The sequence below is a fragment of the Vidua chalybeata genome, chromosome 3 (genome assembly GCF_026979565.1).
Source record: "Vidua chalybeata isolate OUT-0048 chromosome 3, bVidCha1 merged haplotype, whole genome shotgun sequence".
NCBI classification, from domain to species: Eukaryota; Metazoa; Chordata; class Aves; order Passeriformes; family Viduidae; genus Vidua; species Vidua chalybeata.
Window position 1 is genome coordinate 9,398,749 of NC_071532.1, and position 288,358 is coordinate 9,687,106.

General features: G+C 40.0%; 4 protein-coding genes across 4 annotated transcripts; all 4 read left to right on the top strand.

Annotated features, from left to right (window-relative positions):
• Positions 1-54,301: 54,301 nt before the first annotated feature.
• On the top strand, positions 54,302-211,437 carry RPS6KA2 (ribosomal protein S6 kinase A2). The gene is made up of 21 exons (XM_053938453.1): positions 54,302-54,400; positions 116,850-116,966; positions 120,988-121,069; positions 141,518-141,598; positions 142,386-142,465; positions 145,466-145,572; positions 153,290-153,327; positions 154,053-154,195; positions 160,476-160,546; positions 161,376-161,464; positions 168,301-168,365; positions 176,126-176,228; positions 180,885-181,015; positions 182,644-182,769; positions 196,861-196,950; positions 198,436-198,594; positions 199,748-199,909; positions 203,836-203,912; positions 206,405-206,522; positions 207,469-207,606; positions 207,983-211,437. The coding sequence occupies exons 1-21, from the start codon at positions 54,302-54,304 to the stop codon at positions 208,106-208,108; spliced, it is 2,202 nt and encodes a 733-aa protein (XP_053794428.1). The 3' UTR covers positions 208,109-211,437.
• Positions 211,438-226,767: 15,330 nt separating this feature from the next.
• On the top strand, positions 226,768-237,453 carry MPC1 (mitochondrial pyruvate carrier 1). The gene is made up of 5 exons (XM_053938192.1): positions 226,768-226,937; positions 231,621-231,624; positions 233,879-233,975; positions 235,580-235,712; positions 236,458-237,453. The coding sequence occupies exons 1-5, from the start codon at positions 226,867-226,869 to the stop codon at positions 236,474-236,476; spliced, it is 324 nt and encodes a 107-aa protein (XP_053794167.1). The 5' UTR covers positions 226,768-226,866; the 3' UTR covers positions 236,477-237,453.
• Positions 237,454-246,378: 8,925 nt separating this feature from the next.
• Positions 246,379-265,621, top strand: SFT2D1 (SFT2 domain containing 1). The gene is made up of 8 exons (XM_053938028.1): positions 246,379-246,557; positions 252,594-252,680; positions 254,464-254,546; positions 257,926-258,007; positions 260,392-260,427; positions 261,186-261,244; positions 262,586-262,615; positions 264,823-265,621. The coding sequence occupies exons 1-8, from the start codon at positions 246,495-246,497 to the stop codon at positions 264,860-264,862; spliced, it is 480 nt and encodes a 159-aa protein (XP_053794003.1). The 5' UTR covers positions 246,379-246,494; the 3' UTR covers positions 264,863-265,621.
• A 2,083-nt stretch (positions 265,622-267,704) lies between these two features.
• PRR18 (proline rich 18) lies at positions 267,705-269,107 on the top strand. Its single transcript, XM_053938452.1, has one exon. The coding sequence runs from the start codon at positions 267,887-267,889 to the stop codon at positions 268,703-268,705; it is 819 nt and encodes a 272-aa protein (XP_053794427.1). The 5' UTR covers positions 267,705-267,886; the 3' UTR covers positions 268,706-269,107.
• The last annotated feature ends 19,251 nt before the right edge of the window (positions 269,108-288,358 follow it).

The following is a 288,358-nucleotide window of genomic DNA, read 5'->3' on the forward strand; positions in this document are numbered from 1 at the left end:
ACCACTGGCAGTGGGTGTTTCCTGGGGCAAGAACATGCATCAGGGAGGCAAGCTCCACGTTGAAATCGCTAATATTAAATAAATTAAACTAGGAAAGCATTGTTTGTACTGTGGTGGTGTGGTTTATAAATGGTACTCCCCAACATAGTGCTCCCACTGAGACTCTTCATACCATGCCGCCACCTGCTTGCTGTCCCTTCTCACTGGGGTGGCATGGAGAGGAGAATTGGAGGCACAAAAAGGTGATGATGATGGATTGGGATAAGAACAATTTACTGGAAACAGCAATGACACAAAAAAAAGAAAAAAACAAAAAACCAGCAAAAGTGTATAAAAGAGAGAGTGAGTCACATGCAAAAATGCTCACCACAGCACTCAACTTGTCCCCCACCACAGCCGTGTTACCCTGAGTCCTGAGTGCTTCCTCCAGCTCAGAATTGGTGCCACCTGACCTCTTCCTCCAGGCATAGGTGTCTGTGCAGGGGAAACTTCACTGCCTGTCTTGCTTCAGCAAAACTTAAATGAGGAGAGCTTGTGCAACCTGTTGCTGCTGAGCTGGCAGAAGTTTCAGCAGTTAGCAGTTTCTTTCTTTTGGATAATTTATACAACAGCTGCCATTTATCTATCCCACTCATTATGCAGGAGACTTTGGAAGGAATATGCTGTTTAAAACCACTGCCAAAATAAGAATTGTACAGAGTATTTAGTACTTGGTGTTGCATGAGTAATAGCACTGAACTAGAGTTGTGTAGAGCAATGCTCCCTGTAACTCTTTTGATACTTTAGAAATTGTTTACAGTTCTCTCATAAGATGTATTTGCATGTAATTTTAATTTGGTAATTTATAGAGCAAGCGGTAACTAACACGAGCTAAGACAATAATAAGCTTGATTTTTGATGCTGCCTCTTTCAGTCTTTGTGATAAGCAGCTCACTGGCAAAAGCTACAGACCTGTGCTTGCCAAGAGACACATTTTTGTGGTTTTGAGGAAGGTACTTCTAGATGTGATCTTGAGGTGGGAAAAAAAGATGCTTCGTTCACTATGAATTTTGTAGCTTTACATATTATATGTTTCAAATTTATCAAAAGAATAAATTAATGAAGGCTTTATGGGAAGAGCTTGAGCTAATATTAAATATTTTTTCTTTCTTGTTTAATCATATTTCCTCTTTCTCTCTGAACACCTCCAAAAATATTGTATATTTAGAAAATATAGAAAAATTACTTCATAAAATGACTTGTGGTAATTTTTGGAATTAGGCTAGGCACATTTGTATTATTTGAGATGCTTCAATCCCTGTTATTTAGGCAGGTATCCCATCCTTATCTCAACATGACCATATTTTTACACACCAGTATTTCACAGGGAAATGGTGATTTCTCAGTGCTGCACAAGGAGCTGGTGTCTGAGAGGGAATTGAATCCAGGCTTCTCAAAGTCTGAGCTTGATGCTCTTCCTCCTGCCATGGTAGGGACAGCAAATATAATACGTTCTGCCAAAACTAAAGAGATGGGGAAGAGTTGTTCTATTTATATAAAATTCAGAAAAGAATATCAGGGTTCTGCCCTCCTCTAGTGTTGGGAAGTTTAAGAAGTCTTTCTGTCTGGTTTTGGCATTTCTCTTGCTGAGCAGAGCTGGGCCCTTTCCAGACGTATTGGGAGCAGTTGAGTGATACTGTGTAGCCTTTTTTTTCTTCATTCTTTCCTTAAGAATATCTGAAATAAATATAGTATCCCAGAACAAAGAGTGACAATTTGCAAGAATTTGGAGCCTGTCAATATGTGAAATTCCTGTCACTGCTACTTTTGCCATGGTTTTGCCTAAGCAGCGCGAAAAGATTTGCAGATACTTGTTTTAAACATGTGAAAAAAATTCAGAAATCTGTGACTTGACACTAAGACAGAGATCCACGTTGGTTCAAAGATCATTGTCTTGATCTTAACAAATTGTTGGATTTTGCTTTCATTCACACTACTGCAAATCTTAACCCTGTGGAAAGCTGTTGAATTATTCCAGAATTATGCTAGTGTGACAGAGTAGAAGTTCCTTCATCAGCTTTGTCCAAAAGCAAAGGCTGAGTGCCCAGGTAACTGAGTTGTTATACTTGAAGAAGTAAATGATTCTCTATATTGTGTTCTTCTTCCAAGAAAACCTTTGGAAGAGGTTGTTTTGCTTGTTTAAGATTTGGGAGGATTTACAGCCAGCCTTGCCTGCCTGCAGCCAGCCTCTCTGTGTGAGCTGTGTGCCTCTGCTAGTGGCTAATGCTGTGGGGCTGGTGGCCAGGGGGGTGATTTGGATGTCTGCACATTGGCCCAGCTCCCTCTTTGTTCTTGCTGTCACTTTTCCCCTCTGCTTATGCCAGAATTTTCCTCTGTGTTGTCTATTGGCTCTCGTGTCTCAGGGAAGGGTCACCCTGAGGCACCTCCTTGCAAGCTGGTACCGAGTGTGGTGTGTGGCAAATACTGGAACAAGCCACAGAGTGACTTGGGTGCAAGGAGTGAAGCAGGTCTGCAGCTCCTCTGCCCCTTTGCCCTTCCTTTCTCTCTGATCACTTACAAGTTCAGAAGAGCAAAGCTTGACTTTTGCATTTGGATTTATCCAAGGGAAGTGGATTCTTGCAGTACATTCGCATTACCTTTTTGTAATATCTCATCCTAGCACTTTCTTTGCTCTTGTTACCCAGGAATTAGCTGTATAAATGTGTTTAAGCATCGTAGGCAGTGATTTTCCTCCTAATTGTATAATAATCTTTATTTGTTCAAGCATTCTTAGTCCTTAGTTAAAACCCTTTAAATTAACCACTTTAGCAATTGAAATAATGTCTATGTGACTTAGTGTAAAGCACCTATGAGGCTCCTTTCTAGCACAATGGGAAAGGAAGGAAGTGAACCTCAGCTTTTCCTTGGAAAGGTAAGAAAGGAAAATGCAAATGAAATTAAGTTAATAAAATTTGAAAGTAAGCATTGACAGCATTCCTGTAAGTGATGCCTGTAAACATAGGCAATTACCTCCCAAGTGCTACATTTCATGCTACTTGTTTCCTTTCAAAGCAAGCAACAGGGAAGACACATCTTCACTCTAGGAAATAAATTGCAGTTTAAATATGTGGCTTCTTACATTAATCATTTTCTTTTAAGTCCTGACAGTGTACCTGTACTGTTTATGATACAGCATGAGTTTGACAGCAGAAAGAGATGACAAGATTTAGAAAATATCATCTTTTCTCCAAGCTATGATGTTTTTATTTCCTTCAGGAGGGTAACTTGTTTCCTTCGGTATAATTCAGTTTGTATCTTTGACACATCTATTCCTCTTGGTGTTGAGGTGCTTTTACAAGATGAATTACATAGTAATTGCAGAGTGCCAGGGCTAAATGCTGCCACCAGCTGGGTGTGGATGGTGACAAGGACAAGCAATCTGTATGAATAGCTGCTGTCTTGCCTTTTAGCCTGGTGCACACATCCTGGGGAGTATGAATGGAAAACGAGGTCTCCCTGCTTGATAAATCCTTAACTGTAATTCTGTTGGGATGGAGGGATTGGTGTTGCATCTTTCACTTTACGTGATCAGCCCAGTAAAATTGTGACTTAAATTAGAGATCATTGAATGAACCTGTTTGGCTGGGGGAGCAGCTCTGCCTAACAATCCTAACTAGTTCCTATTTACCAGGATAGGTAGGGGAGCTTCATTTTCACTAAAAAGGAGTGCTCATGAAATAGTATTTCCATTTATGAGAATACAAGTTCTTTTTAATCTGTGTGCTCTTCTATGTCTGATAAAAAGCCTTTACCTGTAAAGTCTGAGTAAATATATTTAAATTATCTTTTTGGCATGCAAAAGAGAATATGAGGGTAGCTACAGTGAGCAGAAAAATTGGTGTTGAGGAGTGTACAAATTAGTTGTGCTTGACATGAGTGAGAGCTAGGTAGCTGACTGAGTACTTTTCAGGAAAAAATATTTGAAATACAAAGGGATTTTTTTCCCCTGTAAAGAAGAGAAGAAAAACAGCTCTTTAAAGATTTGTTAATCTTACAGCTCCTGCTTTATATTGGAGGAATTTAGATGTAGATTACCTTAGTATATGCACTTGTCACTGGAAAGATATCAGTAGGAAATTATCGGGATTTTTAATTAAAAATTGTTTTACTAATGATGACCATTTACCAATATGCTATACTGTAAGTGAATAATTGAGGAGTACAGAAATAGATGTATCTTGTGGATTTAAGTGAGGAGCTTTACAACAGTATGACCGTGTTTTAGTTCATGTGATTTTATAAGCTGAAGCGTAACTTAATACATCTTACACTGGGGAAAGACACTCAGCTGTTTCTAAACTTGGACAGCTGAAGGAAGTGAAGTTTTTCCAAAACCCTGAATAAGCATCTGTCCTGAGTATGCAAGTATTTGATGAAGCAAAGCCACATAAGATGTGAATAACAATGCCTCATTAGCTATCATTTGTTTCAGTTCAATTTTGTCACTGCAGTCTGTTTCAGTTCACAAATTAGCATGCTAGTGGCCTTTTACTGCATTCATTTCAATTTTTTTCAGGGAGCAATAGCCAACTGATTGGGAGGTCTCAGACCAGATGGCAAGAAACTTGGAACCATATTCTGATTCTGCTTACATAAGGAGAAACAAGAAATAGTGTTTATACAAGTGAAACTTCATGTAGAATAAAATAATTTCACAGGCAGCAGTAGGAAAACCATAGTGTTTTCCCTACTCTCCAGAAAGTCTCACAAAGTCAGACTTCCAAATTTATTCAATTTGAATTACATTAGCATGTATTTTAAATTTCTAAGTGAGCTCAACCTTTCAATGCTTCAGTTAATGCTCTGAGACAAATCTTACCCTGCTGCAACTCCATTGAAATTGGTAGACTTAAACTCAGAATTAAATTGGCTCCTAAATTTTAATTTGTTTGTCTTTCTAGCTCAATGTAAAACAAGTTCCTACAGAACTCATATGTTACATGTATTTATATTTTCTTTTAAAATGAACTTGAGTTGTAATGTAATTTGGATTTTAAGTGTACTGGTTTTGTTTTCTCTTCTGCTTTTTATTCTATTCCTTTGTCTAGTGGTATTTGTCCTAATGATAGTTAGGCTTTATGTGATTTCTTGGAAGGCAAAACATTTCAAAAGCCATAATTAAGCTGTGCAACATTCTTTCTTCATAATGATGGAAGTACTGTCAAAACCTTTGGGCGTGATCAATGTATCTGCTCAAAACAAAGATGGATTTTTTTTTTCTGGATTTTAAGATCTGGGAAATTCAAGCATTATCTCAAAGTAGTAGCTGCTAATCCAGATATGAATTAAAAGGAGCTGCAATTCAATACATGCATCAAAAATTGTTCTATGAAGTACTTTTGCAACATTGTAATTTTTATATTTTATTCCTTTTATGTGTGTAAACTGGTGAGAGATTAACCAGTTAATTGTGTTTCCAGCATCTTGATGCTGATTCCTGTGAAGTGTAGAGTAGCTGAGATGAGGGAAGCTCCTATAACATCTCAATATTGCTTGGGATGCCCAACCACAGAGACAGGCAAAACTTGTGTACCCCACCTGAGTTACAGCCAGTGCAGTGCATCTGGGTGATGTCAGTTTTTTGGGAATGCTCAGTAAATCCCTCTGTTTGTTGAGAAGAGTACCAAGAAAAAAAAAAAAAAGACATGAGATATTTCATTCCACTGAGAGCTTTGCTATGAGCCCTTCTCTTGAAGGGTTCTGTTGGCCTGAACTTACTTACCCAATATGTGCTTTTGTCTTCCTTCTACTTTTAGTCTGTAAAATGAACTGCCTGGCCAATAATGCTGCTATTTAATGCTATTTAAGAGTGACTTGGAAGATCAGGGATATGTTGTGTTGACACTGAGTCAGCAGTTGTCTCGCTGTACATATGTCAGAATGACTGTGGCTTCGGCAGGCGGCCAAAAGCCATTTGTAGCATATTTCTTCACAGAACTCTGATGTGGTAGGAAAGAATTGGTAGACTTTAATTGCCAGACTCCCAGTTTGTGAAATATGTCTTCAATGTCTTTTAACTCTGGCCTTTCATAGTAATTTTTGTTCAGCTTTGTCTACACAATCCAATTATTGGTGATTTAATTAAATGATAAAGAGATAAGCCAACACTGAGTGACTTAGTGAGAATGAAATCTTGAGTAGGTTTGCCCTGAGCAGATGTTTAAAGAGAGCTTGTGCATGCCATAGCCACCTCTCCATGAGGGCACCTGGCTCTGGGAGCACAGGCAGACAGGTCTCACCAGGAAACAAGTATTCTGCTCATGCTGGCATGGATAGGTTTTAACAGCTTGTTTTGACCTGCAGTGGAAGGAGGCACAGACATACATACAAAAATGGTTATCAAAAGTACCTGGATGGAGAAGCACTTGATGCATCAAGTAAGAACCTGGCTCCTCCCATAGTCCAGGTAAGTAGGAGTCACAGCCATTCACCTATTCTGGAAGAATTCACTTTAGAAAAATAATAGTTGGTAAAATTGTCCCCAGTTTAAATGGAGCCAGAAAAACTGGAGATATTCTGGCACTGATTTCAAACTGCAGTGGGATTAACTTTGAATGAACTCATAGATAAAAAAAGACAAATTAAAATGTTGTCAAATTCCATTTGAATTACAAAAAGGCACCAGAAGGAAGTAATTTTATTGTTCTAAGCCAAAACTTTCAAAAGGTTAGGGTTAAAAAGACAAACTTGTGATTTTTTGAATACTTGTGACTATGTGGTCTGATACTGCATTTAATTATACAGCCACTAAGCTCGTCTTTTGGAAGTGTGTCATTGATTGAATGGAATTTAGAGTGCTCAGTTAATTGGTGTATGTTGTTTTTTTTCATCCTCTTCCAACATATTTGAGGGGTTGAACATACTACGTGTTACTGTTACCTGCTCTGAAGACCACGTTCATTTCTTACAGGTGCATTTGCATACTGTGAAGTTAGAATCTGGAATGCTTTAGCAAAAACACAGTTATGAGATCAATGGGGCTGTTTTGCAGCTTGAAGGAAGGGAGACTATGGCATAGATATGAAAATGCAAATATTCTGGAAAAAATAATAAATCAGCTGAAACGTTTCAATAAAAACTTATGTACAGAAGTCCTGTGGCAGGAAAATAACTCTTTGGAGGGAATCTTCACATGGCAGTGTTTGCTAGTTAAAATGGGCTGAAATAAGCTCACGTAGAAGCAGCATCATTCCTAATTCTAGAAAATGCTGTAGCCTTGCCTTATAACAGCAGCAGACCTGCTTGTTGATACTTTTAACATACATAGTTTTTCATTCAGCATTTCCTTCCCTATTTTGTTTGTATATTTTGTCTAAGAAAAAGTTGGAGTAAGATAGGAATTATATTTAAGGAAAAAAAAAAAAAAACAAGAACCTAAATATCTGTGGGGTTATGGCAGAGATGACTCATGAATCATATGTCAGTTTATGTAGTACATACTGGAGACACTTTGAGGCCCTGTTGAGTAACATATTTTTACAGCGGGATTCTAGTGAGTGACTGGTGTGGTAAACTGTGTTGTTCTAAACTTTTAGCATGGAGATAGGACACAAGTTGATAACATGGTTATGCTAAGCCGTTTGCAATACCTGTTTTATTTTGCCTTGAATCACAGCAGACCTGTTTCTGTGCTGTTTTTTATGCTTTTTCAGCTTTTAAGAGAAGGGGTACCAAAAATGTATTGGTTCATTTGGCCGAATTAAACATGCAATATGCACAAGAGCTGAACTAGTCCTAGCAATTACATCAAAACCTTTATTTTTTCTAGTCCTTTAAGATGGTGAGATGAACATGGTGAAGGGTCTAAGCAGTTACCATTTGGTCTGTGATCCCATTGCTTGAACTCTGACAAATCCATTCACAAGAAATGCAAGAAAGCTGGTACTGAAAAAGATCTCTTAGTATTGTCACATGTCCCAGAATACTTTTAGATGTTGCTGGAGGTGTTACTCTCAAAGGTATTTGTAATAACAGAACTCAAGACTAAATGCTCTAGTTCTTCCCCCCAAGAACAGAGGCTGTTGACAGTGGTGCCACAGTCGAGCTCTCTTTGGGTGAACCATTAGGACTGAAGTTCATGTTCTTTTAATTTACAAAGACTTGTAGTTTTTTGTTTCCTGAAGCTCTGTGGGAAGAAGGATGTTGGAATTGGCCCATACAAGCATATGCAAGTAACAGTTGTGGTTTACAGAGGAGTCTGTGGCAGAGCAGCAAGTTGAATTTGAGCTTTCTGAGGAAAAGTCTAGAGTCTTGCCCATAGAAACAGCCTAGGTTTACTCAGAATGATCTGTAGAACTGCAGGAGACCTCCTCCAAAATGTTTATTTTTGATTGTCAGTAGTGGAGAAATGCTAAAACTTAGAGCACAGCCTTTAAAAGAATCTCTTGGTGTCTCCATGGCACGTGCCATTTCTGACTTACCAATATCATTAAGAAAATGCATTATCACACAGTAGCTGAGTCTTTTTCCTGAGCAGCTGAATAAACTACTTTCTTGAGGCAAATATTGTTGTACCATGAATGGAAATCTTTATCACAGTTTAGTCTGGAGCTTAAAGATTTCTTGCCTTCCTTTCCTCTTCCTCTCACCTCATCTGTTCCAATCCAGCCTCTTACCAAAAGGCTTTACTGTAACAAAATATGTGAGATAAGCAGTCTTAGGAAGCTGGCTTGTGTATCACAGCAAAGGCGATGTTTTCAGTTCATCAGCATAGAGCAGACCACTTCTGCAAATCTATAATGAAAGGGCAAGGGTGTTTCAAACACCCTGACACTCATTTTCCTGACAATAACCTATTTTTTTTTCCTCTGTTTAAAAGAGGTACTAGTTAATGGCCATTCTTCCTTTTTGGCACAAAAACTTATTGATTGTTTCTTCATGAAGTCCATCTGTGGATTTGATGAATGAAGAAAGGAACGAGGGAGACCGTAATTTAGTAATTGTTAGTATGAGAAAATAGAGGGTTGCTGGAAAGGCTGGGGAATTACTAACAGCAGGATCAAATACCTTTGGCAGTCCTTGACCCAGTGTGTTCTGGAGGTGTTACTCCATTTAGCCTGTCTCCAGCCAGCTTATGTGTCTCAACAACTTACCCTGACAACCAAAGCTGGTGCCTTGCACACATCATGACTCTGTGGAAGTGGACAGAGCAAGCAGCCTACTAGATTTGGTGCTTTTACTCACAGTGAACTTCACTTTCAGTGGTTCAGTTTGTTCCCTTGAAGATGGGACTGGGTCATCAGAGATGGAAATGAATATCAACTTGCTTTCCTGGAACAGCTGGAACATCATTCAATAGGATGTATCTTGTTTTTTGAGAGACCTATATGCTAGAGAGCTCTATATTCTCAATTAAGCCACAAGCCCTCTTGTTTTCAATTTCTTCTGATTGGTGAGAGGTGATTTTTTTTTTTTTTTGGTATTTGTTTGCATTTCTTTAGTTTAGTTTCTTTTCTTCCTTTCTTTGTAATAATCTGTATTCCTTGTTGAATTTGACTGTGTTAACTTGTTTGCAGGTATCTGGATAAAGTTGGAAGGTTGATTATTTTTAAATCATTGCAAATTAGCTGTGTTCCAGTTCATTCGTTAACTGGGTTTGTAATGGAGAAGAAAAAAGAAAAATCCAGAAGGCAGTAGTATTGAAAGTGGGGAAGATTCCCACACCTGCTTTTTTAATTACCTTCAAAGTAACACCCATGAATGCCTGGATCTCCTTTACTCAGAAAAGGGACAGTACAAAATTGTTAGTAAAAGAGGCTCCAGGCCTGGAACTGCTTAGAGAAAATTCCTTCTGCAAAGAAGATACTTTTGTCCCTTGGTATCACATCTCAGCAGCCTTCAATAGCACAATGTGAGTTTGTGTTCTTTCCACTGTTCTTGTTAGGCTTTTCCTATATTGTAGAAAAATACTGATTTATTGATCATATTTTTGTTTAGTCTTTCCAGTTTATTTTTCATTTAGCAAGTTTTGATTAGATTATTTTTTTCTTGAGCATTTCATAATTCTTTTGCCGAAAAACCCCAAAATGGCCACAGTGTGGAGTCCCTGTTCATCACTCACCCCAAACCAGGCTCATCAAGGTGGGTGGTGTCTGCTCATTTTGTTCAAAAGTCAGTCTCATACATCTCCTCTGTACTCGCCCACTTGTCTGCGTTGGTGTGCCAGGGAGGAGATGTTTTATTTGGCAGGCTGTATTTGAGGGTTTTCCCTGCAGAGGTCTTCACAGCTCCCTCCTCCAAAGAGCATTTGCAAAGGTGCTGCTGATGTTCCAATAAAACTGTTTTCCTTGTGGTCCTTCACAGGGATGTAGGAGTGAGTGCCGAGGAGCTGAGCAGAACTAATTTTATTGCAAATGACAGCAAATCTGAGGCCACAGAGAAACTGAGGCAGGAATGGTAATTACTCTGTGACTGCTGAGAGGGCTTGACAGAAAGGAGGGACCTGATAAAAGTCTGAGAACTGTTTACCACAGTTCAATATTTCAGGAAACCAAAATAATGATGGTTGTTTCTTTCTTACTCTGTAGCTTCAGCTGCAGAATGAGGAACTACTCAGGCAAATAATTAAAAATGCACACCAGATAAAAGCAATTTAAAACAGCTGTCTTCCCTTCTGAGGAACTTTGAATGAAGTCTCACTTGTCCAGGATTACTTGCCATGAATAAGGGACAGGTAATGCAGAATAGCAAAAATATTGATGAAGCTACTTGTTTGATGTGTTATTAGAAAAAAAGAGGGTGCAGTGTAGAACCAGAAATGAAATGAAAAAGGAGGACATCAAATTCTGCATTAAATATTTTTTTATTTAATAAATTAGTATTTGAAAAATGCTATTATTTTTTTGAGCTGTTGAAAGGATAAGACAAGTAGTTTCTGAATTTGTATTATGGCTATCAATCCAGCAAAGTCAAGACAACACCAGATAACTCAAAGGAGTAAGGGAAATGTTCCTTATTAGAATGTGTTCAGAGTTTCTGTAAAGCATTAGTAATTTGTATATATCAAATTTGTATATATCAAATCTGTTACATTATTTGAATCCTTTTTACTTTCATGTCTTTATTTTGTTGTGAGGCAGGATGCAAATATTAGTTTTATAGAGCAGGAGATGAGTTGAAGTGAAAACAGGTTCCAACCAGGTAGATCAGTCTTGGGATGGGAACACACTGTGCTGAATTGCCCACACAGTGCTGCCAACGTATGTGAGTCATGAGTACCACTGCCACTTCCATTTATAGATTCCTTAGGAACAGAGGCAGCTATAAATGCCATGGAGTGCCAGTTTTTTTAAAGAAGGTTTGGACTCAAAATGTTGAGCTCCACAGAACTAATTACATCAACACAAGATGTCCAAAGTAATTCCCCTTTGAGAAATTACTGAAGTTGCCAAATACAGCTCCCATCCTCTAGGGAAGTGCCAAGACTTCAATAAATGCTTTCATCCCCAGAACACTCAAGCCATCAGAAATGTTCACATAAAACATTAACAATGAAATGTGAAGTTTAGCATATCAATATTTTGAAGTACAAACTTCTTGAAACAAAATGTTTGATCCTTATTTTTCTAGAGGAAAATTCTAAATTTTCAACAGCAAATAGTATGAGATTCACAGTCTGAAAATTCCCAGGCTAAAAGGTTGCTCAGTTAAAGTTTTTTCACCTATTAAGGTGGTTTGAAAGAGTAGGGTACCTTGAACTACACAAGTGTACTCTATGTGGAGTATAAGCTGTGAGTAACCATGTAGTGTAACACACTTTAACAGGCTGAGAACACCATAGGTAATGTGCATATATTAACTTAATACTTATGCACATGCTTCATATATATGCATATATTTTGGGTAAGTTAGTTTACATTTCCACACACCAAATATTTATTGAGAAACCAAGGAACTAATGGAATAGGAGTTCCAGATTCCTCTTCCATTACCTTATGAAAAGAATGGTCTTCATAGCCTATAAAATTCAAACTTCAAAGTATCCACTGTAGATGAGACCTTTGTGCCTGAAATAATTATCAGGCACTCCAATCTGTTGTTTCTATTGTTTCCACTTAGATGAGTAGTCTTCTTTTTCCTTCCACAGTAAAAAAAGAATTTAGGTGATGCTACTGTTCATATGCATATACATGTGTGTATATCCATATGTATATTTTTATATTTATATCTACATCTAGGATCGTTTCTCAACATCAAAATTTATCACCTCTCAACAGAGAAAGTTTCTGGCATTCAGATGGGAGCACCTACCCTGGCAGAGCACACACACAGTGTCACGTATTTAAGTCCTGTGGATGTAGTTCAGGTTGAGAACTTGAAATTGTCACTTGTGTCCTATAAGAATGTCTTAACCTTGAGGCAATTTTTGGGATGTTACAATTTCCGTCTCTCTTGTGAAAACAGCTCTGCTTTATGTAAGTAATTAAAATACTAATTGAATCTGGATCTTTCACAACTTGAGATAAGTCCCATAACCAGTGGGCTTGGAAAACCAGCCTAGTTAGCCCTGTGAATGTGTAATTAGTTATACAAGATGAGGTTACTCCAGTAGAATAATTGAGAGCAGCTCACTTGAGAATAGCAGAGAAAGCTGGTACTTAATGCACTCACCAAGTCTATAGGAGAGCCACTCATTCCTGGTAGGACTTCAACTCCTGTGCTGGGATTTGAAGTATGGCATCTTGATTTCCAGTGAGGCTGTGACTGGTTAAATTGTGGGAGAATGCTTGTCTAGATTTTCATAAGAATATTCAAATTGTTTGGGGTTTCTCTGGATGAAGCGAAAAAGAGATCCTTAATTTTTTTTTGTAGCAGAAGAGTTTCTTCTTGCATACCTCTATTAAGATTAGCAGCTCAAGAAATTCAAGAACTTTAAAAAATGTATCAGTAATGATTCTTGAAATATTCATTTGTTAATATTATAATTTATGATGATGCATCATGAAAGTCATTCCTGTTGCTGATAGGAAAAGTAGACAATGGGAAACATGATGTTTGCATTGGCCTGTATTTATGTCTTGACGACTTATAGTGTTTACATGTTTTTCTTCCTCCTGAGTTATGGAAAAGCCTTAGCACTCTGTTTGTAATAGATTCTGCATCCAGCAGTTCCTTTGGAAAAACAAAACTCAAATACCTAGGAAATGTTTCAACCTATCTTGCCTTTCATAGGATGTGACAAACTTCCTCTTCATGCAGTATGTGGTGTCTGCCTGCAGTCCTGCTGGCAACTCTCTGCAGTCAGGTCCCAGACACTTCTGATATGGGCTCTTCCCTTCCAAGTGTTCTCAACCCACCAGGATGGATCTGTGGAGAGTATTGGCAAAACATTGTGGAGTAGCTTGTGCTGCCCAAATTCTTAACTGCATTTGTTCTTTGGAATGAAGGGAAAGCTCCTCTTCAAAACAGACTGGGGCTGTGTACAACATAAGCAGTAATAATCTGAGTTCAAAATAAATTCACTCCTTACAGTATTTTGACAGAACACAACCTCACAGAAAGTCTTTTTGCCTTCTCTAGAAGTGCACTATTTGCACAAAATCTATCCTGCCTTGCAAAATAAGAGTGTAAGTGCTCCTGCGGTTAATTGGTGGCTTAGGAATTTAGTATATAATATAATCCTACTTATGCAAAATTGTGCTTTAGTAGTCCAATACTTTAAGGTGCTGAATCTGTCTATAAAGCTGATCTGTTCTATTACCTGCTTTGGTTACCTGAGAGTAGTTTGGCTCTATCATTTGTACGAGGGAATGGATACATTGAGGCTAAGTTTTTGTTATCATGTGCTGCATATTAAATCAAGAAATGGTTGCTGTCTTTAACTGCAAACTCTCTTGGGTCTGTAGTCTCTTCTCTTTAATTTTTTTAACTGAAAATTCCATTGTGCTGCCTGGTGCCAGTAAATTATCCCAAAATGTGCTCTGTTTCTCTCACCTAAGCAAAACTGTGATGCTGTGCTGGACTTGACTGGAGCAGCCTTCTGAGTACGACAGAGAAACAGTAGATAGCTGTGACAGCACCTTAATACTTTTTGGCAGTTCTTTTTGGCACTTGGAGACAAACGTTACTGAAGAGTCCTTTTTCTGCTTAACTGCTCTATCTGGTGTTTAGTAATGGGAAGCACTAAAGGGAAGCCTAGATCCACTACAGTGGGTAGGTAGATTGATGTTCAGTGGTAAGGTAAACTATTATTTTTACTGTACCTCCAAGCTATCTGATGCCTGCGTATCAATATCCTCATTTGAGATATTTTGAAGATTTGGATGCAAGCTGTTTCTACTTTTGCACCTGTGGGCCAGTCAGGAGACCAAACAGTTTCTTCACTGTCATAGTCCCATAATTTTCTCTTTGTCAATTAACTGAAGAGGCACCTTTCATTCTGTGATGGTTCTGGCTCTTCTTTGCACTTGCATTCATACTTCAGGCTATCGCTTGACACTCTTAAAGGATGTACAAACATCAGCGGTCACTTCCTCCTTGTTAGGCTTTAATAATTTATATTCATGTGCTCAGCCTATGATACCTGACACCTTTTCTATCCAAGGGATTCTGGATTTCTCCCATGAGGTTGTCAAGTTCATCTTTTATCAAATACAGTTGTTGAGTTCCGTGACTTTGCATTGGCAGGGAGAAAAGCTCTAACAACACGACTAAAATTTTTTTTAGTATCAATTTTGATTTATGCTTCTACTTTTATCCCCCTCCCTAAATTTTTAGAAGTTCATCAAAGCCTCTTTCTGACCTTGGTTTGCGTTGCTTGAATTGCAGGAGGGTTTATTCATCATCATATGGTCTGCTTCCTTAAAGATAAGATGATACAAATGTAAAAATATTCCTTTATCTGCTGTGGAGCTGGTTTGAAATAATTAATAGGCATGGATTTTGGCTTCACTCTCAATAAACTGACCAACATGTATTGCTGTATCTGCTAATAACTGATCTGTTTATTCTACTTGGGAAATCAGGTGAAAGTCACCCAAACATGCCTTTTGCCTGTGAAACTTCTTAGTTGCTCACTGAGCTAATTTTTTTGCACTCCAATGATGACCAGTATTAACAATAACAGGGACATTATACCTTCTGGTCTTGTTCCAGTTATGGCAAAAAACAACTGAACTGTTTTGACAGCACAATTGCTATCACAGGCTTTTTGAAAATCTCTAATATTTTTCATGAATGGTGCTTGTCACTTTACATTAGCTGTATAAAATGAGAACAGCCACTTGACACTTGGCTGAAAATCTGCTTGGTGCTTTCTGGCCTGGAAAACATACTTGCTTCTAAACAAGTTGTAGAAGGAAATTGCTCTTGATTTTTATTTTTCCTGCTTCCCAGTGAGGACAATAATACAGGGTTTTGTTAGCTGTTGAGGCTGACAATGCTGCCATCTTCTGAAAAGCCTGCTCTGGTTCTTTCTTCAGTTCCATTGGTATCTTCTGTATTTTCCATGTTCTTAAAAGCATGAGATGACCAAAGGTTTATTTGCCCCTTGTTTAGAACATGCTCTCTATTAAATTTTTACTTTTTGTATTTGCTCAGTTTTATAATTTCTGGCACTTTGAAGTTTTTAAATTTGTCTGTCAGAAGATCTTTATTGCCGAATCTAGTCCATCATTTAGGCTTGATCTGTTAACAACAATGTAAGCATATTCTGATTGTTAATTTTCATTTGAGCTTGTTATTTGTTGAGAATTTTTCTGCTCATCTGCTGGACAGGCATGTTGATTTAAAAAGCAAATATTGGCTGTTTGGTCTTTTTTGGGAATCATTTGCCCTTTCAAACTATATTTCTCTAGAGTTTTTGTCACTTGCTTTTGGTTTGGTTTGGGGTTGTTCTTTTTTTTTCCTCCTATACTCTTGTTATCTAGACTTTGGTTTTTTTTGTTGCTGCTACTAAATAAACAATAGAAATGTATTCCTTGCTTTTTCATTTAATTCTCTTTGGAAAAATCTTTTTACTTTTCTGCTTGTACTATGAATAATTGTGGTTACTACAAGAGGCATAGATCTTCAAGGTAGTTTTTACCTTTCAGGCTTACAGCTATGAACTGTAAACTTGAATTAATTTTTTGAGATTCTTGTCTTTGATTTTCACTTTAGCCATGCAGTGATTATTGTTGCAGCATGTATTTGCTTGTTTATGTGCATAAATATTTGCTGAAGGATTGTGAAGTTTACTTTAAATGAAGTAATTTATATATAAAGTTGTACATGAATTACAGTATTGCTTTCTATTTTCCTGCAAGAAAATAGAAATAGGCTTGTGAATTTTCCTTGAGGAAGCTACATTGTTGTTTGTGAGAAAAATATTTTCATAACCAAATTATCCAATAAGGCAATATAATTATCCAATACGAATAAAGGCAGCTTGAACCAAGAATATCTGCACCACCTAGGAGGTGCCAGCTCTTTTGTCATGAGGGAAATAGACTTCAGTGTTGATGATGGCTGAATGCATTTCAGCTATTATGTAAAGTGAATTCTTTAAGTATTCCAGTGATAAGCATTTGGAAGCAAAATCTTTCTTCAGTGGTGTGCTGAAAAGGTTTTGTTCATGCTGTATAACTGAATGTTAGTTTAAGCTGTTGTGCCAGGGTGTGTTCATTTTGAAGTTCTCAAATGCCATTATAAAATCCAGCTAGTTCCTTGCTTTTTTTGGCAATCTTTCTAGTTATTTAAGATGCTTAATTTCACATTAAGGCAACTGACTTCTGTTCCTCCCTCATACCTGGTTTTCAATTTCTCTGCAAAGAATTTGCAAGTATAGACACTTCTGTTCTAACAACTAGGCAAGGTCAAAGAATTTTTACGCTCCAGCACCAATTAAAGTCTATGCAAGGCTGCTTAGTTATTTTAGAGAGAGACCTATTTTGAAAATCAATTAACTGCTTTCACCTCAACTCACCAACCTACCAATGCTCCCTCTAGTTCACTGCCTGAGAGAAAAATAGTAAAAAGGAACACAATGTTTCTACTGGGAAATGTGGTAGTTTCACCCTTTCACATGGGATTCCTCATCATGTATGGGCCTTGCTGCATTATGATTTTTTAAAATTTTTATTTTTAATTGTAAGAGGTGTGCCACTGTTGCTAGGAATTCACCCACAGTGGCACTGACAATGCACAGGCCTCCAGTTCTACAGCCATTTGCAGTGATAGATCACCTTAAGGCAGCTCAGAGCAATTCACTGGATTATGGAAACAGCTGCTGGGGCTAACAAGCCTCAAGTGCTCATTCTGACACTCTGCATACATATAGTGCCGAGCTGCTGTTAGCTGTGGTGAGGATGCCTTTCTATAGATAATGTTATATGTGGATCACTTTCAAATACTCAAAATCCAATTAAGACTGAGGGCTTTCAATTTGCCCTTCAGCTACCATGAGAGCAAAATAATCTCTTTTTTGCAAAGAAAACTGTCATTATAAATGTTTGTCTTGGTGTTGTCTGTGAAAGACATTTTTTTACAGCAAACTGTACCTTCCTCATTCTGCTCATAAGTAAAGGTGAATGTCATTGCAACACTGGGGTTTGCAGACTTAGAGAAAACACACTTACTTGGCAATGTCATTTAAAAAACCCAAAACCAAACAACAAAATTTGGTAGTAAATGTTTTAGTGTGGATTTTATCTATCTAGACTACTCAGGTGATCACATACAAATTTAGTAGATGGGAGCCAATTGAAAAAAATGCAAATTCAATGTTTTGTTGTTGCTTTTGTTATTTCAAGCCCTAATCACGTAATCCTTAGCCCACTCAGCTTTTGTATTTTTCCATTACGTATACATCCACAATGTGACAAATGCAAATGCTTAGTAAATGGCTACAGTAATGCAGTGTACTCCAGCATTAATGTCCTTTTTGGTCTCTTGATCGCCTCTTGATGCAGTTGGTACATGTTACAAGAATTTCTCTATCAGAGGCAAATTGGAGCATCCAAGCCACATGAAAGCTTTCTCATCTGTGGGGGAATATTGATATAATCCAGCAAGGTTAAGATTGAATTTTCTCATATCAAAAAAAAAAAAAAAAAATCAACACTTAAGAATTTCTCTGGCTATTAGAATAGCTCATAAATGGATTCAGAAACCTGATTTATCTAAAAATCCAATATAGAAGAGGGGAGTTATATTTCCATTTGTCTTTGTCTATGATAATTGTCTACTATGGTCAATGGGATTGTTTTACATTCAATAAAATGAGAATGAGAGTGTCAGCATTTGCAGCACTTCCTACACTTCACATTAGGTGAATGGAACAACAAATGTTACAGTAATTTGGCTGAATTGTCTGAGACCAAGTGCTCACTGCATTGACTGATCCATGGTCAGGACTTCCAGGTGCTGTGTGACACAGTTATCAATATGCCAGTTTCAGGCAAGGTTAGATCCCAGCTGTACAGATAACTTTCCATGCTGGATGCTAATGGTAATCCAGTTTAACTGATGGTTATCTGACAACTAAAATGAGGAAAAAACTGATGAAAAGAGACTGGGAACAACTGAGAAATTAGGTGGACTGTTGATTCATTAGTTCATTCTTTTTTTATGCAGTTATCAGGATTATCTTTTTCTCTCCTTTAATAGCATGAACTTAAGATAGGAAGCTAATGCAATTATGCCTTCAGGGATAAATGATGTGAAAATCTTGCAAATGGCTCCTAATGCTTCAAACAGTATGACTAGAGGTTTTCCCTTGAGGGAGTTATGGTTTAAAATTGTGCATTTGGTGAAAGTTCTGCAGTGGGAGAATCTTGTTGGAGCTAGTGAATGGATAATCCACAGAGTTTTTAGGACTTCGAAATGGATTGTTATTGCTTGAAATCTGTGACTGTCTCTCAGAAGCTCCTTATAAAATTTAGTAGACAGAATAGCAGTAATAGGATCCTTTCAATAAGGAATAAATGTTTGGAAAATAAGGAAAAGCGGTGAATTAAATTGTAGGCTTTCTCAGTACAGGGAACTTACAACTGAGACTTGTGCTATTTATAAATATATAAAAAAGACAAGAAAACAATTAATTTGGTGGTACTATGTTACTGAGGATAAAGAGAAGCATTGGTAATGAAGAAGTGGCAGGACCTTCATGTGCAATAAAATGGCAGATGATGTTGAGAACAGATAAATGTAACCTGTTGCATATGTGAAAAAAATAATAGCAGCTTTATGTACACAGTGATTTACCCTGGGTTGACTATTGCCACTCAGGGAAAAAAAGGTGCTGGTGTTATTACCCCAGTTCCATGAAAATGTCAGCACAGTACAGGGTAGCTGTGCAAAACACAGCACACTACTGGAAATTATCAGAGAAAAGCAGAGAACAAAATGTCTTTTTGCCATTCTAGGATTGTATGGTGCACCTGTGGCTCAAATTATGTGTGGGTCTTTGGTCCTCCTACATTTCAGGAGAAAATGGTAGAGAAATGAGAACAGTACAGAGACAGGCCATTAGGGTAATCAAAGATGTTCCCTGTGAGGAACAACTAAATAACCCAGAACTCTTGGCTTGAAAAGGAAGCTACTGAGGGAAATTAGATAGAAACCTACAGAATCATGGTACTGGGTCAAGGTTAACAGAGGCTGGCCAACTTCTCTCCTACTGCAAGGGCAGGGGGCTACTGGGTGAAAGTAGTGAGGGCTTCTGTAGAGCACTGAAATAAGCTACTGATTTACTGTCTTGTGTAATTAAGCTGTGAAACTCCTTGCTACCAGAAGCTAATAGTGTATGTGGGTTCAAATGGGGCTGTACAAACTAATGGCATAATGGGGCTGTTGAATGTAAACTAATTTTGGCTCAGGAATTCCCTGACCCATAGAAAAGTACAAGAAAGATATTCAGGAAATATCAGAACACTCTGATGCCATGTTCCCTTGCTTATTTGACTACTGCTACAGCCTGCTGTTGGAGAGGAATACTCATCTCTGTGGGTCTTTGGTCTGAGCCAGTGTGTTTTGTTTTAAGGCTGATAAATCCCTTGCTCCCATCTTTGTTGTCTTTTGCTCCAGATGTGGCAGGCATCTCCAAGACTCCTAATCCATTTCTACATCTATATATTTACCAGGGGCATTTAATACCTGTCATCATAGAACAGATGACCAAGGGTTTCTATTTCGACTGCAGAAAAAGCTTAGCAAACCTAAGATGTTTCTGAGAAAACATTAGGGGATAAAAAATGGGTGTCTCTGGATCCTGAGTTTAGCAGAAAACATTCACTCAACTCTAGTCTCCAGGAGTTTGTAAAGCTTAGCAGCTTGTGTTCTGATAAAGGGCAGAAAATAACACTGCCACGTGTGCCTGTGGGCTGTCCTGGAGCTGAGGCAGGGCAGCAGTGCCAGGTGGCCAGCAGTTCTGTTCTCTGCCCTGTGGGGTGAACACTGCATCAGTGCTTCATCATGTGTGTGAATGGTACTGCATTTTAGGCAGTTCACTTTTATAACAATGCCCTTTAGTACAGCTGTTTTAAATCCCTTAAACAGGAAACCTACCTGTTCTACATTGCTCAGAGTTGCCTGATGGTAAACTCTCCCATCTACTGTTTCTTTTTACTGTGAAAATCTGGGCATAGTGTTTGAAGCATAGACGAAGTGGAAGTCGAGTCAAAAGGGAGAGACTGTGGGGTTTATAGCTAAAGGAGAAAAAGAGAACATTTTTCTAGTTCACCAATTCTGGCCAGTCAAATTATTGGCACCTAGTGTATCTGAACCTGAAAGCCCTGACTGGGAGTACATCATTGGCTGCACAACTATTCAGGTTGTTCTCTCTGGAGACTGACGGCGTATTCCTTGTGACCTGAAGCAGCTGTTTGCATCCAGTTACTACTGAAAATCCCTTGTTATTGATTAAAGCAATGGATTCATCTTGGTGCACAATGGACCTTCTTGAGCAACTTCTACAGAGTTGCCTTTGGTAGGGTTACTCCTGATTTGCTGCAAGGAAACCAAATCATGCCCAAAATACTTTTGTTTATGTAGAAACATCACACAACTGTTCCATGGAAAACCTTTGCCTATCTTACCCTTCTACAACCAGACTTGAATTGTAAACACTGTACAACTCTTTAGTGGTGTAATTCTCTTCTGTTTTTCTCTTCCTTCATTTTTCTGTCAATGTCAGTTTTGCTCAGGGTATTTCTAAGCCTGATCAGACAGAGTACAGTTAGGGTGAAAAATTACTTAAAATAAGGTGCTGATATTTATTCTTTCCCCAGCCTGCATTGCTGCTGAATTACCTACATTTTGTGTGCAAATATCAGCCCAGCATCTGACCCATTTGTTTCTTCAAAAGTAACTAGGTTAACTCAGTATCCTGGCCAGATTTCAACCTGGGTAATTACATACTTCTCTCCATAAGTTAGCTTCTGACTTCCATTTCAATAGATGACTGTGTTCAGCCTGTTGTATTTCAAACCCTTTTAGATTACATTTTTGGTATTCACTTGCCCTCTGTTACTTGAAAGTACCTTCATTTTGAATTCTGTGGCAATCCATTAAAATATTTTCTCTCTTGACACACAGTGCATATCGAAACCTTCAGGGAGAGAACATACTTCTATGTGTCACTTTATTATTATCTCAATTACAATTATATAAGAGAAAATATGAGCATATTTTCAAGTTAAAACCAAGGTGAAACAGCAGAGGACAAATGCCAAGAAGAACTTTTGTAATAAAAAAAATACAAGACTATAATAATTGAATATTAAATAATTTCAGAATTTTATAATACACAGAGCAAAAGAATTGTAGTAGCAGTTTCCCTAAATAAAAATTTTAACTTGTATTCATTTTTTTTCTTTTTGTTTTTATACTGTTCCACTCTCATCCTTGTACTCTTGGCCCTGAGGAGAAGAGTAGATTCCACAGAGATTTTTGCTAATTTCCAATTAGATAATTTCCTTTTTTTCAGGAAGTCATATCTTTCCTTTAGTTTGTGCAATTGGAAAAATAGGAAATGGTCTCTACTTCCAAAATCATTGTCATTGTTCATCATTAAATTTGCAATTTGTCTGCTTCCAAAGTGGATACACTTCCTATCAGGCAATGGTAATCACGGAACGTCTGCTGTGTTCAAGGGCTGTTATCTGTTATTTGGAATTAATTACACTTAATCACTCATATTTTTAGCAGATTTTGTCATCTCTGCAGTGAAATATCTGTCTACAATAGCATGTGTAGATATAAAAATATACACCTGTAAAGATGAACAAGTAACAATGTGAAATCAGTATCTGGTTTTACCTTGTCTTTAATTACCAGCCTAAGGTGCCCTAGGATATTGTGTACCTCCACTTTGCTTGAAGTGTATTGCTCCACTTTTTCATCTGCTGTTGCACTTTCTACTTCTTCAATTTGTTCTAGTTTAATGCTGATTCACCCATGCACCTCAGATGTTGATGGACTAGATCTTTTTGTTTTGTGATGTATATAAGGACTAAACTTTTATTCTAGGCACTAACAGCTGGCATCAATCTCTTTCGGGGGAAACATCACCTGTCTGCAAAAATTTTTGAGTTACCTGTCTATATCTAAAAATCACCAGATAGTTATTTCTTTCTCTGCCAGGAGATCATAGAATGCTTTGGGTTGGAAGGGACCTTTATAGGTCGTCTAATTCCAGACCCCTGCAAAATGCAGTTACATCTGCAACTAGATCATGTTGATGATCTTCAACATGATCTTGAATGTTTCCAGAGATGGGGCATCCCCTACCTCTCTGGGCAAACCTGTTCCAGTGTTTTACCACCCTCATTTAAAAACATTCTTTTCTTATATCTAGTCTAAATCTACCCTCTTTTGGTTTAAAACAATTATGCCTTGTCCTATTGCAACAGGCCTACATAGAAAGGTTGTCCCTATATTTCTTATGAGTCTCCTTTAGGTTTTGAAAGGGCACAATGAGTTCTCAGAGCCTTGAGGCTGAACCCCCCCAGATCTCTTAGCTTGTCTTCATAAGAAAAATGTTCCATCGTTTTTCTGGCCTTCCTCTGGACCCACTCCAATGGGTCCATGTTGTTCCTGTGCTGATGACTCCATAGCTTGGTTGCAGTACTCCAGGTGGACTCTTACAAAAGCTAAGAAGAGGGGGAGAATCAGCTCCCTCCAGCTGCTGGTCAAGCTTCTTTTGATGCCACCCAGGATATGGTTTTCTGAGTCACAAGCTCACAGTGCCAGCTCAAGCTCAGCTTTTCATTCACCAATACCCAGAAGTTCTGCTCAGCAGGGCTGTTCTCGAGCCAACCTTTCGTTCCCCAGGCTGTATTGATTCTGGGAGTTGCACTGACCCAGGTGCAGCACTCTGCACTTGGCCTTGCTGTACCTCAGGAGGTTCCCGTGGGCCCTTGAGCTTGTCCAGGTCTCTCTGGATGGCATCTCATTCCCCAGACATGTCAACTCCACCACTCAGCTTCATGTCATCTGCAAACTTGCTGAGGGCAAACTTGATGCCATTAGTGATGATTGATGGAGATAACAAAACAGTCCCAGTACGGACCCCTGAGGGGACACCACTTGTCACCGTTTGTCATCTGGATATGTAGTTATTGTCTACTACCTTCTATGTGTGATCATCCAGCAAATTCCTCATCCACTTAACAGTCTGCCCATCAAATTCGTATCTCTCCAGTTTAGAGAAGAGGATGGGGGACCATGTCAACGAGCTTACAGAAGCTGGGATAGACAACATCCATATCTTTTCCCTTGCCTACTGATCTAGTCACTCCATCATCGGTTGGTCGGTCAGGACTTGACCTTGCTGAAGCTGTGCTGGCTGTCTTGTATCATCTCCTTGAACTCCATGTGCCTTAGCACAGCTTCTAGGAGGTTCTGTTCCATGATGTTCCCAGGGACAGAGGTGGGGTCAGTAGTGCCTAGGGTCCTCCTTCCTTTGGCACCTACTTTTTTTTTAAATAGGTGCAGTGATGCCCTTTGAAGCCTAGGTAAGATGGGTCAATATTTTGTGCCTCCTTAAAATACTATGCAATGGTAGTATTGGGACTGTTATTGCTATGAGATATGATACTGAGAAGGAAATGTTGGCATCTGAGGCCTTGTAGCATGCAGAGACAGATTTCATGATTTAGAGCAACAACCGTTGAAAGTGCATGGGGAGCAACCAGTGCCTGATGGGAAGAGAATAGATGAGGTTCCTTTGTGCTATGCAGAATTTGTGATCACCTACATACTTCTCTACTCAGGAGCTGGTTTCAGTCACTGTTAATATGATCACTAAACTTTAGCATTTCATGCCAGTATTCTCTAGGCTGCTCTTTAGTAGTACCAAGTGTATCAATGCTGAGCCTCAACCACAGCTTTTTGCTGAGTGTTGTACTGGGACCACTCAGTCTGTCACTGAGCTTGGTGAGCATTTTATGGCTCCCCTGAGGAACTGTTGACTATGTAGAGCAAATGAGTGATGCAATCATTCATGTTCCTTTTGGCAGGTTAATTTACATGAAATGAGCATTGGATGGTACCTGCTGAGCACATTTTATGTGACTTGGTGGTAGTTCAAATTCATTGCCTTGAGGCACTCATCATGACCTAGTATAAGCACGGGTGTATGACTCAAGGAATGTGTTGGCTGCCATCTGTCCTGGCTGGTGCATGCTTTCAGATGTGTCCCCTAAGGCTAAGTAAAAGAATAAAGCATCTGGAAGGTTTTGCCCGGTTTTAAATGCCCTCCTATTATCTAGGCATGACTTAATGTTTTGACCATTAATATATTATGCAAAAGCAGTTAAACATCTGTGGTTAAAATTCACTGGAATTCACGTGTCGTCTATAATCTTGTTTGGAATAGTACTGCCTTAGTTTGAAGTAGTAATTCTTAGTAATATTCTGTGAAGAAGGAATTGACCAATCCAATTCATTTACAGCTGCATGAATGGTTGAATATCTGTACAGTTTTACCACCACACTCTTGAAGCAAACCATCTGTCAGCATGATTTACATGAGAAAACAGCTTCCCTCTAAGCCACTTTTTTAAGGAGAGAACAGTGCCATTGCTGCACTTGTGATCTTTGTACTGCATCCCATTGTCTGACGACAGCTCACAGAAACTCGCTGTCATGTGTAGCTGTGCATGCCTGTCCTTCATCAGAGCATTCTTCCTAGTGATTTCCACTGCCTGTTTTCCCTTTCATTTACCTGTGATACCATGTACTCAGCCTGTAGAGGATTTGGAGGCAAAAATAAAAGCAGTGCATTTGCTGGGTGGAGTGAAAACTGAGCTCCTTAGCCTTTCTGGGAAGACATATATTTAGAATTGTAGCCATTTGTCAGCTTCGATGCTTAAGCAGCACTGGCAGTTACAGTCTGAGGTACCAAATTGTTTGATTTCTCAAAATGGGAGCAAGAGTTACATTTACAGTTTTCCTCTTGCAGGTAATTTCCCTCAGTTTGTGAGAAGGGGAGCCTGTTTGAGGATTTGTAAAAAGAGACTTTGCCAGGCTTAGGGTACCATGGACCTGGTTCTTTCTGTTCCTTGGTCCCTCTATGTGTGCTCTTCTACAAATTACTTGTCTGTTCAGGGAATAATCCATGTAGCAGTAGGTGTTATTAAAGGAGCTAAGCAGACCAAGCTTAGGGTGATCTTGTCTGGCCCTGAAAATGATTTAGGTGCTTTCAGGTGCTTGATTGAAATTCTGAACTGTCTCCAGAGTTATTCTTAAAATAGCTGCTCTTGTTGAATGGACATCTAGACATCAGCGAGTACTGCTGCTATTTCAGTGCTCTTCCTCAGACAGCTTTTTCTCACCACTGAGTATCTTTTTATTTTCTTCTTCTCTACATATGTATTTCATATGCTTCCACACATTGTGTTGCAGACTCTAAGGGCAGGAAAACTGTTTTGCAAGAGGAAAATTCAGCTGTTATTTGTGTTGCACTGTAACAAGTATTATAAAACATGTTACTAGGTTTTACAAAAAGTCTTCAACTTACAAACCACTTGTATAACTATGGATTACTTTCCCAATATATTTTTTAAAATTCTGATTTGAGTTTTGCTTTCCTGAATAGTGAAGGTAGCGGAATGACAGAATTAACCACAGGAGGAACCATGAACAAATACTGCAGTCCATGAATATTGCATTAACTCTGAGATGCAAGTTTAAAGAGTCCCTAAAGATGTTATTTTGTAAACAGTGCTAGTGTAAACCAGGTTTAGGAAATGACTACTGTTGCTTAATGGCTGTCCAGCAACATTAAGTGCTCTTTCACCCAGAAAAACAAATGCATAGCAACTGGAAATTTAAAGAGGCTTTTATTTATGTGATTTGTACCGTTGTCAAAGCAGAATTTTTTAAACATTTAATGATCCAAGCAGTTATAATTTGATGCAAAATATTCCAACCTCATGTTATTAATATAAATGACAAAATATTTTAAAAAGTCTTCCTTTTGAAAAGTCTCTTCTGACATGCCTAAGTACTCCCCATTAATTTAAGCATATTTACCAGTTCTGATATACAGGTTCTTCCCTATTACCATATCTCCCTATTACCATACCAATGAATTTTGCCTTGCTCTTGTACATTTTAATTCTCTGTCAGCTATTTCTTAATTGTCTACATATAAAGAAAAGTGTAAAATAGAATTGCTGTCATCTTATTTAATTATTTATGTTAACCTTTGCTTTTGGAATAGCAAGTAAGGGCTGCCCTGGCCCAGAGAGAAGGTGTGTTCAGGGGCTTGCTACCCTATGTACTTCTCTGGGCCATCTTGGGAGCTGCAGGGCTGTGGCAGTTTTGGAGGGTAACAACAGTCAGAGGATGGTCAGAAGTGAGTAGGTTTATAGCTTTGCCCTGAGAATTTAACCCATGGCAGCAGCAGCCCATGCTTTTGTCAGAGACACTTTTTCAAGGACTTGGGAGAGGGTGATGTGTGCTCTTCTCCTCAGATGCTGCCTAGAGCCTGCTTAGCTCTTTTCTGCAGTTAAAAGTTGGAGATACTCGCCATGAGATAGTGCCCCAGCCCCCCTCAGTTTGCATGATCTTACTATGTCACCAATGCATCAAAAATGTTGCAAAAAAAGTCCTGAACTAAATAATTCTGTTACTGGGGCCTGGATTTTTAGTTTTTTTTAGTTCACATAAGCATGGAATAATAATTGCAGTTGTAAGAAAGGAAATTTACTACAGATATGCCATGCTGAACCTGTGTTGCAAACTCTGCTAGCTGTCCCTGTGTCACCATCCCTGTGTGGGACTTGATCAGCCACCTTGCTTCTGAGGAAGCAATGATAGTTGGTTCTTTATATGGTATCTCTCATACCATCCTAACTACAGTAACCTCCCTTATTAAAAGCACCACATACCTGCCAAAATAATTGAGAAATGCAAATAGCTTGATATCTGGTAAACTGTGTGTGTCTAGGTACCTAGCATTTCTTTTGAAGAAAACAGCAACAGCAGAACCATTTTGTCTTGTTAACAGCTGAAATTCCTTCTGCAGCTTGTGTGATAGCTGTGGCTTCGCACACCAAAAGAAGCAATCTGCTGCTCCTGCTAATCCTTTCAGCCTCTCCTGAGTAATTCTGAGGCTACATAGCCTGAGTTCATCAATGCTAACATGAAATCAAACATTTTTCAGAGAGTATTAAAAACGTTGTTTATAATAAAAGTCCCGTAATTCCCTTCTTAGTCTGTTTTGAATGTGCTAGCAGATGGAAAGATCTCCATGCAGGCTGTGCTGGGAGAACACCATCTGCTTTGCTGGGCCACCATCTCTGTGCCTCTCTTGCCAATCTGGTTCTGAAGTGTGGTCTGAAAACACTTAGCTTTTTGTCTCCCTTAGGTGGATCCTATTCCAACTGTTATATTTGGGTCTTTTCTTCCTGCATCTCTGTGATTCTGCTTCTCCTCCTGCATCTACAGGTCACAGCTCTCTGTGCTTTGGTGTCATAAGCCCTTAGCAGTGATGACAGTCTTGATTCTCCAGTGGTTTTCAGGATATCCTCTCTGAGGACACATAATACTCCTGGTAGAGCAAAGCAGTTTTGAGACTTTTCAAGCTAATATAGCCTGTATAAGGTTGAAAAATTATTATGTTCCTACTTTGGGTATTTGGTTTTCTAACTTGCAAATGTGATGGAGGTAGAGAGTGTTAGCAGCAAAATCTGAAGCACAAATGCAATCAATTTGCTATTTTATTTCTAAAATGTAAAACTACAAATTGAACTGGCATTATATTACCCTGCTGGTGGCACAAGAAAACATCATAATGGCTACCTGCTTAGAACAATTCCCTGTCTTAGAGGTATCATGCTGTGTCCTGAGAAAATCTTTATTGATATACTTTACTTACCAAATCTACCAAATAGGGCATGAACATTAGTTTCCTTTTCCAAGACATTCATTAAACAGCATAAATATTAAAATGTATCAACAAACTGAGTCACCCAGTTGCACCCATTGCACGTTTTCATTTCTCTGCTCTAGAGCAGAGCAGTAAAATTGCAGCAAACTGCTGAGATTCAGTTTCTGGCAAATAACCTTGCAGGGATGCATATTAATTAATCTTCCAGGATTATGACCCATATCCCTGCTTCTCCTGTGTTGATTGGGCTCACCTAATTACATCAGCTGTCACCCGATTCCTGGTGACATCACAGGTTGATCTGACCTAAGCCCTGTTCTTAAAACAGGTAAGTAAAATGAGCAGAAAAGAGCAGCAGCTTGAAAAAGACAAGCTGGTAGAGATGCTTCAGCTTCTGTCTCTTTTCAGGAGTGTAGTTTCAGAATGTTTAAGGGAGAGGCACAGCTCAAGGAATAGCTCTGTGGCTTTTCTTGGGTAGTTTTGGTTTTTAGAAATGCAACAGGAAAACAATATCAATCTTCCCCTTTTTATTGGTCTTGTGTCTATATGGTCCTCCACTATCTCCAGCCTCCTTCCTTGGGTGCCTGCCTAGCTTCCCTCAGCACCACCAGATGCAGTGTGTACGACTTTGGCAGCACTCTCAGGTGTAGCAAGCTGGCCTAAAGATTGCACCCTAAAGCCTGGAGACTTCCATGGTGTGTTCTTGGTGCTTTTCCCCAGGTGTGAGGAGGGTTGCATGGGGCTTGCTGGATGGGCTGCATCCTCAGGAAAGCCTATACTTACTTTCTCAGGTGTAATGTTCAACAAACATGTGCCAGCAGTTAGATTGTAAAATTCTCATTTTATTCAAGGGAAAAGGCAGCCTGCACCTTCAGAAGTAGTCAAAGGAGTAGTAATTTTGACCTGAATTCAAAGTGTGCTGTTTTATTTTCCACAGTGTAGATAGGCTCCCTGAAAGGTTTCTTCCTTTCTGTGACAAGTATGGAAAACACTTCAATTCTTCTACTGCTATTCAGCCAGTCCTGGTTCTTTTCCTGCTCACCTATGCTGGGGCAGAAAGGCAACACCCACTACGAGCTTCTCTCTACCTTGAATGGACCCAGCCTGTAAGAAGCACATGCCAGAGAATAAAGGGACACCTGGAAAGCTCTTGTTTGTTCTCTGTCAGCTTATAGGCAGGAGAAGCCAACAAATTGGTATTTGAAAGGTGTGAATTCCTATTTGTCTTAGAGGTTTGCTTCCATGCTCAGAAACAAATGGGAATTTAGAAATGAAGATTAAAGATTCCTATTAGAATAAAACTTGTAACCACAAATGCACATTTCTATTCAAGCAAAATTCTACCTGAAAAAAAATGTTGGCTTGTCCATAATTTTATAGTCTTACCTTGTTCTAGGGTATTGATTGGTTTTTAATCCTATAACTTCACAGTTAGTATCTTTTAGTATAGTTGGTATCTTAAATGAATAGTTGAAGCTCTAATTATTTGTATAGCTAGAGTTAGCTATTTGAATTCTTTTTTTAGTGGAAAGATGCATAACTGAACAGCAAATATACAAGTAGGAAAATGTATGTTTTAATGATATGCAGGGACTCCAAGTAACCAAAGATTTGCCAGTTCAGAATGGGATTCTTTTCATGCTATCTTTTCTTCTTTTGAAGAAAGCTACTTTCTCCTGAAAATTGTCTAAATTTTGGTCCCCCCACCCCCAGCAACTTTCCAAACCTTACTCAGCTGGAGAATGGGAGCTTGACTGTCTTTTCAAACACCCTTTTCTTTGGTGTTTAGTTCTGAAAATTATTGCTCTTGTTTTCATCTATCTATATTTAGAGTATAAATTCTTGAATACTAGTTTTCTAACGAAAGTCAGGAAGAACTATTTAGAATGTATTCAATCTGTATGGTGGATTTATAAGTTGATTTTGGGTACATAGAGCAGGGTTTAGAGGGAAGATTGTTAAATGCATGTACTTATATCTAGATTAGTAGCTATGCAAGCTGCATTTTGCACTGTTTAAAATTGAAAAGTAAGTCTTGGTAACATTGATTTAATAATTTTCAGTCTGAAAAAAACATCATTGTTCTATGTCAAAAAAAAAAAAAAAACCCACCAAACTTACATTTCTAGTATGTTCATAAATAGTGCATATCTAGTAGAGTGTTTATTGCGTGAGGGCCTGTCTTCATTTACAGTTTCATGAATAAACTAGTTGGCAGAGGGGAGAGGTCTGTAAATGCAGGCACCACTTTTTCTTTTGTGTTTAGCCACGAGACTGTGCATTTCTTTCTAAGCTCCATAAATTGTGCTGGGACTCTGCCAGTCCATGGCAATTGCAGCGGGCCCTGGCTGGGCCAGCCGCTTCCATCAGCGCCCGTTCCAGCACACGCTGTGCGCTCATCTGCGCCTCGCCACGCACGCGGCCACTGCTGTGTGACCCACAGAGATAGTTATTCTTCCCACTTCCCAAGCAGAAAACCTTCTTTTTGGCTGCATCTTTTTGGCTGCAATGCCACAATGTCGTTCATGACCTCCAGACTGAATTTTTATGTTTTATAATTCGGCTCTGAGTCAGTGAAGAAAAAACATGGGGTAATTGCTTCATGCCATGATGTGCAGTAGGGAAGTCACTTGAATCTCTCTAGACAAATGATTTTTAAATGCTTTTTCAGTATGTATTAAATAGTAATTCAGTATGTATTTAACTTAATTCCTGCATTGATTGTTTTACTTTTGGCTAAGAGGTCGGAGTCCTTGAAGCAAATATTGGTTTAAGCTATTCTTTTCATCATGTTAGAAACAATAAGAAATGGTCAGGCCTAAAATTGTCAAATTGTAACTTGTTCTCAAATTTCCTCCTGCTTTGGATAGGAGCTGATTTGATTATCTATGAAAATAAAATTTAAAGATATTGCATGCTGTCTGCTGGCTCATACTTTTTCCATTTTGACCAAAAAGGTCTTATTATGACTTCTGGCTGCACATTACATTTTTTAGTGTAGTATGTACTACGGCATTTTACAACATCTTGGTTACCTGTTACACAGTCTACTTTTACTTTGTAGTCTCTGACCCCTGAACTTCTTCATACAGATTGAAAATATTTCTAGTAACAGTGTAAAGTCAGCTGGTTACTACTGGGGCTGTGCTGGCTTTGCTGAACAAGCTGAATCCCACAGTGAGAAGAAATTGCACGAAACAAGTAATGTCAGATCTCTGATTCCCTGTTACACACTGTAGCTGGTCCTATCATGAACAAGGTTGTGGAGTCCTGAGGAGCTTGTAAAGCATTCCTGGAGCTCTTCCAAATATGTACTAGGTGCTGTCTGGACTTTGACCATCTGCAGATTTTCTTTTACAAGTTATTAGGTCATATATAGTGCTTGACCCAGCCATGATCTGCAATAACTGTTTCTAACAGTAGAAACTTTTATGTTTTAAAGTCAGGAGGGTATTATTCTCTTTAAGTTGCATTGAGGAGAAAAGGGGATAGTGAGCAAACTGAAGAAGTTTCTCCAGTTTCAGGTTCTGCCTCCTGATTTGTAGAGAGGATTGCTGCTGTCACCCTCATGAGGTCATAAGTGTTTCCCAGCTGCTGGTGTTTGGGCAATTTATTTTCACTTCTGACCATTGTTTCTGTGGGGGGTCATCACAAATTCCTTTCTCCTTCTCCTCCTCCAGTGGCTCTGCAAAGCTGCTACTGCCAATTGAATTCACTGCTCCATTTTTTAATCTGACAAAATATGCAAACTGCTGTACTTTTCATTAACTGACTGGTACTAAAGGAACATGTCTGAGTTGAGGTACAAATGACAAATTTGAAGTTAGCATATTGTATACCACATGTTGATCGATGTTAATGAGCTCCCTGTTTTCCTAGCCTTGTCACCTCTGATTCATTCATTAAATGACAAGGCTCCAAAAAATAAAATAAATCCAGAGTACCAGCAATTTGTTTTCTGCCATCAGAGAGGATTACTCTCTATCTATCTTTGGAAGAAAATAAACTCAAATTAAATTTTGTATTTGTCTTATAGGGGATTTAATTACAGCAGAGGTGGTATTTTCAGGACAAGGAGGGGCATATCTTCCTGCCTGGAGCTGATGTCTGGGAATAGAGCTTGTGGGGGACCCAGTGCTGTCTCAGGGTCCATGGCCATTGTGGCACTTCCCCTTGTCCTGTGTATTTGCTGCTTCCTGCCCTTGTAGCCCTTCAGAGGGGGGAGTAGGCTGTGTGGTTTGCACTTCGAAGTTGAGGTGATACAGATAGGTCATGCTAATGGTTGGAGTGATCCAAATATTTTTTGTCTTGTGTGCTCTGGGTCTGTCTCTACTTCAGCACAGTTTGCTGGAGCTCCTTGTGACCAAAGACAGGACCTGGGAGCAGGAGCTGGCAGTGAGGGGCATGTCTGTCAGCAGCCTGGGCAGCTGGGAGCGTGGTTTAGGGAGAGAGAAGCCCCTTCCATGCCCTGGTGCCCCTGCTGGGGACTGGCCTTCATATCTCATCACCTGCAACAACACAGGCAAGCATGTGCAGAGTCAAATACAGGCACCATCCCACTAAACGTTTTGTTTTCCAGGTACTGTTGACCTTGTACTAAAGTCTTAGGTGAGGCCAAGGCTTTCTGTGCTTTGCCTTAGCCCAAAACTCAGTGTTTTCTGGAAAGCTTGAGCTCAGTCACACAGCTGGTCAAAGTATTATTTTTCTCTCTTTAGTTTGGCTTTGCCTGTGAGGCTGTTTGAATACAAACTGCATTATTAGCAGCTCATATTAATATTATTTGTGACTAATATATTATTTAAGATGAAGATGAGAGTAAATGATCATGCATTCCCTATACAAATTATAATCCAAGTGTATTAGATGATTTCCTTGCTTTTAAGAGTTTTGATTACTGTGAGATGATGTCTTAACACTATGAATAAAACCCTAAGTAATGTGCAAAATAAGTTATATTTATTTTATATCACTCTGATAGGTACTTAGCATAATGTAGAACATAGCCCAAAGTAACAATTCTCGTTCAGTGGTGGGAATTCAATTTCACATAATTTTTCAAGGTCACACTAGCTCTTTCACTTGGAATTTAAAAAAAAAATAAATGAGGGTGAGCTCATAAAATCATATTGAATTCACGTACACAGGTTTTATACATATGTTGGATGAGTATATAAAGTAATTGTAGTGTTTTAGAGATGCTATCATTCTTTACTAGTATTATTAATCAAAATGGAGAGAATCTTCAAAATGTTGTGTTCAAATTCAAAATTCAGCCTTTATGGTGTGCCTGTTTTGGATTTGAATCTATTGATGCATAATTTCTACATATCTCTTTACTTTGTTGCATGTCTGCAACTAATCAATAACTTAAAATTTGGCTCTTGCATTTTTTATGCTTCCTCTTTGATAGAATGCAACTTTTGAGAAACGCATTATGCAGTCTCTCAGACTCCTCAGAAAGGCTTTTCCACTAGATTTCTGAATCATTAGGGAAGATACTAAAATTAAGACACTTTTTTCAAAGACAAATTCTCTCTTAAAATTGTGAACTGTTGGTGTTGAGCAGTTACTGCATTTCGAGGCGGGGTGTGCTCGTGTGCACACGTACGTGAGTGTCTCAAGAAGACACGGGCGTTCTCAAAGGCACAGATGGCAGCGAAGTTGTTCAGTCTTTCTTGGCCCAACCTAGGACCAAATGTTCTGTCACAGCTGTGGGAATTGATAACGTAGCAGAAAAACTGATCAAATGTTATAAAGGAGTCAGTTTTTATTTCTAAGACTCAGAAATTAGAAATGTCTTTATGAGTACTGGAACTTTACCTATTTGAATTGGCTTTTTTCCTTCCTTCTGGTGATTTGGAGGTATAGGTTGGTGCAAACTGTAGTTCCATCCACTTTTAGGTATCTTTCTGCTGATGGGCCAGGTCAAGGGGGGTTTTATTTAAAGGGTAATGGTTCTATTAATTATAATGTTCTGCCCTGTGTTATTTTAATGAAGAGAATTTTCATATGGGAGTGTGAATTTGCTCAGCTGTAGGGGATGTCACCTATACTGCCCTTTCTTGAAGAATAACCATGGCTAATGCATGTAAAGTGCTGTGATTAGGAAAGGGGCTAAACTTGGAAGGTGCTGAAAAGCACTCTGTGATGAATGTGGCTAGTGAGTTTTATGAAGGCATTTACAGACCAACTTCCCTGAACATCACACACCTCATTGCCTTTGCGTGCAAATTTTTTCTTGGTGGAAATTGAGGTGCAAGTGGGAGTAAGTGCAATTCAGGATCACTTCCTAAATCTGCAAGTAGGGAAGCACAGAAATCTGAGAGATCTGGTGATAGGGGACTGAGAACTAACCCTGTTTTGATTCTGAACATCTCTATAATTGCATAGCTGTCTTTTCAGGTGATGTGTGTGTAATTCTGCTGTGTCATCTGCATAGTGGTTTAGGGAATTAGAAATAGATTACAGCATTACAAGACTCAGTCCTGCTAAGATTTATGTGGAACATTTTGCTCTCTTTCATTATGGGGTCATCTATGTCATTCTGCAGGAACAAAATTTACATTTGTTTTCCTTACTAGGAGACTATTGCAGGAACAATAGTGAAGAGTATCATAAGAAAGATATTTAGTAACTGGTCCTCAAGTTTTGTTTCCAAGAAAAACAGGCTTAAGTACTATATTCTGAGAAGAATTTTTGTATTCTGATATTTTCTGTAAATGTGTTTGTATTCCTCGCTCTTTTAAAATTTGTTTAACTGTTTTGTTTTTTTTTTTTTTTTTCATTCTGGAGCAGAAATCAGTAACCCAAAATTTTAATAACCACACATCCAGTTAATTTTTCTTTGCAACCCTTTCTAATCTTCACTGTTCTTCTGCTCTCTTTATGAGATACCTGGAGAAAAATAAAAGCAATACTTTCTCAAGGGCTAATTGAAGACCTGCTCTCCTCAATGTCTCTAGCAGAAGGTCCAAGTGAATTTGCTGCTGGGTAGCTCCTGAAAGCTGTGGGATTAAGAAATCAGTCTGACCTCCTGAGTGGGTGCTAATACTTGTTGGGTTTAGCAGTCTAGTAAAAAGAAACTAATATTTGAAGATGCCTGTATTGCTTATAATTACTTCACTGACAAGAAATGCATAAATCAAATGGGAAATCCTAAAGCTGTTTTCTTTCTGTGATCTGTTTTGATTGGTTTTGTTGTTTTTTTTCCATGAAAATACTTAAAACTGTAAGGAAGCTTCAGCCTTTGCATAGAGACTTACTGGTTGCATTGGCTTCCAGGAGGTCTCTTTAGCTGCTGAACACAAGCATTATTTACCCTGCATGCCATACTTTTTCTGACCTTGCAAATTTATGCCCTGTTTTCTGAGCTGGGAATATGCCTTCCCCCATGGTTGTCTGTCAGTTAAGTCCAGTGATTAGCATATGTCAAATTTCTGTGACTTATAAGGGAGAGGGAAAAATGTTCCAAATGGAAATTGTCATTGCAATGGAGGAAAATTTTAGAGGACACTTTGGTACAGAATTGGTACAGAATTAAAGCATTTCTTTAACTGAAAGTCGCATTAAACTTGAGAACAATGAAAACCTGAAGCAGAAGTGACATTATTTTCACTCACTTTCTGTCTGCAGCAGACCTTTGGGGATTGCAGGGGAAAGATGTATTTGTGCATGGCTTTCCATGCACTGACAGTAACATGGAATTAATGTGTGTTGGTCATTCAGAAACAAAATGAGTAACATTACTGCTCCCCTGCTCCCCTTGCTGGTTTGTTGATTCATGTTCTGTGAACATGAACAATGCCTCCCACTGCACTAGCTGACTTTGATTTCAAGTACTGTTCACAAAGTTATCTACTTAGCATAACTCTGCCCAGCTGGCAGTGTACTCACAGTGGAGAATTGTGCATGCTTTTGAGTCATGCAGCCTCATAGATTCCAGGAGTGTTTCGAGCTCTTTATAGAGCCAATTAGCATTAGTGAAAAGTGAAAGCTGAAAAACTTAGGAATTTGTCTTTGAAAAATTGTTGACATTATGTGAATGCTTAGCAGTATCACCCAAGTAGCAGATGTGACAGCTGTACACTGGTCTAATTAAGTTTTTCAGGCCAGGTGTGCAAAAACAAAATATCAAAAGCTCATATATTGTAATGAGTAAATAATTTTCTAATCTTGTGTTTACCAGTCCTGTGGGCTGAAATTAAAGGGTTACCTTTCTTTATTTTGGACTCTGTCTGATCCCCTCCTTGTTTAATTTGAGCATGTCTATTTTGCACATTCAGCTGTTGCCACTGGACCACATGTGGCTGCACATTCTCAGTGTTTGTCATATCTATATCACTGGGCAGAAATTCCTATTAAAGGAAGAGTCCTTTATTCATGGATCCTTCACAACAAAACAGAGACTTCTGTGGGGACAGTAACAGTAAAGTCTTTAATATGACAGAGAATGAGGACTCCACTCAAATCCAGCTTTCCCTTTGGAAAAACATAGTTATACAAGGGGAAAGGATGATGGTGATGGTTTTGAAAAAGAGGCAAAGCAAGTAGTAACTGCTAAATGTGTGTATGTCATGTTATCTGTTGTTTAATTATTGCTATGGGAAGACTCATTACAGAGTAAGTGTGAGGCATCTTACCTAGACCTGGGAAAGAGTGGGGAACAGATAATGTGGACAAAAGTAAGACAGGGTTTCTCCAAAAGGAATCTTAAACAAAAGGCTAATCGCAATAAGCTTTAAAATTAAGTGTTGCCATTCCATCTCGTTCTATAGGTATGAGAGATAATATTTATCACTTAGAGTATTTTGTCTTGCTTTTTCTGACCTTTTTCAAACAATCCAGGCAATAAATCCTTCTGAGCATTGAATCTTTAGTGCCTGGATTGTTAAGAAAGTCCCACAGGAGCTGTCATTAGCTCAAAGCTGTGATGACATGAGTTGGGCATGGCAGCTATAGAGTGACTCTGCATCTACTCAAACACAGTGGAGATCACGTGTATGTATCTTGTTATATGAGGAGGTCATATGCTAAAAATACAAGAAAATAAATCCTGCAAAAGCTAATTCTTTCAGGAATTTATGTTAGAGTCTTTTTAGTGTGTCCTGACAAACCTCTGTGAGTTGATATAAGCAGCGATATAGGAAATCTTAAATACCATGTCGAATGATAGAAAAACTCATGTATAATGATTTCTTCTGGTAGATTTAGTATCTTTGTGGGGTTTTTTTGTCTCATGAAGAGATTAGGAAACTAAAAATATTATTTTGGAACTCCATCTTTACTCAAAATTTTTATAGACTGAGATGTAAGGGTACTTACTACCACTTTTCTCACATGCAAGCTTATTGCATCTGAAACAAATTTTGGAAAATGGTTGATAATGAAGCTGAATCGTCAGTTGCTTACACAAACCTTTTTTTAATATAAAAGGCATTTATTGGAAAAAATTATTTTTAAGGGGCAGTGCATAATGACAATTATTTTTGAGACTTGAGGGATTTTTCAGCCACCTAAAATTTTCACTGAAAAAGGAAAGTCTTCAGTTGAAGCTATAACAAACTTCCAGTGATAAATTAAAAATACAGTGATGATCATGCTGATTATTGAGCATTAGGTGTGCATGAAAACTGAGTAGAGCTTACACTCAAGCATGCTTTCATTAACTTAGACTTCCCTGAATTATATTCAGTTGGCTGTTAACTTCAGTTAAAGAGAGATTTCCTTTAATTTGGGATATGGTAAAACTCAGATCAATGAATAAGACAAAAAAGCATTTGAAAGCATAATCAACCGCTATTCTAGTGAGTGAAAAAAAAGAGATAAGCTCATGCTGTTAAAAATAACATGTTATTATTAGATACACAGTGAAACCAGCTATATGAAATGAAAATTGTTGAAACATGCAGTTATTAAATAATCTGTAACTGTTTTCCCCATATTTGAAATAATTAAAGGTTCTGATTTCTTTATCTGTGCTTTTCTGTATTAGTAATAATCTTTGATTAGTTGTTTCTATGTTTTATGAAATGTTGTAGTTTCTCAAATTAGGTTGCAGTAATTATTGGTTTTTGCACTGTTTTTTGTGCATTACTCAAGCACCTAAAATGTGCTTAGTGCAGATGTTGAGAACATGTGTCCTCTCTGAAGGGCTGACTGTAAAAAGGCTGTGATCCTGGGAACACTGAATGATGCAGGTAGCTTTTGGCAGATGAGTAATCCCTTCCTGGCCAAAGTTCTACTTGTTTATATTTCACTCTGTTGATTTTAAGTGAAAAGATGCCGGTGTGTCTTGCTATGAGTCCTAAATGAGAAATAAAATGGCTAAATATTTGCATTTATGTTATGTGTACTCTCTTTTCTGTCCACTTAATTTAATCCAAGATTTAAATCTGCATGTGTTTCAAGGGGAGGAGAGGTGGTGGTGTTTGGTGTTGGTTGGTTGGTTTGGTTGAGGTTTTCTTTTGTTTGTTTGTTTGGCTTTTTCTGGATGCACTACTGGATGTAGAGATTGAGAGGGATTTTGTCTGGAGGTTTAATTGTTCAAGTTTTTCATCAATTAGTGCATTACTTTTACCCCAGTCATTCACAATACTGAATCCTGCAAATCTATATAATGGCAAGAAATCTTAGGGAATTTTGTGGTGAAGTTTCAGAAGGCAAAATGCCATTGTTGGATGCATGTGGTCATTCTCCATTCCTTCTTTTCTAAAGAGGGGAAGAGGTGTTGTGCCATTGCCTGTATCACTTGGTAAATTAATATCTTCTCATCAGGTGTTTTGAATGCAGTAATTAATGTCACTTCAGGTCATGTTTCACAGCTTGGCAATCCTGCAGTTCAGTAATGTTTTGCAGCTGCCTGGGATCACAGGAAGAGACATGGTGACAGAATGGGTAAAAGAGGTTGCTGTTGGTCCTGGTCTGTGTGCTTGCATGCTCTGGATCTCCACTGTGCATAAGCACAATGGGCCCACAGCGAATTGTGTGATTGGTGTGAGCTCCTGTGTGCACACTGTACATAGGCACATGTGCATATTTACCATGGGAATTCCTAGAAGGGAGAGTGGTAGCCCCAGCCTTCCTGCCCTAAGTCAGCACTGGGATCATCAGGGCCACAAGACTATTGATTACTACTGGCTTTATCCATGCTGCTCTCCTGTGTGCTGCTGGCTGCACAGGCTGGCCTACCTTGCCTATGGAAAGCTTAGGATAGACCTTGGACAGCTCTAAAACAAAACACCATGTTTTTGTCAGTGATGAGAGTAATTATTTTCTATTCAGTTTAAAGAAGGCTTCAAGTAAAATATATGCTAAAAAGGTAAGGTCCTGTTTAGCAGTGCAGTTAAGCCCACCCCATGGGCAGCTGTTCTGGAAGGGCACAGACTTGCCCTTCTGCTCCTGTGTGCTCCCAGCATCTCCTTTTGCTCAGGTACTGAAGCTCATCCAGATCCTCGGGGGTCAGCTCAGAGGAGCTAAGCCAGCAGAAAATGTGTGTGTGTAGAGTATCTCTGTATCAATTCATTGTAAGCTCCCCAGCAAAAGGCAAGAGAAGGTGTTAAGGGAAAGGAAGAGGGAAGGTGACAGAGCATGGGAATCCCTTTATGAGTAGCAATGGGTAATGACCCATTAATGCATAATGTCAAACTGTACCACTGTAATGATGTAACTAAAGCAGTGAATGCCCATTGGTGTAGCAGATGGTGTCCTGTGATGAGGCATGGAGATAGATGTAAGGGGATAATCCTGTATTTAAAATGAACTTGGTTTTGTTCATAACTCTATCACAGACTTACTGAGAGGCCTTGAGCAAGCAGCTTCTCTCCCCATTTTGTGTTTCTCCCATTGAAGAGACAATAGTATTGCCTTCTTATCACCAGCTGCTATTCAAGTGCTTAGCTGTCCTCTGGTAGAGAACATTATGAAGGTAAAACTATAAAGTGCAGCACTCTAAATATGGAAAATTAGTAAAAGATGTTAATTTTCTGTACTTTAGTACTGCTTGGACCTACAGGCTTAAAAAAAAAAAAAAGAGCTTTCTTTTAATTAAAATTAAAGCTTCATTACTCCTGAGTACATAAAAGCTCAATATGAAAATATCATTGCTATTCAGAACTACCATAATCTATTGCAAGTCATCTGTGAATCATCTCTAATTAACAAGGTGCTCTATTACAGGGCTTTCTGAATAATGGCAGGCTATTCTTTGCAACCCTCTAAGCTAAAGCCTATCAGCTTTTCATTATCTCAATTACTTCTAATATTCTGGAAAAACTGTTTGTGGGGTTTGCCTGATGAAAAACTCCAAAAAGCAAAGTTGCCACTGGAAAATAAGGGTATGAAGTTTGCCTCCCAACTCTCCAAGAAGGATATGCAGGTTCCCTTAAATATCTAGAAATCAAAGTTGATGTAAGTTTTTGTGAAATCTTAATGGACGAGCTGTAGACTGACTGTTTATTTTCAGATGGTATCACCAGAAGGTGGGCTTTGGTCACTGAAGGCTGAAGGCAGCTGCATACCCACTGTGACCCATTTGGTAGCTGTCAGATGTACCTATATATGTTGTTCTTGTATTTTCCAAACTATGTTTGCCCAATCCTCATGCTGTTGTTCACAGATATTCTCAGAGGTTTTCTGAAACTTTACAGGAAATTTTGTAAATGTCTCTTTTGACTGCCATGTCATGCATATTTTTAAGAAATACCATCTTAACCAGCTCTGATTCACAGTGTTCTACTGAGCCACCGGCTTTGAAATTTCAAAGATTTAAGAATTGTACATTTATCTAAGAACTATTAGATGGTATTATCTGTAGTTGCTTTGCTTCATTCTATTTCAAATAAAAATCCCCAGGAAGTATCCAAACACAACTCAGATCAAGGTTAAGGGAAAATTCAGATTATGCATTAGTGGTTGAGCAGGGGAATTTTCTCACAGCTATGTTGGAGTTGTCACCAAAACAAGCACTACTATATTCCAAGTTAATAGTATGCTGACAAGATATGGTTATTTATCAAGGGAAGAGAATGGAATCATAGAAGGGTTGGGTTGGAAGGCACCTTAAAAATCATATAGTTCCAGCACTCTGCCACGGGCAGGGGTGCCACCCACGAGATCAGGGGCCCAGGAACCCATCCTACCTGGCATTGGACACTTGCAGGGATGAGGGAACCACAACTCTGGGCAAGCTCTTCCTGTGTCTCATCACCCTTTGAGTAAAGAATTTCCTCCTAACATCTAACATAAATAGTCTCACTTTTAATTTAAAACTGTTACACTTTGACCTATGTAAAAAGTCACTCTCCATTAGATACTTGAAGGCTGCTGTAAGGTCTCCCCAGAGCCCTCTCTTGTCCAGGCTGAACCATCCCAGCTCTCTCAGCCTTTGTAGGAGAGGTGCTTCAGACCTCTGATCCACTTAGTGCCCCTCCTCTGGCCTTAGTCCAAGAAGTCCATTTCCTTCTTATGTTGGAGGATCCAGAGAGGGGATCAGAGAGCTTTGTCTTATTCCACTGAGTACACAACAGGTTTAGAAGTCCCAGTTAGAGTATACCACCAAGGAGGACTGGCTAAGTTTCCTGATTATTTTACAGGGCAACAGTGAACTAGAAATTTGAAATAGTAATGGAAAAATTGAAGAAAATCCTAAGGTGTTTCTTATGATGAAGAATTACTAATTATTGCTACTACTGAGGCTCCAATAAAAACTCTTCTGTTCATGACATCTACAATGATAAACACAGATATCATAAAATCTAGGACAGGGCTGTGTATTGGGACACAGCAGGGAGAGATGGTGGAGTGAGGGGAAGTTAAAATCTCACTCTCATTTAGTATAGCCAGTCAAAACTGTGAGGAGATATGATTACCCTTTGAAAAAGAATCTGCCTGGAAAGATGCTACTATAAGAGTAAAAAATGTTAGCTGTGATGCATCTAAGGTAGGCACTAAAGTGAATAGGAAGGTGAGTTTCTAGGCAGCCTCCCAAAGAGACCAACAAGTACTGAAAACTTAAATAACTGCATGATGGTTTTGTGATGGCATTAAAACAACTTCATAGGAGTTCACAAACGTTGTGTTACTGCCTGTGGTTACATCCTGTGGTTACATCCTGTGGTTGCCTGTGGTTACATCCATGTTGCATTTGATGGTGGTTCTCAAATTCACTGAGCAATGTGCATCAAACACATCCAAACTGTACAGTTCAGGTCATGCTGTTTGCATTCACACAGGTGTCTCAGACCTGTGGCACCTGAACTCAAGTTCTGCATATATGCTGGCATAAATACTACATACCTACAGAAATTTGTAAGAGGTGCATACTTGTGTGTGCAGTTAAACAGTTCTGGGAGAACATGTTGTGACCTGACAGGGAAAGTATTAGCACCCATAGGACATTAAATCAGAGAAGTGCCAAAAAATACTGTTCAGAAAATCAACTGAAGTGGTGCCAGTTAACACCACTGGAACTTGCAGTCTTAGTTCTAGGAGTCTTACTACACTCCCAGTGGTTTGGCTTCAGGACTAAAGGGGAGCCCAGTCAGTTCTAGTAGGGTTCTTGGCTTTAAACCACCCTCTGAATTTCTGCAGTGCAGTTATAGGTTACTCTGTCACCCATCAGGGGATCTTTTCCCTTTTAAACAATCCACAAATCTTTTATAGATTCAACTTTTTGAAAAGCACATTATCTCAAAGCATAATTCCAAGTTTTGCATGTTTTTAGCCAATTCACTATGTCTAGTTTTATAATAATAATTAAACCAAACAAACAACCAGAAAAACTTCAGGACATTTTAAAATGTCCTTTCTATACCAGAGCTATTATTTTAACTTTCACTGTGATTGAAAGGATAGTTTGACGTGGCCTGTTCAGTGATTCCAGCTCTGCCAGGCAGCTGCAGCATGCCAGCTCTGTGTCTGGGAAGCCAGCAGTTTGTGTTGGCCTTAGCCATCCCTGCCAACGGAGGAGGCAGAGCCACCTCACAAGCACACACATTCCTGCCCCCTCCACTGGAAAAAATATTGAGTAGGCACAGGTATTTGTTTAGTGATTCAGATCAGGGAACTGAACTGGTTTAAAATTAGCATTCTAGGGTGGTATTTGGACCAGTTCTCCAGTTTGGTTCATTCTGTGGCTGTGGGAATACTTGTGCCAATAGAGAGGAAGTAGGAAATGATGGCCTGGAGATGGCAGAGTGAGGCCACAAGCGAGGGCTTATGCCAGGACTAATGATATTCCTTTAATGAGCCAAGATATTTTTTTCTAAAATAAAGCAAACCTCTACACAGCCTCCAAACCCATGTTTAGCTCTGTGAGAAGCAGGTGGCTTCAACTTCACTCCTCCTTCCCATGAAGAACTTGTTTCAGTTCCTGTTTCTCAGCAGCTCTTATAGCTGCACCCATCTTCCAGCAGGTTAACTGGGCCAGGGCTGTTATATTTTCTTCTTCAGTGAAATCATAGAATCATTTAGTCTGCGAAAGACCTCTAAGATCATTAAGCATAATCATTAACCTGGTACTGCCAAGTCCACGACTAAACCATGTCCCTAAGTGCCGCACTTAGACATATTCTAAATACTTTGAGGGATGGTGACTTAACTGCTTCTCTTGGCAACTTGTTCCTATGCTTGACAAGAATTTTTGTGAGGAAATTTTTCCTAATAGCCAATTGGAATCTCCCCTGGCAGAGCTTGAGGTCATTTCCTATTGTCCTATTGCTAGTTGCCTGGGAGAAGAGACCGTACAACCTCCTTTCTTCAGGTACTTGTGGAGAGCAGTGAAGTCTCCCCTGAACCTCCTTTTCTCCAGGCTGAACATCCCCAACTCCCTCAGCCAATCCTCACAGGAGTTGTGTTCCTAATCCTCTTCCAGCTCTGCTGCCCTTCTTTGGACTCACTCCAGCACCTCCACATCCTTGCCCAAAACCTGAACACAAGGATTTGAGGTGTAGCCTCACCAGGGCTGAGTACAAAGCACTGCCCTCATCCTGCTGGTCACACTATTCTTGATACAAGCCTGGATGCCACTGTCCTTCTTGGCCACCTGGGCACATGCTGGCTTATGTCCAGCTGGCTGCCCACCAGCACCCCCAGATCCTTTTCCACTGAGCAGCTTTCCAACCACTTTCCCCAAAGCCAGTGGTGGTGCAGCAGGTCAACACTCCTTCCCTGACTCGGTGTCATTTGAAGCAAACTTGATGGGAGTGCACTCATTCCCCTCATCAGATCATCAATAAAGATATTACACAGGATTAGCCCCAGTACTGAGCCTTGGGAGACACTATGGGTGACACTGCTGGATGCTTCAACTCTGATGTTTCCCATGTATCACTATGACTCCAGAAACCAATAGATTGTAAAGCTTTGTGTGCTCAAAGACACACAGTAACACTTCAGAATTCAGTCATGCTGCTAAAAGGATTTCTTTCCATCTATTACCAGTTTAAGTGTTACTACATAACAGATACAGCCCCTTGAATATCCCTTTCCGTTTTGTTCTGTCTCATATTTCTTCTTGCATGTTTTTGGATCTTCTGAAGTCCAGAGACATGCCATAAAATAGTCCCTAAAATCAATTATCAGGAAGCAATTCTCTTTTCAAGCTCCAGTTTTGCTTTTTATTTTTTTTTTAATTGTTAGTTTTATTATTTCAACTTTCTTGAGTTAAGAGGCGTGAGTCATGCATTTGAAGAGACGATCTGGGGAGTAGGAAGTAAAAAGAGATGAGGAGAGGACTCTGGAGTCAAAGAAGCGACTAAATGTGTAAATATTAAGAACATAGTAAAATCATGGTGGAAAAACAAATAAAACATTTTTCAGTCCCCAAGGCATTCAATAGCAAGGTTCTGCTGTGCCTTTCTGAAATGGCCCTTGATGTCCTTGCTTGCAGTTCCTAAGCAGCCCAGCTAGAACAAGATGCCCTTGAAAAGCTTTTAGGAAGCTGTAAAAATTCTCTTTTTCCTGTGATGATGGGAGGTAAAACCTTGTTACAAGTCTGTATAGTAGTTGCATTGTCTTTTGCTCCTGTCTGACATATACATCTATTTTCTCCTTTGGGAGTTGAAGCAAAATAACAATCTCAGTCTCCTAATTCACAGATGTTCTGCCCCACATCACTGTGCATGATAAGATTTCATATGTTGCAGATGTAAAAGGAAGTATCAGAATAGAAATCAGATCCCAGTAGCATATTAGGGCAAAGGTGTCACATTCCAGTGAATGTATAGCATGTGAATCACACAGTATACACTGCAAACTTTATGAATTTGAGATGACTTCTTTGTGACATTAATTACGGTTCAAAGGAAAGTGGTTCTTACAGGATTTTTGGTTAAAAAAATATTGGAGACAAAAATCAGCATTGCTAATGAAATAATGAATTTAATATTTTTGTTGTGTGTTAAAAGATGTTTCGTTTTGTTTGAAGAATGTCACTGTATTTAGGTAGACAATATCACTTGGGAAGCATTTTATATCATCTTGGCCATAACTGTACATCTTCCCTGTATGTTGAAGCATGTGAATAAGTATTTGAACCTTTATTAAATAGCATGGCTTACTCTATGATATAATTAATTGCACACTTTAATCTCTAGTTGATGAAAAAAGATAAAACTGCCATTTTTGTCTTGTGCATATAGGGAGTTAGATTCTTGCTTTGTTTGTATTGTACATAGTGTTGCTTATTTCTCTGTGTGTATCTCATGTTAGGGTTGTTTTGGGATTTGAAAAGATATATGAAATTCACAGAAATATGTCAAAGGATTAAAATTACTTAATATGATGAGTTGCCTTTTGTTGTCCATTAGGTTAATCAGGAATTTGGATGTTGAATATTCCACATGTGCTCTTTATAACTAATTGCACATGCTTGTTAGATGAGTAGGAAGACATCTACAAGATGTTGAAATTTCTTGCACATATTTGATGATGCATCAGCAAGGAAGACTCACTTCCAGTGTGGGCAGGCTCAGATATGCAGGAAGAACCTCATGCACTTCCTGCTGCCTGGTGACTTGGGTGTGAGAAGTGACACTACACTTAAGAGAAGGTGATACTTTGTGTATCCAAAATTAAATAAGGAAAAGGTCTTCTAGCATACTAAATATATCCAAATAATAGTGCAGCCTTGTGACAACAATCAGTCTAAACCAAAACATTTTGTGGTTTGTCTTTCTTGCCTTTACTTTTCAAATAGAACCTCAGACTATACTGTTCTTGATGAATTAAGAAATCATTATGTGTCTTGGTGAATAGCAAATGGAACCTAACTAACCTTTTGAGGGGTAAAATGATATTGTATTTTTTCTAGTTTTGTACTTCCTATGTTGCTGTATTAGACACAGAATTTAGAACTTTTTTCCTCTGATGGTTTCTTCAGTTTCTATTTAAAAAACACGCAGGGATAGATCTGCCTCTAATCTGAGTTAAGTACTGCCACTACATTAATTTAAAACAGTCCTTGAAAAATTGTCTAAACAGCCTGACAAGTCCAACAAGAAAGAAATTAATGCTAAAGATTTAAAGTGATTAATGATTTTTTATTTACAAATCTCATTTTTGTTGTGTCTAACATGGGGTAGGTGTTCATACAACCTTAAGCCAAATTTTCAGTGTATTAAGTGTGTAATATATTTTGAAAATATTCCATGTGTCATTTATCCTGCTAGATGCAATGCCTACCAAGGTAAATTTGCATGTCCCATTGGTTTATTCTTTGACATTACTCACAGTTAATCTCTTTCTGTAAATAAATCTAACAAATATGTGACAGCCTTCAACTAAAATTTAATCTGTGAAACACATAATATCAATCATTGTGTTTTCTCTGAAAGAGCTGTCTTGTAGTGGCAGAGTATTCCAGCCCCATTTTATGGAAGGATATTTGAAGCAGGGTTTTTTCTCTGTGTTGCGGTGCAGGTGCAAACCTTTTAGGGTCCTGAGTTTACATACCCACTTGTCAGAGTGCACTCTCTCCTTTCTGGCTGAAAATACCAGGAGGCATTGTCTTCACTGGGGACAGGAGATGCCAGCTGGGAAGAGGAAAATGGTGCAATCTGTACCCCCATTCTGATAGAGGATCCAGGATATGGCTGGATTTTGTACAAGCCCTGGAGCTAGGCATAGCTAGAGAGTTTAAGGTTCTTCAAGGTCATACAAATAGTTTCAGATATAAAAAAAGGATATTAATTCAGGTCACTCAGTTCAACTAAATATGATGTTTTTGTATACCTCGTTAACTTTTGTGCCTTACATGTGTGGTTATATTAAATAATTAAAGGGAAAATGTTACCTAAAATTGGTACTTTGCTGAATAAAATTTGCAAGCCCCATTATACACTTTTCTGTTTCTCAGTGTTTCAATGGCAAACAGTGGTCTGGTTTTTCTGCTCACTTTAGTGTCAGCTTGCTCTGTCAATGATTATTAGAAGTAGATATTGGTGCTCCAGTAAATGTTGCATGCACTATTTCTCCTGTTAGGTGTAGGATATTTTTCAGACACTATTAGGAAAAGGAAAATTGCCTATTAGCAGATTCTTAACAAATGCCTCTCTTTTTAATATTGTTCACAGCTAGTCTGAATAAACAGTAAACATATGCTGTGCATAATGAAGTTCTTCCATCCAATTTTCTATTGTATAACGTTTGCTCAAAGTGATATTCATAAATATTCATGTGATAAAACCGTTCATACTTCAGTTACTAAGTATCATCCTTCCTTCCAGAAAACTTCCGTTCCTTTATAGGAGAACAGTATGACTGTCTGATTGTCCAAAGGAAAGAAAGCAGAATTGTATCTTTGGCAATCTCCTTCATGTTGGAGTAGAAGCTTATGTAATATGAAGGAAATTGGATTTTTGTGTTCTTTGTCTTACATTTCTATCTAAGCCATCAAAATCCAGCAAGACCAGTATATAGTATCAGCCAAGAAAGTAAAATGCTCAGTGACACTGCTAAAAAGCCAAAAAAAGAGAATTGAGGCTGATACTCTTCCATGCAGGTTGCTGGACATCGGGATCTCCATCCTAAGAGCAGTCCACAGCTGACTGACGTGTGTGTGGCCAGTGAGGCTGCTGCACGTTCCCGTGAGTCTGTAAGAAGCAGAGCACATATGGGAGCAGTCAATACAGCAGCTGTGACACTTGCCAATCTGATGCTCCATCACTAACATAAGATGCTTTTGTAAGAGTTAAAATGTCTGTCATCTGTTGAAAACTCAATCAAATATTGTTTTCTTATTTCTGGAACTATTATTTCTGCAGCACTCCCGGGTCTCCCTTTACAAATAAGAGCAAGCCACATGTCCTCATAGTGCAGCTCATTTGGTAGTCTGAAAGTAACACTATAACCATGAGACTGATGAGTGCTTAGGAGGGATTGAGGAAGATTTTTAGGCAACTGAACCAAGGAGACATCAGTGGTATGAAGGGGAGATTTAGCTTGCATATCAGGAAAAGGTTTGTCACCCAGAGGGTGGTTGGGCACTGAAAAGGCTCCTCAGGGAAGGGGTCACAGCACCAGCCTGACAGAGCTCAAGAAGTGTTTGGACAATGCTCTCAGGCACATGGTGGAATTCTTGGGGCTGTCACATGCAGGGAGGGCCAGGAGATGGACTCAATAGTCTTTGTGGGTCCCTTCCAACTCAGGATATTATGATTGGTCTGCTCCACCATGGCACAGAAATGGTTCACCCTCTTAGTACCACTGTGTAATATTTTTTTTTAATCTTACTGTTGATGTAGTCTATTGAAAACTCTTCAGGACTTTTGTCTCCATCTAAGCTACTTGCATCTCTGCAAAATACCAATTTCAAATCTATCAAGAACTTATTTTGATGCCCATTTTTAGGAATGTTTAAAGGTGTTGAATGGAATCCACTAAGTGGAATATCACCAGATCAAGCAAAACAGGTCTTTTTAAAGTCACTCTCCTGTGGTTGATGCACTTCTATTTATACTAGTTACTCTTCATATAATTGCCAGTGTGTTGGATGATGCTTTTAGCAACAAGGGAGTGACATAGATGGGGGTATAAGAGATACTCTGCTTTTGCCTTGAGGTTACAAGTGCAAGATTAAAAGGTAATGTTTATGTTTCTCTTGGGATTAGAGAAGACTGTGTCCAAGGAGCCTGTGTCCTGCCAGTTCATCAGACCCAGTTAGACAAGATGTATGACTTCGCTTTCCCCTTCCTTCTGAGCAGTGATTTTAATTTGCAAGATGGCTGAAGGGGCCTGCACCTCCACTGGAATAATACATATACAGAAAAGGATCAAAATTACTGATGCTTGTGATACACAGGAGGTGAGAGAAAGGGGGAAAAGCACTTTCTTTCCTGCCTCTTCCCTTGTATCCCCATCCAGCCAACATGGCTGATCACTTGTCAGTGCTGGTGAGAGATGGTAAGTCACTGCCTGTATTCTGCAGTGCTGGCAGGGCAGTGTCTCTCTCTTTTTGAGAGAGAAAACTCCAGTGAAGTGTGTGCTAAATAGGACAAGGTACTTAGCTGTGTACAGCAGCTGGAAAGGCTGAGACCCACATTGGTGTAATGAGAGCAAACCCAAGCACTTCTCTGAGCAAAGCCCATCTCATATTATTGAAAGAAACATCAAAAAGAAAAATAGCCACCTTATGTATTCATTGAGGAAACATAAGCCATATGGCAATTTGTCCTGCATTCAGGATGAGAAAACAAGTCACTGAAAGAGTCATATACAATCTAACCACCGGGGGGAAGGCGTTGTTCCTTATTCAGCTGATTGGTGTCCCTTGGAAACATCTGCTCTTGCTCTGGAGTTACTTTGATGAGAGCTTAAATGATGCTGTGTAATTCACCTTTTCTGCAGCATTGTCTCTTGGGCCTCTGTTGTGGGAGTCTCATTTTCCTTTTCTCTGCATGTTGTGTTCTGATAGTCTTATTTGTTCTGTCTGTGGTGTCTCTGCTTCTGATACTTTCTTATTTCTCTCTGGGTTTTTTTTCTGGCTTTCTGATGGATTTAACTGAGGAAGGATTGATAATACTGATTGCATTTGCAATGAAGATATTATCAATTCATAGTTTTTGCTTTTACAGTGATGGCTAAATTTACTCAAGTAGCAGAGTCATTCTGGGTTTGCTCATAAATTGTTTAGTCACATAAAAAAGAGAAGGCCTAATTTTGACATAGGGCCTGATGTTCTGTGCAATAGAAAATTTCTCTTGGTAATTATATCATCCAGTTTGTGGTAGATATCTTGGACTTGCATGTTCTATCATTTAGAAATTGATGACTCATCTGGCATTGGCTACTGGCAGCCTTCTCACTTGGGTGCTGTTCAGGCTGTTCTGCTGCCCCACGTTAATTTTTTAAGCCTGAGTCCTTCAGTCCTTTACTGCTCTTGGTATGGTCCATCTGTACACATGAGGAAAGGACCTTTGGCTTTTATTAGACATTAATTGGGAATTCTCCATTTTTCTTTTAAAAATTCAAACCCGGGCTATGTTATATCTAATTTTTGGGGATTCCTGTTGGAGAGTTTGTCTTGAATCCTGGCAAGGAGCTTTTTGGTTTGGGAGGTTTTTTTAAGCTTTTTTCCAGCTGAAGTAAACTTTATTTTGCTATTAAGCTCACTGGGAGGAGGGACATCTATAATATTGTATTTATTTATTTAATGTTATAGCATATATGAGTCTAGTTTCAAAAAGCATATTTCAGAATACAGATGAGTATTACTGGTTGATGCCAATGTGTCATATGTCCCCTCCACCATTTTTGTTTATTGTTGTCTTAAACAGAGACATTTGGAGATTTTTTCCCTCAATCAAATTCCTCAGCAGTTAAAATTGCTCAGAGAAGATAAATAATTTAAAGACATGAATTTCTAAGTGCATTTAATATTTCACATTTTAGATTGATCTGACAGTAGTGTGTTTATAGATGTTATGCTGAATGTTCCAATTTAATCAAATTTATTTTTTGGCTTGCACCTTTTTATTAGAATCACTGTGAAAAGTAGTTATTGTCTGACTTATGTGAAAGTTTCATCTAATGTTCTCGATCTCTCTTATATGTTTTTCTGAAAAGTTAAGTTCAATGTCTTGAAGCATGCCACATGGAACTATAATAGAATTTGCTTTTCACATATCTGTCCCTATGCTTTAATTTTGCATGCACATGCATTTTGTTTAATTTCTGTATTTCTATTTTTATGTAAATTTTACATCTCAGTTGCTTTTGCTTTTTTTGCAAAAATTGGAATATATTCTGCAATATCTCTGCTGCTCTGCTGCACAGTGGAGTGAAGGTGGTTGGTTGTTCTTCTGTATTTAATCCCTAATCACCTGTCTGAAAGCAGAGTAAGAAAACAAGAAGAGCATGCCTATTTCCATGCCTGTTTCATGTCAGGGGTGTAAGAGAGTTACTTCCTAACCCTGGGCATGGTGCTCAGTGTTATAGTCTAATCTTTAGCATACAAGGCTTGTTTCTGCTCTGATGTGCACAATAAATTGCCAATACATAGTGATTGATTTAAAAAAAAATATATTTATTTTTGTGGTAAAGAACAAAATTCTGAATACCTGATAGTTAGGTATTAAGTCATGGCCTGTGTAATTTAATTGGAAGTTTATTACCGTGCAGACACATTTAATGGTGAATGCATGTCCCTGTATGTGAAATCACCACTGATGTAATGAAAGGGAAGGTTGTGATAAATCTGCCAGTGTAATAGTAACAGGCACTCATATACTTCATGTTACTACACAGAGCTCGTGTATTCAAAGCTGGGAAATTATCACCTCCTCTGCATTAATAAAGATGTCAGTGACCAGAGATGTATCTGTGACAGGAAGGGTTCAGAGACCTCTCCCTGCACTTGTCTGGTCGCTCTTTAAAGCTGAAGTAGCTTACACAGGTGGGAATGTGTGAGGCTGCCAAAAGCCATTGCCAGTACAAAGCCTGGTCCAACTTGTGCCAGGACACCTCTTTGCCAGGGAAAAGGCAGGACAGAAGTAGCAGCAGCTGTGTGGTGTGTCAGGACAGGTGAGGGGGAGGTCAAGTAATCAGCTGAGTGCCTGAGGCCTTTGTAACACTGCAGATTTTACTGCAGCAAGGTTGTGAGGAGACACAAAACTTGACTAGCGAGACTGCATCAGCAAGTAATTTTGGCATTGACCACCTAAATTGCCTTTTAGCCTATTCATTGTTTTGTCTGTGTATAGGTGTACCTATATATACCTGAGTTTTTCTTCTTAGACACTTGCCCCTCTTCCAGGATCTTTAGCTGGGGAAACAAGGGAACTGTAATGGCAGAAGGCTCCTACGCGTAACATGTCTTGCACTGGGGCAGCACAGTGAAAGCAACCCCCAAAGGTGTTTTTGTTGCAAACCAAGAGAATTAGAGAAGCAATCAGAAGGTGTGCTGAGAAGGGATAAGGAAGAAGCACTGTCCAGACTGTCACTGTGGAACAGTTACAGTTAGGCTGGGGTAGCACCAGCGTCCACGCATAGCAGTCAGGCTCTGTGAGATTATAGAGCCCAGCACTAATGGCAGCCTTTCCAATCTAGCCTCCTTTTTAACTAAACAATAAATGCCGAAGTATGTTTTTCTTTTTTTCTTGTTAATACTTCTTTGGATGGAGATAGGCCATGGTGAGCTTTAGGCAGAAGAACAGGACAAAGAACCTGAGAAAAAAAGCAGATACTGACTGACATTGCTAGCCAAGGTAGTTCACAGCAGAGCCCAGATATGCAAGTAAAGCAAAATACACCTCTCTTTTAGAGCAGATGGACTTGAGAGGTGTATTTAACCTCCAAGTCGTCTCAGGCTGTAGTGATGTCCGAGGTTATGGAAGAAAGGCGTGTCTTGGTGCTCCTTGGTAGTCAGAAAGGAAAGGCTGCCATGGAAAAAGAGCCTGAACTGTGTGCAATAGGTAGAGAAAGCTCTTTGGTCTCAGCAACGCACTGAGATACATTAGTTTTTGAAGAACAGCTGAAAAATGTGATTTTGTTGCAGGGAGGTGGGGGTGCAGCTGTAAGTCTGCATGCTTGCATGCAGCTCAAAATTACAGCCCGTAAATAGATGTACATACTTAACCTCCTAGAAGGGCTGTAACTCCCTGCTGTAGTACAATAAGAATAGTAATACTTACCATTTAGATTGTGCTTTCTATTTTCAGAGCTGTGCCAGTGTTAGGTATTTCAATGTAAAGCGGGTGGGTGATTGTGAACAGGATATGGCGAGCTTTTCAATTTTGGGGGGGGGGGGAGGGGGGACGGGGACGACAGTGCTATTTTCCATACTCCCCGGAATAAAAGGAGACTCAAACCCTTCTATTCTGGCAGTGGGGGCACGACATCTTTCAGCTTTCTTCCAGGAGCGACTCTCACAGGGGAGCCGATTTCTTCTCGGATCTGACCACCACAGCCCTCAGTAATTATAGCAGCGTCTGAATTCTGAGCTAAAAACAGAAGTGCAGCATGTGCCTATTCCCCATGTGATTCAGAAAGCAGGAAATTGAAAGAGCCTGACTGAGAGGAGAGGGAGTGCAAAGCAATAGACACATCCAATATTTGTCTGAAACCTGCTACGCCTGGGACGCAGGAGCTGTCATCTGCCGGCGCTGATTCTGCGTGCAGCCTCAGCCGAGCCTGATTGGGCGTAGTGGGACCGAAGGCAGGGGGAGAGGCGGCGGGGACGGAGTTGGGCTCGCCGCACCGAAATGTAAACAGTGCGAAGCGGGAGGCAGCGCAGCGCCTTCATGCTCCGAGGAGCCGGCAGCTGGCTCCGGGCTGCCCCGGCTCCGGCAGGGACCTCCGGCGGCAGGTCTAGCTGTGGCCGGCTCGATGAACAAAACCAGGCACTTCGGAGGATCTCCTGCCTGTGGATATAGATAGGGGGCAATCGGGATGCGCTAGCTTTCTCCGCCGGCGCCGCAGCTCCTTCGTGCTCCGCGCCGCTGCTGGGACGGGGCGATGGACATGAACATGAAGAAGTTCACAGTGCGTCGCTTCTTCTCCGTCTATCTCCGCAAGAAGTCTCGGTCAAAGAGCTCGAGCCTAAGTAGATTTGAGGTAAAATTCGCCTTAACTTTACTAAATGTAGCAAATGCTGTTAGGTGCAGGTAGCAGAGGTACAAGAGAACGCCTGCATTTACTGCTGTGATAAGTAGTTAAAAGGTGCTCTTTCCCTGGAGGTGGTGATATTCGCACCCAATGTTCTTTGTTTCGGTATAATTCAGTGCTTTTTTTCTCGGTAGTATTCAATACATTGCATAATATATTTAGTGTGTTGCCAAGAGTCCTTTTATCAGCCTTGCAGGGGAGGAGGAAGCTGGTTCAGGACATCATGAAGTTGTAGGAAATAATTACAGATCCACTTAAATTAGCACAAATGACACCATAGTTTGAAATAGCCTCACATTTTAGTCTTCCCCTGCACGTGTACCATTCTTTCTTAGTGCTAGGTTTCCAAATAATTAATCAGTTTTCTAATGCCTTTCAAATATATGTGGTATGTTAGACCGGGATTCTCTTGATTATTTCTCCATAGGTTCTCAAGTTTGCACATATTTTTTGCATTTATCATCTCTCCTGGTATTTTTTCATTTACTTTGTTTTACGAGAAGTTGTTCTTTAGGAGCTGGGGGGACAATGTCAAATTAAACCTTTCATGATTTAGCAGTGTGGGGAGATGAAGGCAGTTCAAGTAGGAGGCAGTAGCAAATTGGAATGTGTGAATGGGTTAGAACCCGGATTTCTGCCTGCCTTCCTCAAACCATTGTTCTTCAGCCCTGTATTTCGAGCTGTGAATAGTCGGCAGGATGTGAGATCAATTGAATAGATGTCAGTTATATTTATTTTGTTCACTTTACCATTGCAGATGATCTGCAACCTCTGCATTAAAGTAGAGGTAGATGGGGTCTGATTCTCTTCTGTCTCACATTTATTTTGTGCTGTGTACTTCAACTGACCTCTGAGGAGTTACTCTGATTTGCACTGGTACTCCCAAGAGGATGATTAGTCTTACGCTGTGTGAATACATTTTGAAGAGTTATTCCCTTAGTGTCCTATTTAAAGCACCAGGTAATTGTTTGAACATAAAGTTCTTCATGTGTCATTGCTTAAGCAGGGCATGCTGAAAAGTCAAGTTTTTGACCTGTGTCTTTTGTTGTTTTTTATTTTCTTTCCTAACTATTTAAAACAAACTTCCTTGAAAAATGAGCATGTAAAATTTTATTTTCATCATCAAACAGGCATGCTAAGCATTTAAAACAAACTAACTCCCTCCTTGGAACAGTCGCATCCCAGTAGGACTGAGGGGAGAGATGGGGATACCTTTCCTTTCCTGATTGCCTAGTCAGAATCACAGAGCTTAAGCTAGAATAAATGTTCCTTGTAACACATTTTAAATTCTCTAAGCTCGTGCTCCAACAGAGACAAGTAGACCTGGAGTTAGTTGAAGGAGTTCTGAGACAAATGAGTATCTTCACAGGCCACCAGTGTCAGGATGGGATGTTAGGAGGGGAGTTGGATTAGAGAGAGCAGAGCCCCACCAGACCTCATAACTACTCATTTGACAGTGCCATAGTCCGGGAGAAACAGATTGCACCGTACTCATTATTTAACTTAGTAGATAATCCAGTGTGAATGACCAATACAACTCAGCACTTGTATCAGGCTAGACTCTTGCTTCACTTACAAAAAAAAAAAATAGAGTCTTTGCAATCCCTTTGTGTTAGATTTACTGGACTTCCTCAACAATTATGAGATAGTTTTCCCCTATGTGAGTTGTGTTGTAATGATTTTTTTCTGTTTTTAAATAATTTGCTTCAAGAAGCAACCTGATACATATCCTGTCCCACGTGTAGCTTCAGAGCATTTAATCTACTTCCCTCCTTTCTTCCCTGGCTTGTCAGTAATGACCAACTTGATGGAAAGTGACTCAGTATTATAATGGAGTGGAGAATAGGGGCTGTTCCATCTATGAAGAAAAAAATATCCATAAAATCTGTTCTTCTATTTAAGTGTGAAAATCATCAGAAATGTTTGTTCTTTGGGCAGGGGTGACGGCCAAACATGAACATCAAGTCTCCTCTGTGGTTTTCATCTCTCAGTACTTCTGTGTATAAATTTGTAATTGCAAGCTAACAAGTGCTTATCCGACAAACAGAAAATGTGAGGAAGCCTGTTAGATGGCTTTTTTAGAAGTGAGAATATTCTTCATCCTAGTAGGTAGATATTTTGAAAGATGAAGTAAAAAGATACAGGTTGTTACATTGTGGAATAAGTAAAATAAAGGAAAGAAATTTGGAAAAAACACATAGGGCATTGCTTTGCTTAGTGTGCATTAGCTAATGTACCTGGCAGAAATTTTGTTGCACGATGTCATTTGAAATTTGGAAGGGAACTGTTTTTACTAGGTTGTGTGGGATTTTTTTTATGTTGTTCTTTTGGCAAGTTGGGAAGGAGGGTTGAAAGGTTTAAGATAGATACTCCTAGGCTCAAGCATTTAATATGCTTAAAATAGCACTATTAGAGTAGATTCGAAAATAATACAATATTAGTTATTAATATCATGATTAATTACTTTTTCTACTGTGATATTCTACACTTCAAATTCATTTGTAATGAGAGTGGCAGCTTACAGGGCCAGGATACAGCTGCAGAAAAGGACTTAGCAAATCACAGCTTGTAACCTGACCTTTACTTGATTGTTTCAGATGCCAGTGTCATTGCTATACATGAAACAACAAGGTGATCACTTGGGTAAACAGCTGGGTTTCACACTTTGTCCTGCTAAAAGAGGCAGAGTGCACTCTGGTAAATGAAATGGTATTAGGGTTTCATTTCATCTTGCCTAAAATTCACGCCCTTTTTATTATTCTGGAAAAATCTGGCTGAAATTTGAATTTATTTGGCTACAGTTTAGGGGTTTCAGTTTATATTATTTTTCAGTATGGCCTGCATTGTCCTTCATTGAAAAGGTATCTAGTGATGTAATTTTATTGAATGTGCAGAGCCAAGTTTTGCCCTTCTGCATGCACAGAGTTCTGATTGAAGTCAGCTGAAAATCCAGGAAAGTCAATGGGAACTGCATGTGTGCATCTGAGAAAGGGCTTTGTTTATGGTTCTTGCTGAGTGTTGATGAACATGAATGTGAAACCATCAGGATAAAGTACACACAGTGGGGATCTGCTAAAGACTTTGAGACCCAGTGGAATGCATCTTATGGCAGTAAGCAATATCCCTTGATTTATAAATCAAAATTTAAATATGCCATTGGAATAAGCTAGGAAATAACTAAGCATATAAAGAATTTGATAATATTAATTCCAATGATGCAGGAATATCTTTTTTTTTTTTTCCTTTTGAGAAAACTACCAATCAAAACATTACCTTTTATTCTTTTTGGAGATGTTTCTGACTTTTGTGTTCCTGACATATTTTTAATTCATTATTCTTAACTTTAAGTCTTCTAATTTGTTTTTAGTTTTACTGGTAATGATGAATCCAAATTATGTTTAATCTACGTTTGGGGCTTAGAGCCTAGCAGAGTTCTCGGAAATTAATTCAGAATTAATTTGGGGCCTGGTGTGCCTTGGCATGGTCAGTTTGAGGGGCAGGATCTCCTGGGGATGATTCAAGCGTGGGTCCTCCTTTGGTTCAAGCACTGGCACGAAGGAAATGGAAGCGAGCCTATGAAGGCTTGTAAGTAGCAGTGCAGAAGGACTGGCACTGGCTTTGTAATACTTCATTACAAGGGATTTTTGGTTCTAATCTTAGGCTCTGATTCTGATTTCCTACAAGCTAAAGTTACAGCAGCCTTAGGAAAGAGCCAAAAAACTGCTCATTTTCCACAGTGGGCTGGAGCAACAACGCTTTGCTTGCAAACGCTTGTGAATTCTTCTGCACTTGTATAAAGAGAAATTATGTTCCTTATCAACAGTATGTCTTTTTTTCTATCTTTTTTTGTTTATTATTTTTATAGTTACTCACTTGGTAGAGGAGTAGAGTCTTTCTGTCAAATGTTAGCCAGAATAAAGGCAAGTTAAAGAAAGGAGATGGGGATTATCAGCCAAAGAACATCTCTGCAAGGTCTAAGTCTTGAGGCAGCTTTAGTTTTTACTTTTTCTCCCCCGTGGTAATGATCATCTTTTTGATGTGTGTTCTTGTTACAGCAGAAGGTACTGACACTGTTGCAGTGTCTAACTTCCCCCAGCTGCAGGCAAGACTTTTACAAGAAAATGCTGCAGTTCTTGTAGTCTTGCATGGCTTGCTGGGGGGAAGGGAGGCAGGGAGGGGAGAGAGAGCAAGAGCAGGAAGAGTGTGTAGTCCCTCAGATAGGTCACTTGAGGAGCCAGGAAATCTATTTTTCAGGCTCATTTTGACAACTTGCTGTGTCATTACAGATGGTTCAGATCTTTGTGCTTTGCATTTCCCATTTGAAAAAAGGAAAATTATTATAAATATTCAAGTCCTTTGATAAATATTCTACCTGTTTACCCTGGGTTTGAGGGTAATACTGATATGTGTACACGTTCATAATAAAGGAATTGCTTCCAATTCCCCAACTGCTTCTGATTTTATCCCAAATAAAGCCTTATGTGCCTCAGGCTTGATATGTGCTCCTTCCAACAAGCCTTAAATTAACTGCTGAGGTACAGAAAGGAAAAATTAAGCAGGTAGATGTAGGGATAATGTACACAGAAAGCTGGGACTGAAAGGCATCTAAAAATCCTTGATCTAGACCCCTCTTCCTCCTTAGGCAGCATCAGCTATATCTAAACTCTTCCACCAAAGACATTTTTCTAACCTCTTATTGAAAGCCTCTAGTGGTAAATGCCCATAACCTCTGTACATGGTATATTTTGCATTATCCTTAGCATCTGAGGGTTTTCCTAATATCTTAGACAAGTTTCCTTAAGGCAGTTCAAGCCTGTGTCTTCTTGTCCTCCCCACTGTAACTGTGAAAAGGAGTTTCCTTCTCTTTGCAGCATGATTTTTATGCATTTGGAAACTGTTCAGGTCTCTTTTCTCAGTCTTTCTGGAAGGGTGGGAAAAATTTCTTTTCTCCTTTCTGAAAGTTAGGGCTTTCAGGAACAAGAGCCTGGGCCAGTTACAGTGACATTGTTAGGGAGTATCTCTTCCTTTTTTGGATGCTAGTTGTCCCTCATAAAAATCAATTATATCTCAAAGGCCCCTACCCTGCCAAAGACCAATCCAAATTGTCATTTTATGCTCCATTTCCACCATCTCAGTGTCTACATGATTCCTTGATCTGATGGTATTTGGCATCCAAGCCAGTGCTGACAGAGCTGATCCATGGGCTCTGGCGTCAGATGAATTTTGACATAGATCACACAACTAACTCAGTCTCTGGTCACAGAGCCAGGGTACACGAATGTTTGGGCATAGAGCAGGGGCATGGGATCACCATATAACAGAAGAGATCTTCATTTGGTTGTGGGATAAGTTCTGTCTGATCCACAGATGGGACCCACACGTGCCTACAAAGCAGTGATGGAATGACTGACAGGGAGAGGGCAGTGCCCTTTCACTCTCTGAGCCAGCTAGTGCCCTGATTCCCTGTGCCTGGAGCATCTGTGTGTGGGTGTACAGGAGATGAAGAGCTGAACCTCAGGGACTGGATGGAACCTGTGGGCAGCTGAGCATTTATTTGCAGTAATGTAGCTTTATGCAAGTGTAATTTTATTTGAAGTTTTAGCTCATAGTATGATGACCTGTCTGACCCTGTGGCACAAGAAATCTGTTCTCGGAGGGTTTAGCTCTCCTACATCTATTTTTATTATTAGTAGCATTTGCTTCATACATTTTTCTGCTGTTCTCAGAAGAAGACTCCTTTTGTGTGTGCTTTCGCATTTGTGTCATCACAGGTAACTGGAAGTATTTCTAAAGTAAGACAGAAATTGGAACAAAATCCCTCCTTATGTTGATTTGCCAGTTACTCAAGTACAAATAATTTTCATCTAAATATTTTCTAGTCATTTCCTTTTGTTCATTTAACAAGACTTACTGTCCCAGTTCAGAAGGGATTCTGTAAAAGTGCTGTTAATAAAGTCTCCAAGTACTGCAGAGAAGCAGCAGTTGGTTCTGCACGCAGGACACACTGTGTGTGTGTTACCATCAGCTCTTACACAGAGCTTTTCTGCTTTGCTTCCTGGAGAACAAAGTTTCAGGAAATGAAAAAGAGCGATGTGATTACCAAACCTGCTTTGAAAATAGCTTTCTGACAGAGGATATGTAAGGAAGCAAGTGATCCATCCATTCGAGGTCCTTGCACGACAGTTGCGATTCGCGTGCGGGGAAGTGCCTTCCAGGCAAACAGTTTGGGGTGCACATTTCCTCAGTGAGTGCATGGATGGTGATGGGGTGGCCACAGCATGGCTTTGGAAGGCTTCAAGGGAGCAGTTGTCCTTTGCTGTTCAATCTCTCTCACTTCTTTGAAGTGTACTGTATTTGAAACATATCAGTGTTTCAGCAGAGCTGCTTTTACTGTGAGATGTGGGAGAACTTACAGCTCTCTTCTAGCTGAGAGCAGGACTTCAAGGGTACTGGAAATGCAAACCTTTTAGAGCACAGAAGACAAAACCACAAAGTTTACAGTGAAGAAAATATTTTCCTCAGATTACAGATTATTATTAGACATTGTGTAGCAGTTCATAGGCAAGAAGGGAAGATACAGTTTGCCAGTGTGCCTTCAGGTGGTAAGTAATGATAGTAATAGGCAAAGTGACAGTTGACTCATTAAACCTTAGCACATGAACTCATATAAAATCCAGATGTAATTCAAGAGTGTCATGCCTCTTTCCTGCAAGGCCAAATCTGAGCCTGTGTAAGACTGGCAGAAAGCAGTAAATAGTTTTACTTTCAGGAATTGCTATGAGTAAACTGGGGTGGGGGGTGAGCTGAGTGTGTGGGTTTATCTATAACCTTCACCTTTCTTTTCTTTTCTTTTGGTAGAAATTTCTGTTGCTTTTTTCTAGTGAGTAACAACGAAAATCCTGCATCAGTTCAACTTTGTTTTCTCTACCTTCATGTTGCCAGCAACTAGTGGACAGGTTTTGTGACTCTGTAAGATATCTTAGTCTTAAACTTCTGCATCAGTAGATCTCCATGCCAGTCTTTGATGTATTATACAATCTCTGTGCTTAGGATGTGTCTGAGACAGCAATTAAACACTGTAATTGCATTAATTGAAAAGCCATCTCTCTAAGTATCTGAAACCCTGCTGGATCTGCTGCTAGTCTGCACAGTTCCAACTTTATGGTTATGGTATGGTTATGCATTGCAATTATTACTAAAGAGTAATCTGAAAGCAAGCCTTTATGTTAGATTATTTCTGTGACACAGTTCAAGACCAATTCATATCACTAGATTTGATCTTTTTTAGTATTTAGTGTGTGCAGATGTTAAATAAAACATACTTCAGAAGTTTTTTATGACATTTCATTATGTCGTAAAAACTTGAAGCTCTTTCCTGGCAAGTAAATCACTTATTTTTATTCCAAAACAAACTCCTTAATATTCAATTAAATCAACACTATTAGGATAGCTAAACCAAGATGTTTTCAAAATGCGAATGATTTTCATGTGTTGGCATTGTATGGCTGATTTCAAACTCATTGCAGTGCCTAAATTTGAAAGAATGGAGAAGATGATGGATCTGTTCTTGTTTTTCAGACTCTTGTACCCTTGAGAGTTACCTTCTCAATAGGCATGAAAGGAGGGAAGGAAAGGGTGGTAGTTAATCTTAGCTTTTACTTCTGCATTCTGTCAACTTCTCTTCAAATTCTACTTCCAAAGGAGGACCACATGGCTGGGCTTACTCAAGAAATGGGTGAAAGTGGGTTATATGAGTCCACACAGAAAAGTGCTATGTGTTGTAAAGGCAAGAAAGTCCCCACTGAAGCAGGCATCAATTAATCCCTCTCAGTCTCTCCAGCACTGTGAAATTGCCCAGGTTTATGATGATAACACTGTTCTATTTTCGTTATTTAATCCTCTTTTGTTCATGGTGAAGTTTTAGCAAATGTAAGGTAGAAAATACATAAAGCTAATAAAGCAGGAGTTGGGTCAAACTAAGCTGAGGGGGATTGAGGGGAGGCTTTGCTTTCTCCTCTAAAAAGTTTTAATGTGCATTATCCTTAGGTTTGTGGCTAAATTAACCTATTATGTCATAAGGATAAGCACTTTGGGGGCATTTTCTCTGGTCTGAAAAAAGATGGTTGTGCTACCATGTTAACTACAAACTGATCCAAGACAAAAAAAAAAAAAAAAAATCACCCATGTTAGCAGAGCTGGAGACAAACCAGTTTCCCAAAATCAGTTGCTAGATTTGTTTTTTCCCTCATGATTTCAAGTTTTTATCCATTTGCAGAATTGAAGAATCTGTACTGAAAACATACTTCAAGTGCACCTTTTTTTTTTTCATAATTTTGTGGAAAAATTGATGTCACAACATAATATACCAAGTGGCAATGCTGATAAGGATGATGGGCCACAGAACTTTGTCTCCAAAGTAGAAACTATTTATTCACCCACTTTCCCCAGTTCCAACAGCACAGTTATGGCAGCATCCAGATGTCTTCTTTTCTCTTCCTATGGTTATTAATGCCATTGGTGCTACAGCTTCCCTTCCAACACAGCAGAGGAACTCCATCTGTATTTGCTTTTCTCTGAAAGACCATGTGCTGAAAAAAAAAAAAGCCTAATAGCATCTTTTGCCTGATGGTATGAAATGAATTTCTGGAAGTCCTCTCTGCAACAGGGATTTTTTTATTCTAGCAAAGAAATTTTTAATTTTTCCCAGACAGGAAAACCCATGGGACATTAGAAGGAATACTGTTAATGATTCTGAGGATTGTCACTTCCAAAGCACAGACTACCTCTTGTGATTATCTGCCAAAAGATACATGTGTTATCCTAACTGCCTTTTTGAAAATCTCTCCACACATCAGGATAAAGCTTACATACCAATTTACTCTTGGAGATGGGTATTCCACTGTGAAATGGTGTAAGTTACCCATAACAAAGATAATTATGTGAATGGTGCTAACTGCAATTTTTCCCTTGCTTGGTTTAAAAGCATTTTTTCTCTCTCTAACAGATTATAAAAGAAGCCGTAAAATTAATTTGAGTAATGTTTGTATTGAAAGAAATGCTATAATAGGCAGACATTTGTGATGTCATGGGAGGAGTTGTTTCCCTGGAGTTGTAAGGAAAGTTTTAAGGTTTTGACTTAGTGTTTCTGTCTTTCTCATAACATGTGTCAAATGAGTGAATTAAAACGGTAATCTTTTCCAATGCAGATGATCTGGGTCATTTCAAAAACATAACTTTTATGAAGAGTCTTATTTATGAAAAACAGATCAGTCCTTTGCTTCTGCTCATGACCACTTATTCTTCTATTGATCAGTTTAGGGTTTGCTTTTTGCCTCCTTTTTTGTGTTCATCTCTTCTTCCTTGTTGTTAACCACAGGCACAACCATGGTAATTATAACCTATTCCCAGGGAAGTGGGGACTTAAAAAACATTTAATGGGCTGTATGCACCACAGCCAAGAGAAAGTTTGCCCTTTTACCCTAGCTTTTAAAATCCTTCTGCTGGTGTGAAATTTGTAGGACTGAGAGAGAAATAAGAATAGAGCTCTCTCCATGGAGTACCACTATGGTCTACAAGCACTCATTTATCATTCTGGTGATCAGAGAGCTGTTGTTATCTGGGATTTTGTGTCATCTCTTCAGGGAGGCACATCAACTCCCCATTTTTCAGTTACTGAAGAGAAGAAATTAAGTTGTTTTGCCCTCCTGGGATATGATTCTTTACTCTTGTCTGCAGGCTTTTCTTCCCTCTTGTAAATAAAGGTTGAAGATTTGAATGTGCTGTGTGCTGGTGTAGAATCACGCAGCTGGGCTGCGGAAATGCTGAGCTCCAATGGGAGCTGTGCCCTTGAGACCAGGCTCTTGTCTCCTGGTGTCTACTGAAACTCACTTTGCCTTCTCAGATGTTTCCCTTGTAAGGTAACAGTTATGCTTTTTCCTTCTCCCTCACCCTATCACTCATCTGATTCAGCTTTTTTGTTTTATGCTTTAGACTCAAACAATGCCATCACATGTTTTTACTTTTCTTATACTGTGTCTGCTTTGGTACTTTCCACCCTCACTTCACTGAGGTAACTGGGCAGCCATCAGTAAAAACAAAACTTTGTTTGAGGAAGTGCTGATTCAGAGATGATACTCACCTCTGAGGCTGGGCAGTGGTCAGATGGCTCTGGAGCAAATCCCAGATGCAGTATTTACTGCATATCTCAGAAATGTCCCCATCTCATATACTTCAGTCCTTGCCTATTTTGCTTCAAATGTCTCTGCATTTTGGCTTTCTGTAGTTTAAATGTCTTGTGATCATTTCTCCTTCAGGGAGAGCAACAGAAGAAACTCCTAGGGAGTCCCCTTGCCTCACAGCTCCTGAGTGTGTTGCTGAGGGTTTCATACCTATGACTCAGCTCTGTTCCCAGTTGAGCATGAGCGTCTGTCTGTCTGGGATTTCAGCTTTATATAGTACAATTTTCACAGCACTTCTACTCTGACTTTGAAGCACGGTTACTATGACATCTTCAATATCTTAGAAAATAGTGAAATAAAGATAACAATGTTCACATTTTGTGTTGCATGACAGCTTTTGTGCCTGTTCTGTCTCTATGTTTTCTTTTGAACCTTGATGAAAACAACTCACAGTGAAAATGAGATCCCTTGTCATTCTAGACATGTGAAATTATGCAAAGTTGCATGGTTTCTGCTCAGTCATCACCTATTTCAACTTCCTGAAAGGAGTAAACTGCGTAGTTGTTCATCTTGGGATTTCCATGACAAAGTTAAAACTAGCCTGCATTAATTTATTCATTTATGATAAAAAGATTTCCCACTGAAAGCACCTTACCATTTGTTGTAAACCAGTGCAAACCTACATGATTCAGAAGAAAAGCAAATCAAATAGCTCTATTTCCCTCCCCAGAACTATAATGAGATCTGAATCAGAAGAAAACTTCTATTGCTTTTGTTGGGACACAACACCACAGCAGACTGGCATTGTTGTTGATAGTGCAGCATTCCCTCCTCATTTCCAAAACTTGAGATATAGCAGAATGCTTTAACAATCTACTCCAGGTAAACTTCCTTGGCTTCTCTGTCTTCTGGCTGGTTGCCAACTAAGACTACAAAAAACAAACAAAAAAAAACCCCACACAGTTTAATGTTTAAACATATCTTGTATTATTACCAACTTCTGGGCTAGCACAAAATTAGTGTCCTCTTAGCTGAATGTGTAAAAGAGGGTTATGCCCTGGCCAAGCTTGTGAACCTAGAAGGCTAAATTTGATAGTGTTGTTGGGCATTGCTTATAGCAATACATCTGGATCTGAAATCACAATATTTTATCCATGTGGCCTCTAAAATATACTGAGACTGTCAAATCAGGAATCTCTCTTTTTCTCAGTGTAATTCAAACTCTTGTCTTGGATCTTAAAGAGTGTCTTGTTCTTTCCTCCTAAACTAAAAACTCTTCAAGGCATATTTATTAAATAAAACCAGCAAAGTGAATCTTGAACTGCTGATGTTCCCAGCTAGTAGTGGATGAATGAGGTATTCTGTTACTCCTGCAGGGATGCAAACCAAAATGTCAGAGTATTACACTGGTTTTCCTTTTCTTTTCTGAAATGATGGTGTGTCAGTGTGCTGTGTGTCCATCATGTAGTCATCTGTGTGAACACAGGAAACTGACTGAAAAACTCAGTTGTTGATTTGGTTTCCTTTTTAGCATAGGTCCCTAAGAAAATAAGGCTTTATACACGCCTCCACTCTCCTTTCTCGCCCTTTGCTTTGAAAGAACCGTCAAATTTAACAGAGAAAGGGAGAAAAAATAGTGTTTTTGAAGACATAATGTTCCTGTAAGATTCTTGAAAATAGGACCCTAGAGAAAGGACAACACTGCTACCCCAAAATGAAGGAACAGGGAGTGGGAGCAAACTTATTTGCCACTAAAGAAACCAAACAGAGAGAGATGGTGGGAGAGAAGGGGACAGCTTGATAAGAAATGGGGATTTCTCACTTCTCTCTTTTCAGAACATTACTAGACTTTGATGCCAGGAAGCAAAATAGGATTTTTTTGGGGAGAAGTGTGTTTGGATTTACTGCAGAAACAAGTGGATTAGTCTGTTTACCTGTGTAAATATTTGGGCTTTGAAATACTATAGTCCCCAGCAATTATGTCATTTATCATAATAGTGCTGTCTTTTACTGATGTTTTTCCCTTACAATGAAGTAAGCAAGCTCTTTTGTTTTAACAACTCCTGCTTCTAATGTAATGGGTGAAGCAGAAGTCATCACTAGCTGTGCTATTTTATCAAGGTTACTGAGATGCATTTGCTGTAAGGGGCAGGCAGTGTAGTATAATACTGTTTTTTTTTTTTCCCTTTGGAAACCAGTGATCATCTTTGTGTGGAAATGTATTAAAGATATTTGCTTGAAGTCACTTAAAATGTGATGCACCAAGGGGGAAAAAGAAGCATTTGACTATAATTTGTGGAGTAAAAAGCTCACAGAACATAAAAAATAAAATACTAATTTATCAGTAAAATTATTTTTAAAATCCTGTAGAAGTTAGTAGAAAGTAAGTTGGGTTTCCATCAGGGTGCCCTAAGGGGACTTATGTATGTATACATAGGCTGGCAACGAATTCATCAGAAAAAATTATCATAGTATTATAACTTACAAGGTTTTAGAAGCCTTGTTACAGAATTATAGTAGAATATCAGTGTTTGCTTGAAATATCCTGTCTCACTAGCTCCTTGTTGCTTTGATGACATGAATAATTAATTTCTTTGGATAAAAGTGGATATTTAGACTGGCAAGAGAGGCTTTGCAGGTGCAATGATGAGTCCTCAGGCAGGAATATTTGAAGTAAGGAAGTCTGGGAAGAATATTGGTGTTTACTGATGCTGTAATCGAAATAGTGCATTATAATAATTGCTTTTAAATTCTGTTGCATATAACTAAACACTATCAAATTACTTAGATTGGTGTTCATATTTGCAATGCTGAACAGTCAAGTGGGTCAATCTGCAAAATTTTGACATTTTCTGATGTTTGCAGGATGTGTAAATAGCAAAGCAAGATCTCTGCTTGGTGGCACTTCACTTGGTGAAGCTGCTGAATTTCTTAGCCAAGACCTGACTACATACCTGTGCCCCACAAACTGGAGTTAAAACTGATCACTGTTGCACAGCCTCCTTACACTTTGCCTCTGAATTACAAATAAGACATCAATGCATACAGGAGAGTAGGGGACTTGTGTGGGCACGTATAACAAATGTTTTACACTAACCAGATTATGCACATCTTTTTAACAGACAGTCTGTTCTGTTGTTTGCAATAAAGGGAACATAAGCAAATAATGTCTAGTGGTCTTTGCTCTTTTTCAGGATGGTTTCTGAACAGGATTCAGATGATACCATTTCTAAGGAATGTGTTGTAATTACAGCCGTGTTTTGTGTGTATATATGTGGCATTTACATGAATAATGCATTTAACAGTGTAAATACATATAGTGTGGCAGTTTTTCCACGGAAAATGCTGCTAAGAGGATTAGAGTTTGATCTCATAATACTGTACACAGCCTGTCATTGACTCAGAACAGAGGATTGTTTAGTTCTGGCGTCACCAAACAGATCAGAAGCTCACATTCTTGCTGCTGGCATTCTGTTTGAACTGAAATTGCTAAAAAGATAACATCTTTTTTTAAAACTTATGAAAGTCTCTCCCCAAACTGATATTTTGCAACTTATTTTAAAAATGTTTTCTCCATTTCAGGGTTTTAATTCCTCTTAAAATGATTTTTAGGGCATAAATGAACAATTTCTGACCTTGTTCCTTCCCTTTTGTTCTCAGGGTTGAGCCATTTTTATATATTGTCTCCTGTCCCCACAGGTGTAGATTTTTCCCTTTTGGTCTGTTAGAGGCTCTTCCTGTCCCTGAAAAGTGCTACTAATGATGTATCATCTTTTTCTCAGCTGCATCTTCTGTTCTACTGCTGAGGCCCATCCTGTAGACCAAGTCACTTAACCTCCCCTTGTTTTAAATATCTTATAAACAACCATTCTTGTCACTAACTGAAGCAAACAAGCTCATTTCGTGCTGCAAATGTACTTTATTTGAAAGTTCTGAGGTTTTTCTGCTGCCCTCACTTCCACTCTGCAGCCCTTCCCTTTCTCTAGAATGGTAGAATGGCTTGGGTTGGAAGGGTCCTTCAACATCATCTTGTTTCAAGTTCCCTGCCATGGCCAGAACACTTTTCACTAGACCAGACTGCTCAAATCTGTATCCAGCTTGGTCTTTAACATGTCTGAGGATGGGGCATCCCTAACTTCTGTGGGCAGTCTGTTCCAGAGCTTCACCACCCTCACAATAAAGAATTTCTTCCTAATATCTTACCTAAATCTAGCCTCTTTCAGTTTAAAGTCATTATCCCTTGTTCTATCACCACATATTCTCCCTTCTGGTGTTGTACCGAAGGCTGAGGACCCACTTTGGCCAGGGAATGTCTGCAGGTCATGGAGGGCAGCTCATCATTCATATTTAAGTCCTAACCACTGAGAGATGTTTTTGCTTTTGCACTGAATTTTCTAATACACACTGCACAATTTGCTAGTGACACACATGGCTTAAATATGAAATCACCAGTTGCATACCTCTTTGGTTTTTCAAATATCTGTGCTGCTTTACAAAGCCTTCCAGCTTTTCCTTTCACAGTTCATCATGCTAAGGAAGTTAATGGCTTGCACCCAAAACTTTCTCTGGGTTGCCAATGCATTTATTAGCATAATATTAAGGACTATGAGAGTTTTTGATTCTGTATGATAATCAAAGCTATCTGCATGATTATAATGGTAAAACTCCAAAACAAAATTTAGACATTCTTTTGGTTCAAATAATAGATGTGTGTGTTCTCCACTGGGCTCCATTTCTTCCAGATAAATAGCTCTCACTCACAGAGAACACCCACACCATCAAGCTTCCCCAGTGCTAGTACACCACTGGTTTATTTCACAACCAGTCTGTTCACAAGCTACTTATTTTTCTTAGAAACTTGAAGATGGGAAACTCTCCATTTATTTGTTGTGCAAGTGTCCCTCAGACGAGACAGGTACTCCCTGGTCACTTGCACTGGAGTTCTTTACTGTGCCACCATGGTGAGCTCTTGTGCTCTTATCTGTCCTGATTTCAGTGGTACTGCAGCCACCTTCTAGAGAACCAGGTTTATGCTTACTACTCCTACACTAAAAGCACTTTGGTTCTGGACCAACCAACACTGAACTCCCCAGCATTCTTTAAGTAGACTTTCCTAGAGCTTACTTCATGTTTGCATTTTGGATTAATATTCAGGGTTCCTGGTAGTTTGAGCAAAGAGATACAAAATACTGTAAGGTTTCCAAACCTAAACTTTTATCTTATGGAAAAAAAAAAAAAAAAGAGTGCAGTGTCAGAATAAATTTGGTATGTGTTTCCTTGCCTTTGTTTCTTCCCTTGCTTAGGTATTGTTGGGTTTTGATCAGGGTGCCCTAAGGGGACTTATGGATGTATATTCAGATCTCTGCATCTGATTAATCTTTAAAAGTTTTTATCCTACCAAGTCCTGCACAGCTTCCCATCCCAGATACTCCTCTGAAAGGATTTGTGCTCTGACCACATTGTTTCTCTTCCTGACTAGTCACATTCAACAATACCCCTCTCTGGAGGGGTATATAAACAGGAAAACAACTAAATATAGATCACAGAGAAAGAATAGAATGCAACAGTGTGGATAAAGAGAAGGACTGCCTGCACAGATGGTGTAAGGCCTAGAGGAAATGTGGAGGGGGGGGGAGAGAGAGAGAGGCTTGAGAATGAACAGAGATGGGTAAAAAATTACCTGTGGCACAAACTGTTTATGGGAGAAAGGAGGCAGGCAGAACATCCCTCTTTTGCCTGGAGCAATCTGTAATGAACTGGGTTAGCATGATCAGAGAACAGAGGCCAAACTAGACTTGGAATCTTGTTTCCTTCATGATTATCTGCTGCCTTGATTAGAAGCTGGTCAGCAGAACAGTCTTGAATATTGCAGCCACCTCCTTGGGGGCAGCCTGCTTTGGTGGAGCAGAAGGCAGGGGAGGTCAGCCTTCATATTAAACAGAACATAGATATAATATCATGGAATGGCACACCATGACAAATTTAGGGAGGTGCTGTTGCAGGCATCTTCCTGCCTTGGTCTATTACATTTTTTAGTTTTATTCTCTTATGTATTAACACAAGTTGCTGACCCAGAACAGTCTAACAGCCTCTGGTCAACAGACTGGCTTACAGGAGAAAGAGGAGCCTTACATGTCTCCTTCTCCTTCCTGCAGCCCTTACCCAGCTCTTACCCTTTCTGCCCAAGCAGGTGGGATGTGACTGCAGCACACTGCTGTGCCCTTACACATATGCAACAGGATCCATCTGTATTCCCAATTTCCACTTTCTCAGCAGGCATGCACTGCTTTGAGTGCCTCTGTAAATTGGGAAGATGAAGTGCTTCTGTGGTAAATTACCCACTTTGCAGCAGTGGCAGCAGGAGGGAATGGGTGGCTGTGCTTCAGCAGCCTGCAAACAACACCCTGGTGTCTTGGCTCAAATCTTGGACAAAGCAGGGTTGACACTGATACCCCAGGCTGTGGACTAGGGCAGTGATGGGCAGATCTCTATCTGTACTGCCTCTGACACAGCAGCAGTAATTTTCAAGGGAGATGGAGGAACATATTTGGTTGGGAAGCAGAAACATATTAGATTCCCATTTCTAAGTCTGCAAAACCATGATGGTTGGAGCCTTGGTTCATTTTTGGAAGGATACACAAAAATCTGTGTAAATTAAGGCTGGATTAAAAACCTTCTGCTGCTTCTTTCTGTGCACAAATGGCTTCTTTACAAATAACATGTTGTCTGTCTTTCTCTTCCCCAGCATCCTTCCAACAGTTCTGCACAGACTAGACAGTTAGTTGCTGATGACCTCTTTTTGGAATCGATGGTTATGTGGGGCTTTTTATATTGCCAAGCAATTTTATACTGTTTTGTTTTCAGGTCTATGTATAAGTCTGCAATTACTCATAATTTTTTGTTTAGAAATATAATTGGAAAAAAATTATAGTGACAGAAAATAGCCATCCAAAATCCCATTTAAGTGTTAAAATCATTCTTCATTCTACCTTTTATTCGTGAAATGAGACACATGTTCATTTGAGGAAATTTGTTCTTGTTTGAGCAAGAATGAGATAAAAAAAGACTATTGTAGGAAAGCTTTAAGGGGTCTATTTTTCTGGAAATTAGACAGCACATTTTATAATGTTCCAAAATGGGGAATAAGTTTGACTTTTTTTTTGGTTTTTGGTTGTTTTGTTTTTATTTAACTAACTTGTTTAGAAGAATGGTATTTGACAGTTAATTTATTTTTACAAATCAAATATATCAGTATTAATATTGTTGGATTTAAAGCACCAGAGAGCTAAGTCTGATATTAATCTGTTTGTGGAAAGATCATATTTGAAGAGATTATACTGCAAGTATTTTGATGAGAAATACTACTTATTATTGAGGAAGAGCCAGTAATTGCATTTATATTACAGCAGAAAATTATGGGGAGTAAAATCAATGTATATCAGTTGTTCAGTTTTCTTCAAAGTGCTGCTGACTGACTTCATTCTCCACTCTTCATTCTCCTGCATGGCAAAATCTATTGTGTGTACCTGCATGGTTTTGGTTTTTTTGTTTCTTTTTCCTGGCAGTCAGGAAAGGTACCTTGCTGTTTGAAAAGATTAGACTGATTATAGCAAGTATTAAAGATGACACATCTCACCCCTTCTGTCCCCAGTAAGACCAAGGTGGCCCAGCAGTAGAACCAGTGCAGAGAAGGCTGTACAGAGAGTGCTCTACCCATCCAGTGTCCAACAGAAATATGTTATTGGTCCTTTAGAGATGGGAGTCTGCTGCAGACTCCAAATTGTTCTATGAGTTTTGTTCTTTTTCTTCTAACAAGGAGTTTCTCTAAGGAAGAGCTGGGATTGTTTTTTAATGTGGTATTAAGTGGCATTACTTCTCAGGTTGAAACTCTTTAACGGCAATACTTGCCACATAGGTCTAACCTAACGTTGGTTAGACAAGTAACTGTGAATTAACAATAAGGTAAATGGTTAAGAATCTGTTTTATGTATGCCAAATAAAGGCTATTGTCAGTTATTGTTAACAGATATCTGCATTTTTGTTGCTTTATGTATCTGTTATTCTAAAAGTATATAAGTGCTTATGCAGCTTTATATGTTCTGTATTTACGAGAAATCACAATTCAAATGGACAATTGGGTGATAATGAGTTGAAGCCTTCAGTTTTTTTATTTAGCACATGCATAGAGCTGTAGATTCTCCATGGCCCCTGCCTCCTTTCCCCAGTTCTGGCCCCTGATGCCATCAGCAGTCCTGCTGCAGCCCCTGGCTGTACACAGTTGTGTGCATGCAAATTAACACACACATATGCACACATGTGTGCCTTCTCCATGCTCCAGACAGCTCATTTCACAGATTTCAAACTTGTCCCCACCTTGGGTTCACAACCACCACTGCCTGAGCCCTTTGGTCCATACCCTGAGCCTTGGGTATGTCTGAGAAGAGGCTGTGATGCCTTTCTTTTTGGGATGTTTTGCCACACCAGAAATGCAAGAGGAGCGGTGGCCTTTCAGTTCATTTGAGGAGCTGTTTCTGTAGCTGTGGCTGCTCTGTGTTGGTGCTCACCAACAGGACATGGCTGTGCCAGATGCTTTGATTGTGAAGACAGAAAATGTCCTGTGGACTTTGTAAGTAAGGGGTGCGACGGCAAGGCTGGCAATGGGGGGCTATAGCAGAAAGGGGGGATGTTCAGCAAAACTCAGAGCAAAGATGCAGTGCTTCAGAAGGGAAGAAGGCTCCCTTTGAACTCTTGTTTCAAATGAGAGGAGAAGGGAGGAGAGAGGAGCGTGGCAGAGGGAGGAAAGGAGGCACACTGAAATAGAAGACAGAGAAACAAGGGTGTGGAGATGATTGGAGTGAACATTCAACACAAGGCTGAGAAGCTTGTCAGAAGCTTATAGAATGCTGGATGTCTGGAAAAAGCTAAAACCTGTTTTGACTGTTTCAGCAGCTGCTCCTGCCAGCTGCTTTTGTACTCTGCAAGTCTTGCCCCCCTCCCCCTACGCCTTCCCCAAAGTTCACTGTGGTGAATCACAGCTGGTAACTCCTCCAGCTGTAGATGCTGTTTGAACAGAGGAAAGCTAATATCCTCTGGTGTTTCCAGTTTTTGGCTGGAAATCCTGTGAATGATAGACAATCTGCAGGCTCCTGGTTTTTCTAGCATAGCAAGGTCCAGCAAAGAACATGCAGATTGTGCCTGCAATATTACAGAGGAATGCAACAAAAATCTCCCTGGAACAGGGAAACAAACCCAACAGGAGGACTGTGGTTGGTCAAAGTTACATCTCTGTACCAGACAACATTTCTTTCTCATGTTTGCAAATAACACAACTAGGCCAGCAAAAACTTGCAGATCAGACCTTAAATAATAGTGAAATAAGCCCAGCAAACTCAATTTCCCATTTTCAATGGCATCTTTTCCAGGTTAGATACTGCTGCTCTGTAACGCCTTCAGTAGAGCATCACAGGCAACCTGCCATTTGAAATTTTGTTTAAGGGCTTTGCTGGAAGAATAACCTGTCTTTTGCAGCAGTCACTGCATGTGCATGGGACTACAGTCACAATCTGGAAAGTAAATATCATTATCATGACATTACTAGGTTACTGTCCACCTGTGTTTTTCTAGATTATGTTGTTATCCTTCTGTAATACAAAAAATGCTAATAATACTTACAGTCTCACTTGCACTATTCTCACACTTGCACTATTCTGCACTTGCACATGGTTCATGTGCTTTGCGTTCCCCAAAACCTGGATAATGAACCTAAGTTGACAGATTTGGGGTTGGGTTTGGTTTGGTTTTCTTCAGAGTCAAGAGTTCCTTGAGGTAATTTTTTGGGGAAAAACTGGGTCCACAGACTGAAGGACTCATTTGTCAGTATATGGTCCATGCCAGTTTTTAAAAAGATGCTGGGTTAATTTCTGTAGAGTATAAGGGACTAGAGAGAAAAAATATTTATGTACCTCTGTTGCTACAAAGTGTTAAAGATATGCACATATACCAAAAAAGGTCCCTTATTTAACTCTTCAGTAATTATTTCATTTATTAAAATTACCACCAAAACTCTGAAAAGCAATGCTACTCTTTTCAAAGCCACTTCTACTGACTTTAAAAATCTATTTTAATATAACTTCAATCTATAATATGTTTAAGCAAGGCCTTCAACATATAATTTTAAATTCAAGGTGTAAATTTTAACATGTATTTTCAACACCTAAGCCAAAATTACTTGCTGAGACGAGGCTTCATTTAACATGGAGTATAAAAGTAATACATTAGAGTACAATGAAAGCTAAAGCTCAAGCTCAGCTATTACAAATTCACTCTGAGGCCCTGAATGAGGCTTGGACCAATATGATGGCCTTTGAGATCAAGTTTTCGTCTGAAGGGAAATTTTTTCCTACTTTTGTGTAGTACTGCAAGCTGTAAAACAGCAACAGTAAATTACATATGCATGCTCCCAATCCTGCATTTCCAGTGGCATGCAAGGCAATAAGCAGCCAATAGGAAATTGGAGCGTGTACCAAGTAACGTTTGCAATTTCAAGTCAGAAGAATGAGTTCTTTTCAGTGTGCATGAGGTGTGTGCAGATGATCAGTTTTCTGCTGGGATGGCAGGTTAAGGTGCAGTTGTTCACTGCACTTCCCAGGGAAGAGATTCAGGCTTCCTGACGTGTGAGTTCACTGCCGTAGGCAGCATGGGCTGAATTTTTCTGAACCTTCCCCTGTACTTCTAGCAGAATATGATTCTTTTCCTTTGAGCTCTATGTCTGTAAGATCATGAGATCTATAGCGTTGGGTGAACTAAGAATTAATGTGGAAAAACACATCAGTAACACATAGCACATTTGTGTAAGCAAATGACTGCCCAGTTCTTAGCCTGTCCTGTGCACTGGTTTTACCACCAGTTAATGTAAAAGCCTAATGCATCCTCTTCCTGGTAGTTTTCTCCCTTCATTGTTGACAGGATGTGCTAAAAATAGTCTCCAGTCTATAGATATCTAAACAATGAAACTACAAATACAATTTTGGCAGTGGGGATGTTGCCACAAACTATTTATTTACACTAAGCAGCAGCAGCAGGAGGCAAAACTAGTTTCTGTAGATGTAGCTTAGTAGTAACGTCTCCTGAGGTTAGAATATAATTTCTTCCTCATTTTGTTTTCAGAGAATAGTTGAGATAGGCTGGAAATATACTTTCCCCCTGAGGAGTGGAGCAATTTGTTTTAAATTTTCATGGTAGTCTGTACACAGCTCAGAAATTTATCTAGAAGACCTGATGGATAACTCATCTCCAGCGGAAATTAATGGAGTTTCAAGTTATGCTTTGGACAACTAGGGCTTTTCCAGTAATGGTGCCTGATTAAAAGGCTATAAGTCTTAAGGGGTATGAATAAGTTTACCCTAGAATTAGGTGAGTTGTTCCTGGTTCACATTCTAGAATTAAATAAGGTAGGGATAAATACCTGTGCTCACCTCGAGACAGAGAGTGAGATTCTGCCTTCTTAAATATGTTTCCTGTACCAGTCTCTGTTATAGAGGTTTACACTCATTCCACTTGTATTCCTACTACTTGCAGTGAGCATGATTAAGGCTTGCAACCTCTATGCCAATGCCCCAAAAATGGCTACAAGTTAAGTCTTTGGCCATTTCCCACCACTGCAAGTCAGTGCCGTGGTATGTAAGCCATCATTAAGAAGTATTCAAGGGTGAGGGGGAGCACAGGAATAGAAGTTGTTACCTGCTAACCTGCTGGAGGGATGCATGGAATCCAGGCAGGAGGGCAGAGTTACCAAGCTGTGGCCATTGGAAAAATGCAACCCATATTGAGCAGTTTATGAGAGAGGCAAATTGTTTTTTTTTCCCCATCATATTATAAAAGTGGATATAATGTATGTTGGAATGTATAATCTGAACTGTACTTATGATGGTGAATAGGAGATAGGAAACATGTTTTACTATGAAAAGCAGTCTGTGATCATGTAGTGCTATTTTCATGCTTATTATTAATGACATAGCCTATTGCATACTAGGAAAAGAATGCAGATTTTATGCCGCTGCATTTGTCATACAAATCATAATCCCTAGACAAGTCCAGGCAAAGATTGCTAATATTTTTATGGATAATGCAGAACTATATCTTATTTGTGTCTGTCTCTCTACAAAAATTTTCACTAGTTCAGGAAAGTGAATGAGCTTCCTCTTAAATAACACTTGCTGACTCTCAGAAGGAAAAGGATTTGTTGGTCTGCACATCCTGTATCTCTTCTTGCCGCCACCCACTATTTTGTCCAAGGGCTGTTTTATTTTATTGTTGGTGGGGTTTTTTTGGCTTTGTTTTTTTTTTTTTTTTTTTTTTTGCATTTTTGATTGGTTTTGTTTGGTTGGTTTTTTTGAACTCCGGCTGTCTTTTCTGTTTTGCTTTCTTCCTCTGTTACCTTCTGAATGGTCCCCTGTGCATTCACCACTGCTGATTTCTCTGTATTTCCAGTAGGTCAAAAACATTTTCCCTTTTGCGTGGAGGCACAGAGGTGTTAAAGCAAGGAGACTGCCTATATGGCATGCAAGCTTCTTACTATTTATACACATGAATACCAGTGCTAGGCACGAGAGGAAGAAGGATGCCTAAGCATTTGTTTTAGACACACAAGCAGTTGCAAACCAGAAGTCTCCTCTCATCAGTTCTGCTCCCAAATTCATTTATGTCATGAGGCTGAAGAGATGCAGTGTCACCCTGTGCCCCAAAGCGTATCTCTAGCCATGACTCTGCACAACTCGATGCCGTGTCCCGAGACAGAGACGGGAAATTTCAGGAACCCTCCTTGCCCGATGCAGTAGGCATACAGGCTGACCTTATGCCTGAGCTTTCTTTTCAGGCAAGATGATAGAAAACTAAAACTGAAGAGTTTCTTTTAGCAATAAAACAGTAATCTGGATGTAAATGAGACTGAATTTTGGAAGCAGCCTAAAAAAGGGAATTTTACAAGGAGGGATTTACGTCTTGATGTTGGATCCCAGTGCTCTCTCTCTCCTTCTTCTCTAGTTGTTTAAGGGATTTCCTGCAGCATGTGTTAAAAACGTGCTTCTAAGCACTTGGCTGGTGAATTGTTCCTTCATGATGAAGTGTGCCTGGAGTGTTTTACTCTTCTGCTGTCCTTTGATAGAATGGTGTTTCTGGGGAGTGGGTACAAATTGTGATGAAAAGCCAACTTGAGAGCCTCTTGTAGTGTGTCTTAAAGATGGTCTCGTTTCACTTGACCTCATCATCTCTGGCAATGCCTTTTACAGCTCAGGGTTTTCATTCAGGAATACTTTATCTCTGATTCTCACATGCTTTGCTCTGCTCTCTCTATGGATTCTGTATGCTGTGGTGGAGTTCCCCTAGGGGATCGTGAGGAAGGAATCCAAGTCATGGGTGACTTCACGCCTTCCACCCTGAGGAGAAGTACTCAATTCCTAGATAAAGTGACAAAAATTGCAATGAAAAGGACAGCAATTCCTATTGACAGGTTTCCAGGGTAGATGAAATTATTTGCCTCTTTATCTAAAGCTGTGTACTGGACTGTGACTGTTAAAAAAATCAGATGAACTAACTTTAAACATATGTTTGGGAAAATCTTAATTCTGAAATGATCAGATATTACTTGTAAGCTTCGTATTTTTTTCTGTATTACTGAAAACAGAACTTTCCTCAGTAATAATTGTCATGAATTATTGAATACAGGGATTTGCCTGGCAAATAAGTATTTATAGTATTTTCATCAATAATAATGCCTATTGTTTTCTACTGTTTTTTTTTTCCTTTTTTTCCTCTTGTCCCTTGTGAGGACTGCAAGCAAGAAAAAACATTTTAATTGAATTTTTTGAGTGCCATGTCACATCTGACTGCCTTGCAGCATGTTGGTTCCAACAGACATATGGGTAGTAGCACAGTCCAAAACTGCCATAACAGAATAACACATTTTAATACATCATTTGGGAAGTGTGAAAAGGGCAGCAGTCTGTGGAGCAGACAGGCAAAGAACTTGGGGTTTCAAAGAAAGAATGACTTTTAAGCAACCATGCCTATTGTTCTTGGAAGAAGTTGGAGTGGGGAATGTAGCTATTCAAATAATTTGGAAAGTGCAGGAGATTTTTACTCTTGCAATATCTTTTCCATTCTTCATCCCTTCCTTGGCATTTTTACTCACCCCCATCTTTGTGATGCCTTTTACAATTGCAATTACCATCTGTTTAGAAAAAAAAAGCATGCTAAAATGGTGACCTCAAACAGACAATTGCTGTGTGCATAGATATTGGGTGCAAAAAGCAGCACCGTCAGAAAGTCCAGGGCACAGGAGACCTCTAGCGCAAACGTGCAAACTGACTTGCATGTTCCTGGGTTAGCAGGCTGAATCTTATGTGCTGACCAAAAAATCAGCATGGCCAAGTGACAAATGGCGAGGAGGCAGCCTGTGTGTCACTGTTAAAGCTCACACATGTCAGTGGAAGTTGCCTGCACAGGGGCTGTTGTATTACACGGGTAAATAAGGGGTTTAGAAAGCGAGCTGGGGATGCTGGGGGCTTTTTCTCTGCCTTACAAAACATGTGGCATGCAAACGGCACCGAAGAACTTTGCCAGCTACAACAATGAGGTGGAATTGCCACTCATGCTGTCCCACATTTCTGGAAGTGATGGATGAACACCAGGACACTTTGAATTGACCTGAATGTCCAGCAGAAGACAAGGAGGATGTTCAAGTGCTTTAAGTTGCCTTGGCTCACATCACTTCCCAGAGGTTTACCCAAACCTTATGAACAGTGACCGTTTTCTTCTCTACTTGTAGGAATTTAGTGTGGGGAGGAAAATTCATGGGTTCACAGCTTTAGAAATCAACAAATCATTTTGTTTATGAGGAGCAGAAACTAGCATCTCTTTGCTATGTTACCATTGGCTTCTAATAGAAACGAGACAAGATAGTAATTAATTTTTTACATGCAGTCGTATACCTGCTGATCATATGCCATGTGGTAGTAGTGTTTAACAGACACAAATTTACAAGGAATTCACTGCAGAGTATAAAAGTCATCTCTCCACAGATCTGTTTGTTTCTGATAACTACAATCTGCTGGCATTTTAATGAGTGATAAAATTAATATCACCAGTCAGTTTTGTAGGCTTGGTCTCTTAAGGTAGCAGTCTTGCTTTATATATTATATTTCTATATTCAGAAAGGGGGAGCTTGTTCTGAGTCTCAAAAATAGTCAGCAGCTGCAGCAGAAAAGAAAAAATCAAAGTAATGAAAATGCTTCAGAGGATTTTATTCTCAATTTCTTTTTTCTTCTGTTTCCCTGCTCACATGTTGTTACTATCCTCCCTCACCATGGTCTAGGGAAGCAGCTTCCTAGCTGCTTGTAGTAAGCTGCGTGCAAACTAGAAACGGGACCTGGAGGCAGCTGCTCATAAACATCTGGGGGGTTATTTTTTAATTTTCCTTTTTTTTTTTTTTTTTCTTTTAATCTTCCTGACAGCTCAAAGGTTCCACAATTTTATTTCAGAGGATTCAGGATAGATAGCAGCTCATTAACAGTCTTCTTTTGAAGGCAAGTCATATGCTGCTGGTGACCTCTGTCACAACACTTTTGTTCTTTGTGACTGCTATCTGGGCTTGCTAATGAAATAAGACCTTTGAAGGTTTATATTGCACTGCTAGCAGTGTTTCTAAGGTGGCAGCAATTCACAAAGCAACAGCAGCCAGAATGCAAAATTTGGGTTTTTTTTTTCTTTTTTCTTTTTTTCATCTTTTATTAGTGTGTCTTTAATGAAGTAGTCAAGAGAGATTCCTAATTATGAATAAGATTGTTGTATTTGGCATCAGGAACCAAATTACAAAAAAAAAAAAAAAAAAAGGAAAGAAAAAGAAATGTTGAAATACAGATCTTTCATGTGGGCAAGGGCAGTATGAAGGAATAACAGAAGCCAATTGTGAGCCATTGGACAAGCATAGTCATAAAACTGGAGAGAGAAGGGCCCTCAGTTTCCTCTTGCGTCACTGGAATTCTTTATCTGCTTCATGGCACTGAAAAATAGTAAAAGGTCATGGAAAAAATGTATCTCAGCTCTCTGTTTCTCTGTTCCATAGATGAGAAGGATGAATGGGAGGTGCCTCCTCGGAACTGATGACTGAATTTGACTCATTGTATTTACTTAAGTTTTTTCAAATGTTGGTTTAGTGGTGATTTTAACAGTTTACTTGAAGCATGCAGGGACCAGGGATATTCTGTCAGAATTGCTGAGCTGTGCCTCACCCTCTTGGTTCCCATGAGATTTTGGTGTGCTGAACATTTCTGCCTCTCAAAATACCAAATTAGGCAGAATTGTGGAACTGTTTCTCAGTACATTTTCTTTATGTGCATTTTATAATACAAATTTATCAAATTTGTATTATAAAATCTTACTTCAAGACTGTATCTGCCATTTCCTTTTATGGGACAGTATACTCTCACACTCTTTTCCACCAATTGATTTGCAATTGATCGCTTTCTTTTCGTGAGGCTGGAAAATTAACTTGGATACACATGAAAGTAGCATTTAAAATATAATACATTTGTGTTTCAGTGGATGGGAAAAAAGGCTTTTGGTGAAATTACATAGAGTATCCTCTGAAAATGTCTTTTGCTAAATGCAAGGCTTTTGTTTCGTTGCAACAAAGATGCAAATTTTACAGTCTTTTTGCTTCTTTGTTAAGGCTGCGGCTGAGAAGGCGGAGTTAGGCTTTCTATTGCAAGACTGTGATAAATATTTTCAGACACATACAGCAGAAAACACAGTGTGTTACATGTTCTTGTAGTGGCTGGAGTCTGAAGAACGCTATAAATCATGAGCGTAGCCTGCACAGTCTGGTGTAGAGACAGGATTAATGACTCTGGCAAAGTGTTGGCAATAATGTGATCTGTGCTTTTCACCAAGCTGGAGTCTTTGGTTTAACTCTGTGTTATGTGAGGTACTCGTGTCCCTAATTGTCATGTAATTGTTCACAGAGTGATTTGGCACTCTGGTGTACTGTGAGTGACTGGAGTTATTAATTTTTGTTCCAAAGTATGGATGTGAAATATGAGTGAATTGAAAGGAGGCTGGGAATTAGGCCCATATCCTGCAGATATTTCTGCAGATGTAGCAGATGAGTAGGCATGCTTATATTTAATCATGTACATAAATGTTTACATGAATAGTGCTTCAGTTTCTATTTTTAGAGTGGAGGAACTTTTAAATTGTTGCCTTTTCTTAATTCAGTGCACATATTACAAAAATTTAATATTTTTATAACTTCTTTAAAAATCTGCTTGTAGCTTAAAAAGTCAATTCAGCTTTATTACAATATCAAAGGAACTAGAATAGAGCAATGAACATTGTATAGCTCTAAATAAGTAGTGGAGATACCAAAATTATCCAATATAGTAATTTTGGTCAAATCAAAGTTAGAATTCAGATTAATTTCAAGTAAGAAGAGTGTAGAGCATATACTTTCTGACTTTCTGAATGAAAGCCCTAAATAATTGCAAATACATAAGATGCAGGTAAGTTGCTCCCTTGAACTTCAAATTACTGTAAATTGCTTTGAAAGAGTCAATTTGGAACATCACGAATATGTGAATGTGGTGGACTGACCCTGGCTGGATGCCAGGTGCCCACCAAAGTCACTCTTATCACTCCCTTCTCTGCTGGACAATTAAGAAAATACATTGGGAAAAACCTTATGGGTCAAGATAGAGGCAGTTTAATAAAAGCAAAAGCTGCTTGTTGAAGCAAAGGAAAACAAAAGATGTAGTCTCTATTTCCCATCAGTAAGCAATGTCCAACCACCTGCTTCCCTGGAAGCAGCACTGCAGTGTATGTAGTGGTTGGTCTGGAAGACAAAGGTTGTGATAATGAATACCCTGGGACCAAAGTCTAGTGTCTGCTCTTCTGTGGCTGCCTTTGCTTTGTAGATAGGATTGCACAAAGTAAGTAGTTATTTCCATGCCTTCTTCCAATAGAAGTGGTCCTAAACATCTGTCATTTCTTGGGTGAAAGGGGTCAACAGGTATGTTATTAAATAAATCTACCAATTTTTCATCAGACTGCGTAAACTCAGAAAGTTGATGTTGTCTAAGCCTTTATAGCACAACTAATCATGGGGATTCACTTACTCTGCTGGCTTGAATCAAGTATGTATGTATAAAGTAGTCTCTAAACTTCATTTGTGGGATGGTGGGCAGGCAAATATTTGTAGAATTTATTTGGTTTTAAACATTAGGTTTTAAATAGAGGAAGTTGACAGCATGATTTATTTTCCTACAAATTGTTTCTCAAAGATATGAAAGATAAGGGAAACCAGCAGATTTGAAGCAGTAAAAGTATGAGTCACAATAACTAGACACATTGCCTGGAATTTACAGAGGACCCCCAGGAATTAGTTAACTCCATTGAAAATCCTGGCCATTGTATTTATATAAGATGTTGTACATTATATCACCTTTTTTTTTTTTTTTAATGTGTCTTCTATGACTCATCATTCTTAAAATAGTTCATCTTGTAATTCAGCAAAGACAATATATCACAGAGAGTTTTTTTTCCTGCAGGTCTGCAGGATGATAATCACAATACAGGGTTGGTTTGGGGAAAATATGCGAATTTACAGATCTGTCTGCAGAAGAGAGGAGAGCTGAGGCTGGCTGCAAGGAACAGTAAAAGTTATGTCTTCTGGATAAAACACAAATAGAAAAAATGTCTGTTTCAGTATTTAAAAGAAGAAAATTGAAGTATTTAGCCAATAGGAGACTGCCAGACAAGTGAATCAATATTTACTTCTGGTATCAGTCCATCCAACGGAAGAATATGTGGCCAGAAAAAAGAAAGAGGACTTGGGCTGTTTTGTGATTTTAATTATCAAAATACCAGTGAAGAACATGCCCAAATCCCGCTGTACTCTAATGAACTGCAGAAGACAGCAGAAGCAGTAGGCGAGAGAAAGCAAACAAGGGCAGAGAAGCAAGTTACAGGAATGAAAACTATTTTCAGAATCACACATCCAGTGAATGAGTTCAACTTATACAGGGACAGGGGAAAGCCAAAGGATAAAAAAACCTGTTTTTTTGTTGTTGATACTGTGCAGGATATTTAAGTTACTAGCATGTAATAGGACCACAATCTTGATGTCTAAAGCATGCAATATAATACATATATCTATCAGTGTGTATAACTTTTACATTTTGTTTTCATGTTCTGACTTTACTTGGAAGGACTTTTTTTAATGAAATTTTTATGAAGAAGTAAAATCCGGATTAGAAATTACTGTCAGCCAAATGCAGGGAGTTAACCAGATGTCCAGCTACTGCAAGAGGCTTAGAGGAAAACTACCTAGTGTGCCAGCTTGGAGTTGAGGGGTTGGCCTTTTGTTTGTCTGCAAGTTTAAAAGCTCAGGAATTTAATTAAAGTTATCTACTATAAATTAAAATAGTGAAGCTACTGTCAAATGCTATCTTTCCAATATCAAATTAAAATTACTACAGTCTGTAAATAATAAAATATATAAAATATCATAATTGCCACTTTTTTCCACCTTCCCCTAAGATGAAAAATCTGTCAAAAAAATCTTTGCTTGGAACTCAAATGCAAGACTATATTTAAAGTATGGTCTACAGGTTCCTATGTTTTAGGGGATTTTTAAACAGTATTATTTCTGCTGGATTAAAGTGTGTACAGTTTTCTGAAAATCTTCAGGGCAGCAGAAATCTAGGTAGTAGTCACAGTCAGTTTCAGCATCACTTCTGAAGCCACAGTTGGAAAACCTCTCCCCCCCTTACTTTTTTTCTAGCTGCAGGTTTCCACCTGGCCACATTTTGAGATACAGTGAATAATTTTAACATAACAGAAGGCATATGTTATTTGAAACATTGAGCTGTGGAAGTTATGACATTCAAGGCTTGAAATGCCCTAGTCTGGACTGTCTGTTGGACCTATTGAAAAAGACTATGAGAATGTGTTTGTGTATCGTCCCCACTTTGCTGTGGTTTGCATTTCTCTGAAAAACAATGTTGGTGCAGTGAACAGATGTGTGTTAAGGACTAGCTTATAGTGGTATGTTGTACCTGAGTGTAGTGCACCTGCTTCTAGTTCGTGTGAGCTTGAGTACTCCTAGCAGGTAATAATACAGAGTCCTATGGACTTCAGCAAGCACTTGAATCAGACTCTAAATCCCTTATTTATGCACATGTTTAAAGATAGATTTGACAGCAGCAGCAGTTCTCTCCATGTAGTTAGTTGTCAGGTGTATTTTATATTTGCTTGGCTACAAGTACAGCGTTGCACCACATATTGCTTCCTCTTTCCCCACCTCCCCACACTCATGAGAAGTGGCATGCTGTTATCTGTCAGACTGTAAACAGTTACAACATTTTTGTGAAAAGATCTTGCATAGAGGATGAAGCTGCTACTTCACAAAACAAAGTATTTGAGTTCTTTATCATCAAAATACTGGATCATTTTGTGGCTTGACTTGCCAAATGCATTTGCAAGTGTGTCTCTCTCACTAATATTTCAAGCCAGCCTGCTGTTGTTGCCCTACTCATCTTTGCTTCCAGGTGTGCAGGACAGGAAGTATATGCACATCTCTGCTGGGGAACTGTTAGGTCTGAATCCTGTGATTGTCTTTCCTTTGACTCCGTAGAAATGTGTTGGTGGACAGCATACACCTAAGTGGTTTAATCACTCTACATTAATAGCATATTTTCATATACCCAGGTGTAAATGAAAGTTGCCTGACAACATTGTATGATTCTATAATTTCCAGTCCAAGGTGGAAACCTTGGAACAAGGTTCTTGTTCTTGGAACAAGAATTGGAGCTTGTAAATTCAGAAGCTTTGTATGACCCCTGAAACAGATTAGGTTTTGTTTGCATACTATGGGATTTCCTTACTACGGAGGACTAAAACAGAATTTAAGAGGTCAGCAGCATGTGTCTTCCATGGAAGCCAAAAGGAGTGCACAGTGGAGACTTCTAATGTCTTTTATGTTGGGAGGCTTTGGGGCTTTTTTTACCTCACTGTGAAATGCAGTACTTTACTTGGGTGCTAATTCTTACAAGTCATAGGCCTTGTTTGGCTTTTGGATCTAAGTTCAACATTGCCACGTTTTTATATATGCAGAGTGGTTCATGTACTAACTTTATCATTATTCAAATAAAACTAATGTTTTGTCAACTGATTGTACTCTCTCCTGGATTACCTTGGAGCAATGTAAAGCACTGAGGTGTTACTATATATATATATATATATATATATATATGATTAGGGAGGAGGATCTAGAAGCTAACAGATGTAATGGCATAAGTTAGGAAGTGTTTTGCATGTGGTATTTGAATTGCTTAGGTAGGTTCCAGGAGCACCTAGTGAAGTAGCTTGGTTAGGCTGCACAGCCAAAGCAAACAAGATTGCCAAATACAGTCCACCTTTTTTAATGCTTTTCAGATGAAAATCAGCACAGCAGAACACTAGAAGATTAAAGAGGACTACTTTAAGTTTTGCTAGTCACTGGAAAAAAAAATCTTAAGTGTTTTAGCCTCTGAGAACTACTTTCACCTTTTAAAGAAGGGGAGAAAATCTTATTGAAGCAGATGCAGAATGACTTTAGTTTTCTATTTAAATATTGATATTTTGTCCCATTAAATCAAGACAAAGTGCAGTGCTTGAATCTTGTTTTAAATCTGTATGTGTGTTTGGGAGAAAACAAACAAAATAAAAGATAATTAAGTAATGTGAAGTTTTATGATGGCCATTTGGGTTTTGGGTTGTGAGATTTTTATTTGAGAAAGGAGATGCATAGTGTTGTGGGAGGAGGAATAAATAGTAGTTGACCCAGCAATGACTGAAAATAAGCTTCATGGTGTCAGGTTAACTAAGAATATTAGTAACAGCTGCTTTTCATGTATGCCAAACAGGATCCCTGACTATCAGCTATCGACTTTTCTAACAGGCATCTGGACTTCCAAATGTGATATGCAGCATCCCATTACTATTTTGAACAAGACCTCAAATTTCTTCTTCTGGTGATATATGAGAAACTGCAGTTCTGGTGACCTCTAGGAGACCTGTATGACTTAAGCACCCAGGATCTCATTTCTTCCTTGATAATTGTTTTTCTGCTCCATATCTCCCTTGAAAATTGAAGGCATTAGCTTGTTTCAATCATGTGTGACAGTGGTACTCTCTACGTTCTGCATTAGAAATCGCTGATCTGAAGCCAGCCTGGCCTGTCACATAAGAGGAGATTCTAGGGAATGGAAAGTGGAGGGGTCTTCACTCAGAGTCCCTCCTTAGTAATCCCAATTTGTAAAGAAGAACTTGCTGAAGTGGCATTTGTGTATAAATTAGCTAAGTTTTTAGCATAGATCATGTGCAGCAGAGTAATGCCAGAACACTAAAAAAAAAGTAACTTACAGCAACTACTTGTATAAATACCTTTCTTATTCTGTGCTGAAGTAATGAGAGAAGATGAGAGAGTTTCAGCAAAACAGGAAAACATGAGTTGCTTTTCAATGGTTGATTCTTGAGGCAGCCAGGGAGCTCTGTTCTTGGGCCCAGACCCTACTCAGAAAAAAAAATATGTTGACTCTGGCACAGATGTGTGTCTGTAGCTGTGGGAATAACCTGTCCCTGAGTGGCATAGATTTGCATTCAGTTTTTATGAACCCTCATAAGGCCATTGTTCTCCAGTTTCTGATTGATTGTCTTTATGTAATAAGGACAACTAATATAGACTTGTCAGAGTGACTGAGGAAGGTCAGCTGTCACTAGTTCCGTTTAACACAAGCTGCTAAGGTTGCAGGATGAATTATGTTTTGTTGCCTGCTGCAAAAAGCACATCATTTGTTTTTTTTTTTTTTCACTGATGCCTGATGACTTGTGTTTTCTCCCTCTAAATCTTATTCTATCATACAATAGTCCTAATCACAGTTTAATTTATGTTGATGGATGTCCTCTGGCCACAGTGTCTCTGTCAGTTAAGGAAGGCTGATGTGGAGTAAATGTTTTCAAAAGTCCCTGATTAGGGGTTCTCATGAGGAGGTGTGTCAATTTTGAGGTAATCAGTCACAGCTTTGAATGAACAGGATCCATAAGTATTCAGCATCTCAGAAAGCTGAACCCAATTTTTTTTCTTGTGGGCACCTGATATTATTCATTATTTGCTCTGCCAGAGTGCAAGGGTGGGAAGGTTGAGAGACCATAGACTCTGAAGCAAAGTCATTGTAAGGCCAACAAGTGGGCTTTGTACAATCCCCAGCTCAGCTGCATTGTATTAATTAGAGGCTAATGCAAAGGGTGTTTTGATGGGGGTGTGACAGTGGTGTCTGAATCACCTGTCTGGACTTCTGCAATAAAAAAATTCCTCACCTCTGCCAGACTGTCTTGGTCATAGACCCACAGCCCATTGCATCAGCCCTCCACAAAACCTAAACACAAACTAAACAGTTCTGCAGGCAGTAAAATAGTCTTGGGTGCACCGTTGTTCCCAGGCTCGAGTAGCAGAAGGAGGTACTGGCTGCAATTAAGCTTTGATGAGATTCCCAGATGTCTTTTCATGGAGTCTTTTCTGTTCCTTCCCCTGCACAGTTCAGTGAAGGCCCCCACACCAGCCCCAGAGCCTCCCAAAACTTCCACCTATTCTGAACTTTCCCACTGATCCTAGCATAAACTTATTCACAGTCCTTGAGCCACCAGCCTCAGCTGTTGTAGGTCCCTCCCAGCTGTTTCCATCCACTATTTCCTCTTCCAGTCCCAAATCCTTGTCCACCTACACCATCTTCCCAATGCCAACCTTCCTCTTGCATTCCTCTCCATCCTCATCTCTAGGTCCTTAGGGTACTACACCCATCTTTACCCCTCTGCTTCAACCTTCCTCTTGCATTCCTCTCCATCCTCATCTCTAGGTCCTTAGGGTGCTACACCCATCTTTACCCCTCTGCTTCTTTGCTGCTGCTACTACTACACTTTTGGTGGCCACTGCTGCACTGCTGTAGCCACTGTGAACTCTCTCTTGGCCACCCCCATTCTGGGCTTCTCTTTCAGAAGAAAACTCTGTCTCCTGCTGTGAGGCTGTAGAAAGCCCAGCTGCACCCACCAAAATTATACAAGACAGAAGGCAGATTACTTGGGAGGTTTGCTTTTTTTTCCCATTTGCTCTGCTTCCTGTTCATTATCCACCTCAGAGAAGTTTGTGTGGTGGGCCAGTTGTGACTGTGGAACAGGTTGTTCAATTCTTGAGGCTCTACAGCCATCCATCCCATAGGTCTCCCCAGCTGGTAAGTGTTCTTTATAGCCTGAGCCTTTCCACTTCAGCCTTAGTCCACTGGGCAAAGCCACCCCGTGGACAGGACAAGAGGGACACAGTCCTAATATCTTAAAGGGAAGGGACTCTTACTCACTGAACACTTTTCCTTTCCCTTGAGAAAAGGACTCTTGAAGACAACTTTGCCTAGCTATTCTTCACACCAGTAGAGAAAACAGCAGCTGTTCAGGACTGCAGCACAGACAGAGAATGGTTTGCCCTTTTTTTTTTTTTCTGGTTATGACTATAAATGTCATAGTTTTGTGGGCACCGCTCAGCTGTTTTTAGCAGAAAATTACTCTAGATGTAGCAAAAAATACTGCCCATTGCAAGCAGTTCCTGTTTTTCAAGAGTGGCCAGATAAATTTGCCTCTCACAGTGCATAGGAATGGATTGCATTGTCTTCTCTGGTGATAGGCTGCTAGGCTTGCATCAAGCATAATAACTTTGTCTTTCCACACTTAAATATATAATTCTGAGGATATTTTTGGTGATCTGATTGAGTTTCCAACCCTCAGAGCAGAGAAACTGGAAAACCATTAATGGAAATCTTGTCAGGGAAAGGGGCTTTATTGTGTGGTTGAAGAGAGAGTTCCTTATGAAAGACATGTTATTGTCTCATTTTTTATGGCTGACTGCTCTTGATTCTGTTGTCATGTGAATTACTGTTATAATCTAAAATCTGCTATTAGAGGTGGGTGCATATTTTGGGGTAAGGTAGCACTCAAGTTGGCGTTTTCTCTAGGTCTGTTGCAAGGAGGATTTAGATTTACTGCAGTGGTGGGTAGTGACTGGTATCCTGGGGTTTGGTGGGAAAAGGTTCAGGAACCATCTTGGACTCTGCCTGTACAGCATGGCTGCATGTTTTTGGCACCTAGTGACCACAGCATTTCTGTCTGGACTATTTCTCTGTCCCTACAGAAACCTTTGGTGGCAGACCTGTTCACACAGGTGAATAAGACATTTAAGTGCACAAAAATGAGCCATGAAATAGGTGTTGCCTGTAAATGAAACCTCTGTTAAAATAACGGCATTGATAAATCCATGGATTGCTGCTTACAAACAAAGCTCTGAAAAAAACTGCCTGGATTAAAGTACTGTTGCATAATCCATGGGTGTGTTGTGATAATTTTAGAATGAGGTGATGTGTTCTGTACTGTCCTCCTTTACTCTGTAAATAATGTGTGAAATTGTGAAGATAGATGTAAAGGACAAAACATTTCTAACAGTAGGGAAGAGGTTATTGTGTGGAAATTGGTGTCGTTTAGATGGTGGGTCTGGATTCCTGTGCTTGTTGTTGGCACCCATACCGAGAATAAATATATAAATATATATATATAAATATATATATATATATGTTCCTGCTACAAGGCCTTTTTACATTTCCAGAGGAACTTGATAAAACAGTGTATTACAATTAACTTTGAAGTAAAAACTTTCTCGTAGACATTAATTTCATTTATATCCATAACCCCAAAGAAATAAAACAAACAAAAAAAAATACTATAAAAATGCAGTTGAATGTAGTAGAGGAGTTGAGAAGCTGAGACTGGGAAAGGGAGAATTTATTTTTATTGCCTTACAACAGTGCTGTCACCATCATGTCCATTCCAGCCTGTGACCCTGTCTGGTCACAGAGACTGCTTCAGTGGAAACAACTGTATTTTCAGCAATATTTCACACCAGGCAGCTTTTTGTTTTGTGGTATTTTATATTTCTTCTGCCTAACAGGAAATTTAGTTATAATCCTGTTGATAAATTAATTTTTAAGTTTTCTTTAAAAATGAATGTTCCTATTTGGTATTGTTGCACTCTTCTGTTCTGCCATCTGTAGCTTTTCTATGCTGGCAGGATAGAGGCTGGCTAGAAAATCTGATTTAGGATTAGGGTCAGTTTCTAGCTAAAGTTGACCTGGATGGCACTGAACACTTTAGGGCTCATTGTTAATAAAAAAAATTATCATTTTTCTTTTCAGAATCATGATGAACATTGTCCATCAGAGGATTAATTAATTATATTAGTTAAAGAAGCTTGTAATGGAAACTTTGAAACAAAAATTCAAGTATGTTTTATGCATCCTATATTTCTACAGAAATTCAAGTATTTTGCTAACCAATAATTTTATCATTTAAAAAGAAAAATAAAAGATTTTATATTGACAAATTGATATGAAGTTATTACTTTTACAGCTTAGCAAACCTATCTATAAAAATATTTAAAAGTTAGAAAATACTGTAAATGCAAGGTATATTAACTACCCTGTCTAATATTGTGTTGTCTTCTCGAAAAAAAATCCACGCATTTCAGAAAAATGTTCTGTCATTTGATGTGACTGTTGCTTTGTGGCCAGAAATGCAGTTTCTGCAGCACAGGGCCTGTTCTGCCCCTGTGACTGTGTAGTGTTTGTAGGTGTGTGTACTGTTCTCAGTTTTATCTCTAATAGAGTTAAGTACCTTTGAAGTACAAGAGGAGTTTTTTAATGAGACTTAATCTCATTATTTGCTTTTATCTGATCCTATCATTGCTTGTTGCCTACATAGTAGGAAAAGAAAAGCTCCCTGGAAATCTTGTTCTCAAGTGTGGAATTGGTGTGAAATCAGTCTTTCTTTTTGCCAGGAGGCGGGCAGGGAGGGAAGGGAGTGGATAACAGATCAGAAGCAGAGTGCACCAGCATTTGGCTTTGGTTTGAGGTTGGTTTGTTTGATTGCTTTTCCCAAAGCTGCATAGGTAGAGGATTTCAGTTTTGTTGTAATTCTGATTAATTGCATTGTTAATCTCTCCACTTTAAATTAAAGCTGTGGTTCCCCTAAAGTTACAAACCAATTTTTGATGTATCCATCGTGCCTGCTCAGGATCTAACTATAGCAATTTTAGGGTGTTACTACTTGCTCTAGCTGTGCTGAAGCCTACAGTGGAACAGATATATTACTCAGCAAATGTCTGTGGCAACAGTGGGTTGTAATTGCTTAATTAGGCAAATGAAAAGTAATTTAGCCAGTGAAATATTTTAGCCATCCTTGATTTAATTCTGTGCTGTATGAATTTGAATAGCACATGAAGAACTGAGGGGGAAAGTGCATCACAAATTGATCAGAATGCTTCATTAAACTGAATTTAGATTTTCCTGAGGATACAGCTGTAATAAAGCCGTTTAAGTAGACTATTTCCTGTAGGAATTCAAGCATAAATCACTGTCAAAAAATATCATTAATTATTCACTGCAGGTCTCGGTCATTGCTGCACTTTGGTCCCTACTTAACAGGGTACTCTCTTTCCATGTGTTTGCATAGCTAGAATTCCTGCATTTTTTTTTTTTTTTCAGTAGGAAGGAGCACTGCAGATATGCTGAATTTATATATTGTTATTTCCTCCTTACATGTATAACCTGTGAAATACCTATAATCTGTTTAAGTAGTGAGTGTATTCTTTTCTTCCAAAATATATTCATGGTGTGTGGGGGGACAGGAGGAGGAAGAGGAGAAAAGTAGCATGATGCATTTTAATTTAGCAACAGTTTTGAATACAGTGAGCTGGGAACTCCAAGAAGTTTCTTTGCATGACACAACATGGCGTGTAGTGAATGTGGAAGACAAGTGGAAATCCTCATGGAAAACTTCCTCAGTAGGGGCATGTCCATCTGTGTAGGGTCTCTTCCATGGAACACCTCCTTCCTTCCCCCTCTTGCAATAGATGAGGCAGAACATGTGATAGAAGGATATGGTTTCTCTAGTGGTGCTGCTCTCATATTTTGCCAAAAATGGTGTTTAGAGCTCAGAAACCTGCAAGCAAACCTTTCTGCTTCTGAGGCTGCTGCTTGCTGGAGCACAGCATGGGCAAAGCAGAATTGAGAGTGTTGTTAACTTCAAGGTATTTTAGAAGGTTTGAATGTTTTCTAGGCATGAGGTGGCATGCAGAGATGATGGAGCTGCACCTGCCAACACAGCTGCATTAGGGCTTCTCACATCGCAGCAAAGTCCTACTCTCCTGCAGTACAGTATTGCTACCTGGATCTGGTGGATGAAACATGACATTTTATTTTTGTCACTTTTGCTGGGAAGTCACAGCAGATCTGAGACTGCTCAAGGCTTCACACTCAGTGCCCCGCACTTCAGGTGCCCTTTAGGGAGATCCAAAGCACTGGGTTATGCATGGAGTCTGAACTCAGGGCAGGAAAGAGGAAATTGAGAACAGATGATTGATCTTAAGTTTCTAGAAGGTAACAATATTTTATGCTACTAGTTTTATGTCACTTGAAATGTATGTCCTGTAAAAATTTGTTATAAATTATTTATTGTAGAAATATGTTTTCCCAGAGTTTTATTCTCTTACCCTTTCTGAGAGTATCTACCTTTCTCTGCCTGATGGTTCATCCTTATTCATGAGGAGCATGAATGAAGCAGGGGTATAATGTTCCTTCGTTTGCACAAGAAATACCTGCCTACAGTACTCATAGCTCATTCTAGTGAGGAAGAGGCATTGAGGTAGACTGTTGAAAATCAAACCTGTTCTCTCTGCTTCTGGAAGGTGTAAATAGGTTTCAATATTAAACAGAAGAACCTGATTTCATCAGGTTGTAGCAGTAAATAGTGGCAGCAATCAACCCTGAGAAGTGATTAATTTATACAATAATTAGGAATCACTTTCCTTTATATGGAAATCAAAGGTTAACAGCCTTTCTCAAACACTCAGTAATCTGAATCTAACTTCCATGTTCCAGCTTCAGCCAGCTAAAGTTTTCTGTAGCAGGTTTGCTGCCAGACACCGAGGCTGAGTGACAGTTCCTTATTGGCAGCAGGGCTGCAGATCTGCATTTTCTCTTTCTCAGTGTTTTCTTTTGTTTACTTTCTCAGTCATACTTTTGTTTATGCTTCAACTTTCTGCCATCTGTTTATTCCTGCCTGACAGCATTTGTTTGTCTTGCTGGCAGGTCACAGGTAGATGGCTAGGGGCTAGTTAAAGTGCATAGAGCAGGCCACTTTAGTGGTACAATTTTAGGATTTTGAAAAGTGTTTCAGTACTTGGAGCATTGGAACTGAACTTTTTCAAATATCAATGCACATCTGTGAAACATGACACATAAAATCCTGATTAAGGATTAATTGCCAGGAAGTTGTGAAATTACGATATAGACATCTATATATTGTTGAAATGTGTGTAATTTTTATAGGGGATAGACCCCAACTAGGTGGATGAATGAAGGCTTCATTCAACCTGTACTGGATAAATTCAGGTCATATTTATTTTAGTTTGACTTGCAGAATGATGTCTCTTGGAGTGTTTCCAAAAGATAATCAATACACATGATGTGACAGACTGTTTTTAAAATGTGCATGACCATTTTCCAGTTTCAGATTGGTCATGATAGGCGGATTATCAGCTCTCAGTGAACTCCTAAGCAAACTAAATAATGTAGCACAATAATGGGGGTAAATTCCTATGACTGGGGGCTGGCAAAACACAAAGGGATTGCCCATGACAATTGGTGGGAATAAGCAAGAAGTTGTCCAACCTGTGAGGTTCCTTGTAGGGACCTTCTTCCTTCCTGTTCCTCTCAGCTGTACTCTGAATGGGAGTTTGGGCAGGATTTTGCCTGGGGACAGAAGACAAATATAAACACAGAGGAGTAACAGTCAGTGGCTCCACTGAATGGAGTGGAATTTTCCATCATTGTTATTGCTTGCTGCACATACTGCCAGAATGAACAGCATCCCTGGCCAGCAGCCATGGTCCTCCACTCTGGTGCTCCCAGGGGACACAAGATGACCCTACCCAGGGAACTTGTCAGGCACCCACAGGACAGTGGAAAACAAGGCAAGGCAGACAGACACGCAGCAGACGGGAGCAAAAGGAAACAATGAGAGAAAACTGAGCAAACTGAAAAGCAGCCTGCTCAGCTGCCACTAGCCCTAATGATGGGCAGTTTTGATTTCCTTCCTTCCTCTTTTTTTGCTGTCTTTTTTTTTTTTTTAAACCATAAAGTAGGTGTTTGATAATGTTTCTTATTTTTCACTAGTGAAACATTAATGCTGTCAGTAAATCTTCCTCTGTGTCAGTTCCTACTAAGTAAATTTTGACACTTTTCCAGAATACAATGCCTATGATGGAAAAATGAAAATATTAGTCTGGATGTGGGAAAAACTTGCATACTTGACATTATGAAAACGAATAAGAAGATGAAAACCTCAGTAAAAAAAGGATATCTGGCATGTTTCAGTAGTTTTCTCAGGAAAGGGTAGATGGTCAAGAATAGGGAAACAAATGTTTTTACCCTCTGCATCTTAACATTTTCTCATCAGTGGTTTGCTTGAATATTTCTCAACATGTGTCTGATGCTGTTAAGGGCTGCCACAGTTGAAGAAGAGCTTGAGTTTTGCAAGTGATCTTTCAGTTTTGACAACTTTTGAAAGTCACACAGAATTTATGATGGCACATAAGGAATGTCAATAGTAAATATTAAGAACAAATTCTGGGATATTTGAAGAATTTCCTCTGGGAAGGGTAGCTGCCTGCTGTGGAATGTTTTATGCCAACATTTGCAGTGAAAAAATTAATCCAAGGACAGTTAAGTGGTTAAGAGGCATCATACAGGTCTAAAAGGCAAAGAGTTCCCGTTCTCTTAATTTGATCCTTGATGAAAATTGCAGATGCAAATATTAAAATATTTATTCTTAAACCATGGGGAGTCTCATAGATCTTTAAATTTCTTTAAAATATTTCTGTAAGGTACAGTAGAAATTTTCAATGGTGAATTTTTATTTCATGTTAAAAATGGTAGTGACCTATATGAATGATCCAAAGATGTAAGACTGTGGATCTTTTCTATCAGATTCTATTTCAGTTTCAATTAGAAATTCTTACTCAATATATATTTAAATATGCATGTATTATTAAATAAAAAGATACTTTCCATGATGCTAAGGGCACTTGATAGTGAACTAATAGATATTGTTAGGAAAATCATAGCCACCAGTTCTAAAGTCTGAGGGAGTGATCTGAAAAGATTATAATTTTCTAAAAATGAGAAATAAAACTTGCTCATAGCTTTCAGCTTCTAACACTGATGGGTACTCAGTGTGTAGGTGTGATAATCAGCATAATAAAAGTCCATTTTCTATGTAAAATGAAAAAGAAAGTTACTTTGCCCTTGATGATAATGCTGCTAGACATGAGTAATCTTTAGGGTTTTATTGAATTTATGAGCAATCAGCTGAAGTAGCTGTACAGAGCTTTTAAAATTCAGTAGAAGTTTTTAATTAGCTTTTTTTTTAAATGTTGGTCTTAAATTCAATTCCCTGTGGAGAAAGCTAATATGAAATTGGCATTTGTGTGTTATTGAAATGTTACTTTATCGAGAAGTTACCCAGGTATTTAATTCTGCTAGGAGTTAAGACAGATCAGTTTGATACTGGTTGGCTGGAAGAGATAAAGCCAAAGCATTGCAGCATTGTGAACATTGTGCAACTATACCTGTAGTAAAATTTAGACAACAGTACTTTACAGATGTGTGTTATGCTTTGCTCTCTGCTAGTTTATTATTTTCTTCATACTATGTAACTCATAGGAAAAATTAAAAGTTTGATTGATTCTTCTGGAGCTCTACTGAGTAGAAACCAGTGTCCTGCCAGATTCTTTCCTGTAACTTCAGTTCAGACCTTCATTTTCTGACAGTGCTGGACTTTTCTTGCTGTGGTGAGCCTCTGCTGTGAGCTGGGCCATGGAGCACCTGCCTCTCTAGGCCTGGCTGGAGGGGATGGGGGTGGGTGTGGGAGGGCTGTGTGTGCCTGACCCAGCCTGGGGCTCTGCAGCCAAGGCAGCCCTGCTCATCTCCCACTCATCCCAGTTTGCCATGGCAGTGGGGAGAAGCTCAGGGGTTGTACCCAGCAACACAGTCTGGCTTGGTTCACATTGCTGTCAAAGTGCATGTCCTGACTTTATTTACTTTGGGCCTAATGTGAGGCATTGCATAACTTTAATTTTGGTCTTTTTGCAGTGCTCAGCCAGTGGCACTTCAGGCTGGGCGAGACAGTGTCCTTAGCTGCCTTTATATGTAGGTTTTAGGGCACTGGTTTATGTAACCCACTTAATGGTTTTTTTCCTTATATTGCTGCCAGCTGGCACCCCTGGTACGTATTTGCCCTTTCCAGCTCATTTAGCTTTCCTAGACTGGGGCTTTGCCTCTCTGCTGTGCTAGCAGGGCTTCCCCCCCTCAACAGAGGGCAAACAGTTCAGAAAGGGATGGTCTGCTGCACTGGAGAAAGGGCAGTGAAGCACGGTCCCACCAGTCCTGGCAGCCATTCCACAGCTCTGGCCAGTTTGTCTGGCTGGGAATGAGGAGGCTCTGAATCTCCTCCACGCTGTCACACTCAGACTTGAGCAGGAAAGAGCTCCTGTGCTTCCCACAGTGGCTATTGACCCACATCAGTTCTATGGGAAAACCAACTCCTGTATGCAAGTTTCTGAGTGCAGTGACTCCTGTAAAAAGTGAGTCAGTTATGAGCAGTGCATTTCATTTGTTTTAAACAGCATTGTCATGCCCAAGATGCTGTCACAAAATTTTGCAAGAATTTGAACTTTACAGCAGGCTTTAAGATGGTCCCTTTAAAAGTCCATGCCAGATGCCTTTCTCCCTGTCCTCAGCTGGTAGGGTGGCAGTGTGCAGGGCTGCCAAGTGAACATCCACTTTCCTGGGACAGGTGTTCAGTAACTGGCACAATTCATGTGACTCCATGAGACCCCAGGTGTGTCCAGCAGCATGGCCAGTTTGGTCTCCACCAGGGTGGCTTGGTCCAGTCTTAATTTTCTAACTTGGGAGTGAATTGGTTTGTATTGTGCTGTTTCCCATGTACAGAGAGGTGTTGTGGCATGATGTCATTTGAGGTAACAACATGCCTGGCAGATCTGTGTGTGTGTGGCTTTCATTGCAGCCATACCCACGTCTCCTTATCTTTACTGCTACGATACCAAATTTAAATTGCAACGACCCACCCAACATGATTTCCATTCAGACATTTTTTCATTTAGCTAGGAGAGTCAGCAAGTTAGAGTTTTCAAGTCACCAAGTCAATGTATTTCTAACAGTTCAAAGTTACTTTAATTTTACAAACACTTCCTCACAGTTTTTTGCTTCAAAACTATATCATGCTTTTTGTACATAATTATTCAATTTTTGTCTAGGATGTTCTTGAAAAACAACATCCTAGGTTTTTCAACTTACCTTCAAACTAAGATGAAAATAGAATTTTAAAACAGCAATGAAAACAACTTTTTACAGCATTTTTAAAAGTTTTTTTATAAAATTGCAGCTCAAAAACTGTTCTCAAAACATGCTTGCTAAAAAAATCTGCTTCTAGTTTTATATATCTATATCTGTATATCTCAACTTTTGTAATGAAATCCAACATAGTTAAATAAAATTTCCATCAGATTCTTAGTTGAATACAATATTCTTTCCAATAAGTAAATGCTTCAAATTAAAAATGAAACAGGAATAAGTCTAGTAGCTGTTAAAGAGTGATCTAACATTAAAGTTGAGCTGGAGTTCCTCAAGAAAGAATGTCTTTATTTTGGCATTATCCAAGTAATGGATGTCTCTGGCTCCAGTGTTAAACACATGCACACTATTGTACATGCAGGTAGTCCCAGACATTCATGGAGAGGGGGTTGGCATTAAGAGCATAAGCTGTTATTTTCTAGATATCTTTTGCTTTTCTTTCACTCATACTAAGTCATCTCTTACTCTGGTTAATCCCTAGAAGTATGACATAATTTACATTTAGTGGCATTGCAAGCACTAATTTCACTGTTTATTTCCTGAAATACTGGAGGTGACATTTTTGGAGCTAGAGAAACCTATTTCACTGTGTGTTCTAATAAGATTAAAGTACTTTTTCTATGCAAATACTGCCTTCGTCTAGGATTACTGTAATTGATGGCTCTGTCCACTGGATTTGTGGAGATGGCTATTTTCAGAATGTCTGCAGGTAATGACTGTTCTCTGACTTGTTAATCTCTTCTCTTCTGATTGTCTGAGCAGATGTTGTTTAACCCCCCATATGGGTAGGACCACTAAGAGCAACAAACCATGCAAGTCAGGGGAAAAATTTGCATCAAAATGTGGGGAAGTTAGCAAGAGAAATAAAGGCACAATAAAGATAGGGAAGGTAAGAAGACATTTTGAAATTGTATTTTTTGTGTGAGAAACTCTGGAACGGCAGAATTTGGTTTTGAGTGACTACTGGAGGTACTGGATATGGGAAGGGATTGTCTATTTGTGTGGTGGTCTGAGGCATGTGATTCTCTGTGCTTCTTCTGCGAGTGGTGTAAATGATGAGTCTCCAAAGTGTGGCTACCTGCAGCTTGTCCTAGCTCTCCACATCTGGGTGCTCTTACAGCCACTGGAAAGGAACAATTTGGAGTTCTTCCAGAGAAATGTTGGGCACTCACTTGCATCAGCAGAAATGGGACTGGGGAATTGAGGCAGTTGAGCCCTCTAACAGTTCTAACGAGCCACTGTTTGATCTATTGGAGCCAGAATATCCTATGCCTGCAGGTAGCCCCCTGCCAAACCCACTGGATACCCTCCCCCCTAGTGAGGATATGCTCAATCTAATGAGAATGACCTCTCTTGGTGGCATTTCAGGCTGAGCTGGCAAGGGTTAGGTCAAGGCTACACAGAGAGGAGCTGTGTGGAAATGTCCCAGAGCACCCTGTCCAAAGCTGGCCTGGGCACTGCATTGCCAGCTCTGATGATGGGTGATGGAACCCATCAGCATTCCCATACAGTTCTGTAAGCATCAGCATGCTCTAAACAGCTCGGTGGTTAGAAATGGGCCAGTTCATTTCCATTAACCTAAAACCAGCTTTTGGTGTATGTCGTACTTTTGAACCTAAAGTAAAGCATTAATACCTGCTGGTACAAACTCTGGAGATTTAGAAACATGAATTGTACAGACCATTAAATTAAAATAAAGCAATTACGTCAGTGTTGCCTTATGGTAGGACTGGGGAATCAGGAAATTTGGCCTCTGTTTCTGGTCCTGTCAAATTCGCTGCGTGACCATAGGCAAGCAGCTTAACCTCACAGCATCTGAGGTTAATGCTTACTCACCTTGTAGGGTTTTCTGAGGCCAGATTAATGTTTCTGTTGTTTCTTTGGCATCCTGCAATGGATTGTGTTTGCAGTGCATATGCTGTTGATAATAGCATGAAACAAAATGAAATGTAAATTGCTTTTTTATTTGTTAGAGATGAAAAATGCAGAACTCCTGGCCTGTGTTTTAACATTTTGAAGAATGCTGCAATGATTTGATAAAAATAATTGCAGACAGTCAAGCAAGTAAATTTATATAACAATTTGTTTGTTTGTTTGTTTTTAAGCATGTGGTTAATCCTAGGTTTTTGATGACCCAGATTAGGTCATCATTGCAGTTACTTTAGCAATGCAGTAATACAGAAACTTTCAAATGGAAAATTATAGCAGTGGATTCCCTGAGGAAAGAAATGTACAAAGCAGCCATTTCTATGGCAGTCAAAAGGAAACCATCAATTTTTCATTGCTTCATAGATGCATCTCCAAATTGCAAAACTTATCTTCTTTCAGTGTAAGTGGTTTTGGGGCCTTTGGCATTAGTGGTCAGTGGATTGTTGAAATGTTTTTTCAATGGCAGTAGAAACTCTCAAGGGAATTTAATTTTTCTTTCACAGAGAGAGAAAGCAAGATGAGGGGACATTGCAGGACTAATGCACTGCTGGGCTGTTCCTCAGGCTGTTACCTTATGCATTTATAAACAAAGGTTTTATATTCACCCTCTATAGGCAAGGGGTTCTGTTTGGCAAATCGTTTTGCACTGGATAACTGAAGGTTCTGAGTCTTTCACAAACCAGGTGAACCATGCAGCTTCTCATTTGGCTTTCTGCTGAATTAGTTTTGAATTACTGGATTTTATAGAGCTCTATATTACTGAAAGATTTTTGTATAGATTGCCATGTCTACTGGCATCCTTTGCAAGGACCTTTCAAATCTGAATGAAAACCTAGATTTTCTTGTTAATTTCCTGTATAAATATATAGGCTTAGGGTTTTTGTTGTTGTTTAAGTAATCATGTGTTAGACCTGTATCACTTAAAGAAAAGTTTCTTTAGATACCTAGGCCTTTTTTAATCCAGTTTTTTTTTGGTTTTTTTTTTTTTTTTTGGTTTTTTTTTGTTTTTGTTTTTGTTTTTTTTTTAATGGCTGTTCTTTGCAAAGCATTATATTCTATTACTGAGGTTTTTCACACTGAGGAGTGCTAAAATAGAAATGGATATGGTTCTGGAGCTCTTCTGAGGGGGTTGGTGTATCAGGAGCTGTGGGGATTCTCCCTTGCAGATTTTCATGTCAGGGACACATTTTTCAAGCAAGGTGCCACCTTTTGAATACCAAAAGAATTGGCATTTAGTTATTTCAGAGAAGATTTGCATTCTGAAGGAAGATAAACTGGTACAATTCTAGGTTTTCATTCTGCTTCTTTTTACAATAAGAGGTGAAATAACACAACATTATCTGGTTGTTTAGTCAAGCAAAAAGTAAAATAAAAGCCTAATTCCTCAAACTTTTATTTCTTCATCAATACAGTGAAGTCACACTTTTGAAAATCCACAATTAGGATCTAATAATTTACTATTTGTCAAACAGCTTTTAAATACCAAGTGATGAATCTGCTCTTTGTTCCTGACTTTTCTTCATGGAGTGATGCTATTGATGTGTTTTGATGATGCTCTGAAGTTTGTAGAAAGTCCTTTGATGGTCGAGCCAGTATTTTGTTAACAGGATGTTTCCATCTTCTTTTAGTGCTTTAAACTTACCAAAAACAAATTTAGAAACTCTCTCTGTTTATAAAGGAGATGACAGTGCTAGCTGATTAAACGGGGCATAATTTGTTGCCCCACTTATCTCATGTTGTTGATTAGCTGCAACAGATATTGATGCCAAATTCACTTTTTATATGAGTAAGTTTGGCACATATGCATGACAGTTCTTCCTCTTGTACCATCATTAGCAGACTCCAACTAACTGGCATTCTGCCACTGGGGAAAAGGAGAATTGTTTTCACTCAGTGTGCATCTTGTGTTCACCATCTGTATCCTCTGTTTTTAGGGCCTGATCCTGTAAAACTATTACAAGAACAGTTAGTTCTCCAGTATCTGCTTATGTTGCTGGTAATTAATTATGCCTATTTATAAAGAAAGGGGTTTTTAAAAGCTAGGGCTTATATTTGTGAGGTGGATTCTGAATATCTGTTATAAATCTTGTAATGGTAATTTGTTAATGGAATTTGTTGTATTTACAGCCATGTGGAGATCATTGTGGGTTCTTGAAAAAACACAGCAAAAGACTGTCATATCAGATAGGACAAAGCAAAAAAGAGGCAATTGAAGGGTGCTAGGATACAAGGTAGTAACATGTAAGTGGCATCTGTTCTGATGTTTTCCTTCCCAGGAAGGATTTTCCAGACATCTAACCTGAATTTTTCATGCTGTAGTTAGGTTTATTGCCCCTGACTGTGTCCATAGTAAAATTCAGGTTTGGTTCATGTCTCCAGTCTTGCACAACTGACAAAATACTGCTGGTTGACATTATAACAGGCTTGGTTTAGGGCTTGTGTTTCTATGCACACGTTAGATGGTGGGAAGCAGCTTTTGTTTAGGCCAGCAGTGTTATCCCCAAGTCCCAGAGTGGCCTGGGAGGGAGTTGCAAGACCAAGTCTGTGAGCCTCCCTGTTGGCAATGTTCACATGGGTTGCAAACTTGTTTCTTGCCTTTGCTCAGAATTTCTGTGGCCTTTACCCTGCAGTGTTGAGCAGCTGTGTGGCTGTGACAGGCTGGGAGATTGTCAGCTCTGCTTTGTGTGACTTGCCACAGCCCAAACCCTTCCATCCTCACTTTGAGGGCTCGCTGCTGGAATGTGCCCTGTGTGTTTTGCCTTAGGTCTCTCCCAGAGCTGGCCACAAGTACAAAACAACCTGGCTCCTTCCATTACACCTTGTGTGAGCTGCCACCTCACTCACCTGTGGCTCACTTTCAAGTTGGGATTTAAAAGACTCCTTTATAATTTCCCAAGAGCAGAGCAGCTGGAGACCTTTCTGAGGCAATACCTCTCCAAGCCAAGTATGGGCTGAGAGGCAGCAGCTCTGCTCGTGTCCCCATCACACCCTTCATGATGCTGGTGTGGATCCCAGGAATCTGCAGCTGCATCCCACCCTGGTTCCTGCCCAGCCCAACCCTGCATTCCTCTTGGCACTCTCCCAGACTTAGCTTAACACCCAAAGATTTATGACAGGGTGACTGGAAGGCAGGCAGGAGGTTTTCAGCTAGGCTGGGTGGTAACTTTGTTTGCTTCTTTGTTGGTGAAGAAAATACTGAAAGGGATTATCCTTTCATTGGTGCCTTTCATAGGTGATTTCTGAGGAAGAGAGATGCAGTAGCTAACTTGGCTGATAGGTGCTGTTTAGTGTGGAATGGACTCCTTAGATCTTCAGATGAACTTTTGTAAAAAAAGGAAAAAACATTCTTCTGCTTTTGCTCCAGATAAAATCCAGCATATTCATGTGGATATACATCATATACTTTTTCCTTGTTAATAATGGGAATAGTGTTGTGCATTTTCTATACTTATTTGCATTTGCTATGTATCACCCTGGGTCAACTTGCAGCATGTGTATTAAAGATTGTTAGATTCTTTTGCTCTCTGCAGTTCCAGGAATTTTAGTTATAGTTGCATCTACTCAACCTTCAATGTCCTTAAAACATACAGTTACAGCTTGATGGCATAGAAGTTGGTACAAAGATGAGAAGCTGATATGAATTTTTGTTTCTCTTTACTTTTAACCTCCAAATGAAGGCTATTTATACAGCAGTGTTACATGTCACCCAGCTTCACTTGGTACTTCATAGAACTGGAAGCTTAGATATTGCAGCTATGCAGAACTGTAATTCTTGTGTTACCTGACTTTTTAGATGGTTTCAGTAAATAGTTTAATCCAGACTCGCTGATGACATCCATGTGTATCTTCACAAGCATAAGGAGTTCTGTGAAGACAAAGTATTTTGGTATTGACCTGTACAAAAAAGTTTCAGTTGTAAGTTCTGGATAAAATTCAAAGACAGCAGATGACAATTTACTCAGCCTTTGTGGGTAAAGAAACATTCTGAACATTGAAAACAAATCAGAAAAAACACAGTCCAAAAATAATGTTTTTTGGACAGCTGAGCTTTTAACAAAGCGAGCTGGAATTCTGCTTTGGCATAGCAGGACCCTGCAGTGTAGTCAGCAAAAAAAAAAAAAAAAAAAGAAAAAAAGAATGCTTTTAAATGCAAATAAATTTAAGAATACAAACAAAGTAAAATTTGTGGCAAATTCATAATTAGCTTTGCACTGTGTTTTACATTAAAGAGTTTTTCCCTTACCATATTGTCTTAAATTGCAGAAACTTTACCTCCCATGATGTCTTTGAAACACTTTGGAATTGCTCTTCTTTTATGACAAAATGGGGAAAACAAATGAGCATTGGACTTGTGTGTTTGATTAAACACTTCTTTAAAGTAACACTTTTGTATGGTTTCAGCTTTCCTCTTTGGCTTTCACTTGTCATCTTCTGGTTGTGTTCTCCAATTTTCCTTTGTCCATAATATTAATTTCAGCTTCCTGTCATTACTGGTTGATTGAATTATTTCACTCACCACTCAGTTGTCTTCTTGCTGTTGTTTATAAAACATCACTATAGTTACATGTGATACAGATATGGGTTGGCTGGCTAGGGTTATAAAATAAGTCTCACTATAAAGGCTATAATATACTGTGGGCACAATTTTCTATGACTCCCTGAGAAGCACAATAAATGCCTTATCTGTAAAGGAGCAGGAATAGATGTTGCTTGGTGCACTGTGTTTCATACACAATTACTGAATTCAAGTGATTTTCAAATTTTTTATGTAGCAAAAAATATTGTTGATGATTGTAATGTGTCATCAGATTCTTCTTCAGAATTCTGTCTTCCAGCTTCATTAAGGATTTCACTGACATTGCAGCCCAGTGGAGCCAGCTGGTGATTTTGAGTGTCAATGGGATAGCATTCACCATATGGAACACCAAAAAGCATTTTTATTTTATTAGCTTGATATTAAAAAAAAAAAAAAAAAAAAAACAAAACAAAAAAAAAAAAAAAAAAAAAAAAAAAAAAAAAAAAACACCAAAACTGAGTAGCACCTGTGTAAAGTGTGGCACTGCATTTTACTGTTCATTTCTCTTTGTTTTGGTTACTAATGGAAGCTGTATCCGAAATGAATGTTAAAAGTTGAATAGGAAGAGCTCATTTAATCTGTGCCCATTCACTTTTCTCTGAATGGGAGGTTAGCCTCTTCCAGGAGTCCCAGACAGCTCTGTGGCTGCTCTGAGCATAGGAACAATCTCACAGTTTATTGCATAGTAACCTTTAACTTCTCCAGCTCATTGGGGATAAACTTGTGAGAGAGGTTGCAATGTTGCACTACAAAGATCTTTATCTGTGCTCTGGACTTTTTGTAGGCACAGTTCTGTACCTGTACTTGAGAGCAAACCTGTCATTTCAGTAAGACAGTAGATATAAGTTTGTCTTCTCTCTCCACTTTGTCACTTTACAGTGCACAGCAATCTGATTTTCAGTAAAGCCATTTGGATTCTCTTTTATTAAAAAAAAAAAAATAAAACAACAAAGCCTTTACCAGTTAAGATGCCATGTGAATTTGTTTTTAACAGTTTTGAGCCAGAACAGAAAAATATTGAAATAGCTGCAGGTCAATGAAAATTACCTAGCAGGAACTTGGTAATCTCCATTTGACCTTTTTCTTGCTTGTGTATATGTTTAAAAAATACTTGTAGAATGGAGGCTAAAGCAGTAAATTTGCTCTAAAACTGGTATATTCAATATTTTAAAACGTCAGAAGCTTCTGCACAGAAATGGATTAAACAGAAAGAGCTCCTTTCCATTGCCTTCCTTCATCACCATCATATACCTTTGTTTTAAGTAGGGTTTTTGTGAATAAGGTGTCTGAAGGTAAGAACCAGGACCACTTGATGTAAATGTCTCTTCTCACAGTTGAGTGAGTAAAAGAGCTGCAGGGCAGATGAAAGCCAAGCCTTGCACTCTGCAGGAGCGTGGTGATGAGCACTGCAGCTGGGCTCAGCTTTCAGTTGGCTTGGCAGTTTTCTAACTGATGCCAGGTGATCTAAAGGGTCAAATGCTACAAAGACTGTGCAAATAAGTAAAACTTATTTTGAATTAATAGACTGAGGACACTGTTTTTTTCCATACCTGTTAAAGTTTCTCCCAGTGTAAAAGTTTGGCATGATATATGAAACAGGGTTGTTGGTTTGCTTTCAATTTCATGGCCAAGAGCCCTGATTTCCCTGACTTGTGGTGGCAGATCATGACAGTAGGCACAGAGGGTAAGAATGTCTCTGCAGGATATTTCAATAGTTTGTACAAGTATACATCAGGCCAGAAAAATTAAACCATGAGAGTATCATGTGTTGCCTGCTGGAGACTGTAGAAAATCCATAGTGGAAAAGGTGGGTTGATCAAAAGCTGGCCTAGAAATACCCAGTATAATACAGTGTATGTCTTTTGCAAAGTGCATATGGTCCATCTAATGCTAAAGGAATCATTGAGGAATGAGGGAAGTATAAATCTGAGCTAATAGACTTCCTTTACAGTTAGCAGAAAGAGGCAAGCTTACTAAGTCCTGCTTTAGACTACTGGAGATGTACTGTTGTCTAAAAGGAAGAAAAGCCTAAAAGCACCCATTTTTTGTCAGCTGTACAGAAGTTTAGACAGCTAACTCAGGCAAAGTTTGGTTGTTGAACAGAGTTTGGACCTATGTTTGGATGAATCCTACTCTGGAAATCATTTTCAGTAGACTTCAGTAGACTGTGGTTCAGCTTTGGCTGAAGTTTTGCTGCTGTGATGCTGTCATGATAAGTTTGTCAAGATCCTGGTCAGCTGACAAACAACTAACTTACCACCCCCCTTTTGTTATACAAAACCACATTATCCATTGTAAATCTCTGCAAAACAGATTGGTGCAGCAGTTTGACCTCTTTGAAATAAGAGAGTCTTCTAAACAGTGTTGCAAAGGTGTTCTTTGCATCCAGATGGATTTTTTGTGTTTTGTTTATTCTCATCCTCAAAATACACATCTTTTCAGTCAGTGTGTGTACATAATGTATGCTTCTGTTTAATACAGTAATTGTAAACAATTATTCCCTTCACAGAAAAGAGGATGTGTGATAATTATTTAGCAGCTTCTTCCTTGGAGATCGGCTGTGTGAATCTTTGAGGGACATGACCTAAGCTAGAGGTTTCTTAGTAGTTAAAAAACCACAAAATATTATGAGCCTTTTCCTGGGCCAGATTTTCAGTAGATTGCTAAAACTCTGTTTAAGAGGTACTTGTGCATGGTAACAGTCCTTAGACACTGAAATATGAATGCAAATAATGACCTAACAGCTCTTAGCCGTGGTTGTAATAAAAGTATACAGCTGAAGAGACAAGTTTTATTATCCCTTGCTAAATATTTGTCCATGAAACTGGAGCCAGCATGAGATGAGGTATTGTCAGGTACTTTGTGTACCTTCTTTTTTTTAATTTTATCTGTGTGTTTTTGTATAACTTAAAAAATTGAAGCTGGAGTCTACATAAATAAACAGAGTCTAGATGCACTGCATTCATACTGTGTTTTGGAGGCCCAGTTGAGTTATTGGAGGAGGCTGGATGCCCAAGGCCATTAACCAACTGTGCAGCAAAGCACCTCTCGTCCCCACTGTGCTCTCACCCTTTGTTTTGAGTATGCCAGGACTGCTTACCAGCTTTCCCATCAGATCATTCCAGTACATACATGCGTGCCTGTACTTTCTCCTCATCCCAGGAAGATGGTTCAGTATTTCAATTGGATTAAGCTGCTGCATAAAAGGGGCAAAATTTGCATTTCAAGTCATTTAATATTGCAGTTCTTCTCTTGATTTAATTCTCTGTTGGCATAGGCGCAAGCCAATTGCCCTTGTCTTACGTCCTTTTTGATACCCCCTTTTCTCTCTGCCCTCCAAATCTTATTCCTCTGTCCATGTTGCTAAATTTGTCATATCATCTCTCAAAATTTCCTTTTTGCCATCTTCTCTCTGCCTCATTCAGCTGCTTCAGCCTCTCTCCTTCAGTGCCTTCACTGATGCTCTATGTTGTGAACAGTAGCATTAAAACTAATTTGTATTTGCTTTGATTCCATAATGACCTCACATTAGTCCATTTCCCTATTAATGCTCTGCCTGCAAAATGCCACTGAGATAATGAACGTCATTACAACACGTTTTTCCCTAACATGATGCCGGCAGGACTCCAGTTTGTGGAGTACAAGCTGGCTGAACCCTTAGCGGATGCTTGATTTAATTAATGGGAGGATGCAAAATGTGCAAGCAGGTCAATATTCCTCTTGGAGACAAAATTATAATTACCAAAGCCTACAAGTGATTTGTAAACAGCAGACGGGTATATTTCCTCAACTGACTAATCCAACACTTCAGTAATGCGATTATCTCTTATTACAGCCTTTTGTCGACTCTGCCTCACATTTCAAGATGAAAACTGGTATTTTTCCTTTAGTATGCATATTAAAGATGATTCAGTTCTTTAAAATCACCATCCAAGTGCCCCAGGGCTTTGTATTTTCTACTTACTGTGTTGTGGTGCCATTTACACTGCTGTGGTGGGCAGTGTTTTATTTGGATAATGAAACAGTGGGGAAATGGTTCAAAATATGTTTTGCTTAAGCAGTTTATCTTCCTAGTCCAGCTGGAGTTTTTATTTCACACTCAAATGCACTAGTAAAACATCAGGCACCTTTTTTTTTTCTAGTCTGTGAAGCAGCTGAATACAGCAATAAAAGAATTGGAGTAATTTAGCAAGTATTTATATTTCTTGAATAGTACCCTTAACATATAGACCTTCTTTTCTGTCTTCCTTCTTTTTCAAGCCTAATAGCATAGTATCTGAGCAATTGCTGTCTTTTCAGTGCCTAACCACATGAAAGAGGAAGATGGCCTTACCTGCATTTCACATGCAGGAAGATGGGACATGGGAATGTGGGGGCTACATCCCACATTCTGTATTCTGGAAATGCATGGAGCAGAGGTTGCTCTGTGTAATTTCCAGAATATTTCCAGAAATTTGTAAAAGAGGTTGCAGTCCTGTATTCTGGAAATGCATGGAGCAGAGGTTACCATCACATTAGGACTGTCCCACCAGAGCTTTCCTGTGTTCCATCTGTGAGTGCTGATGCACTGCAGCGGGTGCCAGGAGCTCTGGCGAGTGGCTGTAGTGGTGGTGGGTGGGGGCATCCCTGGGAGGGTCTCTGGCAGGAGTCACCCAAGCGACTCACAAAGAGTTTGTGAGAGTTGTTCAGACCAGAGTGCACAGGGAACAATGCTGACGTGGGAACCAGCTCTCAGCTGTGTTATAATGTAAGTATTTTTCAATGCAGTCGTGTATATTGGCCCCTACCACTGCAGGTAAGCCTGTTCAGGTTCCTGTTCATAACCTGTTCAGTGGTGACATGGAATCATCATAAGGAAACAAGAATACTTAACACTTCTAAGAGGCACATTTTCTGCCATGCACTGGCTCCAGACACACTGGGAGTTAGTTCCTTGATGAAAGAGCAGCAATTCTGATAAAAGAGCAGCAGTTCTTCTTTTGCCTGTTCACCAGCAGAAACAATCAACAATGAACCTTACATCTCTTTGGAGTTGTAAAGGCTAATGGCACACATGGAAGCCATGCCAAGTAGGATGTTGGTGAAAACATTCCTGCTCTTATTTATTGTAGAAAGAGCAATGTTGTTGAGTTCTTTGTCCTTTAATGGTGTGACTCATTTTGAGACTGTTTTTGGTAAAAGTTCACAAATGTATTTGAGTATTAGTAGAGAGCTGCCGTAAGAGTAAGGCTGGCCAACTGTTTGTATTTTTTTTTTTTTTTTTGCGACCAGATGGTTCTGCTTTTGTCTTTTTCTTTTTAACCCCTTGCTTTAACATTTTGTTAGGCACTCTTTCTTCTCACCACTCCTCATAAACTATTGCAGTTTGCATAAGAAACAACATAAAAATTAGAGTTACCCTGGCTAGTGATTTGTGTCCACAGTTGAACGTTAGATCAAGAGTTGGTGTCTCCCTGTACTTAATGCATATCTGCACTTGGAATAGGAAGATTGTTCTCCTCATGTAATTTTGCAGTCATAGTGTTGTACATATTTGTCCTAGTCAGGGATGGGTCTGTGAAGACACTACAGTCATCAGATAAAGAGCACCAGACTTCAAAATGCTTCAATTTGAGCTAAAGAAGAATTCGGTTGTAGGCTGCCTGATATCTCGTGTACTGGATACACTACAGATAATTTGTCTGTCCATTACTGCAGTATGAGAATGCCAATTTTTTCTGTGTTGATTCTCATGGTACTCATAGCAAAACGCAACTATCCCTATTTTTCAAGTTAGGGAGGAAGTAGAAAAAATGCCTGATTTACTGAGCTGCAAAATCCTGATCAGTGGACTATTTCCAACACCTTAGAGTATTTTTTAATTGTCTAGATGTTTCAAGTGTGTAAGTTCTTTAGAAAAATCTTCCATTTCAATGGAAGTTTCATGGCATTTATCACCAAACATCTCTCTTGAAAAGGTATTAAAAATCTGGCCACAATACTTCTCTATTTAAGTGCGTTTCAAAACCAAATTATAAATGTGAATTCATCTCATGCAACTGCAGAAGCCCCCAGCTCAGCAAGTTATCTGAGGCTTCCTTCATAGTCATTGGACAGAAATGTGCACTTTTTAGGATGTGATTTCTTTTAAGGATTTGATCTCTTTAAATCATGAATTCCCTGCTTCTCTCTATTGACTGCAAAGTAAACCTAGTTCACAACATTGTCTCCTGTGCTATAAATGCTTGCATTTATTTAGCTGAATTCAGCCTTCAGTGATTCATCAAAGACATACAGGATGCCTTGTGTCACAAAAGATTAAAAGATTTTACCCAAATCTCCCAAATACTCAAGCCTCCACCTCATGGCCTTCACCAATCTATCCAGCAGATTGTATTGACTGCCTTTGCTCTCTATGATTCATCTTTTTCCATTTAGTTTGTTGGACTGCAGCTGAACCCCAACTGTACAGTCATGTATTAGGGAGAAGAAACTAAAAATGTAGGATAAAAAATCGGAGCTGGAGAGAAGTGCTAAAGCGTTTTAAAGAGAGCTTAGTAGTTACCCTCTCTAGAAAAAGGTCTGCTGAATTTAACAGCTGATTTCCACAGAAATTGCTCTTAAGGTTTTTGTTTTCCACTAAGTAATGACATATTTGTTGGAATTCCATATTCAAAGTAACACATTCTATTCACCTTTGTGAAAGATCTGGGAAAGAAATCCCAGTCTCTCTTAAAATTGTAATATATTCCATATTATCTTTTGAGAAGATAGGTAAGCTTATGCTGGAAAGCCAATTACAGACCTGGCACAATGTCCAGCGAATTCACTGTGAGTTCCACATGCTTCTTTAAGGGCTCAGTAAGTCCAATTCATTGTTGTTAAAGCAAATATTTATTTAACAGTAGAGAACAAAGCAACCAGGCCCATTTATGGCATTATTGCTGTTTACATCTTTCCAGATGACAGTAAAGGCCAGAATTTGGATTATAACCCATTTTAAATGGACAATTTCTTTTTAAATTTTTACTCCAGCTGCTGGAGACTGGCTTGGGAAGAGGCTATTGAAAATGCTCCTATACTCTTTTCTTTAATGTAGATACTTGTCCTCAAAGAACTGAATGCAGGCCAGCAATTCATTTCCTGCCCTAGGCAGCATTTGAATAGCCCATTATGAGTGTGACACAAATTACTTTCCTATGGGCTGAGCCAGATTAGAAGCTGTGAAACAGAGGTAGAAACCTGGCCTCATCTTTATCAGACACATCCCGTCCTAACTATTCCCATATCACAGTTTTAAACCTGCTTTCTTAATGAATCATATTGTTTTGAAATGCTGTGTTGCCCATGATTCTTGGTAGTTAAATAATTGTGATTTGGGTTTATGTTAGGTGGTAACCTGCCAAATTGGAAGATTGGTAACAAAATACAGTCTGTATCCTGAGCATAGACTGTAGACAAATGATTATCTTGAACAACAGTAAAATGTCTTATGAGTTATCATTATTTTTTATGTTCTGCCACATTCTTGTTAATTTCTTCATTGACCTCAGATCCTAAAGCACTCAAGCCTAAAGACTGTAAAACTTGTACACCAAAAGTGCACATACTTTTGTTGGAAAATGAAGTTTACCCTTTACAGCCATACTCGTACACCAGTCTTGGTTCTCTTCAGCTGAGGAGATGACCAGGCAAGGAATAAAACTGGGAATCCTTTCTTGCTGATTTTTCAAAACAATAATCATATCAAATTAGCACCATGGCTTTTTTGCATATGATACGGTAGCATAAATTTTTCCGTTGGTAAAAGTAGCTGATTCTTGAATAACCTCCCCCTCCTGATATTTCAGGAAGTTTTGGTGAGGAAAGTTTTTTGTGTGTGGGTGAAATATATCTGGCAGTTAAGGTGGTCTCTTTGTTTGGTGACCTTAGCTCTGCTTGTTCAGAAACTAGCTGGGGAGTAGCCAGACAAGACTCCCAAAGCTGTTAAACCTGTCAATTTTCTACAAAGTATTCTTTCCATAATGTTTGCTGAGAGGCTGTAGAACAGGCAAGATAGTAAATTGAAGAGTTGCTCTCCAGGAAGGCCTGCCTTTTTGAATGAATTTTTGTACTCCACTGCCAAATCCATACCCCTAAACTTCTTAATCCTCCTCTGACATGAGACAATGAGTTGGGAAGTATTGTTGCAGTTAGAAGTTTTCTGTGGTTGCTTTCAAGCAGCCACTGAGCATTAGTGCCTCTCTTTCTCCAAGGTGGCATGAAAAAGTCTTGGAAGTGAGCTAAGACCAATGCTACAGGGATGTGTTGCCTTCCAGAAGCACCAAAGCAGATGTGTCTGTGCTATCCACAGTCACAGGGCGAGAACAGAGGCTCTCTCCTATGTGCCAGAGGAGAAGAAATCAAAATGGTCTTTCCATTTTAATAGTGAGTTATGTCCAAACCTTCTGCCAGCTTTGGGGGAAGCCTTTCAGTGAATAATGAAGTATAGAATCAGACCCAGAGTAGATCTTTCTTGTATTAACATAGAGAAGCACTCTCCATTTCTCTTTTATCCTTCCAATTTATTGCCCTCTCTTCTCTAGTCTATCCTGCTTGCCCATGTGCATTCTTCAAGCCACTAAGAACACCCATCTCACTTTTGTCACAGGATGACGTTTTTTATGTGGACATAAATATTTAGAGAAGTTTACGAAAGATTAAGCTTCATCAAGTCAAGCATTCCTGCTAATGCAGTGTGGGACAAGTCAGCCGGGAGCAAGAGCCTGGTCTGGTGTGCACAGCTGTTGCAAGATCAAACTGTGGAACATTCCCTTTTGATTCCACTGACTTCACTGATCAAAACCAGTTTTGAAGTTGGCTTCTTTTTTTTTTTTCTTTTTTTTTTTCCCCAGAGTGAAATCCTTTCCATCAAAACATCTTTTTTTTTTTCAGTGTGCAGGCTTCGTCTGTATTGTGATTGTCATGTCTCAGTTTTATTGCTGAATGCAAATTCTTGATGCAGATACGATGCACTTGCTGGAATGGTGAAAAATAAATCTGTATTGGAGAAGTTTCTAGTCTGCAACCCAGACCAAAATAGTTGGCAGACCTGCCCAAAATACTCGTGCTTTGACAGTTTGGGCTTCACTCTGATCATCAGTACCTGAGAAAAATTAAGTCAGATTCCATATTAGCATAATACAGGAAGAAATGAGAAAATCTGATGTAAGTAAGAATCTAAATAAAGACTATAAGACTGGTTTGTGCTGGGTTTTTTTTGCTGGAAAGGTAAAACAAATAAATAGAAGTTGTTCCATAATTTATGCAGCCAATAAGTAATAAGATTATAGAAATACATTCAAGGCAAATGGGTGCATGTGTACAAACACACCAGCATGTATTTCCTTTAAGGAGCTGTGTCTGTCTTCAGTCTCAGGCACTGCCAGTTTGGCTTTCTGCTCCAGGGGGAAGTGGATTTGTCATACCAGCTAAAATGCTATCTACCCCTTGGACAGCTCACAAGTGACACCACTGTGGTGATGATGGGTGAAAAAACAGCTGTCTGGCATGCTTTTTCTTCAGTGCTGCCTTGCTGCCCCTTTCTAGCAAGGCGACCACAGGAAATCCACAGGAAATCCTACCTTCCTAGAAAAATATCCTGCTTCCTCCTAAGGGCGCGTGGAACCGCCAGCTCGACTGGACTGTGGGCAGATTGAAGGAGAATAATCTTTTGTAGGAAGTGGCTCAAGCTTCAGCGTTTGAGACACTGAAAACCACAGTGGACAAAAACCAGCTGGTTGGTCTGATCAAGTGTCAGTGATATTGATTTTGGGCTGAAGTAGATGACCCCTAGAAGCCTTTTCTAACCAATGTTTTCATATTTTGATAATCACAAAATCTAGCATTTTTCTTCTGTCTTTAAAACCTGTGCTTCTCTGATAAACATTGCTAGGCCTTGTATTTGGTTCCATTTTTTTGTAAATAGTCTTTCTTTCCCCTGAGCTTTTAATTAAAGATGCATATAATTTAAGTACTATTATCATTGCATGTTATAAATTATTTATGCTATTTTGTGAGAGTGCAAGAAATTTTTAAGCATTCTTCCAGCAAGCTGAATTTTCATCATTGTAATACTTTCAATATATTCCTGTAACTGAACGTGTTTCATGAACCTAAAGAGGTTATATTTAATTCAGTAATGCAGTGAGAAATATGCTTGGGGTTGTAGGTCTTTGACTTTGATGAGTAGTATGAATGGGAGAATTGAAACTCACTCATCATTTAAATTGCAAATGTAGCTGAAAGTGACTTCATGGTTCATGCTGGAGTATAAAATAATTGAAAAATATTATATATTTAATATCAGAAAGTTATGCTATCTCACACAGCAATTAAAGAAAGAAAAATGCAAAGAGAGATCTTGACAGTTCTGTATTTAGAAATCCTTTAAATCTCTCTGTGAAAACTGTTCATTGGTTTCATGCATTTCCTTTCAGGCAAACCTTAAACTGTAGGAATTAGGATCAGAAAAAGGAGTTGCCTTGAAATTATGATTATTTTCCGCGATTGTGGTAGCATGAATGAACTACAGGAAGCTTTCCAAACCAAGAAGAGGATATAGTCCACTGTTCCAAAGTATGTGAGTGTTAAGAGGCAGGGTAGGGAAGAGAATGGTTGAAACTACAATTTAGAAAGCAATCTGGGTAATACAAACCATGTATCTGTCAAATTACAGCTAGTAGAAAGTGATAGCAATTTTTCTGGAGGAGAAGAAAATCAAAATTATTTTTATTTAACACAGAATGTGTTTTGGCCAGATGTTTTGGGGGTTTTATGCATGTTTATTTTTAGGATATTATTTCTATTTTCTCAACATTAATTTTTAAGAGTGGGAAATAAATGTTATATTTCTAGGTCTTATAAGGATTTTTTAGGGGGAGAAAGGAAAATTGCAGGAAATGTCCACATAAAAATGTTTGTGAGATTGCAATTATTTTTGCTGGATGCAGAAATATTCAAACTTACTCCTAAATGAGTAAGTCCCTTCAAACTGGGAGATGACTAAAAAAAGGTTTGTACTGAAAATCCATATTTTTGTTACGGAGAAGTTAGAACAAGTAGTTTGGGAAAAAAAAACAAAAACAAAAACAAACCAAACAAACCAAAAAGCTCAACTGTAGGTGTACAAAACACTACAGAAATAAAAAGGTGTGTAAGTATTATCTTTCCTTATCTTTGTGTCCTGAGGAGAAGGTTCTTTCTTCCAGGTTTCTTTTCAGCTCAATGACTTTCTGGGTTGCTGCAAACTCTGTGCAGTCCCTCTGGGTCTCAAGTGACCCAGTTGCTCTCTCTTTAGAGGAACATGCCAAAATAACATAGAACAAAAAACTGAAACTAATGCCATACGTCACAGCTTGCAAGATGAAGGTCCTAGTTCTACTGATGTCTTTGAGGAATGTGCATCGATTGACAGAGGAAAGATTTTCACAAAAGAACTTGGACAAACCCAAAGCATAAAAAACAAATTCTTGCAAGCAACAAAGTGTGTGTCAGTCTTCTCCCACCACCACCTCATTTTATATCTAATCATTAATTTGCTTTCTGTTTAAATGGTTACCAGTAGTAACTTTCCAATTTTTGAGGTAAATAGGAAGAGGCTCTTTTAGCAATGTCTTTCCTTGTTGCCTACTCATTAGAAGAATTACTGCTTAAGACTAAGGAAGCTTTTTAAGATTGACTTAAATGATGATTTGAAGGAAAGCTGAGAAAGTATGTGGAGAGAAGTGTGATGGAGCCTTTCTAGTGCAAATTTGAGTACATACCACTCTGCTGTCAAGGTCTCTGATGGGCACACCAAGCTCTGCAGTGTATTTTTGGCTTCAGCTTGTATAATCTGTCTTTATCTAGTCATATCTTGAGGCTTAATAAACAGAAGTACCAGGTCTGGATGTCCTGACAATTACCCTCCCCAGCTGGTAACAGGCACGTGAAATATTTAGACAAGCATTTGTTTCTATTTTCAAAATTTGCTACATGATTGTAGCATTACAGAAGACAAGATCTTAATAAACAATATGTTTCCTTAAGATAATGGCTCTGATTTGGGGGTTTTGTTTTTTTTGTTTTTTTTTCCTTTGCAGGAAGAAGGTATTGTGAAGGAAATAGACATCAGTCATCATGTCAAAGAAGGTTTTGAAAAAGCAGATCCTTCTCAGTTTGAGCTGTTGAAAGTATTAGGACAAGGTTCATACGGAAAGGTAATTTTTATTGTCACCTAATCAGCCAGAGCAACACTGAAAATACTGTGTCCTTTCTCTGAGTTCATTTACACTGCTGACATTGTCCATATATAAATTATATTGTAAAGGCAGATAAGGAAAGCCTTTCTTCATTTTAGTAATGCTTCAGTCTTTTAGCTGGGTTTCTGCATATGAACCAGTTCAGAAACAGCAGCTATGGCTCTGGACCTGGACTAATGAGCACAAGTGATTGTTAGTAAAGCATCACTGTTTACAAACAGTGGTAAGTGATATTTATGGATTATTTATCCACTAGGGAGGTGAGTGTGCCCCTGCTGCTTAGTTGGAGGGTGTAAATAGGATCATTCAAAGACTTAAAGAAGTTAGCTGTACAGTTCCCACTGAGGGTAACCTCAAGGACATTTCTGAATCCCAGACTTCTGTTTAGTGCACAGAGGTCCTGGAGATAAACCCCAGTGCAGAATACAATAATCATTATAGCAAGAGCATGGGGGAAAAAACCCTGCCACAAGCTAATTTGTGGAGCAGTAGCATTTGCCACATATCTTAAGACAAAGGATGTTCTTCATTCCAAAGACAGTTCTTCAGCAGGGCATGTTGGTTGGAAATGAGAACAGCAAGGAAAGATGGAGAGAAAGAAGGAAGAGTCAATTTAGCCTTAAAATCTTTCTGTGGTTTAAGTAAGACATTGAAACCTTTGGAGCAGTAAACCTAGCTGAAACTAGGCATCGAAGTCCTTATAGTTGTATTATTCTGTGGAGTTTTAAAGACATATTTTCTAATCAAAACCTTTAGTTTTATCCCTAAAGAAAGGTATATTAAGAGTGTTGATCAGCTTCCTGGTTATTCTAGAATTATATTGATAATTAAATCTATTAGAAATTCCCTGAGATGAGAGATATCAAGAAAGTTAACATTCAATACCAAGTCTTAAACTCAAGAAATTCTTCAGAGCGCAGTATATTTAAGTTTGAAATATTAAATGAATGTGAAAAAGCAAACAGATCAAAATTAGTTTGACTATGGGACTCAGTGTAAGAAGGTGAAGAACAACAGAAAGAAACATTTTTGATAAAAGTAACAGAGGCAGAATAGTTGGTTTTCATATATAGACAGTAAAGATTTTAGAAATGGTTTGCTGGTTATCTTAGATTGTATTGATGTATTTTCAGTATTGTTTGAGTTGGCCTTCTAGCCTTAGGCATTTTATAAGCAAAATGCCTGGTCTATGCAACCACTTCCCAAAAGAAAGTCTCATTTCTTGGGCATCACAGTGTCAGTGTGGACAGTGTATCTGTCTGGAGCAGCATGTAATTACAAATCACTTTCCATATCTTATGTGAGACACATCAGTAAACTCCCTGGAGCAGCACAGACATGGGGAAGAGAGGTCTGCTCTGTGTTTCTTATGGAGTCCCCAACCACCTACATTTTCATCACCTTGGTATTTGAGCTAATAGTTCAAATTGGTGTCTCTGGGGATGCAAACCATTAAGTTTTCAAGTTGTTCACCCAAGGCCTAAATAATTAGAGAAGATGTCTTTGGTGTCAGAGGGAGTGCCCCCAACACTCTTGAGATGCAGAGCACTTGCTTAGCTTTTTATATCAGGTTTTGGGTGATGCACCAGTTGCTCCAGCTAAGGGAGTGCTAGTTCAAGTGTTAATAAACTTACAAACATATCAAACTAGAAAACTGAAAGTCGTGACCAGCCACATGCACATGCTATTCTGGCAAACTAATATAGTCCAGCTAATATAACCTGTCAATTTAGCACTTCAGGGTTACTTGGTGGTTTCAAGAACGATGTGTAGCATTCCATTTAAGAATAATCACAAAGGTGACATAATTTTGCAATACAATGCATTTCCATTTGTTCTGTTCCTTTCTGGTTTGGTGGTTATTTTGATGTCCTCTGGAATAGAACACAGTGTTCTTGACTCATCTCTTTTGGAGGGAATGCAGACAAGTGCCCTATCCCATGCTACAGTGAACAGCTGACTAGTGACTGGTAATGTAAATTGATACTTTTGCTTGTTACAGCAGTGTGGGTATTACAAGCTTTGCAAGATTATAGGGCAAACAAGATATTTCTAGAACTGCAGCCTAATATTTCTGCAGATTCAGTATGTCGTGCTATTTTATGTGCAGTGCTGCTGAAAACCATTATCTCTAAGGGTTTTGGTTTTGGGGTAAAGAGCCCAAAAATATTTTTAAAAATAATAATACAGCTGAAAATCTAGTGTCTGGAAAAGCTTGCTATTGACTTTCTCCTCCTTTTCAACATAATACAAAAACTAAATCTTTTACTTGACCTGGACAGAAAAACATCCCAACTTTCTTCTGTAAACTTCGAAATGAATTGACTTTTCCTGTTAATGCTGGAGCAGCTGAGCTTAATTTATCATTAATAACAACAACAAAAAAAAAAACACTTCAGAAAGTCTTACGTGTACCTGTTGCATCCAGATTTCATCATTTTTTCCTACAGTTGTGAGCACTGGAGGTGTTTTTATGTTCATTAGAGTAGGAAGCAGGAGCTGGGAGGGAGTGAGCAGCGTGTGCCCAAGCTGGGCAGGTCAGGGCTGCTGGGCTGAGGAGCTGTGTGTATCTGCTAGGCACAGGAAACGCCTTCACAAGGAGAGTCCCACCAAACCCCTATCAGATCATGTTGCAGAAGTGTTGCAGCTGTGGTGCTGTCAGTTATGAGAGTCCTGTTGAAGTTGTTCAGAGAGAATTGAGAATTTCCTTCTTTCTTTCCCCCCTCCCCCAGCTTCTGTACCTGCTTGATAACAGTTGTTCTCCCTTCCCACAAACCTTTCCTCAAATGGGTTTGAGAAAATCTAATCTGTTTACAGGTTGAGGTTTTTTAGGAGGAAGAGTCTTTCAACTTGCACAACTTGTGCTAGAAACATACTCCTTCCTTTTTTTTTTTTTTTTTTGGCTTTTTATATTTTAGGTGAAGACAGTTAACAAAGCTTCATGGTTCCTGGATAGGCAGTTAATAAAATAATTTGAATTTTTAATCCAAATAGACATTCATTGGTTAGATAATTTCACCTAGCCTTTGATAATTTATATATTAATGAGTACAGGGGACTGTATGTATGTGGGACTATATTTTTATTTCTACTTTTACTTCAGCTTCTGTCCAGTAGCACAAGTGCTGAAATAGAAAAAGAAGAGACACTGTTGCTTGACTTTCGAAGTTCTGAGAATTTCTGAGGTCACACTTCTGACCTCAGCAGACAGAGTGTGTTCTAAGAACCAGCTAAAAGACTTGTTTATTTATTAAAACACTGAAAGTCTGATAAAGACCAAACTGAACCACTGATCCTGTTGCTCACTACCCCTGCAGTGCTCAGATGCACTGAGGGGCAGAAAAGAAATATTTACATGTAGTACAACAAAAAGAGTACAAGTTCAGCTACAAATTTTATTTTATTTTAATTAAAATTTCACACTGTCAGAAAAGGAAGCATAGGAGACTGTAACAGGAAAAAGTGGCTTTTCTTATAATAACAGATTTTCAGCTGTATGAACTTTCTGCTTCAGCTACATCTTTGGCAAGTTGCTATTCATGACTTATGGCATGAATGGCACTAAATTGATTTTTTTCTTTAATTTAATTTATGGCAATAATTTTAAGACACTGCACATTCCTAGACACAAATGAGACATATTTTTTTGTGTGTGTAAAGCTGGTCAGAATATGAAAAGACATGTGCACACTGATTCTAGCTTTTCACCCATCTTTAACTGAATATATGAGGTCAGTTAATAATATTGAAAATGTTTGTTTTTTTTTTTTTTTTTTTTTTTTGTGAGGTGGTAAAGGCTTAAAACTGGAAATTTCCAAAGCTAGCTCAACCAATTGCAGCTGAAATAGATATGAAATGCTTTCAATTAGTAGTTTTCATTAGATTTCCTGAACCATAGTATCTATTCTCCTGTTGAAAGCAGTAAGTCTTGTAAGTAGAAATTCAGTACTCATCTATACAAAACATTTGCTTTTTACAGGTATTTTTAGTCAGAAAGATAAAAGGATCTGATGCAGGCCAGCTTTATGCCATGAAGGTACTTAAGAAGGCAACTCTAAAAGGTAAGGATTGGGACAGTAGCTGCAATCTCTATTTCGGTGCTACATAGTAATTTGTTTTTCTTGCTCTTTTTTACATTGTTGCTGCCTTGCAGTATATGAATGCATAAATATGTCTGCCCTCCTCCAAAATTCTGCCTCACTGTAGGTGAATGTTCTAAAAAGAACTTAAACAAAAATATGTTACCTATACAGTGTGAGAAGAGGAAAACAGAGGTTTGCAGCTTCCCAGCTGTATGCTTTCTTTATTTTCTTGGTGTTATTTTTAAGACTTCTGTTTGGTAAATACTAATTTGTATTGAAGTGTCACTGTCTTTCTGTTGCTGAAGTAAATAAGGATGTTGCTGAAGTAAAACCTGGCTCCTACTGGGCAGAATGGCCTTCCCAGCTGGTGCTTCTCTGTGTGCCTGACAAACCATGGGAACATATTTCCAAGTGTGAAGAGTCATTCTGAGACTGTTTAGATCATGCTGTTTCCTAGCTCATGGGCTGTGGGAGGCTAGGGCCAAATGACTGATGTTTAAAGCTCGCCATTCTCTTCTGGGGCCGCTGCCTGCTACAGACAAAAAAGAAATTGGTTTTCAAGCCCAGGACTGAAAAGCAAAGAGAGGAAGTTCAGTCTCGGGTGAAGTCCTTGCTGGTTGTACCTGCACAGAGTAAGGAGGATGCAGTCATCTTTTTGTTTCCCTGACCCAGCACTGTTCTGATCTTTCCCTCAAAAGCCTTCACTTCTTGCAAGTAAAGAGGAGAGCATTCATTTTGTCCGGAGCAGATATTTTGCTTTGTCTTGGACAGTGTGGACTTGTGCAATGCAGTGTAGTGTCTAAATTTCTGTCTTAATGCAAAGAATAATCATTAAGTGACCAGATAGTTCTGATCACTTAAAAATCCAGATTTGTTTAGCATGCCTTATTTTGGAGAACCAAAATATGAGTAAAGCTACCAGTAATTGCAACCTAGAGCTGCTGCAGGTGGTGTCAGGCAGAGCGAGCACCTCTTCTGAGTACTGGTTAAAATGGGGAATGGGCACACCAGCCATTTAGACAGTCCCTTCCCCTCAGAAAGCCTTTTCAGGGAAATGAGAGTTTGAAGCAATGCTGGTGTGCTTATCTTTTTGTTTGGGATCTAGATGAGAATGTTTGTTCTAGCAGAACAGCCCAAGGTAAATAAACAAACAGGACTGGACATGAGACATGCAAAGTAATAGGTCAGGCCTGTGTACATCACATGTATCACAGAATGATTCTCTGACTTCTCAACCAAGAACAGGACCATAAAGTGCCCTAACGCAGCTGAACTCGACTGTCAGTCTTCCCCCTGGGGAATGTCATCTTCTGATGGTGCCTGAGCAAGACATCAGGATGTGCCAGAAACTTATTCTTGTTTCTTTTGACAGTACAGAGGTTTTTTTACCAAAAGGGAAAACTGTGTATTCCCTCTTTTTCTGTATAACTCTAAGAGAGTGTTTAGCAGGAAGGGTTTTGGCATAGGGGATGGGGTTGTTTTGCATCCCCAAACACTTTATTGTTACTTAATATTTGATGGTGAAATATGTAACATTAGATTCCACTGTAAAAGAATAGACCTTTATTGTGGCAGTATTTCAGGAAATGTCAAAATCTAGGTTTTAAAGTACCCAATGTGTTCCAGCAAGCTTCTTTTCTGTCAAGAACAAGAACCTCTTTGCAGTTCTGTGGTTCTTTATAGCACAGAAAGGCTATTTATTGTCTTCTCAAGAATGGGTCACAAGATCCAAAAATTGAGGCTACTTTGTGATTTTGGTGGATTGCATTTCTCTCCCATTCACACTACTTACCCCTCTGACTGCTAGCTCTGGATTTCCCATTAATTTCAAGATAATCAGCACAGGGCTAGGAACTAATTTGTCTGCACCAGTTGCTACAAATAAGTTAAAATTGACAGCTGTTTAACTCAAAGTGCAAAAATAAAGACAGAACCCCATTGGCAACAGGGTGAGTGAGATGAGCAGCAGTGAGGATTGCTGTCAGCAAGCTTCCATGTAACTTCTGCCACAGACATAATATTTCTGACAGCTTAATTTCATCTTTTAAATGAGAGTGCTGTATTATTGCTGACTACCTACACTCAAAAAGACTGGAAGTCACTCCAATTTGAAGTATTTATTACCCTGTCTAGCAGTGGGAGCAAAGCTACAGGTATGTTGGCACTGCTTTCAGCATTTGCTGACAAAAGGCACGCTACCAGACAAATGTCTGAATGATTTTGCTTTCTGACCTGCAGTCTGCACAAGTCCCACATGGAGCAGGAAATTCAGAGCTCTCCATGCCAATTCCAGTGACAATAGCCAGACAGCCTAAATGTTACAGCAGTTATTTTCTATAGTGAAACAAATTTGCAAAGCATGTAAATGGAGAAGTCAGAAAGAAAATAAAGAGGATGGGATAGCAAAGCTGATTTCTTTCCTGGATTAGTCTGAAGAAATAAAACCTGGATAAGTAAGAGACCTTCAGGAGTGATGGTACTTGCTCTGAGGAGCAACCATAGTAGGTCCTGTTGAGGGATTTCCTACCCTGGGAGCCTGACTGTGGCCATGGCTGGCTGGTAATGTTTAGGAAGAAGCAGAATTACAAAATGGTGCTTTCTCCAGTGAGCTTGTTAGCTCCTGCCCTTGTCCAGGGTAGTTGCCCCTTGTTGCATGATCCCAAATTCACCAACAGCAAAGGTTAGAATAAGAAGGGCACAGCAAGCAGCCACAGAATTCTTTAAGCGTTTACAGTTCAAAAATGGTTTTTTATACAAAAGAGACTTTGTAGATCAATCACATATGTAGATTTGAGCTTGAAAAAGATCTGCTAATCAACAGGACCACTCCTGCTGTGAAAGGAAAATTAGGCTCCAGAATATTACAGTTTAGATTGTAAAAGTTTGCAGAGCCACATGCTGTACATGCGAATATTTGTGAAAATTAAATTAATCTTGAACTCATGAAGGTTTATTTTAAACAGATGGTATATCTGAATAAGCACCTGTAACAGCACGAATCCTTGAAAGAGAAAAAGCCACTGTTACTTTTTGTTGTAAATGAGAGCATCACACATAAGTTTCTTTCCCTTCTGCCTCATTTCCTTTTTCAGGAGCTTGTGGGTATCTGATTTTAAAGCAGAAAGCTTTCTGGAAAAACTAGATAAGCATTTCATTCTAATTGTTATCTTTAGGAAAACCTTGTTCAAAATGTTTAAGGATGTTATGTTAGGTGTGTTGGGTGCCAGATACGGAATACATCAGATTTAGGGCTGCACGTATGTGTAACTCTAACTTGTCTCTCTGTCAAATACTCTGTATTACATTACATTACCTTAATAGCTTCCTTTGCAAATAGAAACCCTTTTGGGGGCATCTAGGTGTTCAAAGATATTTAGGCATTTAAATACCTTCCAGGAGTGAGACTTTTGCCCTTCAGAATATCATTAAATAGTACTCTTAAAATAACATATTAAAATGTTGCTTTCAAGTATTTGTTATACTCTACTTTTTCTTTAAAATCAGAGTTTTAGATAAAAAGTTGACAGGTAATAAAGTTGATCTATATGTTTAAACACTTACAGAGATGTATCAGTGAGTCTCTACTGCCCATCCTGAAAACATTGTAAATCTGAGGGAACTAGAAATAAACCAGGGAGTGTTTATTCTGTGTATATGTGTGTCTGGTATTCACCAGCAAAGCTGGAGCAGAGGGACAGGGCAAACTGACTGTTCTGATTCATTCAGTATTTCTCTCGAGGTGTCTCAGGCTCCATCAGCTTTACTGAATGTGCTTCAGAATTCCAAGATCAAGAGTTTAGATTGGTTATGGTGTAAGCCTCATTAAACACCCATGAAATGCCCATAAATCCCCAGCAGGTTGCTGTGCTGAAATGTAAGGGAGCTTGAAAATCAAAGACCCGTTCCTCCAGCAGGCATGCAATCTAAGAGAAAGTGGCATGAAGCCGTAATTCACTGACATAATGCTCATGAACTTTGTAAATATTGCAGTGATGATGTAGTGATGGGTATGTGATGGATCATGAGGGTGCAGTTTGCATCTGCCCATCTGGTTGGCAATGGGGTGTGTAAGTCTTGGCACTGGAAACTGTTTGACCCTGAGAATGCAATCTACCTTTTTTTTGCGATTATAGGGTTTAGAAATTATAATCTCTTTTGTCAAAACCTCTAAAGTGCTTTGCAGCTTATGATCCCCTGAGTTTAAGCCAGCAGGCTTAGGGGCTTGCTGGTGTGTGGTGGTTATAGGTGCAGTAAGCTGTGAGAGCAGCTTTAGAGACTCGCAGAGAGTTCGGGCGTTCTCGGGGATGCAGAACCAAAAATATCACTTATACCCAAAATCGAACAACTAACTTAGAGGTTACCAGGTGAAGTGGGGTTTCTGTATAATCCACTGATAAAATTGTAGTGGTGGCTTCCCTGGTTGGACACCGACCGATGTGGTTTCTTCTGTTTTCCTCTGTATGTGACTTAATTTCCCTGTAACAAATGTGGTGATTACATATCAGATACAGAATCTAATGTTTTCCCTCTGGTTTTAAAAGAATAAAACCACAACAAAATGAGAAACTGTAGACAATTTTACCCTATAAAGCAGGACTCAGAGTCTTCACCTCAGGTAGAACTTGCTCTGTTGCGCTGAGGTTTTCAAGGTGTCTTTTTCTATTTTGTGCAGTCCTTGTGTTTGATGAGAGGCCCTGGTACTTATCCAGGTTCACCATTTAAACTTAGGTTTATTATTTTTTCTTAAAGTATTTTGCTATATTTTTTATATCTTCTTGGGCCTCTTATTACCTGCTTCTGAAAAATTCATCAGGAAAATCCTGTCCACTGGAGAGTCCAGACCCCACAGCAGAGGTACCCTTGCTCTGAAGTTTGGAGGAAAGGTTGTGTGCTCTGCATCCTTGGAACTGCTGCTTATGCATGGCTTCTTTAGTCTGAGAATTGTAACCCTCCAAATGTCAGGGCTCTGAGCTCAGAAAAACACAAACATTGCTGGACCTGGAAGTGCCCTAAAAGATCCAGATGAGACATAGACTCGCCCCTTTCCACAAATAACCATACGCTGATTTTTCAGGCTTGGAAAGAAATAGCAACTTCTGTGAGCACAAACACAAAAATATTTGATTTCTCTGTATATTTCCCAGTAGCTCTAAAATGTAAAGATCAGCCTAGTGAGTATGTGCTGAACCAGACAGGAATGCCCTTGGGTCACCATCTGGACCTGGCCCATTCACGTGCACGTTTTGTGGAGTCAAAAAGTGCTATGGAATATGCCAACCTTCCTCACAGTTTAGGAGTAAATTTGATTTAGTAGCTGTCATCTGAGGAAGCAGAGCTTTCTTTCCTCTCTGGCAGTTTTGAAAATGAAACCAAGTTCTTCAACAGCCAGTGCTTAGGGGTCACTTTTGGGCTGTGTTTTTACAGTGCCTTTGCAAATTTACTTGCAGACCACCTCTTCCTTCTTCCCCTAAAAGGTCAGCTTGGCTAGGGCTTGCTTTCTGAAGAAAGAGAGGGCTCACTTAGGCTGATTCTAATGGGCTGTGGAGAATAATGTGTATTTGTGAATTATAAGGAAAATGAACTGTGTTTAGGCAACTCATTGTGTATCAGTAAATATTATAGCAAGTCCTATCCTGAATATACAGCAGACTGGACAGGTCAAAAACCACAAAAAGCATTGCTGGAAGTTTGTTTTCATAGCATTTGCTGAAGTTTCATTGAGCTTGTAGCTTCTGGGTTGGATACTTAATATTCTTTAGTGAATCTGTACAGTGTTTGGATTCAGATTTGGACAAGAAGGGAAAACTTTTGCCTATAAATATAAACGGAACACGCATCACTTAAAGATTTTATTATCTGTTTTATTCAAACCATGTGGGAGTTTGCATTGTATGAAGTCCTGATTAAATTATAGTGTCTTGACAATGCCAAGTGCATTGTGAAGATCCTGTTAGGAGGCAAAAAAATTCCCACTGCTATGACATTCAAGAAATGAACAAGGGATGTTAAAAATGCTCTCTGTTTTGTAGCAAGGCGACATTTTCGCTCATCTGTTTTTACACAAAAATCTGTTGTTCCTTTTGGGGTTTTCCTAACTGCCAAAGAAAATTGAACTTTCTCTTTGTGAAAATATTGGCTCTTGAGTTCTGTATAGGGTCCAAAGAGGGGCAACAGAGCTGGTGAAGGGTCTGAAGCACAAGTCCTAGGACAAGCTGCTGAGGGAGCTGGGAATGTTTAGCCTGGAGAAAAGGAGGTTCAGGGGTGAACTTACCACTCTCTACAACCACTTTAAAGATAGTGAGCTCTTTTTCCTGGCAGCTAGTGATAGGATGAGAGGGCATAGTCTTAATTTGCAATTGGGAAGGTTTAGGTTGGACATTAGGAAGAATTTCTTCACAGGAAAACGCTGGATGTGGCACTGAATGCCATGGTCTAATTGACAAGGCAGTGTTCAGTCATAGGTTGGACTCTTTGATCCCAGAGGTCTTTTCTAACCTGGTTGGTTCTGTGATTCTGTTAAAACTGCTGCTCACATAGCTGAACAGCAGGTTCTTCCTGTTGTTCAAAGCAGGGCAGAATTATTAAGTCTTTTCCTAAATATTGGTAAAAAATTAAAATCAAACTCCCTGTCTTTCTCCCTGTCAATCAGATGGACTTATTCAGATAGGAGCACACACTTCTGTGCTTGTGATTTCTGCTGTAGGTAAATACAGCAGTATTGGCCAGTCCTTTCCTGTCCACACTTTTCTTCCAGTGTAACTCTGCTGTTACAATAATATCAAATTATAGCTCCATGCACAGTTGTATGTTCACTTGGAAAGCAGCTTCAGCCACTTGGTATGCTGCTGCCTGAAACAGCTTTGTTTTATTCTTCCCAAAGAGCACACAGGACAGGACTCAGAAGCAAACTCCAGCTTTCTTCATGAGCAGTTCAGCAGCAGAAACTCTGATGGGTGTCCTAGCATCCAACAGCATTGGTGCTTGGGTCTGACTGAGCTTTTGAAGGAATTGTTCCACTCATCTCCTTTTGCTGTGCCTTGGTTTGCCAAGCACAGCTTTTCGGAGCACACAGACAGAATTCCCTCCTGATGAAACTCACTCAGGAGCCCACCCAGTGCCCTCCTGCCTCTCCTGGCCATTCAGGTCATGGCCCCAAAGTGCAACATAAAGGGTGGGGCAACCTCAGGTCCCAGCACACACTGTTATTTCCCATAGGTTGGAACCACACGGCTTTTTAGTGCACCCATAGGTTTAAGCCAAAGTTTCAGGCTTTGCTGTGAAGACACTGAGTGCACCCATGTTTGTGTTTTTCACAAGGTATAGCACAGTTGTCTTAAATTTTTCATCTTTTTGTTAGGTTAAGGTGCCCACAGCCTTGACTTCTAATCCTTGAGCAGTTCCATGGGCCTTAGCAGTATCTGAGGGTTGCATTATTCAGGTTTTCATGTGAAGATTCTCTAGAGAGAACAAAGGTGATTCAAATCTGAAGTCAGAGGAAGAAAACACTGAAAAAACCTGCTGATTTCTTTAGCAGAAAATATATGTTCTTTACCTGTGATCAAATTATATAAGCTTGTTCTAAATGTTTGTTGAGTCACTCTTCTGTCAGTGAAATACAGAAAGAATGAAATTTTAAATATAAGAACCCTCAGTGGCTCATGCAGGTTGCATTTGAATTTGCTCCCTGGCTATTCTGGACAGGAAAGGAATGGTAGCTGCTTTTTTTGTTGTTTGTTTGTTTTTCTTTGTTTGTTTTTGTTTTTTGTTTTTTGTTTTTCCCAGGAATGAGTAGTTCATCATACTTATGGCTTTTCTGATGGTAGAAAGCAATTTTTCAAATCATCTTATAATTTTCAGTCAATTTGCCATCTACCTCTTTCAAGTTTCAATTGATCTGTGTACTAGCCATGGTAAATAAGCAGCAATGGAGATAATTGAAACTGCAGCTCCTGTAGGTACCACTGTTAAAAGGTTTTCAGACCCAAACTCATTCTTCAAACTCTCCATCACAGACTTGATCAAGAGTTTCATTATGACTTGTCTCCCACTGGATGATTCTTTTTATTGTATTCATTGCACTGTGTATCTAATGACAGATATTTGCAGTTACTCCCAAATTGGTCATTGTTTTACAGAAAAGATCACATTTGATATTTTTTATTGTCGAGTAGCAGATTGCTGTTAATTGCTTTTGCTGTGGATTCAGGAATGGAGAGACTACACAGGCAGTTGCTCTGAAGCCACAAGTGAAATGTTTATCCTGTTTGAAAATGTGATGCAATTCCATTTTATCTCTAGAAAAAAATCCTTTTACCAGGAAGTGCAATGGCCTTTGTGAGCCCTCACACCCCTCATCAACACTAGCTGGAAAGCAGAGAGAGGAGAGAAACACACAGCTTAATTTAATTTGAACAAATCTATGAAGACTGACATGAAGCTTCAGCTAAAAGAATGAGATTGCCACTGCTGGCCATGTAGAGTGTTCTGCCTGAGCCAAGAACCTGAGAATGAGGAGTAGATGAACTTCAGGACAATCACAGAGGCTCAGTGGTTCTGCTTTGGAAGCAGGCCTCGTGTCCTTGCCTGGATCTGTGCCAGGTGAACCCACTGGTGCTCTGGGAGGGTACCCTGTCCCTTGCACGGCTACCAAGGCATCATCTGGAAGGCACCTGAAGAAGTCCCGTGGCCCACCCCTGACCTAGGGTGCTACAATGATGCTTTTGTGTCATTCCTCACAGATGTTTGACCAACTCATTCTTAGACTGTCTCTAGCACTATATTGTTACAAAATGCTTCCTAGCATCTGTCCAGTGTCTTCAGCCTTGCCACATCTGAAGCTGTTAGTTCATCTCCTCTCTCTTGAGAACATTTTCCTCTTTGTGGTTCTCTTCCGCATCTTGAAGTTTGCTATGTTCAGCTTCAATCTTCTCTAGGCTGAGAATCTTTTATGCTCCTTTCCTTCCTCAGTGTTCATTTTTCCTAGGTACTCATTTTAAAAGATTTAGTTATATACTAGGTAAGTCAGGCATTATCTGCTCTGGCTGCATGTCCTACCTTTCAGGTCCCCTGTGAATGCTTTGCTATGCCAGAGCAGAGATAATCCTGCTCTGCCACAAGGATTATTGAAAATTCAAGGGGTGTAATTAAACTAGTAGAAATGTCTTTCTGCAAAGACAGCAGAGTGGTCAGATTCTCGAGATGTTTGTTCCTTTGGAGAATCCCATTCAGAGAAAGTTCCTAGAAGAAGCCCTTGGGTAGATGGGTTTGTTAAATGGTGTGATTCTTGGGGTGTCCTGTGCAAGGCCAGGAGTTGGTCTTGATGATCATGATGGGTCCCTTCCAACTCAGCATAATCCATGATGCTCTGAGGATTTCTGGAGGGTGGTTGCCTGCAGCTGTCAACCTCCACACTCCTTCTCCCATTTAGTTTAAGAAATAAGCACATTTTCAGTGGACAGGGTGTTCCCAGGCCAGCTGGGCTTTACCAGTAACAAACAAAACACTGATCACTGTTTTACCTTCCCTGCTGCCCTTTTTCTTCTGCATTTCTAGCTGGTGTTCTATAAGCCAAATGAAAATCATGTGAAAGTCTACTTTTCTGGTTTTCTTTTGTTTTAATCTTGAGGGTTGAAATTTTTTGTGTCTTGTTTGTCTTGCACTGTCTTAAAGGAGCTTTGTAAGCTTTGTGCTTGCTTGCAATGCTTCTAATTTTAAGCAAATCACTGCCAAAAGAGGGAAGCTATTGCTGGCAGCCCATCATGTCAGCTGTTCAGCACGTGAATGAACCTCTGGAAGTCTTTTAATCCTGCCTGATGGCCAAGAGCTTGCTGTTGGTACCACAAGGCTGCGAATTACAGGAAGAGAAAAATTGCTCTTTTGGCAAATACAGGCTCGGATGCTCTTAGTCTTCATCTCCTTTGAGTTATGTCATGTTGTCTGTTCTTTCATGGCAGGCTGTGTCTAGCATGGGAGCTGGTACCTCAGTTTAGGAATTACAAGTCTTTGGCTGTGCTCACAGTTCTGCTGCTAGCCTGCTTCATGAACACGACTCAGCTGCCCTTACTGCTGCTCCTCTGCTCAATCTCCATGTCTGTAATGCTAACCCAGTTATGCCAGCCTGCTCTTCACAGTGCTCACTGCCCTTTGGAGGAGTAATAGCCAGATATTAATGGGGATGTTATTAACACCCCGCCTCACTGAAGTGCAGTCTATTGCGTTAGGGAATTTGATGGCTAAAGATTCCAAACAAAGAAATTTTTAGGAAATGTGTCTTGTGTATAGTGCATTGATTATTTGAAATAATCAGTACTATGAATCAACTCAAAATTGAATTTTGAATCAATATTCAAAATCAACAGCTTTTGAATAAATTTCCAGCTGTAGTGGAAAGCTAAACTGAAAATACAATAGCTAAACATCCCTGGGATTTTTAACCTCCCTGATGGACTCTGCAAGTCCTTGGCTGTGGTACAAATCCATTATCTATATGACAAGCATTTGTTTGTTCTGTTCATTGAATAAGTTGCACCATTTGTAACAGCCAGGATAATTGCTATATAACCAAGTTCAGCTGCCTGCAACTGCATTGCATTTGTAGTTGGTTGGAAACCAAATTCGTCAGCATCATCTGGGAGTTGCATCCAACTGCTTTTATTGGTTCCCATAACACAGCAGAAAAACCTTATTTCCTTTCAAGCATGAGGACAGATTAACAGTGAGGTCAGTGCTGTCACTTGATGCCATTTTAAGTCAGAGTGACAGCAGAGGAGGGGTCAGTTGCACTGGTGATGGTTTTCCTCACAGCACTGCAGCTGGATCGCTTGTAAAGCTTCACCAAACAGCTGGCCAGGCATTCTGTTCACAACTGCTCCTGGAGGTGTGCTAGCACATAGCTGGCTCTCTATAGGAGTTAGATAGCACTGTGTGGGAGACTACCATGTGGGATTTGTTTCTACAGAAGCAAAATTATTCTCTGTTTTCACATTCTTCATGTAGGTCACACATGTCAGTTTCAGATTCCGTGTGGCTGTGGTGTTTGCTCCAAGATGAAGGTTTTGATGGTTGAGGAGAGACCAGCAATCAGCATCAATGACAGCCTCTCCTTTCTATTTTCCCCACAGCATTTTCTATCTACATGTGATAGTAACTGGCACACTCAAAAGGTTTCCATGGCACATTAATTTAACTGATATTTTCTCAGCAGCAGTAGATTACTTTTGTAAATCCAGACAAAGCCTGAGTTGTTCAGACAATTGTAGTGTGTCCCTGGTCATCTTTCAGATCTTTGCATGGGCTGTGACATAGTTGCCATTGAGTGGGAATTGTCTTCATCAACACTGTAAACTCAGAATTGACTTTTCTCCTGAAAGAGAGCCTACATTTCCTCTTTTTCTGTTTATATTTATATTCTTCTATTTATATTCCTTTCTTTCCTTTTATTTTGATAAATAAGTATTGGTCCTACATTTTGATAGCCTTTAAATATTTATCTTCTATATAGGTTTTGTCAATGCTTATCTGTTCAAATTTAGTTTCATTATGGACATAATAAGCTCTGCAATGTGAAATGTCAATGTCATCCAGCTAGGTACTATCTTGTAAGTTATCCTAAGAAAGAAAAATTTGCAAGTGTGCATTTAGAAGTACTGTTTTGTATTTTTGTTTTTACATGGTGTTCCCAGCACAAAGCAAACAACTTCCAAAGCAGAGCTTTGAGGAAGCCTGAAAGTTTGCTCTGTGTGTGGAGTTTGGTTTGCAACCAGTCACTGGAAGGACTGTCACAGGGCTGGGTGGCCCCAGAGGGCTGCATTACCCCTCTGCCTTACCCACAGCTCTCACCCAGAGGGTAACAGCCATAGAGAGCAAAGATTCTTGAAAAGGCTATCTGAGATCACAAAATTAAAAGCACTGTGTGGAAACGAAACTGCTTGTGGTTATTCACAGGGTTTTCAAGTTCACTTCCAACATGAATTTTTGGTTCCTGATTTTTTTTTTCACTTTGGTGGAATGTTCTGATATAATGCTATGGGCATTAATCCTGCTGTAAATGCTGTGTTTCAGACAGCCTTCCAAACACTTGTGCATAATAATGAAATCTAGATTTTTCTTAAGATGTCCTTTATTGAGGTGGAGTCACTGCAGTAAAGTAGCACATAGTGAAAAGTGCAGTCTCATTCCCCTGCAGTCAGGGCAGGCTGGTTTCTTACTAAATAGTTATTTAACTTTTCCTGTTCAGTTTTGGTTTAAAATATGTCAGTAAGGAGGTTCCAATCCCAAGCCATTGCTCTGCTCTGTAGGGGTTCATGCAGTTACAGTTTGCCCAACATAGCCTACATTTCCTCTTTTTCTGTTTCACTTATCTTCTCCTATTTATATTAATTTCTTTCCTTTTATTTTGATAAATAAGTCTTTTTCCTCCATGTTTATATCCTTTAAATATTTATCTGCTCTCCTACTGTCTCCCTGTAGTCATTGCTCAGTAGTGTTTATGTTTAGCTTTTGGCAGTTTCTCGGTAACATAGGGGGAAAAAACAAGATTTCCTTTTTGGTTAGGTATTCTTTTAGAGCTCAAGCAGCTACACATATTTTTAGAGCTGTATATAGGGACTGAGATTTAGCTAGTGAGATCCTGTTAATGTCAACAGCGGTTTTACTATTGACTGCTTTAGGGCCATGATTTCACCCAGAAACTCCCTCAACTTAGTCATATCTTCCACAACAATCCCTATACGGTAGTGGAGTCCAGGCTGAAAAACAATTCACAATGGTTTGAGGACTGTGTTTCTCTTGTCAAAGGAGAAAGCAATAAATCAGCCTTTTTTGTTGTTGTTGTTGTCTGTGTGACCAAGGCTTGCTGATTGCAAAGCGTTAATGAGCATGTTGATAACAGCAAAAGAGCAGGCTTTTTCTTATGCTCTAATTTAGGAAATGACCTTGCCTTGACTTCACACCCTGCTTGCTGGTGGGACTGGAGGCTTCTTCAGTGACAGACAGCCGTCTCACAGATGCTTTTTCATTTTTATGAGGCAAACGTATCAGCAGAGCTATATTAAGTATGTCTGCATCACATCAGGTCCTGGGCGAAGCAGAGCTCTGTTTTATCTGAATGTTAACATTAAATGGCACAATTTTACTGAACTATTTAAATTCTAAATTCCTGTCTGTTTTGTGTGCAGGTAGCATGGAGGCCTGGGTTACAAGTAACCTGCTAAACCTCATCCTGTGTGGTTTACAAATAGAATCTGTCTCAGGGCTTCACATCTCCTAAATGAAGTGTGCCTTCAATGTTGGATGATAAGCCACTATTCCAGCTTCCTCAGTGATGCCTTAGATATAGTAGTTATTTGTTTTGGAAACCAAAATTTTTTGCAATTCAGTAACTGAAATGCTCATCCAAAAGATTTTGTTAGAACAAGTCGGATTGGACTGGCTCTGTGTTTACCACATCCAAGCAGCCTAATGGAAGGAGTGTTTAGAGTGAGAAGTCAGCATAGTGCAGTTGTGGTCTGGACAGCTTAGGGAGAATGTTAACATTTGCCTCCTGTCTTTTGATCAAATCGTTCCAAACCCTCCCTTCTGAGAAGGGAACCTCTCACTGTCCAGCCACTGCCTCACGTTACCCGTGTCAGAGCTAAGCTGGTAAACAATCACAAAAACTTCACTTCAAAACTTTGCATGTTTACCCTAAACCTGGAAGACATAGGGATTCTGTTTTAAAACTTCCTGATGGGTTTTTTTATTAACTATCTTCTGAATTTATGTTACAACTTATAAAGAAAAGATTCGTTTCTGACAGAGTGTCTATCCATAGAAAAAGGACAGTTGAGGGAAGTTTTGCTTGACAAAATATCATTATTAAGCATTTCAGCAGAATTCTTTGGTCTGATTGTATACCTTTTCAAACAATATTTTATAGTTATACATTATAATTAGAGTTAAGAAAGAGGATATAAAATAAAACCCTTAACAAAGTGTACTTTGATGCAGCCAAAACAATTTTTCTCCATTTAATTTCGGCAAAATGTGCCAAATTTAGAATTTCTGTTCCAGTTTAGAGAACAAAAACCCACAGCAAAAAATCTTAAAAAATATTCAAAATTACAAGTTTCAAACAGGCCAACAGAAAACATTTACTAGGATTACTTCAGCCTATGACTAAAACTGCCCTGGTGGCAAATAACAGCATCCCAGTACATATGTTCTACACAGAGAAGAAATAGCACATTTCCTCTCCTTCCAGGAATTCTCACTTAATATTTTATAAAAGATTTTTGGTCTCATCCTTAAACATCTGGGCTGGACCAGGCAGAAGGTTTCATACTGTGCCATTAAACAAAATAGTGGGGGCTCATATAACAAAAGAGAAGGGACTTGAGTGGGCTTTAAATGACTCTCACACAGGGAAACTTTGCCCTGAGTTCGTGTGCCAAGAGTTCTTGGGGAGATCCTATGCCACACTCACACCCTTTTACTAAGTGAATTAGTAGTTGCTCAAAGGTCCTGAAGGAGAGGAAATGCCCCTTTCAATCCAAATGGCTTTTTAGACCTGGAGAGACTGAACAAAGGGGACAGTTTTTTTTCCTGTAGAAGGCAGGCATAAGAGGGAATATCTCTGCGTTTTCATCCCTGAGCCAGTGTTCACTCCTCATACTTTTCAATCATAAAAGCTGTATTTTTGCCTTTGATGATATGCTGCAGAAAGTATTTGTGGTGAATGCCAAAGCACAGACAGCTTTCACACCTCCAGAGTAAGGTGATGCACAGACTTTACTCAGCTCTCCCTGTAAAACCCACCAAACAGGTGTGTTTTCAGAGCAAAGAGCAGCAGTGCTTGATTAAACCACGCTGGGCTTCAAGCTTAAAAGGCAAGTGGCAAAACTCACTGCCCTGAGAGACCCAACAGTTCCTGGACATCTGGATCATCTGCATCTCAAGCAGGACAAGTAAAAAAAAAAAAAACACTTCATTGCTTCTCTTGGCTTAGCAACTTCTCCATAGCAAAACACAAGGCAGACACTCATTTGATACTGGAATGCTCCATGGATAGGAAATATGAATCTTGGTGCTGCCTCTTCTTTGCAGCTGCATGCAAGTTAGCCAGCACTGCAGCAGGGCAGGAGCTGCAAGGGAAAAAATTCATCCCTCTTTAAATTGTATTTAAGAGTAGGACTGAGGACTATATGTCCTGGTCATCTTTGTGTTATTGGTTTCTTGTATGCTGAAACTAAATCTGAAATACCTATTTTGTGTGGGGAGAAAAGGCCAACTGTCTCATACACGTTTTAAACAAATTTTCTTTATTGCAAAACTATATGAAACCAGTTTCTTCCTTCAGTTCATCATAATTTCCAGAGCTGCTGATGAAGTGTTTACTGGGGCATCTGAATTCTAAGGCCAGCCTTCTTATTAATTTGTCATTTTGAAATTATGCCTGTTCCTAGAGCATAGGTAATTATTGCCTGTCAGTAAGAGTTAGTACTGAAATTGTTATTTCCTGCAATAGTATTAATAATAATAAAAAATAGTTACAAGTTCCACTTCGGTACAACTGAAGCAAATGAAGCATAGGAGCATGTTACACCCAAATTCAAGAAACAAATACTTTATTGATGATTTCACAGGATATCACATCCACTAAGGTAAATAAATTTAAATCAAACCTATGATTTCCATAAAAAGAAAAAGAGTTCCAGGTGCAACTCTGCAGAGGTGTTGAAGATTTTCAGTTTTGCACAAGTTGTGAACAGATGTATTTCCAGCTGTAGGTTTTGGATCTTTAGAGGAAATTCCCTTCTAGCAGATGGCAGCTTTCTTTTCTCTTTATCAAGCTGTTTATTGAGTCTGGTTTCAATGAATTTAGTTAGAACTGGTTTACACATTTGTGAGGGGTGTAATTCTGACTTTTCTGGTGACATACATCATCATAGGATTTGGCTTATTGGATACCATTTCACATCTGCATCTCCCAGACTCTGGTGAGAAACAGTTTCACCTGGGAGCTATGCATAAGCAAATCTGTGGATATTCAGTGGTCCAGTTCTGCTTAAAAATACACAAAATTTGAAATTTCACCTCTGCATAAGGACATGAGATTTATGTGATCGTCTGGCTGGTCTGTCAGTCTATATTTCTCTAATCATGGGGTTGAGCCCAACAGCTAATTTCAGCCAAAAATCTAAAACACACTTAATCTCCTGCAGCATCTGTGGATTTTTTTGGTCAAGAGGAGAGATCCAAGTTGGTGTCCCAGTGAGAAAACAGCAGGAGGTTGCAGCTGCCAGAGGCTCCATGGGATAGGAAGGAGGCGACTGTGCAGCACCCTCAGCTCACCAAGCTGCTCCTTGCTGGTCAAGGCTATGAGGAAAATATGACAAGGGCTCAGGTCATTGCTCTGAGGATTTATTTTCAGCTGAGTTTGCATGTCCTAGAAGCCATGTTTGCACCTGACAAGTCCCATGTGATTTTTTTTCTTTAATTTTTTTTTTTTTCTGCAGCATCAGATTTCATCAATCTGTTCTTTAATTCTCTTTGTTGGAAAATTGAGCAGAGATACTTCAGAGGGATATAGCGAGATTTAATTAACTTTTACAAACAGAGAGAATAATGAATAGGTGATAAAGACTAGAAATGGAAGTCCAATACTAAAGTGTAGTATTGATTTAGAGACATCTATCATTCCAAATCTCAACATTGGAGCATCAAGGCTACTTTAAAATACAACAAACAAAGGCAACTCTTTGATTTCTTTAAAGCCAAATGTGTTGTTTCATGTAAAAGGAGAAAAAAAAAATAAAAAGGAGGGGGAGATAAAATGACCTCCCCCAGACTCTGGACTCCTGAAACCCAGTCTGCATTCTTACTGATTTTTCAGAGTGCCCTTTTACAAAGGAGTGTCTCTGCTCTGGAGATCTGTTTTTCTACCTTTGCTGCAGAAGCATAGGGCTGAGTGGTAAAGCTGTGGTATAATGGCTCTTTCCCCATCTCAAAAGGGTTCCATATTCTGGGCCACAGAGGAACTTTCTTCCAGAAAAATCACCTTCACAGAATGATATGCATTTCAAAAGAAAAGCACATGAAGTCCCTGTGTGACATTATTGGTACGCTTCTGCATCCAGTGTGTCAACAGGACGCTTTTCTGTTTTTCCTTTGTGTTGTAATAATGCTCTGCTGATGAATGTAGGTGCAGCATGAAAAGCTGCTCTTTAGAGGATTTGAGTTTAGTACTGTGTGGAACAAGAACACAGTAAAGCAAATAGTATTTCCAAGCAGAACCACTGAAGCAAGACTGTGGTCACTTTTAGAAAGCCTGTATTTCTCCATATCTCAGGTGACTAGGCACCACACACGTACTTTGTCTTCTGGACATAGGCAGTGTGGATTTGAGTTTAGAATTTAGCTCTCTACTTCTGCCTACAACAGTAGGCAAACATTAACAGTATTAAAACCAGATTAAAATAACAGCAATAGAATTGAAAAGGATGTTGCAGAGAGTTTTATGTAGATATTCTATTTGCATTATCTTTTTTGTGTTCCTCTGCTATGTGAAGAATTTGAAATTGAGTTGCAAGTTCCTAAGCCTGAGTCCTATTTTGGTTTTACTCCACTTGAGGCAAAGTGCTGAGTTTTAAAGAAGTGAGGAGGGTAATGGATGAAATTTGAAGCTATTGTTTTGTTCACTGATTTATTTCTTCTGTTGCAATACATTTTGATGCTGATTTAATTAACTTAGTTTGTAGCTCCCCTTATTCTTGCTTAATTAATTAATTAGTTCTTCACTTCTGGTTAAGCAGTGACATTTCTTATTGAAAGGTAGGGATAAGCAAATAATTTATAATTAATAATGCTTTTTGCCAAACATCTCTGGGCAGATTGTGAAATTTTTAACCTTATTTGTGTATTTTCTGCATGTATCTTCCTGTAGAAACAGCTTTCTGTAAGTGGCAGATGCTTTTGTCACACATGCAGGGGGATTTCTCTCCCTGATGTTTCAGGCCAGGGGATTCAGCAGCACTTCAGTTAAAATTGTCAAAAAGGACAAAAAAAAAAAAATGGATAAAAAGCAAATCTATCATCTGACAACCCATTCTTAGTTAAAAAAAAATTTAAACTTTCAAACACCAATTTCAGCCTGGTGACATCAAGAAGACAGTTTCCAAAATCACTGGAAAGGGACTGACCCACCCAGAGAGGCAACCAAATCACCAAGTGCTGTCCTGAGCCACCTCCAGAGGACTCTGGGGAGGGACCAGGTTGCTGTACCTCAGTGCAGTCAGCAGATATTCACACTGGCACTTTGCTGTTTATCACATTTGCTTTGCTGCCCAGTGCCCTTGGCCATGGCAGTTCATTAAGATGTCTGTAATATGCACTGTCTTGCTGGATCTTTCTCTAAATAAGATTTTAAAGAGGAAAGTTCTAAGTGGAAAATGGTATCTGCCATGGGAGCACTAATTTAGAGCATCCATACCCTGGCAGGACCCAGCTGGCCCCGAGGGAAGCATGGTGGGGCACATGCAGGGCACCAGGGGGGTCTCAGCCCATGGAGCAGGGCAGAGCCCACGCCACTGCCACGCACCCTCATTAGTGCTCTTGCCACCAAATGCTGCCTGAGGGATGCCCCAGGCCCTATGAGGACAGCAGTGCCCAGGTGGGGACAGTCTGTGGGGCTGCTGAGCCTCCTGAGCTTCACAAGCCCAACTTCTCCTCCCGAAAGACAGGTTTGCAAAAGGAAATGTCGCCCCTTAATGCAGCAGCTACAGCTTCAGGGGCCATGACTGGAGAGTGAGATGTCTTCTGTGGTGACATCACCTTCTCTTTAAGTCTGGTGTGCCTCTTGTGGGCCTTTGGTGAGAAGGGTGGCTTGTGTGTTTACAGGTCCACACCCGGTAACCACCACAGCAGCAAGCAGGGCATGGGGCTTCAGCAAAGCACTGGGCTGCACAGCTGAGCCTTTGCCTGTTGAGAGGTTAAAATGATGGCTGGAGGATTGATATGATGATTGATATGAATGATGTGCTGCTGCTCTGACAGCCTGTTGTCACAACTCTGCAGTGCAAATGCACGGAGGAACTTTCTTAGGCTACCTAACCAAGCTTAATGGAAATGTCCCACGTAGTGTTCAGCAATGCCCACCTATCCAACACAAATTCCCACCTGGGATCATCCTTGATGGACAGCATAAGAAACAATCTGTCTTCACATAGGTTAAGAATTTTGTGAGTGTAGGATGTGTGATTTTTACTTGTGGGATGAGATTCCCTCTGTTTTGAATTTATCTACAAGGTAGCTCGAATGAGCTAGTAAAGCTTACATCGCTATTGACCTAAGTTAAGCATCAAAATAGCAAGAAACCAGAGTATGTCACCTGTGCTATTTAAGGTTTTCAGATCAGCTGGTTTGGACCTATTTCTGTCAATTTTTGAAGTACATCAATTTTTGAAGTACAGCAATAGACGGGGGTTTTGTTATGTATGTTCCTTACTCGGGTGCTGAGAGTACTCAGCTCAGTACTCTGAGCAGCTCCACAACACATGCCTGCAATAACAGAGTCTGACAGATCTCAGGCTTTGCTACCTAAAATAGTTTCTTAATATGTCTTCTAGATGCTTTCATCTGAAAAGCATATTGGCATTGTGAAGAGAACAAAGAAAATGTCAATATTTTTCAGTAAAATAGTGATTGACTGAAAAATGTAAATGCATCCTTAGGATCAAGATTTGGTAACATGGGGACTTGAATCCTCCTCAGTGTCTGAATATTCTGTTAAATGGCTTTGGTATGAAATCTTCAGCATTAGTTTTGTTTAGCTTGAACTCAGCTCACCTTAGAAATTATGATTTCCCTTACTCTCTAGTCATCTCAAACACAAAAAGTATTTTTCTCTCTGCTGTCACACAATAAAGTTATCTCTACACATAAAAATAATTAGTTACTATTTTTATTTGGAATTTTTCTTTGTTATGATTGTTTGGGTGGTGGTTTATTGGAAGTTTTGAATATTGTATATACAAACTACTTCCAGAAAGTGCTATTCAATAATACGTCATAAATGCTGCTAACATCAGCAAAATACAATAACTTAATTTGAACAAGATTAAACTGACTTGCTCTGGGACTGGTACATTCTGTTTCATCTTAAATGAAGTAAAGTAATTAATTTTGTGTAGTTTTCATTTTCACATTAACATTCTCTTCTGTGAAGTGTAATTGCCTTCTTCTTGTTTGCAATACCGTAGTCATTTTAGTTAGGGCAGCTCTCTATAGGGAAAGACACAGGGCCTTCCTAGAGAACTTGCTACACAGACCAGACAGTCAGAAATAGCAGAGTGAGGATCAGAATCCAGATTGCCAGAACCTTATTCCAGTACTGTATCAAATGACCATGCTGCTTCTTAATATGTCACTGTTCTTATTATTCTTTCTTTACAGTTCGTGATCGGGTACGATCTAAAATGGAGAGAGATATTTTGGCAGAAGTGAACCATCCTTTCATAGTCAAGCTTCATTATGGTAACTATAATAAAATATAATTCATGTTTGTTCTTAATTTGGGTGGAGAATTGTAACTAGGTGTGTTACACTTTGGTGCAGATGCCCCCTGCCTACTTATGACTCTGTTGCTAACAAAGTCATAGAGGCTACCTGTGTGAAATTCTTCATTTATGCTGAAGGAGACATCCAGTACTTGTAAGTTTCAGCCATTCCTCCATTGAAATATATTTATCATAAAGTCTGACGTGATAGGTAGTGCTGGTGAGGTACTGCTGAGTTTACATCTGCCAAACTCTCACCTGCTGTCAGGTATCGTTTAGAAAGACAGAGAATTTAAATAAAAGCAGGTTGTACCAGTCTAAATCATTATAGCTGTGTACATGAGTGTGGTGTCTTGCTGGAGTTGTCTCCTGCCACACCAACCCCATCACTACTGTCACAGGTATTCTGAGGGCGTTTGGGTATGTGGGCTCTTCTCTCACACAGACATGGAAACCTCTCTCTATGCCTCGCTCTCAGTGACTCCTGATACCTTGTGGAGTGGGAAACACTGTTAATTCATAGGTGCTTAACATGGAAATGAATATATTGGTAATGCACAGTGTCTCTCAACTGACACTATTTTTTCCCATAGCCAAAGCTCAATTGCTAAGTTCTATACAGAAATGGTTTTTTTCGGTTCTCAAAGTTTTGAAGTGTCAGTGAAGCAATGGCATGGATGATACACTGCTAGTCAACAGGACTTACTCTTCAGGGACTTTATCTTGATTCAAACTTCCAACATCTTCATCCTTTTCTAATGCAGCATTTCAAACAGAGGGAAAGCTGTACCTAATACTAGATTTCCTGCGGGGAGGGGACCTTTTCACCAGACTCTCCAAAGAGGTAAGATGATAGATCTTGAACTCAGAAATGAAAGACTGTCTTGGATTTTCAGAACTCAAATTGAGTTCGTGGGAATGAAAAATGGCCTTAGGAATAGTCATATATATATGTAATAGAGCTATCTCATCTTGCATGGTTAAGTGGGTTCTTAATAATTGTATTTGAATTATGCCAGAGGTGATGCAGCAGATACCATGTAGGCATCACTGCCAGAGAAAACTGCTCCACTGCTATGCCATTCCTGCAGCAAAATAGCCCCAGACTTGATGCTTTCAGAGTAAGTCTTTGATGTGATGAAAAATAGTCTGAGAAATCAATCCCCAATACATTTTGCCCTAGGGATGAGCACAGAACCTCTGGAAAAACACACATATACTGCCGGGGAGGAGGGAGGGATGGCCATGGGTCAGGGCCAGCCTCTGCAGCTGCTGGGAGCAGGTTAAGGGCCATGCACCAGCCCAGACATGGGGGATTGACTATCACAGCCCTCATGTGTCCCCCTCCTGCCTGCCAGGAGCAGCTGCTGCTTCCATTCCCTCCCCAGGCTCTCATCCCTCCCCTGTCCTCTGCATGCCATGCCCCTGGAGAGGGACTGCTGCAGGCAGGGAACGTCCCAAACCCGAGTCTCGCTGGTGCCCACGCAGAGCAGCCACAAAAGGTTTTCTAGGTTAGTTTAGCTCTTTCCTGTAGCTCCAAATCTCTGTGAGCCAGCAGTCCCAGAGAGATCCCTGCAGGAGTGCAGGAGGCTCCAGTGAGGCAGGATGGCTGCCCTGCAGTTGTCTGTGCCCTGGTGTTTTCTGTCACCAACACAATGTCCCCAGCCCTTGGTATTTCTGAGGGTGTGGGGACAGAGATGCAGGCAACCACTTATCACAGAGTGTTTAAAGGCAGGAACCTTTCAAATGCCATCTTGAGGGGAAGCTCTGTTGCTCTTCTTGGGTTTGGGGAGCTACTGATGGACTAAAAAAGCTGTGAAAACAGTATTTTCAGTCAAAAGTTCCCCAGCTCTCCCCCACCCCTGTTCAATTCCTGATTCATTGACATGCTACAGGATGCTGTGTGCCCTGCAACTTGGGACCCCAAGCTTTTGCTTTTAAGGTTTGTTTTCTAATGCAAGAAGACATTGGTAACAAGTTAATTACACTGCTGAGTAATGATCCTTATATAAATATTCAGTCCCTGGTAGCAGTTATTTTTAATATGAGAAAAAATATTTTAAAAATTTAATGTAAAATGTCCTGCTGTTGTCATGAGACCAAGCTTTATTAATGAGGCAGTGCTGTTGTCTCAGCAAGGGTCTCTCTGATTTCATGGAAGACAGAAAATGTGGCTCTTGCCTAAGAGGGCAGGTCCATGTTCTGCACAGCCAGGGAAATCAAAAGTGGAAGACAACAGCTCAGACTTTGTACTTCTTTAAAGCTTCATGTTTTCCCCAGAGCTTGTCCAGGGCAATTCACCAATTCCTGTACTGTATACTGTCATTAATGACTCATTAAGCTGACAGTAAAAACATACTTCTCTTTTTTCAGTGCTTGCAGCTCACCTTGCCTGCCTATGCTTTGCTGCTGTTTAGGGGCAAGGTATTGCAAGGGAAGAAGTTCTGGGAAAGCTTGAACTGTTTGCAAATTGTAGTTATAGATTAGGTCAAAAGGTATTGATTTCAGTGGACTTCAAGTCAGATCCCATATACATATATTGTGTGCATGCATGCAGAGCTTGCCTATTTCTTGCTCTTTTTGAGACATCTGACTTTAACTAGGTGTATATGTATAGATTAGATTTTTCCTGGATTCTATTGATTTAATTTCTTGCCTACATTGTTTATTTTAAATCTTATAACTAATTTAAATTTCTTTTAAAATTAATGTCATTTTTACATTCAATACAATTAAATTTGAGAGGTTTTGCTTGTGTATTCATTTATTTTTTTCCTTGTGGTTTTGTTTCTAGCCTTTGCAGTAAAATTCTTAATTAAATTATGTGACATCTGTACTCTGAATCATCTCTTTTTTCTCTCAGCTGTCTGGAGCTTCTCAAAGCACTCAGATATTTTGGCTACCCGTTTTTTGAGAGCAGAGACTTAATTTTAAAATTAAGCTCTACAACTTCTACTGTAGAATTTACATTTACATATGACAAGTAAATTTGTATTCAGCTGACTCATTTTACTTCTGTCATGCATAATCACACTTGTGTATCCAATATATCAGCTTCTTTTTCTGCATTATTATCTCTGTGCATATTGAAATTTAATTAAAGAGAACATCTCAGATATAATGGAAGTTGAACCAAAGGGGTTTCCTGCCATTTGAGTTTTTCAGAGCTTATTGGTTTTTTGATTACAGAAGTTTCTTCTCACCTAAAACACAGCTTTCAGTGTCAGCAGTGTCCATGTCAGCTGCAGAAAACACTGTCTTCAGTTAGCACCTCATCAGGCCTTGGATGTTAGTCAGCACATCACTGCCTAGAGCATCTGCACTGATACTCCTTGGACCTCCAAGGCATGGGGTTTTAAATCCACCTCTGATTCTCTCCATGCTGGGTATTCTGCTCAGCCTTGGAAGTATTCCACTTCCCCAAAAAGGTTTCCCATGCTATTTCATGGGAATTTGGTAACCAAATGCCAAGACTTTAGCAAGTTAAGGGATATGAAAGCAATATGGGCTGCACTGAATGTGTTTAATTTTGCTGTTCGTTTCCAAAGGCTAAGGAGTTATCATTTATTCCTAATATTGTGACATAATATCATCTAAACAGATGAAACAGATGAATGAGAGCAGCATATTTTAAGGAATAGAGGTGCTCCATAGATCAAATTTTGTTTTATAGGGAGAATCTGGTAAGAATTGTTAATGTCAGTTCACATAAATTATGGAAAATTGAACCTGATATGATGGTCCTTCCAGCATTCCCAAGTTAGACAATTCCTTCCCTGTGTCTGCTTAAGGCAAGCCAACCCACCACTGTCCAATAAATAAATGTGGTCTTCCTTCTCTCCAGGTGATGTTTACAGAAGAGGATGTCAAGTTCTACTTGGCTGAGCTGGCCTTGGCATTAGACCACCTCCATGGTCTTGGAATCATTTACAGGGATCTAAAACCAGAAAAGTAAGTTAACAAGGAAAAGAGAACTGAAACATAAATACATAAACTTTTAGGTTGCTTCTGCTCCTTGTCATGCTACTAAATGAGAAGGTGCCAGGGGCTCTGCCTTCCTTCTTGTGAGACTCTACATGAGACCATCACTAACAGCAGCAGGGTTTTCCTGTCATCTTAGCATGAGGCCAAATGTTTTGACTGTGCTCCAGTATGATGGGACCTCTGTGTGCCTGGCCTTCAGTTTTGTGAATGACTTCAGTAAAGAATTCAGATCCCTGTGCCTTTAACTTCACTGGCACTGTTCTCTGCAGCATTTAATCTGGCCTTCCCCCGATGCAGTGGAAACCCCTCAAAGCAGCTCCACTTCCAGCTCATACAGAATGTGGCGTGGCACCGTTCAGTTTTACTGCAGCTATTGCTTAAAGTAAATGAGCATGTCTGAGAACTTGTTAACTCATAACAGACATGATAATCAGGACTTTTAAAACACTTGTATTAACTGTGCAAAATATTTTCCAAAGTATTTGTTCTCACTTATATTTGCAGCTATTTTTCACTTGTAATGTAGTCCTAATTTTCCTTTCTCATTTTTATTTGCAATACATCAATAGAGCAAATGACACCCTCAGTGCTATCACTGGGAGTGACATGATACTGTTTATATTCTATACCCTTTGCTTGGTGCTTTGCTGGATTCTGCTGTGACGACTCAAATCAGGCTGCAACATTCCAAAGTTCCTTTTTAATGTAATGGTCACCAGCATTTATAAAAGATAACCACTGAGGGCAGTCTTTTTGGCAATTGCTTACACTTTCAAAGCCCAACAGCACAGCAGCATTTTCCTTCTGTGGCATCAAACTGAAAAATATGCAGGTCTTTCTTTAAAATGGAGCGTTATCGCTTTCACTCTCACAGACAAAATATGAGACCAAAAGTGATGGAAGGTGGACTTTGTAGGTGAGAAGCTGAAGGAGAGGAGACTGTTTATCTCTATTGCAGTTCTATGTGATTTAAATTTTAAATTCAATTTTATGTTTTGGTTAGAAAAATAGTAGTAGCAGTAGTAGTACTGTTTGAATTCAACAGATGTACATAGCAAGCGCTCTCGGTCTTTTGGGCTAGCAGACTTTTTGTAGTTGACCAAATTTTCCAATCTTGCCCATTTATGCAACCAAAACTGGAAAACCAGGGTCTTTGTCAAATATGGGAAGTCACCCTACAATTAAAAACTAGAGGGAGAAAAGTACCAGTTTGTTCCTGATAGAAAATGCAGGTAGGCAGTGGTGACACTCCAGCTGCCACAGCCACAGGCTCTTGCATCATCTGCCAGCAGCTCCTTGGTTTCAGTTTAATTCTGAATTGCTGTTTTATCCATTCAGCATCAACAAATATGTACACAAGAGAATAACTCCAATTCTATGTTTTCTGTTTTAAACCTTGATTCTAGTGACATTCATATGGATCATGCACAACTTTTCTCTCTGATATTAGATGAGGCTGATTTTTGAGATAACACATGAGATATGAATCTGCTGTTAGAAGGTATCCAAACATGAGCTTGTATATTCAAATATGTCACAATGCCATTACATTTTTAGGCATATGCTGTAATTTTTTGCTTTAGGAGAAGTTAGAAATCAAGGAGAAAATTTGGTGTATGTCAAAACTGTTCATTGTATTTGAGATACTGAGACCTGGATTCTTCTGAGTTCTTAGAAGGAAGTGTCACTTAGCATCTCAAAAAACATCTCTCAATGACTCCAGTTGCAAGTGACAGCACTTTATATTACTGCAGACCAAGCTGAAGTGCTTCCAATCAGGGATCAGTGAATCGAGAAATTGGAGCTCATCTAAGGAAGGAAGGTGTCACTGATTTGTCATTGTCACATAGAAGCATGTTGAAATGGTACAGATGGAATGATGGAATCCAGTTTTTTCTATATTTTTGTCTGAGCTGAGACCAGCCATCCCCTTCACTGTACTGCTCTGCTAAAATCCCTCCCTGAGTGTTACCAGTCTGCCAACTGAGACAAGATTTCTCCGGAAGAAAAAGTATCATCACGTAACTAAAGACCTCTACACAGAGAGATCACTGTGTAAAGTTAAGGTGGCAGCCCTCACTCTTGCATTTTTTAGCTTTTGTATATGTGGTTTGTGGCCTTTGATGCACAGTTAAATGGATTAACTGTAATACAGTTTAATTTGGATGCAACTGATGCAGTGTAAAATTAGCTTACATGAATATAACTGTTGTATAGGAAGGACGTAGAAGTTCATACCTGGAGATAAAGCAAGGCTTCTGACTGAAAACTATATCCTCTAAAAATAGCTCTCTAAGTGCAAAGCCTGTGTGTAGTCACACCTTGGAGAGCAGAGCATAACAGCCCATGATTTCTCTGGAACTTCAGGTTTACATTAAAGAAAAAGATACAGCAGAATAAAACAATTACTCTCAGGGGGAAAAAATGCTCCATTTTTGAGTTACATCTGGGAAAGAATATCTTTCTAAATAAGATGATGAAAGAAAATTAGGACCATGTCAGGATGTTCTCATCCTTCCCTTGCCCCCTGGCAGGATCAAGACTATAACAGGTGTGTTGCTAACCTAGGCTTAAAACAGCTGGTGAAGACTGTGCTGTACACAGGAGGCTTCTTGGCAGTGCTCCAGCAGTTGCTCATCTAAAATGTTGCTCTTAATACCTAGTTTGAAATTTCTTTGCTGCCACTGCAGGCCAGTGCTCCTTGGCCTGTCCTCCTAGAAGCCCCAACCTGCTTGTTCTGCTCTCAGCAACAGCCTCAGGGGATTGTGCAATCAACCTTTTCCTTAGACTCTCTTCTGTACCCTAAACAATCCAGGTACTGAACTCGTCTTCACTAGTCAGTCTTTATGGGGCTTCAGTCATTCTCATTATTCCCCTTTGGTTTCCCTTGATTCCTCTCTCCTTTGAAGTGCAACGTGCATAATCACACACATCTTCAGCAGAGGCATTACCAGCATGATTACAGCACGAGGTTTGCTCTGTCAGATTTGCAGAACTGGAGATAAATTAATTAATTCATAATTTCCCAGTTCTCCCTCTCTCCCCTTTATTAAATATAGGCACTGCATTGGACCTTTCATTGTTCAATGCTTTTGCTGTTCTTCAGAAGCTCCCAAAAGTAGCTGCTGGTAGGTTTGAGTTTGCTTATCAGCTCTGTAATTATGCTAAAAAAGCTCGTTGGAATTGTTCATCTTAAAAGAAAAAAAAAGAAAAAAAACCAAAAGAAAACAGCACTGTTCAAACCACTTGAGCCACTTGGAAGAACCCTGAGTGCATTAAAATTTAAGGTTCAGCATTTTTTTTCTAAGATTTCCTGAGCAAAAATCCATGTTAACAATGCAAAGCTATGAATTTCAAGTGCAGCTGGGAGTTGTTCTCAGGTCAGGTATACTTACTTCAAAAAGACAAGTAATAGAGCTTGGTTAAAGACTTGTTTAGAAAAGCAGATACTTGTCTTGAATTGTTGCAGACAAATTCTTCTCCTTGAGTTGTCTTGATGATTTCAGTGACATCCCTTGTGAGACAAGATACTGTGACTGTGTGATTTCAGTCACACTGGAAGCCACTTAAATGGTGAGGCACATTTTTACTTAAGAACTGCACAATCAAGTTATAAAATATGGTATATGTACCCTGGGATATATGGTAAATATACCAAAATAGAAAAATTTGAACTTATTATAAAGTAGTATATGATGCATATTTTTGTTTCTTATGCTGTAGTTTAAGGGCATGGGTGACTTAGAAATAACTCTACCATCTGAAAATGGACAGACTATTATTTATCTTTACCATTTCTCTTTTCAGGAACCTAGATGCACTTTGAGTTCTGAAATAGGGTCTTAGATTAACAAGGAGTGATGTGCATTTTAAGGCTCTTAGTTGTCTACACAAGGGACAGTGTAGACACTATACTCTAAAAAAGCCAAATACCACTTTTTAATGCAGCATGTTGCCAGCCATGACTACTGATTTATGAATGTAACTCCCCTGTGTAGAGAGGGGAAATCTGAGAATCAGTAAAGGATAAAGGCCTATGGTGGCAAGCTTCCATTGATGTAAGCAGTCCCTTTTTGACTTCATTATGTCAACAAAGCTACAGGAGAGAAGAATTTGTGTTCAGCAGAGTGAGAACATGGGGTCATGTGAGATAGTATGGGGTCACATGAACACTGAAATGTCACAAAACACAATGTGTGAGAATCTTCATCTCTTTAGTAGGTATTTGACTACTTCATCTGGTACTTTCATAACAAAATGAAATAAAACACTCTTGATAAAGTCTCAGATTTTATTTCCCACCTGAAAATTTGGCTACAGTTTCTGATTAACATAAAGTGTGGGTTGGATCTTCTGCAACACTGCTCTCACTTAGAAAGGAACTTATGTCATCCAGAAAAAAAAAAACAAAACCAAAAACAACAACAACAACAAACCTGAACCAAAACAAACACCAACGAAACCAACCCCAGAGTTCCAGCTTTATTAGGTTTGGCAGAACATCACATTGATTTGGGGATGTTGGATCTCAAAGTGAAGTCCAGAAGACATGACTCAAAACCAAAAATAAAGAGAGAGAGAAATAGGAGAGAATTGTTCAAGCCTTGATTTAAGACATGATATGAAACAATGCCAACAACTCATAACAAAAACATTTTATCCCCGTGATAAAGCTGCAGTAGAAAAGTTGCTATGGAGTTTGCAGTCCTAGCTCTGCTAGGAGACTTCTCCTGTAGCTCAGACTGTGTCATTCCTCTACTACAAATGTAGCTGCCCCAGCCTCTAGCATGGAGATTTCCAGCCTTTATTTTCTCAAGGCATACTTTTAAACTGAGGTCAGTGAAAGCAGTTTGAATGTTTGTGGGATGGTCCTGATGCTAAAATGTTCAATCAGAGAATAATAGAATATCCCCAAGACAATCCCAAGAGTCACACCATGTGTCTGAGAGCATTATCCAAAAACTCCTTGAGTGCTGTCAGGCTGGTGCTGTGACCACTTCCCTGGGGAGCCTGTTCCAGTGCCCAACCATCCTCTGGATGAAGGAATTTTTCCTAATATTCAACCTAAACCTCCACTGATGCAACTTCAGGCCGTTCCTTCAGGTCCTGTCACTGGTCACCACAGAGAAGAGATCAGTGCCTGCCCCTCCTCTTCCCATTTTGAGAAACTGTAGACTGTGGTAAGATCTCCCCTCAGTCTCCTCTAAGAGACACCCTTATTTTGTGGCATTTTTTTTGTTCCAAGTCTATGTGTGGTTCATTTATTTATGGTGTTGGCATATTTTTCACCTAATAATTGTTACTACTGCTTTGAAGAGAAGGTTTACAATGACAGTATCCTGTAAAAGCACTCTAGCATTAGACTGAACAAATAAAATAAAAAAAAGCCTCCTAGCTGAAGTTTATCATTCAGTATGATTGTAACCTAGTTTAGCATTTAAAAGTAGTCTACTTTTTCATGGTTTTTATAATTTCAAAACATTAACTTAGATGAAAGATTATTCTCAAGCCTGAGTCATATTAAGAACTTCTGGTTGTTTTTCCCCTTCCATAGAATAATACTATCTTATTTCAGATTAGTTTATCCTGCAAACCATAACTAAAGTAATTGTGATTGTCACAATAGAATGCCTGCTATGGATATTGTGGGATAAAAAAAGAATTGTGAGGTGACGAAGATAAAAAGAGAGTACGGAGTATGATCAGATAATAAGTTTGCTTCTACTGTCACAGGAAAACTATTTGTCTGTTGTAATTTGCATTCTTAGAAGCAGGTACTTTGTTCTTTTCTTCTTAATTTCACTCTCAAGATAATTCAGTGCAACAATTGCCCTTTTTTTCCCCCTCACTATTAGCATATTGTTTTCTTTTTACATGAAATACAATCTTTGGTTAGTAACTGTAGCATTATTTGTGCTGCCAGATGGCAAATGTGGAGGCACCCAGATGTCCGAAGGGTGCTGCCAGGGGCCACAGAGGAAGCTGCCAGCAGCTGAGGCATGGTAGAAGGGTGATTAGGGAACATGAGATGGAGGAAGGAACTGTAGATCCCATTTTAGGGGATGTAGGATACATATTCATTGGAAACCAGGATCTATTCATTTTGCTGCTCGTGCAAACAGTCTGAGAAAGTTGCTGTGTGTTTCTGACTCAACCTCAGGCAGTATTATCAGTCTGAGAGCTCTGTTGGTGTTGCCTCTATCCCTTTAATGAGGGCGAGGTGTGAGCCCTTTAATCAGGGCAGAGTATGGGAAACACATATCGTGTACATACCAAAGCAGCATGGATGTTCAATAGGAAATTATGAAATTTAAAACCCATTAAATGTAAAATCAGTGCTTCTGAGGAAATTCCCACAACCTTTGAATTGCATAGTTATTCACAGGGGCTTCCAGGGTGTGAGGCAAAATTTTGGATGGTTTTTGTGAACTCTATTCCCCCTGCTATTTTTCCAGATCCAGGTCTGGGGAGTTCATACATTCATGCTCACTTCTTCACTGGCAGATGTTTTATTCTGTTCTCTTCTGAAGCACAAGTTTAAGGGTTGCAGTCACAAAAATCCATTTAAACGTGCCTGGTATAGACTAGTACTTGAAAATTATGTGTTCAAGGAAACTGTGGAGAAAGAATAAAGGTAAGATGCTTTTGTTGAGAAGAGAAGGCTTTAATTATTGGACTCATGGTACTGACTTAGTTGCTGGCCTTTGATGACTCGCACAACAGCTTTTTCTAAACACATGAATGACAGAAGAACATCTTTTTTCAATTATGTTTCAGTTCAGACACAACTTTTCACAAAAGTATAGCCCATTATATTTGGTTCACTTCTATCCTTTTTTCTTCCCGAATAATTAGATTAAAGTGATTCTCTAAGAGAAGAGGAATATAAAAATAGCTGGCAGTATGCTAGATCAGTTTGAAAAGAGAAATAAACTGAGTCTAATTAGGACTGAAGAAAGACCACCTTCATTACTATGTCAGTTTTTATTTACCAAAAGCATTATTTTTCAAATTTACTGTTCCTTCTTGTTTTCACAAAAACTAGCACTGCTTTTTGTGAACTACAGAAATGTTGGAGTGCTTTTGTTGGGAAAAAATATGTTGGCAGGTGGCAAATGTGAGAACTTGGAATTTGGCTTCAAAGCTGAATTTTCATCTCTGCTCTGGACAGAAGAAATAAGCAGAGGCTGAGATCCATGCAGTTAGGCTGTGACTAGTCACTGTGCTCTGCGATGACTTTTATTACTTCAACATGAACCTTTGGACTTAATTTTAGGTCCAGTGAGTCCAAGCCTTGATTATTTGTGCGATTGCCTTTTCTTGTGACAAGAACAGGAAATGTGTAGCTCCTTCTCCTGCTGGAAGCATATACTCTGCAGCTGTTGGCTTTGAACACCCTGTACTTTCTGAGCTCTGTTTGCATGCCCACCTTGACCATCCTATGGAGCACAGAGGAGGCTCCTCATGGAACTGCCTCAGGCTGTGCGTGCTTCAGACATGAGATTAAAAAAACCTTTGAGGTTCATTTTTCTTTCTGGAGCCATAGAATTCACTAAAGTTTTGTGTACATGAGTATTTGAATCTTGCAATATCTCCTTACCTGACTTAAACATCTTTTATTCATGTTTTTTAACTGCACTTTATGCCTGGCTAATGAATGAATGTTTATTTTTTTGCTTTATAGCATTCTTCTTGATGAAGAGGGTCACATTAAGATAACAGGTATGTGAGAAACAGAAAACTTCCTGCCTATAAGCTGATTTGTTTTTCTGCAGTATGTTGCATGCATCCTGGTCTTTGGTTGGAAGGAGTTTGCTTACAAAAACTTGAAGCCAGATGAGTTTGAGTATTGAGCTTCTCTGTCGATTTGTCAACCCCCATGCTGCACAGCACATGGAGAACATACAGCATTTTCCTGGTAAAATTGTGCTCTTGACTGATGGGAAGCAGGCAGGTTTGGCTGCTTGCCATTGTGGATGGAAGGATGCTTCCGGTATGACTGTTTAATCCAGGCAGAGGATGGCTGGAAAGACATCCCTTTCCCACTCTAGAGGCACTGTTTAGCCAACCTTTTCACTGGTGTAATCTGAGATTATTATTCCTAATACTTTGGAATATAGCTGCACAAGAATCCTTGCTAATGTTGCCTTTACCAAACCTGACCTGTATATATATCTGCTTATTTAAACTCCCTTCTGCCTTGGGCCAGAACCTCATTCTGAGCAGGCAGAATGATATGCCTGTTTTCAGGGTGTATTAAGAAGTGCCAGGTGCTCCACATAGGCAGGGCTCCAGCACACACAGGTCTGTGGCCTCTTTCCGCGCAGGGACAGGAGGGCCCTTCACCAGCTGGTTGGCGTGTTTTGTTCAAACAATTTAAGCGAGCAAAAGCATAAATAATAATTTTTAGAGACCTGACAAGTCCTGTTCTGCTTCAATTTATGTAGATTTTGGTCTGAGTAAAGAAGCCATCGACCATGACAAGAGAGCGTACTCGTTCTGCGGGACAATAGAGTACATGGCCCCAGAGGTGGTCAACCGGCGAGGGCACACACAGAGTGCCGACTGGTGGTCCTTTGGCGTGCTCATGGTAATGCAGAAATTGTCCTCGAGGGGTGGCTGTGGGAGGGATCAGATCCCACAGATAAAAATTGCAGTATCAGTGAAGTTTTTCAGAGAGGTACTGCACTCTCCTCAAGCCAGCCATTTAAAATTACGTGTTCAGATGCTAACCTGCCCCCCACCCCCGCTGCACCCCTCCAGCCTCTTCATCCTGTGTGCTGTTGTTGCTGAGGTAGATGAAGAAAAGATCAAGAAGTTGGTTTGTGGCACAGATTTTTTTCAAAGCTGCATGAACACTGTAAGTTTTTGGAAGTATTGTTTGATCAAGCATAGTGCTGTCCCTCGAGCCCAGACACCAGGCACTTGCTGCTCTCACAGGGTTATGTTTGGATAATGGAGCTGCTCTCTCCTGAGGGGTGCAGGCTGCAGATCTACCCTGTGCTCAGGGCATGGCCATCCCCAGGCAGCTGTGGCTCACAGCAGAATCAGATATTAGCATAGCAATGTGCTCTTCCAATACTGCAACATTTCCTGTGGTATGGAGGCTATTTTTGGTAGCTATATATTACACAACATTACAAAATCCATAGAATATGTTTACATTTTATTCACTTGAAGTGGACAATTGATGCCACCAGAGGAAGCATAGGAAACAATGTGAAAAACAGTGAGAATTTGGGTTGGGGAGGACCTACATCACTGATCTAGCAGTTCAGCATCAGTTAATCTACATAAATATTGTAATTTATTGCCCGAATTGTAAAGGAATGGAATATCCTTATCTCCTGTGGCCACAAATCCATTTGGGGATGCTCAGCACTTCTGAACCATGTAGATTTATTCACAAAAATCAATAGGGTATGTCTCATGCAATAAATCTATCCCTACCCTTTAACTTTTTTATTGTATATTTAATTTGGTGAATAGCTGAGTCTTCTCACTCTTTGTCTCCCATTAAAAGATGGTGCATATGGTGTATAGATTGTTCTTTCACCAGCTAATAAACTCCTAATAAACTGGACTACTTCCTCCCTGGGTTTTGCTAGGCTTTCTTCTTTTTTTTTTTTTCCTTTCCATTGCTCTTTTCAACTCTCCCCTAAGAATTCAGCATATTAGAATAAGAAAAGATAAGAATCCCTATAAAAGGAGATGAATTAAAGAAAGTAAAACCCTTTTAACTCCAAGCTAATGTTTTAAGCCTTTAAGTGTTACCAGATTATTTTAGAGAAAAATATGTCAACCAGTTCAACCTTTTTTCCTTTTCAACATTTAGCTGATTGGGACCAAAAAACCATATATTTTCACACATGAAATGTCTGGCAAGATTTTGTGATGCTGTCTTTCACTTTGCTCTTTTCTCCTTGTTTTCCTTGTTCTGTCATATATATGTTCTACTATGGAAGCTGTTTTTATCAGTCTGAAAAACTTAAGATAATTAAATGCTATTCAAATTATTTATTAGCATTTCTTCCTAAGCACTTTGCAGTATGATGTAAAATAGATGAAGAAAATACGCCAGTTGATGAAATACGCATAGATTCAAAAGAAGTGTATGTGACAGTGTAATTTTCCTATCTAAAATTCCTATCAAAAAAGGGAACATATTAGTCTGATAGTTACAGCATGGCCTGTATCTTCCTCATCATCAGAGCAACCAAACACTCACTTGTCTGTTCTGTTCTGTGAAGAGGGATTGCTGCTTCAGCATGAGGAGTCAGCTTGTGCTGGCAGCTTCTTGCCAACCCACACTGACCAGGGCACAGACTAGAATCAAACTGAATGATCCTTGCACACTCCTTAAATGTGGCATGTTGTGATTATTAATAGCAAAACAAACTTGTCTGAAAATGACCAAGTTCTGGTCTTATTTATTAATTGTGTTATTAATTATTTCATGAATTATTATTCACCTGCCAACAACAACATTAACTGTCAGCAACAGTAAAACTTCAACAGTTGTCAACAGCAGTAGAACTTCATTTACTGCCAGGTCTTTGACACAGGCCACACAGCTGAAACTGTTACCTGCTCTGTTTGTTTGCTGCTGAGTTTATTTGAATTGTTTTATGGTAGCTTACTGTGTGTCAGCAGGTACAGTTACACAAATCTTAAAATTCACCCCTTCCAGCATTCCAGAAGACAGTCCCTGCTTCTCATTAAGTATGTGGTGATGACTGCTGAAACACTTCAATAATTTCTGCTGGTGAATTTATGTGGTTTATCATGACCAGACAGTTTTCCTTTTCTGCCTTTCTGTATCTTGCTCACTGCATTGGAGGTTTTGGATAGGATATACTCTGCAAAAGCTTTGTATCAAGAGATCTTCATGTACAAGTGTTTGGCCTACATTGCTAAAAAGTTGGGTATGAAATACCTTTTCAGCTCCGCTGCAAGAGTTTTTGATGCCCACACTGCCATTTCTGTAGCCCAGATAAACTGTTCTGCCTGATCTAACATGTCAAACCTCTTGGAAGGCCTCACAAAGCAGTGTTTTTGTAGTTCATCCTACCAGCTGATTTACAAGGTCACAGACCTTAGGAAAGTTGTATCTCTTTCAGTTCAGGAAAAAAAACCACTGTACACCTTTGAGAGTCATGTGAGCAGAGAGGGAAATATAATTACAGAAATGGCTGTGATGACTTGGTAGCAGTCCCAAACAAGAAAAAAATGTGTTTATATGTGTCAGCAAGTAATTAAGTCTTCACAAGAAAAGAAAATGTCCCTTTGGTATCCAAAGTATTCAGCTCTGTACTAATTTTGTGACATTGGAAAAATCAATGCAAAACATCAAAGTATCAGTCTTCTTTTACAAAATCCCATTATTACACTTTTTTTATTCCCAGTGCAAGAGATGGTCTTCATGAACATTATTTTGAATGTTTATGCTTGTTGCTGTGTTAAGGGGTTCAACCCTTTGTGAACACTAATTCATTATGTTTCACACAGATAATGAAAAATATTTAATGCATTTTGCAAGTATTAAACTGAGTGCTTGAGCAGTTCTCAGATACCTGGAAAATGACTGGAAGTGTTGAGAGGACAACCTGGCCATTCTGATGAGAGTGTCTCTCTCTGTTTTCCAAAACTGAATGGTTTCAAGTTTCTTTGTAACTCTGAGTTTTATCCTGTGCTCAGGATACTTCAGCAGACTTGGGCTGAAGTAGTTTGCACAAAATGCTCTTCTTCCATTCATTAGGAAGATTCATGCGGCAGTTACCCAGGCTGAGGATTTTTTCTCACTCATTATCTTCTCCAATAACCTTCCTGGGTCACTTCTTGAATCCTGAATTTCCTCAGGAAATGTGGCACGCTTCTCCAAGGTTTTCCCACACCTATATCTTCTGGGAGGTGCTCATGCTTTGCCTACTGAAATTGGAGACTGCCCTGAAAACTAGAGAAAGGGAGCAATGCATAGTGTATTGAGACCTCAGCACGGATTATGTGACTCCAGAGGCCCATTAAGCCTAATTCTGTGGTTCTCTAAATAGGCAGCTGAACTGGAACAAAGAATATTTGCCTTTCTTGCACTTTCTATGGTACAGAAAGGAAGTCAAGGTTGGAGGGAGGTGCAGCCTTCAGAAATCTAACAGAAGATGGCCCTCCAAAACACCTGGGAAGTGAATTGGTGGGAAGGAAGGAGCAAACAGATGGTTTCTACAGATGGAGAAGTAGAGAAAATGAAAATTGAGATCCCCAGCAAAACTATAGGGACTGCTTTAATAGACAAAAATACTGCAGAGTTCATTCACCCCTAGTCTCAGCTTCTTGTCAACCTGCTGTGACCCATACAGCTCTGTATTTATGTGCAAGAGTGTGAGCAGCATGTTCTCACTTCTGTTTTCATTTTCAGATTTAGCAAGATTTTTGACTTTTTGAAAAAATAAGCAGGAAGACAGGTAACTGTGCAGTGGAATGATAGCTTTAACAATTTCAATTTTTTTTCAGTCTTGTTCTTTCATTTTGAACCTTCAACAGATTTAGTCAGGACTGTTGAGAAACTAATGCTTTCTTCCAGATGCTGCTTAGCTAAATTCATTAAAGTAAAAAGCTGTGGTACTCTTAACTTACATGGCTGCCTTTCACTTTAAATATTGATGTTAACTGCATTTCTTCTGAACTTGAATTAATCTCAACATTAGGCCTGCACAACTGGAGATGTGGTAACAAAGTGCTGGCCTCTACAGCAGCACAGTAAATGTTTCCTGCAGCCTCCAGAGCAGTCATTCCCCCTGCTCCCTCCTGCAGCTTAAGTTTCTTCCAAATTCCTTCCTTCTTGTCTCTGTCCCTTGCAGTCATGGTGCATTTGCAGGTATTCCTGGGATATTGGGTTGGGTGGGAACTACAGTCCTTTCCCACATAGTCACTGACCAAGTTGTTGCTTGTATCTGTATCATCTGCATCAGCAGTGTCAAGCCCATTTATGCTAGTATAAATGAGACATAGCAGCCATTGTTGGTGCCACTAAATTAGATTTATTATAATAACAAAGTAATGTGAGCAAGAGTAAGTGAACATTAGGTATTTACCATAAGCATAAACGCTCTAGAAATCACCAGGAGGGTTTGGTACAATCTGTACCATTGCTGCTGCTGCCCTGGGAAGCACTGTTCTCTACCCTTCATTCCCAGTATATCTGAGCACTTCCATGAGAACTAAGGCTTTAATAATGACTTCAGAATGACTTTGAAAATGGTATTTAAGCTCCAGTGTCATCTAGGCAGGTTTAAAAATTCTCCCCCATTATGTTTCTTTGTAGAAAACGAGCTGCTTTCCTCCAGGTCTACCAGGCAGCTCTTTTCTTGCCTCTCCTAACCCAAGCAGAAGTTAATACATTTGTTTTTTTCCAAATCTTGTTTATATTTGGCAGCCATATACATTTTTTAAGTGGGTTTATTTCTGTTTCTACTATGTGTTTTAGTGCCTTGAGGTAATTTGTTACTAATGAAGATTAATCCTTAAATTAACTATATTCAATTAGTTATCTGACTTCTAAACATCTCCTCTGCCCTTCTCCCAGAATTAGCATTGCAGGTTCACCATTAGTTTTCTTCTGTTTTTTATATTTTTCTTCTGGTATAGCTGTATTTAATCTGGGCATGAGGACGGGTGAAGCTGTGGGGCAGTCTGACACAAATTTTGGTAATGAAAGAATCCTTCTTAGCACAAATGTGCTTTGTGGGAGCACTGTGGTTTCTTGTGGGATAAGGTACAAAAACTATATAAGACTTGAAGAATCCTTCCTGCCTTAGCAGGTTATAGCAATGAGTATTAGTTATTAGATTAATTAATTACACTAATTAATTATTTCACTATAGTAGAAGAGATCCAAAGCCTGAGTGACAGACACAAACAAGTAACAGTTCACCCTACCCGCAATGGACACAGTTTTCCTTTGTGTCCAAGCTGAATTATGTTCTTGATGTCTTTATATTTGGTGATGCACAGCCTTCAGCCTCCCTTAGTCAGAGCAAGCAGCTGCCACTCCATAAAACACCATGGTGAGAGCTGTGTGAAAGACCTGGTGTTGAATCCAAGTTAGGCAAGCTTCTTCAGCTGGGGTTCTGTTTTTTTTTTTTTTTTCACTTCTTACAGATGTGAAATTCCTGTCAAATTTACTGAAAGCACTAATTTGTCTCCAAGGAACCATAACTGATTGATGTTTCAACACTTGACTTAGGCAAATAATTGATGATGACTGTTGAGTTTTGCTTTGAGATTTGGGTTCGGTTAAATGTGACATGAGATTCATCACTGAGTACAGACTGAGGAACCAAAGCAGAAGAGAAAAGGCACACTCGAAAGCCTTGAGAATGTGGAGTTTAGTCTTGTTTCTCCTGCAAAATATCAGAGAGGCATCTCTAAGTGTTGCAAATACACAATGAAAGAGGTGGTTTGACTCAACTTAAAAAGGTGGGGAGTGGCATATCAAATCCGTTTTTCTTGCATGGTAGAGCATGCCAAACACCTAAGAAGAGCCATATCCATGCAGGATAAAGATCCCTCTAGCCAAATACCTCATTGCCAGCATTGGTCATAAAACAACAGGTGCTGGAGGAAGCACCATATGTGACACTTCTTCTCAAACATACCAAAACTTGACAACAAATATCAGTGTAAACAGTTTGTAACACATCTCTAGAATGGAACAGTCATCCAGACGTGCTGGGCCATTTTTAATTGAAGCACAGCTTGTTGGATTATTTCTTTTCCTCTAGTTTTCAGTTGTGTTGGAAATAGAAGGTAGATGTGTCAGTTATGCAGACTATCCCAATGCACGTTTGATTTACCATTTTGTTGCTACTCCACAGTTTGAGATGCTGACGGGATCATTACCCTTCCAGGGAAAAGACAGAAAGGAGACAATGGCACTCATTCTCAAGTGAGTATCAAAACTGCTTTCATTCTTCTAACTGTGAGTTAACTCTACCATCTGGAGACTCCATAGGGCCCAAATATTTGATGAGTAGAGAATAATGATGTACATAATGAACTTTCCAAAGCCATGCAAGGCATGAATTTAGTAAGACAGACAAAGCTGATGTCTGTGTTTAACTCTGAAGTTGCCTTCAGACTAAACATGTACTGGAGTAGGAAGTGCATTTCTGAGAGGGACTTACAAAAGAAATTTATCTTATTTTTTGTGATAATGTCAGTATCCACAAAATGTGGGAGAGTCAGATTTCTGTAGGACATCTTATATTTTGTTGTTGCCAAGTTTCAAATCTTCTCCTTTGCGATGTCCCATTCATTTAATGTTAAATGCAGACAAAAGTATTTGAAGCTTAGCTTTGCTTTCTACTGCATTTTTTGTGTAGTAGTGAATGGCCAAGAGAAAAGCTTTATTCTCTTTAAACAGTATGCAGTTTAGTATACATTTTTTTTCATTAAGTTTGATTGTTTAAATTCCTCTTGATTGCCAAATTTATTCCAGCAAACTAAAAAAGTGAAAAAATTCTGTAGGAAAATTGCCTATTTAGGTTGCAAAAATCTTATGAGATTAGATCTGTTCTACCTCTAGTGAAGTTAGTGGTAAAACCTTCCTTAAGATCAGCTTCTCACTCTGCATTGCACTATGCTTAGGTAGCCTTTGGTCACAGATTTCATGTGTCTGCCCATCATGACCACTACAGTTCCGCTGTTTCTGCCACAGTGGGATGGAAAAAAAGCTTGGAAAATCTATTTTCTTTTCAAGCATTGTGTTCTTTCAGAGCCAAGCTGGGAATGCCACAGTTTTTGAGCATAGAAGCCCAGAGCCTGCTGCGAGCCCTCTTCAAAAGGAACCCCTCCAACAGATTAGGTACGTGTGTGTTTGATCAGCACATTCGTTTTGTGCTCCCTGACTTTTGGGGGGTGAGTTGCACCTCTCAGCTCATCTTTTCCAGTGATTATCCTCTTCATTAGATGGCATTTGGCATTCCTTCCCAGAGCACAGTGAAACTTCAGCATCACTAGAGGAATTTGTAAGGAGTACGGGCAAAGCATTGAAATCTAAAACATGATATCAACTTGTGTTTCATTTTTTTGGTAAAGAGGGTGAGTGAACTGCCAGCTTTTATGAATGATTTAAGATACCTGCTGTGTATGATAATATAAGGAACTGAGAAACAAATGTGGTTTAAAATCTGTATAATTTAGCTACAAATCTCAGGTTTCATCTCTCCCATTCTCAAATGCATTTCAATCCTGTCTCATTCTGTTAGCTAGGGGCAGTCTTGCAGTAGACTTTATTCCTTATTAGCCAAATACAACATGTCCTTTTTAGTGATGTTGATGCCTTGGAGTGGCTACCGAGAACTGAGGCTAGACAGAGTTAATAGAATAAAGTAGGTATTTATAAAAGGCCTTCAATAGATACATCTTGGGCGGTGCTACAAGATGGACAATGGTCACAAGTTTTTCAGACAGTGTAAGTTTGGTCTATTTGCATATCAGGGGTTAATCCTTCAGTTACAGGTTCAGGTAATGAAGCCATTTTCCCCCAGCTCACTCCCCACAATTCACTTTTGTTTATACTTTTCGGGGCCTGAGGCTGTGCTGTGTCCTTGGATCTCAGGCCTAAAGGGATTGTTTTGTCTGACCAAAACATGAAGACACTTTATATGGAGTTTAGACCTTTGCACTAATGCAGTATAGGACTTGAAAGATATAAAAGCTAAAATCTTAAGGCATCAATATGTCTTCACCCTTTGTTAATAATCCTGTTTAGATTGTGATAAACTAAACATATATACTGGATAATGTATCTTACGTCATCTGTAGCTTTGATTACAGGTTTTATGAAGAAATTAATTGCATTTGATGAGGTCATGGATAATGCCTATGGCATGACTGCCACTGCAGATTTTGTTGTTGTTCCCCACAGGCATGTGGGGACAACCCAATCAAGCCCAGTGCTGGGTGGCAGTGGGGAGTCATCCTGCAGTGTGTCACTGGCCCCTGTCCTGCCAGGGGGATCCCATATGGCCCACAGAGGGAATGCCTCCCCATTTGTTTTACCTCTTGATCTAAATGGTAGCCTTGTATTCTGATATACTGCAAACACGAGAGTAGAAAAACACATTTTCTCAGCAGGTTTCAATTGCTCTCAAGAAACTTGTTTTACACAGGGGAAGAACAGAGTATTGGGATTTCTAGGTTTAATCTCTCTTCAGAAAAATTGGATGCTGCACCAAATATGAACTTTTTCCCACTTCCTATCTCTATTTCTTTCTGCTGTTTCCTCCCTGTCTCCATCTCTTGGTTTTATTCTGCTCTGCTTGTTTTGTGGCTTCTCACAAATTGCTATCCATCCAAAATGGAGCTCCAGTGAAGTCAGTGGGAGTTTCTGGATATACCGGTCCTTAAAAAGCTGCTCATGCTAAAACAATTCTAGCCCTCATATGTTAATAATGGGGAATTGCTAGGGGTCAGCTTTTTAAAACCTGAGGTGTATTGAAATACTGGGAAGGCTTGGAGGGAAAAAAAAAAAAAAAAAGAAAGAAAGAAGGACATTATTTATAATACAAATGTCCAAGGAAATAAAATCTAAAAGGGCATCAGAAAAAATAGATCTTAATATTTCAGGGATAATGGTAGAAAGCTCCCGAAGGCATTCTCTGTTTTAACTGATTGAGAATCAGCACAAAGGAAGATGGAAAGGAACCTGTTGATAACAAAAGAAGAAAAGCTTGAATAGTTGGCCTAAATACTGAACAGAAGTCAGTAGATAAAAGGACTGCTTCAGCCTTGTGGATTTTCGCTTTTTCTGCAAAAGAAATAATAACATTTAAAGAAAAGTAGACTTAGAAATCCTGATTTGAAAATTCATTGGAAAATTAATGAAGCATGCTAGAATAAATGAACCACATTATGGATCAAACAGTTGATTTCAGCCATTATTTCATAAATTTGCTAATATGGAAAGTGTATTTAGTTCCAAAATCCAATTTTAAACATTTGCAAGACAAAAGATGCTTTTTGCCATTTGATTTTGGTATCTTAACAAACAGAAGTAAAGATTGATGATGTATTCTGAAATTTTGCTTTGAAATTGTGTTTTGAAGCTTTGAATTATTAATGGAAGAAATATTTGGGTTGAAGTGAGTTAGGCAAGACTGAAAAGAAACTTAGTAATCTGATTTACCCGCTTCTATTTTTAAGTCTGATGCCCATATTAATATTTGTGACAAATTTTTAAGTAATGGAAAGTCTTCCTTTGGTATCCCTGGTTTTGGGCACTATCTGTTCTTTTCTGAGCCTATTTGCTGTACAAATAGTCTGCTTAGCACTGCTTTGGTAGTATTGCTCTAAGGACAACAATTTCAGATTATGGATAAGCATAATTTTAAACTCTTAAACTAACTGAATACCCAGACAAATAAGGAGTAAGCACTCAGAAGTAAAACTTTAGGATGAAAGTGTTAGTTCGTTACATTTCCAGGAACTAGGTAAGGCACTTGCTCTAAGGCCTGGATCTCTCAGGTAGGTAAAAAAATTATTTATTATTTAACATGATTATTTAACAAATACATATTAAAAATATATTTTATATAAAAAACAAATTATCTAACAAACTCCCTATGCTGCTGAGCAGTATGAAAGTGTCCAGGGTCCTTATAATTGAGACACTCGACCAAGAAAGTTTAAAATAAAAGCATATACCCATAGGCTCAGAGTAAAAGCCAAGGAAATCATTACCATTTTCTTAATCACATGTTCTCAGGTAAGATACATTCTGCTTTGGCACATAGAAAACTTCAGGCTTTAACTTTTTAAAATTATAAGTTTAAGCAGAAAACAGCTTTCACCTTTGTCAGAGTGACAGTAAAGCTTTCTTGTAAACCTTAGAAAAATACCTCAAAAATTCTAGCTCACTAAAAAGATTCTGAAGCTGTCAAGACACTAAAATTTTATTATTTGCAACTAAGAAGTTAGAAACTCCTTCTGATGAATTTGAATATCCAAGTAATCAATTTTCAGGTTTCTTAGGTCTTCTTTCCCCCCCCCTAATATTTCAAGGCTCCTGTTGGCCATAATGATTCAATAATCAAAAACAATTAAAAATAAAACATTCTACTCTTACTGTTTGCAGGCATTTTTATTGCAGGCATAAAACTTAAATAATTAAGTTCTCAGTAATGTGAGGTTGCTTTTATATAAATGCATTCTATAATGTGTTTAACCTGGCAATTTGATCTGAAAGAATTATTTATCTTCTCGGACCCTCAGGGGACTGGATGGCACATAAGAATATTTGCAGGCAATAGGTTTGATTGTGCTGATTATTCTTGACTGATAGGTCTTATTGCCAAATTGAAGTGAAGTTAAAAAACCCAAACTCACTAGAAACTTTGAGGAAGGTGAAAGGTTTGTGGTGGTGCAGTGCGCTGCTGTGTGCTGTGCTTCAGATGTTTGCTGAATACCCATCTCTGTGCCAAGAAATGTCCATCCCCATGCAGCAGGCCTTTCCAGTCACGACCTCTGCAGTGTTTTTCTTTTCTCCACGAAAGCACATCTCTTCTCAGTACCCTTTAGATTTGCAGGTGGTAGATAAGTGGCTGAAACATGCTGAGCAAGCCCAGAGAGACTCCACCATAAGCACTGATGCCTAATGTCTCCTGAGGACTTTTGCAGTGAGGTCAGGGCTGTCCTCCTGGTTCCCAGAGCTGGTTCTGAATGCACCCTTGGGGTGCTCTGCTCCTCCAGCTGAGGAGAGGACCAGGCCACATGCTGCTGCCTGCAGCCACAGCACACAGTCCAGGAAGGGGTTGTGGGCTACACCAGTAATTCTTATGGCAGGGAGGGTCAGGGAATAAAAACTGCAGGAAGTGCTGAACCTTCTCCATAGCATAAAATCAGTTGCTAAGAATTGGAAGTGAGCCACTCCCTGCAAAATGAGGCTATTACCATCTTAAATCTCTTTATTAAGACCTTGCACTTTACAACATATTCCTTCTGTGCCAGAGCTGAGGTGGCCCCAGCTGAGAAATTAAACTTTTTCAAACAAATGCCTGCCTCAACTGCATGCTTGCATTTATTAGTAAACACGGCAGCCCCCACTAAAAGAAGTAGCTGGGGGTGGACTTTTTTTTCTTGGTCCTTATATCTTTAGGTTTGTGGGAAAAAGAAGAACAACAGTAGCAAAAATTGTGGCTTTCAAAGAGATTATCTGAAAAAAAGCATGTCATTCTCAACACACAATGACATATCCATTAGGCTAAGCAAGAGGAAAACAGAAGTGGTAGGGAAACGGCAGAGCAGAGAAAATGGAATGCATTAGCAATTATCCTCAGTCTAGAATATGTTACTAGTGTCTTATAGTGTCTGAGCATTTATCCCAGTCCTGCAAAATCAGTCTGGCACTTGGGTTTCATCCTGATGTGGTAAGGGACATTTAATGCATGTTGCAGTTTCCATCACCACCACTCAACTCAAAGCATTTTTCACAGATACTTCTTTTCTGGAGATTTGCTTAATGTAATTCTCTTCAGAGTAACTCTGTTGGTTTTGTGTTTCTGTTGGCATTGCTAAAATCAGAATGAATCTGCCAAGGGAATCTTGCAGACTTCAGACTGTGCATTGAACAAAAATATGCTAGGGAAATAATAGAATAAGTCCTATTCAAAGACTTGTTATTTTCTTGTTCAATACCCATGGACCACAAACAACTGCCTAGGGATATGTAAGAACAGGATAAGCATATGTGTTACTTCACCCAAATTTTCACCTACCCTATTCCTGCTTTAAGGTCAAGCAAAGGGTTTCCCAAGCCTCTTGTGGTTTGTCGATGAAGTAATCTTCAACAGATTATTTTCAACAGACTTTCCTGGCCTCCCCATGAACCCATATAAGTATTTTGTGCCACATAGTCTTTTCCAAGTAATTCCACATCACACAACTGTCTGTTTCCTGAGGAAACATCTCCAGGTTCTCTGAACCTCATTCCTGTTGGCATCATTTAGTGATCTATTTTATACTTCCTTGGTCATCTGTTTCCAGGCTGAAAAGTCCTGACTTACTCAGTCATTCCATAATATTACTTGTTGGCCTTCTTTGATTCTTCCTAACTTTAATCAGTATACCATTTTACAGGGGAGTGTGTCAGCTACAATCCATACTCCAGTTGCAGAAATGCAACAGACTTACACAGTGGCAGTGCAATGATGTTGTCCCTTTTGTCCTCTTTTTCTAAGGTTTGATTTCATGTTGTGTTTGCCTAGAAATGTCTGTCTGTCATAACTCACAGACTCCTCAGCAGGACTGGTCACCTCTGAGCACATAATTTTGTATGGCAAGCTAGGATTGTTCACGCTCATGGGCATCACTTGCCTATACTGAAAGATTACTGGGATGGGGAATTAAGCAGGAGACCATCCCTCTTCGCTGTTTTCCAGCAGGCCTGGCAGACAGTCCCGCATGTTATGTTTACAGAGTGTTTGCTTCCCATATCCATTCATCAGTGAGTGTTAAGCAGGTTGTAGGAAGCAGTTCCTGATCACTGCATTTTGACAAACATCCATAACAGTCTTGTACACAAGGAGAGCAGACATCACATTTTACCAAAGCTTCAGTTGTCAAGGCCTTTGTAAAGTTGCTTGTAATGCTAATCTTCCCAAAGTGCAAATATTGCATGTATAAAAAGCTGAGTCCTCTGAGCTGCTGAGTGCCCCTTGCAAGGTGCTTAGGAATCCCAAATCCTTTTGAGAATCAAGGTTGCTCAGCATGCTTGAGAAGAAGTAGGCTGGGTAGCCTTCAGGAACTGATTCCAGAATTGCAGTGCAAAGCCTTTGCTTCCAGAGTTTAATTCTCCTTGAAATGAAAATGAAATTGCTAATAATAAGGTCAAATCAAGCCCAAAAATGGCATTCTAAATCCTCTCTGACAGTTCTTTTAATTATTACTGAGTACTGGTTTGGTTCTGTGATAGCACTGAAGCAAATAAATTGAGCTGAAGGAATGAAAAAGTCAATATTCAGTGAAAACATAAGGCAAAAATGATGAAGGAATTAGATTCATTACCAGATCTCAGAAGACTTTGCCACAATTTCCTACAGTAATGTAACAGAAATTTAATGGTGAAGGAAACATAACACTGAGAGTGATGATTTTGGTGCTCACAGGAATCTGAAGACAGTATGTGAAGAGGGGGAGCTAAAACCCTGGCTTACCTCAAAACATTTTGGAGCTTTTTGGCATTTTGAGTCTGTACTTGCCTGTACTGCAGCTTTCTGTGCCAGTGGAGAACAGTAGCTAGTCAAGATTTGAAAGTCAGTGTGGATAGAAAAACTGCCACTGGTGGAGCCTTGCCAGAGTATCGGGATTTCCTGGGGCCTTTCCTGACCTTGCTGATGCATGCCCTCTGCTGTGGCTGACATCCCCAGCCTCACCCAAAGCCTGGGCAGCAGCCTCAATTAGAGAAAAGTAAAAGACCCTTGGGATCAGAATGTCCTTAATGAAGTGCCCTTGTCAGTATCTTTGTCAGTTTATACTGTGATGGCACTTGCACCATTCAGAATTTCTTGACTAGAACCTTTCAGATCAGGACTCTCACTTTGTCAGAAGAAAAGTGGGGATGAGGAGGGAGAGTGGAGAAGAGACATCATGCAGCTCTCTTATAAGCATGACTTCATTTTGATTCTTTCATTCTCTTCTCAGGTGCTGGATTTGATGGTGTGGAAGAAATTAAGCGTCACCCTTTCTTTGTTACTATAGACTGGAATGTAAGTGGAGCAGCATTATTTTATTTTTAACTACATTTTTTTAAGACAAACTTGCCATACTTAGGAAAATGATTGCTTTCTCTTAACATAGAGAGCCTACCTTGTCTAACACAGAGGAGTTAGAGCCTTTTCAGTGGGTGCCTCTGTCTCTCTTGCATGTGTGTTGGCTTCAGTACTCAAAATTGGAACAATTGATCAAATTAAACATTATTCAAGTAAGGCATGTCAGATGTGATGAACAGAATGGTAAACAAGGATTTATTTTATTGCTATCAGGTACAGGTCATAAAGGTGGTGGTGCAGATTATCTGAGTATTTGATTTAGACTCGTAAGAGGTTAAATCTCACATTTTCAGCATCGTAATTGTTCAAATTAACTTATTCTTAGACAAACCTGAAGGCAAACATTTTTCATTCCTGATCTGGACATCTGCCAGTGCATCAGACCTGCTGTTTGCCACATCCCCTAGCATTTTCTAGTTTAATTTTATCTGACTTGTGTCATGGTATTGTTGTATCTCTTCAGTATTTAATGCATTCACTCATGAGTGCTAGTATAACAGGTAACATTGATGCAGTTCTTACCAGAAATTCTGGTAAACTGTGTGAATCTGTGTGACAGAGCCGTTCTCAAACTGCTGCCCAGGACTTTGCAATAAAGCTAATTCCTCCATGAGAGAACATTTCGTGGTGCCCAGGTAGCCTTTGAAAGGCCCACAAAGCCATTTATTTTGGGAAAACTCATTAGAAAAATCTAATTTGGGTTGCATGTTGAAGAGTTGTCATGACTCATAAACATATTAAAACATAATTAATGAAGGTGGGTTTTGAGACTTTCCTTTATAGTCCAGCTGACTTTTAGAGCCATTAAATATGTTGTAGAGTCCACAGTGTCTTTCCTTTTCTGCTTCTTACTAATCATGAGATTCTGTGTGAAGGCTCTACATTTATGAAAACAGTGAGGGATAATTTAAAAAATAGAGAATCCAAAGACTTAGGTTGTTGATGATTATGATAATTATTAAATGCTAATATTAATATCAATAACAATAATACTATTTTCTATATTTCCCCCAATATCTCCACAGTCCTCAGCTTTGCAATCAAAATATAGGTCAAATAACTACATCTTGATGTAATAAGAAGCACTGTAACAGTGAGAGGGTTTTTCTTCTGTGTTTGTTAGGGGAGCAGCTCACTAACTCATCATAAATAATTGAGGCTCTGCATCTTGGAAAGGTTTTCAGAAAAGTCAGCTCTGTCCCATGAGAATACTCAAGAGCACCTTCTGTCATGATAATTGGTGATTGTTTCAAACTCTGTTCTTTAGGGAACAATTTCATGCCTGTCCTAAGGAAACTCTACTGTCCTCCATCATTTGAAAAAGCTCTTATGGACAGGGAAATATCTACCACAAAGAAGATAGGTATGCTTGAACATGCCTTGGGGCTAGAGAGGAAGGTAGATTTAATTGCCTTTTGATGTGTTATCGAGCCCTCTAACTCTGCTGTGAAATATAGCTGTTAAAATCCATTTTAATCCAACATAATTAGTGCTTATTGCACTCTCTCAGAGACAGATCACTATTACACCAATCAGCTATCATCTTTGTAATATATTTCCTCATTTTATCCTAATTTTAAATCACTCAAGGAGATCTTGGAAGGCTTATCTTGTTCCAGCAGCTACAGTACTGTATGTATTTCAGAGCAGTGTGAGCCTGGCCCTGAGCTGAAGCCAGAACTTTGACTCTCAGTAATCATCCAACCAGTTGTTAACATGTTCTCCATGTGCAGAAACAGACCAGGGTCAGAGAACAGAAATGGATCATACATGGATGTTTCCATCTATAGCACTGATCTCTGTACAGTTGGAGGAAAAGAGTCCCCGGTGCCCTCATTTTGTTCTCCCATAATCTATACAGAATCTCCCACATCAGTTTGCAGACAGTCAGCAAACAGCACTGTTGAGATGGAACAGAAATGATGATTTACTTTATGCCTTGGCAATATAAAGACCTCAGAGAGCAAGAGGCAAGCTCTTTTGGAGAGCATCTGTGCTACCTTAGCAGCTATGATAGACAGGACTGCTGTGACTGACAGCACAGAAAATTTCAGCAACTGTAGTAAAACAATCCTCTATCAAAAGCTCCCTTATCATGAAGGGTAAGAATGGGTTAGTGTCTCCTAGAAATGCAGTGTGAAACAGGTTTGCTTTTAAGCATGATTTTTCCTACAAGACCGACATGATAACCAGGAACAAAGCACCAAGTTGCATTATCTAATTTTATAAGACAGATTCAAAACAGAAATGAGTTAGCTTTTCCCTTCTAAGTCATGTGTGAAGTCTTGGTGTTGCAGTCATACTAGAACTGCAAATGGAACCCTGTGACTCGGGCTTTCCCTTCACAGTATTTTCAGAGCTGTTCCCTTGGGGTTTGGATTGGAGCTGGTTATTTGCTCTGTTCCTGAAGCGTTTACCTGTTGGGGCAGTCATTTCCCATATTTTACTGTCTTCAAGCAGACATAACCAGATATAATGTCTGGTTTGGATGAACACCCAGTGGAAACAGCACACACAGTGCAGGAACAGCCCCTGTCATGATGCTGCAGATGCTGCCGCCGAGCACAGCGTGCTGGTGCCATGTGACCACTGCATGCAGAGGCACAAGGGCAATCCTGGAAAACTTCAGTGTGGCCAGGGAACCCTCCTCCCCCCAGAAGCCATTCCTATGTTCCAGGATGCCATCCTTCAGCAAAATTGCCAGCCACCTTAGGTTTAACTTCTGGCTAACTTCTGCACTAAATGAGCTGTAGACAATCTGACACAGAGTTTTTTGCCCAGACTTAAATGGTGCCATGAGACTTTCTAAGACTCACATTTTTACAGCTGTTACCCTGTAACAAAGCCCTAAGTTCCCACATTCCAGAGTGAAAAATAGCTGGAGGTTTCTGCAAATATCAGTCTGGCTGCTCTGAGGCATTTAGCAGGCACCATGACGTAAATTCAATAGATCTGTTGTTAAATGAATGGACTGTCTTTCATGATCAAGGCTGGGATGCTCAGGAGAGAGATTAGATGTCCAGCTCCTTGACAGTTTTACCTGCTTATTAACCTTGCACCTCCTTTTCTTCTTAAGACAAGCAGACCCAAAACAAGTTGACCTCAAATAATTTAAGTCATTGGCTCTGAGAAAGTACAGTCTGGTTCCTGATTTTTTTACTACTGATTCTTCTTTCCAGATCATGCATAATGAATTTCTGGCTTTTCATTGAAAATGAAAAATGCAATCCCTTTTTGCAGACTGCTGTCAGAGGAGTGGGCTATAAACAGTAGTTTTTGTTTGGATGACAGGCTAAATTGGAACTAGAGCAAATGACATGCTTGAAAATGAACTGCCAAATACAGCTGAGGAAAGGAATGGGAAGAAAGTGGATTCCAGTTCTTTTTCCTTTAATATTAATCAGAGATCAAACTGAACTGAAACTGTAAATTATGTAATTGCTGATTTTACCAACAGCAAAAAATTAATCCTAGGGTCTGAATTGTGCTAGCTTTTCTGTCATTTGCAAGCAATAACACTGAGTCATTAATCCAGGAGAAGACAAACATTTCAGAATGTAGTTCATCCTTTTGTCTGCTTATTGCATTTGCCATGACAGGTGTATGTATCAAGGGACTTTATTCACACACTACAAGTGCACCACTGCGGAGGGTAGCATCTTTCTATTTCTAGAAGGTGTCTAAGGAATAATTCAATTCTTCATCCAAGAAACTCAGTTCAGGAAATTACTAAATAGTTTTTAATGAAATTAAACCATTTTCTTTTTCTTGATATTTGTCAGGCATACGTACAGAGCACTTACATCTCTGGGGTTTTTAGCAGTGTGTTTTTTTTAAAGATGATGAAAAATTAACTACTTATAAATAAGAAGAGAAGGAAACACAGTGTTGCAGCATTTTATTACTAGTCTCTCTTGTGTATTTACTTAAGTTCCAGCTGAGGAGGTGTTCAGATGAAGATCATACTAGGGATGTGGCAACATATTTTTAGAAAAGGTCAGCGCCACTTGGATGAAAATTAGTTATTTCAAATAAAAATGCTTTTGTTTGAAATCAGAAGGAAAGTCTGTAGAAGCTTGTAGTTTCTTAAACTGCTATAGAAATGGTTTCTAGATAATTCATAGGTACTTATTATGAAAGTCTCAGGAGGATGTGAGGGGTTGATAAGTGGTCAGAAGCACGGATATGGATCCAGGTGTGAGTATCTAAATCAGTGTTCTCATGGAGACCATCTGCTTTGTGGATTATGCACTTCCTCAGCTCAGCCTCTGGATCCTACAACACTGTGTGTTATGCAGCGATTCTTCATACCTGTCAGTCACATTTTTCTATGCTGAGTCAATGCTGTGGCCAGTTTAAAAAAATTGGTGATGGAATGTGGGAGCTTATTCTTTACTGGAAAAGAGAAATAAATAGTATTTTCATTAAAACATTAAGGGCTAAGTAGTACAATTCTCCTTTATGGATGTGGGAACAATGTGGAAGAAAAAAAATCCTCAGCTTCTTATACCTGTGCAAGATAACAAAAATATAATGATTCTAAGTACCCAGCCTGAAATTTAAATGCTGCACTTATTACTTTGATATCAAAAGTCCATTTTAAATGCCTAATAAAATGCCCCAAAAGAAAAATTTGGATATCAAAACTGGAATTTAAACCAAGAAAACTGGGACCCTGTTCCCATTTAAGCAGATAATGGAACTCACTGTAACTTTTGCATACAGTACTAAGATTACCATGACTTAGAAAGTACATAACTGCTTAAACATCACCTGAAGTTATGGACAGTCTTATAGAAATGGTCAAATGCAAGATTTGAAATTTAACTTGCTGTCATTTCCTACTCTGGTTGGTTTCTGCCAGAAGAGGTCATGGTCAAGATACATCATCTCTGAATAATTTGGGGACCATGGTAAGAGCATACATTTCCTAAAATTAGAAATATTCTTGAAAAATCCAGAAGGATCTCAAATCCTCCAGGAGATTCTCTCTCTATGTGTATATGAAGCAATGGCTGTGATTCTTACTATTTTTTAGATCAGCTTGTGCCACATTGAGTTTTGCAGTCTACAGGAGGATGCAGGTTTTTAAAGGAAGAGGTGATCTGCCTGCAGCAGGCCTTCGTGTTTAATTGTGTTGGGCTGCCCTGTGGTTTAGTGATTTAGCTTGGGTGGTAGTGGCTCAGAGAACTCAGAGAACTGGAGCCAGTGTTGGATAGAGAAGTCCATAGATAATGCTACTCTGCTTTTCTTGGTCCTCAATGATTTCATTTAGTTGCCCTATTCTAGAGCTTGAAGAAAAAAAATGCTTTAGGCAGTTTACCTTTTGCTGTTCTGTTGTCTAATTTTTTGTCACAAGTGGGTAAGGAAAAGGGAGTCATCAGGGTTGTGCTCAAAGGGAGTACCTTTCACTCACACAGGCAACTCCTTTGTTTCCATCCCCTCCCAGAAAGCAAATTTGTGATTATAAATCTTTTGGTGGCGTGTGACTCACGATGAATCTTAAATCCCTGCCTAGCAGTGGAGGATGTGGGTTAGGGATTCAAAATACAAATGTAGCTCCAGCAGCACTTAAGAAACTACAGATGGGGGAAGGAATTAAGAGGCCAGAGAGAATATGGTTATGATAATGAAAAGAGAGTGCAATTCCTGAATGATGTACAGCTCTGAAACATTTTCCAATTTTTGGACCTCACAGGATGAGCTGTGCAGTTAATTCTGTGAGGAAGCACGTGCATGTGACCATATTGCTTTCTGCAGTAGAAGCACTGCAGTTGTGAATTAAGACAAATAAAGGGAAGCTGGGAAGCAAATAGCTTTCTCAAGGTGAAAATCCTAGCAACAGAAAAACCTTCAGTAGGTGCTGAGTTCTCTTGCAAAGTTCTGTGCAGACAGAAAAAGATGTGTGTTAATTACTAGGTTGATACTGTTCAGCTAAAGAGTGACACTTACTGTGTAAGATTGCAATTGGCTTTTAATTATTTGGAAGACTGGCTTTCCATTGTGGCTCACAGCAGTTATTAATCTCCTTTCCTCTCCGAAGATATGGAGCAGTTTTACGCAAGCAGGAACTTTTTAGTGAAATGGCAATTAATTATTGCAGAGTCATTTCCAGCCTCACTGTTCCATTTTCCCGAGGAATCATAACTCAACCACAAATATATCCTTTATGTTAAGGCTAATACTATACCACAGAATGTTCTCCTTCAAGAACCTTTATTTATGCAAAATCATGAACCTTTATGCAAAATCAAATTCAAACTATGGTGATGTGTATATCTTAGATTTGACCCATGCTTTGTATTACAGAAGTTAATTCCCAAGAAAACACAGTTAAAAAGAATCTTCTTGCACGCAGGGAACTGGAGAAGCATTTAGTAATGTCCATTAAATGTTTTGAAAAATCAGCTTATTAGGAAGTTGTTTTAAGAGGTAACCTAAAAATACATATTGCAAACAGTCATAAAGTTGAACTCTCCAGTTCTTATCATGACTTGAAAGTTTGCATTAAATGCTATATTTATGCTCAGATATGTTAATTATGGGGAACTGTCTGTGGCAACTAATTCAGCCCTTTGAAACCTGAGAACAAAAGCATTGCTAGAAAGGGGCTGCAACACAGGGCAGGGAGTCAAACTGGAGCTCTGTTCCCCATGCTGCCATCAGCATGATGTTCAATTTTGGCCATTTCAGGCAGAGATGATGCAAAGATGGCTGAAATCAATGGGGCTCTTTCCATTAACCTCTACAAGCTTTGGATCAGATCCAGACATCCTCACCTCAGTGTGCTTGTCTGTGTTTGTGGGAGTGCTTGCAATGGAGCGTGGGGTAACAGTTTCTTAAAGATCTCTGAGAATGAGTAAAAAGGCCACGAAGTCCCTCATAACAAAGGCAGGATATATTTGGATGAACTCAGGGTGCCTGTTACCTAGGTGATCCCCTACATGACTCCTCAGTCACCAGCAGAAACTCGCACACCTAGAAGTACTTACCTGTTATATACCTTCCTGTCTTCCTTATGTTTTTTCTTTGTTTTGTTCCTCAGTTCAAGCCACATGTAGAGCTTCAGTGTGATTGCCCACCCATCCACAGTGCTTTCTCCCTAGCATTTTTGGTGGGAATTTTTAATCATCAGCTGTAAATCCCCTTCCCTTTTACCAGATATGCTAAAAGAACAAGTCTCTTGTTTAGGTTGTAAGGACCAGGCAGCCAAGCCTGTTGCTCAGCTCAGTCTGGCAGCATGTCAAACACATTGTTGGTTCTTGGCAAATAATAAATGCTAAAGCAGTCATGGCTTCCTAGCAATTCTTTGTGCTGATTGCCATTGCTGTACTGCTGAAGTTACCCTGTTTCCTGGTCTTACCATTGCACATTCCAGTCCTGCCCTTAGACCAGTGAATTTCCAGATGCCCCAGCTTGGAGTACTGTTCCAGCCTATGGGCTAAACTTTTTGCCAGGAACATTTGTGTTTATATTCATGATTCCAGTAGCTAAAATGTGCGGGGACCAGCCAGGGCACAGATTTTAAGCCGAGCGGTAAAGCAAGAGCCAGAACCACGGCTACATCATCCTTGTCTGTCAGTCCAGCCAGGATAGCATGGAGCTGAGAGAGGACACCCCATAGAAAGCAGGGAGTCTATCTCCAGATGCTGAGTATACACATTGATGCTGATTGTGGTCTGGTTTTCTCCTTGTAGAAACTGTACAGAAAAGAAATCAAGCCGCCTTTCAAGCCCGCAGTGGGGCGGCCGGAAGATACCTTTCATTTTGATCCAGAGTTCACATCTCGGACCCCTACAGGTTAGTAAGGTGGCACACGGGTAATACACCTTTTCAGTTAGTAAATTCATTCTTCCTTTCCCCTCCCTATTCCAACGCAGTCTAAAAGTCTGATCACCTGTGGCATTACAGGGTTTTGCCATATCCAGCAGGAAGCAATGACTGGTTTTGCTTTTCTAGCAAAGAAGCTCCTAAGTATTTCAACATCTTCATATTAACTTGTCTTCAGGAAAAACAGATTTCACATTTTTTAAAGGAAAAATAACTATTGTTTTGCTATTTTGTTACTCATCTTTGCTTACACTAGCTGAATTTAACTATTTTAAATTACCTTGGCTTCAAAGAACTTTGTATCTCTGCAAGTTAGTATGTAATTATATATTGCATAGATGTTTTATTTAATTACAACATCCCACGGACTGTGGACTATTGGAAGTTAATGTGTGGTTAAAAGCAATGAAGAATCATCAAGTTCTCAGGTCAGCAGAGTTATGCCAACAGGAAATTTGGCCCAGAATATTTAGAAAATGCTTGTAGATAGAATGTTGTTCCTGTAACTTCTCTTTCCTAACAGAAATACCACGCTTTGTACACTATCTATATGAAGGTGACTGCTGCATAAAATTCAATCTTTCCACTCCTTTAAGTGGAAAGCAAGAATATCAATAATGTCAGAGTGGTAATTCCACTTATAATGTTGCCTCCTGCTAGACATGGGTAAATTACATTACATTTCTGCCTGTGATGTACCTGTGTAAATAAGTACCTTTTTATGCTTTCTAAAGTGTAAACATTGAATTAGTTGTTGTTGTAAAACACTTTGAAGGTGGTAAGCGCTGTAAATGTCACATAGTGTCGTGGTAATAATCAAGTATAAGGTCTCAAGCTTCAATCCTCAAATTGCCCCAGAACTGTTGCAGTGAGAGGGAAAGATCTGAACTTTCATTATGAAAACACCTATATTATAACATGTGAATCAGAGATGAGATTTCCTGCAGTTTTTGTTCAGGCTTATCATGACCTACACCATTTTTACTTAAAACTAGCCCAAACTTCTATTCAAAGCCTGGCTCAAATTTCCTTTCATGGTGTTTGAAATAAGGGTATCTACTTCAAATCTTTTCTCAGAGAGTTCCTATATTTTTTTCCAAGGATGTTCTGACTTCTATGAGCTATAAAAATATTACATTCTTGTTTTTTTCAATTGGAACATCCACCTGTCTCCAGTTATATGTTGGTCATGTCCTGATATTCCTATTCCACTGCATAGAAATATGATCTTTGGTTTCCAGACATTTCACACATCTGATTTTAGCTTTAATTTAGATTTCAGAAACACTAATTTCTCTGAAATATTGGAGACTGCAAGTTAGTCTGGTCTTCAAGGATGTGTGCTCTGGTGCTGCCATGGGAAGTTTCACTGAAATGCAAAGAAGCATTAAAAGTTTGGATTGCTTTGGAAGTTCTTCCAAAAGAACACTTCATTGCTTTTACTGATGCCTGGGGCTATAAATTGCACTCTACGTGTTGCTGCTGTTGCCTAATTAAATTTGTTATTTCCTACAAGACACTGATTTGGAAGGTTTGTTTTGGGCTGATGGCAGGGGTGGGGAGATGGCCTGCTTCAATTCTGCTTTGGGCTACCATGGATAGTGGCCTGAGAATCAAACATTTCAAAATAGGTGTAATTGGAAGTGTGAATCCATTTACACTTTCAGAATGATGGAAAAGCCCTGGCAGACTGGCAGAATATTTTGCAGCCCCTGACTGTTGACTTAGTTGGGTCAAATAAATTGGGGAGAGCATCACAAATGTGTTTAATACTGGCTCACATTGCCAATGGAATAGAGCAATAACCTTTTTTATTTTGTCTCTCAGTACACAGACCCCAAACAAGCTAACCCTGTTACTGAGAACATCCTCAGCTAGAAAGCACTGTAATAATTCCTGCTTCATGATCATGCAGTTGTGTTCTAATGAAGCTGTCAATCACTATTTTACACTGTCTTTATGAATGAGTTCTCCTGTCTGAAAGCAGGTTTGTGTCAAAGTTTTGCATCCATTAAATCTTGTCAGTCCAGTGATTTGCTGTACCTCAGAAACTTCCTTTACCCTGGAGGTTGAAACCGCATTCTGTGGATTCTTAACTTCTGATCTGAGTGTGCCAAAGATGTGGTTTCTGACACTGGAAGATCATTTATATGGGTATAGTTTCACATCACTTTTTCTCAGAGATTTGTCCAAGCTGGAGTTGCTTTTTTTGGCCATCTGCTTCCTAAATTCACCATTGTGGCCCCACATCTCATTTGTGGTGACTCAGCTCCTTACAGGGAGCTGGAGGCTCCAGGTTTGAAATGGTCTAGGTTTGAAATGGTGATTTGAACAAGGATCAAACCAAGATCATTCTTGTGACCCAATTTAGACTTCAGTCCACACATGTTTGTGCTGTTGTAATTGATGGGATAGCAGGCTGTAACCAGCAGGAATGTTTTAGACTGGCTTTACCGCTGAAAAAAAAGTATGTGAAGTTTCACCTGAAATGTCTAAATATCCTCCTTTGCAGATAAGATGTTTGCTAGCCCCAGTGAAACATGATGAAGGAAATAACTTAAGAGTTATGAAGCCTTTGAAAACCCTTAAACTTAGATACTCTAGTGGAACAAAGCATTATTACTTTTCACAGGAAGAAAGATAACCATTAAACAAGATTGGTGCTTGTAAATGGATCTAATTCAGATATATGAAATTATTCTGATTTATAAGGCCTAGAAAAATTATTTCAGTTTCTGAGCTAGTTAATTAACATGATTTATGCATACATTTGCACTTAGCAGAAATGTTTTAATGGGCAAATCAGTTGTTGGTGATGAATATTTAATAGCGAACACCAAATCATCAATAGTTCTTCTGCAGTATTTGCTGAAGCGATTGGCAGTGAATTATGAAGGAATAGTTTTTTTAAACAGAGCTGACCTACCACTTTAGTTTTAGAGCTGCATCACAGCTTTTCTGAGGTTCAAAAGTGTTCAGATGTAAATTATTGTCATTCCTTTTTTTTAAACAAACATTCTTTCCTCTTAATTAATCCCTTGTGTAAAAATCACTGTTATAGATATGCCATGGTAGGAAGTGATGCAAGAGGTCTGGTGTGATTCATCCATGTATTTGCAATGAGAGTGCCCATCACAAACAATGAGATAAACAAAAATCCCATGTCATTTTACCAAAAGACAATCTTCTCCATCTGAACTCTGCTTGCTGTGCTGACTCCTGACTCCTGTCAAAGCTGAGGCAGCTTTGTGATGAGAAATGGAATTAGTGGAAGTCTCAGTTTTGTTTATTCCCAAGCAGATACATATTGGTTTTATCAAATTCTGACTTCAGTTCCTCTCTTCTTTTGACCAGTAGATTTATACAGGGTATGTGCATGCTAAGAAGTACACATTCTTACATATTTTCAGGGCCTCAAGTAGGTGAGTCAGATATAAAGCTCACTGGGGATGTATTTTCTTTAGATAACTGGGTATTTACACACTTTACTACAAGGAAATAGCTTTCTAAAGAAAGTTTAACTCTGTAACTTTGTCAGTAAATCACATGGTGCATGGGCAGAAATGTGAAAGGAAAAAGAGAAAAAAAGAAAAACCACAAGCCCCCCAAAAAACAAATAAAAGGTTAGCAAATTTTAGTAATATAGGTTCTATAATACCCAGCTTGTTGCCAAGGAATAATTTACAAAGTGATTCTTCTTGCTGAGGAAAATACCCCGGATAAAACACACACTGGGGAGAAAGATCTCTTCAAAGCTTTTGAGAATTTTAAGTGAAGCACGGCTCTGCTTGCTTCATCATGCTGCTTCTCTCACTGAGCAGTGCTGCAGGTACAAAGTACTGCTCTCAGCTTATTGCATTCCAAAGACAGAATAATTCAGGATTTTTTGAACTTTAGCTATTCCTTCCCTCCTTTTGCCATGTCAGGGGAAGGAATGGGGAGAAAACCTCCATGAAGGTTAGTTAAAACAATCCTTGTTGTTTTTTCCACCTGAGGACAAGTCAACCACTGTCTTCCCTGGAGTAAGTCCCAGCTCCTAAAGCTGCTCCAGAAGATTCCTATAAGGCCACTACTGGAGTATTGTGCTTTTACATTGGTTTCATACATTCTCTATATTCTCCTGACCCACACACTGTGCCACTTCAGTCTTTGTAATTTCTGTAGTTAAGTTGTGCTGCAAAGGACAGATATAGCAGCCTGTAGCTTTTTCCCAGCTTTTTTCCAGCTTTATAGAAGCCTGTATCTTCTCCCTGGAGAACTTCTGATAGGCCCTGCAAGGTGCCCTGCCCTGAGTCTCCTGTCTCTCACTGAGCCTCTCTGCCCTGTGCCTTCTCTCTCTCTGTGCACTCTTGGCACAGGCAGTACTTTGCCTAAGAATGCCCTGTGAAAAAAACCTGTATCCAGCAGAGATATCCTTGCAAACAATACCCCTGCATTGTTCAAAATAGAGGAAGGGAATGGAGAAGGCACACCAAAGCCTCGCTAGGGAGATGAATTATATTCCCCTGTGTCTGCCAGTTTATCAGATCTCTATTGACTGGCAGGAGTGCCTTTGTTTTAGTGCTGTGCTATTCCTTTCTGTTCTTTTGTGCAGCTCATGAGGCCATTTTCTTCCTTCTCCTACAGATTCCCCGGGTGTTCCTCCAAGTGCCAATGCTCATCATCTTTTCAGAGGGTTCAGCTTTGTTGCCTCTAACTTGGTGCAGGAGCCTGCACAGCAAGATGTGCACAAAATCACTGTTCATCCAATTGTGCAGGTACTGATGCTGGTTACGTTTCACATCTGATGTGCACATACGTATGTGTGTATTTAAACTGCCTAATGTTCTCACTGGTATTTCACAGCTATCTAGTGTAGGGAGGAGGTGTTTTAAATGCAGCATGTAGGTGTTGGAAAATGAGATTTTTTTTGCAAATGCTTTTATGTATAAAACGTTCCTCACCACCTTTGCAAAGGAAATAGGAGCTGCACTTTGTCACAACTAAAATGAAAAGTACTTCTCAATACCTGAAACAGGATTCCAGTTGTGCATGCAGGGCAAGTAATGAAATGCTGTTTTTTCACTGAATGCATTTCATTCCCAACAGTTTTGTCTTGGGTTATATGATCCAGTCTGTGCTGGCAAAGGGGTTTGATGAACTACTGCTATATTCTTCCAGAGACACAGAGCCCAAGCGCCTGGGTGTAAGAGGCCACCGTACTCCTGTTGCTGTTGCACAAAAGGCTGGATGAGCTCACCTAAACCAGGGTGCTTGATGGGGGAGCATACCAGACCCTTGGTTCTTTGCTGCCATTCTCCTAAAAAAATCTATCCAGTTGTACTTTAAACCAGAAATAAATTGCTACAAGAGGTTCAGTACATTAGAGGAGAAGGGAACAGGGAGAACGAACTGGGCTGCTTAAGGATGCAGCCAATTTTCTCACTAGGAAAAAGATCCCTCTCCTACCCACAGCCACAGGTATACATGCCTCAAGGCAGGGAGACCCTGCCTGTGGATTTTGTAGGTTTTCATCTCTGTTTTAATTATTTATGGTGGAATGTGTCATACTCTTAAAGATGGCACAGTAAGTGAAATGTTACCCAAGCCATTAGATCTCAGAAATGTTATATATATTCCTGTGATTTGCTTTGTAAAAATGCATTGAATATCGACATATGCGTGTCTTAGAATTTAGCAGGTTCTGTGTGGACTTTGCTGGCATGGCTGCATTTTCAGACAGAGGATTCTGGAGGATTTTTAGAGGCGCTGGTCATTTCTTGAATCTTGGGATGGAATTTGCAGCAAAGCCTCAGATTTGGGGTTCACCACTGAACCAGTCTATGTGCCCAGACATTTTCCAAAGAGCATATGAATTAATGGCTTAAAATATTAACTTGTCTCTCACAAAGAAATTGCAGGTAAACATATTCTAGACAAGACCTCCAATGATTTGGAGGCACTCTCCATCCATGGGGTATCTCTCTTGAACACAGTGAAACTATTAGTATTTTATGTTATCTGCCCCTCAGTAATTAGAAATCAGTTTATATTATCAAGATACCTGGGTTTATCAGGAGATTTGGACCCACAGTTTCCTATGAATTTCTAATATATGGTGATTTTCTGCGTTCCAAAAATAGTTTAGAAAATCACAGCAGTTTTGCCACTACTTCTACATAGACAATTCCATCTTACAGACTGGAAAAAGGTAGAAAGGGAAAAGACACATTTACTTGTTTACATAAAGAGCTTCAGAATTTTTTAACTGGATTTGGAAAAGCTGCTAAGGACAAGAGAGCTCTGTGAGGGAGAGGAGATCAAGGACCTCCTTCAAGAAGAGGCTAGTCCTTGTTTTTACATACCCATGTCCTGATTTCCTTGTTTCTTTTGTCTTTCCCTGTAGCAGTTACATGGGAACAACATTCACTTTACGGATGGATACGAGATCAAGGAGGACATAGGAATTGGCTCCTATTCAGTGTGCAAGAGATGCGTTCATAAAGCTACAGAAACAGAGTTTGCAGTGAAGGTAAGAAAGCCTCTGGTAAATGCCAGAAATGCAGCTGAGGCTGCTCTGCTTCTGGATTTTTTGTTGGCTTATTTCCTTTTGCTGGGTGTTGCTTGGGATTTTTTTCTGTTTTGTAAGACGGCAGGTTTCATGGTAAGTCTTCCATATCTTTCACACTTCAATCCCACCACGTAGAATTCCAAAAGACCTTTGCTGTCTTGCCTGGAAATCCTGTTAATAACTTCAGCCATGCTCCTTCCAAACAGAATAAGATTTTTAACATAGCCTACACTGAATCATCATAATTTTTTAAAATGACATATAAAATTATTGCAAAGTTGAAGCATGATTTATTCTTCATTCTCAAGTTGTTCAGATCTGAGTTTCTTGTAATTAGGGAGGTTTTCCAGTGAAAACCATGATCACCTAGAAAAACTCAGATTTCCCTTGGTCTTCTTCACATTCAAAATGAATGCTATTAAAATGAGTAAAAGTCAATCTTCAGCAGAGATTTTAAATATTGATTTAGTTGGGCATTGAGGACAAGTCAATGAACTTCAGACTTGGTCAAGCAACAATGTATAAAACAGAGTCACCTCAGCCCCAGATGCCAGGGAGCTGCTAGGATGAGGGAAAAACTTCAGTAGAACTACTTTGGAAGGCCCTGCTCAGAGAACTGTCATGTTTATTCAGTGCTGTTGAATAAACAGCATGCAGCCTTTGCAGGGGGCAGAACAGACCAGTGGCAAGTGGTTGTGAGATAACAGCTCAGAGGAAGAGTTTCAAATGTGCACTTTTCTTTAAGGAAAAGTTTAGCAATGAAAACACTCATATGTTAGAAAAATACTTCATGGTTTTGTTCTTGTACCAGAAAGGGACAAGTGTTGCCCTGATTTTTTAAAAAATTTTCTAAAGCCTTCTGAGTTTAATTCTTGTAGCAAGCTTTCTCACACAACTTTCTGTAAATAACTTATTGTTTTTGCATTCCTTCATGGAGGCAGAGAAATTTGATGTACTGGTAGTTTGCCCAGTGTCATTGGCGAGGTGGCACGTTCACCCTCCAATCCACTGGCACCTTTGGAAAACTATAAATGCTGGAGTCAGAAAAATAAACTTGCCTTTTTTACCTTCACAATACCAGCGGCACGCGTCGTGTTTTCTCGTGTCATGTTTTCTCATGTCCTATAGTGACAGACAAGATTAGATTATAACACAGAATTTGAAAGGACAGGGGAAGTTAGGTCAGATCCCTTCACTCTGTAGCATCTCATGGGAACAGATTGCAGTACATAGAGAAGAGTATTTACCAAACTTGCAGCAAATGAGGACATCTAGCCAACTACTAGTCTACTTTTGCTGTTTTAAAATTTTAGAAAAGAGATGTAAATTTTGCTAATAAAAGAGATTGTGTCTTTGCTATTAAATGAGATGATAAGAGCTTCAGGAAGTGATCCAAACTGCAGCTCATGAGATAAACGACCTCCATATAGTCAATAGAATAATATGAAACATTTTATTCCATCTTATTTTCCACTACTAGACTGATGGCAATGCAGAATCCTTGAAAATCCATGAAACTTTCCATGTCTCCTCGTGGTGGCCACAAAAATCTGGAAACCACTATTAACCTACAATCTGTTGATGTCACTGTTCAAACAATGGTTGATTTTTCTAGGCTACACCATAATTAAGAGCATGAACTTACCAGCAGATCTGTGGGCTTGCATATGAATTTGCTACTCTTTTCATTTCTAATGAATGAAAAAAATCAGAGCTTTTCAGTGCCCAGGTCATTTGTCAACAGATGGCATTATGTTACAGTAGGTGTGGGTTCTGTATAGCTTCAATACATCCATGATGAACAAAATGTATACTAAATCTAAGTAATAACTTTAATATTCCATTTATATCAAGTATTGTGGACAGATTTATTAGTGTAATACAGCCAGTGTGAAACCAAAATAGAAAAACCTCATCCCTTGAAGATGTCTGAGTGCCCAAATCGGACAGGGTCCAGCATGCTCAGCAGGCTGGGTGTTTGGAGTACCTCAAAGGATCCAGAACAAAGCCAAGGCATGGAGACACTCAAAGCTCCAGGACAGTTCAGCACTGTGATTGCTAGGTTTATGCTCTTTCCCATTTTTTTTAATTTCCTCTTTTTACTCCTTTCTTCTTCCACTTCTTACAATTCTTTTCTTGTCATGTAAATATGTCTTGATTTTGACTGCCAGTGTAGGCAACATGTGCAGCATCTCAATTTCTGACACAGTGTGAGTCAAATTTGTAGCACAGATTTGGGGTTGGAGACAGTTGGTGGGTTTCTGTTTGTTCTGTCTTTCCAGCACATTTAGTGCTGCCTCTTTGGTTATTACTTCTACCAATATATTAATTTTACTTTTCTTTCAATTTTATTGTAATTTCATAATATGATTATATAATTTTGTTGTCAGAGTAGCTTGCTTTCAAAAAAATTGCACAATGCCACCTATTTCAAGTAATTAGATAGCACAGGAGTTGCAACTGATATTATCATAATTATATATCAGTCCCTCTTGACACGCATCCTTTAACTCTCTCTTTAAAAATCATTGTAATTAGGCCCTTTTCATTTCTGTTAGTAAGTATAATTTTCTCAGTGTTCTCTAGAATGTAACATTCACAGGAAAAAGTGTCTGCAGTGACAGTTTGTGTGATAGGCAGCAGCACCATTTGCCTTGAACACCTCATTAAAAGCTCCCTCTTTCAGAGGAACTGCCAACACCTCAGGGAACATCATCCTTCTCCCTCAGGGGAGGCTGGTGATAGGGAAGGAGTTAAGGACATTACGTGGTGGCACCACTGTGGGAAGACACACACCATGTCACTGTGTAAATAAATAGTCCTTCCATGGAGCCTGCCACTCACCTTTTTTATATTGTTCTGTGGTGTCTTACTGAGACAGGAGATTACCTGGCCAGAGTAACTTGAGTCAGAGCCACAGCCAGAAAAGCAAAACCTTTCCTAGCCCAGAAGCAGAACATATTTAATAAAATGCAAAACACTTCATCCCTTTTCCTTTTGCTGGCCATCTGCTACTAATTGGAGGGCATCTTGTAGAGGCAATTAGATGTCTAGCAGTGCAAAGAATTTCTTTGCTGGTGTTATAAAAGCATTTGAACAGGTCTGGAATTTCACTCTTTTCAGAGCTGATTGAGATTAGGCACATTGCTCACTGAGGAGCTTTTGGAATTTCCCCCAGACACCTCTCTGCATCTGTAGGCAGCTGTACTGCCTCTGTAAATCCAATCATGGAGCCTGCTGAAGAAAGAGTTTTCTTGCAACCTATTCCCTCTTCTTCCATGTCATCTGTAAAAATGAAATGCTAATAATAAACTCTAAAGCTATTTTAGACATGCCCTCCGGCTCCTAAGTGCAATATTTCAGAATTCAGACATATCTCCACTTCTGAGAGCATTTCACTACCCTGCAAGAGAAAACCCTGTAGACAGTCAAATTTCCTGCAAATTGAGTCTACCTTGAAACTAGTAACCACCTATCTAGGTCAGTGCAGGTAGATGTTGGTTTAGCAAGTCCATGTGTCATATTCTACTTGCACGTACATACTCTGAGGAGCTTTTAAAATTTTACTCTTAACTTTCTTTCCATCTCATTCCCAAGTGAAAAAAAAAAAAAGTAAAAAGCTCTGAAATACAAGTAAGGATTTGTTCATTCTTCTGAATCACAGAATATTCTGAGGTGGATGCTTCGTAATACTCTGGTAGAAAGAAGAGAGATGTGAAAAAAAGAGTGTTTCTCCTTTGATGGACTTCTACTCTGTTTAAGATTCTTCTGCTATAATATTGGCCATCTTGACTACAGCAGGCCTAATGATTTTTAATAACAAAGAGAACTGGCATTGTCAGTCATAGTTACAAACTTCACATGGGTATAAATGTAATGGTGAGGTCAGAAGCAAAGGAAAATAAGATCAAAGTATTAAGTCACATCAGTATCTCTAGGGAATAAATTAATTAAGTAAAAGAATTAGGCTAGAAGAGATGGTAGGATTTCTGTGGGTGGCAGAAAGTTTAAAATGGAAGCCTAAACAGATTAAGAGCTCTTGTTTGGAGTTCAGAATACTTGGTGAATCAGATTTTTCAAAACCTTCCAGAGATGTGATACAATTAGCATATTCCAAATGTTTTTCTTTTCTTAAAACTACTGCACAGCTTTCAAGCTTGGAGCACTAGTGAAGCTTTCAAGCTGGGTTTTTGGATGTGCTCCTTACTGATGCCAGATTAAGTTAGAAAAGGACTACATTTCATCTCCCTGTTTCTAAAGGTTTGTCTATTCAGACTGACTCCTGACCCCCAGCAGAGATTACTGGTGGATAATAGCCAAGTAGAAATTTCATCTGCTGAGCCAATGCTACCCCCAATACTGCCCCCAATATTGCAGAGGTAGGTGGTTTAGATGCCAGATTCAACCCCTTGATATCAACTGGCTTTTTCTTCAGAATATCCAGCTGGTTAAGTCTTGTGGGTCTTCAGTCCCTCCATGCTGTTAGAGGCATGGCAAAAAACTAGGTTGTATATCCTAAAAACAGGATATACATTTTTCCCTCCTTTGAAGAAGAAAAATACATTAGAGATATTCCCAATTGACAAGTCCAACTTTGCAGATGCCAATATTACAGTGGAATTTGGATCTTGAAACACATGTGAATCTCATGATTTTTCCCTATCTCTGTAATGTACTAACCAACTGTTTGGCTCCAGATGTTCCACAGTTGTGAGCAAAGCCAAAGTTTGCAGTCTGTGTCTGCCCTGGGATACAAGTTCTGCTAGAGTCTGAGTGAATGCTACAGCTCATGTATAATTCTGGTAGCTGCAAAGCACTGAAAGCACATCTATCTATCATGTTTTGGTGTGTGCAGACTGGAGAGAAGGTGCATTTTAATTAGCTACAAAAATTTGATACCAGCAGAGAAGTGATGTCAGCATGCTATCAATAAATAGAAATCAGTAACTCAGGACAGCTAGTGTTAGCAGGCCTGTGTAATCAAACTGGTTATATATATCTATTTGCTAATAATAGTGAGTGACATAGTCACCAAAACCCATTTAAATTCCAGAGTTTTTTCACAATTTCCTTAAACTTCTTTTTCCTCTTCTATTGATGTTTATGATCTTAGTTTGTTTCTAGGTGGTTGGTGTAAGTAGATAAAATTGCACACTGATCTGAAGGCACGAGGTTACACAGTAGTATTTAGTGTCTCTGTATTTTCTCCTTAGCCTGTACTATGGTTAGGTCAGGAGTTTAGTGCTGAATGCAGTAAAGAAAATAGGAATCTTACTTAGTGAAATAAGAGTTAAAAAAAAAAAATCAGTCCAAACATCATTAAATCTCCTTGAAAGTTAAGGTGTCTGTAGATCTAGAGAGATTTGCTTAAAATTGTCTCTCCTTAACCATAAAAAGTATCTAAAGTGAAACAGACAGTGGAAATTTCAGGGAAGGCTTTGTATCTATTTTTGTCTGTTTGGGAGGTACTTAGTGTCTGGTGGAAAATGGATATATATATCAGGATTTAAATAGGAAGGTCAATGGAAAGTTTGCTAGATGACCTCAGATTTCTTGGCCCTGGGTCTGCCAGCTTATCAAACCAGCAGGTACTCAACCACTGCTTGTCCAAAATTGCCCCCCAAAACATGGTACAGAGGTCAGGCCCCAGGGTATGTGCATCAATCTCCAGGCCAGAGCCACTGGTAATGCATCCCTTTTAAATTTAGCAGAAGATACCTGCTGCTGGAGCAGAGCACTACCAGGACTCTGCCAGAGAGAGGATGGGCTGCATGGGCATGGACCAGATGCTGAGGTCCTGTCTCAGTTCTTGTTCAGTCCCTAGCAATGCAAACCCCCCTTGACTTTGCTGGCTTCACAGTCAGCTTTGTGCAGGTAAGAGCAGGCCTCTGTCACATCTCACACTTGGGGAAAAAATGGCACCAGGAAGAATATAATGTCATGTACAATGACCTCATTATAAAGTCTGCTAGTCAAGTGACAGGAAATGAGAGTGCCAGCTTAGGGCTTCCAGAAGCCTCTAACTGTCCTTGCTCTTCCTCAAGATGGCTTATCAAATTATCTATGAAAAACATATATTTTTGCCTCTGCAAGATCATACTAACAATACTTATAGATACTTTCCAATATTTTATTGAGAAAGTGTTTCTGACTGCAGTCTGGCCAAAATTTTTCATTACTATTTGCTTTCCTTCCCCGAATATGTAATGCAGCTATTCAGTGTTCAGTGAATAAATAATTCACAGAACAGAAATACAAATATTTGAATACCCGCACCAGACAAGTATTTCATAAATATGTTGCTAGTGTAGTTACAGTTTTATTAATACAGTTCATATGCAGACCTATAGATTTCTATCATATTAACATGCTTGCATATAAATGAGTTTTTCTTGTAGCACCTGAGTAGGAATATTAAATCCTGTGAGATCATGTGCTCTTTTGATATCTATGGTTTCAAATAGAATATAAGTAAATTAGAGAAAATCTGTAGCAGAAAATATGCAAGAATTACAAGGCAAGCTCTATCAAGAGAGCTACAAGTATGTGTGATGTAAGACAAGAGCTCGGTGGGATGTGATCAAAATCTATAAATATCTCTAAGATGATATAAATGATGGATGACAACCATTTGGCTGCTAAAGACAGCAAGGGAAGACAGAATGTCTTGGAGCTAAAAAAGGGAGCTTCAGGGAAAAAAAGTCTGATTGTGAAAGCAGTTGGTAAAGCAAACTCTTCAAGGAAATTACTGAGATGTCTTTCCCTTCACATGCCAAGCAGTTGGATTTGTCATAGTAGTAGAAATGTAGCATTACAAAATGCAGGGTCAGAGGTACAAGACCCCTTCTTACCTTGATAAATTACAGAAAACACTTACAAGTTTTCCCATAAAATTTGTTTTATAAAGCTGGGCATCAGGAAATAACGTGGCCCAGACATTCACAGTGTCTGAAGCATACTCAAGCTTTTTGGCAGTGGGGCACAAAATTCGGGAGCCTATAGGGTGCCATTTAGGAGATACAGGCTTTAGAGCAGATTTAAGCACAAATCTTTGTCCTTCTCTGAATTGGCATAGGAAGGGCTGTTTTCTAGAGTGCTCTGCAAAGAAACCAGCATTAACAGCCATAATAAGGGCTAGTCGCCATACAAGAGTGCCAACAGCATGGAGGGTGTCCTCTAGATGTGATGGAAAATGATTTACAGTAAAATGGATGAAGCAGCAAATAGTGATAGATTATTGTTGTCTATGAGGATCTTACATCTGATCTGTGAGAGTATTCTTGAAGGCTTTCCTGATTTTCCCTTTCCAAAAACTTAATCAAAGGGCCTGACTTCCACCCTGCACCAGGGCTGTTATGTACACTCACCATAACAGGAGGCAACATAATGGTGTCCTCATTTTTTAAAATTTGGGTTATCCAGAATACCTGCAAAGCTTCATTGGGTCTCACTTCTCTGTTGTTTTGAGTGTGTTCAGATATGAGTTGGACTCAATGATCCTGATGGGTCCCTTTCAACACAGCATATTCTCTGACTCAATGCTTTCTGCCAGATAGTTTCCCCAAAGAAATAAGTCAGTTCTCCAAGGAGGCACTGCTTGAATAGCTGCAGCTACAGCTTCAGAAAGGCTAGGCCAGTACAGAGTGCTGGGCTCTGCTGGAAGGATGTGGGAGAAGGCAGGGCAGAGAGGCAGGCGTGGCTTGAGCATTTCTACAAGTAGCCAGCTTGTTTCTAGCAGCAAGAGCCATTGCTGACTTTTGGGGTAAATGGGGTCGAAGTACTGCTTAAATTCTTAACTAAATAATCAGAGAGGGCAGGTAGAAATACAAAATGTGTGCAGGCCACCTTTTAATCTCAGTTTCTAAGCAAATCTTAAATGTGTAGTGGTTGTAAATCTCTGGTGTAAGGATTCCTGCAGCCTCCTTCCCATTTCATCACAAAGCTCTCAGTGTCTCTTTCCTTGGCATGGCTGAACCTCTGAAGAATGTGAGAATATATTATTTCTCTTTGCTAACTAGATCTTTTCTGAGACCTAGAATCAGGCAGCAGTTTTTCTACAGCTTAATAATATCATGTTTCTCTTTATTGATTTGCTTGCCAAATACCTAAAGTATTTTGGACAGAATTTGGTCCTTTGTGCCTCTGTTTCTCTTTTGGGGCCATTCAAACTATGTTTCTTGCATTTGTCTTCCATACTGATGTAATATTTTTTCCCCTTTATAAGTTCTGAATATGATTCACTGGTTTCCATCTCTGAAGCTTTCTGTAGAAGGTGAGAGCAGCATTGCAGTTATTTTATGGACTGAAAACTCATCAGTCTGATCCAAGGTTGTCTGCTGAGCAGAGCAGACTGAGTACAGAGCCTTTCCCACCAAACTATTCTGCTTCCAGAACTGAAGACTTCTCCCTAAAATGAGCTTTTCTGTTTCATGGGTGCTATTGAAATAAATTTCTTAATGTTTCTGCTCTGCTTAGAAAATGTGCTACCATATAAGTGCCAATTAACAAGAGCAGTTAATTAACAGTTCCAGCTGACAGCTTAGGAGTGCTAAGTCAGCAAACGGTGTCAGCAAGTGGGCGTGCTCTGTGTGCAGAAATGTTTAATGTCTCACCTGCACAGCTTGATCAGATGGGCAGTCCCTATTTCAGAAAAGTATTGCTAATTGGGCATGTTTCTTCTTAATAGTAATTTTTCACTATTTTCCTGAAAGATTTAAGCATGGATAGAGAGAATGAATTTCTGAAGCTAATCAAAACTAATAGCACAGCAAATAGTCCCTCAGAAACTATTAGGCTTGGAAAAGCTCTCCTTGAAGACCTCTTAAATTTAAAATTATACCATGTTCTTTTAAATAATATTAGCCTTTCTGCAGTGATTTTCATCCAACTTGAGTTATTTGACATCAAAAAAGGAACCAAATTAAAACAGATGCTTGGCGTGAATAGACCTTATTTTTAGGAGGAAATATTAGTGAAATGGAAACCTGTACATTTTCCAGTAGCACAGAACTGAAGAACTCTCTCTCTGTGACACTTTCATTGGAATTAGTATTGTAGATGAAACTGTCAGGTTAAAATCTGTGTGCTGTCACACCTCCTTTTTTTCAGAAGAGAAGCAAATCCCACCTATAGTCAGTTCCATTAGTGGTGCCCTGAATTTTCAAATACATCACAATGTAGATATAATGTGCAAAGGGACAGACACAAAATTAATTCTCCTTTTGCTCATCCCTCCCTTCCCAGAAAAGGAAAGGATTTTTACAGAGACTATCACATCACACTATGTAATGAATCTCTTCTTAAAGGAGATTAACCCATGCTTATTCTCCAGCCTATAGAAGAAACTGCATATAACAGAAAACAAAAAAAAAGCCGCTTTAAAAAGCATATAAAACTCTCTTCCTCCTCCATGCTTTTTTCACAAAGACATTCAAAGTTCCCTAGTGCTGGTCAAAAGGAGCTTTACATCATCCCACTGCCTAAATGCACTGGCAGCCTCAGGTGTGGCTGTACAAGGTATGATAATGCCCAGGTGTCTGCCCTGCTGTCTGCTGGACTCTGTGTTGCTGCAGCTGGAGCAGCAGGTTGGGATTGTACCAGCACCTCAGCTGCCCCAGTTCACACTCTGGTGTCTCAGTTTCAGCTGCCAGGAAAGGTCACTTGGGGCAGTTGAAGACAAGGCAGATTAAAAGATCATTTCATTGTTTGGTCATTAAAGAGGCACAAGGTCCTTTATCCCCAGCACAGAAAGACCCAACAGAGCAGTTTCCTTGCTGCTAGCTCAAGCATAGCCTGGCCAGAGCCCCATCCTTTCTCCTCAGGCTCATATCACTGCTCTTCCCATCAGGGTATCTCATGCTTCTTTTCTGTCCTTTTTCTCACTCTCTTGCTTCTCTCTCACCTTTTCTTTTAGGCTGTTCATTTTCCAGACAGAAAGGCAGTTACACTGTCTCCTCCCACCTCTTGCCTCTTTCCAATCTCACAGCTGTAGTGATGGAGAACTCCACGTGAGAAACACAGCCATTCTCCATTCTTCTCATGCACAGCCATTCAGGTTAATTTCAGCATTGGAAAAGGCAATTTGTATTAGCAGGGCTGGTTCACTGAAAGTGGATTAGGGAGTGCTCACATGTACTGTTTCTTTGGCAGGGCTGTAAGTCCCAGCTGGTGGGTGGTATCAAACAGCTGAAGGCTCCAACATCTGCTAATGGCATAACTAGAAGAGATTTATCTACACAGTTGGAAGCATGCAAATACCTTCACAGAAAGGCAGCAAGCAAATACATATACTGTCTATTTAGTTGCTGTGCCAATTTCAGCAAAGCTTTACCCACACAGAATTTTATTGATACTCTCTTATATACTCATTAGTCTGCTCTGGCAAGCCTAAATCCATTGAAAACCCATTAGTAAAGGAGATTTAGATTATTTTTTCCATGCAGAAGACTTGTAGAAGGACTTGTAAAAACTGGACAGATGTGTTAATTGGGATTTTGAAAGTATTTTGTCCTGCTCCTTTCTTCCTTAATAGAGAAAGTGTTCAATATTGTTCTTCAAAGGAGCTTGACTCATTTTAAAATATCATGAGGTTATTGCCCTAAATCCCACTGAGGAAAGAAAACACACCTTTTCCTTTCAGTTAGTCACACAAAGGATGTGATAGTTAAAGAACAAACAAATCCCCTCTCAGAACAAATGACACTATTGATTGTGCTGAGCCCATTTTACTCTGAAATTCTTTCATACACTGTTTGCACAGACAAGTTTCTGAACAATCCCTGGGTGTCCAATGCACAGAAAAAAAGTCTATTTGCTTTATGGCTCAGTTTCTTTCTCTTCTGAAGGGCAATGGACGACCCTTGTGCATCACAGCTCTTCTGGGTCAAGGTACAGTAGAGCTCATGTTACATTTTCAGTTAAGTTACTTATACATTATGGTGGCTTTTTTGAGTTGGTCTTCTTCACCACATATATAAAGAGAGAAATAGAAAAGTAGCACCATAACATATTACTCAAATTGTCAGGACTAGTAGCTGAGATCTTCCCTTAATTCTGTAATAGAGAGTGTTTATATGTACATTTTAGTTGCATTCAAATCAAAATGAGTTTCCTAAAGAAAAGACATCATTGCTTGCACAGGAAGAACTGCAGGAGATTCATGGGCTCTCCCAAATAGGAACAGAGAAGAGTCTGTATTCATGCAAAATACAGTGTCTCAGTGGAAACAGGGACCGGGGTGGCCATTGCTCTTTTTTACCACAGGAAATTCTGTGTGGATTTAACAGCACACCAAAAAAACTCTCTGGAAGTGTTATAAATCACTGCACAGACTGCCCAAGGAAATGGTGAAGTCACCATCCCTGGAGGCATTTAAGAGACACGTAGATAAGGCACTTTGGTTTTGTGATGGACTTGGCAATGCTGGCTTAATTGTTGGACTTGCTGATCTCAAGAGATCTTTTCCAACCTATGACTTTGTGAAAAGAAAGATCAGGAGAACTGAGTATAGCAGTGGAGCTGTGGGGCATATCTGATGGACTTCTGTAGCCATTGCAACATACAAATAAAGAAACAGTACATACTGCAGCCAGTCTGAGCTGCAGAGGGATTTCTGGTGAAGTTGCAGCAGACACCTCCTCTGCCTCTTTAGCAGTCATGGGCCAAGTGTAAGTCCCAGGCACACTGAAGAGAGGCACTGACAGGGTGACAATCTCTAGCTGTGGAGGAGAAAAATGGTTCTGGTCTGTCCAATTAGACTGCCCAGGGACTGAGAGGAATTTTGCAGGTCCCTTCACAGCTCTGACAGTGATTTGTAGTGCAGTTTGAGGCAGTTTGTCCATGTAATCAGTGTATCACAGGTTGCACACACATTAAAACAAAAAGCATTCATATTTAGTCGGACTGTCTTGCAATTTGTATTTATATTGCATATTGTGAATTAGAAGCATTAAATGTCATCTGCTGCTGTCGCTACTACATCAGTAGCAGAGTGCTTCAGGTTATGTTGGTTTTAGTTTTGTCAATCACTGAGACTATTTTTGGTTTGGATTTTTTTTTAGGCCATATATATGCATTTATAGTCCTGCATTATTAATAGTCACTTAAAATTTTCCACAGCTCTGGATATTTGCTTTCACAGGGAACTGCAACAGAAAAGGAATCTGGAATATATAGCTTAGTACAGCAGCACAGTGATAGTGGTACTTCACACTGGTGGTAATATTTGCACAGTAGGTTCTGCTGGTTTGTACAAGGCAGGCAGATGCTAACAGGGGCACATGTGAGTTACTCCAGTAACTTGACAAGAGGTTTATCAGTGTAGGCAAGGAAGTGACCCTGAGGATCTTTTTGTATGTTAGGCTTACTGGTTGATTGGGACACATTCAATCACTGTGGTTGTACTCACATGGAGTCAGTCATTCAGGGCTTCGTTGGCTTCTTGATAATGTCTCAACTAAACTGGGAGAACAACAGCAGAATTTTTTATTTCATTCACCAATTCTTGAGGTTTTCCTTCATTTATTCAAATGTAGACAACAACCATTTACCTGCATCAGCTCCCTGTTGCACTTTCATTTGTCACACTTCTATTAATTCAGAATCAAATCACTGATATGGCTTCAGAGGCATACCTGAGCCATGGACAATTACTGACCATCATTATCACTACACATACATGCCAGTCATAATGACTATGAAACCTCTGATTTATATTCAGTTCTGCATTATTATGGCTAATGCGTAAGATTCTACTCATGTAGAATTTGTATCACCATAAATAAACCATGAAAAATGCATGTATTTTATAAAAAAGCAGGCAGGCATTTATCCTCATTAGCAAAAGAGGTTTTCAAAAAGCTGGTTTTTCCTTGCTAACATCATGACTTAAAATTTGTGCTCTGTGCCTAGCTCTTGTAGAGAACTTACCACATTTAAGCTTGGAAGCCTTGAAATTAAAGGCAATAGTGGAAATTATTTTCTGAAAATGCCACCCATTCCACTTTGGTAAACTTGTTATTCAAAAGTACTGCTGTTGTTTTGTAGCAATAAGAAATAGAGCCAAAATAGCGTACTCCTATTTCTAGTGTACTCCTTTCTCTAGTAGAATTAGTCTTTCACCATCTCCTGTGCAGTTACTTTTGAGATTCCAAAATGTAGAGATTTCCCTTGAGATTCTTTTTTGTTCCATATTTATCATTTAAATCTGCAAAGTGAGAAACATCAATCAGTGCTCTCAACTGGACAAATTACTTAAAGCTCTTTGCCTGACATGGCAAATATAGGTACCAGAATCACTGAGGAGAAGTCAGCTGGCTTTCCATGCAGTGATGCTCTCTAAGCAGCAGATGTCAGGTTTTTCTAAGACATTTTGCTACAAAACTAAAAATTGTGCATGTCTTACTATATTTTCTAATAAGGCAAAAGACACTGACTACATAGAAGTGATCTATTAAGCAGATTTCTTTCCAGTTTAGGAATGTGTAGAGAGTTTGGTTACATGGCCAAATACAATGTCTGGTCACTCTGTTGTTCACTACAACAGCTTGGCCCAAAGAGCCAAATGATTACCAATAGTTTCAATTCAAATCTCCCCTGACAGTAAATGTCCATTCATTTTCATTTCTGACAAATACATATGACAATTAATTTCTATTAATTTATCAACATATATACAAGCATATGCCAATATTACGATTCTATTATTTTCTTATGTCAAAGAGGTAATTTTAAAACTATGAATATTTTAAAACTCTCAATGTTGTTTGATGTCTAAATGACACTTCTTGTAACTGCCATTATTTATGGGTAAACAGAACTGTAGGCATCAAAAAGAGGACCTACGCCTCCAGAATCTAAACCAATTATTGCTCCATCTGGCTTTGGCAGGCAGTCAGCATGACTGCATTTGCACATGGTTTGAGCTGTCCTCTCATAGAATAATGATTAATAGAAGAATTTTGAATAGTAATTTGTTTAAACTGTAGGAGTTGGTTGTTTTGTGCTTCATGCTGCTAACTGGTATTTGACTACACTGTCCTTCATTTATTCCAGATAATTGATAAGAGCAAGAGAGACCCCTCTGAAGAAATTGAGATACTCTTGCGATATGGACAGCATCCAAACATCATTACTCTTAAAGATGTGAGTAGTCTTTGAACACTTCAGCATTAAATGATTTTCACCTTCTAGTCAGGCTCACTTATTAGTCCATGTCTGGAAAATTCTTCAGTTGAAGGTTCAAGCTAAAACCAGACCCATGGAAATCAAGGAGAATAACATGACTTAACCAATTACTGGATAGCGTTTGGAAAGACTGGTCAGGTTATGAATTCGCCAGTTACTGTCTAACAAACTGTAAATAAAACCAAGGGGGCACAGTGCTGGAGAATGAAAAAAATTGGTTGGGTTTGCAGCACTATTTAAAATGAGATCTCCCTAGCTGGATGTTTTGGGGCACTGCTGAATACACACAGCTGTGCTGCTGGGCAGGGGGATGATCTTTCTCAAGCAGCAGCCATTCCTGTGTAGCCGGTGCTATCTGCTTTGCTGGGAAGAGGAGAGCTCACACAGTCACTAGGACTTTCCCCAGTAGTGTTTTAATGCCAGGGACTATTTGCCTTCTACTCCAGCAGCCTGAGAAGTCATTAAGATATTTTTTGTCAGCATTTCACATGAAAAAAATAATCCTTCACTATGCTTAAATGAAGTAATGGCCTTTAGTCAGAGGTGTTTTACTTTAGCTGCCTGAAGTCTCACCTAAGCTTGTCCACACCATGTCAAATTCAGAGTTTACAGAACAAAACCCTGCTTGTACCAGCAGCCAGTACATTATGGTTTAGACCTTTGGGAAGTATATAAGAATCTCCTAATCACATGCCCTCAGAAAAGTCTCACCTAATTCCAAAGTGTTAAAGAATATCTCAAAATCTGTGCAAAATAAGATTTTTATATTCCTTTCCAAAAACATTTAGCATTGATGACTATAACACCACCTATTGTTGCAGTCTAGATAAAGGATGATGGCATGAAAATTGTTGTCCTCCAATTTAAATGATAAAATGTCTTTTACCAATTGCCATTGACATTGAATGTAAATATGTCTTGCAAGCTGGTATCAACAATATATTCACCAGAATTGCAAATATAAACTAAATAATATCATTAGATGCAAGTGTTGGCCAACAGTATAATACAGTTCTTTATCTGATCATGAGTCAAAGGGAAATATTGATATTTGAAATGGCAAATGTTACCCTGTGGAAGTGGAAAGAGAGAACACTACTGAGAGGAATGCTTGGGTGAGAGCCAGCAGACATTTGAAGCTGTGTGGAGTGGTGCTGTTTTTAACAGCTGAGCCTGCTTTGTTGACATGATAGAAAACCAGGAAAGCTACATTTCTGTGTGGACAAATCAGCAAGCTGCTACAGACACCAGAAAAAAGTAATGGTTTAAGTCATTTTATAGTTTTCTTTTTAGTTGTTGAGCGTAAGGAGCCCATTTCCCACACATTTGCTGATATTTTCTTCTTGCAACTTCACACACAAGCAAGTCAACACTGTGGTTAAAGGACCAACCTTTACCAAGCTGATGTGTCCAAGACATGTATTTATTGTGTTACTGTTCCAGGTCTATGATGATGGGAAGTTCGTGTACCTGGTGATGGAGCTGATGCGGGGAGGCGAGCTGCTGGACCGCATCCTTCGGCAGAAGTGTTTCTCAGAGCGGGAGGCCAGCGCTGTGCTGTGCACCATCACCAGGACTGTGGACTACCTACACTCTCAGGGCGTAAGCCTTGCTTTTTTGGCTTAGCTGCATCAACCTTCTTAAAATTCAACTTCTTGAAATAGCAAAATAGTTGTGATTTTGCTTCTCTGAAATGTAAATATGTTTCCCACCCCCTAAAAAAAAAGTATCTCCATATTTATAGTTCCATTTGGTTTGTGAAATAGGGTCATTGGTTTTTTATTCACTTTCCACTGAATTGAAGCATGTCAAAGTAGTATTTTCTTTCCCACACTACAGTGATTTTCAAGTTCATGTACTTTCTTGAGGTATTAGTTGTTCACTTCTTACACAATCATTATTGCAGGACCTGAACTTTTAGCAACACTTCAAATAGGGTAGCTGAATCAGCAGATAGGTAGAAAATCCAATGCTCAGCTCTCCAAATGAAGTGACAGTTTGAGCAGCTGATGGGAAAGACTTCTGACATGCTGTTAAAATCTGACTTTTAAAGTCTAAGCTCTTTATATACAACAGTTTGAAAGTCTCTCCTTTTCTGCATTTCAGGGACAAGCAGTTTGGATAACTAGTCAAATATTTACTGCTTTTCCTGCTTCATGGTTAAAACAAAGTGCATTTTATGCTTTGGCTTCTATGCTTTCATGGTAATTTTTCAGTCTTGCTACAAAGGCTGTTTTCCTTCCACTGAAATTCAGCATGTCTGATAAAACACACAGTCACATGAAATTGTGTGAATACATTTTGAAATTAAGAACGAAATTAATCCTTCCTTTCAGATGTGAGCCACTCACATGGACAACCACAAGAAGACCCTGATACACTTTTCTCCCATGATGTGATTTATTCTTCACCTTTCAGCTGAGTATTCAGGGCCATCAAGTTCCAGGAGATTCTGCCACCAAGATGTTTGTACAACAGCCCACTTTGACCACCCTCAGAAGCTGTCTCCTCTTAGAGCAGCAGCTCCATCTTAATACACCAGTAGAGGCTGTTAAACATTTTGTCTCCCATTGTAGCAGACTTTAATTTTTTTCCCTTCATTTTTCCAAGGCTTTTAAGTAACTTTTTTTCCAAAACTTAAATATTTTCAGCATGAGCTCTTGACCTACCTCAACCAGCAGACCAGAAATGGCAGCCAAGCCCCAGTGCTCCCTGACCTCCTCTTCTCACTTGTTTCTCACTGTTCTTTCTTAAGGTCGTGCACCGAGATCTCAAGCCAAGTAATATCCTCTACATGGATGAGTCAGGAAACCCAGACTCTATCAGGATCTGTGACTTTGGGTTTGCCAAGCAACTCAGAGCGGAGAACGGGCTGCTCATGACTCCCTGCTACACAGCCAACTTTGTCGCTCCTGAGGTAGGATCACATTTCAAAGCCTGCAGTAGTAAGCGTGTCCTAGGAAGCAGTCCTTCCTCCCTTGCTGGCTTTACGAGAGGAGCAAGGCAGGAAACACTTGCCCAGCCTCTATTACCATAACTTTCCTATTCCTGGTCCTGTCACAGCAGTTGTTTTTCTCCTGACAGAAGCTGGTGTCTGTGTTGGACTGGTGCACACAATGCTTTGGCTCATTACTGGGATAAATATCTTTTTTTCTCTAGCTGCTTCCAATCAGACTGCTTTCCCTCTAGTGCACTGCATCAGAACAGGATTAAGGTTTAAGAGGTAAATCTTGATGTCAGGTTGCCCAGAGACGTTGTGGAGTGTCCTCTGGAGATATCCAAAAGCCATCTGGACACAATCCTGAGTGTTCTAGGGGACCCTGCTTGAGCAGGGAGGTTGCACTATATAACCCTTCCAACCTTAACTGCTTCTGTGATAAAACTGAAAAGAAAAATCCTTGCACAAAATCCTTACTATGCTGAAATCAGTGAGAGCTTTATTGTTGACATCACTGAGCTAAAGAAACATCTCTCCTCTTGAGCTTTCCTAGTACCAATTCACCCCTGTTCTGGGGGAGGTAGGAAATGCTTTCTCATTTTTACAGACAGGAAAGTGGAGGAAGACCAAACAGCTTGTGCCAAGCACAGGGAGAGGTGGCTCTGCATCACTGGCAAGTGGTGCTCCTTTCATGCAGTCCTGCAGGAGTGGGCTTGGGTCAGATGGCTGTTTCGTGGCAAGACACAGCAAGACTCTTTGCTGTACTTGATCCATGAGATGTTCATATCTGCTTCCTCACAACGAAGGAGCAAGAAGTTAATTTTTTGGGTAATTACCCATTTCTTGGAGGGATGAAAATGAAAAATTTTAGTACTTGCAATACACTGCTTCAAAAGTGTCTCTTCCTTTGTTTGTTTTGGTCCTTCTAAGAAAAACAAAAAACTACTGCCTTTCAATACTTCATCTGTTCTCTGCTATCAAATACCAGTGTCTCTCAGTTGGTATCATCCTTTTTTTCTCCCTAAGTTTTCTCTTTCTTCCTTGCACTGTTCATCTGTGACTGGGAAGAAAAACATAGGATGATCTTTCTGTACAGGATCCTTTCATGATACCAAAAGTTACAGGAATCACAGCCTTCCAGCATCAGAAGGAGAATTTGTTATATAGAGACCATTGCCAGAGCAGTGTAAATTCAAAACAGATTTTCTTCAGCAAAAAAAAAAAAAAAAAAAACTCTTCCATTGCCAAGATAGATTGGTTTGGGGTTTTTAGTGAGGTTTGGTTAGGCTTCCATTTTAGAAATGGGAATGAGCTGTTTAAAATTATCAAAGTAGATTGAAAAAGTTGTGTGGCACCACAGCCATTCAATTTCTAAACCACAAAAAAAAAAAAAATCATGTTTGCAAGATTTGAAGCACTCAGATTTCCTCCAAGGTACAAGATGCTTAAAATAGGTATAGCTATTTTTCATTATGGACTCTTCTCTTTTCATTATCAGACTCTTCTGCTTTGAACTGAAAGCAGAAATCACACTCCCAGACATTCGTGATGAGTAAGACAGGTCCTGCTAATGCAGGAGACATTGGAGATTAATTGAAACATTACCAGAACTGGCAGAGAGCTTACATAAAGCCTTAAGTGCTTTTACGTGTTACCTGTGATATAATGCTGCCCTCCAGCCTAGATGTGACTTTCACGTTCCCTGAGTCCAACTGCAATGTCTGCCACATGCTCATGAAACTAATTAAAGAGGCAGAAGGTCAGCTGAGCTGGTGACAAAGAGGGCAGTGACCGAAGAAGGAGGACATGTTTGCCCACTTGGATCTCCTTTATTTTGGAAACAATTAATTTGGGGTTTAGGTGATAGCAAGAGCAAAGATGAAGGCTATGTGAAAGAGGCACGCTGCCACCTAGCGCAAGTCATGCTGCATGCGAGGAGGAAAGAGCCAGGCTGTTGTTGTACTACTGCTGCAGTAGGGTGCTTCTGGATAAAGTAAAAATATTTTATTCTGCAGGTTTCCTATAGTATTTGTGAAGTACTGCTTTGTGATTTGAAATTATGAGGTTTTTTTATTTGCTTTTGAATCCATTTGCTTCCTTGCTTGTTACAACTGAGAAAAACCTCTATTTGAAACACTGTTAACTCAGTAAGTCAAAGCCTACAGAAATAAAAGGAGTTGGACAAACATCTGAGCCATTCTCAGAATTGGATGAATCCAAGGTATCATTATCTCCAAGATACCCATTATCCCTACGATGTCCTGCTATGGTGTGGCACTAAGAACCAGTTTCTGCCTCTATTTCAGATCCCACTAAATTCTGGAAGTGACCTCATCATTTTGGGGTTGTGTAACCACTTGCTTATTAACACTCTCCACTAACTATCATCATTGCTCCATTTTTCTGTCGCTTACCTTGGACTTGATTGTCCTTGCTTATTGGAGGACAACAGAGAAGAAGTGAAATTGTAACTGCTCAAAACGCAATAAGAACGACCACAGCAAAAGATAAATGTTGAGTGTTCAGTCTCGTGGGTGAAGCAAGAAGAAACTGAGTTTGTCAAATAGCAAAGAAGTTTTTCCCACGAAAATGAACATTAATAGAGGGAGAATGAATGCAGGAACTAAAGAAATAGAAATAAATAAATCAGCCAGAAAGTCTGCATCTTATGTGCAGAAGAGAGAGGCAGAAGCACAATTTTACCAGCTTTGTCAACAGGAGGAACTTCAGCTTTTTCTCTGTTTTTGTAGCTGTGGGAGTTTTTTTTTTTGGCTTGTTGGGTTTTTTTTTCCAGGTAGCAAATGTTCGCTCAGCAGCATACCTGGCAGATGGTTGCTTTGCCACTCATCATCTATAAAATCTGTCAAGGCAACATTTTCTCAAACTGTTTTTCCTAAGCAGAATTTGGTCTTTTCTGTGGTAGACATCAGATATTTAAATCACTCCTGGGTAATAAGGCTGAGATTACCCCTGGGTAATAAGGGTCAGAGAAAGACTTGCTGAATTTGTACATTCCTTTTTCATGTGCTTTGCAAAAAGATGTATCCACTGGTCCATCTAAAGAGGACAAAACTCTTTGTGTGTCAGAACTGAATAAACAGAGGGTAGTTTGCTTTTATGGGAAGATATGGAGGTGGTCCTTGAGCTTAGTTGGTGACTTCCCTTTCACTTGGACCTGCACTGACTCAATAGGCATTTCTTCTAGTGTGCACTAGCACAAATGAAATCTGGACTGTACCCTGAGTGCTACATCTTGCCATCCTGTATCAGTATTGAACCTACTGGTCAGATCTTTGCTGACTGCCATGGGTCTTGTTTGCCCCATGGGAAAAGGGGGTCAAGTTTTAGCCTGCTGTTAACTCCAGTCTAAATGTGCCCACTTTTCTTTATACAGAAGTAAGAGAGGCCTTTTAGCATGCATCTTCATTAGTCTGACATTAGATATGCTTCAGTGTGCATCCATTTGCTGTATCAAATCCAAACTGAGCTCAGTTGGAATACTTATCACTGTCATTTAGCCCTATGATGCATCCACAGTGTTGTTGGTAACTTTTATGTTAAGAGGATATGTTTCAAATTATTAATGAGCTTTTTTTTTTTTATGAAACATTTTAAAACAGTGAAATATTGTTCTGCTTTGCTGCGCGTTGGATGGTCAGAGGAGCTCCCAGACTCCCAGGCTCCAACAAACTGCACTCATCCCTCACACTGTGAAGGGGAACGATGTGCTGAGTTTAACCAGTTCATTTCAGCCTAGGCTTTGCCTTGCTCCATAGCACTACTGGACATTTTGATCCCAAGGCAGGCACCTGTTCAAGGCAGATCAGTGCTTTTTGTAGATCAGAAGCTAAAAATTCAGGAATGCAGATTAACCTATTTTCATCTCTCTCTTTTTTTCCCCACAGGTCCTTAAACGCCAAGGTTATGATGCAGCCTGTGACATTTGGAGCTTGGGGATCCTGCTGTACACCATGTTGGCAGGGTGAGTGATGAGGTTCTGCTAGAGCAGCAGTCTCCAGTGGGCTCAGTACTGATTAAACCTGAAAGGAGTCACAGATAGGGATTCTGGCCTCCTTGAGAGGTGTGTTCAGTTATATAAAGCCAGAAAATAGATGTCAAGACTTAAAATTAGAATAAGTTTATTTTAGGATGCATAAATATCTTTGATGCTTGACAAATTGTTGAGGTTTTTAACAGAAAGTGCCTATATGCACTGACACTCAGACTCCCAAAGGGTTCACTCATGACTTAAGCAGTGGGAAAGTCTTCCATTAGGAGAGATGCATAGGAGTTTGAAGAGCCTCATCATGTTCATCTTATCCTTGGAAGAATGTTAATTCATTCTATTGATACATGTATTCTTTTCAGCTTCATTATGCTTCATTTGTTATTGTTATTGTTATTGAAGTGTCTGAGCACCTTTAAAAGCTAAAAAAAAAAACAAACACTCAAACATAATTTTCAGATACTGTTTTCAAAATGGGATTCAGAAAGTAAACTAAGAGATCAGCAAGAATAGCTGAAGAGTGAGAGGTACTTGGCAAAAATACCCCTACCAATGTGTTGGCTAAAATGAAATATTAACACAAGAAGATCCAGGGAAAGACATAGATTGAAATAAGCAGTGAAGGATAGGAATAAGATGTTCTGGGATGATTGGGAAACAGTGTGCAAACCCAATCTTGAGTTACCAGGCTCTGAATTTCATTTCTCAGACTATGGTATGTGCACATTTATCACACCTAAGCACAGCTTGCAACTTTTCAGTGAACTCTCTAAACTGTTTAATCTATTTCATGATCATTCAGCTGTGACAAGAAGATTGGATTAATTCTTAGGTTTTCTACAGAAAACAAAGATTTGGACTCTGACTTTCTGTTATTCTGCTATTTGTGGATTGTAGAAAAGGTGCCAGCGATCTCTATCTCATCTATTTTATTCTTGACTACACATGTGTTCAAGGTCAGCTGAAATATATCAAGACTTTATGGGGAAGTCTCCTAGTCTGCTGGATCTCCAAGAACCTGTTTCTATTTGGCTGATGCCCATGGCTGCTACACAGCTGGAATCAGTAAAATAAAATTAACATATTACCCACAGTTACATTTGTTTGGTTGATTATATTCAAAATGCTTCTTTATTGAGTATGAAGAAAAAAAAATCCAAATATATTTGAATCAGAAATACAAATAGCACAACTTAGTGGATATTCAGTTTACTGACAGGTGCCAGTAACTTGTATCTTTCTTTTTCTGCACACCAGAGGAAATAATAGTAACACAATCAATTGAGAAATGCTTTTTTTAGGTGCCACCACTGCATTTATGAATTTATGCATTTATGAATGTTCTTCCTCACCAGAGGAGATTAGTAGGAACTGATAAGTATTTACATCCAGGACTTTTTTCTCCTCCTATAATCACTGTGAGCAGAGATGGCTCTGTGAGCAGATAGCCAGGACTAGAGCACCAGCCAGGGATCATATTAATGGAGCTAATGATAGACCTCAGAGTTTTGCCAGTCCTTAACTCTTACTGCATCCCTCCTGATAGCTATAGATTGTAATAATATCGTGTATCTCTTTGGGCTGAACTGCTATGAAGACTGAAATGTTTTTGAAAATGAGAAAATACAGCATGAGGAATTGAATTTGCTACCAGAAACCAGATGGGATAGGAAGCTGTGGCTAAACCAACTGTTAAACAATCTAAAAACTGCTCTAGCAAGTTTGAAAAAAAGACAGATTGAAGGAAAAATACAAAAATCCAAAATACCTACTTCTTCTAAACCTACACAGCTGTTCAAGATTGCAGAATGAAATTTGGCCTGGTAGATATTAGTCAGCTGCAAAAACTTTCTCTCTTGTCACTTTCTGAAGACAGAAAGTCTGTCTGCATATGACACTGATTTTGTTACAAGCTGGGTGCATGTTACAAGTCATTTCTGACTGGGTGGACAAGGAAATAACGTGTTGCAGGTAATTTATTTTGCCCAATTGACTTGCACATTAGAGTTAACAAAGCATTGCAAAATAGATTAGAAAGGGTTCTTTTTTCTTTTTCTTTTTCTTTTTTTTCTGTTTCAGAGCGTATTTTTTATGCTTTATAATTTTTTTCCTTTCTTGCTGTTACCAAGGTACTGGTAACTGGCAATAAAGCTGTTGGCAATAAAGCAGAGTTAAAACAAGAGGTAAAACCCTGACTATTTTAATGAAGAATATTCCATTTCTAAAAAATTGTAACAGAACAAAAATTTAAAAAACAATTAAAGAATTTGTCTTTTCCTCTACAGATCAATATAAGGAACCACCAGTCTGTGTAGTTTGAGTGACAATGAAGCAGCAGTATCAGTGGTACATTCTGGAACTAAATTCCCATTGTAATCATTGGCAATTAATACTAGAACCTAGAAATCATGTACTTGCAAATTACATAGTTTTCTCTCGCTCTTTTTTTTTTTTTTTTTTTAATATAGATTCACTCCTTTTGCAAATGGTCCAGATGACACCCCAGAGGAGATTCTGGCCAGGATTGGCAGTGGCAAATATGCTCTTACAGGAGGAAACTGGGATTCAGTATCTGATACTGCAAAGGTCAGTGAACCCTTTCTCAGATTTTCTCTCAAGATTTAAACACCACAGAACTCTTTTTTTTGGTGCAACTGCACTTCTAAAAGACGTGTAGGTTTGTCAAAGCCACACTTGTATAGTCTATGCAAGAAACACCTTTTTGCTTCTCAGTTAACCAGGAGCAGGCAGTTTTGATTCCTTACAGTTCACAGTTTAGGCTGCCCATCTATCACAAAGCAAGGAAAACCCTGTGAGAAAAAAAATCATCTCATTCTGAGATCTTTAGTGCATGAAGCTGTGCACTGGTCTGTGAGACAGGTAAATGGGCAGGAAAGCTGCAAGCTTCCACTTGCCCAGCATTAATCAGAAGCTTTGACAGGCTTTAAAGATTCTTGCAAGAGATTTCATTTTTAGCAACTGTTAGTATCCTATGGAAGAACATTGATGCTTTCTACCACAAAACTGCAAGCAATCCTAATAGCACATTAATCTTGCTACCAGCACTTATGAGCCTCACAGTGGATCTTTTTATCAGCTGTCCAGTTTTGAAATTAAAATGTTTAGATGTTGTAGAACTAACCTAACTGAACTTTAGTTACCTGAGTGTTGAGTTTCTCTTCTAAGTTTCTCTTGTAAGCATGCTTTGAGGTCAGTGAGGAGATGCCTGCAGATGGCATCCTCTCCCTAGGTGCTCATCACTCCTACAAGGTCACCAGTAATTAACAGTTACTCAATGAGATTAATGCCCTCCACATTATGTTTTGACTGGATTATTAGCTGAGAGTTGAACATTACACTTGAAAATTTTGAAGATAAGACCTGACACTTAAAGACCATAAAGCCTGTCTGAAGTGCATCACTCTCTATTGAACATGCTAATGATGACACCGCCAACAGGAAGATCTTAGAAAAACCTGCACGGCTGTTAATTACTTTCTCCCTTGTACTGCTTTCTTCCTTTTCAACCCAGGACATTGTGTCCAAGATGCTTCATGTAGACCCTCATCAGCGCCTCACAGCAGTCCAAGTCCTGAGACACCCATGGATAGTGAACAGGGAGTACCTGTCTCAAAACCAACTCAGCAGACAGGATGTTCACCTAGTTAAGGTACCTCCTACACCCTTCCCTCATCCTTGCTTGCAGAATGAGCTGTCATTTGTGTAAATAGTCTGAAAAGTGATAAAGGAGTTGGGAAAATTACTTGCCACAGAGGCTAAATTTAATATGGCACTGTATTGACTGTATTTTTGACTGTCACCTGCTCAGGATTTTTAACTTTAGGCTGCATTGTAATGACCTGGTGGCACATACAGCTCTTCACCATTTTGAATCTGAGACAACTCTAGCTGTCTGCCAGCCTAAATGGTATCATTTCATGGAAATTGTGCATGTGTGACAGTTTTTTAGGATACTGAACAGGGGAAGGGAAAAGCATCAAAGAAATTAATTTCTGCTCAAAGTTTTCTCTTTCTCTGTTTTACAGGGTGCAATGGCAGCCACTTACTTTGCTTTAAACCGTGCACCTCAGGCACCGAGGCTGGAGCCTGTATTGTCCTCCAATCTGGCTCAGCGACGAGGCATGAAAAGACTTACCTCTACCAGATTGTAGCACCACCCCCAAAAGGCCTCCTTGAAAACCCACAGTTTATTATTTGACAAATTCATCTTTACTTGGCTAGCAGAACCTTTTCGGACAACCTGCAGATGAAATTGCCAGAACTAGCAGAAGCCCACGTAAGGCAAAGTTCTCATTTGCTACATCTTTTCTTTTACATTCCACCCAGGGTCCTGAGTTTAACAACTTCACAAAGATGTGCCAGTTTTGCCAGTAGCTCTGTTTCTTTACTGAGATAAAGCCAAATAAAATAGGCAAGCTCCATCCTTTCCACCCTAGGAAAACTATTTTTGAGTCTGTAAGATGTTCCATGGGAACAGTTTTCATTTTGTTTCTCAAGAAAAGCACTTTTTGCTACGATGAGAGCAGTCGGGTTGGAATGCTGTTCCAGCACGCGTCGTGATGAAGTGACTTGGCTGGTCACCAGTAGACATCTACTGATCTCCACTCACCCCAGGAAGAGTGAAGGCTGCAGAGATACATGACAAATACCTTATTTGAAACAAGTGCTATACAGAATGAGGTAGAGAGAGCTGGTGGTGGTGGAAATACCTTCTGTTCTTGAGGAATCTTTGCACTTTGCCCCTGCCTTCTCTGGAATGAAGCTAGCACCTCTCAAGGAGAGTGTGCCACCAGCTCTGACTTGCTCAAAAGTCTCAGAAAGCAAAAAACCTCCGAGAAGCTCAGTCTTCAGAGGGAAAAAATGGGTCTTATGAGACTGTGGGAAAGCATTCATGTAAAGCAGTGTGAGTAGGAGCCTGTGGATCAGGCAAGAGAAAGGTGCCTGGTCTTGGCCAGCAAGCAGGTCTGGAGGATTAGGGGAGGGGGCTGGGGAGCTGAACAAAGGCAGGGAAAGGTGTTGAGGATAGTAAGGCAAAACAATCCAAAGGCAACTAGTGTACAAGTGACTGGGGGCAGACTGTGGCTCCCTCTCAAAGCAGGGGGCAGTCCCCCTTCAGTGACTGGTGCAGAAGACAGTGGGTGGCCGGAATGCCCAGGGGCCAAGTGGGTCGATGCAGCCATCCTCCCACACCATCACCCGGTCTGCTCACTGAGAGCCGTTCTGGCAGGACTGAGTGCCACACTGGAGCAGGAGAGGCCGTTTCCAGTCACTGCTCCCTGCCCTGCCCTGGCTGATCAGCCAAATCTGCCTCCATCACCCAACATGTCATGTCCCTGCCTGGGTGTTCTGCTCTAGCAGAGCTAAACTCCCCATGCTACATGTGTGCAGAGAGTAGCCACTTCTGAAGAGTTCAGCCAACTCTGTTACAAGCTTTAATAATAATAAATTATGAGGAGAAATGGGAGGATGCTCTGCTTTTATATTTATATGAATATGTACATGTGTATTTATATACATATAAAACAAAAATTCTGTGCCCTAATACCTGGATTTTCCAGGTCCGGGGAAAGAAAACTTTTGTTGAAATGGTCTCTGCAAAACGGACTTTTTTCTCATTCCCTGGTTTCAAAGAAAGCAAGCAAGGTTTGTGGTGCCAGATGTGAACTATTTTTTTATTCCTTTTCTTACCCATCTTGGCTTATTGGTGGTCACAAGCTGACCAAGATTCTTCTTTGTACGGCTTTTGTTAATTTTTATTTTCTGAGTGAATTTCGTCACCTCAGATGCTTCGTGGGAAAAGCTACTGTACTGTGTTGGCTTTTTTCTGTTGTGACAGGGGAGAAAAAAAAAAAGAAAAATGTGAACATGGAGCTTCATACGCTAGACATGGTAATTTTTGCTTGCTGGGTAGTTTGTGCATCTCGGTGCTGAACTGGAATTACCAGATCACTGCCTCAGATTGTCCAAGGGGTTTCATTTGCTATAGTAATATTCTTCCTAAAACTATCTCTGCTTCAGTGTTGACTGAAGTTTGTTTGTTTGCATTAGTCTATTTTTAAATTTAAATTTATTCTCTAATAATTTAAACTGATATTTAATGTTCAAGTTCATGTGCTGTGCACAGAGGATCACTGCAAAGCAGCTCTCCGTAAAGCCCTTCTCTTTTCTGAAATAAACTATGCTGTGAAACTTCGCACAGAAGCTGAGTTGGCTGGGACTGATGAGTGCAAACGCACAGGTGGGTGTCTATGCTTGTGTACACAGCAGCCCACATTCTCTCCTCTGGCTAAGCTGTGCTCAGTGTCAGCTTTTTGCTGCCTCTAGAATTTTCTGCTTGTTAGAAGTCGAGTCTCACACATTTCTGCTAAGAGCACACCGCGAGAATATCCACTGGCAGGGATATCCTGGCTGGTGCAGAACAGCTCTGGCCCGGCCTTGTTTCCCTTGAAATGACTTCTGTCCTGGAAGAAGGCAAGGTGGGCACAAGGATGCAAAGGGCAGCCTGGAGGGAGGGCTGGATTTTCTGGGGTCCCAGCTGATATGTGCTATTGCAACAAAATGTATTTTTAATGGTCGGAGTAATTGTATTGTATTGTATATGGGCAGAAAGACTGATGAAAATGTTATGTACAGTTTTTGTCTCCCTCTGAGATTTCCTGGTCATCTTGCATTGCTTCAGTTTGCTTTCTCTCACAACCACTGGAAAAAGTCGCATTCCTTCTAGATATACCCAGTCTTAATTCTTTAAGCATTTTTTTTTCAATGTTACTGTAATATTACTGTAGGCCAAGCTTACAGGATGTTGTTCTTCCCAAAGTTTAAGGGTTTTAATCTATTCCTGACTTTCCTCTTTCTAACCCACCAAATATTAACATAGAGACACATAGGGACTCATACATCTTAATGCTTATTAATTACTTTATAAGCCTAGAAATAATTATGAGCCCATACATATAATGGGCTTTGTTTATTAAGATTTTGTTGCCACTGCATCCAGATGTGTGCACATATGTGTCTGTATGTAAACACATGCACAAAAAGCATTGTCCAAATAAAGGTAGAAGTGTAGTCAGAGGTGGAGGTGATACTCAGAGAGTTTTGTCTGCAGTGTTCTTTGAAATCTGTCATTGATAATGGTAATGATTACTCTGGGTATAGAAAAAAAGGCTGTGCCCATCCATGGAAGAAACTTCCCCATCCAGTCTCCCCTCTGCCCCAGATGTGCATCCCTATGCACTTCCAAGAGCAGATCAGTCTCCCCTCTGCAGTCCTGCCATGGGAGGTGCTTTTCTGAGGGTTTTCTGACCTGTTCCAGTCAAGTGAACCCAATAAAACCTTTTTCACTGTCAGTCTTGTGGATCCAGCTCACTTGGATTGAAATACAAGAGCCACTATCAGCAAATCCAAGGGAGGCAGAAAAGGAGGAATATGCCACTGGCAGTCATTATTTCAGATTGATAGCACCCACTGGTTCCCCTGGCTCAGCTGGATCCTGGAGGGGATGCTAGGCTGTGGCTGTGGCCTAATTACTGCAATGGCTGCTTTTACACCAGCATCTCCTTTCTAGACTCCTGGCCATGATATAGCTCAGTAATAAGCACTTTTTTTCCCCCTTTTTTTTTTCAGGGAGAAAACTGAAAAAGCCTCTCTCTTTCTTTCTCTTTATATAACCTTAAGAGACTTCTGCTAAATGTTATGTTTAACTCCTGAAAGTCTAAAAGTCTCTTTTAATTAGAACATACCATCTTGCAAGTTTTTAATCCATAAAGTGACCTAGTGCCTTAGGCTATCACAAATATTGTAGTTACATTTTTAACCATCAAGCTGCACAATGCAATGAGTGACCCAGTGTACCTGTCACAGACATATTCAGCTCATCTGGCGGCCCACTTCAAAATCCGTCACAGAATAGTTAGGATTGGAAGGGACCTCTGGAGCCCATCTAGTCCAACCCTGCTAAAGAAGGTTCACTTAAAGCAGGTTGCCCAGGACCATATCCATGCAGGTTTTGTTGTTCAGCCCAGGAGAGAAGTGTCTGCCCAGCAAGGAGGAGGCAGAGCCCCACATTTTGCAGAACTGGACCCCACCTCTGCAACTCCAGGATTCTGAAGAAGCCAAATGGCCCTGATGAAGAATATCATGGGAAGCGTTACCCAGTTCCTACACAGCACACTGCTTGTCTATATGGCAGAGGTGTGGGAGATGCTGCTCAAAGGGAGAGCTGACCTCTGCCCCAGCCCCTCATGAATTTTCACTTACTTAAAAGCTGTTTAACTTTTTCTAAGCAAGCAAGATATCATTTATAAAGCCTAACTATTTCAGCAAATGACAAGTGATCCTCACAGACACGTTGTTATAAATCTCTACATTTGAAAAATAAGTCTACCTGAGAATAGGTTTTGTTTTTCAGAAAAATAATTTTCTTCAGCTCCCTGAGAGCCTAGGGTGCTGGGGGTAGCCCAAGCACAGAGAGCTGAGTGAAGCACGTCTTGCGTGACAGAACATCATGACATCACATGTCACACTCATACAAGGTACAGATTGTGTGTTCCTGTATCTAACCCTAGATGCAATACTGGGCACTCTTTTCAGCCAGACTCTTTCAGCTCTCTCCAACAACCTGTACCCAGCTCTGGTACCTCTGAATATATCCAAACCTCAGTCAAGTATGCAATTGCTGTGTGTCTGTGATATGAATTATGACAGGGCTTGGCTCATCCCCTAAGCCATGGATGGCACAAAGGTAATATGCTGCTGCTCTACTGATCTTACACCAGCATATGCAAGTGCTGACACTAAAAATGGCAGGCAGCCACTTTCTCTTACTTCAGCTGCTCATCTGTCATTTCACACCTCCCTTAGCCAGGTCACCACGGGGCAAAGCAAATGTTTGTGTGTCAGAACAAATGGCTGGGGACAGCAGGAAGGCAACAGAACCAGTTAAGCCAACAGTGCTGGCAACACATTGGAATGGCTACAAGTTCAGTGTCACCTCTGTCCCTTTGTTGCTGTATTATGCTGAGCAGAGACCAGGTATGGCTCAGAGTCAGGGCTATAAATTATGTGATTTTTGTACAGCAGCAGGTTCCCAGTGCCAAGCCCTGTGCACAGAGAGGGAGGACAAGTCCAGGCTTCTGAAAATTGGCCACAAGTTCATACAAACTCCCTGTAACCAGAAGGTGTAGGGCCACAGATGGCATGTCATGGGGAAATAATGTTGATTGTATGTATTTTTGCCACTACCTTAATAAAAGTGATAGAAAACCCCCAGGGTTTGTTTTTAAATCATCCATTTTTGCAGAGGAAATTCTTGATTTTGGGGCATGCTACAACCTTCTCTATCCCTAGAAGGAGTAAGGCAGTCAAACACAGAAGATGCAGCAGATTACTATAACAAAACATATATTGTAACTTTCACTGTAAAATTATTTTTAGGCAGGTGTTTTGAAGCCCTCTCTTAGGATGCGTGTATCAGAAATGTCAAAGCAGATATTTAGAAGCAAAATTCCCTTGTTGAACATCCAGAAATGACACCTTTAAGCAAGAGCCATGTGAGCTCCACACTCACGTATCTGAATCCTAAAAGACAGGCAAGCAGCACAGCCCTTCCAACATTCCTTATATTAAAATAAAAAGGCCTAAAATAATGTTAGTAAGATGCTTTAGTATAATACATTAAAAAAAGAAAAAAAAAATGTGCAAGCCCGTTTTTTTTCTTCTCTTTTGAAGTATATGTCATTGTCCTTTAGAAGTGTATATTCTTATCTCCTAGCTGACCCTGATACTGAAATCCTGTGTTGCCTGAAAACACTGCAGCTAAGCTTCTTCTGGTACCTCAAGTCCTGTGTGAACACAGTCCCACACTCCTCTCTCCATGTCCACAGGAGACACACACAATTGTACACCCTCTCCTATTCTGAAAGTTAGCAAAAACATGAGAATTTAAATTCAGAAGATAAAATGAAGTTAAAAGTAAGGTTCTCAGTGTGTACAGAACTAAAACTCATAGTATTCAGATGAAGGATGGATTGAAGCCTATGCAGAACAAAAATGTTACAGAGTAAATAAGGTTACAGTAATTCTTAGAGCCAAATTTTATCTAAACTCTCTTCATACATTTTTGTGAACCTAGACCTTGCATTTCCAAGTGCAACTAGGTGACAACATATGTATGTCAGCCAGCATCTGATTATGCACATCATCACAAGGCTAGCACATGAAAATATTTTGCAGCCTGAAGTTTAAAGTCTAAAATTAAGGTTTTTGCCCTTTTTGTCATCCTGTATTGTGTAAACCATGATGTTCAGTGTTGAACTATTCAACCACTACTTCTTGCTTTGGTATACATAATTACAGAGTCAACTTGTGCTCCGTTATGCCTCCTAAATGGATGTTATGGACATATTTTTCAGAGATGCTTTAGCCTGAAAGGAAAATGAAAATGCATGACCTCTTTGATGAAGGCAAATTTTGAAAGGAGAGGCTAGAAAATACGCATTTGAAGTGCAGAAAATGAAAAACAGTTGCAAAAAGATTGTTTCTGATTTGGTACTCAGAGCCAGATCTTGCTGCCTTCATTTCTGTGTTAATTCCTTAATCCATATGCACCTTCAGTGATCCTGGTGGAAGAGCTCGAAGTTCTCTTTCCTGTTGCAGTAGTGGAGTCTGGCCATTAGGTGATGATGTGTGTAAGGAATTTACTTCGGTAGTACTAAATTGACAAAATATGAACCATGATCTAGCACTTTGTTTACAGGCTCCATATTCATGTTTACAAAATTATGATTTCTGAGACTCATGCTTTTTATGTTTCTTGTATTAAAAGGGCAGCCAGTGTACAGATATTTGTTATGTTTACCAGCGTTTTTGAATAGATTTTTTTATAGTACATGGTTTTATGAAGTGTAATATTTTTATAGCAGAATGATGATCTTTGGACTTTCTATATTGTTACCTACAATTGTTTGCAAACAAGCTCTTTGCTCCTTATTTTCTGTGCACTGTATCCCATGTTGCTGCTGCTAATGTTGCTGGCCTCAGCTGCTGCTGCCCCACCATGACGTGGGCCGATGGTATTGTGAAACTGTGCAAACTAACTTCAAAGAGCTGTGATTGTGCTGAAGGGCTGGCTGCATGCTGGGTTCCTCCTGGCAGGAGGGATGGGGAGCTGCACCCTACCAAGGCAAGAGTTTACTGTGGATGGCCCCCAAGGAGAAGCCTCAGTGCTTACCTTTGTCTGTATTCTGCCATTTTGGTTTGGCATGCCCATCCTTTCCTTTCTTTATAAAGAAATAAAAAGAAAAACATAAAAGGATCCTGCTTGTTTTTACATCATTCCTTTCCAGTCCCCGAGCACTGGCCATATTTGAATGCCATGTGTTGGTCACAGTAAAAGCCCACAGCTACCTGTTCAAATTATACCTGGAACTGTTATCTCTGTGCAGCCTGAATACTCAAACCTCTGTTTTGGGAAGCAACAAGTAAGCCTTTAATGCCCATCATTCACACAGTTCATCCACTAGACAAATTTAGGATTTCAGAGCCAGACAAATGAGTGCTTTCACACAAGCTGCCTCAGCATGAATTTCCCTTGCCCCCCTTGAGATCTTCCAAGGTACCATTCCTCTGGAAGCTGCTGGTCTCTGGCAAGCAGCCTGCATAGCCTTTTCTGTTTGCTGGACTTACTAGTGACCACAAAAGCAAAATCAACCCCTCCTACTCTGAGGGATTGGTTCTGCTTCCCTGACATTACATCTGAGCCTGCACACAGTTACACTGGCATTCACATCTGGATTGCCATCAGACCTGGCAGCATCACAAAGGTGGTGAGTCTGGCTCAGGGTCCTTGCAGGAACCGCATGTGGTACCAGAGATGGACAAACAGCATATGATTTAGGTCCAAGCAAGCGTAACTGAGCAAACTTGGACTTCAAGAATGTTGTTCATAGAATTTCTGCTCTGACCATAGGCAGTCTCATGCCTCTTTTCTCCTGACAGCTGCTCCTGTCCTACTCCCACTTCTGTCCTTCCTTTATTTTCTCTGTTCATGAAAGTTCCTGTTCCTTTAGTCCTCATGGTCCTTCATCACTGGGACATGCATGTCCCTCCCCATCCCCTTATTCTGCATCTTGGCATCTACCATGAGCTGTTCCACCTCTCTCTTACCATGTTTCTGCCCCACAAGCCCATCTTGTGGGTTTATAGCCTCTTCTGTTAGGAAGGCAAATAAATCTGGTACACCCATCTTTATAGGCCCAGCAGTTAAAAAAGGAGGCTTCTCTGGAGAATCACAATCATATACAAGAACATCCAAATAGGAAAACTGAAGAGGAAAAAAAAGAAAAAAAAAAAAAAAAAACAAACACACCCAAATCTAGGCTTTCTCTTTCATTCCCACTTCTAATTCTTCTTCTAATATGACCATGACCAAGAATGAGCCAAGTTCATCCATTGTTGGACACACACATTAACTTTTCAGAGGACCTGGTTAGGAAGCCATGGGTCATGCCAGACCCTCGGCAGGCAGATGATAGTCTTTCCCTCCGATGCTAGAAAATTAATAAATGAGATAGCTGAGAGGAAGGCTTTCCAGAATATACTCAAGTGCCTAATCAAGACACAGCCATTTTCGGAAACTTGTATTGGCAGCCATCTTAAACCTCTGCACATAATGAGAAAGTAACCATGCTTTTTTTCCCCTGAGGTACACACTTAAAATTAAAAAAAAAAAAAAAAAAATCAAAACAGTAGCCAACAACTCCCCTCCCACTTGTAATTTTGCTCTTTAGTCAACATTCATTTCTTTCTTACATCTTTCCCCTCCTTTATTCCATCCCACTTCACCCCCTTTTTATGTCCCACGACAATGTACCATGGGAATTGTCCCGAGGCTCAGAAAATCCTGTTAAATGCCTGATTAGCATCATCTTCAAGGGCAGCACAGCTGCTGGCTGAGCACCTCAGGCAATACAGCAGGGCAAACAAGAGGCAGTAACAATAACAACTAATGTCTGAAGATCACAAGCAAAGATTTTGCATTAAAAGTTGTGACAAAGAGCGGAAGACAAGGATTTTAGTCTATGTCCAACTTTTCACGTTATTCATAGATAAGTTCAGTACATTGTCTGTTAAAGGTGCCATATTCCAGCTGTCTGGAGACAAGATAGAAAAAAAAAAATTATCTGTCCATTCATCTAGATGGACAGGACCTATTTGTTTTTTTTCCAAAACAACCAATGCTGGCCTGAGATCAATTCCATTTTTTGTTGAGGAAATTAGTTTATTAAGAGGCTGGTGACTCACCATCTGTGGTAAGCCTGTGCATTGTTTTGGCTTGGCACACTCCTGCCTAATTGAGTCTTCCTGTCCTTCAGGGTCTGTGGTCACTGGTAAAAACAACTGCAGCTGTAAAGCCTTACTCTTTCCCTACTAAAATTTTGCAGCTTCAATTTTAATGATAGTCTCCTTGCTAAGGCATGCAAAGGAAGACTAGTGATTTCCAGTGCATTTAGCCAGACTTTCTAATGTCACATTGTTGTTTGGGCTCTTGTCTCTGTCGTAAATTCTGTTATAATCAGTTATTTACTCATCCATTTATTTATTTCACCTGTTGGTACTAAAAGGGAAGGGAAGGGAAGGGGGAAGGGAAGGGAAGGGAAGGGAAGGGAAGGGAAGGGAAGGGAAGGGAAGGGAAGGGAAGGGAAGGGAAGGGAAGGGAAGGGAAGGGAAGGGAAGGGAAGGGAAGGGAAGGGAAGGGATTATCAAATAACAAGTATAAAAGCCGTTCCTAATAATGCATAGTGACTGTTAAAGAAGGTGTTTCTCCAGGGAAAACACTACCCCACTCCTCTCCTCAGCTTCAAGATGGTCAATATTAGCAATTCCCAGAAGAAATATTTTTGCTAACCTAAACACTGAGGATTACATCTAGTGAGACTTTTTCCAGCTCTGTGACAACCACTGCTGTAGCAGCCTCCTCGAGGAATGATGTGGCAGAAATTTGTGCAGAGCAGCCACTGAGTATGGAAGTGCTGCATAGCAACCCCCATCAGGGCACCCTCCTGCAAAGTGACAGTCCCTCTTTTAGTCCAAAGAGCATTAAATAAGCCTACACTGCTGGAAGCTTGCATCATGCTCCCAGGAGGTTGTTGTGTGGGTCTGACGAACCCAGCCTAAGGAAGGAGCTGATGGGGTTCCCTGTCCTGATCTTAGCAAATGCTGGGATCACAAAGTTTCCATGTGATGCAGAGATGATGCTCCCACGGCCTCCTCCTGAGCTTTCAGAGAAAAGAAGGAACTGCTTTCAGCAGGTTATAAAAATGTACTTCTGCACAGCCTTCAAGGGGGACAACCTCAGAAAGAAAGCAGCACCAAAGTCACAGAGGGGGGTCACAGTAAGGGCATTGATCTATTCCACATATCTTCTTGGTTTGGTTTTACTGAACTTCCTGCTATGTGTGAAAAGTTTGGCTTCCACTCTGCAAGGGCTAACACTCCCTCTGTGTGCAGGGCAGACACTACAGTCCAGCCCAGGTACCAAGGATCAGTAGCTTTTGGATAGAGTATTTAATTTATACGGCACTTGGTGTGAAAAACAAAATATCTCTTGTAAAAAACAAGATCACTTTTGTGAACTGAAGCTGTAGAATCACCAGCTAACGTTAATGTTCATTGGAAAGATCAATACCCATATAAGGGTGAATTTGGACATCTGTGGGACACAACATTTCAAATGTTTATAATATGAAAATATGCTCTCTAAATAGTTTGGAGGTTGTCTATAACAACTCAATTCAGTTTGGTACATGCACATTTGGGTACATGAGTAAAATGCATCCATTCTTCTATAAGTATACACACTTGAATATTTACTTTTTTTTTTTTTTTCCTGTTAGCCCTTGTTCAAACCTAAATGACTCTCTGCTGAGTCCTGAATGACTTTTTAGAACTCCACTATGACCTATTGCTTATTTCACTTTGATCCCAGTAGCTTTGGAAAGGACTTTGGCATGTTTACCTTCAAGTTACTCATCATGTATGCCCATGGTTTGTTTATACACTGCCTACTGAAATTTCCCCCTTTTTTTTTACCCAAGGAAATAGGCCAAAGTTGATTTCAGGGACCCTGATTGGATATGCATCACCAATTCAGAGACCTTTGGCTTCCTCTAGTAAGTCAGGGACATTGTATCTTAGAAACAATCTTGCTCTCCCATTTTTCCAGTGAGCAAGAGAAATGCCAGTCCATTGAGAGAAAAACTGACCTGAAGTTTAAAACAACTGAGGATACTGTAATTAGACTGAAGTGAGCCCTGGTGTAATCATGCATTTCTGTCTCAATCATGATAATCAACTTTTTGTTTTTCCCCTAGAATAAGCCTACCAATATTTATGTTCAGTTTTCCAGTGGCAGTAGTTTAGGTGGTTGTTCTTTAACTGGGGAAGGACTGAAAGAGGAGAAAAGCACAGAACTGTACTTTTCTATCAGGTATGATCCCCTGCTCCTGGCCATGCTCCAGCCTCTCTTAGGTTGTTTAGACTGAGGAGAGCAAAGGTTCCAGGAAAGAGCATACAGTAAGTTAATTTATTAGTAGCAAACCATGCCAGAAACCTGTATTTTTTGTCACTTTCTACTCAATTTATACCATATGCAGCTCAATAAAGACCCATGAGTCCTGAAAAAAAGATTACATAACTAAAATCATTGTCATTATTTACCACTGTCTCTCAGCTTTGACAGCTCCCTTTCTGCCATCAGTCAGAATCCTGACTCTATCCTTTTCCTTATAATCAGTGGATGTTTGTATTGGCCAAAGCACTTTAAGAAGGACATACAAATCTTGGGAGAAAATCAGTGATGAAGTTTCTTCATAAAGCACAAGTGTTTCAGCACACACTTTGCTAGGCAGCAATGGAGAAGGCAAATCTCCTCCCAACCTTACTTGAGAAGTCCACGTCACATCACTGATAGTCCTTCCTCAGAAACTGGAAATAGTTTTTTAAAACAAAATACAAAAACATTTTTTCCTTGTTTTTTTTACTCCTGTGGGATTCATCACCAAGGCAGGTTTTCCAGGATGACGAAACTCTGCTTTGCAGCCCAGTTTGACACCTGTTAGGAGGTACAGCCTGCTGAGAGAGCATCACCAGCCCTCCCGTTCTGCTCCTCTGGACATGATAACTGCAGCAATGAAGTGATTATATGTCATTTAACTCTAACAGAAGTTTCCTCAGCTCAGTGAAGGAGGTGAATTTTCAAACACTTTTATAAGAAAAGGCTCTCTTACCCCAGCTGACCTGATTTAGGAGTATAAAGTACAGAGTGCACCTGACTGAACAAGCAGCCCTCATCCCTTCCTTCCCAAACACAAGATAATCCTCCACAATTGCTCCAGGGATACCAGTAATGCAGTGGTGTGGTACTAGAAACAACGGTTTGGTGCTTCTTCTCACAGGGAAGTGGGCACATGACTATTAAAAATGACCATTTATTGTAACAATTTCTTTACTTCAGAGGATTTTGTAAGTTAAAAAACAAAGACAGTTTTAAAGGTCCATTTATTGCATAGTAATCAATATATCCATGTAGCCCAGTACCTGTATCCACATTACCAACTGCAAGTATAAACAACTTGTGAATAAACCCATTAATCAGACTTTTCCCTATGTTTAAAACCTGATTTCTTCTAAACAGCCCTAGCAATATAGCTTTATGTTTAAAATTAGAATCTGAAATTATCTAATTTGAAGCAATATTATATATAAGTAAACTGCAAGATGAACTTCAGCCCAGAAAATGCCTTTAAAACACTTAGTATCAGTCTTCATGACAGTAAAACACACATCAGTATAGCCATCATCGCTACACTTATTTCAGCAGGAAGTTGGCATATACAATTTCAGTTTCAAATTTGTCTCTCTCTTTACCATGCTGACTAATTGAGGACTGAAAGCAGTCTCATCATATAAAGGCCCCATCCTCCAGCTGCCTGAAGGTTCTGCTGCACTGCATATATGCAGTGCTACTCATGCAGGGGACCTCCTTCATCTATATCTGGTTGACTTCTAGGAAAAAAAAAAAATCCCAGGAGAAAACCTGACCTTGAGAATAGCTGTACTGTAAGTTTAAGCAGGGGAAGATACTGTTTGGGGTTTTTTTTGTTTGTTTGTTTCGGGTTGGTTTGGGGTTTTCCCACCCCTCACACAAGGTTTGGTGCTGGCAGTGAGCCCAGCAGTGGGGAGCTGTCCCACCCTTGAGCAGTGTCCTCCAGCCCTCCCGGCTGCTTCTCAGGCACCGAGCAAAAGAACAGCCTCACTACAAAGCCAGCTGCTTCTCTGCCACACTGCTGTACTCTGTTTCCCCTTGTCTATAAGATTTTGGACATGAGAGCTTTTCACAGCACAAAACTTGCTGTTTCCTATGCACGTGTGATATAGACCAGAGCCTGGAGCTGGCGTGGTTTCTACCTACAGAGTTTATAATAACAGGAATAACAATGCTAATAAAAGTTTCAAGTATTCAGCCCCACCCACCTGTAATCTAGTCATGACAGGTCTTTTTGCACATAATGCAAGGGACAGCAGTGATAATTGCAACAACTGCCTGAAATGCTGGTATTCTATGCTGACAAAATACTTTCATTTTTCGTTGTTATAGGTAGCACCCTTGCTTTAGTTCCTGCTACCCAGCTGTTGCTTGGCTTGCCTACAATCATTGTTAATCACAATAGCTGCGAATTTGCCAATATTTATGTCTTGGCAATCAAAATTCTTTTCCAGATCCATTCTGCATCTTTTTACTTTTTAACTCTTGATTCTGTCCATTGCAATGCCCACATCATAGCGTTCTTTTGGCCATTCATAGAGCAGGGTTTTTTTCTAATGGTTTTATAAGACCATTGTCTTAGTTGCTGGGCCTCAGCTGGAAATATATGTTTTATTTTGCTATTTGATCCTACTCCAGATCCTACCATACTGCAGATGATGAAATGCCTCTAGCTCCATAATGTGCTAATTTATCCTAATTTATCAGATTTTACCCATAAACTGTGGATCTCTCAAATGATATATGCTGGGTTTGTGCAATACTGTGCTCCACGGTCAGTCACAGTGAGAACTGTTACCTCTAAAAGCTGCAGCTATATTTTTCAGCACTAAGTACTTCTGAATTTCAGAAAGTGTTTTTTAAAAAGAGGTATAGATTCTTCTTGGGTTACTTAGGTTTTAGGCATTTATTTCAGTTTTTTTTTTAGACTAATACTAAAGTCATATTTCTACTAGGATGCCTTCACAAACATGTCAGCACTGAGCATGCATTTTACCGATGTTATTCATTATTTCTATAACACAGACTCCCTTCTTAGTATTCTCAGGTGTTCAATCTACTTAGTTACTGCTGTGTGCTCCACATGGAATAAAACTACTCAAGCATCATGCCAGCCTGTAGGGATAATGTATTGGTAATCAAAGATGCAAAGAGAAATGCATGTGTCACATCAAGCTGTGCTCTCACTTGGCTCAGTTTGAGATTGCAGCTGATTAAATGTCATAGTGGCTCTAGTCAATCTTGTCTACCTACCATGGGATTTCTGCCCACTCTAATGAACAGGTATTTCATTACAAGGTCTAGGAAGACTGTCTAAGCAGTGTATCTTTTCTTCATATTTTTCTGCAACTTTGGAGCTACCTCAGCAGGGAAATATTAACTCCTTCAGTCCTGAAGTCACATTTTCTTTAACAACTCATTTAACTTTTGCTCCCCTGTCTTTCAAGCAACATTCCAAATAATGTTTTATTGCAATTCTTTTCACAGATGGGAAAAGGCACCACTCTTACCCTAGATACATCCTTTAGCACTGACTTTATTATCAAGCTTAACTATTGCATTAGTAGCATTAGTAGATTGCTCTGCAATGTCTGTTATTGCCAGGTAGGTGGAACACCATCGTGCACGTGCCTGAAAAGACAGGAGGTGACTGAAAATGAGAAATATTGCAGGCTGCTTTACTTAGCAACTGGATCTGAATCCACTGAGGTCAAGAAATACTAATTCCTGAGGTGCATTTCTGGGATGACAGCAGGAGGACACATTGCCATATGTCCCTTGCAGCTAGGAGGATTGCCCCTGCTACCTGCACACCCAGAAATGAGGTATGGGATATGGAGACTCCCTTTCTGAGGGAGAAACAGCATTCATTTGCTGAACAGACCGACCATCCAACAGCTCACCTCCTCAGAGGGTAAAATTTAGATACCACTAAATATTATTAAAGCTCATACAGCTCTGGCTACCTTATCTATGTGTCCTTGTGGGCAAAACCACCAGCCCTGGGAGCACTAGCACTAAAGACTTGTGGAGCCAGGAATGGAGGAGGCAGGAATGCTCTCCTCCATCCCCCCAGCCGCAGAGAGCAGTTCAGAAGAGTGCAGATGTGTGCTGGCAGCAAGGGATGAGGGGCTGCAGAACTGCTATCTACAGAAAGCCTCTGTTGCTAGAGTATCCCATGCAGAGTAACTGCTGCACAGCTTAGAGTCTATCAGCTAAAAACCCGAAGGGAACTCAGGCACACCAGCTTTCAAATCCAGAAAGGAAAGTTGTAGTTTAATGACTGACAGTAGCAAAAGTCAGTAAGTGAGTTAAAAATGTGGTGACCTGGCCAAAGGTTGAGGGAAAATAAGGAGAATAACAGGACAGCCAAATAATCTTCAGAAATCTCTCTTTGCAAAGGTCAGAAGTACAAGGCTAACATGAAACGAAAGCAGTGAGAATGTCAGGAAGAAATTCCAGGAAATGGCAGGCAGGGTATTTGTGAAGATAATCTAAGGGATAAAAGATTGCAGAGGACCTGTCTGTTTGAAAACCAAACCAGCTACAATTACTTGTTCTGGTCAGAAGAAAGACAGGAACCATCCTTCACCATACATGGCTTGTCTTATTCAAAAGAACATAATGGCCTAAAATTTAAAAGGGAACAAGTAAATAGCCAAAAGGACATATGAGGAGATGAAAATAAAGAAAAGGGGTCAGCTTGCAGATAACTGAATCAGAAAGGTTGAGCTATGAAATCAGTTTCAACTATCATGGGACATAAAAGACAATTAAAGGAGTTAGATAAAAGCATTAGAAAATAAGACAAAGGAAGTTGCACTCATTAAATAATGCAGAAACAGACCATAAGTGATAAAAGCAGACGTGTGGTAATAATAACCCAAAATACATATGAATTTAGCATGAAAAAAAATAGGAAGAAGCATAGTTCAGACTAGGAAAAAAATAGGTGGAATATATTTTAGGAAAAAAATGTGTGGCAAAACCTAATGAAACTTGCTCTGAAATCCACCAGGCCCTCACAAAAGCAATTTGAAATGATCAGTTTGAGATGATCAGTGATTCTCCTCCAGGTCATGGAAGGACAGGGAAGTCCCGCACTGGAGAAGAGCACGTGTCTGAAAAGAAGAGGTTCACAAGAACTCAGCAAATTATAAGTCAAATGGCCTCATTCTGACATTAAAACAAAGCAAAACAAAACAAAACACATCACAAAGAAAAAACTGCTTCAATAATTTATTAAATTACCAGTTAATGTTCACTCAGGGAACAACATGCTCAAAAGTACACTTAACATGGACTTCTCAAGAGCAACTCATGTCAAATCCAATCTAACTTCTCTATTGAACAGGCTAAAAGGGGTAAAAGAAAAGCTATGGATACATTAAGGGGATCTTTTGTACAGTTTTTGATATCCTTTAAAAAAAGCTAAAAAAAGTATGCAAATAAAAGCTCTATAAATATATACAGAACAAAAGCAAACTTCAAATCCTTGCTAGCTGGTTTTGTTGTGTAACTGGTAGAACCTGTCATGTGGGACTGCTTTCTTCTGGACATGTTTCAGGTTAATGATTTTTCCATTAACTGCTTTGAAAACAAACAAACAAAAAAGTGAGATACTCTCAAAACTGGAAAAGAGTACTGAATTGCTGGTAAGGCTTTGACTGAGACATGGTGACCCTTGGCTATGCCTTAAGAAAGCTAAACACAAATGGAGTAGGCAAAAGGTTAAAAAACGTAATGGGTACAGCCTGTGGGAAAAGGCTAAAAGAACTTGTTTACTCCAGAAAGAAAAAACAATGCCTCCCAATGCAGACAGATTATTGTTTTGCTCCCTACATGGAGCTAAGAAAAAAAAAATTACAAATTTTCAGTAAAGGAGAATAAGACTACACTTTAAGCCTTATTATGTAAGGTTAAAAATTAGTTCTGTAACTGTACCTGCATTATTAATGACTGGCCATCTAGGATATGTGGAATTCTACCATGTGAGGATTTTGCTTGAACATACTGATTTCCATAGAGCTTCCTTGTGTCAGTGCATGCATCAACTGGAATAAATGATTCCTTGAGATCTTGTTCGGATTCACACTGCTGCTTTTAAATAGGAATCTAAGTAGTCTACAGAAGTATGCTAGGCTACATTTTGGCTTTTCATAATGCAATATGCCAAGGAGATTAAAATTCTTCCAGTCACATAGCAAAGGGAGGCGTTGTTGTGGGGTGTCACATCATATGCTGAATATTTATAGAAGGAGAGGTTACCCAATGCTTTTCCTCAAACCTGCTCCTCTCTAAGCAAACAATGAGGGAGGAAATGTGAAAAGAAGCTTTTTATTGGGACATTTTGGTACAGTTTTTGAGCACTTTGGGTTTGTTGTGTGTCTTTTGTGGTGGTTTTTTTTTGGGGTTTTTTTTTTTTTTTTTTTTGCTGTTGTTGTTGGGTTTTTGTGTTTGTTTTGTTTTAACTTGTGATCCTGCAGGGAAGAGGGAAACAGAAGGAAGCAATGCAGCCACGGCATCCAGGGCTTCTTGCAGAGTGTAGCTGTGCCCCAGGCTGCACTCTCAGCCCAGCTCTGGAACTTAAAAACTGAGGCTGCAAGTCTTTGGAAAGCGCAGGAGATAAACATCCATTTTCACTATCTCTAGTGCACTGAGCAAAGATATAAGAATTTGTTTGCATGGCCCAAATTTTCTAGATAGTATTAGCAAGGTTAGAGTTTATCTTCCCCTCTATGTAAGTAACCTCTGCTCAGGTATGAAACAGAAAGTGCTGGTGAGAGATGACCATTCCAACTAAAATTACTGAAGTACTTGTCACAGAACCACAGGATAGCTGGGGTTGGAAGGGACCTCTGGAGATCATTTAGTCCAGCCCCCCTGCCAAAGCAGTGTCACCCGGAGCAGGTGACACAGGGACACGTCCAGGTGGGTTTGGAATGTTTCCAGACAGGACAACCCCACGCCCTCCCAGCTCAGTCCCTCCCGGAGCTCTGTCACCCTCGCTGTGTCACCCGGCCCCGCCCGTCCCCATTCCCCCCTCACGCCGCACTCGCGCCACCGGGGGCGGGTCCACACGCCCCGCGAGGGGCGGCGCGCGCCAATGAGGAGCCACCTGCCGCGGCCCCGCAGCCAATGAGGAGCCACCTGCCGCGGCCCCGCAGCCAATGAGGAGCCACCTGCCGCGGCCCCGCAGCCAATCGCGGCCCGCGGAGCCGCCGCGCGACGCAAGCCCGCGTGCTGCGGAGGAATGCCGGCGGCTCGGCCCACGGCGACCGCTCCTCGCCGCGCTTTGCGACGCTCTCCCCCCACTCCTCCCGCCGCGTTGCTTTACGGCCCCTGCCTTTCCCCCTGCCCGTGACCGTCTCCCCAAGCCGGGCGCGCGCGGGGGGCGGGGCCGCCGCGGCCAATGGGCGGCGAGAGCGCCGCGGTGACGGGGCGGGGCGGGGCGGGGAGGGGGCTCGCGCTGCCGTAAAGCGGGCGGCGGGCGGCGCGTGGGGCAGTTGTCGGCGGCGGCGGCGTCGCGGCGCGAGGCGGCCGGGCCAGGCGGGCGATCCCTCACCCCACTGCCGCCGAGACGCCATGGCGGCGGCGCTGGGCCGCAAGGCCGCCGACTATGTGCGCAGCAAGGAATTCAGGGACTACCTGATGAGGTGAGCGCGGCGTGGGCGGCGTCATCGCCGAGCCCACCGCCCTGCCCCGGCGGGTGGCAGGGAGCAGCGTTCGGTCCCCGGACCCGTCAGCTCCCCGCAGCCTCGGGGCGCCCGGGACGGGGTCGGACGGTTGGCAGCGATTGAGCCCTGGCGAGGTCGCCCTCACCGGCGGCTTGCCGGCTGGAGAAGGCAGCGAGGAGCCGGCCCGGAGGTGTCGTGGTCCCGTCGTTCCCCTTGTCTCGCCCGTCGTCACCTCGGCCCCCGGGGGCGGTCGGGACTGTCACTGTCCCGCCCCGGCCCGAGCAAACCGGCCTTGACCTTGAAGTGACGCGGCGCGCTTTGAAGCTGCAGCTGCGCCCCTCCGTGACCTTCCCGTCCCGGCTGTGACAGCCGCCAGTGCCGCCCCGCCGCGGGCAGGGCTGGCTGAGGCGCGGGGTGGCAGCGGGCTCGGGAGCCCGGGACCGGGACAGCCTGACTGCTGCCTGCCACAGGGGCAGAAAGAGCTTCGCTCTGCCTTGGGCAGAAGCGAGCTTGATCATGGCTGCAGTCTGATGGTCGGTTGTTTGGATATCTGAGTACGCGTAAGTAGGTGTCTCTTTCCAGGGGCTTGTTAGAGCCCCGCTGTCCTGGGAACGTGGCTTAAGTCACCTCCCAGACAGCTCAGTGCTTGTGTCAAGCTTTGTCTTGCGTGCTGTGGTAAGGGATATGGCACTCTGGACTGAAACTATACGACTGCATTAAAGAACAGTTTTGGCTTAAATCTTGCTGAACCACTGTGCAGGAACAGTCTTGGGTAGGCAGGCTGAAGTTTCTCTAGCTGACAGGCTGTTTGACAAACTAAACAAATAAAAAATATCTCTTCTAATAAAGGTGGTTGAGCAACCTTTCACTATAGCTATTGCTTGCTGTTTTACCTACATCTATTGCAACTGGTGTTTGATGTTGAGCAAGCATGTAGGAGGACATGAGAAACGTCATCTTGGTTAGAGTAGCAGGACATGGTGTAAAGCTGCGTGGACAAGGGATTATAATGTAAAGCCTTAAACTTCAGGAGGCTGGACTTAGATTAGATATTAGGAGGATGTGTTTTACCGTGGGGATGGTGAGGCACTGGAAACTTTGCTCAATTTGTTTGATATTCACAAAATCAAAATCCACAAAAATTGTGAGGCAAAAATATGAGAAGGAAGAGAACAACCTTGAAGCAAAACAGAAGTCCAGAGCAGGCTTCTGTGGTTCCTTTTGAAGGTCTTGAGGATGCCATGTGTCATCTATGCATATGAGTGTTAACATTTAGTTAATTGTAACAGCATTCATGTGAAGCAGGTAAATAGCCGTTAAACCACTAATCTGCTTCATAATTAGAAAAACATCCAGATGAGATAACAGCTGCTTCCTAATGTCATCACAGTTACTGGAAATATCTCTATCCTCACCCTAGACTGAGAGAGTTTTTCTAAAAAAAATTTTTAGCTGTATTTAACTTAGTTTTCAAACAAGCTGCATATGTGACTGTATTTCAGTAAAAAGAGCATTCCACAGGTTTCTACCATTGTGGATGGAATGTGTTTTGCATTGCTATATACCAAGATACCTGCTTAATTTTTAAAATTAAGTTTAATATTTAAATAGCTGTCAGTAAAAGACTTGTCTGTCTTCTGCATAAGAAGAAATGGAGAGCTATCTCTTTGCATGTCTTCCTGATGGTGATTTTTTTCTCCAGACTACAGGACTCTACCCTAAAGAAAAGTCTTTTCTTTGCTCATGGAGTAAAAGTGTCCTTAAAGCTCTGAGACTGTGGTGTCTGTTCTAAAAATCAGCATCTAATCACTGCAGAAAATCAAGGCTTTATAAACATGAAAGTTGTTTGTCAGAATTAATGACTTATTATGGCTTGGGGCAATCAAAAACTTGAAGACATCTATTGGAAGAAGTAGCTTTGGTTTCAGCTTCTTTGCTCAGGTGGATATATCTGGCATTAGAATTGCATTATGTCATGGGTTAGCATTTGGATCTTGCACAAAGAAACAGAAGAAATTGCTTTTAAAACTGTCATTAAAATTAATTGTTCTGCCAGTTTCACATCTGGCTTTTCTCAAGTGGTGATTAATAGGGATCTGAATAGCTGTAAATCATATGAATACAAATTTACCCTAATTGTGTCCTAATGCTTCAAAATGAGCATAGAAAGAACATAAGCTGTTGACAGACTTTTCCTGCTTCCTGTAAAATGCAGCATTAATGTAATTTAAAACTAGCTGATTATCATATTAAAGACTGGTATCTCTATGTATTGTGAACCTGAAGTTTCATTTTTTTCTCCAGATTCTAAAAATGACAGCTGTCACTATAGTCATATTATCTAAGCCACCAATAGTAGGCAACTGCATCCTCTTCTTTCCTAGCCTATTGATTTAAAACATCTTCTGAAAAACATCTAGTAAAACAGTTTCCCTCCTCTTCTAAGAGTGAAGACATCATTCTAGACAAGCTGTCATTTTCTTGTGGTAGAAGCCTAAATTGCTTTCATCACATAATGAATTGCAAGGAACACAAAAATCTCCTGATAACAGCAAAATAAGCACGGGCATTGCAGTGTGCTGGGGCATTTCTGAAATATCTCTTCCTGATGACTCAGCACTAATGCAAACGTAGGGACTCTGTTAATATAGAGGGCTTTAAAATATAGTTCATTCCCTGGAAAGCCTGAGCACTTAGACTGATGTGAGCAGTCTAGGAACTTTCTTTTAATTTAAGTAAACTTCAGAGGCGTTAGCATTGGTCATAGGACTAAAATTAGCTCATCTTCAGTTCTCTTCACTAAATCTTTAAACATGAGGACGTAAGAAATTTTTATTTTAAAGTTCTGTGATGTGGGCTAGAAACTGAGGGACACTGCTTGTCTTGCATGCTCTGAGAACTGAACAGTCGGCCCTTTTGCAGAATGGTAGTGCCCTTTCCACTTAGGGGATGGCAGTATGGGGAAAACACATAGTGTCAGTTCACCTATATTTGCAGAATGGTCTCTGGCCTACTAATACTTTTAGTACTATATTCCCAGAATGAGGGAAATAGATGCAGAAATTCTAGAAAACTAAGTCTTTCCCACTGTGGCCTTTTTGGAATGAACCTTGTCTAGACATTCATACAGAAAACTGACACTTGGAAACTGAGTAAATCCAACAGTTGTTCACAGATCTGAAAACATTAGTACGATGTTTTCTTTGTCAAGGGACTGAATTTAGTTCTTGAGGTTCTTGGAAACTAATAATTTGGAATGGAGTCACGTCAGAAATAGATGCGTGCACACAGTGCAGTATCCTCACTATTGGATGTGGTGCATGCGTTGCAACTCTCTTGGCTGCAGAGCTTTGGGGCTGGATGCCTGTTTCCTGGGACAGTGTATGTGCCCTTGGTTTGCCCTCTTCTATAAGTGTTCCACTCCCATGTGATTGTTAGGACAACCTTGTAAGACCTTAGCCAGAGCTGCCTACTCTGTTAAAGTTGTATCAGTTTGATTCTATTTTAAGCTTTCACTTCCCTGGAAACAACTTACACTTTAAAAATTAAGGCTGACTTCTGTTGGCACAAAAACGTGGTGCCAGAAGACACGTCTGAACTTGTTTAGTTTGGGTTTTATGAAGAAGTTTAAGTTTACATTTGTCTTGTGAACTTAGTCAACTGTTGCTGCAGCTCAGTTAAAGAGAAAACAAACAAGTGGTTAAGACTAGTCAAAGGCATCCAAATGAAGCACCTTGAGCTAACTTGTAGTGAAGACTCACTGAAACACACATCCTATCTGATTTCCTAAGTATACCTGACTGTTCCCTTACCATAGCTATTTATAAAATAGTGATCTAAAAACATGGAAATCAGTGTGAGGGAAGTGATAGTTACAAAGTGTTCTGCAGCTCGGGCTTTCTATTAGCCTACCTATTTCTCATAAGAAATGCCTTCTTGTAAGTCATAATTCAGAACTAAGTCTTATCAGTATCTTTACAAAAAGATGTTTAAAAGTTAGCAAGCTTTTGTTACAAAAGCTTCATAACAACCAATCTTAAATGTATGATGTAGTCTTTTGTGCATAGATCATTAAGTTATTACACAAACTGGTACCTAGGTTAACAGTGAAACGAAGCCAATACATGACTAAAGTGTGGTTGCTTATGTCACTGAGAATGTGTTATAGCTCATGTTTGGTACAGCCACAAGAAGGAAGAAACACAGTGATAGGAAGATATCTGGCAATCTTTGGTTTGACCTATTTACTGAGGTATACAGAGAATTCCAAGTGACTTCAAAGCTTACACTGAAGAATTAGCTGTTTAGCTTTGTCATGACAAAACTTGATGTCTTCTGGCATCCTTTAAAGTAGTTGGGGTGGGATCTTGGGTGCTCTGAAGGGTTGAATGTCTTCTACTGACCATATGGGATTTTATGTAGCTGGGAAGACGAGCAGCAAACACTTGTCACAGTGATAGCTCTTGTGGGAAATGGGATTTTTTTTTTTTAACACAAATACATTATTCAAAGTTAATGCCGTGACAGCTTTCTGACTTCTACTTATTTTCTATTTGTGGAATGCTTTTGTTGAGGTAGATTATGAAAGAAACTAAGGTGTTTTTTTTTCTTCTTTCTTTCATGTGCTTTTTGAACGGAAAACAATGATGGTGCACTTAACAGTACGGTAAGAAAAGGGAGGGGATTTCTGGTTTCACATTCTTCCTAACTTCACTAACTTGCTGTCTTTTCCCCTTAGTATTGCTTTGACTTTGTCTGCACCTGAAAGGCATACTACAAACCCCCAGAAGAAATGCACAAGGAATATTTAATTGCAAGTCTGAGGTTAAGATGACCAAGTGTTAGCTCTTTCAGAGTGTCTTAAAGGGGCTTTTATTTTTCTATGCTCTTTTGCTAAGGAGATCAGAGCGGTGTGAAACCCATTCTTCTATGCAACAGCAATAATGTTACATAACCAAACTACCTGGCTTATCTCTAATGGCCTTCATGCCAGACAATAAATGTACAAAATAACTCACCTTACACTCTTCTTCTGTCCTGGACCCTTTCAGTTTGCCCCTGAAACTGGAAGTGTGAATTTTATGCCTGTTATGGAAGATTTGCTCTTCTACCTAGACAAAAGACAAACTTTATAGGTTTATTTTAATTTTTGTGAGACTTCAAAGGGCTGCCTGCCTGGAGGCGCTTAAAGCCTGATAGCCATCTCAAGGTTCCAAATAAAACTCCTTGTCAGCAGAGAAAAGCTACTGTTGCAGTACTTTTGTTTACTGATGATTCTTCAGTTTGCACAGCCTGGATTAGAGTGGTCCATAATCTGTGGTGTATTATTTGGTTATGTACTAATGGCAATTAGTTAAGTAAAAATACCAAGTTGATTTCATTTACTTTTCACAACAGAAGTTGTCACTCAGATTCTTAAAAGCCGTAAATATTTCAGAGATTCAAGAAAAAAAGAAAAAAGCTTATTTTTCATAGACTACAGTTGTTCAAATGAGACCCCTGAAATGACTATAAAACCATCACCAAGTACAAGTAGTGTCTCTCCACTTGAATTTGCTTTGGTGTGGTGGTACAGAGTAAATACCATGTACTCATGCAACTCTCTGCAGTTATGCCATGTTAGCTCTGATGGGCTTGAGGTGCTTTAACCACTACAGATGTCAATTTTCCTACCACTAGGAATATAGCAAACAAATGCTTTTATTCTGTTATTAAGAATACTGTTATAAATCTGAATTTGCAGAAATACTATGTTTTGCATATTGCACTGAAGTTGAGCTATCAAAACTGTGTGTAACTTAAACTCACTTTTTTTCTATTTAAGTTTCTTCTATTGCAACCGCAGGAAGCAAGTTCACTTTTAGTCTGACTGTACTGTCACAAGCAAGACTGGCAAGAGTATCTTAGAATTAAAATTGCAAGAAATTTAAATACCCCCTGAGAATTCCAAATCATTAAACATTCCAGTTACAGAAAGTGTCAAAAGAATGGATATAGCTGGTATCTGCAAAGCTTTTTCTTGGGAGGTGCATCTCTTTTGTTATATCTGGCCAAGTTACTTCTGAGAATGAGTTTCTACTTAGAAGAAGATGAGGCAAATACTGTGGGCATCTTCTGTGGAAAGAATTCTGGTGGGGCCTTGTCGCTCATAACAGTAGCAGAAATTGAACTTAAGACACAATTTTTCTCAGTTTAGAGTCTTTTAGATAATACTCATCAAAATAAACTTGTCATTTTTTTCTGATTTGATCCTTTACACTTGTCTCTATTCTATCTGTGTACACATCTGTTGCTATCTGCTCTCCTCTGACATTTGTTGAATCACTGAGTTTAAGTTATCACTAAGTGGTTTCAGCAATTGCAGGTGAAGCTCAAGGTAACAGTTTGCTTTGCTTGCTGGCCCCTGTTCTTTCAAAGAGAGGGTGTAAGCACTCCCAAGAAGATGCTTGCTGAGCTTTTCTTCATTATCAGCATAAAATGAAAACACCTTCTGTTCCTCACTTCATCAAGTCCTTATGTTTTCATTATAGTTTTGAGGAGTCTTAATTGAAAGAGGGAAATGCTAATTCTCTGTGCAGAAGTGAGCTATAAATCTGAAGTATCTGACAATGCCAGTCAAGTGGTTAATGACTGCTGAGCTATAATTACACTAAATTCTATTTCAATGGCTCTAGATATTTCCTCTCTGATCAGGAATAAGATCCAGAGTAGGTTCCTTTACCTTTCCTTCTGAAGAGTAGATCCCACTAAAAGAAAGGCTTCATTTCTCTCTTACATTAAAACGTAAATTAAAATAGTCTCTGTCTTTTCTTGGAATTTTACCAATAAAACTAATTTTGTGTGGCTAAGAAAAAACTGTAAGAATACTGCAGGAGATTTTTGTTTCTGTTTAACTTTATTTTTGTTTTCCCTCTTCACAGCACTTTTGGGGGCCAGTTGCTAACTGGGGTCTTCCTGTTGCTGCTTTTAATGACATGAAGAAATCACCAGAAATTATTAGTGGCAGAATGACATTTGGTAAGACCTGAGACAAACTTCTTGTTAGGAAACTGACTCGAGAACACAGGTTCTGTCATTTAAGCACTGCTATGTTATTAGTTGTCTGCAAACTTGTGATCAAAGCAGATGTAGATATCAAGTATCTTATTACATAACTTTAGAGGTCATTTAAATTGAGGTACTGAAAAACTGCAGGGCTCTTTTTTGGAAAGCTTTCTACTAATCTGGGAGGGGAAGAGTCAGGCAGCTCTTGACCCTTAGCAGTTTTCAAGACCAGACTCTCTCCTGAGGTATAACTCCTATTATCTTAAGTTATTGCACACACTTGTTCAAAATGTATCTCTTTATTCAGTTTTATTATTTGTATAAAGAACAATGATCCTTTGTGGTTAGTGTGAGATTTAAATATTTATCAGCACTGACAAAGTGAAGAAATGGTAATGATTGGTCAGCAGGGTGCAAGAAGCAGCAAAGAAGGCTTTAACTCCTTGCAAAGAAGTTGTCTATGAGAGACTATTGTGACTCTTAATGAGAAATTTTATTTAAATGCATAAGCAGTATTTTTCCACCTCTCTTTGGAACATGTACAGTTTTTGCCTAGATGTCTGTCTCTATGTTTAAATTCTTTTCTAGGATTAGAAATCTTGCAGTTTTACTTTATTAGCTTAACTTTGGCATTATATCTCTTCCTAAATTCACTAAATAACTTAATTCTGAGTAATTCTTCTTCCCACAAGCAAAATACTTTTGGCTTATGAAATTTTATAGTCCCATTATCATTAGGCTCTGCTTAGAGTAATTCAGTCCCTTAATCAGCTTCCTTGAGAAAAAAGACTAGTTTAAGTAGTCTCCAGTACAGCAAAACTGGCAAATAGTGTTTTGGTGGCAGCTACCTAGCTCAGCAATGTTGAGACACCTTTTAAAATTTTTGCAGGTATATATAGTTTGGTGCGTGTATGGAACCTGGGGGATGAAAAAAGTATATTGTACTTTTAAAAAGGCTGTTTTTCTTGAACAATTTTATCTTTAAGCCTGTCAGAACTTTACAAAACTAGAGAATTCTTGGGTTGTAATTTCCTGTATTTAATTATGATAGGAGAGTAGATCAAAATAGTTTCTCATCTTTCTGGAAAGCAGATAACAAAGCTTCCTGTTTCTGAATGTTCATGATTCACTGGACATTGAAAGCTCCTAATCTTAAAATGTTCCCAGAAAGAACTGTATTTAAGTGATTAGTGTCTTTAAAAATAATTTGTCTTAGAAATTGTCAGAATAATAGCGTAGGACAGACTATGTCTCATTGAGATAAACTCTTATTTTCTGGCTGAGATAATTTAGATAACAAACTAAAGACTTCAGTTGCGTCACAGGATAGTGTATGAGTAAAATCAATTTTTATGGAAAGCTGCAGCTATGTAGATTTTATTGTGTAGTAGAAATGAGCACTATTTTGTATTTTCTTTAATTGGATCCTCAAAATGGACATGTTTGTAGGGCTGTTGGAAAACTCATAAGCAGCAACAAATCTTCTGCCTGTCATTACATTTTACTAGTAGGAAAATTGTGACTCGACAAAGTGCAGATATTTGCAGTTTCTTAACAAGATCTATCATCTTTTGCAGCACTGTGTTGTTACTCCTTGACTTTCATGAGATTTGCCTACAAAGTGCAGCCAAGAAACTGGCTTCTTTTTGCATGCCACTTCACTAATGAAGTTGCACAACTTATTCAAGGAGGACGACTGATCAAATACAGGCAAGTCACATTTTTAAACGGGGAAGTCATAAACTGATGGCTCCTGGAATACTGTGTTAGTGATTTTTAACTGTGGTGCAAAGCTCTTCATGGTTTCTGAACTTGTTTAACTTCACTACCTTTTGCAAACCTGTTAACAAGCTTATTGTCAGTAGGCAGAACTTTCTACTTTGCACCTCCTTTGAACCTTCTGAGGTCTGCACATAGAAAAGGCAGGAAGCCCTTTTAGTCATGAGGAAGTGTAGACAGGGCCTTCAGCAGCTGCTGGCTATTTTGGGGATGTTTTGTGCAGTCTGTTGGTTCATCTGCATGTGTCCATCTTGGTAACTAATTCCTGAGATGGAAACATCCATAAAACTGTGAAGGAGTTGTATATCTGAAAGAGAAATCACACAAACCTGTCAGAGCTGACTGTTCCATACATGAGGCGGAGCCAATTGAGTGTGCCTGGGGAACAAACTGTGATCAGTCTCACACCCTTGTTGTGTAGCAAGCAGTGCAGACACTGCCCCAAGCAATCCTGGTGATCAGGATTATGGGTTTTTTCTCTTCTGCCCCAAGAAATTACTGTGGAGCAATACAGGATGAAACCTCCTGAAATATAAATTAAAAAATGAGACTGCAAAACTGCAAGTGGGCTTGTCTCTGCATAAGTTACTGACCGATGTCCTTCATTCTTAAAGTTTTTTTAATAGCAATTGTATTTCATTATTCACTCTTACAAAAGCTGTTTTTCTTTCGGCAGGCTGGAGAAAAAGAACTAAAATATATTACTTGAAATAAGCCAGGGAATGTATTGATTGTGAATGACAACCAAGGAAGACATGTCATCTACAGTTGCTGTGACAATTACAGTGGGGATGAAACAGAAACACCCATTATGAATATGACCCTACCAAGAATTCGTCTAATTTTTTTTTATCTTGCCTTTTTAAAAGTACTATTCAGCAATGTAAACCATTATATTTAAAGTCTTGCTGCCTTACTGATATTTAATAACTACCCTTCTAAAAAAACATTAGCCACCCAAATAACAAGCAATATTTGAAAACCAACTTTATCTAACAGTCTACAAAGTAGCCCATGATAGTTTGACAAAACTCATTTTAAAATCAACATGAACAGAGGTCAGTAAACAGAACTGTAGGTGGTATCATTGTTTATGTATTAACATAATCTTAAAAGCCATTTAACTTGAGTGCATTCATTCCTATTCTATTTTTTAACTTAAGCAGTGGCTTGCTGATCTACAAGAACAAATGTGTAGATAGGCAGCCTGGAAGTGAGCAGCCATCCCTCTTCCCTCGCTGCATGCCTTTTCTCAGTAAAGAGACTTCATTAACATCCATTTTTATGTCGCACACTATTTAAAGAAGGCTTGGAAAAACAAAAGCATAGCACTGAATGAAGGAAGGCAACAAAGCCTGATTCTGTTCTTTAAGGAGTTCTAAGTGAATTTTATTTTTTCCTACTGTTTGAGTTATTCTAGATGTAAGTAATTCTTACACAGGCAAAAACTAAACTTGTTTGGAGTCTTAAGATCTGAAAGACGTAAAGTGCCTTTCAGTAGTTTTTGACTTCATTGTGAGAGTGGTTTTCCTGCATGATCTGCCTGAAAGTTACATTGCTGTAAAGGTAAAATTGACAAAGAATGTGAGAACACATATTACAGAGTTTTTTTCAGTGCAGTGTTTTTGAACAATAAACATATTCCAAATGGCAATAAAACTCTTGAACACTTGGGAAAGTTTTGTTTTTCATACTGTGATAACAGACCCAAAAGTGTAATTTTATTATGGAGTGTTGCTTTATTATTGCAATAGCATGAAGCAAAAACAGGCTCAAAAAGTAAATGGTATGTACTGAATTTAAGTGTCCTGTGGATCCCAATACCTAAAACTTCTTCCCCCAGCAGGAAAAAATGTGTGTGGGTACTTAGATTGAGTAGTTGTAGTGTGATAGGCAGGGTTGAATTCAGAGCTTTCATTATGCAACTAAGTCAGTATTACATATTGTCTTCTAGCAATTAGAGCAAGTCTTAATTGACCATCTTCTATTTCTGTTGTGATGGTAACATTTTTTTGATGGACATACATGAAAGAGGCAAATAGGGCATGTCTGCTGGATGGCTGAAGCTGGTACTGACTGCTGCTTCTTAGAAAAGTAACTGCATAAAGCTGCCCCTTCAGCACTGCTGTCTTGTCACAAAAGTAGTCACCCCCCCCCCACCCCCCTTTTTCCCTATCTCCTGGAATAGAAACACTGTTAGACTTCTGTACAAATGAGTAGTGAGACACAAGCAGGTAAGGACAGCTGATTATCTTGTCACCTTATAGTTTGTTATATTACTTCTGGAGAGAAAAATAAGCTACAACTGAATTTGAACTTTATAGGGGAAATGTGTTATGCTGCTCTTGCATGAAGCTTGCAGTACAGGCTCTACTGTGCCCTCACCTGCTTTGATCACTGTTCATTAGCTCCTGATTGTCTTTGCTCCTTTACCCAGAGAATACCATTTGCAAGAGTTCCTTCTCTCATTTTCCTGCTAGTTGCACCATACTTTATTTCCTTCTACCTTTCTCCTTCTTTCTTCCCCTTATCCATTCACTGTGCTAAGGCTCACATTCTTTCATTCTTGGATGCCGGAGTCTTCCCCGGATTTGGGTGACTCCGGATGGTGGTAAAGTCTCTCCTCCAACCCGTGCCTTCAAAGAAAGACTCAGTAGTCTTCAGTCGTCCGGTCTCAAGGCAGTTTATTGCATATTATCTCAAGGCACACAGACTCCCTGACATTGTCCCTGACTCTGTCTGTCCCCGTCTCTGGCTGTCCCCGTCTCTCGCTGTCCCCGTCTCCCCTCCCCGAGGGGCTGGTGCCATCTTTTATATCACACATTACGTATTAGGTGTTTATAGTTTTTTCCCAATGCCTACTACCTATGTTGAACAGTGACTTTCTACTCTAAACCAATCTGTGAGTGCCAACACCACCAAGAACATGGAGAATAGGAAGAAGAAAGAAGGAGGACAGGGCACGCCCAAATCCCTCCATCTTAGAACCTCTGACCCCCGTGTACAAAACTCAGACCCCCCTGTACAAGGCCTAAAACCCCCTGTACAGCACTCAAAAATCCTACCTTTCACTTTGTGACTACTTCTATTATAATATCTAAACTTTTGTGATTTCTTGTTCTTCCTGCAAGGTTGGTAAATTGTTCTATGGGTCAAGCTCAAGACCACAGGGGTCCCTGGCCGCCTGCCAGGGTCTCAGAGGCTTCTGCCCTGGGCCCAGAACATCCAAGAGTGTCTGAGGGACACCTTGGGTTCCGACACTTGGACTAGAGCAAGAGTGAATTACAGGTGGAAAGTGGGCTTTACATTGTTTTGATTCGATGTTAAACCAGGGATGCTTCCTGCAGCCCATACAGACTTAAAAAAGGGGAAGGGGTAGCAACAAAGTCCCATTTTTCATGGGACTTGAAGGGACCTGGCCCTGTTTGGGAAGGGAAATCCAGTGTGGGCTGGATTTCCACTGCCTGTTAGTCTGCCTAGTGACAAAAATAGTTTATATGGGCAGAGTGCCACCAAGTGGCTTGTGGCCTGCGTCAGTCAAACCATTAATTATCAAGCTGTTTACATAGCATTTCTTTGTTTAAAGGTGTTGGGTGTAAGGGGATCATTGGAATATTATTAAAAGGAATTCTTGCAATAAATAACTGTATTATTAGTCTGCACCCTACTCCTCTAGCACAGAACACTGAAACACACTGGCATTTGCTGTTTTAGGATGGGGCTGCTTGGGATAATCCAAAGAGGGGAACAATAGCTGAAAGAGGACTGGAATGGTGTACTCTGGAGTTTGAATACCTTAATGGTGCTAATGGCTTCTTTTTGTTCTTTTCTTATTCCCCTTAGGTAGTACTGGATGAAAGAATGGGGCTATGTGAGTTTCACTGATTAATTATAAGTTAGAGCTCAGTATTTGCTTTTGATTTATATTATAGGGCTTGTCTGTACTTGCTATTGTCCTGAAACACCTACTTGGTTTTCATTTCACAGCTTGCTTTAATAACAATGTTCATCTGTAGGACATGTCCTGTCACTAGAAACCTGTGCTGCTCTGCTCCCAGGCACTGCCCTGTGTGTTCTGCTTCTGTTCCACCACAGTAAGACTGGGAACTGCATGGCCTTTCCTCTCTTGCTGCAGTGGTTACTGCTATAGCAACAGCTGCTATCTTCTTTCATGTCTTCAGACAGAACAGAATTTCTCTGTTTCTGAGCAAGTCTTGCTACACTCCTGGTAAGGAATACAACACCCTTAGGAATTCAAGTGGGAGAGAGTACCAGCTAAGCTCTCAGTCAGTCTGTCTCTTCCCCCTTTCTCCCCAGTTTGAGCTGGAGATGTCTTGAGTCACTTTGGAAAGAGAAGACTTAAGACTGTAACTGACCATGGCATAAAATTAGCTCTCTTCTGCTATTGCAAGATTGAGTGTCCTTGATCTGGAAGCTTGATGATTTATGATTCAAACGTGGGAGTAATTTGGTAGCATGGTAATTACATGACAGAAAGCAATAACCATAACTATGTGGTCAGAAGAGAAGGAATTACTTTGCAAGGGTTCTTTAATGAGTGTAATAACACCTACTGATAGTGAATTTTGTTCAACCTCATACAACTGTCTCATGCTTTATAATCATTTTAGCCAATGCTGCTCTATATGGGTGGTGGAGTTCTTTTGGGGGGTTTTGGATTTGTTTTGGTTTGGGTGGGGTTTTTCTGGGTTTTTTTGTTTGTTTGTTTTTGGGGTTTTTTTGGTTTTTTTTTGTAATTTTTTTGCTTTTGCTTTGGAGGATTTTTACTTCTAAGACTTCTATATAAAGTGAATGTTCCCTACTCTAAAACCAGGAGAAAAATCTCTTGGCCCCAGTGCTACCAATACAGCCTGACAGCTCTCAGAGAAAACACATCCATAGTAAAATGTAGTTCTCCTTAGCATTGAGGGTTACCTTTTGTTCTCCATACAAAGCCACAATGGTGTCATCAGAGCAAGGACAGCACAGCAGAGAATTGGGTGGGGAAAAGCTCAGTAAGTTTAGAGACTGAGGAGGCAGTAAAAAAAAAAGGAGAGTTTTCTCCTTGGGACCAAGACAGGCTTTGACATGGAAATAAAGTGCTTAGAAAATACAGTCCCAGACTAGGACAGACCAGTCTTATAACTACTCCAGTGTTTTCTCTGAGTTCTTGCATGAGTGTTCATACAGACTCTATTATGGTCAAACTAATATGTAGAGCATCAAACTACCAAATGCATTTACTTCAGCTATGTGTGTTTCCAGTGCACATGAATCTGTATTACACAGGTAGCGGTGCAGACACAAGTTATTTCTTTACCTGCCAGTTCTGAGAATGTGAAGGCACTCAAAAAGAGCAGGAATTAAAAAGATGAGATAAAGACAAATACTAAAATATCCTATTAGAGTAATATGTTCGTATTATTTAGTCCAAAGCCTTTAATGCATACAATCTGTTTCTTCATGCTCCTGTGACAGACTTCAAAGTTAGAATATAGTAGAATATAAAACAGTAATACAGGAAATATTCACAAGCACAGTTACCAGCTCTCTTAGGCTCTCTCAGCCTGTGTCTCACAGGGTGCATTGGTCCTATCTGCATTTGGGGAAGAACAGTGCTCACTGCCTGATGCAATACAACTGCAGTTCTGCTTCTGTAGAGCTGCAGTATTTCTACTGCCAACTTACACAGAGGCTAAAAGGTTTGTTCTGATTGAGCAAGACAAGCAAGACATTGTTGCAAGTAGAAAAGCAATCAGTCTGATGTTTAAAATTAGGCAATTTCTTTATTAAATTAATTGTGGAGAAGTCTGTCTCTGCCCACCCAATCCCTTTCTGCCTCTGCAGATCTAATACCTACCAGTGCATTGCATTTAGTCACTGTGGTAACCACTTAAAACTAACTAATGTCCATGGAATCAAATCAATGGTGGCCAGAAGGCAGAAATATTGGTTTTCTGGATAACCTGCTCTGAGTGTCATCACTGGGGTTCTGCTCCTTCCAGATCATTGCCTCTCTTTATCACACGCCCTAAGCCTGACCATGGTATTGCTCTCTTCTTTTCCTACTTTTCATCCTTTTTCCTTTCTTCCCACCTTCTTTAACAGCAGGTTTCAAGTAACTATGGCAACAAGGCTAGGAATTTTCTGCTAATTCGTTTCATCTGAAATCTGGGTCATGTATTTCTCATTAAGTGAAACTTGTATGGAGATAACTGGTCCAAACCCAGCCTTTGGTGCAAGATAAAGCAATGTCAGTTATGGCAGCACTTACATGGTGGCAGTATTTGGTCCATTGTGTTAGAAAAATGTAAAGGCACAAAGTAAGCCACTTAAAATTTGGAAAGTATTTAAAAATTTCGAAAGCATTTAGTACCTAACTTACTCAGGGTAGAACCATTGCTGTAACTTGCTCTAATTGATATTGATTTATAGCCTGATGGGAATAATTTCATATTGTGTTTCTAGTCCTAAGGTATGTGTTAACTAAAGGGGTGCCTTCTCAGAATGGTATCGAGTGATGTAAATCACACCAGTAGCCTCTTTCAGGAGGAAATGTGGTAGTGTGAAACCTTAAATGTGTCTCCTGACAGGACAAGATATTAATCCCCTCTACTCTGTCACTGCAGTCTGATTGGATCTGAGATCACAGTTTCAGGACAGAAAGATCTCCAGATTTTAACTTGTTTCAGTGCCAAGGGAGTAACAAGATTATCCAAATGTTCCTATCTTGCAGATTCAGACATACCACATCTCCTTACACATAGGATGACTTAAAATCCTAAAACAATTGCTGTGTTTGTTCATGGGGAAGCCATGCAAAGCAACGATTACAAGGTATTTTTGTACACACCTGATTCTATGGGTCACCTGCAAGCAAAGCAGAAAGCCAGCATTGTGATCAGTAACCTATCTATTACTTTGTGTGTCTTATACTGTGACTTGGTAAACATCAGCATCACCTCTCAGCCAGATTATTGTTAATAACAGGAAAGGTTCAAACATTTGGCAGGGTATCCAGTAGCGTATCATCTGACCAAGCATCTGCACTACCTGATCTGAGTGTATGATGCCACACAGAGAAGAGCTCACAAGGCTGTCTGGTACTTCCTTGCATAGGTGTTGTTTTGGCCACAGTGAGCTAATAAAGGCTTTTACCTTTCCATCCAAAGCATTGCAATAGCTCACAGTGTTCCTGTGAATCACACACACACCTGGCTACTACCATGTGCCTGCCAAGCACACTGGGAAATAGCTCATCTGTAGCTGGTTTTTGTATGCCTCAGTTTTCTTCATCAGAGACCTATGAGAGGTTATTTTGTGTCCCTAGAGAAGTGATGACTCTGGAAAGGTTTGAGTAACAGCAGAAACAATTACCACGAAGCTGGATGACGCCAGCATGTGGCCTGTGACTTAGGCTGATCGGCAGACAAATTAGAAGAGATGGGTTTCCTAAACTGAGGTGTAAGAAAGGAGATCACTTTTTCAGCTTTTGCTTCCTTGTTCCTTGTTTTTAGATCACCACTACCTGTCACTGTCAGCAATGCAGGCTTGTTGGAAGATTTTCATAGTTGAATATTCAGAAGTACGGGATCTTTTCAAAATATACAAAGGACATTCATTCCCCACTGTTAATCTCCTTTCTCTTCAGAGGCCTTCAGAAGCTGCTGCTTTGTGTGATGTGAGCTGTGTGCACCACATAGCAGAATTGAGGTGGGGTCTCATCAAGTGGAATAGGCAAATCCCCAAAGCAGCTCTACATTTTGTTTTCTACCATGCTCCCAGTAGGTTTCTGTAGGACCACTTGTTTAAGATTTCTTATAACCCCTGATCTTAACCTTTCAGCAGTATTCATTCAAACATCCCATTTCCAAAGGTAAAGAATGCAAGGGTGGGGAGGGATACAGGACATTAGAGCCCTACATTATGACCAGAACAATCACAGAATTGTTATTTTTGTGGAATAAGGGTTTACAGCTGTTAGAACTACAAGACTGAAGCATACAGACACTGCTCTATGTACATTAAAAGTATGCCACCAACTACATCAGTTGGTAAGTTGGCTGAATTCACACATTTTTCAGGAAGACAACATTACCTAGCAGATTTTCTAGTTAGCTTTAAATTTAGATGCAGATACATGCAAACAAGTCAGGTCAAGAATCAATGAAACTTGTAAGCAAACCACAACATCCCTTATGAATAGAGAAACTGAGAATTGCAAATCCATAGCACTGTCATCATAAAACCAGAAAAAATCTTCAGATGTGGTAGGTTTGTGATCTAAAGCCATAATAATACTTTGTAGCAGCTATTTTGACTTGTGTTAGCAAAAGAATTTTATCTTTTTAGAAAAGCAAAGTAATTTTTTCATCCTTCTGCCTTATCAGCCAAAGTTCATCAGCACAGAAACACTGAACATAGGCCTTCCAAACTGCCTGTTTTTCATGGCAAGGTAATGACTGTCTCATGGTATTCCATGACAGTACAGAGAATTAAGAATTTCTGTTGAGCAGAGAAACTAGGTAAAAATACATTTGGGGTGACTATGACAACCTTCTGCTCAAGAAAATAGCAAGGAAACAAAAAACACCCTTTGCCCCATTCAGAAGTGAAACAGCTGTAGGTTGCAGGCAGGCTGCACAGCCCAGGCAGCTGCAGGTGGGAAGAGGGGACAGCAGTAGGATTCAAGCTGGATGCCCCACACTGCCCGGGTGTGCACTGCTCTTCTCTGCCTTCTCTGTGCACTTGGTCACACAGAAGAAAAGAACAGGTTCAACTTGCTCTCTGCCTGGTGCTTACCTGCCTGTACTCCCTGTACTACCAGAAAGTCACCAGTAATCCAAGGCATAGCCAACTACTCCTGCTTAAAGACATGCAGACAGAAGGCTAGACTCAGATTGAAATTTTCTGCATCTGTCCATATCTATCTATAAATTGGGAGGGGAGGAAAAAAACAGAACTTTCTTGGTTTTGTATTTTGCTCTCACATATGCTTTGGAATTAAAACACTTCTGTAACAAATAATATTTTGGGGGCTACTAAGAAAGATGATTTGTGCACACTCAGACACACCCTCATATACCCTCTCCATTCTTTCTCCCATTTCTCCTCCCCTTCTTGCAGTGTCATGGTTATGTTGTTCCTTACACACAGTCCACCCTGCACAGGTCCCTCACAAGATATGAACAATGCTGCCTGGCTCAGGTGACATTCTGCGGTTCTTTGGTTACTTTCATGCAGCCATGTCTACAAGTTTTTCTTCCATTATTAATTTCAGCCTTGATATAAAGTTTCCTATGATGCTAATGGCCTGTTACCAGGCTGGAAAAGTACAGTTTGTTCCAAGTGTTTCACCTAAAAGCCAAGGTAGAAGGCACATGGGAAACTTCCTAAGTGTGTGTGGGAAGGGAGGAGGGTGGGAAGGGAAGGTTTCTGTCCTAAGGGCCTCACTGGGGGCTCTGCTGCCCTGGCTTTTATCAGGTTTGATTCACACAGCAGCATGTTACACAGCCCTTATCACCCATCTCCCACTCCTGTCCCTGCCCAACACTGCTGCCTGCTGTCACTTTGCATGTGACACCTCGATCCTTTTCTCCAGCCACCAGCCTCATTCCCCCTGCAAACGATCCAGGCCAGTGGTGACGTGTTGGTTCAAGGGCAGACACACACATGCAGACACAGCCCCAGAGGACAAAGATTTACAGGGAATGACCAGGCTTGAACAGGGCAGCTGGAGGATGGAGTGTTGCTGGGATCGCGCAGGCAAAGCTAAGACACCGGGCAGCGTGATGGCACCTGCCCCACCCCTTCCTACAGGGGCAGAGTTTAACGGGGCCACACTGGGAATCTCTGGAGGAAGGTATGAACACCTTCTCTGTAATCCCATTTCTCCCTACCCCACCCATTCTAGCTGGAAAAACACCTGGCTTGCTCACAAGTGGGCGCTGGACGCCTCAGGCTCCCCCACTCCAAGGAGGGCCGGAGGCGCTGGCGCTGCGGCCGGCAGTGTGCCCGTGAACAGCCGGGCTAGGGCACACCCCGCCGGCTGCTCGGAAGCACACTGCCCCAGGGTCATCCTAGAGCACACGCACAGGATCGCGTCCACATGGTTCTTGGACACATCCACTGAGGGAGACTACACAGCCTTTCGGGACAATCTGTTCCAGTGCTAGGACGCCCGCACAGTGAAGACAACTGCCCCGTATTCAACTGGAACTTCCTGTGCATAATTTGAAGCGCCAGGCTCTGGCTCGGTGATGCCATGCAGGACCACAGGCAACGGGCAGAAACTGATGCTGAGGAAGTTCCACCTGTACGCGGTACCCCAGCACCAGCGTGTTCCAACGCGGCTCTACCGGGGCCCTGCGAAGCCGCGGTGCTGTGTCCTGTGTTTTATCTCCTGTGCTCATCTCGCTCATGCAAATCACGAAGGCCAATTCCGCGGCCGGCGACGAAGGCGGGCTCAGGCTGAAGAAGCCCTTCTTCCTCCCCGGTGCCTGCAGCGAGGGCTGCACCGGGGCTCCCGGCCGCACCCGCAGTCCCGCGGGGAGCCGCGGCAGCGGCCGGGACTGCGCAGGCGCGGCCTCGCCACCGCCTCGGGGCGCGCGTCACTTCCCGGCTGGGCCGGCGGGCCGCGGCGGAGCGCCGTCCTGTCCCGACCCGACCTGACCATCCCGACCCCCGGCGCGGCCGTGCCCAGGGAGGGCCGGCATGGAGAAGCTGCGGCGGGTGCTGTCCGGGCAGGACGATGAGGAGCAGGGGCTGACGGCGCAGGTACGGCCCGGCGGGAGCCCGCTCTCCCTCCCCTCCTCGGCGCGGGGGTCGAGCGGCGCTGGAGCCTCCCCGCTCCGGGCCCGGCCCGGGGTCGGTGGCTCGGGCGCTGCCGTGTTCTCCGCGCCGCCTTCCCCCGTCCCCGGCCTGCGCACACGCACACCCCGCGTCCCGGTGCCTGCCCGACCGTGTCAGAGCGGGCAGAGATCCGCAGGCAAAGCAGAGACCAAAGTTTGCTGCGTGCGCCGAGGGACGAGGGTTTGTGGGCAGCAGCTCTGCCCGGAGGATGAATTTTGGCGAATTACTCTTGTGTGAAGCTTTTAGCTGTGTTGGTGGCTTGGGGTCCTTCGGTTTCTACAAGTTTTTCTTGTGCTTAAGCAGGAAGCAGATAACATACTGTGCTCCTTTCCAACCCGACTGAGTCTGCGATTCAGTGTAAGTTGCTTCTCCATTCCCTTAGGCCCTTAAATCTGCAGAAAAAAAAGGGGTTGTTTAGACAAACACCGTTTTGTGTATGTTCTGCTGAAGTTACTTTTTGCTCCTTACTCCTTGAGTATGGTTTAACTTTTCTATTTCCTTCCCACTATCTTCCTCATCGTCAGCAGGTTTTTTTTTGTTTCGTTTTTACTGTGTTTGAAGACCATACATTCCTGAGAACTAATCTCTAGGTTGAAGCAAAGCTGAGCATGCTTACAAAGAACCATTTATTCCTTTAGCTCGCTCTTAACTCATGTGACTGCAGGTCAAAGTGCCCCACATCAAGGAGTATCTTGCTACTTCCAGGGTGCTGGAGCATGGTGGAGGAGGAGGCTGGAATGTAGCTGGGATGTGAGCTGCGGCTAACAAACCTTGGGGAACCAGCACAAGCTGAGCATAGCTGGCATAATATTAGTTCTAGCAGCTTGCTGCTGGCATGCTTCACTTAGTTTTACACTGAGTTGCCGTTGGTCTTCAAGGTTCATGAATTTGGCCTCTCTTCCACAGTAAAGCACCTAAATTGTGTCCCACTGATCCTGGAAGCAGTGTAGAATCTGTGCCCTTTCACACCACAACTGGCTGCCAGCATTTGGGAGGGATGCTTCCCCTTCTGCTCTTTTCAGGGTTATCAAAGAAATACTTAGATTTCTGTTAATTTCAGTTCAGTTCCAAGAGATTTGATTATCCTGCCATCACCAGGCACATTTTACACAAGGCACATGATAGTGACATAGAGTCTTCCTTTACTTGGTGCTGTGGTAGTTGTTTTAAGGTGACAATCAGTAGATAAATGCCTACATATTTAATGCTCTTATATTTGAGTTTTAATCCTGAGGAGAGAACTGAGCTAAGAATGTGTTTAATTTGTTAAATGTCAGTAATTAAACTATATAGGATTTCACTATTGCATTTAATGATACTGTTATAGCCAGAAAAGGCTTTAAATAAGAAAAATCTGCCTATACTTAAAGCCTGTCTGGTACATGATAGAATAAAACTTATAAATGTGTCTTTGGACCTTCATGCTAAGATGAACCAGAAAGATCTTTAAAATAAATAAATACCCCTTGACTTAAAAAAAAAGTCAAGTGTTTAGGTCAGGGAGTTCCGTAGCTGTAATTTTCTCTCAAAGTAGCAATGTGTTTGTAGAACAGTGAAAATCAAGCCTCTTTTTAGAGAGGAAATTCATATTGACATTCACTAAAGCTAGAGCTGAGTGGTGGTGACTATTTTTAAAGTGTGTGTATTAGAGCAAAAAAAGTATGTGCACCCATGCAGAGAGGAACACTTGGTAAGAGGTGCGGCTGTGAAAGAGAGTGTGAGGTTATGCATTGTGTGTGTAAAACCTTCAGCTGTTTCCATGATCTTTCTGGAGACGAGTCATGTGTTTGGCTGAAAACAAAGGCCCTCTCTTTGGAATATCTGATAGTTGTGTAATAGCCATCATATGGTTCATGTCCATAGATATCTCTGGATTCTTTCCCTTGGTTTTTTGCAGAACCGTTATCATGAAGTCACAAGTCATTCCTGCTAAGTAGAAGACAAGTCTGTAATGAAAGAACTGTGTGATGATTCAGTGAAGTCTTTCTGTACTTTCTAAACTCTTCAGATGACTAGCTGTTGTTTCTTGCTGCAGTTAGATCCATTATTCTAAATATATTTTTTTAAAAAAGGAATTAATTACCAAAAAGATCAATAATAAATAATAAATGTAGCAGTGCTGTGATGTTTTCAGAGCAGCATTATGCTGTTATTTTTATCAACACCAAAACTAATGTAAATCAGTCTGTGTGACACATTGGATGTTGCATGACAGCTACTTAAAGCACTCAGTAAGATTTCACTGAAGAGGTATAGATGGTATTTCTTATATTTTTATAAGAAATTTTATATTACATATCTTAATTGTGTTTCTTATATTTAATTTCTTATGTTACACTTCTTGTATTTTAATCTTAACTGGTGATAGAAATACATATACGGAGACCTGTTAGGGAAAGATGAGAATATAAATATTTTTTCATTATGGTTTAGAAACTCAATTCTGCAAATTTACTCAGCATTTCTTTGAATTTTCTCTATTACTTGCATATTTACCATAGAGAAAAGATGTAATTGTTAACTTCTAGATTAGTAAAATAAAGTGGTTCTGTTTTTCTGTGTGCTCACATGGAAAATTGTTACAAGATCATTAATATGTGGGAGGAACCTAGGTGGATGTTCAGAGCCACAAGAACTATTTTGATCAAAAGCAGTCTTGTGGATTATCATTCATATTGTTTATTGTGTGTCCAGTACAAACTCTTCAGCAGTGATGCTGTTATTGCAAGCCTGTTCCTTATGTTTCAGAAAGTCTCCATTCCAGATTCCAGTTCCTCTTGATTTTTTGATGTCTTTGTCATTTCTTTCATATACTATTAGCTTGAATAGCCTATGAATAAAAAGCTTTATTTTTTGCCCAGGAGTTTGGTATTAAAATTTAGCAATCGAAAACTAAGGATTTCCTTTTGTTGGTTTCAGTTTAATTTTTCTTTTTTTTTTTTTGCTAGAAATAAGTGGTAAGCAGTATAGCAAGAAGGGTATGTTTTACAGGAACTCCCTTGCCACCACTACTGTTCTCCACATGAAATACAGATGTGGAACATGCCTGGAAATTTTTTCAGTCTCCTAAATAAAAGCTTTTGCTAATGCAAGTACCGTAGACTGCAATGACAACTCTTTTTATCTGAAATCTGGGATTAGCTGTATAATTTATGTCAAGATGCACAAAAATAATCCTTAGCACCTTCACATTGTTTCCTGCTTTTGTTGCAGCAGCTTAGGGCAGCTTAGATTTCCTTTTTCTTAGGATTCATAGTCTCTGAGAACCTAAGCTGTTACCTTAGGGTGTCCCATGGTCCCTAGTATAGAAATTACTGCCTGCAGCATGTGTGGCAGGGTTCCTGCAGTGTCAGGTCCTCAGCTTCTAGAGTGAGCCTGGCGTTTGAGCACAAGCTGGTGTCTGTGGTTTACACAGCTGAACTGTGTATCTGTGCCTCAACTTTTGCAGCAAGTTGAGTGTTGAAACAGGCGTCTTGGAAAGAAAATGAGTTCCATTGCTTCCATGAAACCCAAAAAATATAAATTGTAAAATACCCTGATGTGGAAGGGCCCCACAAGGACCATCGAGTCCAGCTCCTGGCTCTGCACAGCACCACTCCCAAGAATGACACCATGTGCCTGAGGGCATTGTCCAAATGCTTCTTGAGCTCTCTCAGGTTTGTGCTGTGACCACTTCCTTGAGAGCCCGTTCCTGAACCTTTTTCTAATATCCAGCCTAAACCTCCTTTCACAGTTTGAGCTGTTCCTTCATGTCATGTCACTGGTCCCACAGAGAAGTGATCAGTGTCTGCCCCTCTGCTTCTCTCATGAGGAAGCTGTAGACTGCAATGAGGTCTCCTCTCAGTCCCCTGAGGTATTAGGGACTAAGAAAATGCATTACCAGATCCCCAGTTGTAGGATTTCAAACTGTATTAAATAGGTTCAGCTTGACAACATAAATGGTGACATCATTGGGAATGGTTGGAAGGATGATCCTTCATTTTAATACCATTTAATGTATTTAGTCTTATTATTGCACATAATGCTCTGGCAGCCCTCATGCCACAGCTTATCTTCCTGTAGTTCATGTGCATATATTGTCAATCAGTTTTTAAGAGTTAAATCCATAAAATGTATCAAACTTTCTGGGGTTTGTGGTACTTTTTGCTCCAAGCCTTTATGTAGTTCTCTTATTTCTTGTGCTGTTTTTTTTTTGGTTTTTTTTTTTTTTTTTTTTTTTTTTTTTGGTTTTTTTTCATCTCTTAACTGTTAGGGATTTTACTGAAGATAAGCTGTTTCCAAAATTATTTGATGAATGAAATCTCCTGGTAGTCACTTCAGGAGCACTGTCAGATAATAAGATTAGAAGTAGAAGAGCAGTAAGTGGGAGCAATGAGCCTGATGCATGTGAATAAAGGATTTATCTTCATCCTTTCCCTGTTTTCTAGACAGTCTGCAATGTGTGTGCTGTGTTTACTGATGTTACTGGCCTATCTACACTTCATTTCTGAACACAGATGGACAGGATTTTTACTCTTTGTGTGTATGTGTGTTTGTGATTAGTTGCATGTCTAGGTGTAACTAAAGGTATGATTGAGATGGGTATCTTCAGATATGTGCTACCAGCTATTCCTACTCTTCTTAAAAATGCAGGCATTCAGGACTCTTGACTACCAAATATGATTTTAAATACTAAACCATGTTTCAGTTACTGTTTTTGTCTGTTTCTTTAATGCATACATAAGGATGAAGTGTTGGACCTAGCAAGGTAAGCTGCATCTTCTGACCTCACAGCACCTTTATGTGTGCATATGGCAGTTTTTAATTAAACTAGATACAGATTCCTCATTTGTACAGATGTGAAATTGTGCTAAGCAGTAACCAAATTTCCTTGGTTAGCTTACCACTGCCTGAAATAGAAATATATCAAGAGATAAGGAGAAATGTCATACTCATTGGCTGGGGAAGGTCTATCATGTATATTTGGTTAATAAGTCTTGACTAAAATACCTGTTGACTAGATAACAAGAGAGCAAGTTTGCCTGTGACATCTGAACAAATAGGAAAGTTGGTTTTTTAAAGTAATTTTGTGTAAGCTGAAGCAACACTTCAGTTAATAGGCCAGTTTAGAACAGAAAGTACATTTAATTGTAGTGACCTGGAGTAAGATGAAATGCATTGTTCTTACAGCAAGGGTGGGGTTGAGCTGAGCATATCTAACAAATAATTTCTGCTGAAAGGGGCCTTTCTGCCAGATATATGGCCCTGCCTCTTTCCTTACATCAGCCCTGCTGCTTTTCTGATAGATTGCAGAGCTGGCTTGACTCATTAGCCAAGTCATCAGAATAGAAGGAACCCTAATTCTGTTCTCGTGGCAGGAGTTATGGCAGGTAGCTCAGCTCATTAGGTTCTGGAGTCACTCTGGAGAAACAGGAAGTGAAATATTCCCTTTCAGCAAGTTAGCTTAGTCCGATGAGACAAATTGTGTTAATTTGCCTACACCTTCAGGAAGGTAATTGGAAGAGAAATTGGAGTTGTAATGCTTGCAGTGGATACTGGCATTAATAAGTACAAGGGATCCTCTCTAGTAATAGGAGAAGGTGATAATGTCTATAGGAACCTACAGTGTCGCACAAATGCATAAATTCCTCTGCAAATTGCTGGAAGGTCCATTAATTCTTTTGATTTAGTACAATTGTGGCTATTTTCAATTGTGTGGTGATTAAAAAATCTGTTTGAAAGTGAAGCAGCTTGTATGCCAGGATATACCTTTATGGGTTTTGTCTTGTTTGTTTGTAAATATGTTTCCATGTGTTCCAGATTGATAATATGATTTTGTAATATGAAAGAATTCATACACAATTTCCAGCTAAAAAATGATGTTGTTTGAAATTAATGACTTCAGTGGTAAATAAAAAAATGTCCTTTAGATTGTTCTAAACTTGGTTTGTAATTTCTTCTTTTTCCTTGCTTCTTATTAAGGTCCTTGATGCCTCAACACTCAGCTTTGGTACTCGAGTCAGATGGTTTGCCATATGCTTTGTTACTGGCATTTTGTGTTCTTTTCTTGTAAGTAAAGTTATTTTTTTCCTTGCCCTTTATTATTGTTCTACAGTTGAACCTCATTCATATTTCTATTTTATGTGTGATTCCGCGTTTGCTTTGTCCTGCATTGTAAATTTTGTGTGCATTTATTTAACTGGACATTAAATGTGTAATTGGCTGTTGATGTCTAAATTATGATTTTGGCCATTTTTCTTCCAATTACAGAAGTGAGCATTTTTACTGTAGCATAATACATTTTCTTACGAAAAGGTTTGAACACTGACAAAATATGGTCTATTTTTGTAACTAGTGTATTAGGAAAGAGGTGTGTACCCATCTTATTTTTTCCCTCCAATAAAAGAAAAAAAAAAAGGGAGGAAGCTTGAAATGTTTCTGAAGGCTGAAGAAACCACAAGTATAACATGTCACACTCGGCAAATCAATAGGTGTGGTTGTGTGTTGACACTTGAAAAACCTGCTGCACTGCTTTGCAGTCAGCAAATCATGTGTTCATTCCTGAACTTTAGGGGCTGGCAGGAGTCTGCAGCCTGCAGTTAAGAGTTGAGATGTATTAATTGCCTGGCTCTGTCAAAATCTGACACAGGTAACTTGCACAAGAAGGCAGTTTTTCAGCTGCATGGAAACTCCCAGAAATAGCTGAAAAAATATTGGGGAAGTCCTCTCCTTTTCCTCCTTCTCACTTTTCCTCCTTCTCGCTTTTCCTTCCCCCACCCCTTTTCCTCCCTCCCTCTTTTCCTTTTTTTTCACTGCAGATTTCCACAGAAATTGAATAGAATGCAGTTGCTTTTTTGTTTGGTTGGGTTTTCTCAGGACACAGCGTGCAAATCACAGTTTGTTTTGCTTCTGGTGGAGGCTTTCTTTAGGCTCTGGCAGGCCTAAAGTTGGAGTACTCTGTACAGCCTGGAGGAGAGAAAGTTGTGTGGAGACCTCATAGCAGCCTTCCAGTATCTGAAGGAGGCTTACAGGGAAGCCAGGAAGGGGCTCTTCATTAGGAGTGATAGGACAAGGAGTAATGGATGCAAATTGAAAAACAGGGATATTTAGCATGTAAGGAAGAAATTCTTTATTGTGAGGCACTAGAACAGGTTGTCCAGAGAAGCTGTGGATGCCCCATCCCTGGCACTGTTCAAAGCCAGGCTGAATGGGGCTTTGAGCAGCCTGGTCTAGTGGGAGGGAGGTGCCCCCAGCCCATGGCAGTGGCAGTTGTATCTCGGTGATCTTTAAGGTCCCTTTCCTATGATTCCTTTTCTCCCTGATCATCATAGGGAACTGTGATCAGCAAAAGGCTTTGGATTTTTTAAAGTTCAGTGGAAAGAAGAGATATCTGGAAGTAAGAGTTCTAAAATGTTTCTATTCAGCCTCAGTGTGTATTTAGGCTGCAAGTCTCAATGGTTGATTGGAGGAGAAAGGAGATGGTGAATATTAGTGCAGCTTTATGACATTTTATCTTGTGTGCAGAGATGTAGGATGTACAGTGGGGCATTGTAACGAAAGTGGAAGTGTTGTGAAATAGGATATGAACAGTACAAACAAATATGTTCGGTAATATAAATAAACTGCCTAGTTGTAAAAATATCCAGAAATCCAGTGAACCAACACATTGTTTGCCAGCAGGTGGCAACAGAAGTGTGCTGGGTGGTGACTGCTGCAACTCGGAGAGCTGTGTGCTCTCCTAGTGTATGTCAGAATTATTTTCTTCATAATATGAAGTTGCATGTATAGACTATAAAATCTAAATAAATTGAATTAACTAATTGCAAACATGCCAATAACCTGTCTTTTATAGGGAACAGCATTGCTATGGCTCCCAAAGGGGATCAAACTTTTTGCAGTGTTCTACACCCTGGGAAATATTGCTGCTCTCGCCAGGTATGGTTTCTTAGTTATTGGTTTTAGAAGTGTACCCTCCTTTTCAGCTACATTTCCATTTGCTTTTACTCTAGAGTGCTGTCTATGTTGTGTGTAAACAACATTGTTTTATATTGAATGCTAATAACAAAAACTTGTTTATTTTACAGTTTTATTGTTTATCAGTTACCTTACATGCCTGTTTGTGGGCACATCACAATTGGTATCTGAAGTATGAATAACAAATTGCTTGCTGAATGTTTTGTACTTTTTACATTTAAGTCCTTCTGCCAGGTACAGAAGCACCTCAGCTTCAGGAGCAAACTGGTAGTCTGCCCTCTGTGTGGATACTTTGTTAGTGGAAGGAGCTTTTTGTTTTTAACAGAGAGATCATCCTGTTTCCAAGAAAACTTTCAAAAAGGAAGCATTCAGGAAATCCTTGTTTTGACTATAAGGCTGAAGGCAGAATCTAAAATTTGCTCATAGTGTATTTTTAAACTCTCTGATTCTTTGAAATGTTCCACATAACAGTCCTGAAAGATTTGCCTCTAAAAGGGGCCCTCTTAAGATTGAAAACTTTACTTTCACAGTTTGAAAGACACATAAGAAACAACCTAATGTCCCTAAGGTATTTTCAATTTCTGTTTTTCCTCGTTCTCTTATTGTCTTAGTGTAGTTGAGGCATGGTCATGGGACTCAAACCCCATGAAGTCTGGTCTTGACTTTCCTGGACTCTGACTTTAGTCAAGTAGCTTAACTTTTGAGTTAAGGCTTTGTTAATTTGTTAGAACTCATGTAATGTGGCATTAACATTTGAGAATCATAAAGGTACTGCTTTTCCTCAACAAATTTGTTAGGAGACAATAATGTCTATACTGACATTGAGTCTCAATTGTGGAACTATTCCATCTCATACTAAAACAAGACAAAAAGTTAATACTGGAGATAGGCAAAGCTAAGTGTTTGCCTTTCTCTCCCTTATTTTACTCTTTTTTTCTTTGTTGTTGGTTTGGGTGAGGTTTTTTGGTTGTGTTATTTTTACCTGGTACTTTGAGTGTGTTTTCACTTCTTCAAATTAAATGAGCATTTTAGAAACTTAGTACTAATCAAGCCTAATTGATTTAAGTGGAAAGTTTTTGCAGACCAGTATTTCTTTCAGGAGAATGCTGAAAAACTTTAGTCTGCACTCCAGCTAAAATTAGAAGAAAAAAGAGGCCCATTTTTCCTTCAATACTTATTTTGGATATAAAAAACAGGCAGCTGTGTTCTAAGAACAGTAGGAGATGGCAATGAAGTCCCAAATTGACAAGCAGATTTAAACTTTTCCAGTCTTGTTTGCACGTCTGTATTTAAACCAAAATGCAGTTGCCACTCTTACTAGCCTGTTTAGTCCCCTCTAGCTTGTTTTTACTGTTGTTTTCTAACCATGAACACAATGATACTTACTTGATTGTTCTCAGGGATGATTAGTGTGTGTCCACAGAATGGTGTATCTAAAAGAATGATTCTGTTTAACTGGAGGATGTCTAGAATTTTTTTCCAGCCTTTCTTTCTGCTCCATATGGAATCTCTTCTCATCTCTGGAGCAGCTCTTGTCATGTTGGTCTTCTTAATATGAATCAGATTACAAACAATGCATTTTACTTTCTATATTTTTTTCTGCATATTTTATGTGGCCAAAACTTAATTCCTTTTTACTACTATATTTTCCTCATCCCTATCCTTCCACTAGCTAACTAGTATTTTCTTCTAGTTCTCCATGTCCCCTTTTCTTTTGTCTTAATTTAATTTTATGGCTCAGCAGACAAAATGAAAAAATACTGAGAATAAATTCGTTTGGATTGCAGTGAATATAAAACTTTTCTTTTTCTATTGAATTGTGAAAACTTTTTCATTTAATATGGACATTTGAAGTCTGTCTGCATAAGATAAAAAAAGTGAAGGAGATAGATGTGCAAAGTTGCTGGTAGGAGAACATTTGCATGTGGAAGATTGAGTTCTATTGACTGACTGGAATGTGGATTCCCATATTTCTTCTGTCATAGAAGGCTTATGATTGGTTTCAGGAGGAAGCTCTGTCAAACTCTTCCCTGCTTCATTTCATATAAAAATGAATTACTAGAAGAGAAGTTAGACTAGGTTTTCTGCTCTGTAGTAAAGCATTCAGACCACCACAAGATTACAGGCATTTGAACTCTCTCATTAAATTGTTTTCTACAAATCAGAAGGACAAGGAAGAAAGAGATTCATCTCAAATATTTGAAGCCAGAGAAATACTCCTGAGGTTGTGAACTCTTAGTTCAGATGGCATTTCTTTGCATAAAAAGGTACAGCATGTGGTGTTGCTGATGGTTTTCATTCTCCCTTCAAGTTAACTACAGAGTAGAAAAAAGCAGGAGGATTAATACAAACTGCTGAACTTTTTCCTGCCTTTTTGCTTGCTGAGTTTGACTAAAAGAGGTAGAGTTTCCCTGTAATCTTGATTGTAGCTACTTGCATCCTGCCTGGGTAAAAAAAATATATATATAAATATATTGTTAAACAAAAATTTTCTACAGCAGGTTGGTCTTTGTAATCTTGACATTATTTTGGCAAATCAGTTGTTATAACAGCTTCAACACAAAATTCACTAGACTTCAACTTGATAACTCTGCTACACTTATAATGTTTTGTTTTGGTAATGTAAAAAGCTCTAACCACTATATTTGTTCCCATTATCTTTCCTGAAATCTTGGATATGATCTCATTTACTTCTGCAGTTGAGTTTTCTCTTTTTTTTTTTTTTCTGTCTATTATGGTGTTTGCCATCTTAAAATAACAATCAAAACATCTTTGACCACCCACCCATCTCTAAATTCATGTAGAGCTACTTATAGTCATTGTTCAATCTCTCCCCATTTAGTATCTCTTAAGATGATTTAAATTTAACTGTAACTGCACTGCTTTCTTAATCATCTTTATTTATAAATGGCATTCAGTGCCATTAAACAGATTATTAGTGGAAATGTGTTTTTTCTTATTTGATGAAAGAGTTCATGAAAACTAATTGCTTCCATGCTCTTCTGTTATTCCTTAAGTGTATCCTTGTCACACTCTGTCCTCTCTTATCTCAACCAATTTAAGTGTTCTTGTATTTGCCTGTTACTTTTTTTTCACTGTGGTAATATTTTGGAAAGAATTTCGTGACCAAGGGTGACTCATAAACTGTTTCCAGGGCTAAATTCATGGAGTATTTCACCTTCTGTTCTAGTTAGTCTCTGTTGCTAAGCACTGAAATATCTTTTTTTAAAGCCTTTGTAGTCTTCTCTCTGTTGGAAAACTGGTTAATTACCTACTGTCTTTTAGAAAGAGTTATTTGAAAGTGATTTACAATTTGTTTTGGTTTTTTATCTCCTATTAGTACGTGTTTCCTGATGGGGCCAGTGAAGCAACTGAAAGCAATGTTTGATCCAAAACGATTAATAGCTACGATTGTGATGTTGGTAAATATACTGTCTTTCTTTCCTTTTATTGAAAAGTTTTCCTTTAGCCTCAAAGCTAAATTTGATACTTTTCTAAAGGGAGGTTATTTCTCAGTCTGCCTCCTCCTTCTGCAGAGAAATGACAGTCAAGCTGTTAAGCTCTTTATGTCACAAAGATCATCTAGCTCCTTTCTATGAACATGTGTGGTTTTGTTGTTTATGATTTTTTAATTAATCATTTGGAGTAAAATGTTCCTTACAAAATATTTCTTAGTAAATGCTAATGGCAGGTTAATTATTTTTAATTTATTTTCCAAAATATTTTCTTCAAGAACAAGGGGAGAGACTTTTTTACCTACTGTGGAAAGTCAGTGGCCACCAAGTGTAGCTTGACAGGTTTTTTTTTTCCTGCAGCTTGGTCTGTAAAGGTCAGAGGTTCAGCACTTTCAAAGCAATGGAGAAAATTTATTTCCCCAAAGTCTGGGAGGCCACATGTTCAGCTTTGAGATTCTTCTTTGTGGCATCCCTGGCTCCTTTACTTCCACAACCATCATTTCTTCTTCCAGAAGGATGGAAAAAATCTCCCCAATATCAGAATTCCTATCCCAAAACTCTGTATTAGGTAGTTAAAACAACTTTATCCCCTTGCTGCTTCTCTGTTTAATACTTTTCTCTTTTGCTCCTACTGATTTATTTCAACTTTGATTTTTGAAATGTAGTTGGCTTTCCTATTCTCTCTATCATGTAACTTGTTTTTCTAGTTTAGTGAGTAAGAAAATCTTCATAAAGTCTTTCTGGATAGCTGTCATATGGAAGTTGCATGTTCTTCCTCTCATACACCTACATAAAAAAAATAGCTATAATCTCATTTGAGAAGCTTACATTTGCTCCTGTCTTTTGGGAAAGTCACTTGATCATTGCTTGGACTCCAAACTTTGTTCAACAGAGGTTTGTTTTGTTTTGTTTGAGTGTTTTTGTTCTGTCACTATTTTCAACTCATACCAAGTTACAAGTCCTAGGAGGGTTACGTTTTGTAGGCGTGAATTAAAAATGTCCAAGAATATCTCCAGTTCTCCTAGCTGTATTTGCTGAGCATAAATTCTCCAACACTTTACAGCTGTGGGCTTTTTCCAATGAAACTGAGAGCCTAAGCCAGACACTTAAAACAGCAGGCACAAAAATCATTTTGCTCTGATGATCCTGTCATCCACTGTGCTCAGTCATGGTGACAAAGAAAATAACTTACTTTGAAGGCTGTACAAACAAAACACATCAGGGAAATGGAAGGAGAACAGAGAGCAAAGCACACATCAGAGACCTACCTGTGCAGAGAGGCTGCCAGCAAAGTTGGGAAAATGAGAATGAAAGGTTTCATCTAATAGTGAGCATGAACATTGGATGAGAGCCAAGACTTTTAGTATGGAAATTTCAGTAAAACACAGAAGAACTGGTGAATTTAAAGCTTTGAAAACTTTGGATGAATTTGACTGTTTTAATCCCCAAAGCTAGAATTGTAAGCAGTTCAGGAGTCACAAACATGTTTGGAAAATTTCAAGCGTGTGTTACTTTTCTCCTTTTCAATAAAATGCCAACAGATTTTTTTTTCAAATGAAAAAATGAAAATTGATTTGTGGTTTTGTACTATGTGTAATGAAAAATGGAGGAAGCCAGGTAAGATCTAGTGGAGAAGTTCTAAGTGATGGTTAATCTTGCACAAATAGTGTGATTATTTGGCATAGTAAACCATATATTGTAACATTCCATCCAAAGTGTTTAAGTACATCAAACAAAGCTTCATGTGAGCTTTTTCGCTGTACCTGAGGCAGCTGCTCCCTAGTGGACTCTTCATTAGTGTCAGAAGATGAAAAAGCACTGGCAGAGAAGGCATAGCCTGTATTTACCAGATCTTGTAATTGAGAATGGATGTTTTTAATAAAGGGTTGTTTGCAGCGATACAAGCATCCTTCTTGTCAGAGACAGGTGTCATGAATACCAGGTTCAAAATTATAGTCTGTGCTAGAATAAGAGAGTAGCAGTTACCAGACTTCTTGATTCTTTTCAATAAAGCTTTATCATCTAAGCCCACCTCTTAATAGAACAAACAAATAAGGGTACACACACCAGCTTATACTCCTGCTGGTTCCTCAGGTCAACTCCTGCCTTGTCTTCCTTTCAAGACTTGTCCCAGCCCTTCTGGCCATGGATACCTCATACTGTGCTTTGAAAAACAGCATGGAGTTCATCATATAGTCACTGTGAGACAGCCTTTGGCTCTGCTTGTTCCATAAGTCAATTTTCAAGTGCTGATTGCCCATTGAAAACATGGAAATGGTTACTGTACTTGGCTTTGTTGTGTATTTGAGTATTCATTCTTTTTTTTTCTTTGTCCCTCCTTCTCACCCCAGCTTTGCCTAATATTGACTCTGTGTGCTGTATTCTGGGTAAGTGAGAATACTTTATTTTCTAAAAAGCAATCTCAGTTGGTTAGTTTATTAATTGTATTGTAGCTTTAAGATACAGTTCAGTGGTGAAGGAAAGGTGAACTCGTGTGTGGTGTTTTTGTTGTTGGCTGCAGTTGAGCTCAGGTGGAGTGATGAGCCTGCTAGCTGTAAAAGCAAATGCATCCTTCCACCTGCATGTGATGTAGATGAGAAAGCAAAATCTAGAGCATTGGGTTCAGTCTGCAGACCTCTAGAATAAAAACTAAGAAAACCAAGATCAAATATTGTTTTGTTTCAGTGATGCGTACTTATGTCAGAAAATACCAGAGCGTGTATAGCCATCTTCAGAAGCCATGGATACAGAATATTAAGCTGCTTAAGACAACAGGAAAAAAACCAGAAGTATCTTCAGGCATCTTGGTTGAAAACTAACTGTAGTTGCATTCCATAGAAGTAAATATGTCACTGGAATGAACTTCAGTATTTGCAGAAGTACAGTGAAGTGAGCGTGTCTTAACACTGATGTTGTTAGGTGTTTCCAAAGCTAGAAAATGTTTACATAGCATGATGCTAATGGAGTGATGGATAAAATGAATGGAGAGTTGTTGGGAAAGAAACAGCAAACTAAGACAAGGAAATTTAGGCATTGTCAGTTAACTCAATTCTTGATTGGTCAGTCTGTGCCAATTGTTTGCAGTATATAGACTGGTGTGGTGCAAAATGTGCTAATTTGCAGTATTTGCTTTATTTTTGTTTAGTGGAACAAAAAAGGTTTGGCAATGTTATTCTGCATATTGCAGTTCTTGGCAATGACCTGGTAAGATTCTTAAAATTCCTTTTAATTTCTTCTCCCTGCCCCTACACCCGCATGATTATAAACCTATATAGATATGATTCATATATAAGTGTGCCCAAATGCTAGCCTCAATCTGTTTTTTCTCAGCTAGGTTGTGTAACTCCAGCAAAATCTATATTCAATCGTCTTGCAAAAATGGTAATTTGAAGTATATTCTGCAATGTGTGAACATATCTGAAGCCTTATGAAAGGAATACATATGCAAAAAAAATGTCATGCTTTTTCTGTGTTGTAAAAGTATACTCTCCTCTTTTTTAAATTCTAACTAGTTTTTGATTTTTGAAGTGAAAGAAACTAAAAAACATTTTCATAGGTTATGTCCTGCCCCAGGAATATACTAGGTAAGGAGTGGGTGGATGTGAAAGGGTGAATTTAGTGCAGCAGGTGCTGTGATGACCAGGGGCTCAGGGCTGGGTTTGGCAGTGTGTGAGTGCAGTCAGGTGAATGCTTGCAAGCCTGAGAGAAGTTCTGGAAGTTACTGCCTTTTCCACAGAGATACATGCTTGGTGTCCTTGTCCCAGGTGAATTACTTGGTGCTCACTCTCAGGCAACCCAAGGTGACCACAGTTCTTGCTTGAACTTGCCCTGAGTACACAGAGTCTGTACTGAACATGGGTCTGAGGACAAGGAACCATTTGTCCAGGACAGGGACTGTTTGGCATGGTGCTAGACAGAGGGAGGACTGCTAGCTCAGACTGTGCTCCGTGTGTTTGCAGCAGACAGCTCACATTTGTTAAGTGTCCTGGGGTTTGATCAGGCTGGGCATGAGAACAGAACACTGCCTGGAGGCTTGTGAGAAGCAAGTTTCAGAGAATAATAGATTTGTCAGCTGTTTGAGTGTCACAGTTGTGGAATGTTATTCATCCTACAGTATGTATCTGTATTTAGTTACATAAATAATATGATTAGATGTATATTTGCATAGTAATTTAGATTGTCTTTTGAACTGGAAAAAGTTGTCTCTATCATCTTGAGTACCATTTCCCCACAAATCTCTATTCCTTTTGGATTTGGGAATAGTAAAGCTATTTTTTAAGTTCATGTGCAATAAAAGTTATGAACTACATCAAAAAAGAAAAAACCTCAACCAAACAAAGAAAAAGTAAACCACCAAATGTCACTGTTTAGTTGTTGTCCAAACATGTCCTCTTTTCTCAGGTAAGCATTAAATTGAATAGAAAGTCTTGTTTAAAATTTTGTTACAACAGGTTGCTTTTATTAATGCTGGCCTAAAGTGAAATAATTTGGTTCTAGGAGAGACACGAACACTCTGCAAATACACTTTTTTCCTCTTTTTTTCAGGTATAGTCTGTCTTATATTCCTTTTGCAAGGTGAGTCTGCATAATAATTTCCATCTTAACAAAAGTAAGTTACTTTTATGCTGAGGAAAGGCATAAAGTACTGTGTGGAAAAATATAACATCCTCCTTTTTCTTCTAATTTTTAGAAAATGGCATAGCTGAACTTAAAAGTCATGCTTAATATAAGCTTTAAATAGGAGTACAGTACATAGTAATTCTCTTTAATAAATTTCTCTCTAGTTTCCACCACTGAAAATTAATCAAGGTTTTGTTTAAATAGTGTTTCCAGTGGTTTAATACTACAGTGATGCAATAGTGACTTTTCTGGTACTAAAATTAAAGGTAACTTATGGATCTGAGGTCCTAGTTAAAAGCAAACAAGCAACATAGTTGCAGCTTCTGTTTCTATTTCTGAATTCCTCCATCGTTTTTAGGAGGGGAAAAGGCAATGCTTTGTCTTTATTTTCATTTTGGCAAGCTCTTCTCTTTTCTTTCATTCTTGTGTGTACAAAAAGGGAATGAAAGCAGACCAAACACTTAGTGAAAACACATGCGTGTAATCAAATGTAAGAATCTGTTATTTCTGTGATTCATTTAAAATGCAGTTTGGTCTTCCTGACAGTGTTTTTTTTAAAAAAAAATAAGCACTTCCATATCATTTAATGAGGCTTGCTGTAGTAGAGGTGTGGGGAAAAAGAATACAAAGTATTGTCTATCCCTTTCATCTGATATTTTCCTGTAGCAGTGCCAAAAAAACCCTGTTTTTTTATAGCTTCAGATTTAATCTAGGAAGGATTTTTTTTAAGATAGTTGTTGATAATTACAGTGAATAAAATAACTGAGCTCAGGCTTCAAACTGTCATTTTACTATTTCTGACAACTCATACTAACCCAGACAGAAGTAGTGTTATGAATTCTCATAGGTCCAGTGGCTGTGAGACAGTCTCAGTAGGTTCATTTCTTTTCTTTTTTTTTTTTTTTTTTTTTTTTAGTTGCTTTCTCTGTAGAGAAAGTATGTTGAGCTTCTTTCTGGTCTTTCTGACATTTTCTTCCCTATCAACAGTACTTCTATGTTCTGGGCAGAAAAATATTAGGTTATGTGCATTAGTTAACTTCTATGGGTTTATTTATCTATTAGATTTTATGAGCTAAAGAACTGAATTTTATACAGACTGCTTTTAGTAATACTGTGATTTCTTTAGGGATTACTGAGTTATTTGCTTTTGTGGAGTGGTATCATAAATTTGTTGTATAGACTGTCTTTCTTATGGGAACAATGATCTAAACCATGCTAAGTGCCAGTATTATGTCATTTGTTTAAAGTATGCATTTCTCTTGATTTCATGAAATTATCATTTCTTGGTTTAACTCTATTCATGGTTTACTCTTCAGAACATTTTACTTGTTCAAGGGTTTGTTGGGGTGGGGGTTGTTGATTTCTGTTTGTTTTTTCCTAAATTAATGGTAGCTCTCCTGTTGGCATGGCAACAAAAAGCCCCACCAAACCAGACCCAAATGAAAACAACAACAAATGCAACAAAACCAAAACCCATACAGGCCAAGTGACTTTAAGGAGTGATGATAGTATGTTTCTTTATTTTTGGAACTGACTAGCAACAGAATACAAATTCCACTCCTTAGTAAGTTGTTACTTTTCTGGGAAAAGGAAGAATAATGGAGACTAAAACAAATGATCTGAGTGTAACAGTCAGAAAACAGTTTATTGTTGATTGAAAAAATGGAACCCTCCAGAACTTACAAACCTTAAGGCTGAACCAGCTCTCCATCCTGCCCTCTCAGTGCACACTTTGAGCTCTTCAGCCTGTGCTGTATTTCCTGCACTGTGATGGTCCAGCTCCGATGTGGCTCGGAGCCCTGGCAGCTGTGCCCTGCTGGGGACTGGGCGCTCCTCAGCGGAGCCCTTGCTGGGCAGCCTTTGTGAAATCGGGCTCTGCCCTTTGCTCAGCCTCCCAGTGTGCTGCAGAGCACTTCCCAGCACTGTGTCTGCCTTTCAGCATGGCCTGCAGAGCAAACAGCATAGAAACCCTGGCACCGACCTAGCCTCAGCCTGGGCTTTAGCTGGGTTGGTGGAGGCACTCACACACAGATCCTGCATTTGATCAGCTATTGATATGTCTTTAGTTTCTGCCATATTTGTAATTGTAAATAGGTAATGGTTTAGATGTTTATAAACAATATAACAAATCTTAACTGACTTTTTTTTTTTCTTTTTTAAAGGGATGCTGTGATTAAATGCTTCTCATCCTGTCTAGGGTAAATTAAATCCAGGAACCACTGTCCACTTTAAAAGGCAACTTCTTTCCTCTGAAAATTTTCCTTAAAAACCTCTACTTTTCCACTTCTGAAATACCCAGTAGCAGTTTATATTTTCCTTGCCTTTTGCACTTGGGAGAGTAAATAATTTTTACTAGAAACAGTTTTTAAAATAAATTTGGAGAGTGATTTGTGTTTACCCTGGAACTTCCAGGCTTTTTTTAACAAGAAAGTACATTTAAATACTTCATTCAGAGTAGTCTTAACACTACTTTGTATCCAGTAACAGTTTATTCCCCAGTGGAGGCAAGTCACTAAGGTCTGGGTAGTATGCATGAAGATCTCATTTACAGTTCTGTCTAAAACTTGCAATGTGCCATTTATGTTTGTATATTATCCATTGTATGCTTTTCCAAAGACAGAGTTTTATAAACATTGTAAAGATTTGGAAGGTTGTAATTAACCGCTCCTTTGAAATGTCTACACATGTGCCTTATGGAAAAAAACTTAATGAGAATGTGAAAAGTATGTTTAAAACTTGTTGGATTTTATTAAAAAAAGTTGTATTTTAAATGTTTTTTTTTTTAATAAAACTTTCATACTTAAATACTTTTTTACTAAAAGAACTTATGGCTAATGTATAAATGGGATTTGTGAAATAAATTCATTTTAAAAGTGCCTAATACATTTTTACTTAGGAATCAGCTATACAGGGCTGGAAATTTCAGCATTACACTTGAATAAATATGAAATCATAAATGTGTGCATATGACTGTATCCAAATTTGTTTAATAGATTTGCAGAAGTGACCTTAAAGGTTCTTTTAGTATTTAGACAAACTGTTCATTCTGACTTAATCTAGTAATAGATTGAAGTACTCTAACACTTTGCCTGGCTCCAGTAAGATGTTCTAATTTTTTCAGCTAAGAACTACCCAGTTATTCTGGAGCAAAGTTAAATCTTTAATGTTTGATGGTTGATAATATATTGCAGGAGGTTCTTTTTCATGCAGAATGGATGTGCTTATGTGTGTTCAAAACTGAGTTGGTTTGGATTTTTTTTTCCTGTTGATCCACAAATCTAGAAGAAGGAATGGCTTTGAAAAGATGTGATCTGCAGTGTCATGAAGGGGTAAACTTCAGTGTTTTTAGTATTCAGAGTTCAGGCTAAAGAGACAAATTGAGATACAGTATGTTCCTGTTAAATCTCAGTGTATGTTGCAAAACATAGCAACAACTTTTGGGGAAGCTGTGTACAGGGTGATTGCATTATTTTGCAGCTAGACTTCCAATTAAGCCACGCCTTTTAACTGATTAATAACAATAAATTGCCAGGGAGAAAGCTTTCCTGCTGGTGATAGAGGGGGACAGGTAGTCCTGGCCTCACAGCAAGCTCTTGGGCTTGCTAGTGCTGTGTGATGTGGGGACAGCTATTCCAACTCTGCCCACAGCCCTTGGGTGCTGAGGCACCCTTGAGTGAATCTTTGGTTCCTTTTAGTTTTCATCTTGCATTGAAGAGGAAGTAGGATGTGTGTAGGCAGTGATGGGCATTGTCCTGAAAGTGACTGCCCCTTCCCCAGTCGCTGCTGCTGACTGGAAAGATCCCATCCCATCCCATCCCATTCCTAGTGCATCAGGGCCAGGCTTTCATTTGCTCCGGAGCTGCTTTTGCCCATCACTCACCAGTTCTGGTGGTACACGATCACCTTCACTGTAGTCTTTAAGTAGAATTACATTGGTTATTAAGAAATTAATTATTTATTTACCCACTATGGTAATTTGTGAAGTTACCATTCATCTGTTAACACTTAGATCACTGTGAGAGAATGGGTTCAAGAACCAAAATTTCCATGTACTGGTATTCTTCCATATGAACTTTGGTCTGTTAGTTACATCATGTGCCTTCCTTGTTTTCTTTTCTCTTCTGAACATTTAAGGGTTTACTTCTTCCATCTGCATACAGAGCACACAGTCTGTGTTGTTTTGCCTGTATCTTTTGCTCCTTCTCATCCTGTCTTTGTTTACTGTGTCTGAGTATGCCAAGAGCTCACAGTTGGGGAATCTTCACAGTATAGTAAAACCCATTATGATAGTGTGGAACCATAGGTGTAAAGATCAGTCTCTGTGGATTGCATACATGCTACCCATTTTTTGATAAAGTTTTGGTACCCTAATTTAAACAGTACTTTGAAGTAAATGCTGTAGAAATTATATGCCATGACTTCTAAGGCTAACTTTTGGAGTGGTGGTAATCATCTTGGATCCATAGGAAATACATGTTTACTTATTACTGCACCATGAAACTTCTCCAAACCTCTGTTGTTGGCTAGGGTACTTGAAAAGATAGGAAATTGCTGTCTTGGATATCACAAAAACCCAAACCAAACCCCAAACAAACAAACCTCCAACGAGGGGATGAGCATTTGCTCTGTCACAGAAAGCTTTGATGCTAGAAGAAGGATCTCTGGACTGTACTCTTCATTACCAAACCAGGCAGCACTTGTCCACTAAGTCTGAGTGAGCCAGACCCTAGGTTTGAGTGTGTCTGTGTCTTCTCCTGGCTGCCTGCCCTTATTCACAGTACTTCAAGTAATCAAAGAGCTCAAAGTATCATTCCTGTTTTTAAGATGGCAAGAGAACTAACATGATTTTAAAATACTGCCTTTTCACGCTTGGACGCTTGAGGACTTCGGGAGGAATTTAGAGCCTTTTTGCCCTCGGGGCGTGAGCCCCGCCATCTCCTTCTTCACTTTGGCTCTGCTTCAGGGCGGGCGGGAGAGGACCGGGAAAAGGCACCGGAGTAGCGCCGCATTGAGCCCGACCAGTGCGGCTCGCTCGGGAGCGCGGCCGGTGCCGGCACGACCCCCGTCCCCGCCCGCACGCCCACCCCGCGCTGGGGAAGGGTGTTCCCGGGGCGGGCGAAGGGCGGGAAGGGGGCCGGGTTATCGAGAGGAAGAATCGGCGGCTGTCGGCGCAGAGCGAGCTCGCATTCCGCGCCGGCGGCTCGGGCTCCTCGTCCGCCTCTGGCCATGGGGCTGCAGCCCCGGCGCGCCGCGGGGCCCTGCCCGCCCGCGGGAAGAAGCGCCGCCCTGCCCGGAGCGCGTTCCGCTCCTCCCTGGGCCCGCAGCGACGAGCCGGAGGGAACTCCCGGGCGCCCGGCCACGCTGCCGCCCCTCCTGCCGGCCATCCTGCCGACCCCCTCCGCTTCCCCCGCTGCCGCCCGGGCGCAGCCCAAGAAGCCGCCGGCGGCCGCCTCGGCCCCCAAGAAGGCAGCGCCTCGGCCCGCAGAGGAGAAGGTGGCGAGGAAGGCGCGGGGGGCGCCCCCGGAGCGGCCGGGCCCCCTTTCCAGCTCCTGGCCTTGCTCGTCCCTGCAGCGGCCGCCGCCGCGGAGACCGCCGGCCGAGCGGGCGGCGCGGCCCCAGCCCCAGCCCACCCCGCCGCAGCCGCGGGGCCGCCCGGGGGCGCCGGGGGCGAGCAGCCGCTCCTGCGAGAGCCTCGGCGGGGCGCCGGGGGAGGCGGCGGGGCGCTTCTCGCTGAGCCTGCCCCCGGAGGCCATCCGGGTGCTGCAGCGCCGCAGCCTGGAGCGGCAGCGGGGGCAGCCCGCACCCTCTCCCGCCGGCAGAGCCGCCCCGGCCCGGCGCGGCGACCTGCGCGCCCTGCTGAAGGTTTCGCTGCTCAACGACCGGCACCGCTACGACGACGAGGAGTACGAGGAGGAGGAGGCGGGGGCCGCGGCGGACGAGGGGCTGGTGCGGAAATGCACCGAGTGGCTGCGCGGCGTGGAGAGCGCGGCCGGCCGCGACCACCCCGAGCGGCTGGAGACGCTGCCGCACTTGGGCACCCTCTGAGCCCCGCCGGGACTGGGGAGCGGCACGGCGGGGGCTGCCGGAGCGGTCGGACCGGGGGGAAGTGGGGCCTCCATCCGCGATGTCGTGTTCCGTGTGGTGTTGTCGGCGCCCTGGCAGCCCGGGCGGGTGGCGGCAGGGGCCGGGCAGCGGAGCCCCTGGCCCGGAGCCGATCCTCGGGGCGCCGCCGCCGCCGGGGCGAGGGACAAAGGAGCGGCGCCGGCCTCCGCCCGCCGGTGCCCGGGTGCTGGGAGGGAGGGCACCGGCTGTGGGCGTCCTGCCTCCACCCTCGCGGTTTTTTTAAAGATTTCTGACTACTTTATAAAATGTGCGTAATGGTTTTGTATATTTGTACATAAAAGTTCATTTTTATTTATTTGAATAAAGGACTCTTGTGTTGCGGTAGCCTTCGCGCCTTGGTAGCTTCGCGTTGGGCTGTCCCAGCCCGGCGGTGTCCGCTCTCTCGGTGTCCATAAGGTAAGGATGGCGGGCTTGTCACCGTGCGGAGAGCCTGTGCCGTTCACACGCTTGCTCCTCGGAACAGTCACCGGCAACTCGGCTCCAGGGAAAGCGCAGAGCCGCGGGATGGGCGAGGCGGCGGAGGCAGGGGACCGAGCAGGCGGGGCCGAGCCCGTCGCTGCTGGGGGCAGATGGCCGCAGAGCCGGCGGGGAGCAGCCCTCCCGGGGAGAGGCAGGCACAGCCGGAGGAAGATGGGGCGGTGCGGGCGGCCGCGGCGTGGGCAGAGGTCCCTGCGCCGGCGAACCGGAGAGGAGCGGCTGTGTTTGTGCATGGACTTGGCGACTTCATCCCCTCCCAGTCAGTAATTCAGATACATCCGACCTTTCGAGCCACTGCCAATGTACGAGGTGGAATAGGAAGGAAGGAGGGAGGGAGGGAAGGAGGGAGGGAGGGAGCACAGAGGCAGCATCCTTTGTCAGCGTCCCCTGGCCTCCCGTCCCCGGGGCCCGCTGCAGATTCCCCTCTCCGAGCTATGGCCATTCCTGATGCTCTTCCGAGCTCTGTGTGTTGGGAGAGGCGAGGAGAGGGCTGGGAGGCCAAGTGTACAGAAATTACGGGCGGAAAGGGAAGGGTAATTCTTTACCAGGCTTACCGTGTCTCGGCCACCTACTGTTGCTCTTGTATTGTTGTTATCCAGCTTCCCAGAACAACAGTCAGACCTGAGCGTTTACTGTGATTCTAGAAGTATTTTGCAAATGAATGTTTGAACATTCAGCTGAATTTACTTAGCGGAGTAAAACAAAGTTTAGTGCCACAAATTGTGTATTACAAATTTCACTAAGACATCGGTTGTTTACACCAAATGATGTCTGTACTGACTTCCATTAAATCATGTGAGATAAACCTTTCTGTACATTAGTTACACGATGTAGCCATGTGCTGCATTTTGTTTTGCTCCATGTTTGTTCAAGTACCTTTTTCTTTTTTTCCCACCTGAAACTTAAGGAATGACTGGGGAGATGGTTTGAGAAAATAAATATTTATTAAATGCATTGGTACTGCCACTGAAAAAAATAATGAACCAATATAAGGCAATTGTGAAATAGCTATGCTCAAAGGCCAGAGACAAAATCATGGGGCATGAAAATTTATGGAGACTAATTCTATTTCATTTAAGCAAATGTAGAAGCATTTGTAGTGATAGCTATAAAACACATGCATTTTCATATAATTTTAGCTGAGTTTGCATGTAGTTCTGTCATATTACCAGTTTTCATTAAGATCTTCAAGTAAATCTGCCTCAACAATTGCAAATTTCCTGCCAAATTTAATATATGCCAGATTGATGTCAGAACTACTTTTTGTTGTTGTTTTTCCTCTTCTAACAAAGATGGATATGGTAGTAGTTGAGCTGTTAGCTGAGTTTTCCTTTTGTTTCACTTTTGGGAATGTGAGTGTATAAATGAGCATCCTGGACTCTTAACATTGTTCCTTAAACTGCTCCATGGTTTCATATTAACTACAATCAGTATCTCCAGTTGCAATGAGATGTGATTCACTCATTAAGGGCTGAAGTATGGTAAAGCTTACTTGTGAGGCTGAAAACTGCTTTGTTCAGAGTCTGAAGAGTGGCAAAAAATTCAATAAATTTGAATGCACAGCTGCAGCAAATACAGTGTGAACTGGGGGTAAGAGGGGCTGGAATTGAAGGGCTGCCAGCTCTGAAAAAGAAAGAACCTGCTCCTAGAATGAAGAATTTGAGAACTTGGGAATTGCCTGGATAGATTTTATTTTTTTTATTTATTTCCCCAAAATAATTTATTTGAACAAAGCTGATCATACAGCTAAGATCTTTTATGTTAGGTACGTCATTGTGCATGGTAACTGGAAGCAGACCCGAGATGAGCTCATCCCAAAATGAGGTTATACATCCTAGCTGGATGCTAGGAGCAATTGGACTCTCTGAAGTCATATAACTAATGTCTGCTTGGAATAGTATCTCCCTCACTAAATTGTAACATCAAAATTCATTGTTTTCAGTATTGCCACCTTTCTGCTCTCTTCAAATGAGAAATTATGCCCTTAGTGTTCTAAATACTTTTAGCTGAAATGCCCAGAAATGTTACAAGTGGTACTAGAATAGACAGAGGAAGTTAATTCCTACAAACCAGCAGTGACTTCTGTTCCTTTTGCATGTTGCTTACCTCTTGGTATTTTTTCAGTTTGAAAGAAAACTCTTGGATTCCAGTATCTAAAAATTGTAGCTAAACATAATAAAATCACTTATTTAATTCATTAATATGTGTTATAATAGACAATTGAGCCCAGTAGCAGGTTCCACAAGAAAAAAATGCCTGTGGAAATTCAGAAAGTGGTGGAAACCCTTAAATAAGTCATTGCATTGTCTTAGTGCAGAATAGCTACTGCTGTCTAAGGTCCATTATTTAACTGTATGTCACTAGGCATCATATAATGAACTAATCACTCTTCCTTTCCTTGATGAGAGGGCAGAAACCTTATGAAGTGTTGAGAACCAAAACTCCCTATTCCACTGATCCCTAGTCAGGCTCAGCCTTCCTCCATCTCTCATACACGAGTTCAGGACAAGCTGTGGTTGGAAAATTCAAGTGGGATGCTGTGAAACAGCATCTTTTCTGTCCCTCTGCTGCACTGTGCTCAGTCAAGGTGAGAGAGCTTTCCCTGGACAGATAAGGACACTGCCAGCTCCCCCAGTTCTCAGCCTGTGGAGCTGCACCCCAGTGTAAGTATTGCTGTAAGAACCCTTTTGGTTCTGTACTGCTGAACAGATCAGGTGTCTTCAGGAACACTTTTCAGGTGGCATGGATCTGATTTTGCCATAAGAACTAAGAAGCAGCGTGGAAGTCACTACATTTGCTTTTTACCATTTATCTTCAAATTGCCTAAGCCTCCCACTCATAACCCTTTTAGGCTGTTGAGAGTTAGGAGCAGCTGGTGCTGTGAATGCTTAAAATAATCAATAATTCCTTTGGGGTAGATAGCCTCTTCTTCCAAACATATCAGCATGATTTACAGTGGAAAAACACCCCAAAGCAACACATATTCTGGTATTTTTTTTAAAGGTAGCTAATAAACAGTATTGCCTTCCTGCTGCTCCTGAGCAAGGCTGAGAGGCCAGACACAGGTGAAGCCCGTGTTTTTCTAACTCTACAACCTCAGCTCTGTGAATTGCTGAGCTTGCTCTTGGGTTCTAGCCAAACTTTCAGCTTCCTCACTCCACTGATACAGTTAGTACCAATTTTTTTTTTATTTCAGAGCTGAGGGGGGAGCATGTTATTGCCCAGCTTTTATCTTTTTTTGTGAGCTTCCTCACCAGCATGCTTGTAAAGCCCTGACAAGCAGTATTCCCTGAGCTGTTGTCAAACACCTCCACTATCTCACACCCTTTCCAGGTGTGCCTAAGGGATCTGACACACAGCTGGGTGAGGGCATCAGTTTGGGAGCTGCTGTCCTGACAGGACCAGTGGATAGTGTCTGTCTTGACCACAACTGTCCTTTTGGTTGGGGGGGGGGGCTCTTTCTTTAGTTTTGTGGGTGTTTTTTGTGAGGTAAAGGCACATTCTGTTTTCTTGATTAAGAAAAGCCTCTTCCCATTGGTGGTTTTGTGAAGAGAGGAAGAGATTTTTGAGAAGGTTTGGCTTTGGCGCTTCGTGGAAGAGTAGTCACCGTTTTGCAATGACCAGGTGTGGCAGTGTGTGCGCTCCTGGCTGACACAGCTGCAAGGACGGGAGCCCAAAGCAGTGCCAAGTCACTACCAGAACAAAAGTTGCTGCAGTTCACTTCTAGCCTTCAAGAAAGCAGGGAGGAAAACCTCCAGTCTCTGGAAATAGTACTGGTAATTTGTTCAGTGCTGGTAATTCATTCACAGGTGCTCTTGCTTCTTCTGAGAGCATGGGGAAAATGCTGTGAGCCTCACTGGATGAATGCCTGCATCTGATGGGCCTTAGCCTGGAATCTCACCCAGCTGCAGGACTAAGCCAGCAAATGGATGTGCTATGAGTTAGGAGCCACTTCCAGAGAAAGAAGCTGGCACCCAGTGATAACAGTAAGTTGAGGATAGAGATGATGCAATGAGGTCTTTTAGTTCTTTTTATTTTATTTAAGGAGCTGTTACAGCTTATGTTTGAAGGACATTATTTTAAAGCTATGTTTTTTTCCTCTTCCTTACAACATAAAATGAGGGATTGAGAGTTCTAGAATGGCTTAAAGATTTCTTGGTTTGTTTTTATTTTTTATAAAATTGGAAATATAAAAAAAAAACATGTAGGCTGTGTTTTGCAGTCAGCTGTCTTGAGTTAATGACTGTCCTGGTTTCAGTTGAGATAGAGTTATTTTCTTCTCAGTACAGCACTGTGTTTTGATTCAGCATGAGAATAATGTTGATCATGTACTGAAAGCTGAAAGCTTTTGTTTTTTGCTAAGTTGTATTCGTCCTAAGTCAAGAACTTTTTTTTTTTGTGTCTCATGCTCTGCCAGTGAGGGGACACACAAAAGGAAAACTGGGAAGGGACATTGCTGGGACCGGTGACCCGAACTGCCCAAAGGGATGCTTTCATACCCTAAAACATCATGCCTAGTATATAAACTGGGGGAGTTACCCAGAAGGAGAGTTGATCTGGGTTTGGGGATGGAGTCTGGCATTGGTCAGTGGGTGAGAGGAATCGCATTGTGCATCACTTGTTTGTTTTGGTTTGGTATTATTACTATATATATATATTTTTTTTTTAAAGTTATTTAACTCTTCCTATATCAACCTGCAAGTTCTACTGGTGATTGTCCTTCCCATTGCACTGGTGGGGGCGGGGAGGGTGGTGAGTGAGTTGCTGCTGTGGTGCTTAATTGCCAGCTGCACAACAGTGACAACAGGCTGTTCTTATTGTGAGGGCTCACGTTTTGGGTGGAAGTGCTAGGTGTGATAAAAACTCTAAAAATTACTTCTACACCTCAAATTAGTTTTGCTTTTTGGATAAATGAACTCTTCAGTGATGGTCAACTGATGTTCAGCTCTCAGCACTCTTAACAGGACTGTAATGCTTCCATTATTTTTCCTGTCGCCATCACAGTTCTGAGTGCTGGTAAAAGCTGAGTTTTGAATGAAAAGGAAAAAAAGGTTCCTAATTAAACATAAAAATAAATTAGCACTGAAGCTGTTACCTTCTTATCAATTAGCACAGGACAGAATAAATTATGGTAAACTCTGGTATTCCAAATTTATGTTTTTTTAACATTCTCTTGGCTGCCAGAGCTTCACCCGCCAGCATGATCCCAACAGCCGGGCAGGTGTGGAAATGAATCACAGCACTTGCTTTGCCAGGGAGTTTTCAGAATAGCAAAACCCGAGTGGGAACAGCTTTAAATTAAAACTAACAGAGGCTGTTTAGCAGTTAGGACAGAAATAAGTGCAAATAAAAGCAAAATTCTGCAGAAAAATCTCTCGGTGCGTGAAGCACCTGAGAGCAATTGTCAAGGGAAAAGCTGGTGGGCGGGGGTGTCCCGGGTTGGGGGTGTCCCGGGTTGGGGTGTCCCGGGTTGGGGGTGTCCCGGGTTGGGGTGTCCCGGGCTGGGGGTGTCCCGGGTTGGGGTGTCCCGGGTTGGGGGTGTCCCGGGCTGGGGGTGTCCCGGGTTGGGGTGTCCCGGGTTGGGGGTGTCCCGGGTTGGGGCTGTGCCGCTGCCCTGGCACGGAGAACCCCGCGACCCTCCCGGGGCTGTCCCGGGTCCGAGCGGTGGCTGCTCCGCCCTGGGGCCACCTCGCCCGCTGCCCCTGCGGCCGCCCGGCCCGGCAAACGGGGAACGGTCTCATTAAGAACCCGTGGCTTTAATTGTCTCGCTCGTTTCTTTGTTTCGTGAGTAGTTTTTGTTTGTTTGTTTGTTTGAACACAATCCGTGTAGTAATTACAGCTCTGTTCTCTGAAAGCATTTTATTTGCTTAGTGCCTAGTATGTGAAGATCTTACAGAGGTCCAGCCATTTTAATAGATGCTCAAATAATACAGTCCTCCCTGTGTTTTTCTCCTGCAGCAACCCCTATTATAACTTCTTATATAGTTCCTGAGAGTGAGCTAAACATCTCTCCCCTTCTCACCCTCACCCCTGAAGTGCAAAGTTTCAAAGCAAACAGAAAAAGAGCCAGCAATTAAATAAATGTTCTGGTGAGGCTGTTGAGTGGGGCCATGTGTCACTGGGATTTATTCTTTTACCACCATGTGAAGTGCTGAACAGATCTTGAGAGTGAATTTAAAGCCTCTGACCAAGTGGTGTGTCTTACACGTCCACGTGCTGTCCCCATATCAGTTTGCAATGCCTGAAATCTCTTCTTGGGACGGGCACAAACACTCTGCACAGCCACCATTAAACAGGAACGCTGATGCCCTGGTGTGAAGTACTTGTTATGAGGATATTTTGTACTGCTCACTCTATTCAACCATGTGGTCTGTGGAAAATGGATATTTTTCGATTCATGGTGGTCACTGAGCTTCTTTAGCTTTGAGGAAAATGTGTGTAGACTTCACTCAGGTCATTTTAGGGTAGAAGTAATTTGGCTTGGCAATCGTATCTGAAGGATAATGTACAAGATGTCATTAGCAGACAATTGCTTTAAATTACAAGTACATGGAAAACATTAATCTATTGTTTTTAAATCTCATGGCTTTCTATTTTTCTCCCAGTGAGGCTACAAAAAGATTCTGTCAAAATGGAAGGTAGTCTGACCCACATACTCTTAACGATCACCATGATATCTTAATTTAAACTGGCAATATTGCAGGGTACAATTACTGTGAAACAGCAAATACTGAATTTGTATTGATGCTTACAATGCCTTTTGGACTGGTTTTTGGTTCCTAGCATGTTGGGAAAGTTTACTGTGCAAGATACGTTATTCACATCCCTATCAGTAACCTTGTTATGGGTCATACTGACAGTTTACTGCAGGGGTGTCTTCTTTTTTCTTTTTCTGGAGTTCTTATGGAATTTGTGCTGCTATATTGTTTCTCTCAGGTGTCTGAGATAAAAATCGTGCAATTTGTGGATTATTTGGGATATGCAGGTTATGTCTTAGGGTTTAATGAAATTTCTGAAAGATTAAACCAATGGCCTGTAGGCTTAAGTGTGCTAATTGGCAATCTACCACCACTGGCAAGATATTTTTAAAATGCTGAAAGCCAGAGGAGCAAACATTGAATATGTGTAGCTGTCAAAACTATAGACTGGGACAGAGAAGAAAGAAAAATGGATTGTCTAGGGCAGTACTGAAGTGTCAGTAGAACCATGGATTACAAAAAGTTATCTGCCAAGTGGTGCTTTCACTGGAATGAGCAACTGGAGTGTATTATGTTAGAAATACTAAACATACATTTCTTGAGTTTGAAGAGCTGATATTTTAGGGGGAAAATTGTTCCCTTTTTGTTTTTTTTTTTTTTTGCCATTTTGATGGATCTGAAAAGAAATTTGAAGGCAATAGCTGCATCTCTAACCTCTGGTGAATTAATACAGATCATAAGCAGAACAAAAGGAGCTCCTTAAACTGGTTGTAGCCACCCTGTGCCACCACTGGCAGGTCCTCAGCTGTGGCAAAGCTCCCGCTTTGGCTCTGCTGACTGAGCTGCTTAACATGCCTGCCTCCCAAACCATCACAGCCCATGAGCTGGAAACCTTTCCTCATCCGGTTTGCTTCGGCTGGAACAGCCAGGGAGAGCTTCCACAAGGGGAGGAGTCAAGAGATGCAAATGAGATGTTTTGCTATAAACCTTGAGGGGAGTTAGAGCGGAGGGCTTAAAGCATTGCTGGTCAGAAACAAATGAATAGAGATGAGGTGGGGTTAGCAGTCATGCAGGAGCCTGTTTTTGTTACCTCTTCGATGGGGTCACAGGAAGAATGGGATTTCATTGCAGCTGACACAGACAAATGTGTCTGCATTGACTGGTTCCGTTGTTTGCAGGGATAACAGCCAGTTGTGTGAGTGATCCTTGCTCTTGTCTGGGTACAGCTGAAGAGCAAAGGGGTTTAGCTTTGCTTGGGAAGCAAGCAGAGTGGGTCACTAAGGCTTCTTTTTTAAAATTTTTTTCAAGAAAAAAAAAGAAAACACTTCATTTACAAGAACATATCTAACATATCTGAAGGTCTTTGGTGTTTACATTTCATTCATAACCTGTAATTTATCCTCGGTTAATATAACAACAACATTAACAAAATAACCTCTGTTGTGATTCTCTGAATGGTTCACCATCCCTCTTTGTGGCTGTTTTGTTCAAAAATAAAGGAGGGGAGGGGGGAAATGAGCATTTGTAGGTACAAAGGGAGAAGATAAAAGCATCAGTCTGTTTCTGTACCTCCTATGTAATATTGCCATAGTAACGAGGAGCTGACTGTGGCTGTTCATCACTGAATGCTGAGGTAAAGCAGACACTCTTCTTATTCAAAGGAATATTAGTAAAATACAGATTTTTAAGGTGTCAATAAAGAATTAGGAAAAAATGATCTGCACACTCTGAAAGCTAATAATAAAGTGCCACTTTGAAAGAAGACAGGGCAATTAAGGCATTTAGCAAACACCTATAATGCTGTAAATCAGAGTGTTTTATCTTCCACACAAAGCCATGCTGAGGTGTAATGTGCAGTCACAGATGATATATTTTGACATGAAATGTGCATGAAATGAGCAGCTCTCTCTTCTCTTCTGCCTAATACATTTCTGGCATGGCAGTTGGCTGTGGCTATTGCCAAATATTTGTACTGCAGCATTGACTGGCCATGCTCTAATCCAGATTAAAGTAGAAGTGGGTAAAGTATTTTATGCATTTAGAACTACATGATGTCTCCTACATCCTGGTGCTATTTTTTTAACCATTAAGGCACTTGAAGAGAGAATTAAATTCTGTTCCAGGTGTGTGCATCAAAAATATCTCTATTTTTGAAATTCCAGTGAAAAGAGGAATAGTTCAGTTGCTCTTGGGAAAAATCTGGGAAGGATAAAAATGTGCACTGATTTTGGTTCACAATACAAACATAACTTACTGTTACTATTGTAATTTCTCTGTGCTTTACAGCAAGAATTTGACATTTAAGTTGTTGCATTTTTGTGTCCGATAGCAGCCTTTTTTTTCTAAGTCCTCTGTATTTGATCAAATGATAGATTTAACAGGATGTTTTACTCTGCACACACTCTCAAAGGCCTTATTAAATTGAAAGTTGCAGTTTCTGGTTTTCTTTTCTGAAGGCTTTTTCAGGCTGAAGCGTGTTTAAAATGAGGGCTTGAAGCACGGAGCAGAGCTTTGCTAGCAGCCACGACTGCTTTTTGGGATCAGGAGGTCAGAAGGGGCTGCAGGAACAGATTTTCCTACACCACCAGTGTTCCCTGCCAGCCTCTCATGCCTCTGGTCAGGGTTACAACAAGGACAAGAGCTTGAGGCAACAGCTCTGGGGAAAGTGATCTATGCTCAGATGCCTGGGAAAATGATACAGATTCAGGTCAGAGCCAGGCTGAAAGGATGGAAAGACACAGCCAGGAGGAGCAATAGCTGGAGGCTGTCACTGTTGGAACTTGCAGAAGAGTAGACTGAGCTGAGAATGCTGGCAAATTCTCTGTGAAATGCCAAAGAAAATGGGTATCCCAGCTCTTCCCATGATTGACTCAGGTAGCAGGTGACAAACTGGCTCTACAGACAGAGCCACTTTATACACTCAGCTCTGTGCTGGCAGGAGGAAGGCTGGCATTCACTATTTGCTCTTTGCAAAAAGCACACCAGAATGTCACACACACCTGCACACCGTGGTTGTGGGGCCAATCACACTGAAATTAGGTATGAACTAGTTCATCCACATCCCCCTTTATTTATATGCTCATTCAGCCTTTTTCGAAGTGATTTCAACATCACTTACTGCTCAGGCGTTGCTCTTCCTTGTGCAGCCTGGTTGCATTTCTAGAAGTTTGTTATGCTGTACTGTGATGGGTTTTATGACAGCTCCCTGCAGTGGCCACTGGAAAATGGCAGAACCTGCCTAATTATGCAGCCTGTTGGGCTGCACCTTGACATGTTCTGGTTGGTGTTGACCGTGTTGCCTGGTAAAAGGCTGGCAAACCCAAGCTTTCACCTCCTGAGCATACTAATGGGGTCTTTGTTGTGTTTCATCTGCCAGGGAGTCTGTGTGTGGGAAGGGAGCAAATAGAGATCATGTAACTTGGTCTCTTTCCACAGTTTGAACAGTTGCCTGAATGGTATTTTTATTACTTGGCCATGGGTAGTAAACACTTTTTTGTTTCTGTGAAACTCTGTCCTATCTGACTTGTGGAGCTCCAGTTTCAAAAACAGTTCTTAGGGTTTCAGGGGCAGCTTTGTGTGTGTGAGAAACTGTGTGTTCATGAAGGAGATAGGAAACAAGGATTTGGAAGAGGGAAAATTTGTGGATTACTGTTCCTTGACAGACTACTGTAGTTAAAAGAAAAAGCTGATAGTTTGAGGAACACATAAAGTGCAGGATTCTTCTCTACCTGGTTCATGTCCTTTTTTAGGAAGAACTATTGTGTCGTGGGCATCCTCTTTGCCTTGTCTAGTAGCCTCAGAAGAGAAGTTCAAATTCTCCCTCAGCATCATCAACAGCCTGGTTGTATTGCTCTCCTGGAAGGGGAGAGGATGTGAGTGTAAACTCCTTCATGCAGAGGGCGTGAATGCAGTGACCACCGCTAGCAGGCTACGCAAAGTTTGCCACTTGGTAAGAGAGTTTTCATCCTCAGAGGGATGACAGTGAAATGTTTCTGCTTGTAAAAGAACCCAGCTCTTATAGATTGCAACAAATTAATAGCTAATTCAGTACAAAAATGTTGAATGCAACATCTGAGCGCAGATTTGAGAAACATTTTTCTTGGGTACTTCTCTGTTACTTTAGGGGTTTTTCCTTTAGGTTTTATTTCCTCCCCACCTCTGCAGCGAGGGTAAGAAAAAAGTCAGTGCTCCTGTGAGAGGGCAGATCTTCAGCCCTTAAGCCCCAGGCTCTGTTGGTGTCTGGCTTGGGTTTGTGAATGCTGTTCTGTGAGCTGAATACCTCAGCAGGATGGGGCAGTGCCAAGTGTTGCCTCACTGCAACTACATCCCTCTTTAGACTGCTGTGGATTCAGGCCCTTGTCTTCATTTATATATGTTGTGATGCAGGTGCTTTTGCACAACAAAAACCTTTTTGTGTGGGGGAAAAAGATAAAAAACTGAGGTTGGGACTATAGTGTGTGCTCTGTGTGGGTCTTTGTTTAAATTCTTTAGATAAAGTAGACAATGCATATTCTAACAGAAGGATGAAGCAATGTTGACACAAGGAATTGTGGGTTCAACATGTGCATGTGTCTCATGTACAGCCAGCAGTTAATCCAACAAGTGAACGGCTAGTTGAGATGATTAGCAGACAAACAGGCAGATTTGAACTTGGATTCAGTAGTACATTTACAGTGGCTTCCCAGCAGTTGTGTTCACTTGGAGTAAGATTTGGGTCACACATAAAGGAAACACGAGTATGCTGACATGGATCCTTGTGGGTCCCTCCCAACTCAGTGTATATTGTGATTCTGTGATTTTTCTTTGATTATTCTTCTGCTGAATACTTTTTCTGCTTTTCCTTGTGTACATGCCAGGATGCTGCACATTGTAACTCACTCTTGCGTGAGGCCAGCCTTGTATTACTCATATCATTTCCTCTTCTTTCAACAACCACCTGTTGATTTATTCCTTGCCTTTCTCGAGGCTGAATTACCCTTGACAGATGCTGCAGGAGGGATGGAAACTCATGGTACAAGATATACTGCGTACTAAGTCTTAAGCTGTGCAAGTGGAGAGTTTCATGAGCTTAAAAGGAGTTTTAGACTGTCTTCTATCAGAAAGTTTTCCCATGGTAGTTTAATTACTTCTTTGTTTCTTCCTGCACTTATGCTGTGCTATCTTCAAGCCCATTTGAAGTTGGATCAGAAATAAACTTCAGACTTGTGTGGGCAGGGAAGAGGTGAACAGCCACTGACCCACAACAATGCCTCTTGACCTTGGCTTAGCTATCTGTCTGTTCTGTGCATTCGCTGTAGACAGAGCTGTGAGCTCAGCTCCAGAGAGCTTACTGAATTGTTCAGAGTGGTGCTGCTGGGGAGTGGTGCTGCTCTCTGTGGAAAAAGGCAAATGGGATGTCACCAGGGAGCTGCTGCAAGATGGAGTGGGGGAGGGGGAGATAGAAAAATGAGGCTGATGTGAAGAGGAGTAGACAGGAGCTTAGGGACATGGCAAAACAACAAAATATCTCAGTCTGTGGCATGGTTCCATTTCTCTCTTATAAATCTTGCACTGCAGACACAATTCTCGGTAGCATCATCTTGCCTCTAGAGAGCATGAGCACCTGCACCATCTGTCAGCCTGGTCCTCTCTGAGGCAGGAGATCCCTGTGCTGTTCGCTGGTACCTCGGGTTCATCTGAAACCGCAGCATAATCAGTGCCTTTTCCCCCTGCTGCTTTTGACAGAACTGGAAAGGTTTGCTTCACTTCTCTGCCCAGGATCCTTCAAAGGTTGGATTTGAAAATGAGAGGAGAACTGGCATGAGTGGAATTACTTCTGCTGATTTTAAGTTTCTCTCTTTAGCCCTCTCACTTACAAAACACTGTCGGTGCCATAGGTAGTATTGCTGTGGCTCTTTGCCCCAGGCAGTGTTGCTGCCTCATACTTGCAGGGTGAGGGCTGCGAGGTGGGTGCCAAGGCTGCCTTCCACTCTTCTCCACACCGTGAGTGCCTGCAGGCCTTTCTGCAGGGTGGGAACCACCAGGATTATTCGTGCTTGCTCGTGTCCTTGGTAGCAAAGGATTATTTGTAATGAAAGTGGGATTCTTCCCACTGTGAGCAATGTGCCTCCTGAGCAGTGCTTTGGTGTGTACCCAGTGGGATGGATTTTGCAAATAAGCTGGAGGAGGAACTAGTGGCACTTTATGCTTACATTTTTGTGTTTTGTTTCTGTTGTTTTCCTTTAACAAAACCAAGCTTCCTTTTATATGTCACTCATTTTTATTGTACTGTTGTTCTGCTTGTTGTCACATCTGCCTCATTTTGCTGCTTATTAGACACACATTAGATATTCACTGACTTTCAAAATCAATCACTGGCATTCTTGAGATTTCATAGCAACAAATTGTACTACAGAGAGAGAAAGAGAGAGAAGCGATGTTGTGTAGGAATAATGTCAGTAATGCCAGGTATTTCTGTGAGATGGCAACTATTTTCTTTGTAGTTGTCAGTCTCCTGCAAACAAGAAAGATAAGGCCAGACTTCATCTCAAATAGCACTTGGTAGGGGTGAGTGAGTTTGCATCTTAACTGTTCTGTGCTGCCTCTTGACCTCTGGTGAGGGAGCTTGTGCCACCTCAGAAGCTTTGTCACAAGAGCTATGGCTTCTATGATTTGGATTGAGAGGATAATTTCTGTATGGTCTATTTCTTGGGATGGCACTTAGAAACTTGGTGAGCCCAGAAAGGTATCAGGCTTAGTCAGGGCTGGATGCTGAGCATTTGATAGAATAAACCAAAAAAACCCAACAGATAGAATATGCTAAATAATATAAGATTTTTCTGGTATATGAATCTGGTATATGAATATTTTAATTCCTCAAGCCAGGTGTCAGGTCACAGATCAGTGCTGGACAAAGAGCTGATCTGTTTTATGCTCCTGCTTGCCTGGAATACTAGCCCTTTCCTAAAGCTTAGAGAGGGTCTGACCCCTGACAGAAGACACCCTCTTCTGTCTGGTAGTACAGCTCTTCTAGAGTAGTCTAATTTTAGTGAGACATTAATGAAACATTTTTAACAACTCTGTGGCTTTTTTGTTTGTTTGTTTGTGTTTTTTGTGGTCCATACTCATAAGAATTGCTTTGATTCTTTGAGTCCCAATAAAATCCTGTGTGTTCTTAAACATGTGACAGACACTCAACCAATTGCCACAGTTTACTGGTTTGTATCAAAACTTTGAGCACGTCTTGCATACCTGTGAGCCACCAGAGCTGTTGTTCTGCCACAGGCCATCCCTCCAGACTTCCAGCTATTGTCCATGACCTGCAGGTCACGAGTTACAGCTGCCTACCTGGTATGCATGTCCCTGACACCCTAATTGCATCACGCATGGAGCAAGAAATCTTGCATTTCAGCAGGATTTATAGGTTGTTTATGGCATCTTTGTGGTTTGCTGGTGCAGCCTGTAGGATTTTGGCCATCCAATTCTGCTCTGTGCAGCAGAAGATTGTGTCTGCTGCGTGTTAATTTGTCAGTAAGGATGCACAGCTTCCACTCCAGTTTACTGGGGATGTCTGAGAGCCAGATGCATGTTCTTGGTATTTAGGTACGTGTAGTGTGGATAAGTGTGTTATGGGCAGCTATAGTCTAGCTTCATACGTGGTTTGAATTATATATTGGCAAAGACAACCTGAAGGTATCCATTGCCACAATTGCACAGCCTCTCCTTTTGACACCAATTTATCCTAGCACAGAATAACCACAGAAAGTGACTATCAGAGATGGCAAACAGAGAAGATAAGTGTCAAATCAGCATTTAGTGAGGAAGATGAAGAAAGTGTGATGAAACAAACCATGATGGATCAGGTAATGCCATTATGGAAGGCTACCTGGTAACAGCACTAAATTTCAGGACTTCTGATCAAGTAACAAGGGAATCATTCAGTTGCCCAAGGGCTGATACTCCCTTTTTAGTACCCAGATGCCAAGACAGTTTCCATATTGGTGGAGCACTGGTTAGAGAATGGAATCTGACATCAGTTGTGGTTACTCTACCGGCATCTTTAATGAATTTCTTTGTTTCTGTCTGTGTGGGGAAGAGCAAAAATTGATTATATAGCCTAAAATGCTGAAGGCAGTCTTCAAGAAACCTCCCATGTACTAAAGGAAACGAGATTTTTAGGTGTGGTGTTTTGCTGTTACTGTGCCCATTGTTTTCATCAGCTAGCAGGGGAGCGTCTGCAGAGCAAGGCTGGAAAGGAGTTCTTTGGTCATTTTTGGTACAGAGTATTTCCTTGTGCATCGCTTGAGAGTCCACCCTGGTTAACACAGACATTAGAGGGATGGTATGGGTGGTATTCAACAGTGTTTATTTGCATAATGGCATATGAAAACACATGACATGTCAGAAGACTCTTTTTTAAAAAAAAGCTTTTGTAGTGACTGTTATGAGATACTCTCAATATTTTCTTACAGCTCTAGTGTTTGACACAGCTGGGGCTCAGCTCATCCTTGCTGATAACTGAAAGAGATTTGTTAAACTTCAGGAGCCATCATGTCACTTGCAGGACAGTGCATGCAGCAGTGTAACAGCTGTGCTTCTGTAGTGCCAGAGACAGGACTTGTACACAGCTGAAAAGACACCTTGTATTCCAGCTTGTTAGCAGGGCCTGTCGAGATAGACAAGGGGTAATGGCTGCAAACTGAAGGAGGGTCAATTTAGGTTAGATATAGAAGGAAATCTTTTACAAAGAGGGTGGTGAAACACTGGAACATGTTGCCCAGAGAAGTGGTGGATGTCCCGTTCCTGGAAACATTCCAGGTCAGGCTGGGCAGGGCTCTGAGCAATCCGGGCTAGTTGAAGATATCCCTCCTTGCAGTGGGGTTGGATGAAGTGACCTTTAAAGGTCCCGCCCGACCCAGACCGTTCTATGATTCTACAATTCTGTTGCTAGTTTGAATGTGCTTTTCTTCCAGAAAGCCAGCTCCTGTGGCTTTTCTTTTCTTCCTTTCACCGCGTCTCTGGCCATACATCTCCGTCTGGCATCTTCTGCAGCTGAAACCGCTTCCCTGCGCCCTAAGGCAGCTGCTGATCCCGACTCCCGGGGGCTCGGGCAGCACATGGAAACCAGCGTCTCCCAAAGGCCCTGCACGGACCGCGGTGCCCAAAGACACTCAGGTCAACGTTGCCATCTACTGGGGCTCTGCCGGAGCTGCCAGCTGCCTGCAGCTGGAAATCTGCCTTCTGCTCTGGGGCCGGAGAGCGCGGATAATGAACGGTGCGTGCCGGCAGCTGAACAGCACAAGCCTCCCGCCAAGGCTGTTTTAAGATGAGGTTAGAGAAAAGCGGCTTCCAGAAAGTGGGGGATGAAAAGGATTCTTGGGCTAAATCTGCTGTTGCCTTCTCCTTTCCCCAGGAAAAAAGCCACCAGTGCTATGGACATTTGCTTCAAGCAGATACTGCTGGCCTGTACTTTACAATAATTGTATTCTGCACAAGGTGGTTTTTTTGCTCATATTCATTCCTCTGTGCCCGAAATGTCTCAATGTCCAATTTAGCCAATCTGTACTTGCATCAAATAGAAGTGTTAGTATGCTTGTGCTCCTAAGAGGTCTACAGCACTCTGAGCAAAGTTGAGCATCGTCTTCTTTCTTGCATTAATTTCCTTTAACTATATATTGCAGGTAAATTTCTTAGGTGTATATCAAAGATGAGACTGTCTCTTCTGTTTTAAAGATGAACACAATAAAAAAAGTAGGTGAAACGACATTTCAAAGGGCTTATTATTTTAATAGTTTCAACTTGCTAAACAGCTTGAGTTCCTTTAGCTTTTCCTTTTATTTTCCATCTATCCAGGATGGATGGATATATATTTATATATCTCCATATATATCCATATATATTTACATGTTTGTGTGTCTGTGTGTGTGTCTGTGTGTATATAAGATGAAAAATACACTTTTTAAACAACAAAAAAAATCTGCCAAGTGTAAATTAGTTAGTGAGACTTCTTCTTTCTCCCATCCCTTCAAGTACCACCTTAAAATGTAAAAGGATCTCTACAGGCACAGAAATGCTATTTATACTCCCAGGATTTGCTGAATAGGGAAGTTCAAAAGCAGATAAATCAGATCTCAATGTCTGATTTTATTGCCAAACAAAATCTTGAACAGCAAAAGAAGAAAAAGGTGTGAAGTTGAGGAGCAGGAGGATGTTGGGAAGAGGGGGTTGCCAATATTTATTTATGTATGAAATTCTTTGGATTATAAGAAGAAATTTTTTCAGAAAGATTTTATTTGTATTTTCTCTGAGCTTTCTCGGTGCAGAAAAGGATTTTCTTTCTCCGGTTCAGCTAAAATAGAACACCTGGTCCTGTGGGCTTTTATTAAGGTGCAACTTCAGCATAGATGCATTATTACTATTATAATGCCTTAATTGTTTCAACGATTCATGCATTATAATAGTAACTCACAGGTTTAAAAGAGGAAAATAATAACTGTACAAAAAGCACAATAAAAATAAAATAAATCAGGTGAAAGGAAGACTATTTGTAATGTAACTACAAGAGTAATTATTTTTTTCCAATGATAGGTGCAAAGAAACTTGAGATATTAAAACCACTTTTCTAGTTATACAATCACTGAAAAAATAACCTAGTAAGAAGTGTGATTTGTTCTGTTTTCATGCTTTACTTTGGTTTAGGAAGAAATTCTGAAATAAATAATATAAACAAAATAAGATCTTTTAGCAACAGACAGAATTAAATTGCTGTCCCCAGAAACTGCAGACAGCCCAGCCAATCTCCAAACAGTTTTTATAGCTTGCAATTCACCAAATGCCAGTTGTGGAAATCTCCTTCCTGTCTGTCACTCAGGTTGCTAACAGTGACATCCCTTTATGGACTCTTACCCTTTGCAGCTGCTATTCTTTTATTTTTCTTTTTTTTCCCCCCTCAGAAAAGGAGAAAGCCTTCCAAAACTTTCACGGGTGAAGCATGCCATATTTTCAGGAAGCACTGGGGAACAATCCTGCCTGGAGTGAAATAACACATTTATTTTGGTGACTTGCCAATCCTCAAAATCCCTGTGGGTATCAATATCTAAATCTTAGGGGATTTTGTAGAGGTTTTGTAGGTTTGGTCTGTCAGTTTGGCTGTACAACAGATTTGCTACATGGTAAGAATTCTCCCCCATGTTTGAATCAAAGTTTTTGCTCCTGATGGTGTTATTTTGTTTAGCTATGGATTTCCACATGCTGTCTTGGTCTGTTACTGCCCAGCTTGCGATTCTGTTTTTACACAATGTTGCTAAGCTGGCTCGCTGACAGGAATATAGTCAGAGCTGTGGGCTGAATTCTGTTCCTTTACTGCTAACTAGTCTGCAGGAAGAAAGAGTTCTCATGCTCTCCTCTCTCTTGTGTGCTCTGGCTTCTGCCAGCTCGAGGAGTTTGTGATGAGGTGCCCTGTTGCTCCTTAGCAAAGCTTTCCCTGGGGTATCCTCTCTTTTTTACACTATTTATTCCTCCAGCAGGATCAGTGAAGACATGAATGTGTTGGTCTCTGGAACAGATGCCACAAATCAGTCTAGCACTTCTTTCTAATTTTAATGGAGATGAGCTGCTTGTCGAAATTTCTTGAATCTCTCATTTAGGCTGTAGAGAGACCATAAATCTTAAAGCAACAAACATTCCCAAATCCTACACTTTGAAGTGAATGGGAGCTCCTGGGTCATCAGCACTTTTCGGAAATAAGCTGCTTAACTAGGTGTCCGAAGTCATTACAGTCTTCTTTTTTTCTTTCTGAAAACTTTGGTCTCAATATTTGAGGGAATATACAACAAAAAGTTTGCACAGTGTGAGCAGTGCTTCCCTGAACAGCCTCAGACAAATCTGTTGTGATACTGTAGCATCCAAACTCAGCACTCCTGAGTGCCAAGCCAAGAGTTTGGTTTGAAGATTACATTACATTTATTATTAGATTTTGTTTGGTGTAAGGGATTTTTTTTTTTTGCTTTCAATGTTGTTATTAAAAAACCCAAAACAAAAGCAAGAAAACCCAACTCAAATATCAGTCTTGTTGTGATTTTTTAAATTGGTTGGGTTATTGTTTTCTTTTTGTTTGGGTTTCTTTAAGTTTATTCTATCAGTACTTTTCATTCCCTATCTTACATCTTCTCTTTTGAAAACTTACTGTTACTTGACTGTGGTGTAGAATAGTCTAAACAACTGCTATAAATATCTGCTAAAATATGTTTGTCTGCAGAGTACAACATAGCTAAATGTATGCAACATATTATTATGATGTTCTTATTTTGCTTCCTCATTTTTGACTTTAGTTGAAAATTCAGTTTAACTCCATAGTCTCTGTTGATGAATGAGTTAATCAAGCTGTGTGCTGTTACTTGAATTGGAGACTATTTTTTAAAGT

Excerpts from the sequence above, each read along its gene's own strand:
- SFT2D1 (XM_053938028.1), top strand. The coding sequence starts at position 246,495 with ATGGAGAAGCTGCGGCGGGTGCTGTCCGGGCAGGACGATGAGGAGCAG. Across the intron at positions 258,008-260,391 it reads TAGCTACGATTGTGATGTTG|CTTTGCCTAATATTGACTCT; the intron begins GTAAATATACTG and ends TTCTCACCCCAG. Across the intron at positions 260,428-261,185 it reads CTCTGTGTGCTGTATTCTGG|TGGAACAAAAAAGGTTTGGC; the intron begins GTAAGTGAGAAT and ends ATTTTTGTTTAG.
- PRR18 (XM_053938452.1), top strand. The coding sequence starts at position 267,887 with ATGGGGCTGCAGCCCCGGCGCGCCGCGGGGCCCTGCCCGCCCGCGGGA.
- RPS6KA2 (XM_053938453.1), top strand. The coding sequence starts at position 54,302 with ATGGACATGAACATGAAGAAGTTCACAGTGCGTCGCTTCTTCTCCGTC. Across the intron at positions 142,466-145,465 it reads TCACCAGACTCTCCAAAGAG|GTGATGTTTACAGAAGAGGA; the intron begins GTAAGATGATAG and ends CCTTCTCTCCAG. Across the intron at positions 176,229-180,884 it reads CACATCTCGGACCCCTACAG|ATTCCCCGGGTGTTCCTCCA; the intron begins GTTAGTAAGGTG and ends CTTCTCCTACAG.
- MPC1 (XM_053938192.1), top strand. The coding sequence starts at position 226,867 with ATGGCGGCGGCGCTGGGCCGCAAGGCCGCCGACTATGTGCGCAGCAAG. Across the intron at positions 233,976-235,579 it reads TAGTGGCAGAATGACATTTG|CACTGTGTTGTTACTCCTTG; the intron begins GTAAGACCTGAG and ends CATCTTTTGCAG.